Source organism: Taudactylus pleione, unplaced genomic scaffold (genome assembly GCF_031769625.1).
Source record: "Taudactylus pleione unplaced genomic scaffold, aTauple2 ptg000524l, whole genome shotgun sequence".
Classification (NCBI taxonomy): domain Eukaryota; kingdom Metazoa; phylum Chordata; class Amphibia; order Anura; family Myobatrachidae; genus Taudactylus; species Taudactylus pleione.
Window position 1 is genome coordinate 5,278,717 of NW_028284926.1, and position 288,358 is coordinate 5,567,074.

Sequence of the window (288,358 nt, forward strand, 5' to 3'; positions counted from 1 at the left end):
TATCAATGACTCTCATTAATATAATATAATGTCCTGTGCGCCCGATTCATCAATGACTCTCATTAATATAATATAATGTCCTGTGCACCCGATTCATCAATGACTCTCATTAATATAATATAATGTCCTGTGCACCCGATTCATCAATGACTCTCATTAATATAATATAATGTCCTGTGCGCCTGATTCATCGATGACTCTCATTGATATAATATAATGTCCTGTGCGCCCGATTCATCAATGACTCTCATTAATATAATATAATGTCCTGTGCACCCGATTCATCAATGACTCTCATTAATATAATATAATGTCCTGTGCGCCCGATTCATCAGACTCTCATTAATATAATATAATGTCCTGTGCACCCGATTCCTCAATGACTCTCATTAATATAATATAATGTCCCTGTGCACCCGATTCATCAATGACTCATTAATATAATATAATGTCCTGTGCACCCGATTCCTCAATGACTCTCATTAATATAATATAATGTCCTGTGCACCCGATTAATCAATGACTCTCATTAATATAATATAATGTCCTGTGCACCCGATTCATCAATGACTCTCATTAATATAATATAATGTCCTGTGCACCCGATTCCTCAATGACTCTCATTAATATAATATAATGTCCTGTGCACCCGATTAATCAATGACTCTCATTAATATAATATAATGTCCTGTGCACCCGATTCATCAATGACTCTCATTAATATAATATAATGTCCTGTGCACCCGGTTCATCAATGACTCTCATTAATATAATATAATATGTCCTGTGCACCCGATTCCTCAATGACTCTCATTAATATAATATAATGTCCTGTGCACCCGATTCATCAATGACTCTCATTAATATAATATATGTCCTGTGCACCCGATGCCTCAATGACTCTCATTAATATAATATAATGTCCTGTGCACCCGATTCCTCAATGACTCTCATTAATATAATATAATGTCCTGTGCACCCGATTCATCAATGACTCTCATTAATATAATATAATGTCCTGTGCGCCCGTTCATCAATGACTCTCATTAATATAATATAATGTCCTGTGCACCCGATTCCTCAATGACTCTCGTTATATAATATAATGTCCTGTGCACCCGATTCCTCAATGACTCTCGTTATATAATATAATGTCCTGTGCACCCGATTCCTCAATGACTCTCATTAATATTATATAATGTCCTGTGCACCCGATTCCTCAATGACTCTCGTTATATAATATAATGTCCTGTGCACCCGATTCCTCAATGACTCTCGTTATATAATATAATGTCCTGTGCACCCGATTCCTCAATGACTCTCATTAATATTATATAATGTCCTGTGCAGCGGGTATTGGCGTTATTCAGCAGACGCTACGATTACAGTCATAGGATTTTCTTTGCACTTTGCAGCTGAAGATCCTGAGAGATCATCATAGAAGTTACAATATAAGAGGCCTATTAGCACTTTGGAGCTCATTCAGACCCGCTCGCTCCCAGCGTATGCAAATCCGGCACACACCCAGCAAGGCAGGCGATCGCACGGCAAGGCATAAGCACGCCCACTATGTCTTGGCGTGCGATCACTTTAAGGATGCAGGCGCCCACCAGCCTGTTATAAGACGCCCACTTGCGCACGTCATCTGCAGAAAGTGTATGCAATCATCGGTACATCGAGGACCATCAGATGCGATTGCAGCGCTTGAGGTTGACTATACCCTGCCGCAAGCACTGCGATCACTTCAGTGTGAAATATAACCAGGTGACGTGTACAATGACGCTGCCTGTTAATTACCTCTGAAATGGAGTTGAGACGCACAGGCACGCCTGTGTTCGCACCTCCACTCCCCCGTTGTTAATGGCCAGCTCCTTTCACTCACTCTGATGGGCTGTCTATGCGCAGCGAGCAAACGCTTCCAGATCTCTCGCACTGCTTCGTGCACGTACACTGCAATGCATGCGCAGATTGCGAAAATCAGACAGCTAGAAACGAGCGCATTCTAGCGAGCGGGTCTGAATCAGCTCCTTTGTCCTCTTCCAGTTCGGAAGGACCCCAAACTCCACCCTTCGCAATCAGCAACAAATAGTAAGTCTTACGGCGTAGGAAATACAACACATTGTTAATTCCGGGCTCCTCTGCAATACCGTTTTCCCTTATTTAAATGTGAATATCAAATGTTCTCTCTACCAGGAGCAAAGAGGATACAATAGGGTATTTATCTATAAATAAATAGCATTTTAATCTCTTAAAATCAAGTCGATGGCTGACGAGCACTCATCCTATGGAGATGTGATAGTAATTCCCCAGGAGGTGGATTTAAAGTCTCTTTGTCCACTTTTTGAAAGTCTTTATTGTTTATGAGTAAGATCAAAATATCTGCAATTTTCCTGATATCGAAATGTGCATGTTGGGGGCCGGGGGCCATTATGCCAACAGACCCCTCCGGAGGGACGTCCAGGGGGGCGTTCTCCAGGTCCCGGATCCTGTGCTCTGCTATAGTTTTCAGGAAAGTATAAAACTCCTTATAATCGATGCCGGTGCACGATTTCATGATGACCTGTAAGAGTAACGAGATCCGGTCACCGCTACAGACGTTATCCCACCATACTTTATATTAGCAGTTTTGTTTTTTACAAATGTATTTGTTTCTATTATCAAAATAACATAAGACCAGCGTGATACCAAGGACAAAAAATGCACACTTAACATGTACGGCTGTCACCAATGTGTGCGAGTGTCAGCTCCGTGGCACAGTACATGCTGTAACAGGTGAGTCATCCATATAATCAATAAATTAAAAAGAACATGAATATTCACCAACTACCCACAGGGCACAGCCTTACTGAGATTGGGACAGCAAATGTTATTATACACCAGGGGTCTTAAACTTGTGCACTCCAGCTACTGTGGAACAACACATCCCAGCATGCCGTGCCAGTTTTGCTATTGGTGCATAGGTCAGGGGTCGCCACCCTTAATTGAGGTGCTACAGTACACTGGTTACTGACACCTCCCTGCAATGGTTGTAGTTCAGCCACTGGTTACTGACGTCCCCCTGCAATGGTTGTAGTTCAGCCACCGGTTACTGACACCCCCCTGCAATGCTTGTAGTTCAGCCACCGGTTACTGACACCCCCTGCAATGCTTGTAGTTCAGCCACCGGTTACTGACACCCCTCTGCAATGCTTGTAGTTCAGCCACCGGTTACTGAAACCCCCCTGCAATGGTTGTAGTTCAGCCACCGGTTACTGACACCCCCCCTGCAATGGTTGTAGTTCAGCCACCGGTTACTGACACCCCCCTGCAATGCTTGTAGTTCAGCCACCGGTTACTGACACCCCCTGCAATGCTTGTAGTTCAGCCACCGGTTACTGAAACCCCCCTGCAATGGTTGTAGTTCAGCCACCGGTTACTGACACCTCCCTGCAATGGTTGTAGTTCAGCCACCGGTTACTGACACCCCCCCTGCAATGGTTGTAGTTCAGCCACCGGTTACTGACACCCCCCTGCAATGGTTGTAGTTCAGCCACCGGTTACTGACACCCCCCTGCAATGGTTGTAGTTCAGCCACTGGTTACTGAAACCCCCCTGCAATGGTTGTAGTTCAGCCACCGGTTACTGACACCCCCCTGCAATGCTTGTAGTTCAGCCACCGGTTACTGACACCCCCTGCAATGCTTGTAGTTCAGCCACCGGTTACTGACACCCCTCTGCAATGCTTGTAGTTCAGCCACCGGTTACTGAAACCCCCCTGCAATGGTTGTAGTTCAGCCACCGGTTACTGACACCCCCCTGCAATGCTTGTAGTTCAGCCACCGGTTACTGACACCCCCTGCAATGCTTGTAGTTCAGCCACCGGTTACTGACACCCCCTGCAATGGTTGTAGTTCAGCCACCGGTTACTGACACCCCTCTGCAATGGTTGTAGTTCAGCCACCGGTTACTGACACCCCCCCTGCAATGGTTGTAGTTCAGACACCGGTTACTGACACCCCCCTGCAATGGTTGTAGTTCAGCCACCGGTTACTGACACCCCCCTGCAATGGTTGTAGTTCAGCCACCGGTTACTGAAACCCCCCTGCAATGGTTGTAGTTCAGTCACCGGTTACTGACACCCCCCTGCAATGGTTGTAGTTCAGCCACCGGTTACTGACACCCCCCTGCAATGGTTGTAGTTCAGCCACCGGTTACTGAAACCCCCCTGCAATGGTTGTAGTTCAGCCACCGGTTACTGACACCCCCTGCAATGGTTGTAGTTCAGCCACCGGTTACTGACACCCCCCTGCAATGGTTGTAGTTCAGCCACCGGTTACTGACACCCCCCTGCAATGGTTGTAGTTCAGCCACTGGTTACTGACACCTCCCTGCAATGGTTGTAGTTCAGCCACCGGTTACTGACACCCCCCCTGCAATGGTTGTAGTTCTGCCACCAGTTACTGACACCCCTGCAATGCTTGTAGTTCAGCCACCGGTTACTGACACCCCCCTGCAATGGTTGTAGTTCAGCCACCGGTTACTGAACCCCCCTGCAATGGTTGTAGTTCAGCCACCGGTTACGGACACCCCCTGCAATGGTTGTAGTTCAGCCACCGGTTACTGACACCCCCCGCAATGGTTGTAGTTCAGCCACCGGTTACTGACACCCCCCCTGCAATGGTTGTAGTTCAGCCACCGGTTACTGAAACCCCCCTGCAATGGTTGTAGTTCAGCCACCGGTTACTGACACCTCCCTGCAATGCTTGTAGTTCAGCCACCGGTTACTGACACCCCCCTGCAATGGTTGTAGTTCAGCCACCGGTTACTGACACCCCCCCTGCAATGGTTGTAGTTCAGCAACCGGTTACGGACACCCCCTGCAATGGTTGTAGTTCAGCCACCGGTTACTGACACCCCCCCTGCAATGGTTGTAGTTCAGCCACCGGTTACTGCCCCCCCCTTGCAATGGTTGTAGTTCAGCCACCGGTTACTGACACCCCCCTGCAATGGTTGTAGTTCAGCCACCGGTTACTGACACCCCCCTGCAATGGTTGTAGTTCAGCCACCGGTTACTGAAACCCCCCTGCAATGGTTGTAGTTCAGCCACCGGTTACTGAAACCCCCCTGCAATGGTTGTAGTTCAGCCACCGGTTACTGAAACCCCCCTGCAATGGTTGTAGTTCAGCCACCGGTTACTGACACCCCCCCTGCAATGGTTGTAGTTCAGCCACTGGTTACTGACACCCCCTTGCAATGGCTGTAGTTCAGCCACCGGTTACTGACACCCCCCTGCAATGGTTGTAGTTCAGCCACCGGTTACTGACACCCCCCTGCAATGGTTGTAGTTCAGCCACTGGTTACTGACACCTCCCTGCAATGGTTGTAGTTCAGCCACCGGTTACTGACACCCCCCTGCAATGGTTGTAGTTCAGCCACCGGTTACTGACACCCCCCTGCAATGGTTGTAGTTCAGCCACTGGTTACTGACACCTCCCTGCAATGGTTGTAGTTCAGCCACCGGTTACTGACACCCCCCCTGCAATGGTTGTAGTTCAGCCTGTTCCTCTGAAGCACAGAGAGGAACATAGACAGCACGTCACACGTGTTACCTGACAGTGCGTGTCCCAGTCCTCCATGGTCTCCTTCCAGTTGCCGATCTCCTTCTGAACAGCCTCCAACTCTGCCTGCAGGAAGCTCCACATCACAGACACGTTGCAGCCGTTCACCCAGTTGTGGTTAATGGAAATAGTATCTTCCTGGAGAGGTAAACAAGTGCTTACATTCCGTACAATTGTTACCATAAGGGGCTAGGTTATAAAATAGAACACCCAGCCTGTCGGTCAGATACCATGGGCCAAATGTAACAGGGTGAGAGATTAGAAAATGTGACTTTAGCAGTAACCTCTGACACTTTTTAAACTCGGCCAATGAAACAGAGTCTGAGAACTGAGCAAACTCACATGTTTTTCAGACTCAAAAAACTCTTATTATTTAAACTCTCATCCAGAAGTTTCCCATTATGAAAATACAATTCAACCAATGTTATAGTGTGAGAGGTTACTGCTAAACTCTCACATTTCCTAAACACTCCCCCTATTACATTTGGCCCCATTACATCTAGCACAATCGGGTAATGTACCGGGTACATTTATGGGCAGACATCTGAAGGCCCTCACTACTAGGGAAACGGTCATCATGTAAAGACATGGCAACACTGATATAATGCCTCTAATAGGGCACTGGGTCGCCATGCCCGGGCACTGCAGCCTGTACGCACCATGCCATTGAGTCTGGCTAGAACTGGAGTTGGAGAGGAAGGGAACCCTCAATCTCTCCCACTAGAACGTCAATCAAATCGTCCTGGCATGGCGGATAGTGGTGCAAAGCGCGATGTCACTGCACATTATAACCACAGAGGCCTCGAGCAGTAGCCATGCTGGCTATTACTTATACCAGGATAGTCCAGCATTCGTATACACAGGGCCTGGTTTTGAGTTACAGGCAGAAGCGCCTGCAGCAGAATCTATTGGCGGTCGCCTGTCTGCGAATACTTTTTCAAACGCCTTCCCCGATGTACATCCATGCGACCGGATGTGCAAGGACTGAGGCGCCCACTTTCAGAGTCTGCGCACGCAGTAATACCGATTGGTGGCTCCTTAGACGTCTCCTTCGGTTGCACAATTGAGACTTGCACCATCCCTATGACGAACGCTCAGCACTTTTCAGCACCATTTCCGTTACTTCTGTCCCAGCCGTAACAGCGCCTTTGTGCGCTCACTCTGAGTAACGCTTGTTACATAGGCGCAGTTGCAAAACAATTGCTCAACTACGTGATCATTGGTATTGCATGCGGCTCTAAATCAGGCCCACAATGGTATTTACTTGGCTAACGCAGGAACCTGTGTGAGGGTCCTCACTCTCCCCGGGGGCTGATTCCCATAAATCTCTGCCGCTGTTACTACATGTGACTGAGGCTGAATGGATTACAATTTGCTCCCATTACGGCATAAGCTCTTCGTCTCACCATGTTGTACACCTGATGGTGCCAGACGCTGGGCACGAAAATGATCTCCCCGGCTTCCTGTATGACCTCCAGCGGCGGGCAGCACCGGTTATAATTTGGGTACAGGTCTGAGTCCTGCAGGGCAGGCGAAGTGACGTCATACGGGAGACATCCGTGGCAGTCGCGCAGATATTGCTCCTGCCCAGGCGGGAACAGAAGCCATTTCTTGCGGCCACATATATTCGCTGACCAGCTGTAGGAGCGGAAGACGTCGGCGTGGAATGGAGTCCTGTGCGTACAAGACACAGTAATCAGGTGATGGCACGGAAATGATATATCTACTGTTCACTGCTTCCCCTCCCCTGTGTCATTGTTTCTCCCCTTATCACTCTCTTGCCCCTCTCTGTGCCACCTACCCCTAACTCTCTCCTGCCCCTCTGCCTTCGCTCTTCCCCCTCTATTTTATTTATACTCTCAAACAGTACCCGGGACATCTTATACAGGTGCTCCGCCGTCACCACACTGTCATTGCACGTCGCTAGTAACCTTCTGTAACGTATGCGGGAATTGCAGCCTTTCCGTCAGCTCTTGGCCTATGCCAGCACTGGTCTGCGGACTGAGACTGTAGCTGGCGCGCGGCCAGAGTTTAGCTGTCAGCTAAGGGAAAAAGAGACTGAGGGGATATAGGCCGGAAAACGGCTGTGCCCTGGTAAGTACCCAGTACGATATGTCCGATCTTTAATATGCAGATTTTTTTTCTATTATTATTTAAATAAACCTTGGTGAGAGGAGTGTGACGTACACATTAGGTGCGACCTGCACACACCAACCTGATTACCTAATTTGTATTAGCGGTTGATTTTATTTAGATAGATGATGATACTGCCACCTACTGGACAGAACGTGATATTACACATAGCAATCAGAACGATTGTGAACGGTAACTTTGGGCCTGATTCAGTAAGGATCACAATTGCGGGCGCAGCTGCGAAAGTATGCTAACGCCTGCTAGAGCTCAGCTGGCATAGAGATGCCCACTGCTGCTTTCTGACATGCACAATTTACACCAGGTCTGACCAGCCACAGAAATAACAAGTCTGGTCACACGCAGTGAGTACTCTCCGCGTCTGAAATCACAGTGGCTAATTTATGCACGGCCATGAAACGGCGTTCCAACGGACAGACGTTCCTCCGTTTCTCTGACCACTCCCCCCCCCGTCAGCATCCCCAGACGCTGGCAGCCTGTCACTCGCTCTGCGATGAATTCCTCTGTGCATGCGTGATCATAATCCGATCGCAGCGCAGGCACAGTGCAGCTTATACGCATGCGCAATGGCGAACAATCGCCCGATCTGCGTACGTAGTTGCATTTGCCAACGCTGCTGAATCAGGCCGAGACCTCAAATGAGAAAACAAAATCGTCATGGCGCCGATAATGTTTAATGGCTAACTATAAAATTACAAATAATTAGCAAGCTGTGTCCCCCTGCGTCAGGTAAACATATAATATCTTCCCTAATGAAGGGAACTAAGATTCCCGATTAGTTTTTCTTTTATAGTTAGCCATTAAACGGTATGACATTAATGACTATATGAAAGTTCCTACTTAATACCATATTACACCAGATAGACGTCAATATAGATTGTAAGCGCTAGGGAACAGGACCTTCACTCCTTCTGTATCAATGTATGTTCCTATATTTTCATTGTGGTATGTTCTATATCTGATTGTACAGATCTTCCCATCATAATGGTAATATATAATAATACTAATAATGTGTAGAATAAAATGCAGCAGGCGTCGCCTCAGGGGGCACAAAGTAATTAGTATATAGCGAGTGCTACTAAAACAGCGATGGTAAACCAGAAGGTAGCCGCACCATGAGCCGGGTGGCCCCATGTAGACAAAGCGGTAATCATCCTCGGTGATGGCATCCCAGTATTCATTCAGCCAGTCTGATGAGAAATACGCTGGCGTTTCATACACATCCTCACGCGGGAATTCTCTAGAAGAAAGAAGGACGTATTTAGTGGCTATTCCACAGCAATTTTGAGACTGTACTGGTTAAACGTCCAATATCTCATATCCAAGCATCACTACTGTACATAAGAGGGTATTTAGTACGAAATTATTAGCAGATAAAAAAACAAGACAAAAAAACAGTTCAAAAAGCAGAGACTACAGTAATTTCAGCTGCTGTGACATCACTGGCCCACCCCCGTGTGTAAAGCATCCAATCATTACACATCTGCCAGCTGTCACTCAAACACTGACTGCTCAGGTAAAGATGCTCCGCCCTCATGGTGTACTGCTGCAGTGGAGGTGGATACAGTCCATGAAGCACAGATACTCGTCATCTCACGTCTATTATTCAGCTCAGTAGTAGGCAGCCTTTGCATATGTTATTGTAAAATGTTGGAATTATGTATAGGGAGCTTGTGTTCAGGCAACTTGTATATTATGAAGACCGGTGAGAATATATTGTTTGGTCTTGTTGGACATGATATATTACAATGTATAGTATGCATATATACCATACATATATCTGCCAGGCACAACCCAGAGAATCCCCGCTCCGCACACAGCCCCCGTCTCTCATCCACTGATCACCTCTCTTTACTCATGCCTCCGTGCCTCTCTTCCCCCTGCCTCCAGACACTCAGGGCCTCCAAACGTTTAACTAGTCTTCATTCTAGCACTCTGCACCTGTCACAACCCGTGCAGTTCCTCTATCCTGCCAGGGGTGTCGCTCTCTGCTCTGGTGCTTCTAGCACACTCAGCTGATGCATACAAACTGCTGAGATTAAGCAGTGTGTGTGCTAGAAGCACCAGAGCAGAGAGCGACACCCCTGGCAGGAAAGTGGAACTGCAGGGGTTTTAACAGGTGCGGGGTGCTAGAATGAAGACTGTTTAACTGCTAACTTGAATCCCATCCAAGCTTATAACACCCCAAAGACATTTACTGGCCCGATTGATACGACCTTTCCCCAGCAATAACTGATTTACGATGCACTGTGTCCCCCTAACCCACCGTTTTCTCTTACTTTTCCCTTTGGGGTGTGAGCTCTTTTCGAGCACAGTCAAATGTTTTAGAATATTTTTGTTTATGAAGATGGAACATAAAATCATGATACTAATAACATAGTGCCCTGTATGTCCTACTTACTTTCTACAGAGTTACTGTTGATGTTAGAGGTTTAGAAATGAATAATAATCATAATGCCTATTAATATTTAAGAGTACCGCGGCTATATATGTGCATATGAACCAGTACCCCTTTATACACAGTGTGTACATACAGTTATGAGAAAACAGTTGGGCAGGATACAAACATAAACACAACATATACAGTATCAGCAGATTTTAGTGTCCAAAATGCTATTCATTTGCTGAGTGTAGCAGATTCCATACTATGAATGGTCAGAAGTGACTGCGAATATGTGTAACCAAACTGCACAGATAGAGGAAGGGGCGATGTAGGAGAGGGTGCCGACGTTAGGCAGTGGGTAGAGTCGGCTCGGCTCATGAGCTTACCATCTATAGGGGCCAGAGCTGCGACTGTAGCAGAGGATGCAGAGGGAATAGTGTCAGGAAGAACAGGACATAGTGAAGAGCTGGGACTGTAGCAGAGGATGCAGAGGGAATAGTGTCAGGAAGGACAGGACATAGTGAAGAGCTGGGACTGTAGCAGAGGATGCAAAGGGAATAGTGTCAGGAAGGACAGGACATAGTGAAGAGCTGGGACTGTAGCAGAGGATGCAGATGGAATAGTGTCAGGTAGGACAGGACATAGTGAAGAGCTGGGACTGTAGCAGAGGATGCAGAGGGAATAGTGTCAGGTAGGACAGGACATAGTGAAGAGCTGGGACTGTAGCAGAGGATGCAGAGGGAATAGTGTCAGGTAGGACAGGACATAGTGAAGAGCTGGGACTGTAGCAGAGGATGCAGAGGGAATAGTGTCAGGTAGGACAGGACATAGTGAAGAGCTGGGAAATTAGAAAGTGCTTGAAAGACTAAAGGTTGGGGGAAGAGTCTGGTCACGTGGGGAAGGATGTTCCATTAATAAGAAGGGAGAATTATCAGATGGCAGAAGTGAGAGGCGGATAAAAGGGAAGAGGAGAAGTGTAGGACACAGGCAGATCTAGGAAGGAGAGTGCCTCACAATGAGGTCAGGAATGTATGAGGCACTGAATACCTCCTCATGTGCCAGTCCTTCAGGTACAGACATCCCTTGGGAGACTGACAGCCGCTCTCTGCATATTCCCTCCAGTAAGAGATGTACTCCCGGAGAGGGATCTGATCTTTGGGGTTAGCGTTGTACTCTTTCACGTCACAGTTTGCCACCGGAACAACCGCGTCCCCTGAAAGAAGATTAAAATGTGGTTACATCATCTACTTTATATGGGGCTATTCACACAAATTTGCCATAAGGCTCAAAAAACAGCAACAAAAATAGATATAAATATTACATGTCTAACTGTACATGACATCTTTAGATTGTAAACTCTCATGAGCAGGGCCCTCTACCCTCAATGTGCTTTTCCTTCCCTCACTTACACCATCATCTTCTCCCCACTGCCAACAACGCCAAACTCTTGGGTACAGCTGATGCAGCAATATGTATTAACCTTGTCCATGTCCTGCAATGTGTACAATCCATGTCCTGCAATGTGTACAATCCATGTCCTGCAATGTGTACAATCCATGTCCTGCAATGTGTACAATCCATGTCCTGCAATGTGTACAATCCATGTCCTGCAATGTGTATAATCCATGTCCTGCAATGTGTATAATCCATGTCCTGCAGTGTGTATAATCCATGTCCTGCAATGTGTATAATGATAATCCATGTCCTGCAATGTGTACAATCCATGTCCTGCAATGTGTATAATCCATGTCCTGCAATGTGTATAATCCATGTCTTGCAATGTGTACAATCCATGTCCTGCAATGTGTATAATCCATGTCCTGCAATGTGTATAATCCATGTCCTGCAATGTGTATAATCCATGTCCCGCAGTGTGTATAATCCATGTCCTGCAATGTGTACAATCCATGTCCTGCAATGTGTATAATGATAATCCATGTCCTGCAATGTGTACAATCCATGTCCTGCAATGTGTATAATGATAATCCATGTCCTGCAATGTGTACAATCCATGTCCCGCAAAGTGTATAATCCATGTCCCGCAATGTGTATAATCCATGTCCCGCAATGTGTATAATTCATGTCCCGCAGTGTGTATAATCCATGTCCCGCAGTGTGTATAATCCATGTCCCGCAGTGTGTATAATCCATGTCCCGCAATGTGCATAATCCATGTCCTGCAATGTGTATGATCCATGTCCTGCAATGTGTATGATCCATGTCCTGCAATGTGTATGATCCAAGTCCTGCAATGTGTATTATCCATGTCCTGCAATGCGTATGATCCATGTCCTGCAATGTGTATGATCCATGTCCTGCAATGTGTATGATCCATGTCCTGCAATGTGTATGATCCATGTCCTGCAATGTGTATGATCCATGTCCTGCAATGTGTATGATCCATGTCCTGCAATGTGTATGATCCATGTCCTGCACTGTCAGTCACATCTTTCTTGTTTTGTTCATACTGTTCCTGTACTTTATAAGGCGCTGAGGAACCCTTGTGGCGCCATATAAATAAAGGCTATAAATGACGAGTTTTCATGCGATTTCTCTGACTTCAGACTACTGGGTGAATGAATAAAACATCATCATAAGTGCACAAAAGAAGAATTAAACGTTGGGCACTAGGAAAACGACCTAAACCAGAGACAGCACCATAGGAACATATTGAATATACAATGTATGAGATTAATAAATAAAAACAAACACTGATTGTACACCCGCAGCCCCCACCCTCTGCCCATACCGAAATTCTGCAGCAGATGGGGCCAGTTGGGCTTGCTGTCAGCGGTCACCCAGGATTTCCGGCTCCCCCAGGACTCGGTGAATTTGGAGGAGAAGAGGCACGGGACATTACAGAGCATATACCTGTTAAAAAACTCATTATAACTGAACTTTTCCGGATCGTCAATGAAGTCAATGTCATTCCAGACGGCGGGAATTATATGTGACTCGTGCTCAGGTTTCCCATCCATAAGGTGATTTATGTACGGTCACCGGTTAGAGAAGACTGGGAATGAGCTGCACAGGCTCCTGTACAAGATACAGTGTATTATAAAGACACTAATGTACCATGTAGCAGTGATGTGCTCATAGTAACTGTAATAACACTACTACTACTAATAATATATAGCTTATAGTAAGGTGCAAAGTTATTGGGCGGTTGCAGATATGATACTGGAAACAGGGGGTGCTGGGCTATTTGAGGGTCTCCTGTCCATCATCTGGGTAATGTAGCGAGATGCTGGGTTATTGGGGGCCCTGTCCTATATAATTACCAGTGTCAGGGGGTGCTGGGTTATTAGGGGCCCTGTCCTATATAATAATCAGTGTCAGGGGGTGCTGGGTTATTGGGGAGCCCCTGTCCTATATAATAACCAGTGTCAGGGGGTGCTGGGTTAATAGGGGCCCTGTCCTATTTAATAACCAGTGTCAGGGGGTGCTGGGTTATTGAGGGCCCTGTCCTATATAATTACCAGTGTCAGGGGGTGCTGGGTTATTAGGGGCCCTGTCCTATATAATAATCAGTGTCAGGGGGTGCTGGGTTATTGGGGTGGGGGGTTGTCCTATATAATAACCAGTCAGGAGGTGCTGGGTTATTGGGGGCCCTGTCCTATATAATAACCAGTGTCAGGGGGTGCTGGGTTATTGGGGGGGGGGCTATCCTATATAATAACCAGTGTCAGGGGGTGCTGGGTTATTGGGGGCCCTGTCCTATATAATAACCAGTGTCAGGGGGTGCTGGGTTATTAGGGGCCCTGTCCTATATAATAACACGTCAGGGAATGCTGGGTTATTGGGGAGCCCCTGTCCTATATAATAACCAGTGTCAGGGGGTGCTGGATTATTGGGGGCCCTGTCCTATATAATAACCAGTGTCAGGGGGTGCTGGGTTATTGGGGGCCCTGTCCTATATAATAACCAGTGTCAGATAGTGGGTGATGGGTTATTGGGGAGCCCCTGTTTTATATAATAACCAGTGTCACACAGGGGGTGCTGGGTTATTGGGGGGCCCTGTCCTGTATAATAACCAGTGTCAGGGGGTCTCTGGGTTATTGGGGAGCCCCTGTCCTATATAATAACCAGTGTCAGACAGGGGGTGCTGGGTTATTGGGGAGCCCCTGTCCTATATAATAACCAGTGTCAGGGGGTGCTGGGTTAATAGGGGCTCTGTCCTATTTAATAACCAGTGTCAGGGGGTGCTGGGTTATTGAGGGCCCTGTCCTATATAATTACCAGTGTCAGGGGGTGCTGGGTTATTAGGGGCCCTGTCCTATATAATAATCAGTGTCAGGGGGTGCTGGGTTATTGGGGGGGGGGGGGTTGTCCTATATAATAACCAGTCAGGAGGTGCTGGGTTATTGGGGGCCCTGTCCTGTATAATAACCAGTGTCAGGGGGTGCTGGGTTATTGGGGGGCCCTGTCCTGTATAATAACCAGTGTCAGGGGGTCTCTGGGTTATTGGGGAGCCCCTGTCCTATATAATAACCAGTGTCAGACAGGGGGTGCTGGGTTATTGGGGAGCCCCTGTCCTATATAATAACCAGTGTCAGGGGGTGCTGGGTTATTAGGGGCCCTGTCCTATATAATAACACGTCAGGGAATGCTGGGTTATTGGGGAGCCCCTGTCCTATATAATAACCAGTGTCAGGGGGTGCTGGGTTATTGGGGGCCCTGTCCTATATAATAACCAGTGTCAGATAGTGGGTGATGGGTTATTGGGGAGCCCGTTTTATATAATAACCAGTGTCACACAGGGGGTGCTGGGTTATTGGGGGGCCCTGTCCTGTATAATAACCAGTGTCAGGGGGTCTCTGGGTTATTGGGGAGCCCCTGTCCTATATAATAACCAGTGTCAGACAGGGGGTGCTTGGTTATTGGGGGACCCTGTCCTGTATAATAACCAGTGTCAGGGGGTCTCTGGGTTATTGGGGAGCCCCTGTCCTATATAATAACCAGTGTCAGACAGGGGGTGCTGGGTTATTAGGGGCCCTGTCCTGTATAATAACCAGTGTCAGGGGGTGCTGGGTTATTAGGGGCCCTGTCCTATTTAATAACCAGTGTCAGGGGGTGCTAGGTTATTAGGGGCCCTGTCCTATTTAATAACCAGTGTCAGGGGGTGCTGGGTTATTAGGGAGAGCCTATCCTATATAATAACCAGTGTCAGGGGTGCTGGGTTATTGGGGAGCCCCTGTCCTATATAATAACCAGTGTCAGACAGGGGGTGCTGGGTTATTGGGGAGCCCCTGTCCTATATAATAACCAGTGTCAGACAGGGGGTGCTGGGTTATTGGGGCCCCTGTGGCCGGAGCTGTGGGGATGGGGTTACCCTGGGTACCCCGTGTAGTGGAAATACCGCAGCAGCAGTGGCCAAGATGTGACATGTGTCGGATCGTTTCCCCCCGGCCTGCCCCTGCCAGACCTTGTTTCCGGTGGGAAGCATTTCCGGGCTGCACATGAATGACGTTGACACTGGCAGATGACGTCATCGTACAGCTACGGAAAGTGATCTGTCTCTTCCCATGCCGGGAGGGGGCGTCACGTGATGCGGGCGGTGACGTCACAGGCGGAGACAACAACACGGAGACCGGAGCGGAGGAGGGTGAGCTACAGTATAGCAGCGCGGGGAACTACAGGTCCCAGCAGGCCGTGAGCCCTGCAGCTGCCGGGGGGGAGAGGAGGACACGTTCTGTAATGTCTTATTTATTTGTTTATCTATTTTAGAACATTTTTTTTTTAATAAATAAAATATCACAGATACAGGATGTTATACACCTGTACACCCCTATACACCTGTACACCCCTATACACCTGTACACCCCTATACACCTGTACACCCCTATACACCTGTACACCCCTATACACCTGTACATCTATACACCTGTACACTTATACACATCTATACACCTGTACACTTATACACATCTATACACCTGTACATCTATATGCCCCTATACAGGGGCGCATGCAGCTGTCAGGAGACGTGTACTGTGCGGGCTCAGGGGCGCATGCAGCTGTCAGGAGACGTGTACTGTGCGGGCTCAGGGGCGCATGCAGCTGTCAGGTGAAGCGTACTGTGTGGGTGCATGCAGCTGTCAGGAGACATCTACTATGCGAGCTCAGGGGCGCGTTGCAGCTGTCGGGACGTGTACTGTGCGGGCTCAGGGGCGCATGCAGCTGTCAGGTGAAGTGTACTGTGTGGGTGCATGCAGCTGTCAGGGGACGTGTACTGTGTGGGCTCAGGGGCGCATGCAGCTGTCAGGAGACGTGTACTGTGTGGACTCGGGCGCATGCAGCTGTCAGGAGACGTATACTGTGTGGACTCAGGGGTTCATGCAGCTGTCAGAGGACGTGGACTCAGGGGCACATGCAGCTGTCAGGGGATGTGTACTGTGTGGGCTCAGGGGCGCATGCAGCTGTCAGGAGATGTGTACTGTGTGCGCTCAGGGGCGCATGCAGCTGTCGGGACATGTTCTGTGCGTGCTCAGGGGCGCATGCAGCTGTCGGGACATGTACTGTGCGGGCTCAGGGGCGCATGCAGCTGTCAGGAGACGTGTACTGTGTGGACTCAGGGGCGCATGCAGCTGTCAGGGGACATCTACTATGCGAGCTCAGGGGCGCATGCAGCTGTCAGGAGACGTGTACTGTGTGGGCTCAGGGGCGCATGCAGCTGTCAGGAGACGTGTACTGTGCGGGCTCAGGGGCGCATGCAGCTGTCAGGTGAAGTGTACTGTGTGGGTGCATGCAGCTGTCAGGGGACGTGTACTGTGTGGGCTCAGGGGCGCATGCAGCTGTCAGGGGACGTGTACTGTGCGGGCTCAGGGGCGCATGCAGCTGTCAGGAGACGTGTACTGTGTGGACTGGGGCGCATGCAGCTGTCAGGGGACATCTACTGTGCGGGCTCAGGGGCGCATGCAGCTGTCAGGAGACGTGTACTGTGTGGGCTCAGGGGCGCATGCAGCTGTCAGGAGACGTGTACTGTGCGGGCTCAGGGGCGCATGCAGCTGTCAGGTGAAGTGTACTGTGTGGGTGCATGCAGCTGTCAGGGGATGTGTACTGTGTGGGCTCAGGGGCGCATGCAACTGTCAGGGGACGTGTACTGTGCGGGCTCAGGGGCGCATGCAGCTGTCAGGAGACGTGTACTGTGTGGACTGGGGCGCATGCAGCTGTCAGGGGACATCTACTGTGCGGGCTCAGGGGCGCATGCAGCTGTCAGGAGACGTGTACTGTGCGGGCTCAGGGGCGCATGCAGCTGTCAGATGAAGCGTACTGTGTGGGTGCATGCAGCTGTCAGGAGACATCTACTATGCGAGCTCAGGGGCGCGTTGCAGCTGTCGGGACGTGTACTGTGCGGGCTCAGGGGCGCATGCAGCTGTCAGGTGAAGTGTACTGTGTGGGTGCATGCAGCTGTCAGGGGACGTGTACTGTGTGGGCTCAGGGGCGCATGCAGCTGTCAGGAGACGTGTACTGTGTGGACTCGGGCGCATGCAGCTGTCAGGAGACGTATACTGTGTGGACTCAGGGGTTCATGCAGCTGTCAGAGGACGTGGACTCAGGGGCACATGCAGCTGTCAGGGGATGTGTACTGTGTGGGCTCAGGGGCGCATGCAGCTGTCAGGAGATGTGTACTGTGTGCGCTCAGGGGCGCATGCAGCTGTCGGGACATGTTCTGTGCGTGCTCAGGGGCGCATGCAGCTGTCGGGACATGTACTGTGCGGGCTCAGGGGCGCATGCAGCTGTCAGGAGACGTGTACTGTGTGGACTCAGGGGCGCATGCAGCTGTCAGGGGACATCTACTATGCGAGCTCAGGGGCGCATGCAGCTGTCAGGAGACGTGTACTGTGTGGGCTCAGGGGCGCATGCAGCTGTCAGGAGACGTGTACTGTGCGGGCTCAGGGGCGCATGCAGCTGTCAGGTGAAGTGTACTGTGTGGGTGCATGCAGCTGTCAGGGGACGTGTACTGTGTGGGCTCAGGGGCGCATGCAGCTGTCAGGAGACGTGTACTGTGTGGACTCGGGCGCATGCAGCTGTCAGGAGACGTATACTGTGTGGACTCAGGGGTTCATGCAGCTGTCAGAGGACGTGGACTCAGGGGCACATGCAGCTGTCAGGGGATGTGTACTGTGTGGGCTCAGGGGCGCATGCAGCTGTCAGGGGACGTGTACTGTGCGGGCTCAGGGGCGCATGCAGCTGTCAGGAGACGTGTACTGTGCGGACTCAGGGGCGCATGCAGCTGTCAGGGGACGTGTACTGTGTGCGCTCAGGGGCGTATGCAGCTGTCGGGACATGTACTGTGCGGGCTCAGGGGCGCATGCAGCTGTCAGGAGACGTGTACTGTGTGGACTGGGGCGCATGCAGCTGTCAGGGGACATCTACTGTGCGGGCTCAGGGGCGCATGCAGCTGTCAGGAGACGTGTACTGTGCGGGCTCAGGGGCGCATGCAGCTGTCAGGTGAAGCGTACTGTGTGGGTGCATGCAGCTGTCAGGAGACATCTACTATGCGAGCTCAGGGGCGCGTTGCAGCTGTCGGGACGTGTACTGTGCGGGCTCAGGGGCGCATGCAGCTGTCAGGTGAAGTGTACTGTGTGGGTGCATGCAGCTGTCAGGGGACGTGTACTGTGTGGGCTCAGGGGCGCATGCAGCTGTCAGGAGACGTGTACTGTGTGGACTCGGGCGCATGCAGCTGTCAGGAGACGTATACTGTGTGGACTCAGGGGTTCATGCAGCTGTCAGAGGACGTGGACTCAGGGGCACATGCAGCTGTCAGGGGATGTGTACTGTGTGGGCTGAGGGGCGCATGCAGCTGTCAGGAGATGTGTACTGTGTGCGCTCAGGGGCGCATGCAGCTGTCGGGACATGTTCTGTGCGTGCTCAGGGGCGCATGCAGCTGTCGGGACATGTACTGTGCGGGCTCAGGGGCGCATGCAGCTGTCAGGAGACGTGTACTGTGTGGACTCAGGGGCGCATGCAGCTGTCAGGGGACATCTACTATGCGAGCTCAGGGGCGCATGCAGCTGTCAGGAGACGTGTACTGTGTGGGCTCAGGGGCGCATGCAGCTGTCAGGAGACGTGTACTGTGTGGACTCGGGCACATGCAGCTGTCAGGAGACGTATACTGTGTGGACTCAGGGGTTTATGCAGCTGTCAGAGGACGTGGACTCAGGGGCACATGCAGCTGTCTTGGGACGTGTACTGTGTGGGCTCAGGGGCGCATGCAGCTGTCAGGAGATGTGTACTGTGTGCGCTCAGGGGCGCATGCAGCTGTCGGGACATGTTCTGTGCGTGCTCAGGGGCGCATGCAGCTGTCGGGACATGTACTGTGCGGGCTCAGGGGCGCATGCAGCTGTCAGGAGACGTGTACTGTGTGGACTCAGGGGCGCATGCAGCTGTCAGGGGACATCTACTATGCGAGCTCAGGGGCGCATGCAGCTGTCAGGAGACGTGTACTGTGTGGGCTCAGGGGCGCATGCAGCTGTCAGGAGACATCTACTATGCGAGCTCAGGGGCGCGTTGCAGCTGTCAGGTGAAGTGTACTGTGTGGGTGCATGCAGCTGTCAGGAGACGTGTACTGTGTGGGCTCAGGGGCGCATGCAGCTGTCAGGAGACATCTACTATGCGAGCTCAGGGGCGCGTTGCAGCTGTCGGGACGTGTACTGTGCGGGCTCAGGGGCGCATGCAGCTGTCAGGTGAAGTGTACTGTGTGGGTGCATGCAGCTGTCAGGGGACGTGTACTGTGTGGGCTCAGGGGCGCATGCAGCTGTCAGGAGACGTGTACTGTGTGGACTCGGGCGCATGCAGCTGTCAGGAGACGTATACTGTGTGGACTCAGGGGTTCATGCAGCTGTCAGAGGACGTGGACTCAGGGGCACATGCAGCTGTCAGGGGATGTGTACTGTGTGGGCTCAGGGGCGCATGCAGCTGTCAGGAGATGTGTACTGTGTGCGCTCAGGGGCGCATGCAGCTGTCGGGACATGTTCTGTGCGTGCTCAGGGGCGCATGCAGCTGTCGGGACATGTACTGTGCGGGCTCAGGGGCGCATGCAGCTGTCAGGAGACGTGTACTGTGTGGACTCAGGGGCGCATGCAGCTGTCAGGGGACATCTACTATGCGAGCTCAGGGGCGCATGCAGCTGTCAGGAGACGTGTACTGTGTGGGCTCAGGGGCGCATGCAGCTGTCAGGAGACGTGTACTGTGTGGACTCGGGCACATGCAGCTGTCAGGAGACGTATACTGTGTGGACTCAGGGGTTCATGCAGCTGTCAGAGGACGTGGACTCAGGGGCACATGCAGCTGTCTTGGGACGTGTACTGTGTGGGCTCAGGGGCGCATGCAGCTGTCAGGAGATGTGTACTGTGTGCGCTCAGGGGCGCATGCAGCTGTCGGGACATGTTCTGTGCGTGCTCAGGGGCGCATGCAGCTGTCGGGACATGTACTGTGCGGGCTCAGGGGCGCATGCAGCTGTCAGGAGACGTGTACTGTGTGGACTCAGGGGCGCATGCAGCTGTCAGGGGACATCTACTATGCGAGCTCAGGGGCGCATGCAGCTGTCAGGAGACGTGTACTGTGTGGGCTCAGGGGCGCATGCAGCTGTCAGGAGACATCTACTATGCGAGCTCAGGGGCGCGTTGCAGCTGTCAGGGGACGTGTACTGTGCGGGCTCAGAGGCGCATGCAGCTGTCAGGGGACGTGTACTGCGTGGGCGCATTCAGATGTCAGGGGACTTGTACTGTGTGGGTGCATGCAGCTGTCAGGGGACGTGTACTGTGTGGGCTCTGGGGCGCATGCAGCTGTCAGGGGATGTGTACTGTGTGGGCGCATGCAGCTGTCAGGGGACGTGTACTGTGTGGGTGCATGCAGCTGTCAGGGGACGTATACTGTGTGGGCTTAGGGGCGCATGTAGCTGTCAGGAGATGTGTACTGTGTGGGCTCAGGGGCACAGGCAGCTGTCGGGACATGTACTGTGCCGGCTCAGGGGCGCATGCAGCTGTCGGGACATGTACTGTGCGGGCTCAGGGGCGCATGCAGCTGTCGGGACATGTACTGTGCGGGCTCAGGGGCGCATGCAGCTGTCAGGAGACATGTACTGTGTTGGCGCATGCAACTGTCAGGGGACGTGTACTGTGTGGGCGTATGCAACTGTCAGGAGACGTGTACTGTGTGGGCTCAGGGGCGCATGCAGCTGTCAGGAGACATCTACTATGCGAGCTCAGGGGCGCGTTGCAGCTGTCAGGGGACATTTACTGTACGGGCTCAGGGGCCCATGCAGCTGTCAGGGGACGTGTACTGTGTGGGCGCATGCAGCTGTCAGGTGACGTGTACTGTGTGGGTGCATGCAGCTGTCAGGGGACGTGTACTGTGTGGGCTCAGGGGCACATGCAGCTGTCAGGGGACGTGTACTGTGTGGGCGCATGCAGCTGTCAGGGGACGTGTACTGTGTGGGTGCATGCAGCTGTCAGGGGACGTGTACTGTGTGGGCTCAGGGGCGCATGCAGCTGTCAGGGGACGTGTACTGTGTGTGCTCAGGCGCATGCAGCTATCAAGGGACGTGTACTGTGCGGGCTCAGGGGCGAATGCAGCTGTCAGGAGATGTGGACTCAGGGGCGCATGCAGCTGTCAGGGGACATCTACTATGCGAGCTCAGGGGCGCATGCAGCTGTCAGGGGACATGTACTGTGTGGGCGCATGCAGCTGTCAGGGGACGTGTACTGTGTGGGCTCTGGGGCGCATGCAGCTGTCAGGGGACGTGTACTGTGTGGGCGCATGCAGCTGTCAGGGGACGTGTACTGTGTGGGTGCATGCAGCTGTCAGGGGACGTGTACTGTGTGGGCTCAGGGGCGCATGCAGCTGTCAGGAGACATCTACTATGCGAGCTCAGGGGCGCGTTGCAGCTGTCAGGGGACATCTACTATGCGAGCTCAGGGGCGCATGCAGCTGTCAGGGGACATGTACTGTGTGGGCGCATGCAGCTGTCAGGGGACGTGTACTGTGTGGGCTCAGGGGCGCATGCAGCTGTCAGGAGATGTGTACTGTGTGGGCTCAGGGGCGCATGCAGCTGTCGGGACATGTACTGTGCAGGCTCAGGGGCGCATGCAGCTGTCGGGACATGTACTGTGCGGGCTCAGGGGCGCATGCAGCTGTCAGGAGACGTGTACTGTGTGGACTCAGGGGCGCATGCAGCTGTCTGGGGACATCTACTATGCGAGATCAGGGGCGCGTTGCAGCTGTCAGGGGACATGTACTGTGTGGGCTCAGGGGCGCATGCAGCTGTCAGGGGACGTGTACTGCGTGGGCGCATGCAGCTGTCAGGGGACGTGTACTGTGTGGGTGCATGCAGCTGTCAGGGGACGTGTACTGTGTGGGCTCTGGGGCGCATGCAGCTGTCAGGGGACGTGTACTGTGTGGGCGCATGCAGCTGTCAGGGGACGTGTACTGTGTGGGTGCATGCAGCTGTCAGGGGACGTGTACTGTGTGGGCTTAGGGGCGCATGTAGCTGTCAGGAGATGTGTACTGTGTGGGCTCAGGGGCACAGGCAGCTGTCGGGACATGTACTGTGCCGGCTCAGGGGCGCATGCAGCTGTCGGGACATGTACTGTGCGGGCTCAGGGGCGCATGCAGCTGTCGGGACATGTACTGTGCGGGCTCAGGGGAGCATGCAGCTGTCAGGAGACGTGTTCTGTGTGGACTCAGGGGCGCATGCAGCTGTCAGGGGACATCTACTATGCGAGCTCAGGGGTGCATGCAGCTGTCAGGGGACATGTACTGTGTTGGCGCATGCAGCTGTCAGGGGATGTGTACTGTGTGGGCGCATGCAACTGTCAGGAGACGTGTACTGTGTGGGCTCAGGGGCGCATGCAGCTGTCAGGAGACATCTACTATGCGAGCTCAGGGGCGGGTTGCAGCTGTCAGGGGACGTGTACTGTACGGGCTCAGGGGCCCATGCAGCTGTCTGGGGACGTGTACTGTGTGGGCGCATGCAGCTGTCAGGTGACGTGTACTGTGTGGGTGCATGCAGCTGTCAGGGGACGTGTACTGTGTGGGCTCAGGGGCGCATGCAGCTGTCAGGGGACGTGTACTGTGTGGGCGCATGCTGCTGTCAGGGGACGTGTACTGTGTGGGTGCATGCAGCTGTCAGGGGACGTGTACTGTGTGGGCTCAGGGGCGCATGTAGCTGTCAGGAGATGTGTACTGTGTGGGCTCAGGGGCGCATGCAACTGTCGGGACATGTACTGTGCGGGCTCAGGGGCGCATGCAGCTGTTGGGACATGTACTGTGCGGGCTCAGGGGCGCATGCAGCTGTCGGGACATGTACTGTGCGGGCTCAGGGGCGCATGCAGCTGTCAGGAGACGTGGACTCAGGGGTGCATGCTGCTGTCAGGGGACATCTACTATGCAAGCTCAGGGGCGCATGCAGCTGTCAGGGGACATGTACTGTGTGGGCGCATGCAGCTGTCAGGGGACGTGTACTGTGTGGGCGCATGCAACTGTCAGGAGACGTGTACTGTGTGGGCTCAGGGGCGCATGCAGCTGTCCCGAGACATCTACTATGCGAGCTCAGGGGCACGTTGCAGCTGTCAGGGGATGTGTACTGTGTGGGCGCATGCAGCTGTCAGGTGACGTGTACTGTGTGGGTGCATGCAGCTGTCAGGGGACGTGTACTGTGTGGGCTCAGGGGCGCATGCAGCTGTCAGGGGACGTGTACTGTGTGGGCGCATGCAGCTGTCAGGGGACGTGTACTGTGTGGGTGCATACAGCTGTCAGGGGACGTGTACTGTGTGGGCTCAGGGGAGCATGCAGCTGTCAGGGGACGTGTAATGTGTGGGCTCAGGCGCATGCAGCTGTCAGGGGACGTGTACTGTGTGGGTTCAGGGGTGCATGCAGCTATCAGGGGACGTGTACTGTGCGGGCTCAGGGGCGAATGCAGCTGTCAGGAGATGTGTACTGTGGACTCAGGGGCGCATGCAGCTGTCAGGGGACATCTACTAAGCGAGCTCAGGGGCGCATGCAGCTGTCAGGGGACATGTACTGTGTGGGCGCATGCAGCTGTCAGGGGACGTGTACTGTGTGGGCGCATGCAACTGTCAGGAGACGTGTACTGTGTGGACTCAGGGGCGCATGTAGCTGTCAGAGGACGTGTACTGTGTGTACTCAGGGGCACATGCAGCTGTCAGGGGACGTGTACTGTGTGGGCTCAGGGGCGCATACAGCTGTCAGGAGATGTGTACTGTGTGGGCTCAGGGGCGCATGCAGCTGTCGGGACATGTACTGTGTGGGCTCAGGGGCGCATGCAGCTGTCGGGACATGTACTGTGCGAGCTCAGGGGCGCATGCAGCTGTCAGGAGACGTGTACTGTGTGGACTCAGGGGCGCATGCAGCTGTCAGGGGACATCTACTATGCGAGCTCAGGGGCGCATGCAGCTGTCAGGGGACATGTACTGTGTGGGCGCATGCAGCTGTCAGGGAACGTGTACTGTGTGGGCGCATGCAACTGTCAGGAGACGTGTACTGTGTGGGCTCAGGGGCGCATGCAGCTGTCAGGAGACATCTACTATGCGAGCTCAGGGGCGCATGCAGCTGTCAGGGGACATGTACTGTGTGGGCGCATGCAGCTGTCAGGGGACGTGTACTGTGTGGGCTCAGGGGCGCATGCAGCTGTCGGGACATGTACTGTGTGAGCTCAGGGGCGCATGCAGCTGTCAGGAGACGTGTACTGTGTGGGCTCAGGGGCGCATGCAGCTGTCAGGAGACATCTACTATGCGAGCTCAGGGGCGGGTTGCAGCTGTCAGGGGACGTGTACTGTACGGGCTCAGGGGCCCATGCAGCTGTCAGGGGACGTGTACTGTGTGGGCGCATGCAGCTGTCAGGTGACGTGTACTGTGTGGGTGCATGCAGCTGTCAGGGGACGTGTACTGTGTGGGCTCAGGGGAGCATGCAGCTGTCAGGGGACGTGTACTGTGTGGGCGCATGCAGCTGTCAGGGGACGTGTACTGTGTGGGTGCATGCAGCTGTCAGGGGACGTGTACTGTGTGGGCTCAGGGGCGCATGCAGCTGTCAGGGGACGTGTACTGTGTGGGCTCAGGCGCATGCAGCTGTCAGGGGACGTGTACTGTGTCGGTTCAGGGGTGCATGCAGCTATCAGGGGACGTGTACTGTGCGGGCTCAGGGGCGAATGCAGCTGTCAGGAGATGTGTACTGTGGACTCAGGGGCGCATGCAGCTGTCAGGGGACATCTACTATGCGAGCTCAGGGGCGCATGCAGCTGTCAGGGGACATGTACTGTGTGGGTGCATGCAGCTGTCAGGGGACGTGTACTGTGTGGGCGCATGCAACTGTCAGGAGACGTGTACTGTGTGGACTCAGGGGCGCATGCAGCTGTCAGAGGACGTGTACTGTGTGTACTCAGGGGCACATGCAGCTGTCAGGGGACGTGTACTGTGTGGGCTCAGGGGCGCATACAGCTGTCAGGAGATGTGTACTGTGTGGGCTCAGGGGCGCATGCAGCTGTCGGGACATGTACTGTGTGGGCTCAGGGGCGCATGCAGCTGTCGGGACATGTACTGTGCGAGCTATGGGGCGCATGCAGCTGTCAGGAGACGTGTACTGTGTGGACTCAGGGGCGCATGCAGCTGTCAGGGGACATCTACTATGCGAGCTCAGGGGCGCATGCAGCTGTCAGGGGACATGTACTGTGTGGGCGCATGCAGCTGTCAGGGAACGTGTACTGTGTGGGCGCATGCAACTGTCAGAAGACGTGTACTGTGTGGGCTCAGGGGCGCATGCAGCTGTCAGGAGACATCTACTATGCGAGCTCAGGGGCGCGTTGCAGCTGTCAGGGGACATCTACTATGCGAGCTCAGGGGCGCATGCAGCTGTCAGGGGACATGTACTGTGTGGGCGCATGCAGCTGTCAGGGGACGTATACTGTGTGGGCTCAGGGGCGCATGCAACTGTCAGGAGATGTGTACTGTGTGGGCTCAGGGGCGCATGCAGCTGTCGGGACATGTACTGTGCAGGCTCAGTGGCGCATGCAGCTGTCGGGACATGTACTGTGCGGGCTCAGGGGCGCATGCAGCTGTCAGGAGACGTGTACTGTGTGGACTCAGGGGCGCATGCAGCTGTCAGGGGACATCTAATTTGCGAGCTCAGGGGCGCATGCAGCTGTCAGGGGACATGTACTGTGTGGGCGCATGCAGCTGTCAGGGGACGTGTACTGTGTGGGCGCATGCAACTGTCAGGAGACGTGTACTGTGTGGGCTCAGGGGCGCATGCAGCTGTCAGGAGAAATCTACTATGCGAGCTCAGGGGCGCGTTGCAGCTGTCAGGGGACGTGTACTGTGCGGGCTGAGGGGCGCATGCAGCTGTCAGGGGACGTGTACTGTGTGGGCGCATGCAGCTGTCAGGGGACGTGTACTGTGTGGGTGCATGCAGCTGTCAGGGGACGTGTACTGTGTGGGCTCAGGGGCGCATGCAGCTGTCAGGGGACGTGTACTGTGTGGGCGCATGCAGCTGTCAGGGGACGTGTACTGTGTGGGTGCATGCAGCTGTCAGGGGACGTGTACTGTGTGGGCTCAGGGGCGCATGTAGCTGTCAGGAGATGTGTACTGTGTGGGCTCAGGGGCGCATGCAGCTGTCGGGACATGTACTGTGCGGGCTCAGGGGCGCATGCAGCTGTTGGGACATGTACTGTGCGGGCTCATGGGCGCATGCAGCTGTCGGGACATGTACTGTGCGGGCTCAGGGGCGACTGCAGCTGTCAGGAGACGTGGACTCGGGTGCATGCTGCTGTCAGGGGACATCTACTATGCGAGCTCAGGGGCGCATGCAGCTGTCAGGGGACATGTACTGTGTGGGCGCATGCAGCTGTCAGGGGACGTGTACTGTGTGGGCGCATGCAACTGTCAGGAGACGTGTACTGTGTGGGCTCAGGGGCGCATGCAGCTGTCAGGAGACATCTACTATGCGAGCTCAGGGGCGCGTTGCAGCTGTCAGGAGACGTGTACTGTGCGGGCTCGGGCGCATGCAGCTGTCAGGGGACGTGTACTGTGTGGGTGCATGCAGCTGTCAGGTGACGCGTACTGTGTGGGTGCATGCAGCTGTCAGGGGACGTGTACTGTGTGGGCTCAGGGGCGCATGCAGCTGTCAGGAGACATCTTCTATACGAGCTCAGGGGCGCGTTGCAGCTGTCAGGGGACGTGTACTGTGCGGGCTCAGGGGCGCATGCAGCTGTCAGGGGACGTGTACTGTGTGGGCGCATGCAGCTGTCTGGGGACGTGTACTGTGTGGGTGCATGCAGCTGTCAGGGGACGTATACTGTGTGGGCTCAGGGGCGCATGCAGCTGTCAGGGGACGTGTACTGTGTGGGCGCATGCAGCTGTCGGGACGTGTACTGTGTGGGCTCAGGGGCGCATGTAGCTGTCAGGAGATGTGTACTGTGTGGGCTCAGGGGCGCATGCAGCTGTCGGGACTTGTACTGTGCGGGCTCAGGGGCGCATGCAGCTGTCGGGACATGTACTGTGCGGGCTCATGGGTGCATGCAGCTGTCAGGGGACGTGTACTGTGTGGGCTCAGGGGCGCATGCAGCTGTCAGGAGATGTGTACTGTGTGGGCTCAGGGGCGAATGCAGCTGTCGGGACATGTACTGTGTGGGCTCAGGGGCGCATGCAGCTGTCGGGACATGTACTGTGCGGGCTCATGGGCGCATGCAGCTGTCTAGAGACGTGTTCTGTGTGGACTCAGGGGCGCATGCAGCTGTCAGGGGACATCTACTATGCGAGCTCAGGGACGTATGCAGCTGTCAGGGGACATGTACTGTGTGGGCGCATGCAGCTGTTGGGACGTGTACTGTGTGGGCGCATGCAACTGTCAGGAGACGTGTACTGTGTGGGCACAGGGGCGCATGCAGCTGTCAGGAGACATCTACTATGCGAGCTCAGCGGCGCGTTGCAGCTGTCGGGATGTGAACTTTGCGGGCTCAGGGGCGCATGCAGCTGTCAGGGGACGTGTACTGTGTGGGCGCATGCAGCTGTCAGGTGAAGTGTACTGTGTGGGTGCATGCAGCTGTCAGGGGACGTGTACTGTGTGGGCTCAGGGGCGCATGCAGCTGTCAGGGGACGTGTACTGTGGGGGCGCATGCAGCTGTCAGGGGACGTGTACTGTGTGGGTGCATGCAGCTGTCAGGGGACGTGTACTGTGTGGGCTCTGGGGCGCACGCAGCTGTCAGGGGACGTGTACTGTGTGGGCTCGGGCGCATGCAGCTGTCAGGGAACGTGTACTGTGTGGGCTCAGGGGCGCATGCAGCTGTCAGGAGACGTGTACTGTGGACTCGGGCGCATGCAGCTGTCAGGGGATATCTACTATGCGTGCTCAGGGGCGCATGCAGCTGTCAGGGGACATGTCCTGTGTGGGCGCATGCAGCTGTCGGGACGTGTACTGTGTGGGCGCATGCAACTGTCAGGAGACGTGTACTGTGTGGACTCAGGGGCGCATGCAGCTGTCAGAGGACGTGTACTGTGTGGACTCAGGGGCACATGCAGCTGTCAGGGGACGTGTACTGTGTGGGCTCAGGGGCGCATGCAGCTGTCAGGAGATGTGTACTGTGTGGGCTCAGGGGCGCATGCAGCTGTCGGGACATGTACTGTGCGGGCTCAGGGGCGCATGCAGCTGTCGGGACATGTACTGTGCGGGCTCAGGGGCGCATGTAGATGTCAGGCGACCAGTACTGTGTGGACTCAGGGGCGCATGCAGCTGTCAGGGGACATCTACTATGCGAGCTCAGGGGCGCATGCAGCTGTCAGGGGACATGTACTGTGTGGGCGCATGCAGCTGTCAGGGGACGTGTACTGTGTGGGCGCATGCAACTGTCAGGAGACGTGTACTGTGTGAGCTCAGGGGCGCATGCAGCTGTCAGGAGACATCTACTATGCGAGCTCAGGGGCGCGTTGCAGCTGTCAGGGGACGTGTACTGTGCGGCTCATGGGCGCATGCAGCTGTCAGGGGACGTGTACTGTGTGGGCGCATGCAGCTGTCTGGGGACGTGTACTGTGTGGGTGCATGCAGCTGTCAGGGGACGTGTACTGTGTGGGCTCAGGGGCGCATGCAGCTGTCAGGGGACGTGTACTGTGTGGGCGCATGCAGCTGTCGGGACGTGTACTGTGTGGGCTCAGGGGCGCATGTAGCTGTCAGGAGATGTGTACTGTGTGGGGTCAGGGGCACATGCAGCTGTCGGGACTTGTACTGTGCTGGCTCAGGGGCGCATGCAGCTGTCGGGACATGTACTGGGCGGGCTCAGGGGCGCATGCAGCTGTCGGGACATGTACTGGGCAGGCTCAGGGGCGCATGCACCTGTCAGGAGACGTGTACTGTGTGGACTCGGGCGCATGCAGCTGTCAGGGGACATCTACTATGCGAGCTCAGGGGCGCATGCAGCTGTCAGGGGACATGTAGTGTGTGGGCGCATGCAGCTGTCAGGGGACGTGTACTGTGTGGGCTCAGGGGCGCATGCAGCTGTCAGGAGACATCTACTATGCGAGCTCAGGGGCGCGTTGCAGCTGTCAGGGGATGTGTACTGTGCGGGCTCAGGGGCGCTTGTTGCTGTCAGGGGACGTGTACTGTGTGGGCGCATGCAGCTGTCAGGTGATGTGTACTGTGTGGGTGCATGCAGCTGTCAGGGGACGTGTACTGTGTGGGCGCATGCAGCTGTCAGGTGATGTGTACTGTGTGGGTGCATGCAGCTGTCAGGGGACGTGTACTGTGTGGGCTCAGGGGCGCATGCAGCTGTCAGGGGACGTGTACTGTGTGGGCGCATGCAGCTGTCAGGGGACGTGTACTGTGTGGGTGCATGCAGCTGTCGGGACGTGTACCGTGTGGGCTCAGGGGCGCATGTAGCTGTCAGGAGATGTGTACTGTGTGGGCTCAGGGGCGCATGCAGCTGTCGGGACATGTACTGTGCGGGCTCAGGGGCGCATGCAGCTGTCGGGACGTGTACTGTGCGGGCTCAGGGGCGCATGCAGCTGTCGGGTCATGAACTGTGCGGGCTCAGGGGCGCATGTAGCTGTCAGGAGACGTGTACTGTGTGGACTCAGGGGCGCATGCAGCTGTCAGGGGACATCTACTATGCGAGCTCAGGGGTGCATGCAGCTGTCAGGGGACATGTACTGTGTGGGCGCATGCAGCTGTCAGGGGACGTGTACTGTGTGGGCGCATGCAACTGTCAGGAGACGTGTACTGTGTGGACTCAGGGGCGCATGCAGCTGTCAGGAGACATCTACTATGCGAGCTCAGGGGCGCGTTGCAGCTGTCAGGGGACGTGTACTGTGCGGGCTCAGGGGTGCATGCAGCTGTCAGGGGACGTGTACTGTGTGGGCGCATGCAGCTGTCAGGGGACGTGTACTGTGTGGGTGCATGCAGCTGTCAGGGGACGTGTACTGTGTGGGCTCAGTGGCGCATGCAGCTGTCAGGGGACGTGTACTGTGTGGGCGCATGCAGCTGTCAGGAGACGTGTACTGTGTGGGTGCATGCAGCTGTCAGGGGACGTGTACTGTGTGGGCTCAGGGGCGCATGAAGCTGTCAGGGGACGTGTACTGTGTGGGCTTGGGCGCATGCAGCTGTCAGGGGACGTGTACTGTGTGGGCTCAGGGGCGCATGCAGCTATCAGGGGACGTGTACTGTGCGGGCTCAGGGGCGCATGCAGCTGTCAGGAGATGTGTACTGTGGACTCGGGCGCATGCAGCTGTCAGGGGACATCTACTATGCAAGCTCAGGGGCGCGTTGCAGCTGTCAGGGAACGTGTACTATGCGGGCTCAGGGGCGCATGCAGCTGTCAGGGGACATGTACTGTGTGGACTCAGGGGCACATGCAGCTGTCAGGGGACGTGTACTGTGCGGCTCATGGGCGCATGCAGCTGTCAGGGGACGTGTACTGTGTGGGCGCATGCAGCTGTCAGGGGACGTGTACTGTGTGGGTGCATGCAGCTGTCAGGGGACTTGTACTGTGTGGGCTCAGGGGCGCATGCAGCTGTCAGGCGACGTGTACTGTGTGGGCGCATGCAGCTGTCAGGGGACGTGTACTGTGTGGGTGCATGCAGCTGTCGGGACGTGTACCGTGTGGGCTCAGGGGCGCATGTAGCTGTCATGAGATGTGTACTGTGTGGGCTCATGGGCGCATGCAGCTGTCGGGACATGTACTGTGCGGGCTCAGGGGCGCATGCAGCTGTTGGGACGTGTACTGTGCGGGCTCAGGGGCGCATGCAGCTGTCAGGAGATGTGTACTGTGTGGGCTCAGGGGCGCATACCGCTGTCAGGGGACGTGTACTGTGTGGGCTCAGGGGCACATGCAGCTTTCAGGGGACATGTACTGTGTGGTCTCAGGGGCGCATGCAGCTATATGGAGACGTCTACTATGCGAGCTCAGGGGCGCATGCAGCTGTCAGGGGACGTGTACAGTGTGGGCTCAGGGGCACATGCAGCTGTCAGGGGACGTGCACTGTGCGGGCTCAGGGGCGCATGCAGCTGTCAGGGGACGTGTACTGTGTGGGCGCATGCTGCTGTCAGGACACGTGTACTGTGCGTGCTCAGGGGCACATGCAGCTGTCAGGGGACGTGTACTGTGAGGGCTCAGGGGTGCATGCAGCTGTCAGGAGATGTGTACTGTGCGGGCTCAGGGGCGAATGCAGCTGTCAGGAGACGTGTACTGTGTGGGCTCAGGGGCGAATGCAGCTGTCAGGGGACGTGTACTGTGTGGGCGAATGCAGCTGTCAGGGGACGTGTACTGTGTGTGCGCATGCAGCTGTCAGGGGACGTGTACTGTGTGGGCTCAGTGGCGCATGCAGCTGTCAGGGGACGTGTACTGTGTGGGCTCAGGGGAGCATGCAGCTATAAGGAGACGTCTACTATGCGAGCTCAGGGGCGCATGCAGCTGTCAGGGGACGTGTACTGTGCGGGCTTGGCCTCATGCAGCTGTCAGGGGACATGTACTGTGTGGGCTCAGGGGAGCATGCAGCTATAAGGAGACGTCTACTATGCGAGCTCAGGGGCGCATGCAGCTGTCAGGGGACGTGTACTGTGTGGGCTCAGGGGCGCATGCAGCTGTCAGGGGATGTGCACTGTGTGGGCGCATGCAGCTGTCGGGAGGTGTACTGTGTGGGCTCAGGGGCGCATGCAGCTGTCAGGGGACGTGTACTGTGTGGGCTCAGCTGCACATGCAGCTTTCAGGGGACGTGTACTGAGTGGACTCGGGCGCATGCAGCTGTCAGGGGACGTGTACTATGTGAGCTCAGAGGTGCATGCAGCTGTCAGGGGATGTGTACTGTGTGGGCTCAGGGGCGCATGCAACTGTCAGGGGACGTGTACTGTGCGGGCTCAGGGGCGCATGCAGCTGTCAGGAGATGTGTACTGTGTGGGCTCAGGGGCGCATGCAGCTGTCAGGGGACGTGTACTGTGTGGGCTCAGGGGCACATGCAGCTTTCAGGGGACATGTACTGTGTGGTCTCAGGGGCGCATGCAGCTATAAGGAGACGTCTATTATGCGAGCTTAGGGGCGCATGCAGCTGTCCGGGGACGTTTTAGTGTGTGGGCTCAGGGGCGCATGCTTCTGTCGGGAAGTGTACTGTGTGTGCGCATGCAGCTGTCAGGGGACGTGTACTGTGTGGGCTCAGGGGCGCATGCAGTTGTCAGGGGACGTGCACTGTGCTGGCTCAGGGGCGCATGGAGCTGTCAGGGGACGTGGACTGTGTGGGCGCATGCAGCTGTCAGGACACGTGTACTGTGCGGGCTCAGGGGCACATGCAGCTGTCAGGGGACGTGTACTGTGAGGGCTCAGGGGTGCATGCAGCTGTCTGGAGATGTGTACTGTGCGGGCTCAGGGGCGAATGCAGCTGTCAGGGGACGTGTACTGTGAGGGCTCAGGGGTGCATGCAGCTGTCTGGAGATGTGTACTGTGCGGGCTCAGGGGCGAATGCAGCTGTCAGGAGACTTGTACTGTGTGGGCTCAGGGGCGAATGCAGCTGTCAGGGGACGTGTACTGTGTGGGCGCATGCAGCTGTCAGGGGACGTGTACTGTGTGGGCGCATGCAGCTGTCAGGGGACGTGTACTGTGTGGGCTCAGGGGCGCATGCAGCTGTCAGGGGACGTGTACTGTGTGGGCTCGGGAGCATGCAGCTATAAGGAGACGTCTACTATGCGAGCTCAGGGGCGCATGCAGCTGTCAGGGGATGTGTACTGTGCGGGCTCGGCCTCATGCAGCTGTCAGGGGACATGTACTGTGTGGGCTCAGGGGTGCATGCAGCTGTCAGGGGACATGTACTGTGTGGGCTCAGGGGTACATGCAGCTGTCAGGGGACGTGGACTGTGTGGACTCAGGGGCCAAACATGCGCTGATAGTGACGATTGGAGAGTGTGCACTGGTCCCTCCCAATGATACTGTTGCTATTTATCTTTTGATTCCTCTACCTGAGTAAAATGCGTCCGCGTCCACAAGAGCCCCTGTGTGTGTGAGATGTATGAAGCCGTATACGGGTCACTGTGACCTTTTGGACATAAGCACCTTAATGTTATTATTGCCTCTATTTTATCCTCTTGCAGCCCCATAACCTGGACTCCTGGTGGTCAGAGGTCTCTGTGCGGCCCCGAGATGCTGGCATGTAGTTGGGACCCATAGAAGCAGCAGCCTGATCCCTTCCTGTGCTGTGTAAGTAGCTGGATTACTGCCCTGCACTTGCTGGACACACTGCACAGGGAGGGCTGTAGGATAAATCGCACTCCCAGAATAGTCCTCTGTTCTGGTCAGAGCGTTCTGTGGCATCATCCCCGGTGGCCATACCAACCGGAGGCCACAGTCTATTCTGGACGCCCTCTTGTGGTTATTACTCCGGGCCCAAGTAGCTTACGGATCTGAGGGGTGCACGACGTTATTATTACCCAGTATGCGCCAGTCACCTGCACTCACCGGGTGCAGCCAGTTATTTTATCTTCAGTGACTGGACTGAATAATAAGAAGAACGCCTGTAATTCTGGAATGAAGTAATGAGGCCCTTATGTGACTTGAAGCTTCCTCATGCCATAAAATCCACTTTACTTTTCAGTTCCATGTAACGTACAACAGATCTAGGATCCTAATACAGCTTGTCCTCTTCAACTGGATTCATCGGGATATATTACAAGAGAAACCCCCAGAAAGTGCTAGAAGTTGTTGCACGGTATTCTCTATCTCTCAGGATTTCATCCAGTAACTCATATATAGAATGTAAACAGAAAATAAAATACAATAAAAGTCTCTTGAATGTCAGGATATGAGAGATAGAGAATATCGTGCTGAAGAACTGCCTTATCATCTGTCTTTGGAACAACTTCTAGCACTTTTTGGGGTTTTCCATTGTAATATAGGGCCTGATTTAGCGTGCACTGCTGAACGCAGATTCTGCGCAGGCGCAAGACCCATTCTGTGCGTGTACAGAATGGGTCCTGCTAAATCGCTCGCAGACTGTCAGTGATTGACAGCCTTCTGCCGTTTGTGGGCGGGGAGGGGGCGGCAATGCCCTCCGTTTCCCGAAACGGAGGTGTGTCGCTGTCGTTGCGAGGGAGGGAAGAAGCCAGGATCTCCCGTCGGCTGACGGAGATTTCCTGGCCTCTACCTCTAAACTGCGGCGGCCGGCTCCGGGACCCCATGCCTTGCGTGCAGCTTTGCAATTACGATCCTTGCAGAATTAGACCCATGGTGTTTCATTGTTAAAAGGACGCTTGTACCTAAGCAAAAACTTTACCTGGTTTATTTTGTGTCTTCATCTCATTTTAGATGACTCTAGCTGTGATTTGCTGACAGAAGAACCCAAGGGAGCTAATGAACAAAGAGGTTCCCGTCCAGACCTGGCTATGTTCCTACTACCTAAGCAGTGAGAAGCGATGGGTTTCGGGAAGGCTCTCCCTGACTCCTACTCACCTCAGGTTCAGGTCGGACAACACAGAAGACTTCCTGGTCAGCTTCCACCTCTCCAGCATCAATGAGATCAAGAAGGAGTCTTCCAGCTACATCTTCAGCTCCATCACCGTGCTGGAGAAGGACCAAGCCAAGCATTGGTTCAGCTCCCTGCAACCCAACAGGAATGTGGTCTTCACTGTGCTCGAGCACTTCTGGAGGGAACAGCTACTGGCACCTCCAGGAGAACAGGGGGCATCTTCTAAAACGTCCACAGGGAAGAAACTCATTGGCCTTGTCTCTGGGTCCCAGAAACGCATGGAAGACACGACCAGGGTGCTTCACCACCAGGGGGAGCAGTTTGACAACATCATGAGAGGCTTGAACAAGATAGAGGCCGACATGGCGACCTCAGACAGGTGACTTTAATGTACCTGTCACCTGCACAGTCGCTGTGTGGGCTTAACTAATATCCAGGTCATTAGCCGTGCCTCATGCCAGTAGTAAACTGACTGGCGCAGACCCTTACGTATATTAGTTCAGTCCACAAATAAATTGGTGACGAATAACCGGTTTAATATGTACATAGTTATGACATTGTTCCCTCTTTCTTTTCACTGTTCCCAAATTCTGTGACTTTTTTCACTTCTTGGTGGCAGTGCAATATGGCACGTCATAGAATATACGGGGCACAGAGACCCTGACACTGTCATACTTATCCAGGACATCAGTAAATTGCCTGGTGGAGAGAGTGGAAATTGTTACTGGCAATGATCGCATCCAGCTCATAATCATTGTGGAGAATTGGGCATTTAGAGGCCTATTTACTAAGCCTTGGGTGGAGATAATGTGAACGGAGGTAAAGTACCAGCCAATCAGTTCCTAACTGTCATGTCACAGGCTGTGTTTGCAAAATGACAGGAGTTGGTTGGTTGGTTGGTACTTTATCTGTCCAAACAACAACATCAATAGTTATAGGGGCATATACAATTGGGAGCGAGGTTTTCTCCGCAAAAAAATCATGCTCTCGATACCCGCGGTATTCAATGAAAAAAAAAAATGCACGCTGGGTTTTCAGCACTGAGAACCGTGCACTGCGAGATAAATATAGTCCTACTTACAGGTCATTGGTCTCCAGTGGAGATGAGTGATGTGATAGTGAGGACAGGGCTGCATGTGACAGGGACAGTGACATGATGTGAGGAGGGGAATGGAGGCAGCAGGAAGCCACAGCCTGAGAGTTATATCGTGGGAGGAGCAGGGCCCCCAGCAGCACAGAGTATATCAGGAAATGAGTGATGTGTCAGTGAGGACAGGGCTGCATGTGACAGGGGCAGTGACATGATGTGAGGAGGGGAATGGAGGCAACAGGAAGACACAGACTGAGAGTTATATAGTGGGAGGAGCAGGGTTCCCAGCAGCACAGAGTATATCAGGAGATGAGTGATGTATTAGTGAGGACAGGGCTGCATGTGACAGGGGCAGTGACATGATGTGAGGAGGGGAATGGAGGCAGCAGGAAGCCACAGACTGAGAGTTATATCGTGGGAGGAGCAGGGCCCCCAGCAGCACAGAGTATATCAGGAGATTAGTGATGTGTCAGTAAGGACAGGGCTGCATGTGACAGGGGCAGTGACATGATGTGAGGAGGGGAATGGAGGCAGCAGGAAGCCACAGACTGAGAGTTATATAGTGGGAGGAGCAGGGTCCCCCAGCAGCACAGAGTATATCAGGAGATGGGTGATGTGTTAGTGAGGACAGGGCTGCATGTGACAGGGGCAGTGACATGATGTGAGGAGGGGAATGGAGGCAGCAGGAAGCCACAGACTGAGAGTTATATATTGTTATCACACAATGTGGCTGATTCTGAGTTGGGGGCAAAGTAAAAAAAAAAGCCAGTAACTCTGCACCTTGGACAAACCATGCTGCCGAGCCAGGGGACCAAATACATTTAGGTGTTTTGCATGTGTGGTAAATCCTGGCTTCTGTTGCGTGTAACCCGCAAATGCTGGGCAGCTTTATTCTAAAGGTGGTGCAGATGATGGTCGTTCATACACACTGAACAACCATCATCTGCATGTAGCAGCGGGTCCCGGCGGCTGGGGGGTGGGTAGGGGACGTGGCCTAATCGTGGGAGGTGTGGCCATGCCATTTGCGGCGCTGGGGAGGGGGGCGCTTTGCTCTGCTCCGACGTATACAAGTCATGTAGCTGAGATCATCACAGCGTTCTGTTAGCTCTAATACATTACATTGATTAGTTTGAGTCATAATGACTTTGTGACTTTAGTATTAGTTCTATATTATATTATGGCGGGTTTCGTGTTGCTGAATGTGCTGGTCTTGGATTTGCTGTTACACGGTTACCCTGGCTGTATTGCTATATGGCTCGGCTCCCTCTGTGCATGCAGGCGTTTCTGTGTGAGCCTGGCTAATGTCTGCCTCTTATTCTGCTGATGCTGTTATCCCAGCGATAAGAAGACTTTCTGTATGTAGCAGAGGAAGTGGGCCCTATGCTCTCCTATTAGAATATAGCATACGTTGTGTGTATGATGTACAGAGAGCGAGAGCGTCCTGTGGTTGCAGGGGTTTCCGGTTATCTCTGCTGTGAAATCAGGAATCGTACATGACTCCTATTCTCTCTATACCCACTGCATGCCAGTGTGTTGCCGCCAGCCTCACCCCCTGTAAGATGTGACACGTTTCCCAGGCTCAGACAAGGTTCATTTGCAATAAAACCTTACACTGAGCTGTTCCTCATTAAACATCAGGCAGCTGCTGTGCTGGGCAACTTTCACAAGTGAGGAAGGAATTAAAAAGTTGGGACAATATTTTGCCTGGAGAGCGTCCAGTTGTTTTGCAGGATAGCGCTCTGGGCAGCAGCGGGGAGGGAGCGGTAAGTGCACTGTGCAGAATTTCTTCATGTGCTGCCAACTAGAAGCGTACGGCCCGAGTTTATACATGCCCATCATAGATGTGAGGACACCGGGGCTGATTCAACAGGGATCGCAACTGCAACAGCCTACACAGATCGGCTGATGGTGCGTACTGCAGTGCACGTGCGTGAGTTGGCATTGCGATCACGCTGCGATCACCTACGCAGATACAAAGCAATGAAGACCGAGGGACGGGATATCAGTGTTTGGAGGTGGTGACGGGGGAGTGGTTGGAGAAATGCAGGCGTGCCTGTCCGTATGAACACCGTTACATGGGCGTGCATAAATTAGCGACTGCGACGGCATACGCAGCTTGTGTACTCACTGCGTGCTACGAAGTTAGCAATATCGGAGTAAGGTAAGACCTGTTGTAATTGTGCGTGAGCGTCCGATGTTATTCGATGTTACTGATGTATACGCAGAACTGAGAGGTATTACGGATGTGAGATGGCGGTAGTGTGCGCCTCTATGCTGGCTTTGCGACTGCAGTCATTAGCATATTTTCGCAGCAGACCTTCGTGCGTAATTGCAGCTGCAATCACAATAGCGATCCGTAATGAATGAGGACCTCTGGTTGGGTGCATTTATGGGCCGATCACTTCTCTATAGGTTTATCTCATATGGTGTTGCAGTATTTCCTACATCCTCTTCTCAGAACGCCCTAACAGTGCATGTTTTCCATATCTCCTTGCTGGATTCAGACTGACACATTACTGGATGTACTGATTTTGTCCATCAGATTTACCTTTCCATATATTTATATAGAAATGATTTTTTTGCCACCTACTCGGCCCTGATTCTCCCATTATATATGTTGCTCCCTGTGACTGCAGTATATACCGGGGGCAGTTGAGTAGGACGCTGGTAGTATAGGAAGGGAAGGTGCACCCATCAGTGTAACAGTGTTACTACTGTACCTTCTTGTAATAAGCAATCCTCTCATTCATGTAGGGACGACATATTACTGGAAAATGTTTGACATCGTGATCTACCACAGTGCAAGCTATTAGTTTCTTAACTGGTAATCACCAGGTAATGAGCAGCCTTGATTGCCAGACCACCTGTGAGAGGCTGATAAAAGGCTTTTCAGTTTATCTGGGCTGTCTCTCACTACCTGAGGAGCAGGCTGACAGACTTGTTGAGTGAAACTGTTGTGGCTTTATGTAAGTGCTGTATTTAAATGCTGTTTGTATGAGTTGGACATTAGGTCCTCCCACCCTTAGAGAGGGAGACTTATATATAGTTAGTGCAGGAGAGGCCAGGATTTTTTCAATGTTTTGTTTATTTTGTGCTGCAGCTACTTGTACCGAGGCACTGGACTGGTGTGCAAGAGACTAGACTTGTGCGCAAGACAAGTGCTCCCCTGATCTGTCATCATGTCTTTTAAATACGAAAAGTCAAAGTGTTAATAAGTAAGAGACAAAACCGCTCACGCTGTTGCTAGGCGACACCTGGCGCCTCAGTGGAGCAGGGAGCCTGTCGTCCGGCGCTGTGAGGAAGTAAAGCAAACGATAAGTACACAATAAGAAAACGCTGCATTGATAAAAGATAGCACAAAGGAGGAAACATTCTAATTCACGCCGTTTCTCCGGAACATGGTCTATGCTGCAGGTTATTTCTGCTCTGTAATTTCATTCTGCTGCCTTGACAAAGGTGCTTCCATGCACCGAAACGTCTACATTATTTTGTACTGATGATTATTTAATCCGGTGACTTTTTGCATTCGTCCCTCATTGTTGTTGTACACTTGGGGCCTGATTCAGTACCGATCGCATCTGCAATCACACACGCAACGCAGCTGCGAAAATATGCTAATTCCTGCCACAGCTCAGCCAGCATAGAGACGCCCACTACTGCTATCTCACATCTGTAATCCCTCACAGTCCTGTGTATACATCTGTAACATCAGCCACAGCTCAGCCAGCATAGAGACGCCCGCTACTGCTATCTCACATCTGTAATACCTCACAGTCCTGTGTATACATCTGTAACATCAGCCACAGCTCAGCCAGCATAGAGACGACCACTACTGCTTTCTCACATCTGTAATACCTCACAGTCCTGTGTATACATCTGTAACATCAGCCACAGCTCAGCCAGCATAGAGACACCCACTACTGCTATCTCACATCTGTAATACCTCACAGTCCTGTGTATACATCTGTAACATCAGCCACAGGTCAGCCAACATAGAGACACCCACTACTGCTATCTCACATCTGTAATACCTCACAGTCCTGTGTATACATCTGTAACATCAGCCACAGCTCAGCCAGCATAGAGACATCCACTACTGCTATCTCACATCTGTAATACCTCACAGTCCTGTGTATACATCTGTAACATCAGCCACAGCTCAGCCAGCATAGAGACATCCACTACTGCTATCTCACATCTGTAATACCTCACAGTCCTGTGTATACATCTGTAACATCAGCCACAGCACAGCCAGCATAGAGACACCCACTACTGCTATCTCACATCTGTAATACCTCACAGTCCTGTGTATACATCTGTAACATCAGCCACAGCTCAGCCAACATAGAGACACCCACTACTGCTATCTCACATCTGTAATACCTCACAGTCCTGTGTATGCATCTGTAACATCAGCCACAGCTCAGCCAGCATAGAAACACCCACTACTGCTATCTCACATCCGTAATAGCTCACAGTCCTGCGTATACATCTGTAACATCAGCCACAGCTCAGCCAGCATAGAGACGCCCACTACTGCTATCTCACATCTGTAATACCTCACAGTCCTGTGTATACATCTGTAACATCAGCCACAGCTCAGCCAGCATAGAGACGCCCACTACTGCTATCTCACATCTGTAATACCTCACAGTCCTGTGTATACATCTGTAACATCAGCCACAGCTCAGCCAGCATAGAGACACCCACTACTGCTATCTCACATCTGTAATACCTCAGTCCTGTGTATACATCTGTAACATCAGCCACAGCTCAGCCAGCATAGAGACACCCACTACTGCTATCTCACATCTGTAATACCTCACAGTCCTGTGTATACATCTGTAACATCAGCCACAGCACAGCCAGCATAGAGACACCGACTACTGCTATCTCACATCTGTAATACCTCACAGTCCTGTGTATACATCTGTAACATCAGCCACAGCACAGCCAGCATAGAGACGCCCACTACTGCTATCTCACATCTGTAATCCCTCATAGTTCTGTGTATACATCTGTAACATAAGCCACAGCACAGCCAGCATAGAGATGCCCACTACTGCTATCTCACATCTGTAATACCTCACAGTCCTGTGTATACATCTGTAACATCAGCCACAGCTCAGCCAGCATAGAGACGCCCACTACTGCTATCTCACATGTGTAATACCTCACAGTCCTGTGTATACATCTGTAACATCAGCCACAGCTCAGCCAGCAAAGAGACGCCCACTACTGCTATCTCACATCTGTAATACCTCACAGTCCTGTGTATACATCTGTAACATCAGCCACAGCACAGCCAGCATAGAGACGCCCACTACTGCTATCTCACATCTGTAATACCTCACAGTCCTGTGTATACATCTGTAACATCAGCCACAGCTCAGCCAGCATAGAGACATCCTCTACTGCTATCTCACATCTGTAATACCTCACAGACCTGTGTATACATCTGTAACATCAGCCACAGCTCAGCCAGCATAGAGACATCCACTACTGCTATCTCACATCTGTAATACCTCACAGTCCTGTGTATACATCTGTAACATCAGCCACAGCTCAGCCAGCATAGAGACACCCACTACTGCTATCTCACATCCATAATACCTCACAGTCCTGTGTATACATCTGTAACATCAGCCACAGCTCAGCCAACATAGAGACACCCACTACTGCTATCTCACATCTGTAATACCTCACAGTCCTGCATATACATCTGTAACATCAGCCACAGCACAGCCAGCATAGAGACACCCACTACTGCTATCTCACATCTGTAATACCTCACAGTCCTGTGTATACATCAGTAACATCAGTCACAGCACAGCCAGCATAGAGACACCCACTACTGCTATCTCACATCTGTAATACCTCACAGTCCTGTGTATACATCTGTAACATCAGCCACAGCACAGCCAGCATAGAGACACCCACTACTGCTATCTCACATCTGTAATACCTCACAGTCCTGTGTATACATCTGTAACTTCAGCCACAGCTCAGCCAGCATAGAGACGCCCACTACTGCTATCTCACATCTGTAATACCTCACAGTCCTGTATATACATCTGTAACATCAGCCACAGCTCAGCCAGCATAGAGACGCCCACTACTGCTATCTCACATCTGTAGTACCTCACAGGTCTGTGTATACATCTGTAACATCAGCCACAGCTCAGCCAGCATAGAGACACCCACTACTGCTATCTCACATCTGTAATACCTCAGTCCTGTGTATACATCTGTAACATCAGCCACAGCTCAGCCAGCATAGAGACACCCACTACTGCTATCTCACATCTGTAATACCTCACAGTCCTGTGTATACATCTGTAACATCAGCCACAGCACAGCCAGCATAGAGACACCCACTACTGCTATCTCACATCTGTAATACCTCACAGTCCTGTGTATACATCTGTAACATCAGCCACAGCTCAGCCAGCATAGAGACACCCACTACTGCTATCTCACATCTGTAATACCTCACAGTCCTGTGTATACATCTGTAACATCAGCCACAGCTCAGCCAGCATAGAGACACCCACTACTGCTATCTCACATCTGTAATACCTCACAGTCCTGTGTATACATCTGTAACATAAGCCACAGCACAGCCAGAATAGAGATGCCCACTACTGCTATCTCACATCTGTAATACCTCACAGTCCTGTGTATACATCTGTAACATCAGCCACAGCTCAGCCAGCATAGAGACGCCCACTACTGCTATCTCACATGTGTAATACCTCACAGTCCTGTGTATACATCTGTAACATCAGCCACAGCTCAGCCAGCATAGAGACGCCCACTACTGCTATCTCACATCTGTAATCCCTCACAGTTCAGTGTATACATCTGTAACATAAGCCACAGCACAGCCAGAATAGAGATGCCCACTACTGCTATCTCACATCTGTAATACCTCACAGTCCTGTGTATACATCTGTAACATCAGCCACAGCTCAGCCAGCATAGAGACGCCCACTACTGCTATCTCACATGTGTAATACCTCACAGTCCTGTGTATACATCTGTAACATCAGCCACAGCTCAGCCAGCATAGAGACGCCCACTACTGCTATCTCACATCTGTAATACCTCAGTCCTGTGTATACATCTGTAACATCAGCCACAGCACAGCCAGCATAGAGACGCCCACTACTGCTATCTCACATCTGTAATACCTCACAGTCCTGTGTATACATCTGTAACATCAGCCACAGCTCAGCCAGCATAGAGACACCCACTACTGCTATCTCACATCTGTAATACCTCATAGTCCTGTGTATACATCTGTAACATCAGCCACAGCTCAGCCAGCATAGAGACACCCACTACTGCTATCTCACATCTGTAATACCTCACAGTCCTGTGTATACATCTGTAACATCAGCCACAGCACAGCCAGCATAGAGACACCCACTACTGCTATCTCATATCTGTAATATCTCACAGTCCTGTGTATACATCTGTAACATCAGCCACAGCACAGCTAGCATAAAGACACCCACTACTGCTATCTCACATCTGTAATACCTCACAGTCCTGTGTATACATCAGTAACATCAGCCACAGCACAGCCAGCATAGAGACACCCACTACTGCTATCTCACATCTGTAATACCTCACAGTCCTGTGTATACATCTGTAACATCAGCCACAGCACAGCCAGCATAGAGACATCCACTATTGCTATCTCTCATCTGTAATACCTCACAGTCCTGTGTATACATCTGTAACATCAGCCACAGCTCAGCCAGCATAGAGACGCCCACTACTGCTATCTCACATCTGTAATACCACACAGTCCTGTGTATACATCTGTAACATCAGCCACAGCTCAGCCAGCATAGAGACACCCACTACTGCTATCTCACATCTGTAATACCTCACAGTCCTGTGTATACATCTTTAACATCAGCCACAGCTCAGCCAGCAAAGAGACGCCCACTACTGCTATCTCACATCTGTAATACCTCACAGTCCTGTGTATACATCTGTAACATCAGCCACAGCACAGCCAGCATAGAGACACCCACTACTGCTATCTCACATCTGTAGTACCTCACAGTCCTGTGTATACATCAGTAACATCAGCCACAGCACAGCCAGCATAGAGACGCCCACTACTGCAATCTCACATCTGTAATACATCACAGTCCTATGTATACATCTGTAACATCAGCCACAGCACAGCCAACATAGAGACATCCACTACTGCTATCTCACATCTGTAATACCTCACAGTCCTGTGTATACATCTGTAACATCAGCCACAGCTCAGCCAGCATAGAGACGCCCACTACTGCTATCTCACATCTGTAATACCTCACAGTCCTGTGTATACATCTGTAACATCAGCCACAGCTCAGCCAGCATAGAGACACCCACTACTGCTATCTCACATCTGTAATATCTCACAGTCCTGTGTTTACATCTGTAACATCAGCCACTGCTCAGCCAGCATAGAGACACCCACTACTGCTATCTCACATCTGTAATACCTCACAGTCCTGTGTATACATCTTTAACATCAGCCACAGCACAGCCTGCATAGAGACACCCACTACTGCTATCTCACATCTGTAATACCTCACAGTCCTGTGTATACATCTTTAACATCAGCCACAGCACAGCCAGCATAGAGACACCCACTACTGCTATCTCACATCTGTAATACCTCACAGTCCTGTGTATACATCTGTAACATCAGCCAAAGCTCAGCCAGCATAGAGACACCCACTACTGCTATCTCACATCCGTTATACCTCACAGTCCTGTGTATACATCTGTAACATCAGCCACAGCACAGCCAGTATAGAGACACCCACTACTGTTATCTCACATCTGTAATACCTCACAGTCCTGTGTATACATCTGTAACATCAGCCACAGCACAGCCAGCATAGAGACACACTACTGCTATCTCACATCTGTAATACCTCACAGTCCTGTGTATACATCTGTAACATCAGCCACAGCTCAGCCAGCATAGAGACGCCCACTACTGCTATCTCACATCTGTAATACCTCACAGTCCTGTGTATACATATGTAACATCTGCCACAGCTCAGCCAGCATAGAGACACCCACTACTGCTATCTCACATCTGTAATACCTCACAGTGCTGTGTATACATCTGTAAAATCAGCCACAGCACAGCCAGCATAGAGACACACTACTGCTATCTCACATCTGTAATACCTCACAGTCCTGTGTATACATCTGTAACATCAGCCACAGCACAGCCAGCATAAAGACACCCACTACTGCTATCTCACATCTGTAATACCTCACAGTTCTGTGTATACATCTTTAACATCAGCCACAGCACAGCCAGCATAGAGACACCCACTTCTGCTATCTCACATCTGTAATACCTCACAGTCCTGTGTATACATCTGTAACATCAGCCACAGCACATCCAGCATAGAGACACCCACTACTGCTATCTCACATCTGTAATACCTCTCAGTCCTGTGTATACATCTGTAACATCAGCCACAGCACAGCCAGCATAGAGACACCCACTACTGCTATCTCACATTTGTAATACCTCACAGTCCTGTGTATACATCAGTAATATCAGCCACAGCACAGCCAGCATAGAGACACCCACTACTGCTATCTCACATCCGTAATACCTCACAGTCCTGTGTATACATCAGTAATATCAGCCACAGCACAGCCAGCATAGAGGTTCCCACTACTGCTGTCTCACATCTGTAATACCTCACAGTCCTGTGTATACATCTGTAATATCAGCCACAGCACAGCCAGCATAGAGACACCCACTACTGCTATCTCACATCTGTAATACCTCACAGTCCTGTGTATACATCTGTAACATCAGCCACAGCTCAGCCAGCATAGAGACACCCACTACTGCTATCTCACATCTGTAATACCTCACAGTCCTGTGTATACATCTGTAACATCAGTCACAGCACAGCCAGCATAGAGACACCCACTACTGCTATCTCACATCTGTAATACCTCACAGTCCTGTGTATGCATCTGTAACATCAGTCACAGCACAGCCAGCATAGAGACACCCACTACTGCTATCTCACATCTGTAATACCTCACAGTCCTGTGTATACATCTGTAACATCAGCCACAGCACAGCCAGCATAGAGACACCCACTACTGCTATCTCACATCTGTAATACCTCACAGTCCTGTGTATACATCTGTAACATCAGCCACAGCTCAGCCAGCATAGAGACACCCACTACTGCTATCTCACATCTGTAATACCTCACAGTCCTGTGTATACATCTGTAACATCAGCCACAGCTCAGCCAGCATAGAGACACCCACTACTGCTATCTCACATCTGTAATACCTCACAGTCCTGTGTATACATCTGTAACATCAGCCACAGCTCAGCCAGCATAGAGACACCCACTACTGCTATCTCACATCTGTAATACCTCACAGTCCTGTGTATACATCTGTAACATCAGCCACCGCTCAGCCAGCATAGAGACTCCCACTACTGCTATGTCACATCTGTAATACCTCACAGTCCTGTGTATACATCTGTAACATCAGCCACAGCTCAGCCAGCATAGAGACACCCACTACTGCTATCTCACATCTGTAATACCTCACACCCCTGTGTATACATCTGTAACATCAGCCACAGCTCAGCCAGCATAGAGACGCCCACTACTGCTATCTCACATCTGTAATACCTCACAGTCCTGTGTATACATCTGTAACATCAGCCACAGCTCAGCCAGCATAGAGACACCCACTACTGCTATCTCACATCTGTAATACCTCACAGTCCTGTGTATACATCTGTAACATCCCTCTACGCACATTGGCCCGTCACACACAATTACAGCAGGTCTGACCTGCGTATGCCATCACAGTGGATAATTTATGCACGCCGATGCAGCGGCATTCCAACCGACTGGCACGCCTGCTTTTCTCCTGCCACTCCCCCTTATCCACCCATAAACGCTCACGGCCTGCCACTCTCTCTGTGATGGATTCCTATGGGCGGATCGCGATTGCAGCGCACGCCGGTGTAGCTTATACGCATGCGCAGTGGTGAATAGACGCACGATCTGAGTACGCGGTTGCATTTGCGATCACTGCTGGATCAGGTCCTTGGAGTGGACTTTGGCTCCAGTTGGATCAGGACACCTGGGCATTGTCACCCATATGGATTAGAGAGTGTCAGACATTGTGTGTATACACAGCGGGTAAAATAATATAGAACACATCAACATTGTTCTCAGTAAATATATGTGTAATGGGGATATTATAATGACATTCTCACCAAATGAGGATTGTTTCCTGCACCTGTTACAGTTTTAGTCATTGTCGTCATTTTCTGATAACTTTGTGGTGTCTTTGTGACAGGATTTTATCTGTGCTTGAATCTCCGGCCTGGTGGCCATTTAGCGGCAGTCCGTGGAAGAGATTCGCAGGCGCTCAGTTCCAGGAATGCTCTGCGGTGCCCAGAATCGCGGGAAGGAAGGAGTCATCGTGATCATACCCATCGTCTTCTCCCATTATCCCGACCACAATCTCAAGCTCGGCAAACTGACCCTCCTGCTATCTGCCCTGGAGATCTCCACTGTAATTTCCAGTTACTCCACCGATACGAACGGCAGGACGTGGACGACATCAAAGTCTTCACAGGGCACGAGATGAGCATCCGGCAAAGGTTTATCGGGAAGCCGGACATCACGTACAGGATAATATCAGCCAAGTTGCCGGACATTCTCCCTATCTTGGAAATGCAATACGGGAAGAAAATAGAATTCTTAGAGGAAGCGTTGGCGTTTAGTGAGAAGTGGCGAGCTTCCCCCGCTGAGCGCGCCAGTCCTGGATGGCAGACAGGTACGTCTAGGTCGCTGTGTGTGGGGCTATTACTCTGTAAGCAAACTGGAAATTAACCTTATTGTCAGTATTTTATTATACATGGAAAACTTCTGCAGATCCCCACATCATGCCGCTTTTTATAGAATCCTCTTCGTTAGAACATGAAGAACGCCTATTGGTTTATGCGTAATAAAGTGCGATTTCCCTGAACCGCCACAATATCGGCGAATTACCGAAAAGGGGACTAGTACGTATTAGACAAACGTGGCAAGGAAAGGTAATCCTGCATACGTCATCAAGATGTGTAAGGAGCTAAACCTGGCACTGCAACCAGCACCCCTGGAGCCATAGCTGGCACTGCAACCCCTGCATATAGGGCCATAGCTGGCACTGCGACCAGCCCCCTGGAGCCATAGCTGGCACTTAGTCCCCTGTACATGGAGCCATAGCTGGCACTGCAACCCCTGCATATAGGGCCATAGCTGGCACTGCGACCAGCCCTCAGAGCCATAGATGGCACTTAGTCCCCTGTACATGGAGCCATAGCTGGCACTGCAACCAGCACCCCTGGAGCCATAGCTGGCACTTCGACGGCTGAACAGGGAGCCATAGCTGGCACAGCAACTCCTGCATATAGGGCCATAGCTGGCACTGCCATCAGCCCTCAGAGCCATAGCTGCACTGCCATCAGCCCTCAGAGCCATAGCTGCCACTGTGACCAATCCCCTGATCCATAACTGGCCCAGCGACCAGCCCCCTGGAGCCACAGCTGGCACTGTCACTGCGACCAGCCTCTGGGACGATTACTGTCACTGCAACATCGTTACTGTCCCTGTGATCAGGGCATGGAGCCATAACTGAAAAGTTTTTTTATAGTAAATTAAAATGTTCCAAGTAAAGCGAATAACAAATAATCTTTTACCTTACAATTCCCTGTTTGTTATTCCATATATATTCTTTATTATCCCTCTGCCCGTATACAGGGGAGTGGGTACTGAGTACTGAACAGGGTTGATCTGTTCTATGGTTGCCTATATGCACAACGGGGGCACCAGACCAGACCTCACACACGGAAGTGTAACTGTGAGTAACGTGTACAGTGCTGTCAGGTGTTGCCCACTGATGGTGCTCGGAGGAGTCAGTGCCGATGAGTCCCTGGATAGTGCAATCCTGGCGGGAGCCCCCTTCTTTATATACCGATGTCTGAGTCCACCTTCACTTTTATATGAACAAGATAAAACCCTGCAGCAGCCGCCGGTAATCCCATAGATTAGCTGTAGGGAAACTCTGGGGCACGCGCCAGTAAGACGGTCGCTCAGCCCTGTCTTACACCACCTGCTGCTCTTTTTCACTTTACATGGATTTATGGTCCATGGAAATGTCTTGTTTATAACTTAGGGAATCTGTCTGCTTATTTCATTACATTTACTCTGCTCCACAGCAGATACAGGGAGGGGAGGGATAGTTTTAATACCATTCCGGTTATAGATCATTCTAGGGCTGCTGTTATCTGCAATGTTATGGGAAGAATAACAGTGCGAGGTGTATATATAATTTCAGAAATCGTGAACGTATTATGGCCTAGCTATCTAGAACTGACGATATATAATGTGTATATGGAGGATCAGGCAGGGGGGAGGCGGTGGGTGAAGTAAGGGCAAAGTTTATAGCAGGTGATAGATGTTACAATAATTATAGCCAGTAATACACGCTTATGTATGAACATTAATGTTCCTGCCTGACACTAAACGGGCCAGGGGCTCCTGCCTGACACTAAACAGGCCAGGGGCTCCTGCCTGACACTAAACAGGCCAGGGGCTCCTGCCTGACACTAAACAGGCCAGGGGCTCCTGCCTGACACTAAACGGGCCAGGGGTTCCTGCCTGACACTAAACAGGACAGGGGCTCCTGCCTGACACTAAACGGGCCAGGGGTTCCTGTCTGAGACTAAACGGGCCAGGGGTTCCTGTCTGACACTAAACAGACCAGGGGCTCCTGCCTGACACTAAACAGACCAGGGGCTCCTGCCTGACACTAAACGGGCCAGAGTCTCCTGCCTGACACTAAACAGGCCAGAGGTTCCTCCCTGACACTAAGCAGACCAGGGGCTCCTGCCTGACACTAAACAGACCAGGGGCTCCTGCCTGACACTAAACAGACCAGGGGCTCCTGCCTGACACTAAACAGACCAGGGGCTCCTGCCTGACACTAAACAGACCAGGGGCTCCTGCCTGACACTAAACAGACCTGGGGCTCCTGCCTGACACTAAACAGACCTGGGGCTCCTGCCTGACACTAAACGGACCAGGGTCTCCTGCCTGACACTAAATGGGCCAGAGGTTCCTACACTAAACGGGCCAGGGGCTCCTGCCTGACACTAAACAGACCTGGGGCTCCTGCCTGACACTAAATGAGCCAGGGGTTCCTACCGGACACTAAACGGGCCAGGGGTTCCTACCGGACACTAAACGGGCCAGGGGTTCCTGTCTGAGACTGAACGGGCCAGAGGTTCCTGTCTGAGACTAACCGGGCCATGGGCTCCTGCCAGACACTAAACAGGCCAGGGACTGCTGCCAGAAATGAAGCTGCTTCTAAACCAGGGGTTCCCAACCACGGTCCTCAAGGCACACTAACAGTCCAGGTTTTAGGTATAGCCATACTTGAGCACAGGTGACTTAATTAGTACCTCAGTTATATTGATTTAACCATCTGTGTACAATCATGGACATCACTAAAGCCAGGACTGTTAGTGTGCCTTGAGGACCGAGGTTGGGAATCACTGTTCTAAACCAATCCGTATACTGTAGTTATCCGTTATATAATAGTCATCAGACCTGTGTGTCCTGAATGGAGGGTGCTGGACTCTTTCTCTTACACAGTGCTGGAAGACCCCCCCCCCCCCCCCCAGGCTCACGTGTCCCTTATGGTGAGCTAAGCTAAGGATGTAAATAACTGATATTGAATTAAAGAGCACATAATGTGTATATGGAGGATCAGGCAGGGGGGAGGCGGTGGGTGAAGTAAGGGCAAAGTTTATAGCAGGTGATAGATGTTACAATAATTATAGCCAGTAATACACGCTTATGTATGAACATTAATGTTCCTGCCTGACACTAAACGGGCCAGGGGCTCCTGCCTGACACTAAACAGGCCAGGGGCTCGTGCCTGACACTAAACGGGCCAGGGGCTCCTGCCTGACACTAAACAGGACAGGGGCTCCTGCCTGACACTAAACGGGACAGGGGCTCCTGCCTGACACTAAACGGGCCAGGGGTTCCTGTCTGAGACTAAACGGGCCAGGGGTTCCTGTCTGACACTAAACAGACCAGGGGCTCCTGCCTGACACTAAACGGGCCAGAGTCTCCTGCCTGACACTAAACAGGCCAGAGGTTCCTCCCTGACACTAAGCAGACCAGGGGCTCCTGCCTGACACTAAACAGGCCAGAGTCTCCTGCCTGACACTAAACAGACCAGGGGCTCCTGTCTGACACTAAATAGGCCAGAGGTTCCTGTCTGAGACTAAACGGGCCAGGGGTTCCTGTCTGAGACTAAACGGGCCAGGGGTTCCTGTCTGACACTAAACAGACCAGGGGCTCCTGCCTGACACTAAACGGGCCAGAGTCTCCTGCCTGACACTAAACAGGCCAGAGGTTCCTCCCTGACACTAAGCAGACCAGGGGCTCCTGCCTGACACTAAACAGACCAGGGGCTCCTGCCTGACACTAAACAGACCAGGGGCTCCTGCCTGACACTAAACAGACCAGGGGCTCCTGCCTGACACTAAATGGGCCAGAGGTTCCTACACTAAACGGGCCAGAGTCTCCTGCCTGACACTAAACGGGCCAGGGGCTCCTGCCTGACACTAAACAGACCTGGGGCTCCTGCCTGACACTAAACGGGCCAGAGTCTCCTGCCTGACACTAAACGGGCCAGGGGTTCCTACAGGACACTAAACGGGCCAGAGCTTCCTACCGGACACTAAACGGGCCAGGGGTTCCTACCTGAGACTAAACGGGCCAGAGGTTCCTACCGGACACTAAACGGGCCAGGGGTTCCTGTCTGAGACTGAACGGGCCAGAGGTTCCTGTCTGAGACTAACCGGGCCATGGGCTCCTGCCAGACACTAAACAGGCCAGGGACTGCTGCCAGAAATGAAGCTGCTTCTAAACCAGGGGTTCCCAACCACGGTCCTCAAGGCACACTAACAGTCCAGGTTTTAGGTATAGCCATACTTGAGCACAGGTGACTTAATTAGTACCTCAGTTATATTGATTTAACCATCTGTGTACAATCATGGACATCACTAAAGCCAGGACTGTTAGTGTGCCTTGAGGACCGAGGTTGGGAATCACTGTTCTAAACCAATCCGTATACTGTAGTTATCCGTTATATAATAGTCATCAGACCTGTGTGTCCTGAATGGAGGGTGCTGGACTCTTTCTCTTACACAGTGCTGGAAGACCCCCCCCCCCCCCCCCCCAGGCTCACGTGTCCCTTATGGTGAGCTAAGCTAAGGATGTAAATAACTGATATTGAATTAAAGAGCACATATGTCTATTATAGTCCATCAGTTTTTACTAAACACTGGAATAATAAGTAAGTGAGGGTTTCTTCCAATGTCCCAGAGAGTATGCAGACATCACATCTACATTGAAAATGTAAGATCAACATTTATTATGTCCATATTTCAGTTAGGGATAGAATTAGCCTAACAGCACATTGTTGACATTTGAACAATGTCAACATTACATTAGTGTTGACATGGTTAATTTCAACATTATGAACATGTTGACATTACAACCATGTCGACATAAATGTTGATAATATATACCACACCCTTTGTACCAAGCTTATTGAAGGCATACTTGCATCCGGGCTGTAACTAGGGTGGAGCAACATGTGCCACGGCACAGGGCATCGCAGGGCAGGGGGCGCTGTTTGTTGGAACCTGTCAATTTTCTTTTATAATCATTCTAACCTGTAGCTTCCTCTTCTATTATCCCCGGAATCTCCTGGCCACCCCTATCTCCTCCCTGGCCAACTCCCCCTCCCATATCGCCACATCCTCAGTCAAATCCTCCTTTATTTAACACACACATTTCAAAATACTGTGATACCCGGGACTCAAACCCATTACCTCTCACATGGTACTCAGACACCTTACACATGGAGCTATCTGGTCCTGCTAGGGAAACCTGCGAATTCTACCTATGAGTCACAATATATTTTTGTAAAAAATAATCAGCATTGCAGCCGAGCAGATCTATGTAGTGGGTGACTGCTGGGGACAGGATGTGGCTGCATACTACATACATTTGCCTAGTTGCAATGGTTTTAAATTGACAATTACAAGTAGCTTCATATAGTTACATTTCACAGGCTTACTTTGCAGGAGTAAGTAACTCCATGACTGCAATGTAAGAGGTGAGGGGTTTGAGTCCCGGATATGACAGTTTTGAGAAATGTGTGTTAAATAAAGGAGTGTGTAACTAAAGGTGCACATTTTCTCCTGTAATTACAGGAGCCATCCTGCCTATCAATGTGAGAGGTGCTAGGTTGAAGTCCTGGGTATGACTGCGAAGAAATTTGTGAATTAAAATAAAGGATAATGTAACTGAATGACAAGGAGCTCTCAAGTTAAGTGCATGAATGTGTTATAAGAGGATTGGTGTCCACATCCATTTTCTTGGAGTGTTCTTAAAATATAAGTGCTCTATAAATGTTACATATATGTATATGTGTGTGTGTCGTGGGAAGAGGCATCATACTATAGCATGTGCTTTCTCTGAGTGCCAGGGCTTGTTGGAACTTTTCGTCCAACAGGCCGGGGTGTGGGGAGAATAAGGGGGGCCCTGTCTGTTGCAAGTATACTGGGCCTCACAATTTCCAATGACAGCCCTGAACACAGCCACCGATTCCCGACCCAGGTGTTACCAGCACACCTCGAGTACCCTTGCCGATGAGTTCAGCTGCCGGTGCAGGGTACATACACAGCCCTCCCCGCCGCTGATATTTGCTTGATATGCACTACAAGTAGTACTCTTTTATACCTTCAGTCGGTGATCTACACTGCCGGCTCCAGGCTTGCGCACGACTGCTCTAATGGATAAATCCTGCTGCACAACAGACCCCTTGGATAAGAGAAGTGGTCTCCGACAGATATGCCCTATCTTTCCTGAGGCGACCCCCCCCCCCCTGCAGTTCTTTTACACAGGCCCTCCATCAGACCCAAGCAAGGCCCTGCTGCTCCAAAAGGCCATTCAGTCCTTACTGCTGTCAGGAGTAATAATTCCGGTCCCCTCCGCACAGCTAGGGAAGGGCTATTATTCTACACTTTTCTTAGTTCAGAACCCAACGGGTCTCATTGACCTATCCTCAACCTCAAGTCTCTGAACAAGTTTATCAGGGTGTCCAGGTTTCGTATGGAAAACCTTATCTCTATTATCCTGGCTATGGAGCCTGGGGACTTTCTGGTGTCTCTGGACATTCAGGACGCTTACCTACATGTACCTATAGCGCCTTCTCATCAGCAATATCTCCAGTTTGCTATACTACAGCAACATTACCAATTTCAGGTTCTGCCTTTTGGCCTTTCCACGGCTCCTCAGGTTACCAAGATCATGGCAGTTATGGCGGCCTATCTTCGTCGTCAAGGGATCTGACTGCTCCCATATTTAGACCACAAATTCTTCACCACCATCTACAGATAACCATTGCCTTTCTACAAACGCACAGTTGGCTGATCAACTGGAAAAAGTCTTCCTTGACACCTTCTCAAAGAGTGGTACATCTGGCAGCTATCCTGGACTCTCAGGTTCAGAGAATCTTCCTAACGGCAGACAAAATCTCGGTATTACAGCAATGGGTGCGCAGACAACTACACATTCCCCGAGGGTCAATTCACTCTGCAATGCAGACCCTGGGATCCATGGTGCCCACCTTCGACATGGTAGAGTTCGCTCAGTTTCACTCCAGGCCCCTACAGCTCCTGATCCTCGCCAGGTGGAACGGGCTGCCTCACCTGCTTAGATCCCAGATGATGAGCCTCTCCCCAGAGGTTCGCCTGTCTCTGGCCTGGTGGCTACAGTTGTCCCACTTGAAAAAGGGATGCCCCTTTTGACACAAAACCTCCGTGGGTGGGGCCCGGTGACTGGCTAGCACTCGTTCCAGGGCCGCTGGACTCCAGCTGAGGCGGTCTAACCAATCTTAGAACCCCGAGCCATCTACAGAGCTCTCACTCTGGCTCAGGATATTCTTCAGAGCAGGCCAGTACAAGTACAGTCCGACAATGCCACGGCAGTGTTCCACCTCAATCACCAGGGAGGCACTTGAAGTTGAGCAGTAATGTCAGAAGTGTCCTGCATTCCCACATGGACCAAATGCCATCTCTCAGCCATCTCCGCAGTGTTCATCCCAGGAATTCTCATTTGGGAAGCTAATTTCCTAAGCCGTCACGATGTGCATGCAGGAGAGTAGTCTCTACACCCAGAAGTCTTATCAGCTTCTGGTGGACAAATGGGGTCTACCAGATGTGGATCTCTTGGCCTCAAGACACAACCACAAACTTCCAGTGTATGGAGCCAGGACAGGGGACTCCAACGCGGGCTTCATGGACGCATTATCTGTGAAGTGGATCTTCCATTTGGTGTACCTCTTCCCTCCAATATCCCTTCTTCCTTGAATTGTTTGGAAGTTCAAACAGGAAGGGGGGACAGTCCTGTTGATAACTCCGGCTTGGCCCAGACGCCATTGGTACTCCAACCTTCAAAGTCTCTCCATAGATGTTCCTCTATAACTTCCTTTACGATCAGACCTGTTGTCTCAGGGTCCCTGTCTACATCCGGACCTGGCCCGTCTGTCTTTAACGGCTTGGCTCTTGAGACATCCCTACTAAAGTCCAAGGGATTTTCTAGCTCTGTGGTTCAGACCATGATCAGAGCTCGTAAACCGGCCTCTGCCAGGATTTATTACCGGGTATGGCATATATATTTCCAGAGGTGTGCCCCATGAAACTTAGATCCTCAAGTTGTTAAGGTTTCTACAATACTTGCCTTTCTTCAAGCTGGATTGGATCTTGGACTCCGCCTAGCATCTCTGAAAGTGCACGTCTCTGCTCTGTCCATCTGGTTCCAGCGCACAATTGCTCCTCTACCGGATGTTCACACCTTCTTCCAGGGTGTCCAACGTATACAACCTCCCTTTGTCCCTCCTGTGGCTCCGTGGCATTTGTCAGTGGTTCTCCACACACTTCAGGAACCTTCAGTCGAACCCTTGGAATCGGTGAATGTCAAGTGGCTCACTGCGAAGATTCTGTTTCTTCTGGCTATAGCATCTGCCCATAGGGTATCGGATTTAGGGGCACTCTCATGTCGCTCCCTCTTTTTAATCTTTCATTAGGACAGGGCTGTTCTTAGAATGCGCCCAGGCTTCCTTCCCATAGTGGTTTCTCGTTTCCACATTAATAAGGAAATTGTGGTTCCTGCCTTTCAATCACCAGACCTCTCGGCAGGTGAGGCCTCTCTGGATGTGGTCCGTGCTCTGAAGATCTACGCGGACCGTACTAGTTCCATCAGGTAATTAAACTCCCTCTTCATGTTATATGGATTCCATAAGAAGGGATGACCAGCTAACAAATAGACTCTGGCCAAATGGATTTGCATGACTATCTCACAGGCTTACACGCAGACTGTCCTTCCTGTGCCAACTTAGTGTCTGCTCATTCTACTCGCTCTGTGTGTCCCTTGTGGGCAGCCCGATGTGGCGCCTCTGCTGAACAACTATGCAAGGCGGCTACGTGGTCTTCTGTCCACACCTTTCTTAGGTTCTATGCCTTTGATACATTTGCCTCTAAGTATGCTTCCTTCAGGCGCAGGGTTCTCCTCTCAGCTCAAGAGCGTCCCCGCCCTTGAGTAACTGCTTTGGGACATCCCCATTGTCACCCCTGTGGAGCCCTATAAACCCTGAAGAAGAAAAGGATTGTTATGGTAAAACTTACCTTTGTTAACTCTTTCTTCGAAGTCCATAGTGTCCACAGGGCACCCGCCCTGACGCACCTAGCTTCTATGGGTTTCTTCTCTTGGTCTTCTCTTGGTCACTTATTTCCTTCTCTGTGTGAGAGTGTGATTCTTCAGTGTACAAGTCTTCCTTCTCTCCTATCCTGCTCCTCCTTTGGGCTTGTTAACAAAACTGAGTTACCCTCAGGCTGTGGGTGGGGTATAGGGGGAAGGACCGGAGCAACCTGGGATTGAAAAGCTTTGCTGTTGGTGCTCGGTCCTCCAGGACCCACCTACACCCCATTGTCTCCCCTAGGGACCCTATGGACTACGAAAAAAGAGAGTTAACATGGGTAAGCTTTACCATAACTCTCCTTATTTTATTAAGGAGAGTTATATTACTAGTTACTTATGTAGCGTCAGCAAATTCCCCTGCACTTTACAATTGGGAACAAGCAGTAATAGAACCGGACTGGGTAATAACAAAAAGACATAGAGGTACGAAGGCCCAATTCGCAAGCTTACAGCCATGGCCAAAAGTTTTGAGAATGACACAAGTATTGGTTTTCACAAAGTTTGCTGCTTCATTGTTTTTAGACCTTTTTGTCAGATGTTACTATGGTATGCTGAAGTAAAATTACAAGCATTTCATAAGTGTCAAAGGCTTTTATTGACAATTACCGTATATACTCGAGTGTAAGTCGACCCGAATATAAGCTGAGGTACCTAATTTTACCACAAAAAACTGGGAAAACTTATTGACTCGAGTATAAGCCTAGGGTGGGGAATGCAGCAGCTACTGGTAGTAATCCCTCCTCTGGTACTGCCCCCAGTAGTAATATTCCCCCTCTGGTAGTGCCCCCAGTAGTAATACCCCCCCTGGTAGTGCCCTCAGTAGTAATATTCCCCCTCTGGTAGTGCCCCCAGTAGTAATACCCCCCAGGTAGTGCCCCTAGTAGCAATATCCCTCCCTGGTAGTGCCCCCAGTAGTAATCGTCCCCCTGGTACTGCCCCAGTAGTAATCCACCCCCCTGGTACTGCCCCAAGTAGTAATACCCCCCTGGTAGTGCCCCCAGTAGTATTAATCCCCCCCCCCGGTAGTGCCCCCAGTAGAGAGATGTAATATAAAAAAAAACACTTACCTGAAACCCCGCTCCTGGTCCCGACGCTGCTACTGGCTCCTCCGGCCGCTTTGCATTATGGGAGAGACGTCATGACGACGTCTCTCCCATTACCCACTGCGGGAGCCGTCCGAACACCGTCCGGTCAGCGCTGCACCGCGGCCCGCATGGTACGCTACTCAGCTGCGTACCATGCGGGCATCACTCGAGTATAAGCCGAGGGGGTGCTTTTTCAGCACAAAAAATGTGCTGAAAAACTCGGCTTATACTCGAGTATATACGGTACATTAAGTGTATGCAAAGAGTCAATATTTGCAGTGTAGACCCTTCTTTTTCAAGACCTCAGCAGTTCTCCCTGGCATGCTGTCAATCAACTTCTGGGCCACATACTGACTGATAGCCGCCCATTCTTACCTAATCATTGCTTGGAGTTTGTCAGAATTTGTGGGTTTTTGTTTGTCCACCCGCCTCTTGAGGATTGACCACAAGTTCTCAATGGGATTAAGGTCTGGGGAGTTTCCTGGCCATGAACCTAAAGAAAAATAATTTAATTTTGTTCCCCGAGCCACTTAGTTACTACTTTTGCCTTATGGCAAGGTGATCCATCATGATGGAAAAGGCTTTGTTCGTCTCCAAAATTGGTCTTGGAGGATGTTTTGGTGCCATTTTTTATTCATTGCTGTGTTCTTAGGCACAATTGTGAGTGAGCCCACTCCCTTGGCTGAAATGCAACCCCACACATGAATGGTCTCAGGATGCTTTACTGTTGGCATGACACAGGACTGATGGTAGCGCTCACCTTTCCTTCTCTGGACAAGCGTTTTTCCAGATGCCCCAAACAATCTGAAAGGGGATTCATCAGAGGAAATAACTTTACCCCAGTCCTTAGCAGTCCAATCCCTGTACCTTTTGCAGAATATCAGTCTGTCCCTGATGTTTTTCCTGGAGAGAAGTGGCTTCTTTGCTGCCCTTCTTGACACCAGGCCATCCTCCAAAAGTCTTCGCCTCACTGTGCGTAAAGATGCACTCACACCTGCCTGCTGCCATTCCTGAGCAAGCTCTGCACTGGTGGTTCCCTGATCCCGCAGCCGAATCAACTTTAGGAGATGGTCCTGGCGCTTGCTAGATGTTCTTGGGCGCCATGAAGCCTTCTTCACAACTATTGAACCTCTCTCCTTGAAGTTCTTGATGATCTGATAAATGGTTGATTTAGGTGCAATCTTACTAGAACCAATATCCTTGCCTGTGAAGCCCCTTTTTGTGCAAAGCAATGATAACTGCACGTGTTTCCTTGCAGGTAACCATGGTTAACAGTGGAAGAACAATGATTTCTAGCTCCACCCTCCTTTTAAAGCTTCCAGTCTGGTATTCTAACTCAATCAGCATGACAGAGTGATCTCCAGCTTTGTCCTTGTTAACATTCTCACCTGTGTTAACGAGAAAATCACTGACATGATGTCAGCTGGTGCTTTTGTGGCAGGGCTGAAATGCAGTGGAAATTTTGTTTTTGGGATTAACTTCATTGTCATGGCAAAGAGGGACTTTGCAATTAATTGCAATTCACCTAATCACTCTTCATTACAATCTGGAGTATATTCAATGTGCCATCATAAACACTGAAGCAGCAGACTTTGTGAAAACCAATACTTGTGTCATTCTCAAAACTTTTGACCATGGTTGTACATTCTGTAGGGAAACACATGCGAAATACGCAAAAATCTTCCAATTGCGTGCGTTTAAGCAACTGCGTTCCTTTCTGAATCAGGCCCATAATTGGGTAGGATAGCTTATGGAGGTTTTGTGGGTGGTTCTGGGATATGATAAGCTGTAGGAAGAGGTGAGTTTTCAGGGAACACTTGAAGGTTTGGAGACTAGAGGAAAGCCTTATTATGCGTGGGAGGGCATTCCATAGAGTGGGTGCAGGTGATAAGTATGGATGAGAGACTCAGATCTTGTGCAGAGCGGAGCAGTCGGTTTGGGAGATGTTATGAGATAAGGGAAGAGACGTATGTTGGTGTTGTTTGGTTAATAGCCTTATGTGGAAGTAAAAGTATTTTATATTGAATATGTTAGAATACAGGTAACCAATGGAGGGACTGACAGAGCGGAGCAGCACACAGTGAACGTTTAGCGAGGAAGATCAGCCTCGCAGCTGCATTCAGAGTGGGTTGTGGTTGTGAGAGTCTGTTTTAGGGAGGACCAGTAAGGAGACTATTGCAATAGTCAATGCGTGAGATAATGAGTGCATGGATTAGAGTTTTTGCAGTGTCTTGTGTAAGATATGATCGTATTCTGGATATGTTTTTTTTAGATGTATGTAAAATGATTTGGAAACAGATTGGATGTGGGTAACAAAGGACAGTTCAGAGTCATGTATGACACAGGCGCATTTCATGTATGTTCAGTGATAATGGCTGATCCGGACGCCGGTCACATGAAAATATACTGGAGTTTGTGAACTCTCATCTTGGCAATTAAAGAGTTTATTAGTCCTGTTCAGATTGTGCTCTGGCAGCGTCCATGCACAGGGGAGAAGAGTGCTGCAGATATTCACAAGAAGCCTGTTTACCATCCCTGCTCTGTCCATGTGACTCAGTGTGTTGATATTGCTGACACCCAGGCCCCCACCTGCACTTTTATTGTTATAACTGGAAGCTGCCGGCAGTGGAAATCCTGACTGTTCACAGCCCCACCTCAGTGCAGGAGTCGGCCTATAATTCCTAGCGCTGCCCTGCCATACCTACATTGCCCACTAGATGGGGGTAGTGCACCGCACTGAGCCTGTTCTGTTCCAGTGTCCAGGACTCAGCGTGAATTCACTCTTTTGTTCCCCAAAACAATGCAGCACTTTACATCGGAAGACCGCAATATGAATGCTGTATACTCTGATGCAATGTAAAAGGCAAATCCTAGCCATTATACAAGAGTGGTACATATGGAATGTAAAGTACAAGAGGTTTGCATAGAAAATACTGGATTAGACCTAAATATGTTACCACCTTATTTATGAAGTCGGCATATTAATACGTGTTGCTTTCAGATACCATTTATCAGACAGACAATTGTCTGTGTATACAGACCTACAGATGTGTTTCATACATCGCGACTTACCTAGATGTATCAAGCCTTGGAGAGATATGAGACTTCTGTCATTTCCTAGTTGTAATATTTCTTCTAGATAATACAGTATATCTTCTGGGTGTCTGTAGATCTGGGGACATATCACATATTTTCAATTACACCTTGACGTAAGTTATGTAATGTCCCAATAGGTCCATTCTTATACCATCACTGCCACCACAATTAACAATATGCAAACCGAGCAACTAATAATTTACATATAGTCCTCAAGTCTCATCCTATAGATGGTAAATTACATTGCTAATGAGTGACATTTCTGTTTCACTAACTTCACCTATGATAATCCTAGATAACACAGTCCCACATATAGATGAAATTCCGTGTGTTTGATATTAATTAGGAATCACATAAAATTTTCATATATATATATATTTATTTATATTGGCAGATTCATAACTCTTCAGCAATTGTAACCAATCCCACTCATAATGCTCATATTATTCTCATAGATTCCAAGTTCCTTTCTCCTGGGAGTCTATGAATTAATGCAAATCCCACAAAGTGGCAATAATAGTTTATTATATTGCACTAATATCGGTTCTTATAACAAAAACCTTAGAGGCATTAATAAAAATCCCAAGTTCGTTCTGATGATAGAGAACTATGTAGCAAGTATACTAACTCATTCTGCTCATACAATCAAAGGTCAGTAGCTTATTGGTGAGCACAGATTGCTTCTCCCCACTTAAAATGTATCTAGTAGGGGAGCGATGTTGATTGTCATTTTCTCTAATATGAATTCTTATCAGACAGTACTCATTGTCATAAGGTGAGTGTTACAATACATTAACAATGGTCTGCAGGCTGACTAATAACCCTATTGACGGGCTACAGACATGGGTAGGCAGTGGTGGTCACCCTAAATAAGTACGCAGGTTTAAACAGACGTCCCAACTCTGTGTATCTCACTGCATATAGTTACATAACCAGTAGATACAATGTATTTCCAAAGCGTGCAGTGGATACACCGGGTCTCGTGTTCCCGCTGTCTAACAGCCACCCTCCATTCACAATATAGCAAACAATATCATGGTGATTTTGAACACATTAAGGGCCGTATTAAATTAGAAGCGAAAAGTCCGTTTCGGCGATACTTTTTCACGGATGACGTCATTTTCGCTGGTTTCATCTTATCCCCGTATTCAATTCCAAATACTTTTCGCCTAGGCGGAAAGTCAATGCAATGGACCCGGCAAAAAAGTTTTGCCTATGAATAGCAAGCGGATAAAAGTGCAGAATTGTAGTTTTGGGGTGCAAACGTGGGAAAACCACCCTGCAGCCTTTGGACAGCCCCCCAAAGGTAAAAAAAAATAATTAAGAACACCCCAAAAAAGTACTTTAATTTTGGGGGTGGAAAAAACAAAAAGGGGTACAGAGTTAAAAACTAGCGAAATAGACTCCAGGGGGGTCCCCAAGTGTATATTTTTATGATTGCAGGCGGTTTCGGTTGGTGGATTTTTCACTTTTTTTTAAAATGTCACATTAGCAACTTCAAAATATGCTTGCCCCCATTTTCATGTACCCCAAATTTGATGGGACTAGTTATGTTCTCCAAATAAACCTCCAAAATGCTTTTCTTCACCGCTTTTTAAAACAGGCTAATTAGCACCTATTGGGACCATTTAAAGTGGCCAAATACCTTCTGCAGGGCTATTCGGGGGTATCCAAAGTGATTCCCCTTGTCAGTGCATCTTTTGGGGGGTGTCAGGCTGATTTCCCCAAAACCGACAGAACTTTTCGCCGATTTAAGTTTCGCCGGGTCCTGTTTTTCGCTGATTTGGAATTGAATACAGGGATTAGCGGGGACGAGCGCGATACTTTTTCGCACCCAAAACCAGCGATGACGGCGAAAAGTCCGTCAACAGACTTTACGCCACTAATTGAATACAGGCCTAAGTATGAATTAAAACATAGCGCACACTAGACAGCGTGCACCGCGTGTCTCCTGTCACATTGTATAGATGATAAGTCCGTGAGTGCCCCACTAAGGAATAACTTTCTTCTGTTCGTGCTATTTATATTGTTATACTTATTCCATGGTGCACCTCCTTCAAAGGGAGGGGGCGTGTTCTTGTCACGCTAGGGATATATGGATATATTTATGGATATATATATATAAGTGCCGGGCGTCCCTCAAACTCTTCCCTCACAGTGGATAGACGCCATGCACATACCGAGTTTGGGAACCATTAGTCTAGGGGATGACCACAGCAGACATCGGAGATATCTACCGCTGCCCCACTTTTTCGGATGCAAAAGTCATTCCCATAGGTTTCTATGGGGGCTGCTATATCGTGAGATTTACCAGGCCTCTCAGACTCGGCCCCTGCAGCTAACGCCATCTTCAGATTGGCTACTCTAACGCATGTTTGCCTCGTCAGCCCCCAATGACACATGTACTGCGTATTAAACTGGCCGGGTCCAACTCATAGCCAGGACGGGCTCTTATCAAAGCCCTTCCCCCGGCAAGAGATGTTTGCTAAATCCTAGTGAAAATATAAATTTTATCCTATCCCGTTATCGTATCAGAACTGTATTAAGTTTAAAATCTAGTTTAATATTTGAAAAAATTCGGAACTATGCGCGTTTTCGAGGGATCAGAATGACAAATCGTCCAGTGTGTCCCATGGGGTCGTCCGTCGCAATTACTGATCTGTACGTCTTGCTCAATCTGAAGATCTGACTGACGACCCCATGCATTTGGATGCGGCTGGGGAACGATGTATCGTGCAGTGTTTCACCAAATCGCGCGGTGTGTTCGGACCGCGCGATATGTCGTCCGTCGCCTCTGCTGTCGGCTGGGTAAACAGGTCGTCTAGTGTGTACCCAGCTTTTATAGTTCAGCCGATTGTCCTTTTTATTATGTCGCCCAATGTGTGCGGTTAAAGGAGCAGCAGGGACAACAGGCGCCTCTATAGTTACAATGTTCTGTTTATCAGCCTGTGGTCCCATGGTCTGCACATAACCTGGTACCTAGCAATCTCAGACAACATACGTGTTGTATGTAATCTAGGCCAGTGCAGCTTGAGGTTTACCCGGGGGAGCGACAGTTTGTATGGCCCTGACACTGTGTAGAGTAAATGCACAATAGTACAGAGGCGGATTCCGTCCTGAACTCAGGGCAGGAACAGAGCAGCGAGCTCGCAATTGATTTTCTAATTTGTAGAAACCCGACACTAAATCATTTTTGCTTCATCTGTTTTCCGGGCAGCTGAGGTTGTCTCATCACAGCGCGAAATGTGCTGAAAGTCTTCATTAATGCAAAGCAGACGACAGCAGCGACCGCAAGCCTGGAAAGCGTCCATGCCGAGTGGGCTGAGCAGCGGGCCCGGAGCTGCAGGGCGGAGGCTCCAGCCCATCAGGAAAGGGTTATCCACCGAGATCCCACAGTGATGTCAAACAAATCAGCACAGCTGTAACCCCGTCACTGCCGGGGGGGGGGGGGGGGGGGGGACCACCGTCCTAGCAGCAGCCTCAGCCTAGAATAGAATCAGAAGGGCCCCTCTGCGTAAAAACCTTCATTGCTGGTGTCTTTATTTTCTGTAGTCAGTAACGAGAACTTTTATTTTTTGTAAAGATGCAGAAAATAAAAATAGAATACAAAGAAAACACTCATTTCCCAAATTCCCATGATGGCCCGTATTCAATTTGGGGCGTAAAGTCCCGATCCGCGATACTTTTTCACCGATGACGTCATTTTCGTCTGTTTTGCTTTTACCCCGTATTCAATTTGAAAGACTTTCCGTCTAGGCGTATAGTCAATGCAATGTACCAGGCCAAAGAGTTTTGCCTATGAATAGCAGGCGGAAAAAAGTGCAGAATTGGGGTTTGGGGTGCAACGTTGCGAGGAAACCCTCGTGCAGCCTTCAGACAGTCCCCCAAAGGGAAACTGTGTCCAAAAAAAAAAAAAAAAACCACTTAAGGACACCCCAAAACTTGACTATGAAAAAGGGGGCAAAATAAAATGTTGGGGTACAAAGTAAAAAACTAGCGAACTTGACTCTGGGGGGGGGGGGGGTCCCCAAGTATGCCCCAGGTGTTTTTTTCATTGCAGCTGTTTGCGACAGGTGGATTTTTCATGATTTTTTCTACTTCACTTTAGCAACTTTTAAATATGCTGACCCCCATTTTCAAGTACCCCAAATTTGCTGGGATAAGTTATTTTCTGCAAACATACTCCTGGATACTATTCTGCATCACTTATACAAAAACGCTATTTAGCAGCTATTGAGCACGTTTAAAAACACCAAATATCTTCAGCAAATCAAATTGGGGGGTACCATAGGGAACCCTCATGTCAGAGCATCTTTTGGGGGGTGTTTGGCTGATTTTACCCAAATCTGACAGTACTTTTCGCTTATTCAAGTTTCTCCGGGTCCCGTTTTCGCCTACTTTTCGCACCCGCGCAATACTTTTCCGCCTACACAACAGGCGAAGTAGGCAAAAAGTCCGGGACGCGAATAAGTATCGCGGCTCGGCTCAAATTGAATACATCTCATAATCTCTTTAAAGTTGTGTGTAATGCATAGATGCTATATAACTGATAAATTAGATGTGGGGCCCTGAGGCTGTGTGGTTACCGTTACAGAGGTAATATAATCTTTGGATCATTTCCTGCATGGTGATTCCCACATCCAGTTGGGCAGCTATCTACAGTACGACAGGTGCTGGCAGGTGATTCTTGCCTTCCGTTGCCCCCCCTCTCTTTTCCCCTTCCCAGAGTTGTATCTTACATCTATAAATCCCATCACACTATTCATACATCATACAGTCATATTAACGAGACACACAGACAGGAAGAGAGGTTAATACATAATAAAGTCTTTAGTACACCACTAACTGATGTCTCATGTTGCCAGGCTACAGACATGGCGGGCACCAGAGGCACAGCTCTGCTCTGCCTCACACCTGCGCCCCACCGATTCCCCTATAGGGCTGACATGGTTTATCTTCAGCTTTGTGGCTGCCAGAGCTTGTGTGATGGACTTGTAATCTCCTATGTCGCACTTGTGCCCTGTTCAGATCGGTTCAGTGGATTTGTAAATGGCCACAGTGCACATTGAAACTGACCTGCTTTGCTTTGCCATTTTAACTTTTTGTTCTATCAGTCTAAAAGCTAAATGAGAGGGAAATGCACATTAAACTTGTTAGCATAGCTGCAGGGAAAGTTAATTATTCTTAGTCTCGGCTGGATAAACGCCATCTTGCCACAGCACGTAACATTGCACTTCTGTTTTGAGTAGCTGTCATTGCCTGTTCCTAGATTTGTCTGTCTACCGTCAGGGCTATACGCTATTTGTCCACCGTGGGTCATAAGCGTTACTTTAATTGTGTTCCGTCTTCTTACACTTGTCCAAATCTGTTTGAGGCTGTACTTTATACAGTATATCAGCAACCTGTTCTACAAGTGTTTTATACAGTGGAATTTTCTGGAGAAAAAATTAAATGGATATATAGATTAATATTGTCCTGCATGTGCACGTCTGTGGTCCGGTGGTGGGCGCTGTACACTTCCAAACCGCGGGCAAACCTTTCAAGTGTCCAGGGCAGCTCATAGGGACTGGAAGAGGTTTGTAGCATTGTTTTCCTAAGAGACTTCACAAACCTGGAGATTAAGGGGCCTATGTATCAAAGCTTGGCATGAGATAACATTGTGCAATATAGATCACCAACCAATCAGCTCCAAACTATCATTTCTTAATCACAGCCTGCAAAATGTAAGTTAGAAGCTGATTAGTTGGTGATCTATATCTCCCAATCTTATCTCACATCAAGCTTTGATACATAGGCCCCCTAAGTCCGCTTTGCTGTTTGATTCTCTCCAGCCAGAACATGACATTGTTTAATCCTTCACGTATTCGTTCTCATTACTCGAAATCAAGGGCGGCTGACAAGGCAGTCACACAATGTGGTTGCCCCCTCGGTCTTCCTGCTGCTCAGGTTGTTACTAATTAGCCAGGAGAGAATAAGTTGCCTGTTTTTAATTAGAGCGCAGCTGACAGCTCCTCCAGAAACATTAACCAGCGCCCCGATCCGCCAGCCGAGCCGCCCTTTGAATAACACATCAGCCTGGATGATTTACCCCGGCTAATGACTCATTCGTCCTTGTGGTCATAAGTCCCCATCCAATAACTAACTGATTGGTGCCATTTATTTACTTAACGACTCTTTGTGTTGACTGCGTGCAGACCTTTGTGTTTCCTCGTATTCCTTTTTGAACTATGAAAACGCGCAGTTCTCTCCAGCTTCTGTGTAACTATTAATGGCCGCTGTGGAAACACGCGCCTATCTTAATGAAACCCGAGGCGTTCTGCAGCACCGATTTTGCCATTTAAGTAGGGGGGGAAATAGATGATTCACTTTTATGACACTGCGGTGGGTTTATACAGATGTGTCCACATACGTCTACCCTCCCAGCGCGCTAAACAGCCCTTCTGCTCGCGCCAGGACGTGACTTGGTAGCGCTGAGCGTCTGTTCATGCAACTTTCCTCTTACCATGCGTCTTATTCGCTGAGCGATGTGAAATTGCAGCTTCTGCTGAGTAAAATGGTATACGGCATGCCTATATTCTGTGTGCCACTGCGGCTGTATCTGCATGCCTATATTCTGTGTGCCACTGCGGCTGTATCTGCATGCCTATATTCTGTGTGCCACTGCGGCTGTATCTGCATGCCTATATTCTGTGTGCCACTGCGGCTGTATCTGCATGCCTATATTCTGTGTGCCACTGCGGCTTCTGCATGCGTATATTCTGTGTGCGACTGCGTGTGTATCTACATGCCTATATTCTGTGTGCGACTGCGGGTGTATCTGCATGCCTATATTCTGTGTGCCACTGCGGCTGTGTCTGCATGCCTATATTCTGTGTGCCACTGCGGCTGTGTCTGCATGCACAATGCTACGTTACAGTGTCACAGCCGGGCGCTCATCCTGAGAAGTGACAGAGTGGGGGAGGGTTGCCCGGTATGTTACTGTCGCAACTACCGGACCTCTACCAAGGCTTTGCTATGGGATCTGGCAAAAGAAATATCAGACTGTAGGCATCCAATAGGACCAATCCCAGCTCCCCACTTGTTCCAAATAAAATATTTAGCAAACTTATGTTATCTACAGTAATGATCCTGTGTATACAGTGCCACCTATACAGTAATGATCCTGTGTATACAGTGCCACCTATACAGTAATGATCCTGTGTATACAGTGTCACCTATGCTGTAATGATACTGTGTGTACAGTGTCACCTATACAGTAATGATCCTGTGTATACAGTGTTACCTATGCACTAATGATCCTGTGTATACAGTGCCACCTATACAGTAATGATCCTGTGTATACAGTGTCACCTATACAGTAATGATCCTGTGTATACAGTGTCACCTATACAGTAATGATCCTGTGTATACAGTGTCACCTATGCAGTAATGATCCTGTGTATACAGTGCCACCTATACAGTAATGATCCTGTGTATACAGTGTCACCTATACAGTAATGATCCTGTGTATACAGTGTCACCTATGCTGTAATGATACTGTGTGTACAGTGTCACCTATACAGTAATGATCCTGTGTATACAGTGTCACCTATGCTGTAATGATACTGTGTGTACAGTGTCACCTATACAGTAATGATCCTGTGTATACAGTGCCACCTATGCACTAATGATCCTGTGTATACAGTGCCACCTATACAGTAATGATCCTGTGTATACAGTGCCGTCTATACAGTAATGATCCTGTGTATACAGTGCCACCTATGCAGTAATGATCCTGTGTATACAGTGCCACCTATGCAGTAATGATCCTGTGTATACAGTGTCACCTATGCAGTAATGATCCTGTGTATACAGTGCCACCTATGCAGTAATGATCCTGTGTATACAGTGCCGTCTATACAGTAATGATCCTGTGTATACAGTGCCACCTATACAGTAATGATCCTGTGTATACAGTGCCACCTATACAGTAATGATCCTGTGTATACAGTGCCACCTATACAGTAATGATCCTGTGTATACAGTGTCACCTATGCTGTAATGATACTGTGTGTACAGTGTCACCTATACAGTAATGATCCTGTGTATACAGTGTCACCTATGCACTAATGATCCTGTGTATACAGTGCCACCTATACAGTAATGATCCTGTGTATACAGTGCCACCTATACAGTAATGATCCTGTGTATACAGTGTCATCTATACAGTAATGATCCTGTGTATACAGTGTCACCTATACAGTAATGATTCTGTGTATACAGTGTCACCTATACAGTAATGATCCTGTGTATACAGTGTCACCTATGCAGTAATGATCCTGTGTATACAGTGCCACCTATACAGTAATGATCCTGTGTATACAGTGTCACCTATGCTGTAATGATACTGTGTGTACAGTGTCACCTATACAGTAATGATCCTGTGTATACAGTGTCACCTATGCTGTAATGATACTGTGTGTACAGTGTCACCTATACAGTAATGATCCTGTGTATACAGTGCCACCTATGCACTAATGATCCTGTGTATACAGTGCCACCTATACAGTAATGATCCTGTGTATACATTGCCACCTATACAGTAATGATCCTGTGTATACAGTGCCGTCTATACAGTAATGATCCTGTGTATACAGTGCCACCTATGCAGTAATGATCCTGTGTATACAGTGTCACCTATGCAGTAATGATCCTGTGTATACAGTGCCACCTATGCAGTAATGATCCTGTGTATACAGTGCCACCTATGCAGTAATGATCCTGTGTATACAGTGCCGTCTATGCAGTAATGATCCTGTGTATACAGTGCCACCTATACAGTAATGATCCTGTGTATACAGTGCCACCTATACAGTAATGATCCTGTGTATACAGTGCCACCTATACAGTAATGATCCTGTGTATACAGTGCCACCTATACAGTAATGATCCTGTGTATACAGTGTCACCTATGCTGTAATGATACTGTGTGTACAGTGTCACCTATACAGTAATGATCCTGTGTATACAGTGTCACCTATGCACTAATGATCCTGTGTATACAGTGCCACCTATACAGTAATAATCCTGTGTATACAGTGCCACCTATACAGTAATGATCCTGTGTATACAGTGTCATCTATACAGTAATGATCCTGTGTATACAGTGCCATCTATGCAGTAATGATCCTGTGTATACAGTGTCACCTATGCTGTAATGATACTGTGTGTACAGTGTCACCTATACAGTAATGATCCTGTGTATACAGTGTCACCTATGCTGTAATGATACTGTGTGTACAGTGTCACCTATGCACTAATGATCCTGTGTATACAGTGCCACCTATGCACTAATGATCCTGTGTATACAGTGCCACCTATACAGTAATGATCCTGTGTATACAGTGCCGTCTATACAGTAATGATCCTGTGTATACAGTGCCACCTATGCAGTAATGATCCTGTGTATACAGTGCCACCTATGCAGTAATGATCCTGTGTATACAGTGTCACCTATGCAGTAATGATCCTGTGTATACAGTGTCACCTATGCAGTAATGATCCTGTGTATACAGTGCCACCTATGCAGTAATGATCCTGTGTATACAGTGCCGTCTATACAGTAATGATCCTGTGTATACAGTGCCACCTATACAGTAATGATCCTGTGTATACAGTGCCACCTATACAGTAATGATCCTGTGTATACAGTGCCACCTATACAGTAATGATCCTGTGTATACAGTGTCACCTATACAGTAATGATCCTGTGTATACAGTGCCACCTATGCAGTAATGATCCTGTGTATACAGTGCCACCTATGCTGTAATGATACTGTGTGTACAGTGTCACCTATACAGTAATGATCCTGTGTGTACAGTGTCACCTATGCAGTAATGATCCTGTGTATACAGTGCCACCTATGCAGTAATGATCCTGTGTATACAGTGCCACCTATACAGTAATGATCCTGTGTACACAGTGTCACCTATACAGTAATGATCCTGTGTATACAGTGCCACCTATACAGTAATGATCCTGTGTATACAGTGTCACCTATGCACTAATGATCCTGTGTATACAGTTCCACCTATACAGTAATGATCCTGTGTATACAGTGCCACCTATACAGTAATGATCCTGTGTATACAGTGCCACCTATGCAGTAATGATCCTGTGTATACAGTGCCACCTATGCAGTAATGATCCTGTGTATACAGTGCCACCTATGCAGTAATGATCCTGTGTATACAGTGCCACCTATACAGTAATGATCCTGTGTACACAGTGTCACCTATACAGTAATGATCCTGTGTATACAGTGCCACCTATACAGTAATGATCCTGTGTATACAGTGTCACCTATGCACTAATGATCCTGTGTATACAGTTCCACCTATACAGTAATGATCCTGTGTATACAGTGCCACCTATACAGTAATGATCCTGTGTATACAGTGCCACCTATGCAGTAATGATCCTGTGTATACAGTGCCACCTATGCAGTAATGATCCTGTGTATACAGTGCCACCTATGCTGTAATGATACTGTGTGTACAGTGTCACCTATACAGTAATGATCCTGTGTATACAGTGTCACCTATGCACTACTGATCCTGTGTATACAGTTCCACCTATACAGTAATGATCCTGTGTATACAGTGTCACCTATACAGTAATGATCCTGTGTATACAGTGTCACCTATGCAGTAATGATCCTGTGTATACAGTGCCACCTATACAGTAATGATCCTGTGTATACAGTGTCACCTATGCAGTAATGATCCTGTGTATACAGTGCCGTCTATACAGTAATGATCCTGTGTATACAGTGCCATCTATGCAGTAATGATCCTGTTTATACAGTATCACCTATACAGTAATGATACTGTGTATACAGTGCCATCTATACAGTAATGATCCTGTGTATACAGTGCCATCTATGCAGTAATGATCCTGTGTATACAGTGCCATCTATGCAGTAATGATCCTGTGTATACAGTGTCACCTATACAGTAAGTCATCCTGTGTATACAGTGTCACCTATACAGTAATGATCCTGTGTATACAGTGCCATCTATGCAGTAATGATCCTGTGTATACAGTGCCATCTATGCAGTAATGATCCTGTGTATACAGTGCCATCTATGCAGTAATGATCCTGTGTATACAGTGTCACCTATGCAGTAATGACCCTGTGTATACAGTGTCACCTATGCAGTAATGATCCTGTGTATACAGTGCCATCTATGCAGTAATGATCCTGTGTATACAGTGCCATCTATGCAGTAATGATCCTGTGTATACAGTGTCACCTATGCAGCAATGATCCTGTGTATACAGTGCCACCTATGCAGTAATGATCCTGTGTATACAGTGCCACCTATGCAGTAATGATCCTGTGTATACAGTGCCACCTATGCAGTAATGATCCTGTGTATACAGTGTCACCTATACAGTAAGTCATCCTGTGTATACAGTGCCATCTATGCAGTAATGATCCTGTGTATACAGTGCCATCTATGCAGTAATGATCCTGTGTATACAGTGCCACCTATGCAGTAATGATCCTGTGTATACAGTGCCATCTATGCAGTAATGATCCTGTGTATACAGTGTCACCTATACAGTGCCAGCTATGCTGTAATGATCCTGTGTATACAGTGCCACCTATGCAGTAATGATCCTGTGTATACAGTGTCACCTATACAGTGCCAGCTATGCTGTAATGATCCTGTGTATACAGTGCCACCTATGCAGTAATGATCCTGTGTATACAGTGTCACCTATACAGTAATGATCCTGTGTATACAGTGTCACCTATACTGTAATGATCCTGTGTATACAGTGCCACCTATACAGTGATGATCCTGTGTATACAGTGCCATCTATACTGAAATGATCCTGTGTATACAGTGTCACCTATACTGTAATGATCCTGTGTATACAGTGCCACCTATACTGTAATGATCCTGTGTATACAGTGCCACCTATACAGTGATGATCCTGTGTATACAGTGCCATCTATACTGAAATGATCCTGTGTATACAGTGTCACCTATGCAGTAATGATCCTGTGTATACAGTGCCACCTATGCAGTAATGATCCTGTGTATACAGTGCCACCTATGCAGTAATGATCCTGTGTATACAGTGCCACCTATGCAATAAGTCATCCTGTGTATACAGTGCCACCTATGCAGCAATGATCCTGTGTATACAGTTCCACCTATGCAGTAATGATCCTGTGTATACAGTGCCACCTATGCAGTAATGATCCTGTGTATACAGTGCCACCTATGCAGTAATGATCCTGTGTATACAGTGCCACCTGTGCAGTAATGATCCTGTGTATACAGTGCCACCTGTGCAGTAATGATCCTGTGTATTCAGTGCCACCTGTGCAGTAAGTCATTCTGTGTATACAGTGTCACCTATGCACTACTGATCCTGTGTATACAGTTCCACCTATACTGTAATGATCCTGTGTATACAGTGCCACCTATACAGTAATGATCCTGTGTATACAGTGTCACCTATGCAGTAATGATCCTCTGTATACAGTGCCACCTATACAGTAATGATCCTGTGTATACAGTGTCACCTATGCAGTAATGATCCTGTGTATACAGTGCCGTCTATACAGTAATGATCCTGTGTATACAGTGCCATCTATGCAGTAATGATCCTGTTTATACAGTATCACCTATGCAGTAATGATACTGTGTATACAGTGCCATCTATACAGTAATGATCCTGTGTATACAGTGCCATCTATGCAGTAATGATCCTGTGTATACAGTGCCATCTATGCAGTAAGTCATCCTGTGTATACAGTGTCACCTATACAGTAATGATCCTGTGTATACAGTGCCATCTATGCAGTAATGATCCTGTGTATACAGTGCCATCTATGCAGTAATGATCCTGTGTATACAGTGCCATCTATACAGTGTCACCTATGCAGCAATGATCCTGTGTATACAGTGCCACCTATGCAGTAATGATCCTGTGTATACAGTGCCACCTATGCAGTAATGATCCTGTGTATACAGTGCCACCTATGCAGTAATGATCCTGTGTATACAGTGCCACCTATGCAGTAAGTCATTCTGTGTATACAGTGCCACCTATGCAGCAATGATCCTGTGTGTACAGTGCCACCTATGCAGTAATGATCCTGTGTGTACAGTGCCACCTATGCAGTAATGATCCTGTGTGTACAGTGCCACCTATGCAGTAATGATCCTGTGTGTACAGTGCCACCTGTGCAGTAATGATCCTGTGTATACAGTGCCACCTGTGCAGTAATGATCCTGTGTATACAGTGCCACCTGTGCAGTAATGATCCTGTGTATACAGTGCCACCTGTGCAGTAATGATCCTGTGTATACAGTGCCACCTGTGCAGTAATGATCCTGTGTATACAGTGCCAAATGTGCAGTAATGATCCTGTGTATACAGTGTCACCTGTGCAGTAATGATCCTGTGTATACAGTGTCACCTGTGCAGTAATGATCCTGTGTATACAGTGTCACCTATACTGTAATGATCCTGTGTATACAGTGTCACCTATACAGTAATGATCCTGTGTATACTGTGCCACTTATACAGTAATGATCCTGTGTATACAGTGCCACCTATGCAGTAATGATCCTGTGTATACAGTGTCACCTATGTAGTAATGATCCTGTGTATACAGTGTCATCTATGCAGTAATGATCCTGTGTATACAGTGCCACCTATGCAGTAATGATCCTGTGTATACAGTGCCATCTATGCAGTAATGATCCTGTGTATACAGTGTCACCTATACAGTGCCAGCTATGCTGTAATGATCCTGTGTATAAAGTGCCACATTGTCACCTATACAGTAATGATCCTGTGTATACAGTGCCATCTATGCAGTAATGATCCTGTGTATACAGTGCCACCTATACAGTAATGATCCTGTGTATACAGTGCCACCTATGCAGTAATGATCCTGTGTATACAGTGCCACCTATACAGTAATGATCCTGTGTATACAGTGTCACCTATGCAGTAATGATCCTGTGTATACAGTGTCACCTATGCAGTAATGATCCTGTGTATACAGTGTCACCTATGCAGTAATGATCCTGTGTATACAGTGTCACCTATGCTGTAATGATCCTGTGTATACAGTGTCACCTATGCAGTAATGATCCTGTGTATACAGTGTCACCTATGCAGTAATGATCCTGTGTATACAGTGTCACCTATGCAGAAATGATCCTGTGTATACAGTGTCACCTATGCAGTAATGATCCTGTGTATACAGTGTCACCTATGCTGTAATGATCCTGTGTATACAGTGTCACCTATGCAGTAATGATCCTGTGTATACAGTGTCACCTATGCAGTAATGATCCTGTGTATACAGTGCCATCTATGCTGTAATGATCCTGTGTATACAATGTCACCTATACAGTAATGATCCTGTATATACAGTGTCACCTATACAGTAATGATCCTGTGTATACAGTGCCACCTATGCAGTAATGATCCTGTGTATACAGTGTCACCTATACAGTAATGATCCTGTGTATACAGTGCCACCTATGCAGTAATGATCCTGTGTATACAGTGTCACCTATACAGTAATGATCCTGTGTATACAGTGTCACCTATACTGTAATGATCCTGTGTATACAGTGCCACCTATACAGTGATGTTCCTGTGTATACAGTGCCATCTATACTGAAATGATCCTGTGTATACAGTGTCACCTATGCAGTAATGATCCTGTGTATACAGTGCCACCTATGCAGTAATGATCCTGTGTATACAGTGCCACCTATGCAGTAATGATCCTGTGTATACAGTGCCACCTATGCAGTAAGTCATCCTGTGTATACAGTGCCACCTATGCAGCAATGATCCTGTGTATACAGTTCCACCTATGCAGTAATGATCCTGTGTATACAGTGCCACCTATGCAGTAATGATCCTGTGTATACAGTGCCACCTATGCAGTAATGATCCTGTGTATACAGTGCCACCTGTGCAGTAATGATCCTGTGTATACAGTGCCACCTGTGCAGTAATGATCCTGTGTATACAGTGCCACCTGTGCAGTAATGATCCTGTGTATACAGTGCCACCTGTGCAGTAATGATCCTGTGTATTCAGTGCCACCTATGCAGTAAGTCATTCTGTGTATACAGTGCCACCTATGCAGCAATGAACCTGTGTGTACAGTGCCACCTATGCAGTAATGATCCTGTGTGTACAGTGCCACCTATGCAGTAATGATCCTGTGTGTACAGTGCCACCTATGCAGTAATGATCCTGTGTGTACAGTGCCACCTGTGCAGTAATGATCCTGTGTATACAGTGCCGTCTATACAGTAATGATCCTGTGTATACAGTGCCACCTATACAGTAATGATCCTGTGTATACAGTGTCACCTATACTGTAATGATCCTGTGTATACAGTGCCACCTATACAGTGATGTTCCTGTGTATACAGTGCCATCTATACTGAAATGATCCTGTGTATACAGTGTCACCTATGCAGTAATGATCCTGTGTATACAGTGCCACCTATGCAGTAATGATCCTGTGTATACAGTGCCACCTATGCAGTAATGATCCTGTGTATACAGTGCCACCTATGCAGTAAGTCATCCTGTGTATACAGTGCCACCTATGCAGCAATGATCCTGTGTATACAGTTCCACCTATGCAGTAATGATCCTGTGTATACAGTGCCACCTATGCAGTAATGATCCTGTGTATACAGTGCCACCTATGCAGTAATGATCCTGTGTATACAGTGCCACCTGTGCAGTAATGATCCTGTGTATACAGTGCCACCTGTGCAGTAATGATCCTGTGTATACAGTGCCACCTGTGCAGTAATGATCCTGTGTATACAGTGCCACCTGTGCAGTAATGATCCTGTGTATTCAGTGCCACCTATGCAGTAAGTCATTCTGTGTATACAGTGCCACCTATGCAGCAATGAACCTGTGTGTACAGTGCCACCTATGCAGTAATGATCCTGTGTGTACAGTGCCACCTATGCAGTAATGATCCTGTGTGTACAGTGCCACCTATGCAGTAATGATCCTGTGTGTACAGTGCCACCTGTGCAGTAATGATCCTGTGTATACAGTGCCGTCTATACAGTAATGATCCTGTGTATACAGTGCCACCTATACAGTAATGATCCTGTGTATACAGTGTCACCTATACAGTAATGATCCTGTGTATACAGTGCCACCTATGCAGTAATGATCCTGTGTATACAGTGCCACCTATGCTGTAATGATACTGTGTGTACAGTGTCACCTATACAGTAATGATCCTGTGTATACAGTGTCACCTATGCAGTAATGATCCTGTGTATACAGTTCCACCTATGCAGTAATGATCCTGTGTACACAGTGCCACCTATACAGTAATGATCCTGTGTACACAGTGTCACCTATACAGTAATGATCCTGTGTATACAGTGCCACCTATGCAGTAATGATCCTGTGTATACAGTGCCACCTATGCAGTAATGATCCTGTGTATACAGTGCCACCTATGCTGTAATGATACTGTGTGTACAGTGTCACCTATACAGTAATGATCCTGTGTATACAGTGTCACCTATGCACTACTGATCCTGTGTATACAGTTCCACCTATACAGTAATGATCCTGTGTATACAGTGCCACCTATACAGTAATGATCCTGTGTATAGTGTCACCTATGCAGTAATGATCCTGTGTATACAGTGCCACCTATACAGTAATGATCCTGTGTATACAGTGCCATCTATGCAGTAATGATCCTGTGTATACAGTGTCACCTATACAGTAAGTCATCCTGTGTATACAGTGTCACCTATACAGTAATGATCCTGTGTATACAGTGCCATCTATGCAGTAATGATCCTGTGTATACAGTGCCATCTATGCAGTAATGATCCTGTGTATACAGTGCCATCTATGCAGTAATGATCCTGTGTATACAGTGTCACCTATGCAGTAATGATCCTGTGTATACAGTGTCACCTATACAGTAATGATCCTGTGTATACAGTGCCATCTATGCAGTAATGATCCTGTGTATACAGTGCCATCTATGCAGTAATGATCCTGTGTATACAGTGTCACCTATGCAGCAATGATCCTGTGTATACAGTGCCACCTATGCAGTAATGATCCTGTGTATACAGTGCCACCTATGCAGTAATGATCCTGTGTATACAGTGCCACCTATGCAGTAATGATCCTGTGTATACAGTGTCACCTATACAGTAAATCATCCTGTGTATACAGTGCCACCTATGCAGTAATGATCCTGTGTATACAGTGCCATCTATGCAGTAATGATCCTGTGTATACAGTGCCATCTATGCAGTAATGATCCTGTGTATACAGTGCCATCTATGCAGTAATGATCCTGTGTATACAGTGCCACCTATGCAGTAATGATCCTGTGTATACAGTGCCACCTATGCAGTAATGATCCTGTGTATACAGTGCCACCTATGCAGTAATGATCCTGTGTATACAGTGCCACCTATGCAGTAATGATCCTGTGTATACAGTGTCACCTATACTGTAATGATCCTGTGTATACAGTGCCACCTGTGCAGTAATGATCCTGTGTATACAGTGCCACCTGTGCAGTAAGTCATCCTGTGTATACAGTGCCACCTGTGCAGTAAGTCATCCTGTGTGTACAGTGCCATCTATACAGTAAGTCATCCTGTGTGTACAGTGCCAGCTATGCAGTAATGATCCTGTGTATTCAGTGCCACCTATGCAGTAATGATCCTGTGTATACAGTGTCACCTATACAGTAATGATCCTGTGTATACAGTGCCACCTATGCAGTAATGATCCTGTGTGTACAGTGTCACCTATACAGTAATGATACTGTGTGTACAGTGTCACCTATGCTGTGATGATCCTGTGTGTACAGTGTCACCTATACAGTAATGATCCTGTGTGTACAGTGCCACCTATGCACTAATGATCCTGTGTATACAGTGCCACCTATACAGTAATGATCCTGTGTATACAGTGCCACCTATGCAGTAATGATCCTGTGTATACAGTGCCACCTATGCAGTAATGATCCTGTGTATACAGTGTCACCTATGCAGTAATGATCCTGTGTATACAGTGTCACCTATGCAGTAATGATCCTGTGTATACAGTGCCGTCTATGCAGTAATGATCCTGTGTATACAGTGCCACCTATACAGTAATGATCCTGTGTATACAGTGCCACCTATACAGTAATGATCCTGTGTATACAGTGTCACCTATACAGTAATGATCCTGTGTATACAGTGCCACCTATGCAGTAATGATCCTGTGTATACAGTGCCACCTATGCTGTAATGATACAGTGCCACCTATGCTGTAATGATACTGTGTGTACAGTGTCACCTATACAGTAATGATCCTGTGTATACAGTGTCACCTATGCACTAATGATCCTGTGTATACAGTTCCACCTATACAGTAATGATCCTGTGTATACAGTGCCACCTATACAGTAATGATCCTGTGTATACAGTGCCACCTATGCTGTAATGATACTGTGTGTACAGTGTCACCTATACAGTAATGATCCTGTGTGTACAGTGTCACCTATGCACTACTGATCCTGTGTATACAGTTCCACCTATACAGTAATGATCCTGTGTATACAGTGCCACCTATACAGTAATGATCCTGTGTATACAGTGTCACCTATGCAGTAATGATCCTGTGTATACAGTGCCACCTATACAGTAATGATCCTGTGTATACAGTGTCACCTATGCAGTAATGATCCTGTGTATACAGTGCCGTCTATACAGTAATGATCCTGTGTATACAGTGCCATCTATGCAGTAATGATCCTGTTTATACAGTATAACCTATACAGTAATGATCCTGTGTATACAGTGCCATCTATACAGTAATGATCCTGTGTATACAGTGCTATCTATGCAGTAATGATCCTGTGTATACAGTGCCATCTATGCAGTAATGATCCTGTGTATACAGTGCCATCTATGCAGTAATGATCCTGTGTATACAGTGCCATCTATGCAGTAATGATCCTGTGTATACAGTGTCACCTATACAGTAAGTCATCCTGTGTATACAGTGTCACCTATACAGTAATGATCCTGTGTATACAGTGCCATCTATGCAGTAATGATCCTGTGTATACAGTGCCATCTATGCAGTAATGATCCTGTGTATACAGTGCCATCTATGCAGTAATGATCCTGTGTATACAGTGCCATCTATGCAGTAATGATCCTGTGTATACAGTGTCACCTATGCAGTAATGATCCTGTGTATACAGTGTCACCTATACAGTAATGATCCTGTGTATACAGTGCCATCTATGCAGTAATGATCCTGTGTATACAGTGTCACCTATGCAGCAATGATCCTGTGTATACAGTGCCACCTATGCAGTAATGATCCTGTGTAATGATCCTGTGTATACAGTGCCACCTATGCAGTAATGATCCTGTGTATACAGTGCCACCTATGCAGTAATGATCCTGTGTATACAGTGTCACCTATACAGTAAGTCATCCTGTGTATACAGTGCCATCTATGCAGTAAGTCATCCTGTGTATACAGTTCCATCTGTGCAGTAATGATCCTGTGTATACAGTGCCATCTATGCAGTAATGATCCTGTGTATACAGTGCTACCTATGCAATAATGATCCTGTGTATACAGTGCCACCTATGCAGTAATGATCCTGTGTATACAGTGCCACCTATGCAGTAATGATCCTGTGTATACAGTGTCACCTATACTGTAATGATCCTGTGTATACAGTGCCACCTGTGCAGTAATGATCCTGTGTATACAGTGCCACCTGTGCAGTAAGTCATCCTGTGTATACAGTGCCACCTGTGCAGTAAGTCATCCTGTGTATACAGTGCCATCTATACAGTAATGATCCTGTGCTTACAGTGCCATCTATGCAGTAATGATCCTGTGTATACAGTGCCACCTATGCAATAATGATCCTGTGTATACAGTGTCACCTATACAGTAATGATCCTGTGTATACAGTGCCACCTATGCAGAAAGTCATCCTGTGTATACAGTGCTACCTATGCTGTAATGATACAGTGCCACCTATGCTGTAATGATACTGTGTGTACAGTGTCACCTATACAGTAATGATCCTGTGTATACAGTGTCACCTATGCAGTAATGATCCTGTGTATACAGTGCCACCTATGCAGTAATGATCCTGTGTATACAGTGCCACCTATACAGTAATGATCCTGTGTACACAGTGTCACCTATACAGTAATGATCCTGTGTATACAGTGCCACCTATGCAGTAATGATCCTGTGTATACAGTGCCACCTATGCTGTAATGATACTGTGTGTACAGTGTCACCTATACAGTAATGATCCTGTGTATACAGTGTCACCTGTGCACTAATGATCCTGTGTATACAGTTCCACCTATACAGTAATGATCCTGTGTATACAGTGCCACCTATACAGTAATGATCCTGTGTATACAGTGCCACCTATGCTGTAATGATACTGTGTGTACAGTGTCACCTATACAGTAATGATCCTGTGTGTACAGTGTCACCTATGCACTACTGATCCTGTGTATACAGTTCCACCTATACAGTAATGATCCTGTGTATACAGTGCCACCTATACAGTAATGATCCTGTGTATACAGTGTCACCTATGCAGTAATGATCCTGTGTATACAGTGCCACCTATACAGTAATGATCCTGTGTATACAGTGTCACCTATGCAGTAATGATCCTGTGTATACAGTGCCGTCTATACAGTAATGATCCTGTGTATACAGTGCCATCTATGCAGTAATGATCCTGTTTATACAGTATAACCTATACAGTAATGATCCTGTGTATACAGTGCCATCTATACAGTAATGATCCTGTGTATACAGTGCCATCTATGCAGTAATGATCCTGTGTATACAGTGCCATCTATGCAGTAATGATCCTGTGTATACAGTGCCATCTATGCAGTAATGATCCTGTGTATACAGTGTCACCTATACAGTAAGTCATCCTGTGTATACAGTGTCACCTATACAGTAATGATCCTGTGTATACAGTGCCATCTATGCAGTAATGATCCTGTGTATACAGTGCCATCTATGCAGTAATGATCCTGTGTATACAGTGCCATCTATGCAGTAATGATCCTGTGTATACAGTGTCACCTATGCAGTAATGATCCTGTGTATACAGTGTCACCTATACAGTAATGATCCTGTGTATACAGTGCCATCTATGCAGTAATGATCCTGTGTATACAGTGTCACCTATGCAGCAATGATCCTGTGTATACAGTGCCACCTATGCAGTAATGATCCTGTGTAATGATCCTGTGTATACAGTGCCACCTATGCAGTAATGATCCTGTGTATACAGTGCCACCTATGCAGTAATGATCCTGTGTATACAGTGTCACCTATACAGTAAGTCATCCTGTGTATACAGTGCCATCTATGCAGTAAGTCATCCTGTGTATACAGTGCCATCTGTGCAGTAATGATCCTGTGTATACAGTGCCATCTATGCAGTAATGAAACTGTGTATACAGTGCCATCTATGCAGTAATGATCCTGTGTATACAGTGCTACCTATGCAATAATGATCCTGTGTATACAGTGCCACCTATGCAGTAATGATCCTGTGTATACAGTGCAACCTATGCAGTAATGATCCTGTGTATACAGTGTCACCTATACTGTAATGATCCTGTGTATACAGTGCCACCTGTGCAGTAATGATCCTGTGTATACAGTGCCACCTGTGCAGTAAGTCATCCTGTGTATACAGTGCCACCTGTGCAGTAAGTCATCCTGTGTATACAGTGCCATCTATACAGTAATGATCCTGTGTATACAGTGCCATCTATGCAGTAATGATCCTGTGTATACAGTGCCATCTATGCAGTAATGATCCTGTGTATACAGTGTCACCTATACAGTAATGATCCTGTGTATACAGTGCCACCTATGCAGAAAGTCATCCTGTGTATACAGTGCTACCTATGCAGTAATAATCCTGTGTATTCAGTGCCATCTATACAGTAATGATCCTGTGTATACAGTGTCACCTATACAGTAATGATCCTGTGTATACAGTGCCACCTATACAGTAATGATCCTGTGTATACAGTGCCACCTATGCAGTAATGATCCTGTGTATACAGTGCCACCTATGCAGTAATGATCCTGTGTATACAGTGCCATCTATGCTGTAATGATCCTGTGTATACAGTGTCATCTATGCTGTAATGATCCTGTGTATACAGTGTCATCTATGCAATAATGATCCTGTGTATACAGTGCCACCTATGCAGAAAGTCATCCTGTGTATACAGTGCCACCTATGCAGTAATAATCCTGTGTATTCAGTGCCATCTATGCAGTAATGATCCTGTGTATACAGTGTCACCTATACAGTAATGATCCTGTGTATACCGTGCCACCTATACAGTAATGATCCTGTGTATACAGTGCCACCTATGCAGTAATGATCCTGTGTATACAGTGCCACCTATGCAGTAATGATCCTGTGTATACAGTGTCATCTATGCTGTAATGATCCTGTGTATACAGTGCCACCTATACAGTAATGATCCTGTGTATACAGTGCCATCTATGCAGTAATGATCCTGTGTATACAGTGCCACCTATGCAGTAATGATCCTGTGTATACAGTGCCACCTATGAAGTAATGATCCTGTGTATACAGTGCCACCTATGCAGTAATGATCCTGTGTATACAGTGCCACCTATGCAGTAATGATCCTGTGTATACAGTGCCACCTATGCAGTAAGTCATCCTGTGTATACAGTGCCACCTGTGCAGTAATGATCCTGTGTATACAGTGCCACCTGTGCAGTAATGATCCTGTGTATTCAGTGCCACCTGTGCAGTAATGATCCTGTGTATACAGTGCCACCTGTGCAGTAATGATCCTGTGTATACAGTGCCACCTGTGCAGTAATGATCCTGTGTGTACAGTGCCACCTGTGCAGTAATGATCCTGTGTGTACAGTGCCACCTATGCAGTAATGATCCTGTGTGTACAGTGCCACCTATGCAGTAATGATCCTGTGTGTACAGTGCCACCTATGCAGTAATGATCCTGTGTGTACAGTGCCACCTATGCAGTAATGATCCTGTGTGTACAGTGCCACCTATGCTGTAATGATCCTGTGTGTACAGTGCCACCTATGCTGTAATGATCCTGTGTGTACAGTGCCACCTATGCAGTAATGATCCTGTGTATACAGTGTCACCTATGCAGTAATGATCCTGTGTATACAGTGCCACCTATGCAGTAATGATCCTGTGTATTCAGTGCCACCTATGCAGTAAGTCATTCTGTGTATACAGTGCCACCTATGCAGCAATGATCCTGTGTGTACAGTGCCACCTATGCAGTATGCTGTAATGATCCTGTGTATACAGTGCCACCTATGCAGTAATGATCCTGTGTATACAGTGCCACCTATGCAGTAATGATCCTGTGTATACAGTGCCACCTATGCAGTAATGATCCTGTGTATTCAGTGCCACCTATGCAGTAAGTCATTCTGTGTATACAGTGCCACCTATGCAGTAATGATCCTGTGTATACAGTGCCACCTACACAGTAAAGATCCTGTGTATACAGTGCCACCTATGCAGTAATGATCCTGTGTATACAGTGTCATCTATGCAGTAATGATCCTGTGTATACAGTGCCACCTATGCAGTAATGATCCTGTGTATACAGTGCCATCTATGCAGTAATGATCCTGTGTATACAGTGTCACCTATACAGTGCCATCTATGCTGTAATGATCCTGTGTATACAGTGCCACCTTGTCACCTATACAGTAATGATCCTGTGTATACAGTGCCATCTATGCAGTAATGATCCTGTGTATACAGTGCCACCTATACAGTAATGATCCTGTGTATACAGTGCCACCTATGCAGTAATGATCCTGTGTATACAGTGCCACCTATGCAGTAATGATCCTGTGTATACAGTGTCACCTATGCAGTAATGATCCTGTGTATACAGTGTCACCTATGCAGTAATGATCCTGTGTATACAGTGTCACCTATGCAGTAATGATCCTGTGTATACAGTGTCACCTATGCAGTAATGATCCTGTGTATACAGTGTCACCTGTGCAGTAATGATCCTGTGTATACAGTGTCACCTATGCAGTAATGATCCTGTGTATACAGAGTCACCTATGCAGTAATGATCCTGTGTATACAGTGTCACCTATGCTGTAATGATCCTGTGTATACAGTGTCACCTATGCAGTAATGATCCTGTGTATACAGTGCCACCTATGCAGTAATGATCCTGTGTATACAGTGCGATCCTGTGTATACAGTGCCACCTATGCAGTAAGTCATCCTGTGTATACAGTGCCACCTATGCAGCAATGATCCTGTGTATACAGTTCCACCTATGCAGTAATGATCCTGTGTATACAGTGCCACCTATGCAGTAATGATCCTGTGTATACAGTGCCACCTATACAGTAATGATCCTGTGTATACAGTGCCACCTGTGCAGTAATGATCCTGTGTATACAGTGCCACCTGTGCAGTAATGATCCTGTGTATACAGTGCCACCTGTGCAGTAATGATCCTGTGTATTCAGTGCCACCTATGCAGTAAGTCATTCTGTGTATACAGTGCCACCTATGCAGCAATGATCCTGTGTGTACAGTGCCACCTATGCAGTAATGATCCTGTGTGTACAGTGCCACCTGTGCAGTAATGATCCTGTGTATACAGTGCCGTCTATGCAGTAATGATCCTGTGTATACAGTGCCACCTATGCAGTAATGATCCTGTGTATACAGTGCCACCTATACAGTAATGATCCTGTGTATACAGTGTCACCTATACAGTAATGATCCTGTGTATACAGTGCCACCTATGCAGTAATGATCCTGTGTATACAGTGCCACCTATGCTGTAATGATCCTGTGTGTACAGTGTCACCTATACAGTAATGATCCTGTGTATACAGTGTCACCTATGCAGTAATGATCCTGTGTATACAGTGCCACCTATGCAGTAATGATCCTGTGTGCACAGTGTCACCTATACAGTAATGATCCTGTGTATACAGTGCCACCTATGCAGTAATGATCCTGTGTATACAGTGCCACCTATGCTGTAATGATACTGTGTGTACAGTGTCACCTATACAGTAATGATCCTGTGTGTACAGTGTCACCTATGCACTAATGATCCTGTGTATACAGTTCCACCTATACAGTAATGATCCTGTGTATACAGTGCCACCTATACAGTAATGATCCTGTGTATACAGTGCCACCTATGCAGTAATGATCCTGTGTATACAGTGCCACCTATGCTGTAATGATCCTGTGTGTACAGTGTCACCTATACAGTAATGATCCTGTGTGTACAGTGTCACCTATGCACTACTGATCCTGTGTATACAGTTCCACCTATACAGTAATGATCCTGTGTATACAGTGCCACCTATACAGTAATGATCCTGTGTATACAGTGTCACCTATGCAGTAATGATCCTGTGTATACAGTGCCACCTATACAGTAATGATCCTGTGTATACAGTGTCACCTATGCAGTAATGATCCTGTGTATACAGTGCCGTCTATACAGTAATGATCCTGTGTATACAGTGCCATCTATGCAGTAATGATCCTGTTTATACAGTATCACCTATACAGTAATGATACTGTGTATACAGTGCCATCTATACAGTAATGATCCTGTGTATACAGTGCCATCTATGCAGTAATGATCCTGTGTATACAGTGCCATCTATGCAGTAATGATCCTGTGTATACAGTGTCACCTATACAGTAAGTCATCCTGTGTATACAGTGTCACCTATACAGTAATGATCCTGTGTATACAGTGCCATCTATGCAGTAATGATCCTGTGTATACAGTGCCACCTATGCAGTAAGTCATCCTGTGTATACAGTGCCATCTATGCAGTAATGATCCTGTGTATACAGTGCCATCTATGCAGTAATGATCCTGTGTATACAGTGCCATCTATGCAGTAATGATCCTGTGTATACAGTGCCACCTATGCAGTAATGATCCTGTGTATACAGTGCTACCTATGCAATAATGATCCTGTGTATACAGTGCCACCTATGCAGTAATGATCCTGTGTATACAGTGCCACCTATGCAGTAATGATCCTGTGTATACAGTGCCACCTATGCAGTAATGATCCTGTGTATACAGTGTCACCTATACTGTAATGATCCTGTGTATACAGTGCCACCTGTGCAGTAAGTCATCCTGTGTATACAGTGCCACCTGTGCAGTAAGTCATCCTGTGTATACAGTGCCATCTATACAGTAATGATCCTGTGTATACAGTGCCATCTATGCAGTAATGATCCTGTGTATACAGTGCCACCTATGCAATAATGATCCTGTGTATACAGTGTCACCTATACAGTAATGATCCTGTGTATACAGTGCCACCTATGCAGTAATGATCCTGTGCATACAGTGCCACCTATGCAGAAAGTCATCCTGTGTATACAGTGCCACCTATGCAGTAATAATCCTGTGTATTCAGTGCCATCTATACAGTAATGATCCTGTGTATACAGTGCCACCTATACAGTAATGATCCTGTGTATACAGTGCCACCTATGCAGTAATGATCCTGTGTATACAGTGCCACCTATGCAGTAATGATCCTGTGTATACAGTGCCATCTATGCTGTAATGATCCTGTGTATACAGTGTCATCTATGCTGTAATGATCCTGTGTATACAGTGTCATCTATGCAATAATGATCCTGTGTATACAGTGCCACCTATGCAGAAAGTCATCCTGTGTATACAGTGCCACCTATGCAGTAATAATCCTGTGTATTCAGTGCCATCTATACAGTAATGATCCTGTGTATACAGTGTCACCTATACAGTAATGATCCTGTGTGTACAGTGCCACCTGTGCAGTAATGATCCTGTGTGTACAGTGCCACCTGTGCAGTAATGATCCTGTGTGTACAGTGCCACCTGTGCAGTAATGATCCTGTGTGTACAGTGCCACCTGTGCAGTAATGATCCTGTGTGTACAGTGTCACCTATGCAGTAATGATCCTGTGTGTACAGTGCCACCTATGCAGTAATGATCCTGTGTGTACAGTGCCACCTATGCAGTAATGATCCTGTGTGTACAGTGCCACCTATGCAGTAATGATCCTGTGTGTACAGTGCCACCTATGCAGTAATGATCCTGTGTGTTCAGTGCCACCTATGCAGTAATGATCCTGTGTGTACAGTGCCACCTGTGCAGTAATGATCCTGTGTGTACAGTGCCACCTGTGCAGTAATGATCCTGTGTGTACAGTGCCACCTGTGCAGTAATGATCCTGTGTGTACAGTGCCACCTGTGCAGTAATGATCCTGTGTGTACAGTGCCACCTGTGCAGTAATGATCCTGTGTGTACAGTGCCACCTGTGCAGTAATGATCCTGTGTGTACAGTGCCACCTGTGCAGTAATGATCCTGTGTGTACAGTGTCACCTGTGCAGTAATGATCCTGTGTGTACAGTGTCACCTGTGCAGTAATGATCCTGTGTGTACAGTGTCACCTATACTGTAATGATCCTGTGTGTACAGTGTCACCTATACAGTAATGATCCTATGTATACAGTGCCATCTATACAGTAATGATCCTGTGTATACAGTGCCACCTATGCAGTAATGATCCTGTGTATACAGTGTCACCTATGCAGTAATGATCCTGTGTATACAGTGTCATCTATGCAGTAATGATCCTGTGTATACAGTGTCATCTATGCAGTAATGATCCTGTGTATACAGTGCCACCTATGCAGTAATGATCCTGTGTATACAGTGCCATCTATGCAGTAATGATCCTGTGTATACAGTGTCACCTATACAGTGCCATCTATGCTGTAATGATCCTGTGTATACAGTGCCACCTTGTCACCTATACAGTAATGATCCTGTGTATACAGTGTCATCTATGCAGTAATGATCCTGTGTATACAGTGCCACCTATGCAGTAATGATCCTGTGTATACAGTGACACCTATGCAGTAATGATCCTGTGTATACAGTGCCACCTATGCAGTAATGATCCTGTGTATACAGTGTCACCTATGCAGTAATGATCCTGTGTATACAGTGTCACCTATGCAGTAATGATCCTGTGTATACAGGGTCACCTATGCTGTAATGATCCTGTGTATACAGTGTCACCTATGCAGTAATGATCCTGTGTATACAGTGTCACCTATGCAGTAATGATCCTGTGTATACAGTGTCACCTATGCAGTAATGATCCTGTGTATACAGTGCCACCTATACAGTAATGATCCTGTGTATACAGTGTCACCTATGCAGTAATGATCCTGTGTATACAGTGCCGTCTATACAGTAATGATCCTGTGTATACTGTGCCATCTATGCAGTAATGATCCTGTTTATACAGTATCACCTATACAGTAATGATACTGTGTATACAGTGTCACCTATACAGTAATGATCCTGTGTATACAGTGCCATCTATGCAGTAATGATCCTGTGTATACAGTGCCACCTATGCAGTAAGTCATCCTGTGTATACAGTGCCATCTATGCAGTAATGATCCTGTGTATACAGTGCCATCTATGCAGTAATGATCCTGTGTATACAGTGCCATCTATGCAGTAATGATCCTGTGTATACAGTGCCACCTATGCAGTAATGATCCTGTGTATACAGTGCTACCTATGCAGTAATGATCCTGTGTATACAGTGCCACCTATGCAGTAATGATCCTGTGTATACAGTGCCACCTATGCAGTAATGATCCTGTGTATACAGTGCCACCTATGCAGTAATGATCCTGTGTATACAGTGTCACCTATACTGTAATGATCCTGTGTATACAGTGCCACCTGTGCAGTAAGTCATCCTGTGTATACAGTGCCACCTGTGCAGTAAGTCATCCTGTGTATACAGTGCCATCTATACAGTAATGATCCTGTGTATACAGTGCCATCTATGCAGTAATGATCCTGTGTATACAGTGCCACCTATGCAATAATGATCCTGTGTATACAGTGTCACCTATACAGTAATGATCCTGTGTATACAGTACCACCTATGCAGTAATGATCCTGTGTATACAGTGCCACCTATGCAGAAAGTCATCCTGTGTATACAGTGCCACCTATGCAGTAATAATCCTGTGTATTCAGTGCCATCTATACAGTAATGATACTGTGTATACAGTGCCACCTATACAGTAATGATCCTGTGTATACAGTGCCACCTATGCAGTAATGATCCTGTGTATACAGTGCCACCTATGCAGTAATGATCCTGTGTATACAGTGCCACCTATGCAGTAATGATCCTGTGTATACAGTGCCATCTATGCTGTAATGATCCTGTGTATACAGTGTCATCTATGCTGTAATGATCCTGTGTATACAGTGTCATCTATGCAATAATGATCCTGTGTATACAGTGCCACCTATGCAGAAAGTCATCCTGTGTATACAGTGCCACCTGTGCAGTAATAATCCTGTGTATTCAGTGCCATCTATACAGTAATGATCCTGTGTATACAGTGTCACCTATACAGTAATGATCCTGTGTATACAGTGCCACCTATACTGTAATGATCCTGTGTATACAGTGCCACCTATGCAGTAATGATCCTGTGTATACAGTGCCACCTATGCAGTAATGATCCTGTGTATACAGTGCCACCTATGCAGTAATGATCCTGTGTATACAGTGTCATCTATGCTGTAATGATCCTGTGTATACAGTGCCACCTATACAGTAATGATCCTGTGTATACAGTGCCATCTATGCAGTAATGATCCTGTGTATACAGTGCCACCTATGCAGTAATGATCCTGTGTATACAGTGCGACCTATGCAGTAATGATCCTGTGTATACAGTGCCACCTATGCAGTAATGATCCTGTGTATACAGTGTCACCTATGCAGTAATGATCCTGTGTGTACAGTGCCACCTATGCAGTAATGATCCTGTGTGTACAGTGTCACCTATGCAGTAATGATCCTGTGTGTACAGTGCCACCTATGCAGTAATGATCCTGTGTGTACAGTGCCACCTATGCAGTAATGATCCTGTGTGTACAGTGCCACCTATGCAGTAATGATCCTGTGTGTACAGTGCCACCTATGCAGTAATGATCCTGTGTTCAGTGCCACCTATGCAGTAATGATCCTGTGTGTACAGTGCCACCTGTGCAGTAATGATCCTGTGTGTACAGTGCCACCTGTGCAGTAATGATCCTGTGTGTACAGTGCCACCTGTGCAGTAATGATCCTGTGTGTACAGTGCCACCTGTGCAGTAATGATCCTGTGTGTACAGTGCCACCTGTGCAGTAATGATCCTGTGTGTACAGTGCCACCTGTGCAGTAATGATCCTGTGTGTACAGTGTCACCTGTGCAGTAATGATCCTGTGTGTACAGTGTCACCTGTGCAGTAATGATCCTGTGTGTACAGTGTCACCTGTGCAGTAATGATCCTGTGTATACAGTGCCACCTATAAAGTAATGATCCTGTGTATACAGTGCCACCTATGCAGTAATGATCCTGTGTATACAGTGTCACCTATGCAGTAATGATCCTGTGTATACAGTGTCATCTATGCAGTAATGATCCTGTGTATACAGTGTCATCTATTCAGTAATGATCCTGTGTATACAGTGCCACCTATGCAGTAATGATCCTGTGTATACAGTGTCACCTATACAGTGCCATCTATGCTGTAATGATCCTGTGTATACAGTGCCACCTTGTCACCTATACAGTAATGATCCTGTGTATACAGTGTCATCTATGCAGTAATGATCCTGTGTATACAGTGCCACCTATGCAGTAATGATCCTGTGTATACAGTGACACCTATGCAGTAATGATCCTGTGTATACAGTGCCACCTATGCAGTAATGATCCTGTGTATACAGTGTCACCTATGCAGTAATGATCCTGTGTATACAGTGTCACCTATGCAGTAATGATCCTGTGTATACAGTGTCACCTATGCTGTAATGATCCTGTGTATACAGTGTCACCTATGCAGTAATGATCCTGTGTATACAGTGTCACCTATGCAGTAATGATCCTGTGTTTACAGTGTCACCTATGCAGTAATGATCCTGTGTATACAGTGTCACCTATGCAGTAATGATCCTGTGTATACAGTGTCACCTATGCTGTAATGATCCTGTGTATACAGTGCCACCTGTGCAGTAATGATCCTGTGTGTACAGTGCCACCTGTGCAGTAATGATCCTGTGTGTACAGTGTCACCTATGCAGTAATGATCCTGTGTGTACAGTGCCACCTATGCAGTAATGATCCTGTGTGTACAGTGCCATCTATGCTGTAATGATCCTGTGTATACAGTGCCATCTATGCTGTAATGATCCTGTGTATACAGTGTCACCTATGCTGTAATGATCCTGTGTATACAGTGTCACCTATACAGTAATGATCCTGTGTATACAGTGTCACCTATACAGTAATGATCCTGTGTATACAGTGCCACCTATGCAGTAATGATCCTGTGTATACAGTGTCACCTATGCAGTAATGATCCTGTGTATACAGTGCCACCTATGCAGTGATGATCCTGTGTATACAGTGCCACCTATGTAGTGATGATCCTGTGTGTACAGTGCCACCTATGCAGTAATGATCCTGTGTGTACAGTGCCACCTATGCAGTAATGATCCTGTGTGTACAGTGCCACCTATGCAGTAATGATCCTGTGTGTACAGTGCCACCTGTGCAGTAATGATCCTGTGTAAACAGTGCCACCTGTGCAGTAATGATCCTGTGTATACAGTGCCACCTGTGCAGTAATGATCCTGTGTATACAGTGCCACCTGTGCAGTAATGATCCTGTGTATACAGTGCCACCTGTGCAGTAATGATCCTGTGTATACAGTGCCACCTGTGCAGTAATGATCCTGTGTATACAGTGCCACCTGTGCAGTAATGATCCTGTGTATACAGTGCCACCTGTGCAGTAATGATCCTTTGTATACAGTGTCACCTGTGCAGTAATGATCCTGTGTATACAGTGCCACCTGTGCAGTAATGATCCTGTGTATACAGTGCCACCTGTGCAGTAATGATCCTGTGTGTACAGTGCCACCTATGCAGTAATGATCCTGTGTATACAGTGCCACCTATGCAGTAAGTCATCCTGTGTATACAGTGCCACCTATGCAGTAAGTCATCCTGTGTATACAGTGCCACCTATGCAGCAATGATCCTGTGTATACAGTGCCACCTATGCAGTAATGATCCTGTGTATACAGTGCCACCTATGCAGTAATGATCCTGTGTATACAGTGCCACCTATGCAGTAATGATCCTGTGTATACAGTGCCACCTATGCAGTAATGATCCTGTGTATACAGTGCCACCTATACAGTAATGATCCTGTGTATACAGTGCCACCTGTGCAGTAATGATCCTGTGTATACAGTGCCACCTATGTAGTAATGATCCTGTGTATACAGTGCCATCTATACAGTAATGATCCTGTGTATACAGTGCCACCTATGCAGTAATGATCCTGTGTATACAGTGCCACCTGTGCAGTAATGATCCTGTGTATACAGTGTCACCTGTGCAGTAATGATCCTGTGTAAACAGTGCCACCTGTGCAGTAATGATCCTGTGTATACAGTGCCACCTGTGCAGTAATGATCCTGTGTATACAGTGCCACCTGTGCAGTAATGATCCTGTGTATACAGTGCCACCTGTGCAGTAATGATCCTGTGTATACAGTGCCACCTGTGCAGTAATGATCCTGTGTATACAGTGCCACCTGTGCAGTAATGATCCTGTGTATACAGTGCCACCTGTGCAGTAATGATCCTGTGTATACAGTGTCACCTGTGCAGTAATGATCCTGTGTATACAGTGTCACCTGTGCAGTAATGATCCTGTGTATACAGTGTCACCTGTGCAGTAATGATCCTGTGTATACAGTGCCACCTGTGCAGTAATGATCCTGTGTGTACAGTGCCACCTATGCAGTAATGATCCTGTGTATACAGTGCCACCTATGCAGTAAGTCATCCTGTGTATACAGTGCCACCTATGCAGTAAGTCATCCTGTGTATACAGTGCCACCTATGCAGCAATGATCCTGTGTATACAGTGCCACCTATGCAGTAATGATCCTGTGTATACAGTGCCACCTATGCAGTAATGATCCTGTGTATACAGTGCCACCTATGCAGTAATGATCCTGTGTATACAGTGCCACCTATACAGTAATGATCCTGTGTATACAGTGCCACCTGTGCAGTAATGATCCTGTGTATACAGTGCCACCTATGTAGTAATGATCCTGTGTATACAGTGCCATCTATACAGTAATGATCCTGTGTATACAGTGCCACCTATGCAGTAATGATCCTGTGTATACAGTGCCACCTGTGCAGTAATGATCCTGTGTATACAGTGTCACCTGTGCAGTAATGATCCTGTGTATACAGTGCCACCTGTGCAGTAAGTCATCCTGTGTATACAGTGTCACCTATACAGTAATGATCCAGTGTATACAGTGCCACCTATGCTGTAATGATCCTGTGTATACAGTGCCACCTATGCAGTAATGATCCTGTGTATACAGTGTCACCTATACAGTAATGATCCTGTGTATACAGTGTCACCTATGCAGTAATGATCCTGTGTATACAGTGTCACCTATGCTGTAATGATCCTGTGTATACAGTGTCACCTATACAGTAATGATCCTGTGTATACAGTGTCACCTATGCAGTAATGATCCTGTGTATACAGTGCCACCTATGCAGTAATGATCCTGTGTATACAGTGCCACCTATGCAGTAATGGTCCTGTGTATTCAGTGCCACCTATGCAGTAAGTCATCCTGTGTATACAGTGTCACCTATACAGTAATGATCCTGTGTATACAGTGCCACCTATGCAGTAAGTCATCCTGTGTATACAGTGCCACCTATGCTGTAATGATCCTGTGTATACAGTGCCACCTATGCTGTAATGATCCTGTGTATACGGTGCCACCTATGCAGTAATGATCCTGTGTATACAGTGCCACCTATACAGTAATGATCCTGTGTATTGAGTGCCACCTATGCAGTAATGATCCTGTGTATACAGTGCCACCTATACAGTAATGATCCTGTGTATACAGTGCCACCTATGCAGTAATGATCCTGTGTATACAGTGCCACCTGTGCAGTAATGATCCTGTGTATACAGTGCCACCTATGCAGTAATGATCCTGTGTATACAGTGTCACCTATGCAGTAATGATCCTGTGTATACAGTGCCACCTATGCAGTAAGACATACTGTGTATACAGTGCCACCTATGCAGTAATGAACCTGTGTATACAGTGCCACCTATGCAGTAATGATCCTGTGTATACAGTGTCACCTATACAGTAATGATCCTGTGTATACAGTGTGACCTATGCCGTAAGTCGTCCTGTGTATATAGTGCCATCTATGCAGTAATGATCCTGTGTATACAGTGCCACCTATGCAGTAATGATCGTGTGTATACAGTGTCACCTATACAGTAATGATCCTGTGTATACAGTGCCAGCTATACAGTAATGATCCTGTGTATACAGTGCCACCTATGCAGTAATGATCCTGTGTATACAGTGCCACCTATACAGTAATGATCCAGTGTATACAGTGCCACCTATGCAGTAATGATCCTGTGTATACAGTGCCACCTATGCAGTAATGATCCTGTGTATACAGTGCCATCTATGCAGTAATGATCCTGTGTATACAGTGCCACCTTGCCACCTATACAGTAATGATCCTGTGTATACAGTGCCGTCTATGCTGTAATGATCCTGTGTATACAGTGTCACCTATGCAGTAATGATCCTGTGTATACAGTGTCACCTATGCAGTAATGATCCTGTGTATACAGTGCCACCTATACAGTAATAATCCTGTGTATACAGTGCCATCTATGCAGTAATGATCCTGTGTATAGTGTCACCTATACAGTAATGATCCTGTGTATACTGTGCCATCTATGCAGTAATGATCCTGTGTATACAGTGCCACCTATGCAGTAATGATCCTGTGTATACAGTGCCACCTATGCAGTAATGATCCTGTGTATACAGTGCCACCTATACAGTAATGATCCAGTGTATACAGTGCCACCTATGCAGTAATGATCCTGTGTATACAGTGCCACCTATGCAGTAATGATCCTGTGTATACAGTGTCACCTATGCAGTAATGATCCTGTGTATACAGTGCCACCTATGCAGTAATGATCCTGTGTATACAGTGCCACCTATACAGTAATGATCCTGTGTATACAGTGTCACCTATACAGTAATGATCCTGTGTATACAGTGCCACCTATACAGTAATGATCCTGTGTATACAGTGCCACCTATGCAGTAATGATCCTGTGTATACAGTGCCATCTATGCAGTAATGATCCTGTGTATACAGTGACACCTATGCAGTAATGATCCTGTGTATACAGTGCCATCTATACAGTAATGATCCTGTGTATACAGTGCCACCTATGCAGTAATGATCCTGTGTATACAGTGTCATCTATGCAGTAATGATCCTGTGTATACAGTGTCACCTATATAGTAATGATCCTGTGTATACAGTAATGATCCTGTGTATACAGTAATGAACCTGTGTATACAGTAATGATCCTGTGTATACAGTAATGAACCTGTGTATACAGTAATGATCCTGTGTATACAGTAATGATCCTGTGTATGCAGTAATGATCCTGTGTATGCAGTAATGATCCTGTGTATGCAGTAATGATCCTGTGTATGCAGTAATGATCCTGTGTATGCAGTAATGATCCTGTGTATGCAGTAATGATCCTGTGTATGCAGTAATGATCCTGTGTATGCAGTAATGATCCTGTGTATGCAGTAATGATCCTGTGTATTCAGTAATGATCCTGTGTATACAGTAATGATCCTGTGTATTCAGTAATGATCCTGTGTATACAGTAATGATCCTGTGTATACAGTAATAATCCTGTGTATACAGTAATGATCCTGTGTATACAGTGTCACCTATACAGTAATGATCCTGTGTATGCAGTAATGATCCTGTGTATACAGTAATGATTCTGTGTATACAGTGTCACCTATACAGTAATGATCCTGTGTATACAGTAATGAACCTGTGTATACAGTAATGATCCTGTGTATACAGTAATGATCCTGTGTATACAGTAATAATCCTGTGTATACAGTAATAATCCTGTGTATACAGTAATAATCCTGTGTATACAGTAATGATCCTGTGTATACAGTAATGATCCTGTGTATACAGTAATGATCCTGTGTATACAGTAATGATCCTGTGTATACAGTAATGATCCTGTGTATGCTGTAATGATCCTGTGTATAGGTCTATATTGTGGTGCTGTTTCCCCTGTATTATAGCATGCTGTAATGGTAATAGCCATCTGATAGTCTAATGGAAATATTTAAGTAATGTGGGCCTGATTCACTACGGATCGTTATTCTGCTTATACGCACGCAGCGCAGTTGCTAATATCAGCGGTGATATGTAAATGTTTGTATTTACATTGCGATCGCAGCCTGACATAAGGACGCCCACTTCCCCTCACTCACATCCGTATACTAGGGGAACATAGCACAACAATCGGTAACATCGGACCCATAGGCACACTTGCACAAGCCCTGACCTTACTCAGAAATTGCTACCAGCCACGCTATCAGTGCTACGGCTGCTTATGACCACGCAGTGGATAATTTATGCACGCCACTGCAACGGCATTGGAACTCACTGGCACGCCTGTGTTCGCCCAACCACTCCCCGTCATCACCCACAAAGGCACTTCCTGTCATTCACTCTGCTCTGGGTCTGCGTAGCCTCTGCAATCGCACTTCTGTTTGTAATTGCTACTTCGCGCATGTGCAGATCGCAACAACCGACCGATTGCGCGCGTCTTTGCAACTGCGATCCTACATGAATTAGGCCCCGTGACAGAATGGTAAGGTGCTTATTATATGCTTCCACACATCTCAGTAATACAGCTGTACAGTAACCCCCGAACTGACGGTGTGCCTGTGTCTGCATTAATGCAGACAAACCATAAAGCATGCGTAGCTGCATTGTCATCATTTCTGTATTTACTTATTTAAAATCTGACCGATCCTCTATTTGCCTGGGTGCACACACATTTTGTCTTTTTTTCTTGCTAAGTACTGACTTAAATGTCCACCCTCACGCCCGGTTTAACAGGAACAGCACAGAACATCCCAAAAGTAGACTCCAGCTTCCCGTGCTTCAGAAAGGCACAAGAAGCATTCGGAGTGTGTGTGACAGCGAGTGCAGTGTGGGGTCTGTGTCCACTAGATGGCGCCAGGTTACCAACAATTCTTTTCCTCTCTTTTAGACTCATTGTTTCTTGATACAATTGTGAGATCTGGATCTGGACCCTGCCTAGGAGACACTGAGGCCATGATTCGGGAGCAGGAGGTGTCCGAGTCAGAGGCCCAGGAGCTAAGGAAGGTAATGCTGCAGATACGTCTCTGTATGTTACATAGTCAGACATTCATCAGATAACGCTCATAAATAAAAAGTAACAGTGTAACAACAGCCTGAGAATGGCTGTAGGAGTCCAAAACGACTGTATTTCCTCATCCCCATCACTCTTTCCATCCCCTCGTCTCCCCTCACCCCTCTCTCACTCTTCCTCTCTCCCCCTATTCCCCTCCCTTTTTCTCCCATCGTTTCCTCCTCCCTCTCTCATCCTCGTCCCTTTTTCTCTCCCCTATCCCTATGTCCCTCCCTTTATACTGTACCTATCCCTCCCGCTCTTCCTCTCTCTCTCCCCTAAGCCCCCCCGCTCTCTCTCTTCCCCCCGCCCTGATGAGTTTAGGAAGGACAGTAAAGGAGTAAGACAGGAGGACGGTAGCCAGAGTGCAGGAGATTATGGAGATCACCTGAGATGAGGCCATGCGCTGGAAGTATTTTGACAATAGGAAATCATGACGGATAAAAATGACACATTTTAGCAACCACATTTATATAAAACATATAGTGTTAAAAGTGACGCCTGTTCGTCATACTGATATAATCACTGTTCCACCACCAGCAATCCCAAGATCACTATTGGGCTAGACATAAGGAAATGTCACACGTTCAGAGTGGATTTGGGAAATCTCAGACATACAGAGTGGATTTGGGAAATCTCAGACATACAGAGTGGATTTGGGAGGGCTCAGGCATGCAGAGTGGATTTGGGAGGGCTCAGGCATGCAGAGTGGATTTGGGAGGGCTCAGGCATGCAGAGTGGATTTGGGAGGACTCAGGCATGCAGACTGGATTTGGGAGGGCTCAGGCATGAGAGTGGATTTGGGAGGTCTCAGGCATGCAGAGTGGATTTGGGAGGCCTCAGGCATGCAGAGTGGATTTGGGAGGGCTCAGGCATGCAGAATGGATTTGGGAGGGCTCTGGCATGCAGAGTGGATTTGGGATGGCTCAGGCATGCAGAGTGGATTTGGGATGGCTCAGGCATGCAGACTGGAATTGGGATGGCTCAGGCATGCAGAGTGGATTTGGGAGGCCTCAGGCATGCAGAGTGGATTTGGGAGGCCTCAGGCATGCAGAGTGGATTTGGGAGGCCTCAGGCATGCAGAGTGGATTTGGGAGGGCTCAGGCATGCAGAGTGGATTTGGGAGGGCTCAGGCATGCAGAGTGGATTTGGGAGGGCTCAGGCATGCAGAATGGATTTGGGAGGGCTCAGGCATGCAGAGTGGATTTGGGAGGGCTCAGGCATGCAGAGTGGATTTGGGAGGGCTCAGGCATGCAGAGTGGATTTAGGGTGGCTCAGGCATGCAGAGTGGATTTAGGGTGGCTCAGGCATGCAGAGTGGATTTGGGATGGCTCAGGCATGCAGAGTGGATTTGGGATGGCTCAGGCATGCAGAGTGGATTTGGGATGGCTCAGGCATGCAGAGTGGATTTAGAGTGGCTCAGGTATGCAGAGTGGATTTAGGGTGGCTCAGGTATGCAGAGTGGATTTAGGGTGGCTCAGGTATGCAGAGTGGATTTAGGGTGGCTCAGGTATGCAGAGTGGATTTGGGATGGCTCAGGCATGCAGAGTGGATTTGGGATGGCTCAGGCATGCAGAGTGGATTTAGGGTGGCTCAGGCATGCAGAGTGGATTTAGGGTGGCTCAGGCATTCATTTAGAGATTACCAAATGATCATTTGAGATATTTAACTGATCCTGTTCAGTTATGATCGGTGTAATACGTTTAGCAAGGTGTTGCCTATATATAGATTGTACAAGTAGAGTACAGGTCCCAGTGCAGAGCCTTGTGTGCACCAGCAGAACACGGGAGTAGCAGAGATATATACATTGTACAAGTAGAGTATGGGTCCCTGTGCAGAGCCTTGTGTATACACCAGCAGAACACGGGAGTAGCAGAGATATATAGATTGTACAAGTAGAGCATAGGTCCCAGTGCAGAGCCTTGTGTACACACCAGCAGAACACGGGAGTAGCAGAGATATATATATATTGTACAAGTAGAGTATAGGTCCCAGTGCAGAGCCTTGTGTATACACCAGCAGAACACGGGAGTAGCAGAGATATATAGATTGTACAAGTAGAGTATAGGTCCCAGTGCAGAGCCTTGTGTACACACCAACAGAACATGGGAGTAGCAGAGATATATATATATTGTACAAGTAGAGTATAGGTCCCAGTGCAGAGCCTTGTGTATACACCAGCAGAACACGGGAGTAGCAGAGATATATAGATTGTACAAGTAGAGTATAGGTCCCAGTGCAGAGCCTTGTGTATACACCAGCAGAACACGGGAGTAGCAGAGATATATAGATTGTACAAGTAGAGTATAGGTCCCAGTGCAGAGCTTTGTGTACACACCAGCAGAACACGGGAGTAGCAGAGATATATAGATTGTACAAGTAGAGTATAGGTCCCAGTGCAGAGCCTTGTGTACACCAACAGAACATGGGAGTAGCAGAGATATATATATATATTGTACAAGTAGAGTATAGGTCCCAGTGCAGAGCCTTGTGTACACCAACAGAACATGGGAGTAGCAGAGATATATATATATATATATATTGTACAAGTAGAGTATAGTTCTCAGTGCAGAGCCTTGTGTACACCAGCAGAACATGGGAGTAGCAGAGATATATATATATATATTGTACAAGTAGAGTATAGGTCCCAGTGCAGAGCCTTGTGTACACCAACAGAACATGGGAGTAGCAGAGATATATATATATATTGTACAAGTAGAGTATAGGTCTCAGTGCAGAGCCTTGTGTACACACCAGCAGAACACGGGAGCAGCAGATAGAAAGAGTATCCAGAGGGATAGGAAGAGATCCATTCAGAATAGCTCAGTCTCCAATGCCCAAAGAGTATAATGTGTTAGTGAGGAAAGAACAATGGGCAGCTACAGATCACAGGAGCCCCATCTTCAGGAGCCAGCGATGCCATCTCAGTCCATCTCTGACCCCACTGCTGGGAAATATAATCTGTGGCACGCCACTGGGGGGGTTCTAACATTAACGTTTGTTTGGAAAGTAAAATATTTAGTATACTGAATGTGAACTTGGTATTACTGTGCAATGTGTGATTCTACTGCAGTATTGCTTACTGGGTGTCCTGGGCATTTACTGGGCACCGCTCAGAGGTATTTTTCTATTGTCCATTTGTTACCCAAGATGTATCCAGCGCTCTTATCCATTCACTCATCATCTCCCACCTCGCATACTGCAACCTTATCCTATCCAGCATTTCCCTTCCCCATATATCCCCGCTGTGATCTCTCCTACATGCCTCAGCAAGACATACCTACTGCAGTACAAAGGACTCATCCTTCCCTACAGTAAGATTAGGGAATCCAGTGCTTACACTTGGGCGCAGGTGAACCCTGGAACGAGATATGTCCTTGCTAACAATAGTCATTGTCTGTCTATATGTTGATTATAAATATTTTCCAACCATGTGATGGATGATTATAATTCATTTATTATTCCAAAAGGATGCGTAACACTTCATAAGCGGTATCCTGCGTTGTAACGTGATTACTTTAAAATGTAAAATACCATTTCTGAAGGGTTATTTATTATGTACACAAATATAGGCAATTACTGTTCCTAACGAAGGACTTGTCTTCTCCCCCGTTCACCTGCGCCCAAGAGTAACCACATTGCTGCGTACTGGTTGTAATAAATACGATCCCTAGCCCCCAATCCTTAGAAGCCTGGAAATCAGGAATGACATTAATTACGTGGAAGCAATTTCTGGTTTTCTGACTTTCTCTGAGCTGCTGGTAAACTGAAGGTTCCGTGCAGTAACGGCTTTGTGGGTGTATCCGGGAAGGACCGTGACCACATTGGTTATTAAGAGGTTGGCAGCGCTGACAGTTTGTATATTTGTGGAGTGGTTCATTTTCCCCCCTGCTCTGAGTATCACGTGTCCCCATCGCTCAGCAGCTGGATGGGGAGAGAGGCCAACGAGGACTCTCTGCGTGGATGGAAGTTGCTGAATCGCGCAGATCGCATTACTCCCAGTGTCACTGGGCCGTATTCAGGGGTGGACGCAAAGCCCGTTGTGACTGCGATTCTGTACTCAGCGGTTGTAAGAAAATACAGTATGCAAAAGTTGCAGCCGCTGGGATTGGTATTGAGAAATCCATTAGCAGCATCTCAAGTCCGCCCCTTGCGTACAAAGTCGCATCATCGGTCGCACCTTAGGATTTCTGAGTAACCCTATAGTTGCTCAGAATGTCCGTCGCAATTATGACGCTATAGTCTTAACCACTGCTTACAGATTTGCAGTTGCAAGACCGATAGTAGCGGTGAGTAGCAAGACCTATAGTAGCGGTGAGTAGCAAGACCTATAGTAGCGAAGAGTAGCAAGACCGATAGTAGCGGTGAGTAGCAAGACCGATAGTAGCGGTGAGTAGCAAGACCTATAGTAGCGGTGAGTAGCAAGACCGATAGTAGCAGTGAGTAGCAAGACCTATAGTAACGGTGAGTAGCAAGACTGATAGTAGCGGTGATTAGCAAGACCGATAGTAGCGGTGATTAGCAAGACCGATAGTAGCAATGAGTAGCAAGACCTATAGTAACGGTGAGTAGCAAGACCTATAGTAGCGGTGATTAGCAAGACCGATAGTAGCGGTGAGTAGCAAGACCTATAGTAACGGTGAGTAGCAAGACCTATAGTAGCGGTGAGTAGCAAGACCTATAGTAGCGGTGATTAGCAAGACCGATAGTAGCGGTGATTAGCAAGACCTATAGTAGCGATGAGTAGCAAGATCTATAGTAGCGATGAGTAGCAAGACCTATAGTAGCAGTGAGTAGCAAGACCGATAGTAACGGTGAGTAGCAAGACCGATAGTAGCGATGAGTAGCAAGACCGATAGTATCAGCTGCCCGGCACATGGACAGGCTGCCTCCCAAGCGTTATTTAGATGAAGTCCCCAAACTGGAAGATTCTCGTTGAACTTCATGTACTATTGGGTGAGCCAGCTTGTTGGCGGCCAACACAAAGGCAACTGCCTGGGCCTCTGGTTCTCTGTTCTGGAGGGGATGCGGTCGAGATGCCGACGGTCTAAATGCCGACCGTCAACATCCCGACTGTCTAATTCCGGCAAGTGTCTAATGACCGGCTTCGACATCCTGACGCCTGTCATTAGACCTACGCCGGGAGCCCGACACCCGGCTTACCCATCGAAGGTAAGTTGGGCGCGGACAGCCGCGGGGAGGGGAGGGTTAGGTTAGGGGCTCCCGGGGGGCACTTAGGGTTAGGCACCTCTGGGGGGAGGTTAGGGTTAGGCACCCCCTGAGAGACTTAAGGTTAGGCTGCGGAGAAGGGGGAGTTAGGTTTAGGCACTTAGAGGAGGGTTAGGGTTAGGCACTTAGAGGAGGGTTAGGGTTAGGCACTTAGAGGAGGGTTAGGGTTAGGCACTTAGAGGGGGGTTAGGGTTAGGCACTTAGAGGAGGGTTAGGGTTAGGCACTTAGAGGGGGGTTAGGGTTAGGCACTTTTGGGGGAGTTTAGGGGTGGAGGTTAGGTTAATAACCTGCCGGACTTCTGCTGTCGGGATTCGTACTGATTCCGTTCTGGAGCATTGTGAAATATTTGGTGCTTCCATCACAAAAGTGATTAAACCGCATAGCACTCACACAAAATTCTGTATAATACATGAGAACAGGAGGTAGATGGATAGTGGGGGCACGTGAGACAGGAGGTGGAGAGGACCATGCCTATACAGGCCACATGGTAGGGGGAGGGGCTGGTGGGAAACAGTAGGGGATAGAAGAAACGTGGTGGGCGGAAAAAGTAGGGCGTGTTGACATTGGGGTCTAGGAGGGTATAGGGTTAACCAGCATGATTAAGTGGGTTCCTAAATGTTTCACAGTTCCACATCGGCCTATCAGATATTTGCTTTTTCATGCTGTTCCCCCATCTCCTTCCTGATTCATTCTCAGATGTGCTTGTCACAGCTTGTGATAGGTTTTACCATCAACCATCGAAGATTAGAAACCATCAATGGCTTGGTGGTAACTGGTTTGATCATTGTTGGGAGGCCACTGCTGGTGTACATCATTGGCAGAATCCCGATGGCTAATGGCAGCCGTGGTCTGCGTATGCATGAAGTTAAACCATCAATGGCTCATCCATGGATAGTTTCTAACCGATGGTTTAAAACCATCAACCATCGAAGGCAGTGGACGACCCTAGCATGTGACCATGGTTTATATCGCATTGCATTGCCTGCTGACCTGTTCGTACACAGTGGTCTCCCCTGCCCTTGATTACATGCATTGCTTTACAGAGATTAACAGTAATGTGCAGCCTTTTGAAAGATAGGAAGTCCGGCCCCGGGGCTGTCAATCACATCACTATACTGATCAAATGTAACATCTGATTGGCTGCTGTGGGTTACGTACCGTCTGTGCCTTTCTTTTTGCAGCCTTTTCAGTAGTATTACCAATAATGAAATGAGTGTTCTTATAAATGCATTGAGGAATCGAAAACAGTTTTACAAAGGGACCGTTGTGAGTTCTCGTGGACCCGAAACAAGGCGTTCAGTGGTGGTTTGGGCTGGATTCCCTCAGTATTGTGGATACTGACCCCCCCCCCCCCGCTCGGTGTCTGAGGTCTGTGGGCTGACATTGTAGAAGTAGGTGTAGCAGAGATTGTGACCGTGTTTGTGCAGCGTTGTGGTTTCTGGGGTACAGACTGGAAGCTTCTGCTATGTATCCATCAACCACTCGGTACATTTAATACATCAAATTAACAAACTGTTCTTCCGTCCTATCAAATAGACGTCGTCTCTCTTTTTTCTCGTCATTAACTCCTAAAGAGTGGAAACTGAGACCGTAATACACATTCTTCACACTTCTTGCACTAGAGATTTGATCTAAAAACAAAATAAGAATGTTGGAATGAATAAATGGTTCTAATGTTTAACATTAATCAGGTTTATACAGCACATAACAATCTAATATCAGGGGACAGGATGAGGCAGTTTTCAGGGGCCGGACAGACACATTTAGTGCATGGGGGGCAAACTATTTGGTGCAGAAAATAAATTCCCTCCCTCTATGCCACCTTAGGAGACTGGCGCAACTGAGCGACTGCTAATAGCGCTGCGAGCTCCAGCCGCCCCCTTTACGTATGTCGGGTGCTGTGAGTCGCGGGCGCTCATGTTTTCACGTCTTACAGCTAGGCGTGATCGTGTAATTGTTCAAGGAGAGAGAGACACACACAGACATACAAGCAGCACATATCTGATTGATCAGCGCAGTCTCCTGGTGCGTCCGCATCACATTGCGGTTTAGACAAATTTTCGCCATAAAAATACGGCTGGCGCGCCGAGAGGGGCTGTTTGGGGATGCAGTCAGGATGCTGACGGTCGCAATGCCGACTGCTGGCTTCCCGACTGTCTAATCCCGGCAAGGTACTAATGACAGGCGGCATACCGATCGAAGGTAAGCCAGGCTCGGACAGCTGTGGGGGGGAGGGTTAGGTATGGGGCTCCCGGGCACCCCCATGGGAGGGTTAGGGCTAGGAGAGGGGAAGGGGTGGTTAGGGTTAGGCACCCCCCCGGGAGACTTAGGTTTAGGCTGTGGGGAAGGAGGGGTTAGGTTTAGGCACTTGGGGTGGAGGTTAGGGTTAGGCACCCCTAAAGGAGGGTTAGGGGGTAGAATAGGGTTAGTTTTACTTACCTTTTTTAGCTTCGGGATCTTCACCCCTGCCGGGCTTCTGCTATCAGGATTTTAACCCTGCGGCCGGCGGTATATCATACTGTTTCCATTTGGCGCTACTGCAGCTTGGATGATTAATTGGGAGAAAAATAACACCTGCGGGGTGTAGACCAAGCTTTTAAGGGAAAACAGGGAAATGCCGATTTTTTGCTAAACTATTTAATTTCACAAAATATATATAATTAATTTTTGTCGGTGTGTGAAATTTTAATTTTATGCACTGCAAATTTCGCAGAAGCGACACATGCCGCAAGTTTAGTTTTGCGCAAAACGTGCCACTTCAGAGGCCTGTATCTATTTATATACGGGCCCAGGAGAATTTGAAAGAAACAAATGTAAAATACACGTTGCTTACTAATTAGCTAACTGAACGGGATGCGTGTGACAACGCTTCTGAATAGAATAATTACTGCGTCTATCGTGTTACTGTCGTCTCCAGCCCACTATGATCTGACATTTGGAAAAAGCTGATCCACCCCCCCCCCCCCCCCACCTCGCTGACATCTGGGATCCGGCAGAGAGACGTTCCTTAGTGGTTAGCAGAATTTGCGCTTTCCCTCAGCTAGACAGCCTGTCATCATTTTGGATTCAGAAATAGCCATTGCCCATTTCTCTGGGGTTTGGCCAGCCTTCAGACCCCAGAAATGCTCCTGGACATCTGCATGTGGCACTTGTTTGTGTTTGTTCCGGGATGGGAACATGACGCAGAGCCCCGCTGTGTCACATGCGTCTACGAGGGTCCTGAGTGCCCCGCGGCTCCTGGAAGCAAAGTCACTATATGAGCCCCGTATTCTCCCCATAAATACTCCTTACCATCTGGGGTGCTTTCCCTGCAGCACCTAGATCGATGACATGCTGAGCCTCCAACTGCTGTGGAACTAGAAGTCCCAGAATGCCTAAGCTTATTGTATTTAGCAAATTGTCTTTCATATATTGATTAAACCCTTTTTTTTAGGGGGAAATAGTTAAATGTTTCTATTCAATATTAAAGCAGCCATCCCGTAAAAAAGCAAGATGTTGTATTTTTACCATAACTGTTACTGATTTCTGATTCTGCGCAATGTCATGTGTGTTTCCTGGCTACCACAGTCACATGGCACAAGATGTTAGAAGCAGAGTGACTTTGGGGTGCCACTCTGAGCTCTGCTTGCTTTGCGTACTGTTAAACCCCTCCCCCATCTGCCTTCATATGACGTGGTAAGAGCTAAAGTTATCTTAGCCCTGTCGCAGTGACACTGTAACGTAGCATTGTGCATGCAGATACAGCCGCAGTCGCGCACAGAATATAGGCATGCCGCATATCATTTTACTCAGCAGAAGCTGCCTGTGTGCTCTATTCATCACCGCTTGGTGCGTTCGCAATCAGTCATACTATGGAAACTTGCACCAGATCCATGCAGGCAGATTCTCCATCAGGGCTTCCAATGTGAGCGATTCAGCGTTTGAGTTCAGCTGCACGCCCACGACACTCCCATAATGCGCCCATGCGATGGTACATCTCGCTGCATCTGGATAGCCACCGCCCAGGAACGCCCGGCACATTTCTGAGCCTTTATACACTCACACCTTGCGACGCGTGATCGTTGTGTGAATATTGGCAGAGCCTCCGAAACTCAGAATCACAACCAATATGAGCTAATGCTTTCCCACAGAGGTAATGTGCTGCCCCCTGGTGGCACAGCTGCACACTAATGAGTCCCAGGATCATAGGGCTTGATTCAGTACGGATCGCAGCTACTGATTACGCACGCAGTCTGACTGCGATAGTATGCTAATCCATTGCGATCACTATGCCATCACAGACTACATAAGGACGGCCACCTTACCTTACACACATCCGTAACGTACTACGAAACCATTGGTGCATTAGAGTAGAATCGGAGCCTCACGCACACTTGCTAACCTCATCGCACGCTATGAGTCCTCAGGCTGCGTATGGCATCGCAGTGGATCATTTATGCACACCCCTGCAACAGCACTGGGACGCCTGCGTTTCGCCGACCACCCCCCCGTCCCCACCCACAAACGCCACTTCCTGTCAGTCACTCCGCGATGGGTCTGCACATTCTCTCTGATCACAGTCCCGATCGCAGTGGCTAGAACACGCATTGCGCAGAACCCAACAATTGGCCGATTGCACGCGTAATGGCAGTTGCGATCCGTAGTTAATCAGGCCCTTAATGTCTCCTCTAGTTGTAATAGTCTCCTAGGGATGGTTTCCTATCTGAGCAGGAAAGCGTCTAGTAAGGTTGTGATAATGAATACGTCTCCTTTATAGGCAGCTAATCTGCTTCCTCCTTATCACATACAAATGACAGGCTCACTTCAGTGTTATTACTAATAGAATTCCTAGATGAAAGGCTGCAGGTTGGGGATTGCATTGTGCTGTAAATCATGTAGAAGGTCAGGCATATAGGTACAAAGCCAGCCAACATCAGGAGAAATAAGCGCTCTTACCGCCTACCGTATCTGATTAATATCTGTAATGAAGCCAGCGTCTGTCAGTGACTGGATGCCGGGGGGCAGCGGTCTCTCTGTTGTAGAGTGTCAGCCTTGATCCGAGTGAGAGGGCAGGTGGGGCGGTTATACAAAGCGGCGGTCTATGCACGTTACACCCGGCCATTAGCAGGACGTGTGGCCCCTCTGAAGTACACCGCGGCACATCTTACCTGAGCTATGTACTACGGTAGATGTTCATTGTAATATATATAATAAAATGTGTTGTGTCACCATATATGTGACATTATTGTTCTGTGTAGTGAGTCATGATGTGGAGAGTGGTATACTAACTGTTATCTCCCCCGTTACCTGTGACATTGTATTATTCTATATGGTTTGATATTATATGAAGAGTGGTATACTAACTGTTATCTCCCCTATTACCTGTGACATTGTATACCGTCACACCATATAGAATAATACAATCAGGAAACCGGCTGCCTTAATACCGGAAGCCGGCTTCCCGACTGTCATATCCCGGCGAGGGTGAAATGCCGGGCATCTAGATGTACAGTCAGGTCCATAAATATTGGGACATTGACAGAATTTACAGATTTTGGCCTCTATTCACCACCACAATGGTTTTGAAATGAAACATACAAGATGTGCTTTACCTGCAGACTTTCAGATTTAATTTGAGGGTAATTACATCCAAATCACGTGAACGGTGTAGGAATTACAACAGTTTCAATATGTGTCTCCCACTTTTTAAGGGGCCAAAAGTAATGGGACTATCAACTCAAAAGCTATTTCATGGACAGGTGTGGGCTATTCCCTCGTTATTTCATTATCAATTAAGCAGGTAAAAGGTCTGGAGTTGATTCTAGGTGTGACATTTGCATTTGGAATCATTTGCTGTCAACTCTCAATATGAGACCCAAAGAGCTGTCACTATCAGTGAAGCAAGCCATCATTAGGCTGAAAAATCAAAACAAACCCATCAGAGAGATAGCAAAAACATTAGGTGTGGCCAAATTAACTGTTTGGAACATTCTTAAAAAGAAAGAACGCACCGGAGAGCTCAGCAACACCAAAAGACCCGGAAGACCACGGAAAATAACTGTGGGTGGATGCCAAAAGAATTATTTCCCTGGTGAAGAAAAACCCCTTCACAACAGTTGGCCAAATCAAGAACACTCTCCATGAGGTAGATGTATATGTGTCAAAGTCAACAATCAAGAGAAGAATTCACAAGAGTGGATATAGAGGGTTCACCACACGATGCAAACCATTGGTGAGCCACAAAAACAGGAAGACCAGATTAGAGTTTGCCAAACAACATCTAAAAAAGCCATTACAGTTCTGGAACAACATCCTATTGACAGATTAGACAAAGATCAACTTGTACCAGAGTGATGGGAAGAGAAGGAAAGGAACTGCTCATGATCCAAAACATACCACCTCATCAGTGAAGCATGGTGGTGGTAGTGTCATGGCGTGGGCATGTATGGCTGCCAATGGAACTGGTTCCCTTGTATTTATTGATGATGTGACTGCTGACAAAAGCAGCAGAATGAATTCTGAAGTGTTTCGGGCAATATTATATGCTCATATTCAGTCAAATGCTTCAGAACTCATTGGATGGCGCTTCACGGTGCAGATGGACAATGACCTGAAGTATACTGCAAAAGCAACCAAAGAGTTTTGTAAGGCTAAAAAGTGGAATGTTATGCAATGGCCAAGTCAATCCCCTGACCTGAATCCGATTGAGCATGAATTTCACTTGTTGAAGACAAAACTGGAAGGAAAATGCCCCTAGAACAAGCAGCATCTGATGACCATTGCAGTAGAGGCCTGGCAGAGCATCACCAGGGATGAAACCCAGCGTCTGGTGATGTCTATGCGTTCCAGACTTCAGGCTGTAATTGCCTGCAAAGGATTTGCAACAAAGTATTAAAAAGTGAAAGTTAGATTTAGGATTGTTTAGTTTGTCCCATTACTTTTGGCCCCTTAAAAAGTGGAGGCACATATAGAAACCGTTGTAATTCCTACACCGTTCACCTGATTTGGATGTAATTACCCTCAAATTAAATCTGAAAGTCTGCAGTTAAATCACATCTTGTTTGTTTCATTTCAAAGCCATTGTGGTGGTGAATAGAGGCCAGAATATGACAATTCTGTCAATGTCCCAATATTTATGGACCTGACTGTAGATGCCTGTCATTTCCCCGACGCCGGGAGACCGGCGCCTAGCATCCCGATCGAAGGGATGCCGGGCGCCGCGAGCGGACAGCCGCGGGGGGTGGGTTAGGTTTAGGGCACCCGGGGGGGACTTAGGGTTAGGCACCCCCCCGGGAGGGTTAGGGTCAGGCTAGGGGGAGAGAGGGTTAGGGTTAGGTACCCCCGTGGGGGAGATTAGGGTTAGGCACCCCCTGGGGGACTTAGGTTTAGGCAGCGGGGAAGGGGAGGGTTAGGGTTAGGCACTTAGAGGGGGGGATTAGGGTTAGGCACTTGGGGGGGAGGTTAGGGTTGGGGAGTTAGGTTAGGTTAGTTTATACTTACCTTAGCGACGATCGGGATTTCCAGCGTTGTCGGGCTTCCGCTGCTGGGAACTCTGCTTTTGTCAGCCAGGCGCTGCCGGGAATCGAACCGCCGATTCCGGTGTGACACAGTTGGGATAGGGGTCCCTCTCTGGGGGTAGATGGACTCCCTCTTTACACACAGCATCCGTAGAAACCGGAGACAAGTCTGGGTATCTCGTTCAAACTGGTCGGTGCCAGTCTTTATTGTTGCACACACAAAAGTGTAAACAAAAGCATAAACATAAAACCTAGCCCGGCTGGGCACTAACTACACAGCAGATTCCCTTGCTAAACAGTGGTAGGGCCTACTGCCCTCACCATCAACAAAAGACGTGCACAGTACTTACAGGGATTGAACTAACTGTTTCTGAGCAGGTTCGACTGCCAGCTCCCCCAGGTATGAGACACTGCACCAAGAGATTACGCAGCTCTTATGAGCCAGTTCCAGGTGACACCACTAATTGGCCTGCTCCCAGGCCAAAAGGCCCAAAACCTGGAGTGGCCTGTGGATGGAGCGCTCCCTCTCCTCAAATCCACACCCCCAGGACCCAAATCGGCGTTTCTCTAAAGCCGACATTTCTAGTCTGTTTTTCCCAAACAGACTTCTCCTGCGGGTTTCAGAACACGTATGACAGGAACCTAGGACATACATAGAAGCCATTCCACACTTCTCCAGTGCTTCTATCACATATCCCCCCCCCTTTGTTTCGACCTGTGGGGTGGAACAACTGTAGTCCCCAAGCAATGGACACGTGACAAAGCATCTGCATTGGCCAGCTGGCTTCCTGGCCTGTGTTCTACCGTAAATTTAAAGGTTTGCAATGCCAAGAACCATCCCGTTATTCTCGCATTACTGTACTTGTTTCCTGACATCCACTTCAGAGGGGCATGGTCAGTAATCAATCTGAACTTTCTTCCCACCAAGTAGTACCTGAGAGTCTCTATCGCCCACTTTATTGCTAGTGCTTCTTTCTCAACCGTAGCACAGTTTCTTTCATGTACATTTAATTTCCGGCTTAAGAAGAAAATCGGGTGTTCTTCACCCTCTTTGCTTTGGGACAGGACTGCTCCGATGCCTACATCTGATGCATCGGTTTGTACAACAAACTCTCAAAATCAGGGGTCATCAGAACTGGTTGGGTACATAACGCTATTTTTAACTCCTGCAAAGCCTTCTCTGCTTCAGTACCCCATTCCACCATGACTTTCTGTTTGCCTTTGGTAAGGTCAGTCAGTGGGACTGCAATGGTGGCAAAATTGGGTATAAACCTCCTATAATACTCAGTGATCCCTAAGAAGGCTCTCATCTGCTTTTTATTCAGGGGTCGTGGCCAGTTTTGGATTGCCTCAATCTTATTGAGCTGTGACTTTATCAAAGCTCTGCCAATGGTGTACCCAAGATACTTTACTTCTTCCATCCCCATACAAAACTTTTTTGGGTTGGCTGTCAAACTTGCCTTATAGATGGAGTCCAACACTGCTTGTACTCTGGGCAGGTGAGACTGCCAATCAGGACTATGAATGACCACATCATCCAGATAAGCAGCAGCATACTGTCTATGGGGCCTTAGAATCATATCCATCATTCTTTGAAAGGTAGCAGGTGCCCCATGTAGCCCAAAGGGCAACATTTTGTATTGAAACAACCCCTCTGGTGCAGAAAAAGCTGTCTTTTCTTTTGCGTTCTTAGTTAACGGCACTTGCCAAGAGTAGTTAAATACCTGGCTGTCCCCAGCCTTTCAATTAGTTTGTCCACCCTAGGCATTGGGTAGGCATCGAACTTTGACACACTGTTCAATTTCCGGAAGTCATTGCAGAAACGCACACTCCCGTCGGGTTTTGGAATGAGCACAATAGGACTTGACCACTCACTATGTGATTCTTCAATTACACCCAACTCTAACATTTTTTTAATTTCCTTCGACACTGATTCTCTTTGGGCTTCTGTTAACCTATAGGGCTTTAGGTTAACCTTAACCCCTGGGTCAGTGATTATGTCATGTTTGATGACCGTGGTTTTCCCTGTTAGGTCAGAAAACAGCACAATATTTCTGATCAGAAATTCCTTAACTTCATGCTGTTGACTGGCTGACAGGGTTTTTGCCACTGTCACTTCGGGTACCATGGGCCCTAGGTTTACAGGAGGGGCTCGGATGGCTGACAGTGCTGCTCTATCCTTCCAGGGTTTTATAAGATTTACATGGTATATCTGTTCTGGCTTTGTTTTCCCCGGCTGGTAAACTTTATAATTGACCTGCCCCACATTTTGTAAGATTTCAAAGGGTCCTTCCATTTAGCCAAAAGTTTACTTTCTACTCTGGGAACCAACACCAACACTCTGTCCCCAGGAGCAAAGTTGTGTAAGCGAGCATTACAGTTGTACACCCTCTACTGTGCCTGCTGGGCCTGTTCCAAGTGCTCTCTTACTGTTGGTACCACAGCAGCAATTCTTTCTTGCATTTGAGAAACGTGCTCAATAACTGTTTTATACGGACTGGACTGCCCCTCCCATGTCTCTTTCGCAATGTCAAGTAATCCCCTTGGATGTCTCCCATACAATAAATCAAAAGGGGAAAACCCTGTGGAGGATTGGGGAACCTCTCTTATGGCCAACAGCAAATAAGGTAACAAGTAATCCCAGTCTCTACCATTTTGTCCACTACTTTCCTTAGCATGTGTTTTAAAGTTTTATTAAACCTCTCCACTAACCCATCGGTCTGGGGATGGTACTCAGAGATTCTTAATTGGTCAATTTTAAACAGGCGGCATAACTCTTTCATGATTTTTGACATAAATGGGGTACCTTGGTCAGTCAGGATCTCCTTAGGTATTCCCAACCTGCTAAAGACATGGACTAATTCTCTAGCAATGGTCTTGGTTGACGTATTGCATAATGGTATCGCTTCCGGGTACCTGGTAGCGTAATCCATTATCACCAGAATATATTGATGGCCCCGGGCAGATTTCATTAATGGCCCAACCAAATCCATAGCTATTCTTTCAAATGGAACTCAGGGGACTTTTGAAATGTGGCCTTGGAGCATGATACTGACATTCAGGGCAGGAGGCACAATAGTCAGATACCTCTTTATGGACCCCGGGCCAAAAAAACCTCTGAACAATTCGCTCAGTAGTATTCTCTACCCCTAGGTGGCCTGCCGTTATATGACCATGGGCCAGATCTAACACTCTTCTTCTGTATGCTTTGGGAACTATTAATTGTTCCACAATATCTTCCCCCTTCTTAGTCACCTGATACAACAAATCCTGATATACTGCCATGTGAGGATATGACAAAGGACTATCGGGGTCTATGGGTTTACCATTGATCATCTTGATATTCTCCCTGGCTTTTACCAGAGTAGGGTCATTTAACTGCTCCACTGCAAAGACCTCTCTTCTGATTTCTAAATCAGGCAGATGATCAACTGGCTCAACAACACTACCCACCTCAGTGGGAGGCACTTCATTTGGCGAGCCACCATCAAGCTCCTCATTCACTAGTTCGCCAATCATACTAGAAAAAGGGGAACATCTCTGTCTCTGCTACTACATCAGTAACCCTCTCAAACGAGTCAGGTTGATTTACCCCTGTGCAAAATCAGCTTTCCCACAACTTCAAGAAGTGAGCAAAGTCTCTCCCCAATATTGCATCATATATTAAGCCATGTACCAAACCCACAGAGACTATCACGGAACCACATGACGTCTCCATGCTCACTTCTGCAGTAACATAATAGCGAGTGTCCCCATGTATGCAGGTCACACCAACAGGTTTCCACTTACGCTTCAAGGGTTCACCAGCCTGGTTGGCCTGTCTCCAGGTTCCTCACCCTCAGTCTGAGGTACATTCCACTGCCCAGCACCCTTCTCCCCTGGAACAGTCTTACCAGTCTCGATGGGAGTTCGCCGCTGCGTCATCAGGGCTCGGTGGGGCAGACTCAACAGCTCCTCAGCCGCCACGTATCTCTCCACCAGTTCGACTAACTGGTCTGCGGATTTAAGGTCCACACGAGTCACCCACTTGCGCAGAGATGCGGGTAGTGATCGTAGATACCGGTCCATCACGACTCTTTCCACAATCTGTGGTCCTGTTAGTGTCTCAGGCTGCAGCCATTTTGTGATAAGATGGACGAGATCATGCTTCTGTGAGTGTGGACACTTTTCCATTTGGAACTCCCAGCGGTGGACTCGGGCGCGAACGAGTCCACCTCCAGACAGGAAAGGTGCCACCAGACTTCCCCATTGTTCCTTGGGCCAACTCTCCCTCTCTGCTGTTGTCTCAAATGCTGTGAGATATGCTTCCACATCATCGCCCGAAGTCATCTTCTTTAGGAAGTGACTGGCGCGTATGGAGCAAGCGGTGGTGGGAGGACCAGTGGGAGCATCACCAGACCAGGCTACTAGGTGTTGTACCATCTGCTTCAAGGCCTGGCTGTTTTCCGCTAAGGCCAGGCAGGTTTCCTCAGTGGTAATCTGTTGCTGCCTCTGGGCCCCCTCCAAGGACGTCAGTTGTACCTGGGTGGATTCCTGCTGAGCTTTGGTAGCTTTATGCTGAGCCCTGGTAGCTTCCTGCTTAGCCGCCGTAGCTTGGAGTAAGGCTTTAACGATGTCCTCAATGCTGCTTTTAAGTGTGGGCCGGAAGCAAAATCTGGCTTCTCTAAGCATCTGCGGGTGCCACCTCCAAGGACTTCAACGTTTATATCCACCCCCAAAAAATTGGTGTCTGTCACTTTAAATTTTAAACGTAGATTTTTTTTTCTGGCTGCATCTTCAGTGTGTATGCCCGCATTCTCCACCAAATGTGACACAGTTGGGATAGGGGTCCCTCTCCGGGGGTAGATGGACTCTCTCTCTACACATAACACCCTCAGGACCCAAACCGGCTATTCTCTAAAGCAGACATTTCTAGTCTGTTTTTTCCCAAACAGACTTCTCCTGGGGGTTTCAGATAACATATGACAGGAACCTAGAACATACATAGAAGCCATTGCACACTTCTCCAGTGCTTCTATCACAATGGTTAAATATTATATGGAGAGTGGTATACTAACTGTTATCTCCCCTGTTACCTGTGACATTGTATTATTCTATATGATTAGATATTATATGGACAGTGGTATACTAACTCACCTGTTATCTCCCCTGTTACCTGTGACGTTGTATTATTCTATATGGTTAGATATTATATAGAGAGTGGTATACTAAGTGTTATCTCCCCTGTTACCTGTGACATTGTATTATTCTATATGGTTAGATATTATATGGCGAGTGGTATACTAATTGTTATCTCCCCTGTTACCTGTGACATTGTATTATTCTATATGGTTAGATATTATATGGACAGTGGTATACTAACTCAAATATAACAAATAAGTTGAAATCTGGTGCAATAAACTGTGGCAGCCCAATCCTGTTCCTCTAAGCCTGCCCAATCATGTAAGATAATGACAGATATAGGTTTAGGGATAAGATCTAAGGCGATACAGGAATATACATCGAATAAAAGAAAGCAATATATTCAAACCAACAGGTTGTCAAGGCGACTTCTCCCTCATTTTCAGATCGACTACAATACGTGATATATGCAAAATAAACACAAAAAAAGGAAACATGTGAAGTACTACTAAAAATACACAGATGGATATATCCCCCTTGTGTTTAAGGAAGATGAAGGTGATTAAGATATTCCTTCAATCCAAAGTGTATATCGATCAGAAGAGAAAAGGACCCCACCACCACTAATTCTATGGATAGGCGTACCATAAACTCACTTAAGGAGTGTGTGGGAAATGTGTGTAAAGGTTTCTTTGCATATATTTCACCATGTAGCACTAAAGGGCTTAATAAGAGAGCGTACCCCAACTCACGTAAATAGCGATTGGGATCCACATGTAAAGGTACAGTATCTCCAAAATAAAAGTCCAGGTCTCTGTGATTGTCCTATGGCTGCCCACAGTTCTCAGCATCAACGCCGTTTCGATCCTCAGTGGATCTTGATAAAGGGTTATTCTGTATAGTTATATACAGCCATGGCCAAAAGTTTTGACACAAGTATCGGTTTTCACAAAGTTTTCTGCTTCAGTGTTTTTAGACCTTTTTGTCAGATGTTACTATGGTATACAGAAGTAACATTACAAGCATTTCATAAGTGTCAAAGGCTTTTATTGACAATTACATTAAGCATACGTAAAGATTCAATATTTGCAGTGTTGACCCTTCTTTTTCAAGACCTCTGCAATTCAAATCAACTTCCGGGCCACATACTGACTGATGGCCGCCCATTCTTGCCTAATCAATGCTTGGAGTTTGTCAGAATTTGTGGGGTTTTGTTTGTGCATCCGCCACTTGAGGATTGACCAAAAGTTCTCAATGGGATTAAGGTCTGGGGAGTTTCCTGGCCATGGACCCAAAATTTTTGTTTTATTCCCCGAGCCACTTAGTTATCACTGTTGCCTTATGGAAAGGTGCTCCATCATGCTGGAAAAGGCATTGTTCATCACCAAACTGTTCTTTGATGTTTGGGAGAAGTTGCTCTTGGAGGATGTTTTGGTACCATTCTTTATTCATGGCTGTGTTCTTAGGTAAAATTGTGAGTGAGCCCAATCCCTTGGTTGAGAAGCAATCCCACACATGGTCTCAGGATACTTTACTGTTGCCATGACACAGGACTGATGGTAGCGCTCACCTTTCTTTCTCTGGGAAAGCGTTTTTCCAGATGCCCCAAACTATCTGAAAGGGGATTCATCAGAGAAAATAACTTTACCCCAGTCCTTAGCAGTCCAATCCCTGTACCTTTTGCAGAATATCAGTCTGTCCCTGATGTTTTTCCTGGAGAGAAGTGGCTTCTTTGCTGCCCTTCTTGACCCCAGGCCATCCTCCAAAAGTCTTTGCCTCACTGTGCGTAAAGATGCACTCACACCTGCCTGCTGCCATTCCTGAGCAAGCTCTGCACTGGTGGTGCCCCGATCCCGCAGTCGAATCAACTTTAGGAGGCGGTCCTGGGGCTTGCTGGACGTTCTTGGGCGCCCTGAAGCCTACTTCACAACTATTGAACCTCTCTCCTTGAAGTTCTTGATGATCAGATAAATGGTTGATTTAGCAGCAATATCCCTGCCTGTGAAGCCCTTTTTGTGCAAAGCAATGATGACTGCACGTGTTTCCTTGCAGATAACCATGGTTAACAGAGGAAGAACAATGATTTCAAGCTCCACCCTCCTTTTTAAAGCCTCCAGTCTGTTGTTCTAATTCAGTCAGCATGACAGAGTGATCTCCAGCCTTGTCAACATTCTCACCTGTGTTATCGAGAGAATCACTGACATGATGTCAGCTGGTCCTTTTGTGGCAGGGCTGAAATATTGTCTTTGGGATTAAGGAGCTCATTCAGACCCGCTTGCTAAGATGCATACTCTCGCTGCTGCCGATGGTGTGCAGTGTGCATGCATCACAGTGCGTATGCGCATACCGTAGCGAAAGTTCACAATGCATTCGCTCACTGCGCATAGACAGCCCAGCAGAGTGAGTGACAGGGGAAGCCGTTTGTAGGTGGTAACAGGGGCTGGCCATTATAAATGGGGGAGTGGAGGTGCAAACGCAGGCGTGACTGAGCATCTCAGTGGCGTGTTAGAGGTGCGCATAATTATAAGGCAGCATCATAGTACACGTCACCTGGCTTGTTATTACACTGAAGTGCTCGCAGTGCTTGTGGCAGGGTATGGTCAATCTCAAGCGCTGTGATAGCATCCGATGTACTAATGGTTGCATACACTTCCTGGACATGACTTGCACAAGTGGGCGTATTAAGACAGGCTGGTGGGTGTCTGCATACATTATGTGATCGCTCTCTAAGAAATACTGGGCATGCTAATGCATTGCTGTCCGGTACCACCTCCTACGCAATTTGCATACACATCATGTGAGCGATCGCATCTAGCGAGCCGCTCTGAATCAGCCCTAAGTTCATTGTCATGGCAAAGAGGGACTTTGCAATTAATTGCAGTTCATCTGATCACTCTTCATTACATTCTGGAGTATACGCAAATTGCCACCATAAACACTGAAGCAGCAGACTTTGTGAAAACCATTCTCAAAACTTTTGGCCATGGCTGTACAAAAGCTGCATACACACGTAAAGATTTTCTGTCCAACCATCCAACTAGTTGATTGGTTGGAATGAAAATCTGGTAATGTATGGGAGTAACTGACAATCAGCAATTTGCTCCTAAACGCCAGAACACAGATGAAAATGGTCGTCAGACAAGTTTGTTAAATGTTTGATCTAAACAATTTGTTCAAACAACAGTTTTTGTCCATTTTCCGGCATTTGGGAGCAAATTGCTGATTGTCATTTGCTTTCATACGTTACCAGATTTTCATTCCAACCAATCAAATAGTTGTATGCAGTATAAGATTCTATCTCAATTTATCTGTTGTCTAACCCAGTGGTTCTCAAACTCGGTCCTCAGGACCCCCACACAGTCCACTTTTTGCAGGTCACCCAGCAGGTGCACAGGTGTATTCATTACTCACTGACACATTTTAAAAGATCCACAGGTGCAGTTAACTATTTCACTAGTAATTATGTGAGGAGACCTGCAAAACATTCACTGTTTGGGGCCCTGAGGACCGAGTTTGAGAACCTGTGCTCTAACCTAAAAGGTGCATACACACACAACGATTGAGTTAATGAACGATTTTAGTAAACTATTTTCTACCTTGAAAAAATGAACTAAAATCGTTTACTAAAGTTATTCATTTACTATGTTCATTTAAATGTAATGAACGATTTTTATGAACTACAAACGATTTTTGCATATTAACTTAATGAAAATCGTTGAGTGGACAAGTCTGACTGAACTACAAACGTGAACGCGCATGAACAGTAATCGTTCATCGTTTGACTAAGAAAGTGAATGATTTTTTCAAACGATTATCGTTAAACGATAATCATTAAAAAAATAGTTGTGTGTGTATGCACCTTATGTGGCATATTCTGTGGAGAGTGACTGCCATGTCACAGTATAGTTTGGCCATAGAAAGCAACTTCATACATTTTTAAGCAAAAAACCATTTCACGAACAATCATTGTAAGAGTTGTACTTACAGAACAATCTAAAGCTGGGTACAGTCATACATCAGATCCGATTTTACTGTTGATTACACTTGTGAAGTTCCGATCACAGTGCCGATTAATCCGTACACACCTTTACAATCTAACTTCCGATCCTCATTTTTGAAAACCATCTACTTGAAATATTGTAACTCCGTACACACTGCTGGAGGGACATCGGCAGAAGCATCGGATAAAATGATAGTTAAGTGCGTATACACTTCACATTTTGGGCCAAATGTAGTAGGGTTCGAGTTTTTACTGCAGGACAAACTCGGTCCTTTTCGAACATTTAAAGGTCCGAGTTTGTCCCAGAGCTCGGCAAAGTAATAGCCTGCGAACTTGTGAGTTTCAGGCTATTGCATTAAGCGTGTCTGTTCGAGTATTCCCCTCTGTAAACTCAGACCTTTAAATGCGAGTAGCATACGTAAGCCTTCGCAGATCTGTGAGATCCGTGAAGGCTTGTTTGTGTAAAAAAGAATAGTAACAGTAAATCTATAAAAAAAAAAAAATTACTGCTCTGTTAAGCCTGCCCTGGTTGTTTAAATATAGGGGGGGAAAAGAGTAGGGTCCCTCTGTATTTTATGAACCAGCACAAGGCCCTGTTTAGCCGGTCCTGGTTGTGGAAATACAGGGGACAAAATGAGTAGGGGTCCCCTGTGTTTTTATATAACCAGCACTGGACTCTTTGTAGCGGGGGTGTAATGCCACAGCTAGGGGAACCCTTTAAGTGCCCCCCCCCCCCCCCCCGGCCAAAGTATTTCTCCTGATGGCTAGTCAGCCCAGGCCGGGGATCCCTGGGGCGGTGATGTGCGAATACGATGAATTTGAAGGTAAAAAGTTGCACGAAAAGACGCTCAGCGCTACCGAGTCAAATGGATCTCTTGCGTTATGTGTAGCACGACTTGTAGCACATGAAGGATATATATACGTGGATACATCTGTATCTGATGGGAATGAAAGAACTGTCCAATGATTGTATATGTGTGTACGCAGCTTAACTCTGATACACTTGATAAGATGATCTTTCTCAGAGTTTAATTTCTATATGTTAATACAATATAACACAACACACACACACGTATATATATATATACACTCTATACAACTGTTTTCAAGCAATAGAGCAATGATATATCTGAACATTTTATTTCAAATAGTATACTATGTGCCAAGATCACATCAAACCAGGAGCTCTGATGAAATTGTCACTTTACAGAACACAGATAATAATGGAAGAGTGAAACCTTCTAAGTTTGTATTTTATTGCTTGAACCTCATTATTTATGTGATGGTAAATATGCTCATTTTAGCTTTATTAGATAAGTGCATGACCCTCATATCTGTTGTGGCAGAATTGAAAGGGCTTTTAGGGGTAAATTTACTAAAGTGAGAGTTTTTAGAAGTGGAGATGTTACCCATAGCAACCAATCAGATTCTAGCTATTATCTAGGGCAGCACAGACAGTGTAATGGTTAGCGTCACTGCCTCACAGCACTGAGGTCGTGGGTTCAATTCCCACCATGGCCCCTAACTGTGTGGAGTTTGTATATTCTCCCTGTGCTTGTGTGGGTTTCCTCCCACACTCCAAAAAATATACTGGTAGGTTAAATGGCTCCCAATACAAATTGACCCTAGTGTGTATGTGTGTGTGCATGTGATAGGGAACATAGGGCCTGATTCAGAATCAGGGCAGGCGCTTGTTTTTTTAGTTGCGGCCTCTTGGCTGCTCGCATAGCTGTGGGCAGCTTATGCGAGCGGCCAGGTGATGGTCACGATGGTCAAGACCATCGCGATCATCGGGCTTGCGACTAGACCCTTGCGGTAGTGTCTCGTTGCCGCAAGCCCCAGTGGACTTCCTGCTCTAATAGAGCAGGAAGTCCATCTACTGACATCACGAGTGATGTCAGTAGGGCCGCCCACAAACGGCAGGAACGCCTCCATTTGCCCAGCCACCCCCCTGCCCCGCCTTCCAAACAGGGTGAGCTGTCGACAGCCGCCCCTTTTGGATGCGAGCGCCAGAGCGAGTGCTTTTTGCGCTCGCTCCGGGGCTCGCGCACGCCACGCGTGCTCACTGCCTAACAATCGACCCGCTTGCGAGCGGGCTGAATCAGGCCCATAGATTGTAAGCTCCACTGGGGCAGGGACTGATGTGAATGACCAACTATTCCCTGTAAAGCGCTGCGGAATATGTGTGTGCTATATAAATAACTGGTAATAAATAATGCTATGGGCAACATCTCCACTTCTAAAAACTCTCACTTTAGTAAATATACCCCTTATGCTGCGTACACACGGTACGATTAAACAGGACGATATGAACAATAACTATATCGTTATCGTTCATATCGTCCTGTTTCTGGCCCCATCAAACAATCAAAGAATGGTCGATGTGCGGGCACGAATGGTCGATATAGAAATCGACCATCGCCCGTGTTTGCAGGCCGACATAGTCAATATCGACCATGTTAGCCTGTTTACTATAGGGACCCGCTCGTTATAGTAGTTGGGGGGGTTGCTGCATGTGCTGGATGTAGGACGATCGTCTGTTCGTTGTCTGTACGGAGCTTTAGATGGGGAACCTCAGGCCCGGGGGCCGTATAAGGCCCTCGGAATCATTTGGTGTGGCCTTCTGAGCTTTTTTCTGCTAGCCTCATCTAGCTAGCAGGGGGCCTAGAATGGCCAGAATCTATGCAGCAGTACTGCCTGGGGGGTCCTTAGGAGGCTTCAGACGGTCACACCGCTACCCTTACAGCTCCCCATTGCATCCTTAGGATACTCCAGGCATTGCTGTAATCACTGGCAATTGTGGCCCCGTCCCCGTGTGACATCACGCGGAAGGGGCGTGGCCTGCTCCGGGTCCGCGAATAATGTTATATATATCAAAATGGCCCTTACAGAAAAAAGGTTCCCCACCCCTTTTATAGAGAGATGATAATGCAGGTTTGTTTTGCAATAGAGGGCAAGTGCACACTGGCCGTTGCGCAGAACATGGGGCGCTAAGTGGGGCTGTATGGCATCTCTCTAGGAATGATGTATGAGGACATATCTGTAGGGTTAGGGGTAACGGATACTCGGAAACGGTCTGTACTGTAGAAAGTGCGGCGCGTTACAGAGAAGATTTGTCATTCGCTCCAGTCCCTGTGGAGCTTACACTCTATGGGCCTGGTTCAGAGACGGACACTCTGAAAGAGTCTCGCTCTGAATCAGGGCGGTTTTTTTTCGGAGCGGCCTCCTGGCTGCTCGCATAGCTGTGGGTGACCACACACAGCTATTGAGAGCGGCCAGGATGATGGTCGCGATGGTCGCATGGGAACGCCTCCGTTTGTGAAGCCACCCCCCCCCCCCGCCACGCCAACAAAATGGGGCGAGCTCTCGATCAACATCGACAGCCGCCCCTTTGGCAGTGAGCCACGGAGCGAGTGCTTTTTGCGCTCGCTCCGGGGCTCGCGCAGCGCAGTGCGCACTGGTCCACCATTGACCCGCTTGCGAGCGGGTCTGAATCAGGCCCCATGTTCACCTATCACATACATTTACACGCTAAGGTTAAGCTAGTCACTCAGATAGGCCAGCGGAGATCATCTGAGGTCATCATCTCAACGCTATTACCAACATGTCTGACAATTATTCTATAGATCTTAATTTTATTATCTGCTAAGGCAGGGCTTGACAAATTTTTCTAAAACCTAGGATGAAAGTGTAGGAGACAGACCCCCCCTTCCCCCAGGGCAGCATTACTGAGCACCTACGCCCCAGGCAACCAACCCCCATGGCCACACCACTAACGAGGTACCCCAAGTAAACCACCCTCCCACAGACACATTATTGAGCAGCTAACCCGCCTCTCCAGGCAGCCAACCCCCAGAAAGACCACCCCTCCGCAGCCAGAAAATCCCGCGCAAGCAAAGCCACCGTCGGCAGTGGGCGAACTAGAGAGTGGTGGGCCCAGATGCAAGAATATGCTTTGGGCACCCCTATGCAGTGCCCCCAGTAGTGGTCCCCCCTCTGCAGTGCCCCCAGTAATAGTCCCCACTATGCATTGTCCTTAGTAGCACCCTCTTATAAAGTGTCATAGTAACACCCCACCCTTATACAGTGCCCCAGTAGCTGCCACCCCCCCTATGCAGTGCCCCCAGTAGTGGTCCCCCTATGTAGTGCCCCTTTAATCAGTGCCCCCAGAAGTGATCCCCCCTATGCATTGCCCCTAGTAGTGCTCAGCCCCTTGTAGTGCCCCCAGTAGAAGCCCCCCCTTGTAGTGCCCCAGTAGTAGTCCCCCCAGTAGTAATCCCCCCCTGTAGTGCCCCCAGTAGTAGTCCCCCCCTTGTTGTGCCCCCAGTAGTAATCCCCCTTTTAGTGCCCCCAGTAGTGCTCTCGCCATTTTAGTGCCCCCAGTAGTGCTCTCGCCCTTGTCGTGCCCCAGTAGTGCTCTCGCCCTTGTCGTGCCCCCAGTAGTGCTCTCCCCCTTGTAGTGCCCCCAGTAGTGCTCTCCCCCTTTTAGTGCCCCCAGTAGTGCTCTCCCCCTTTTAGTACCCCCAGTAGTGCTCTCCCCTTTTTAGTGCCCCCAGTAGTAGTCCCCCCCCTTGTTGTGTCCCCAGTAGTAATCCCCCTTTTAGTGTCCCCAGTAGTGCTCTCCCCCTTTTAGTGTTCCTAGTAGTGCTCTCCCCCTTGTAGTGTCCCCAGTAGTAGTCCCCCCCCCTTGTTGTGCCCCCAGTAGTAATCCCCTTTTTAGTGTCCCCAGTAGTGCTCTACCCCTTGTAGTGCCCCCAGTAGTGCTCTCCCCCTTGTAGTGCCCCCAGTAGTGCTCTCCCCCTTGTAGTGCCCCCAGTAGAGCTCTCCCCCTTTTAGTGCCCCCAGTAGTGCTCTCCCCCTTTTAGTACCCCCAGTAGTGCTCTCCCCTGTTTAGTGTCCCCAGTAGTAGTCACCCCCCTTTTAGTGCCCCCAGTAGTGCTCTACCCCTTTTAGTGCCCCCAGTAGTGTTCTCCCCCTTGTAGTGCCCCCAGTAAAAGTGCACCCAGTAGAAGTCCCCCCTTGTAGTGCCCCCAGTAGTAGTCCCCCCCTTGTAGTGCCCCCAGTAGTAGTCTCCCCCCCTTGTAGTGCCCCCAGTAGTAGTCCCCCCCTTGTTGTGCCCCCAGTAGTAATCCCCCTTTTAGTGCCCCCAGTAGTGCTCTCCCCATTTTAGTGCCCCTAGTAGTGCTCTCCCCCTTGTAGTGCCCCCAGTAGTAGTCCCCCCCCTTGTTGTGCCCTCAGTAGTAATCCCCCTTTTAGTGCCCCCAGTAGTGCTCTCCCCATTTTAGTGCTCTCCCCCTTGTACTGCCCCCAGTAGTGCTCTTCCCCTTGTAGTGCCCCCAGTAGTGCTCTTCCCCTTGTAGTGCCCCCAGTAGTGCTCTCCCCCTTTTAGTGCCCCCAGTAGTGCTCTCCCCCTTTTAGTGCCCCCAGTAGTGCTCTCCCCCTTTTAGTGCCCCCAGTAGTGCTCTCCCCCTTTTAGTGCCCCCAGTAGTGCACACCCCCTTGTAGTGCCCCCAGTAGAAGTCCCCCCTTGTAGTACCCCCAGTAGAAGTCCCCCCCTTGTTGTGCCCCCAGTAGTAATCCCCCTTTTAGTGTCCCTAGAAGTGCTCTCTCCCTTTTAGTGTCCCTAGTAGTGCTCTCCCCCTTGTAGTGCCCCCAGTAGTAGTCCCCCCCTTGTTGTGCCCCCAGTAGTAATCCCCCTTTTAGTGACCCCTGTAGTGCTCTCCCCCTTTCAGTGTCCCCAGTAGTGCTCTCCCTCTTTTAGTGCCCCCAGTAGTGCTCTCCCCCTTTTAGTGCCCCCAGTAGTGCTCTCCCCCTTTTAGTGCCCCCAGTAGTGCTCTCCCCCTTTTAGTGCCCCCAATAGTGCACACCCCCTTGTAGTGCCCCCAGTAGAAGTCCCCCCTTGTAGTACCCCCAGTAGAAGTCCCCCCCTTGTTGTGCCCCCAGTAGTAATCCCCCTTTTAGTGACCCCAGTAGTGCTCTCCCCCTTTCAGTGTCCCCAGTAGTACTCTCCCCCTTGTAGTGCCCCCAGTAGTGCTCTCCCCCTTGTAGTGCCCCCAGTAGTGCTCTACCCCTTTTAGTGCCCCCAGTAGTGCTCTCCCCCTTGAAGTGCCCCCAGTAGTGCTCTTCCCCTTGTAGTGCCCCCAGTAGTGCTCTTCCCCTTGTAGTGCCCCCAGTAGTGCTCTCCCCCTTTTAGTGCCCCCAGTAGTGCTCTCCCCCTTTTAGTGCCCCCAGTAGTGCTCTCCCCCTTTTAGTGCCCCCAGTAGTAGTCACCCCCCTTGTTGTGCCCCCAGTAGTGCTGTCCCCCTTTTAGTGCCCCCAGTAGTGCTCTCCCCCTTTTAGTGCCCCCAGTAGTGCTCTCCCCCTTTTAGTGCCCCCAGTAGTGCACACCCCCTTGTAGTGCCCCCAGTAGTAGTCCCCCCTTGTAGTACCCCCAGTAGAAGTCCCCCCCTTGTTGTGCCCCCAGTAGTAATCCCCCTTTTAGTGTCCCTAGTAGTGCTCTCTCCCTTTTAGTGTCCCTAGTAGTGCTCTCCCCCTTGTAGTGCCCCCAGTAGTAGTCCCCCCCTTGTTGTGCCCCCAGTAGTAATCCCCCTTTTAGTGACCCCAGTAGTGCTCTCCCTCTTTTAGTGCCCCCAGTAGTGCTCTCCCTCTTTTAGTGCCCCAAGTAGTGCTCTCCCCCTTTTAGTGCCCCCAGTAGTGCTCTCCCCCTTTTAGTGCCCCCAGTAGTGCTCTCCCCCTTTTAGTGCCCCCAATAGGGCACACCCCCTTGTAGTGCCCCCAGTAGAAGTCCCCCCTTGTAGTACCCCCAGTAGAAGTCCCCCCCTTGTTGTGCCCCCAGAAGTAATCCCCCTTTTAGTGTCCCTAGTAGTGCTCTCTCCCTTTTAGTGTCCCTTGTAGTGCTCTCCCCCTTGTAGTGCCCCCAGAAGTGCTCTCCCCCTTGTAGTGCCCCCAGTAGTGCTCTACCCCTTTTAGTGCCCCCAGTAGTGCTCTCCCCCTTGAAGTGCCCCCAGTAGTGCTCTTCCCCTTGTAGTGCCCCCAGTAGTGCTCTCCCCCTTTTAGTGCCCCCAGTAGTGCTCTCCCCCTTTTAGTGCCCCCAGTAGTAGTCACCCCCCTTGTTGTGCCCCCAGTAGTGCTCTCCCCCTTTTAGTGCCCCCAGTAGTGCTCTCCCCCTTTTAGTGCCCCCAGTAGTGCTCTCCCCCTTTTAGTGCCCCCAGTAGTGCTCTCCCCTTTTAGTGTCCCTAGTAGTGCTCTCCCCCTTTTAGTGTCCCTAGTAGTGCTCTCTCCCTTTTAGTGTCCCTAGTAGTGCTCTCCCCCTTGTAGTGCCCCCAGTAGTAGTCCCCCCCTTTTTGTGCCCCCAGTAGTAATCCCCCTTTTAGTGACCCCAGTAGTGCTCTCCCCCTTTCAGTGTCCCCAGTAGTGCTCTCCCTCTTTTAGTGCCCCCAGTAGTGCTCTCCCCCTTTTAGTGCCCCCAGTAGTGCTATCCCCCTTTTAGTGCCCCCAATAGTGCACACCCCCTTGTAGTGCCCCCAGTAGAAGTCCCCCCTTGTAGTACCCCCAGTAGAAGTCCCCCCCTTGTTGTGCCCCCAGTAGTGCTCTCCCCCTTTTAGTGCCCCCAATAGTGCACACCCCCTTGTAGTGCCCCCAGTAGAAGTCCCCCCTTGTAGTACCCCCAGTAGAAGTCCCCCCCTTGTTGTGCCCCCAGTAGTGCTCTCCCCCTTTTAGTGCCCCCAGTAGTGCTCTCCCCCTTTTAGTACCCCCAGTAGTGCTCTCCCCCTTTTAGTGCCCCCAGTAGTAGTCTCCCCCTTGTTGTGCCCCCAGTAGTGCTCTCCCCCTTTTAGTGCCCCCAGTAGTGCTCTCCCCCTTTTAGTGCCCCCAGTTGTGCTCTCCCCCTTGCAGTGCCCCCAGTAGAAGTCCCCCCTTGCAGTGCCCCCAGTAGAAGTCCCCCCTTGCAGTGCCCCCAGTAGTAGTCCCCCCTTGCAGTGCCCCCAGTAGTAGTCCCCCCTTGCAGTGCCCCCAGTAGTAGTCCCCCCTTGTAGTGCCCCCAGTAGTAGTCCCCCCTTGTAGTGCCCCCAGTAGAAGTGCCCCCAGTAGAAGTCCCCCCTTGTAGTGCCCCCAGTAGAAGTCCCCCCTTGTAGTGCCCCCAGTAGAAGTCCCCCCTTGTAGTACCCCCAGTAGACGTCCCCCTTGTAGTACCCCCAGTAGACGTCCCCCCTTGTAGTACCCCCAGTAGACGTCCCCCCTTGTAGTGCCCCCAGTAGAAGTCCCCCCTTGTAGTGCCCCAGTAGTAGTCCCCCCAGTAGTAGTCCCCCCCTTGTTGTGCCCCCAGTAGTGCTCTCCCAATTTTAGTGCCCCCAGTAGTGCTCTCCCAATTTTAGTGCCCCTAGTAGTGCTCTCCCCCTTGTAGTGCCCCCAGTAGTAGTCCCCCCCTTGTTGTGCCCCCAGTAGTAATCCCCCTTTTAGTGTCCCCAGTAGTGCTCTCCCCCTTTCAGTGTCCCCAGTAGTGCTCTCCCCCTTTCAGTGTCCCCAGTAGTGCTCTCCCCCTTGTAGTGCCCCCAGTAGTGCTCTCCCCCTTGTAGTGCCCCCAGTAGTGCTCTACCCCTTTTAGTGCCATCAGTAGTGCTCTCCCCCTTTTAGTGCCCCCAGTAGTGCTCTCCCCCTTGTAGTGCCCCCAGTAGAAGTCCCCCCTTGTAGTGCCCCCAATAGAAGTCCCCCATTGTAGTGCCCCCAGTAGTAGTCCCCCCATTGTAGTGCCCCAGTAGTAGTCCCCCCCTTGTGCCCCCAGTAGTAGTCCCCTCCTTGTTGTGCCCCCAGTAGACAGTCCCCCCTTGTAGTGCCCCCAGTAGTAGTCCCCCCCTTGTAGTGCCCCAGTAATAGTCCCCCCAGTAGTAGTCCCCCCCTTGTAGTGCCCTCAGTAGTAGTCCCCCCCTTGTTGTGCCCCCAGTAGTAATCCCCCTTTTAGTGCCCCCAGTAGTGCTCTCCCCATTTTAGTTCCCCTAGTAGTGCTCTCCCCCTTGTAGTGCCCCCAGTAGTAATCCCCCTTTTAGTGTCCCCAGTAGTGCTCTCCCCCTTGTAGTGCCCCCAGTAGTGCTCTCCCCCTTGTAGTGCCCCCAGTAGTGCTCTCCCCCTTTTAGTGTCCCCAGTAATGCTCTCCCCCTTTTAGTGCCCCCAGTAGTGCTCTCCCCCTTTTAGTGCCCCCAGTAGTGCTCTCCCCCTTTTAGTGCCCCCAGTAGTGCTCTCCCCCTTTTAGTGCCCCCAGTAGTGCTCTCCCCCTTTTAGTGCCCCCAGTAGTGCTCTCCCCCTTTTAGTGCCCCCAGTAGTGCTCTACCCCTTTTAGTGCCCCCAGTAGTGCTCTACCCCTTTTAGTGCCCCCAGTAGTAGTCACCCCCCTTGTAGTGCCCCGAGTAGTGCTCTCCCCCTTGTAGTGCCCCCAGTAGTGCTCTCCCCCTTTTAGTGCCCCCAGTAGTAGTCACCCCCCTTGTTGTGCCCCCAGTAGTGCTCTCCCCCTTTTAGTGCCCCCAGTAGTGCCACACATAATAAAAAAAAAAAAAAAACACTTACCCGAATCCCCGCGCCTGCCGCTGCCATCCGCTCCTCCATTCGTCCTCCCGGGCCGGACTGCTCTGCATAATGGGAAAGACGCCATGACGTCTCTCCCATTACCCACTGCAGGAGCCGGAAGATGGAGCGGCTCCTGCAGTGGGCGCAGCGGCAGTCAGTGAGAGTCCAACAGACTCTCATTGGCTGCCACTCAAAACAAACACACAGCTGCCTGCGGCTGTGTGTTTGTCAGTCACTGTGTAGCGGTGCAGTCTGTGTCACAGAGACAAAGACGGCACGGGGGGCACATGGCACCCTGCCCCCCGGCCCAGCCCGCCACTGACTACAGGGCCCGGGGGTTGCTGAAAATCTGGTCGCCAGGCAACCAAATCTGGTCGCCAGGTTTTTGTCGAGCCCTGTGCTAAGGGGCTTATTCTGCGATATCTGCTCAGTTCTGCTGCTACGGCCAGCTTTAGTTGAGCCTCGGTCAGTTTTACGAGCAGATCTTGCACTTTTTCACGGTGCGTGTAGGATAAGCGTCCTGTGCGTGTATAGATGGAATCGTGGGCTATTCAGAGGTGAGCGTAAGCAGAGATCCATCTGATTTCAGGCTGGTCTCTTGCGCCAAGGATAAGGCTGGTGCAAATACAGATGGATAGGGGTGGTGTTTACAGCTCTAACGCAGACGAGGATCCCCCCCCCCGCCATATGTCAGAGCGCACAATGCGGACGACTTGCGTGTGACTGTGAATTAGCCCCTCAGTCTCCAGGCTGCTGCGTGTGCATGAAGTGAGCCCCAGGTTGTAGTAACGACTCCCGTTCCCTGTTACAGATATTGCTGAAGCTGAAGAGCATCGCGCTGGACGCAGAGAGCGAATTGGAACGACAGGATGAAGCCCTGGACGAGATCAATTCCTCAGCTGACAGAGCCGTTCTCAAGATCAACAAACAGACCCGCAGGATGAGGAAACTGCTATAGAACTACAACGTGTGGGGAGGGGGGGGGGGGATATGTCGCTCGGCCCCCTCATGGCAGGGCGTTATTTATGTTTACATTCAGTGACAATTGGTCGTCACCGTTTACAGATAACATTCATGGTAACTCCATGCTAGGACATTTCCTGTACTTTATATTGTATATACAATAAGTCCTGTAGATAAAGAGAAATAAATGACTGTATAGATTTTGGCTGTAAGTGCTCATAATACAAAATTCAGGTGCAAGTGTCTGTGTGATACATGAAATGACCATCCCGAATATGTGATTTACTGTATATCTGTTTACATATATTGTGGTGATAGTGTACAAGATGTAGTATTGATCATACTGAATTAATGGATCTGTATTCCACAATTCAGTCCAAGTTCTGCATTGTATTCCTAATTTATGCAACCGTAGACTCTCTCTCTCCCCCTCTCTACCTCTCCCTCTCTCTCCCTCCCTCTCTCCCTCCCTCTCTCTCCCTCTCTCTGCCCCTCTCTCCCCCTCTCCTTCTCCCCCTCTCCTTCTCCCCCTCTCCCTCTCCCCCTCTCCTTCTCCCTCTCTCTCCCTCTCTCTCTCCCTCCCTCTCTCCCTCCCTCTCTCCCTCCCTCTCTACCTCTCCCTCTCTCTCTCTCTCTCTCTCTCCCTCCCTCCCCTCTCTTCCCCCCCTCTCTTCCCCCCCTCTCTTCCCCCCCTCTCTTCCCCCCCTCTCTTCCCCCCCTCTCTTCCCCCCCCTCTCTTCCCCCCCCTCTCTTCCCCCCCCTCTCTCCCCCCCCCTCTCTTCCCCCCCCTCTCTTCCCCCCCCTCTCTTTCCCCCCCTCTCTTCCCCCCCCCCTCTCCCCCTCTCTCTCCCTCCCCTCCCCCCGGCCACCTACAGCACACATGCATGTGAGTGTTCAGATTGCCTTCTATTCACACTATTAGGCTTACCTTACTATCCCTTTATACATAGGCTTACCTTACTATCCCTTTATACATAGGCTTACCTTACTATCCCTTTATACATAGGCTTACCTTACTATCCCTTTATACATAGGCTTACCTTACTATCCCTTTATACATAGGCTTACCTTACTATCCCTTTATACATAGGCTTACCTTACTATCCCTTTATACATAGGCTTACCTTACTATCCCTTTATACATAGGCTTACCTTACTATCCCTTTATACATAGGCTTACCTTACTATCCGTTTAAACCCGGGACACTCATGAATTACACAGACTCTGTGGCTGGCTGACTTCACCTGGGATTAATCAGCCACAGAACCTGTGTAATTCATTAGTGTCCCGGTTTAAAGGGATAGTACGGTAAGCCTAAAGCTGGCCACACACTAGACCAACTTTCATCCAACTAGTTGATTGGTTGGAATGAAAATCTGGTAACGTATGGGAGTAACTGATGATCAGCAATTTGCTCCTAAATGCCAGAAAACAGATGACAATGGTCGGTCAGACAAGTTTGTTAAATGTTTGATCTAAACAATTTGTTCTAACAACAGTTTTTGTCCATTTTCCGGAGTTTGGGAGCAAATTGCTGATTGTCATTTGCTTTCATACCTTACCAGATTTTCATTCCAACCAATCAACTAGTTGGCTGGTTGGATGTAAGTTGGTTTAGTGTGTGGCCAGCTTTAGTATAAAGGGATAGTATGGTAAGGCTATGTATAAAGGGATAGTATGGTAAGGCTATGTATAAAGGGATAGTACGGTAAGGCTATGTATAAAGGGATAGTACGGTAAGGCTATGTATAAAGGGATAGTACGGTAAGGCTAGGTATAAAGGGATAGTACGGTAAGGCTAGGTATAAAGGGATAGTACGGTAAGGCTAGGTATAAAGGGATAGTACGGTAAGGCTAGGTATAAAGGGATAGTACGGTAAGGCTAGGTATAAAGGGATAGTACGGTAAGGCTAGGTATAAAGGGATAGTACGGTAAGGCTAGGTATAAAGGGATAGTACGGTAAGGCTAGGTATAAAGGGATAGTACGGTAAGGCTAGGTATAAAGGGATAGTACGGTAAGCTTAGGTATAAAGGGATAGTACGGTAAGCCTAAATTAATTGACGCATGTCACCTGAAATTTCCGGGAGGCAAGATATGCTTATGTGCCCAGTACAGTGCAGGAAAAATGGACTTAACTTGACAAATCATTTTATTATCAGAGTTGGGTGAATTAAAGAAATTGTACGAGGTCCCCTCTTACCTACAGCTATAATTTATAGTAGCACTCTGTATAGTACAGCTGCATCCTGACTAATAATGTAACAATCAGTGCTCACTGTTACTTAAATAAGCCAATCCTTTTTGTTAATGCTACTTTTATATTATATAGCACTTATTTTTGCCTTTTGTTGATTCCATTCAGCAATCTGCTGTGGACTAATAATTTAAATAAATACATAAAATATTTATCATTAGAATTAGATTCCGCATATAGTAAAGTTGAATTTAGCTTTTTAAATTTTTATTATTATTATTAACATGGGCGACAAACATCCCAAAAGGCCAACTGAGAAGAATCAGACAAGATTGTTAGTTAGATTAATCTTTGGTAGCATCAACTGGGCTGATAGTCTACAATAAGAATTAATCCATGTTACTCGTGGTGTAAGCAGAGTTTCCTCTAGACGCTGCCAGGCTCATCCCAAAGGTAAAAATCTGGCAGTGTAGAACTTATTAAACCCGCACATAGAGGCCAGAATTAGAAATGATGTCATGCAGGGCACCATTACGTCTCATTGGCATGCATTCCATATTAAATACCCAGGCACCTATATCGCTGTTACCCTCCTCTTTAGTTCTTATTCTCCACTCAGGCTTCCGTTCATCCGCACCGACCTGGAGGCAGAAACCTTTTTTGTGACAGCGATTTGGTACTTTGGCACAGCAAGAGATCCCGGTGTAAGAAAGACATATTATATAGGTGCAAACACCAAAGTGGCTGCAACTGATTAATCTTCTGGTTTATTACCAGGCAGTCATCCTGGTCACATATTGGCATATGATAGAGGAATATTACAGCCGGTGTTCCGTATTTGTTGGATAGAGAAATATTACAGCCGGTGTTCCGTATTTGTTGAATAGAGGAATATTACAGCCGTCGTTCTGTATTTGTTGGAGAGAGGAATATTACAGCCGCCGTTCTGTTTTTGTTGGATGGAGGAATATTACAGCTGGTGTTCCGTGTTTGTTGGATAGAGGTATATTACAGCCGGTGTTCCGAATTTGTTGGAGAGAGGAATATTATAGTCGGTGTTCCGTATTTATTGGATCTAGGAATATTACAGCTGGTGTTCCGTGTTTGTTGGATAGAGGAATATTACAGCCGGTGTTCCGTATTTGTTGGATAGAGGAATATTACAGCCGGTGTTCCGTATTTGTTGGATAGAGAAATATTACAGCCGGTGTTCCGTATTTGTTGAATAGAGGAATATTACAGCCGTCGTTCTGTATTTGTTGGAGAGAGGAATATTACAGCCGCCGTTCTGTTTTTGTTGGATAGAGGAATATTACAGCTGGTGTTCCGTGTTTGTTGGATAGAGGAATATTACAGCCGGTGTTCCGAATTTGTTGGAGAGAGGAATATTATAGCCGGTGTTCCGTATTTATTGGATCTAGGAATATTACAGCTGGTGTTCCGTGTTTGTTGGATAGAGGAATATTACAGCCGGTGTTCCGTATTTGTTGGATAGAGGAATATTACAGCCGCCCTTCCGTATTTGTTGGATAGAGGAATATTACAGCCAGTGTTCCGTATTTGTTGGATAGAGGAATATTACAGCCGTCGTTCTGTATTTGTTGGAGAGAGGAATATTACAGCCGCCGTTCTGTTTTTGTTGGATAGAGGAATATTACAGCCGGTGTTCCGTATTTGTTGGATAGAGGAATATTACATCCGGTGTTCCGTATTTGTTGGATAGAGAAATATTACAGCCGGTGTTCCGTATTTGTTGGATAGAGGAATATTACAGACGGTGTTCCGTATTTGTTGGATAGAGGAATATTACAGCCGGTGTTCCGTATTTGTTGGATAGAGGAATATTACAGCTGGTGTTCCGTATTTGTTGGATAGAGGAATATTACAACCGGTGTTCCGTATTTGTTGGATAGAGGAATATTACAGCCGGTGTTCCGTATTTGTTGGATAGAGGAATATTACAGCCTGTGTTCCGTATTTGTTGGATAGAGGAATATTACAGCCACCGTTCCGTATTTGTTGGATAGAGGAATAATACAGCTGCCATTCCGTATTTGTTGGATACAGGAATATTACAGCCGCCTTTCCGTATTTGTTGGACGACTATTTTTAAATATATTTTTTTACTTTTTTGACAATTATGGCTAATGTCATTGTTAAAATACCCTCAGCACTGCTGGTTTTCCAGATTTCTCCGAATATGCATGTGTGCCTATGGTTTGCAGAGAAAATGAGAATGCAAAATAAACTGCACGTCATGTGAAACTGCAAATATTTATGCCGTGAGATACTGTGTCTGTATACTCTGTGACAGTCACTTTGTAATTACGTTACCCAATAAAGCTGGACATTGCTCCGTAACCTGTCACTAGTTTCTTGTTCTCTGAGCATTGTTAGGGAGCAAGGCGCACAGATATGGAGATAGCACAAAGTCAGTGCCATGGTGAGTACATTACATTCACACTAAGACACCCTAGGCGTGCCGGTCGTTCTCAGACCATTAATCAGCCGCGCTGGACGGTTTTCATGTAATATAACAAAGAATGATTTATACGACACATATCTATACTTGAAGATAAAGTATAAAATATATTATATCAGTGGTTCTTAACTCCAGTCCTTGTGCCTCCAACATGTCATGTTTTTTGAATTTCTTTAGTCAGGCACAGGTAAGTTAATCTATGTTGCTGGGTCAGTAATTACCCCATCTGCTTCCACAGGCAGAAATCCTCACAGCATGACCTATTGTGGGGGTACTTGCGGGTTGGAGTTACTGCTGTATTATATAGGGCACTGAAATGTCTGTCCCTGACATGCCCAGTGAGGGGCAGAAGGTTTCTCCTCCCACCAATGCTGCGTGCGCTGTGCCTTACTGCTATCCTGCCACCAGTGACCCGGGAATCCTCCTCACTGGGCTCTCCGCAATGGAGCTGCTCAGCTCTCTTCTGAGGCCGGGGAAGGGCGGCTCTCTATAGCAAGGCCACATGCTGGCCATATGCTGCAAATTAGCAGCTCGAGGCCAAGCCTGACACCTCCGAGCATGCCTGTGCCGACCAGAGCCAGGCACAATGTGCTGCTGTTAGAAGAGGGCATCTGGGTGACGGTACTTAGGCCAGGTTAGTGTCTGGTCAGCTGGACGGAGTGGTTGCCCTTAGCGGGTAAGTAGGGATGGACATCTGAAGCCCGGCAACGAATCTGACATTAAACCCAGCGATGCGGTAGCTAATAGACATCTCATTGCAAGCATTCAATAGTATAACCATCAATGTTTTGACTTTTCGCGTGTGCAGAAGAGTTCAGAGCTTCCTGCATGGGCACAGTAGCTGAGCTGTGGACCCCACTTCTGGCTGTTTGCAGATGCACAGAAGCAGCCAAAGCTACATCCGATGTCTGGCAGCCGTCAAATACCCGTAATTCAATGGAAAAAGTACTACCATCGAATCGGGGAACATCGATAGTTGCTAATCATCGGCTTCTGATGTCCATCCTTATAGGTAAGTAGAGAATAGTGTAAGTCACTTCCTCTGCAGTGAGTCACAAACACGTCAGTGCGCGAGCACACTGACCATGCCGGGCATAGCTGCACTTCCTAGAGGTAGGCTGGTGGGGGGAGGTGTGAGCACACTGACCATGCCGGGTATAGCTGCACTTCCCACAGGTAGGCTGGTGGGGGGAGGTGTGAGCACACTGACCATGCCGGGTATAGCTGCACTTCCCACAGGTAGGCTGGTGGGGGGAGGTGTGAGCACACTGACCATGTCGGGTATAGCTGCACTTCCTATTGTACCTCAGCACACTGAATAATACCTGCAACAATATATGAAGACTATATGGTCATAGAAATTCAGAGATATTAGTTGCATGCATTTGCAAATACATGGGAGGCTGCTGGGCCACGTCACGGCTTCTCTGTTACCAGCAGTCCCTAACACTAAGGGGTTCACGTCCGGGGCGCAGAGCACCCCAAAAAACGTGAGGCCTTACATTTGACAAAATTATATATGTGCCTTTATCATGAGGCCTTATAATTGGTATATTTTACATTTGGGGTGAGCGTTTGGGCGTAGGGCCCCTGGGACTGGTCTGGCTGGGCCTCCTCAGGGCATCACCACTTAATACACATAGTTGCTTTTCACATCACCTTTTATGTTTGTTTATTATTCATGTATTTTTTCACATATATTTTAACCTCTCATTCCACACTTAATGATTACTCACACACAGCTATACTTTACACTGCACTGTCACTCTTTTTCCATTTTCGTGTGATGCCCTGGGGGGGTCCTGGGCTGGACGTTTTTTGGGGTGCTCTGCGCCCCGGACGTGAACCCCTTAGTGTTAGGGACTGCTGGTAACAGAGAAGCCGTGACGTGGCCCAGCAGCCTCCCATGTATTTGCAAATGCATGCAACTAATATCTCTGAATTTCTATGACCATATAGTCTTCATATATTGTTGCAGGTATTATTCAGTGTGCTGAGGTACAATAGGGGGTTAAATCCCCCTCCTTTTTCTACTTAGTCTGACCCCTCCCTTTCATGCACCTGATTAGTACTGCTAGATTGATTGAGCAGCTGCCATTTTTGTTTTTGTTATAGCTGCACTTCCCACAGGTAGGCTGGTGGGGAGGGAGGCGGAGGCAATGTTGCAGAGCGAGGTGTGAGCACACTGACCATGCCGGGCATAGCTGCACTTCCCCACAGGTAGGCTGGTAGGGAGGGAGGTGTGAACCCACTGACCATGCCGGGCATAGCTGCATTTCCCACAGGTAGGCTGGTGGGGAGGGAGGCGGACGCATGGTGCAGAGCGAGGTGTGAGCACACAGACCATGCCGGGCATAGCTGCACTTCCCACAGGTAGGCTGGTAGGGAGGGAGGTGTGAGCTCACTGACCATGTCGGGCATAGCTGCACTTCCCACAGGCTGGTGGGGAGGGAGGCGGAGGCATGGTGCGGAGGGAGGTGTGAGCCCACTGACCATGCTGGGCATAGCTGCACTTCCCACAGGTAGGCTGGTGGGGAAGGAGGTGGAGGCATCATGGTGCGGAGGCAGGTGCGAGCACACTGACCATGCTGGGCATAGCTGCACTTCCCACAGGTAGGCTGGTGGGGAGGGAGGTGGAGGCATGGTGCGGAGGGAGGTGTGAGCGCACTGACCATACCGGGCATAGCTGCACTTCCCACAGGCTCGTGGGGAGGGAGGCGGAGGCATGGTGTGGAGGGAGGTGTGAGCCCACTGACCAGGCCGAGCATAGCTGCTTTTCCCACAGGCAGGCTGGTGGGGAGGGAGGCGGAGGCATGGTGCGGAGTGAGGTGTAAGCACACTGACCATGCCGGGCATAGCTGCACTTCCCACAGGTAGGCTGGTAGGGAGGGAGGTGTGAGCACACTGACCATGTCGGGCATAGCTACACTTCCCACAGGTAGGCTGGTGGGGAGGGAGGTGCGAGCACACTGACCATGCTGGGCATAGCTGCACTTCCCACAGGTAGGCTGGTGGGGAGGGAGGTGCGAGCACACAGACCATGCTGGGCATAGCTGCACTTCCCACAGGTAGGCTGGTGGGGAAGGGGGTGGAGGCATCATGATGCGGAGGGAGGTGCGAGCACACTGACCATGGCGGGCATAGCTGCACTTCCCACAGGTAGGCTGGTGGGGAAGGAGGTGGAGGCATCATGGTGCGGAGGGAGGTGCGAGCACACTGAACATGCCGGGCATAGCTGCACTTCCCACAGGTAAGCTGGTGGGGAGGGAGGTGTGAGCACACTGTCCATGCCGGGCATAGCTGCACTTCCCACAGGTAGGCTGATGGGGAGGGAGGTGTGAGCACACTGACAATGCCGGGCATAGCTGCACTTCCCACAGGTAGGCTGGTGGGGAGGGAGGTGCAAGCATACTGACCATGCGGGCATAACTGCACTTCCCACAGGTAGGCTGGTGGGGATGGAGGTGGAGGCTTGGTGCGGAGGGAGGTGCGAGCACACTGACCATGCCAGGCATAGCTGCACTTCCCACAGGTAGGCTGGTGGGGAAGGAGGTGGAGGCATCATGGTGCAGAGGGAGGTGCGAGCACACTGAACATGCTGGGCATAGCTGCATTTCCCACAGGTAGGCTGGTGGGGAGGGAGGTGCGAGAACACTGACAATGCCGGGCATAGCTGCACTTCCCACAGGTAGGCTGGTGGGGAGGGAGGTGCTAGCACAATGACCATGCCGGGCATAGCTGCACTTCCCACAGGTAGGCTGGTGGGGAGGGAGGCAGAGGCATGGTGGGGAGCGAGGTGTGATCACACTGACCAGGCCGGGCATAGCTGCACATCCCACAGGTAGGCTGGTGGGGAGGGAGGTGGAAGCATCATGGTGCGGACGGAGGTGCGAGCACACTGACCATGCTGGGCATAGCTGCACTTCCCACAGGTAGGCTGGTTGGGAAGGGGGTGGAGGCATCATGGTGCAGAGGGAGGTGCGAGCACACTGACCATGCGGGCATAACTGCACTTCCCACAGGTAGGCTGGTGGGGACGGAGGTGGAGGCTTGGTGCAGAGGGAGGTGCGAGCACACGGACCATGCCGGGCATAGCTGCACTTCCCACAGGTAGGCTGGTGGGGAAGGAGGTGGAGGCATCATGGTGCGGAGGGAGGTGCGAGCACACTGAACATGCCGGGCATAGCTGCACTTCCCACAGGTAAGCTGGTGGGGAGGGAGGTGTGAGCGCACTGTCCATGCCAGGCATAGCTGCACTTCCCACAGGTAGACTGGTGCGAAGGGAGGTGTGAGCACACTGACCTTGCCGGGCATAGCTGCACTTCCCACAGGTAGGCTGGTGGGGAGGGAGGTGGAGGCATGGTGCAGAGGGAGGTGCGAGCACACTGACCATGCCGGGCATAGCTGCACTTCCCACTGGTAGGCTGGTGGGGATGGAGGTGGAGGCATCATGGTGCGGAGGGAGGTGCGAGCACACTGAACATGCCAGGCTTCCACAGGTAAGCTGGTGGGGAGGGAGGTGTGAGCGCACTGTCCATGCCGGGCATAGCTGCACTTCCCACAGGTAGGCTGGTGGGGAGGGAGGTGCGAGCACACTGACCATGCTGGGCATAGCTGCACTTCCCACAGGTAGGCTGGTGGGGAAGGGGGTGTAGGCATCATGGTGCAGAGGGAGGTGCGAGCACACTGACCATGCGGGCATAACTGCACTTCCCACAGGTAGGCTGGTGGGGAGGGAGGTGGAGGCCTGGTGCGGAGGGAGGTGCGAGCACACTGACCATGCCGAGCATAGCTGCACTTCCCACAGGTAGGCTGGTGGGGAAGGAGGTGGAGGCATCATGGTGCGGAGGGAGGTGCGTGCACACTGAACATGCCGTGCATAGCTGCACTTCCCACAGGTAGACTGGTGCAGAGGGAGGTGTGAGCACACTGACCAGGCCGTGCATAGCTGCACTTCCCACAGGTAGACTGGTGCAGAGGGAGGTGTGAGCACACTGACCATGCCGAGCATAGCTGCACTTCCCACAGGTAGGCTGGTGGGGAAGGAGGTGGAGGCATCATGGTGCGGAGGGAGGTGCGAGCACACTGAACATGCCGTGCATAGCTGCACTTCCCACAGGTAGACTGGTGCAGAGGGAGGTGTGAGCACACTGACCAGGCTGGGCATAGCTGCACTTCTCACAGGTAGGCTGGTGGGGAAGGGGGTGGAGGCATCATGGTGCGGAGGGAGGTGCGAGCATACTGACCATGCGGGCATAGCTGCACTTCCGACAGGTAGGCTGGTGGGGAGGGAGGTGGAGGCTTGGTGCGGAGGGAGGTGCGAGCACACTGACCATGCCAGGCATAGCTGCACTTCCCACAGGTAGGCTGGTGGGGAAGGAGGTGGAGGCATCATGGTGCGGAGGGAGGTGCGAGCACTCTGAACATGCCGGGCATAGCTGCACTTCCCACAGGTAAGCTGGTGGGGAGGGAGGTGCGAGCACACTGAACATGCCGGGCATAGCTGCACTTCCCACAGGTAAGCTGGTGGGGAGGGAGGTGTGAGCGCACTGTCCATGCCGGGCATAGCTGCACTTCCCACAGGTAGCGAAATGGAGGAATACACAGGCGCTGGACTGAGCTGCTTTGCTAAGCAGCTGCTTGAAAAAGGGTTTGTCAAGCCCAGAACCAAAAATTTACATAAAAAAGCAGCGCTAGATGATCAGACCCATACAATGTTGGTAAAAATAAACAATATTTATTACAGTATTATAAAATATCTATGAATCATAGACATGAATATGTCAATAAAATTGACAAATAACAACAAAACCAAGTTAAATCATGTGAACATATAGCCTCTCTTGCTTTAGGTATATATAGAGCCTGTCCCTATGAGTGTTTCCCGATTTAGATAGATGTAGGTCACACTCTCAGTCTTTTTGGGGGCAACGTAAAAGTCCAACGTCTATTTACCAATAGTGGTCACCAGGTAGAGGGATTTTCCTATTGACATACAGTCCTGTATGTGGCACTCGGAGCCCTCAAATGTCCTTGTTGTTCATGAATTCCAATCCCCTATATTGACGTGTAGAGTCCAACTCCTATCACCAGGCTGGTGGGGAGGGATGTGAAGGTTTGGTGCGGAGGGAAGTGTGAATGCACTGACCATGCTGGGCATAGCTGCACTTCCCACATGTAGGCTGGTGGGGAGGGAGGTGCTAGCACACTGACCATGCCGGGCATAGCTGCTCTTCCCACAGGTAGGCTGGTGGGGAGGGAGGTGGAGGCTTGGTGCGGAGGGAGGTGCGAGCACACTGACCATGCCGAGCATAGCTGCACTTCCCACAGGTAGGCTGGTGGGGAAGGAGGTGCGAGCACACTGAACATGCCGTGCATAGCTGCACTTCCCACAGGTAGGCTGGTGGGGAGGGAGGTGCTAGCACACTGACCATGCCGGGCATAGCTGCACTTCCCACAGGTAGGCTGGTGGGGAGGGAGGCAGAGGCAATGTGGGGAGCTTGGTGTGAACACACTGACCATGCTGGGCATAGCTGCACTTCCCACAGGTAGGCTGGTGGGGAAGGAGGTGGAGGCATCATGGTGCGGAGGGAGGTGCGAGCACACTGACTATGCCGGGCATAGCTGCACTTCCCACAGGTAGGCTGGTGGGGAGGGAGGTGTGAGCACACTGACCATACCGGGCATAGCTGCACTTCCCACAGGTAGGCTGGTGGGGAAGGAGGTGAAGGCATGATGGTGCAGAGGGAGGTGTGAGCACACTGACCATGATGGGCATAGCTGCACTTCCCACAGGTAGGCTGGTGGGGAGGGAGGTGGAGGCTTCATGGTGCGGATGGAGGTGTGAGCACACTGACCATGCCGGGCATAGCTGCACTTCCCACAGGTAGGCTGGTGGGGAAGGAGGTGGTGTCATCAAGGTGCGGAGGGAGGTGCGACCACACTGACCATGCCGGTCATAGCTGCACTTCCCACTGGCTGGTGGGGAGGGAGGCGGAGGCATGATGCGGAGGGAGGTGTGAGCACACTGACCATGCCGGCCATAGCTGCACTTCCCACAGGTAGGCTGGTGGGGGGAGGGAGGCGGAGGCATGCTGCGGAGGGAGGTGTGAGCACAATGAGTACCTGGCTATATGCTGAATGATGTAACATGGAACTGATCACACTCTAACAGCTTTAGCCATACTAACCTCTGTGCTGGGATTTGGGGATATAGGGCCTGATTCAGACCCGCTCGTGAGCACTGAGCGCTCGCAAGCGAGTCGATGTTGGGCCAGTGCGCAAGCCGTCTCTCCGGGTCTTGCTACAAAGGGGTCGTGCTGTTGATGGTGAGTGACAGCACGCCCCCTTTGGTGGGCGTGCCGGGGCGTGGCTGTCCGACGGAGACGTTCCCATGGGAACGCCTACCGTCTCTGATAGAGCCAAAAGCACTCCAGGGCTTGCGGCAGACGAGAACCTACCACAAGGGTCTCGTCGCAAGCCCGATGGTGACCATCTTTTTGGCCGCTCATTATAGCTGTGGGTGGTCACCCACAGCTAGGCAAGCGGCCAGGAGGCCGCTCTAAAATTCAGAGGGACGGCCCTGATTCAGAGCGAGCGTCCGGCTCTGAATCAGGGCCATAGTCACATAATCTCTATTGTAAAAAAAAAGTAACGGGTACATTGTGGAGGAGAAGAGGGGGATGAAAATATATAAATAATAATAATAATAATAAAGAAAAACAAATACAGCCTAAACAGTAAGGATTCTGCCTTTGAACCTCTATACACCCCTGCCTATACCTTCTGATATCCTGCCTATAAACCTCTAACTCAGTTATGCAGTAAATAAAGACTCCAGACCTAGAACCTGTGGTTCCAGAGCACAAAGTATTATTCAAGTAAAAGTACAGTCAGTTACATGCTAGTTATAAGTACAATTTAGTGCAAAGGAATTATACAGACCCAAGTACAGTTATACATACGCAGCGCTCTGGACCAGATGTAGGCATCAGCAAGAAACCCCTCGTCAATCAGCATTCAGCACGAAGACTCGAAAGCCAGGGTCAGAGCACACATATTTATACCCCCCAGAAATAGACAACACAATAGAGAAGTTTGTTGCTAATACCATTGGTCCTAAAGGAGAGGGCATATGTTACAAGGCATCTAACAGGTTGGTTCAAATAGACACAGTCCAGCCTCTAACAACTGGTGGTCTCTGGTTTCCCACCTCATGCAAATCCTAACAGTTGGTCATAGAATGTACATTTTGTTGCTTGAAGTCTCTGCGGTCCATAAGTTGAGAATGCCTGTTGCGATCTCTACATCGATGTTACCGGAATACTGTTGAGAGAGTATGCATCAGTACAATACCAAACATAACTTACTTATCACGTATAAAACCTTAGTTACAAAATAATCTTTATTTCATAGCAATTATAGTAAATGTGCATACTTGAATCTTATACCTTAAAGCTTATGGAACCTTGTATGTGAATATGTAATGTGTGAGTATGTTGGGTTTGATGTAAAGACGCTAGTTAGGTTTATCTGATTTGGGGCAGATGTGCACGCATGCAGCTAATAAACAGCGTTCGCATGCAGGATATTGTGCATTCGCTACTGAGCGTCATGTTAGCAGCTTAACTGTGCGTAATGTGCGATGTTCATGCATGAGATTCCATACACATATATATATGTGTATACATATATTTATACACATATATATATATATATATATATATACATATCTATACACACACATCTCATTCCTTATTTACAGTTTCAAACTGTAATGCAAATGTGTTACCCCCAGCTGTGAAGCCGGGGGCCATTCTGTCTGGGTGTGGGACTGAAACCTGTTTAGGATTCAGACAAATTCAATTGTGTAGATCAATGTCTGGGTTATATTACAATTGCCACAACTATACTTGTCTATATACAGGGATTCCCAATTTGTATGTAAAACCCTCACAGTATTCTGGTGCATTGTCTATTCTAATTACTTTTCTCAGGGGCTGCATTCCTAGTTGTTTTTGGTAGATTATCAAAAACATTGCTATCTGTACTTAGCTCGTGAGTTGTAACTTAAAATGGCGCTGGTCGCAAAATGGCGTCTTGCAGATTCTTGTTTCTAAAATGGAGTCTAGCTTCCATTCGCAAGATGGCGTCACGCACGCCAATTTCTACGCTGATTCTGTCTCAGCCTCTAATCCAGCTTCGACAACAGCGAATAATAACTACAGGAAATAAAGAAAGCCCAAAACACAAAGTGGCAATAAATAAGAACGAGGGGGGTGGGATAAAATGGGTTGGGTATGGGAGACCGGCAGTCGGGATGGCGCAGGTCAGAATACCAACAGTAGCCTCCTGACAGGCAGAATCCTAACACCATTAGGTAAGTACTCTAAAACTAACCCTCCCTCCCCAGTGCCTGAACCTAACCTCCCCCCCCCTCAATGCCTAAACCTAAGATCCCCCTCCCCGCACCCTAAACTTAATCCTCCCCCTAGTGCCTAACCCCTAAACCTAACCATCCACATAACCCGATACTTACCTTCGGGGTGCCGACGGTCAGGATTCTGGACCCGGGATCCCTCACTGTCTGGATTCCGGTGCCAGTATTTTGACTGTCGGCACCTCGCACGCCGGGATGCTGATGACAGTACATCCTGATTGCTTTTCTCCTAAATAGTGATCCAGCCTGTAGAACAGCTGCACCTATTGTGTAGAAGCATGACCGGTAATGAGATTTGGATTGCTGTGTAAACTCTGTGCACATTGAGGCCTGAACCGCCTATTCAGTTCATTCATCATTATATGGATGACAAGAGGACTCTACGCTGTCTGTTATTTTCACCAATGGTGGCCGGTAAGAACTGTTCTGAAGATATATTTAGGCCTTTTGAAATACTGCCGTTGAATTAGACATAGCAAGGAAAAAAATTTGGATTTTGTGAAGAGATAGACACCTCTGTTTCCTCCATCTCCCGGACAAGATAGTAGATGGCGCTATATGAGCATTGGCAACAGATTTTTCCAGGGGGGTTTCCACACACAGTACCCATATATATACATATCGTGACTCAGTCGGGATAGGGGTCCTTCTCCTGGGGTAGATGGACTCTCTCTTTACACACGCAGCAGCCGTAGAAACAGGACACAAGTCTGGGGTTCTAGTACAAATTGGTCGGCGCCAGTCTTTATTGTGCCAAATGAATATAACAAATCATAAACCAAAATCCTAGCCCGTCTGGGCAATAACTAAACAGTAGGTACCCTCACTACCAGGACGGTAGGGCCTACTGCCCACACCGTAAACAACAGCACGTGCACAGTACTTACAGGGTTGTCATAACAGTGCCTCTGGACATGCTAGCCTGCATGCCTACTTCCCCAGATGTGAGACACTCAGCTACAACTGAACACAGCTTATATCAGCCAGTTCCAGCTGTAAGACCTAATGAGCCTGCTACCAGGTTGAAAGGCCCAAAACCTGGAGTGGCCTGTGGATGGAGCCCTCCCTCTCCTCACACCCACACCCCCAGGACCCAAACCGGCTTTTATCAAAAGCCGATACTCTGGTCTGTTTACAAAACAGACTTCTCCTGGGGTTTTTTAGAACACATAGGCCAAAAACCTAGGACAAACGTACCTGCCATTGACCACTTTACCAGTGCTACTATCACAATATACATACATATATATATATATATACATATATACACAAACATATGCATATATACACACACACATATATACATACATATGTCACACATAGCTTACACACAAATACACATGTGAAAACTTATATTACACTTACCTTGCAGCAGCTGCGGGGAAGGGACTTGTCAGGCTGGCATCATGTCATTGGGCTTCTCCCCCTAATGGCACAATGCAGCGATTCGTGGGTTAATCTAGAGGGGGTGGAGCCAAATGACACGATTCCAATAGAATCGTGTCATATTTCTCTGCCTCCTTCACCCGCGTATTGCGGCATTTAGCTATGAGGGGGGTGGGGCTTAATAACATGGTGTCTGCTCTCGAGGCTGTCGGGGGTTTCTGGGTACTCAGAAATCCCCCCTGCGTGTGCTTCTGCACTCCCTTACAGAACAGTATATGGGTGCTTGCCTGTTTTCCCTTTCACTGTACCATACTTCTTATAGAGACTTTACAACCTTAATTTGACTGTTTGTCTTGCCGCTATGTACTGTATCTGTGTCAATTTCCAATTGTTTTACACAATGACCGTTCACGTACACGTCCCATATTGCTGAATCTGTTGCCCAGACAAAAATAATAATAATAATAATAATAATAATAGTTGCCTATTTGGTCTTAATTGTATGCATTTTGTAACTTAATATGTTTGACTAAACTAATGCTGATTTCTGTCCCGTTCGTTCATATTTCACAGCGATCTGATCCCGGCCTTCCAGCGGCCGCCCACGTCGCCAGTTTCGCTTCATGTATTTCCTCTGTTAGTTTACACGTGTTAATTTGGCGCTGAGCGCTTCTTGCAGCGGTGATCTCACAGATGGAGACAGATAAGGCGGCTGCGGTAAGTGGCGTTACTGTGTTTATGCCAAGGAATATCTTTACTGTAACCTCATTCAGCACTTTATAACCAGCCAAGTGTGTGGTGCCAGGAAGAAAAGCGACCGCTGTTTATTTCAATAATTCAATAAACCACTTAAAATTCTATTAGTCTGGGCAAATGATTTGGTGGAGGAACGTAAAGAGCTTCAAGGTGCGCTCAGTATTACAAACACATGCTGTAAACCTGACCCGCTTCTACATCATTGGACCTGTCATCATATCACAGATTTTTGCCTTGCGACCCATTTCGCCATGCAGTAAAATATGATGTCAGAGGGTTAATCGACAACTAGGGTGTAACCTAACACTCGTACAAAGCGTGCCGCTCGCTCGGTCATATAGGCATTGTGCACTGGTATACTGCACGCCCTGTTAGCGAGTAGCATCTTTGCAGCGTCATGCAGGCCTGAGTTTCACATTATTCCATCTACTGTATGTTAAAAATTCAAATACCAGATGATGTTAATTGTAGCTGCACAGGAGGAATTTGCCGATTTCTCGCCATAAATAAGTCAGTGGGGTATATTTACTAAAGCAGTTTCCATTTTGTCGACGAAAACTTTGAGAAAGTAATCGCTGACTACATTTTTATTTTGAGGACTAAATTGTAACAATAATGAAAAAAATAAACATTTTAATAACTAAAATGACGACGAAATCTGTGTTAAGTTTTAAATGAACGACTAAGGGTCGTATTCAATTAGGTGCGAAAAGTCCCGGATTTTTCGCATGCTGGAGTGTCCGCCGTCTATTGGTTTTGCATGCAGAAAAGTATAGCGCTCGTCCCCGCTTCTCGCCGTATTCAATTCCAAACCAGCGAAAACGGAACCCGGCGAATTCTAAACCAGCGAAAAGTCCTGTTAGATTTGGGGGAATCAGCCTGACACCCTCCAAAAGATGCACTGACATTGGCGATCACTATAGATACCCCCAAATAGGCCTGCTGAAGGTATTTGGGGTTCTTAAATGCTCTCAATAGCTGGTAATTAGCGTCTTTACAAGTGGTGAAGAATGGCATTTAGCTTTACTTTTTCTACAAAATAAGTAGTCCCAGCAAATTTGGGGTACATGAAAATGGGAGCTAGCATATTTTAAAGTTGCTAAAGTGCAGTTTTAAAAAACTTAAAAAGTCCACCTGCCGCAAGCACCTGCAATCTTAAAAACTCCAGGGGCATACTTAAGTAAATTTGTCCCCCAGCTTTGTATTTTTTTGCCCCCAAAATGAAAGTACTTTTTTGGGGTGTTCTAAAGTTTGGGGGACTGTCCCGAAGGTGCTGGGTGGTTCCCGCAAGTTTGCACCACAAATCCCCAATTCTGCACTTTATTTTGCACTTTATAATGCACTTTATTTTGCCTGGTTTCATAGGCGAATCTTTTTTGCCTATTGCAATGCGTCAACTTTCCGCATCGGCAAAAAAGTCTTTGGAATTGAATACGGGGAAAAGTTTTTGCCTGGCGAAATGACGTCACCGGCTAAACTTTTCCGCAGCAACGGACTTTTCGCACCTAATTGAATATGGCATTAAGACTAAAACTACATGTAAAATCCTTGTCAAAATTAACACTGGTTGTAACAAACTGAGGGTCTGATTCAGCTTGGATCGCAGTTGCTAATATGCATGCAACCGTGCAATCATTACATTGTGCGCATGCATCACAGTGCGTGTGTGCAAACCGGCCGCTGCGATGGGGACTGCGATCACAGAGGCTACGCAGACCCATCGCACAGTGATTGACCGGAAGTGCCATTTGTGGGTGGTAACTGGGGGTGGTCGGCCGAACGCAGGCGTGCCAGTGCGTTCGCACGCCGTTGCAGAGGCGTTGCATGAATTATCCACCGCCATGCCCTACGCAGTGTGAGGCCTCATAGCGTGCGTAGCTGTTGTCAATTCCTGAGTTAGGTCAGGGCTTGTGTGAGTGTGCACATGGGTCCGATGGTACTCGATTGTACTGATGGTTTCGCTATTCTGCTAAGTATTATGGATGTGCGTATGGTATAGTGGGCATCCTTATGAGTTTGCATTGCGATCGCAGTGGTTTGGCTTGCTGTCGCAGTTCAACTGCGTGTGTACGAAGTATTGCGATCGTAGTGAGTCAGGCCCTTAGGGAATTAATTTGTATAACACATTCTCACTGCGCCCAGATTACTAAACACATCCTGTAGGTGCAGGGGAGATGACTACAAGTTCTCCAGGGATTTTTAGAGAAAAGTCCTTCAATAAAACCCGTTGCAGGATCATTGCACTGTTTGCAGAAATTATGCCTAAAACACTGACTAAAATTAGGCTAAAGTGAAAACTGAGGTCACTGACTAAATCGTGACTAAAAGAAAGCATCAAAGAGGAACTAAACTGTGACTTTAAATCAACTATAATTTTAAATGAGACTATGGGGCATATGTATCAAAGCTCGATGTGAGATAATTTGTGAGATATATATCACCAACCAAGCAGCTGCGATTACAGAGCTGTGCTGAATCAGGCCCTGGGTCCTCAAGGCACCCTAACAGTCCATGTTTTAAGGATATCCATTCTTAAGCACAAGTGACTTAATGAGTGCCTCAGTCAATTTGACCATCTGTGCACAAGTATTAGGATATTCTTAAAACCTGCACTGTTGGGGTGCCTTGAGGAGTGAGTTTGGGAAGGGTGCACATACTAGTTCCACATCATGGGAACATTTATCTTGGGAACACTGCTGAAATACCAACATGATAGAATGATGACAAACCGTCCCTGGTGGTCTAGTGGTGACTGTACCTGGTAATGACAGCAGAGGCCGCTTCCAGGTCCCGGCAGTCACATGATGACCAATTGTGGCAGAGTTGTCTGATGTGCCAGCGTTCCGGTGAGTACAGTTACCCTAATGCATTCTGCTAACCCTGACACCCCCCCCCCCGCAGCCTAATGGTATGATCTGTACCACCAACGACTTGATAGATACCTTTCAGTGAAGTCATCATGCCACATTTCTGACCAGGCAAAGTTGGCGATATCGTCCAAGTTGGCCTGCATGTACGGACAATCATAGATATCGTTATCGTCCATGCGGGAACGCGCATGGTTGGTCATTGTCAGGTTGGTGACTGCAAAAAAGTGAATGATAATGATATGAACGATATCGTTATCATTCATATAGTTCATGAAAGTCGTACCGTGTGTACGCACCATTACCCTAACCTCCCCCTACTGCCTAACCCCCCGCAGCCTAATCCTAATGCCTATCCCTCCTCCTGGTGCATATCCCTAACATCCCCCCTCCCAAGTCTTACCCTAATGCCTACCCTTACAGCCTACACCTCCCCCTTGTGCCAATACCTAACATCTCCCCCTCCCCCAGCCTAACCCTAATGCCTAACCTTACAGCCTACACCTCCCCCTAGTGCCTATCCCTAACATCCCCCTCCACCAGCCTAACCCTAATGCCTAACCTTACAGCCTACACCTCCCCTAGTGCCTATCCCTAACATCCCCCTCCCCCAGCCTAACCCTAATGCCTACCCTTACAGCCTACACCTCCCCCTAGTGCCTATCCCTAACATCTCTCCCTCCCCCAGCCTAACCCTAATGCCTAACCTTACAGCCTACACCTCCCCCCTAGTGCCTATCCCTAACATCTCTCCCTCCACCAGCCTAACCCTAATGCCTACTCTTTACAGCCCACACCTCCCCCTAGTGCCTATCCCTAACATCCCCCTCCACCAGCCTAACCCTAATGCCTAACCTTACAGCCTACACCTCCCCCTAGTGCCTATCCCTAACATCCCCCTCCCCCAGCCTAACCCTAATGCCTACCCTTACAGCCTACACCTCCCCCTAGTGCCTATCCCTAACATCTCTCACTCACCCAGCCTAACCCTAATGCCTAACCTTACAGCCTACACCTCCCCCTAGTGCCTATCCCTAACATCCCCTCCACCAGCCTTACCCTAACGCCTACCCTTACAGCCTACACCTCCCCCTAGTGCCTATCCCTAACATCCCCTCCCCCAGCCTAACCCTGCCTACCCTTACAGCCTACACCTCCCCCCTAGTGCCTATTCCTAACATCTCCCCCTCCCCCAGCCTAACCCTAATGCCTACCCTTACAGCCTACACCTCCCCCTAGTGCCTATCCCTAACATCTCCCCCTCCCCCAGCCTAACCCTAATGCCTACCCTTACAGCCTACACCTCCCCCTAGTGCCTATCCCTAACATCTCTCCCTCCCCCAGCCTAACCCTAATGCCTAACCTTACAGCCTACACCTCCCCCCTAGTGCCTATCCCTAACATCTCTCCCTCCACCAGCCTAACCCTAATGCCTACCCTTACAGCCCACACCTCCCCCTAGTGCCTATCCCTAACATCCCCTTCCACCAGCCTAACCCTAATGCCTAACCTTACAGCCTACACCTCCCCCTAGTGCCTATCCCTAACATCCCCCTCCCCCAGCCTAACCCTAATGCCTACCCTTACAGCCTACACCTCCCCCTAGTGCCTATCCCTAACATCTCTCCCTCCCCCAGCCTAACCCTAATGCCTAACCTTACAGCCTACACCTCCCCCTAGTGCCTATCCCTAACATCCCCTCCACCAGCCTAACCCTAACGCCTACCCTTACAGCCTACACCTCCCCCTAGTGCCTATCCCTAACATCTCCCCCTCCCCCAGCCTAACCCTAATGCCTACCCTTACAGCTTACACCTCCCCCCTAGTGCCTATTCCTAACATCTGCCCCTCCCCCAGCCTAACCCTAATGCCTACCCTTACAGCCTACACCTCCCCCTAGTGCCTATCCCTAACATCTCCCCCTCCCCCAGCCTAACCCTAATGCCAACCCTTACAGCCTACACCTCCCCCTAGTGCCTATCCCTATCATCTCTCCCTCCCCCAGCCTAACCCTAATGCCTACCCTTACAGCCTACACCTCCCCCTAGTGCCTATCCCTAACATCCTCCTCCACCAGGCTAACCCTAATGCCTAAACTTACAGCCTACACCTCCCCCTAGTGCCAATACCTAACATCTCCCCCTCCCCCAGCCTAACCCTAATGCCTACCCTTACAGCCTACACCTCCCCCTAGTCCCTATCCCTAACATCTCCCCTCCCCAGCTTAACCCTAATGCCTACCCTTACAGCCTACACCTCCCCCTAGTGCCTATCCCTAACATCTCTCCCTCCCCCAGCCTAACCCTAATGCCTAACCTTACAGCCTACACCTCCCCCTAGTGCCTATCCCTAACATCTCCCCCTCCCCCAGCCTAACTCTAATGCCTACCCTTACAGCCTACACCTCCCCCTAGTGCCTATCCCTAACATCTCTCCCTCCACCAGCCTAACCCTAATGCCTACCCTTACAGCCTACACCTCCCCCTAGTGCCTATCCCTAACATCCCCCTCCACCAGCCTAACCCTAATGCCTACCCTTACAGCCTACACCTCCCCCTAGTGCCTATCCTTATCATCTCCCCTCCCCCAGCCTAACCCTAATGCCTACCCTTACAGCCTACACTTCCCCCTAGTGCCTATCCCTAACATCTCTCCCTCCACCAGCCTAACCCTAATGCCTACCCTTACAGCCTACACCTCCCCCTAGTGCCTATCCCTAACATCCCCCTCCACCAGCCTAACCTTAATGCCTACCCTTACAGCCTACACTTCCCCCTAGTGCCTATCCCTAACATCTCTCCCTCCACCAGCCTAACCCTAATGCCTACCCTTACAGCCTACACCTCCCCCTAGTGCCTATCCCTAACATCCCCCTCCACCAGCCTAACCCTAATGCCTACCCTTACAGCCTACACCTCCCCCTAGTGCCTATCCTTATCATCTCCCCTCCCCCAGCCTAACCCTAATGCCTACCCTTACAGCCTACACTTCCCCCTAGTGCCTATCCCTAACATCTCTCCCTCCACCAGCCTAACCCTAATGCCTACCCTTACAGCCTACACCTCCCCCTAGTGCCTATCCCTAACATCCCCCTCCACCAGCCTAACCTTAATGCCTACCCTTACAGCCTACACTTCCCCCTAGTGCCTATCCCTAACATCTCTCCCTCCACCAGCCTAACCCTAATGCCTACCCTTACAGCCTACACCTCCCCCTAGTGCCTATTCCTAATATCTCCCCCTCCCCCAGCCTAACCCTAATGCCTACCCTTACAGCCTACACCTCCCCCTAGTGCCTATCACTAACATCCCCCTCCCCCAGCCTAACCCTAATGCCTAACCTTACAGCCTACACCTCCCCCTAGTGCCTATCCCTAACATCCCCTCCCCCAGCCTAACCCTAATGCCTAACCTTACAGCCTACACCTCCCCCTAGTGCCTATCCCTAACATCCTCCCTCCCCCAGCCTAACCCTAATGCCTACCCTTACAGCCTACACCTCCCCCTAGTGCCTATTCCTAACATCCCCTTCCCCCAGCCTAACCCTAATCAGGGCCGTAGAGAGCCCCCTATAGAAAAAAAACATCTTTGCAGCGCTGGGGAGGGGGCGCTGTGAGCCCCTCAGCACGGCGCAAAGTTAGAGGGGGTGAGATCAGTGTGATCGTTCCCCTCCTCAGGCATACGCCCGATGGTCTGGTAAAGAGACCCGTAGTGTGGGGGGTCACTGTGTAGCAGCATGGATGTTACCTGCCGGTCAGACACAACTGACCCGTCTTGCGCTGTGAAGGGGTCCAGCTGTAGCGGTTAGATGGGCCGCGTCCGCGGATGTCTGGCTTCTTATGCTCAACCCGGCTGTCGGGGAGCTTAAGAGTGTGATGGATGTAGCCACTCCAGAGTTCCGTGTTAGATGGAAATATGCCAGTAAGTCCCAAACCGCGTGCTAGAGGCTGCAAAGCTGCTTGAAATGCTGAAGGTGTAAGCGGCTGTAGGGGAGTGTAATCCCAATCTCCCTTGTATAGGTAAGACAGCTTCCAATCGTTAATTCTGTCCCTGGATATATAAGAAGTCTGCCTATGATTCAATCAGGCACATGCTATGTTACATGCCCACTTAGCGATCTTCTAACTGCCTCCATAAAAGACGGCTGAGCCCACGTTTCAGGTTTTCGGATCCACCTGAAACTGTGTATGAAAGAATAAATGTGTCACTTAATTAAATGTCATTTAATTTTATGTTTTTCTACTAAAATATTTCTCAACAAATACTCATTTATATCTTGATCAAATTACCAGTAATGGGATATCATGACTGCTTTATTATGTCACTTTTCTTTTTTTTTGTAATGCTTGTATTAATTGGATGAATGTGCTTTGCATCTTACTTTCCTATAACAGTGCAAAATGGGCCCTATCAGATGGTGGGAATTTACTATTGGTCAAATTGCATGGATATTGCAGGTCAAACACGACTTCGCAAACCAAATTGCGTCAAATCACCATTGAAATAAACATTGTCAAAACAACATTGGTACTAGGGATGTGCAGGCTCGGATAGGTTCGAATTTGCACGCCGAGTTCGGATAATTCCCTCCAAAAAACGGGACTCAGAAAGAGGCAAAACGTCATCTTACATGGACATATACCATCATTCCTGGACAAAAGTCCAGGAATGATGATGTTTGTCCATGCAAGATGACGTTTTTCCTCTTTCTGAGTCCCGTTTTTTGGAGGGAATTATCCGAACTCGGCGTGCAAATTCAAATCTATCCGAGCCTGCACATCCCTAATTGGTACCAATGCAAATCACTAATTTACTAAGAATGGTGTTTACCAAATTGCATGAAATCAATGCACTTGTTTTAAAAATCGTGTTGACATTTGTAAATCATTTTAATTATCTTCAACTCAATCAGGATGCGTATAAAAGCCCACAAATTCCTCTGCAGCGCTGCTCACAAGCATGGCTGAGGCTGGATACTCAGTTATCTGTGCACAGGTGCTTATTTCATGTGGTCTGCCCAAGCTGACTGAAAGGGCCAAGGATCAAGAAACAGAACAGAGGAACCATCGGGTAGAGGTGCCGTAGAACCTACGTAGGCCTTATCAGGCCTACACCAACTGCTGACTGTTCTGCACTTTGCTACTGGAAACTTTCAGTCAGTGACGGGGAGGGTGGTAGGCATATTTCAAGCCACCTTCTCCTGCTACCTGGGCCAATTCCTTGCCACACTGAAGACCCTCTTCTACACCTATATCTGCTTCCTTAGCCAGAAGTCACAGTGGCAAGATGTCAGGTTAGCTTTTTATAGGATCACAGGCATGCCCAATATCCCGGGTGCTATAGACTGCATACACATTGAGCTGAGGCCACCTAAGGTGCGGGTCCATGTATATTTAAATGGGCGCCACAGCCATTCCACCAATGTCCAGGTGGTTTGTGATACAAACCAAAGAATCATGGGTGTTTTGGTAGGCTATCCTGGCACATGCGATAATTCCTTTATCCTCAGCCAGTCATCCCTGTGTGCAAAGTTTGAGGTGGGCCAAATGCCAGAGGGATGGTTGATTAGCAAGTACACATTCCTCTGGTTACTTACTCATTACACACCTAGAAATGTTGGCATGTTAGCCCTCATATACCTTTATTTGCTTCGCAGGGGATTCAGGGTACGGATGTTTCTCCTGGCTTCTGACTCCATTGTTGCTTCCTGATAGTCCTGCTGAGTGCAGATATAATGAAACACATAAGTCCACTAGATCTGTGATAGAACATACATTTGAGCTATTAAAATCTTTTTTCCACACTCTTGATAAGTCCGGAGGAACAATGTTGTATTCTGTTGATAAGATCTCTGACATTGTGCTCTGCTGCTGTGTGTTGCATAATATGTGCCTAAATCAACCTAAATCAACCTCCCCCACCACATTATGCAATGCACAGTCATTTTACAGGACTTCTGGTTTCACTTGGCGACTCTGTGAGTACAGAGAGTGGGAGGCAGGTTAGGGCTTCGGTGGTTGCCAACTATTTCAGTGTAACTATATTACACAGATTGTTATTTTTACCTTCAGTACCAAATTTTAACATAAAATAGAATAAACTAATGTTAATAAGCCACAATTTAACCACTGCAGCAAATATTAAATTGTGTATGTGTCTTGTTTCCCTCTAAATTAATGTATTACCTCACCTGTGGTCAACTACTTAATCAAGGCTTTTAAACTCAGGTGATGTCTTGTTACATGAAATTTGTAAGTACATGTGCAACTCTTGGATGAACTCCTGTAAAGTGTCCTGTTGCCTATTCTCAAAGAATGTTTCACTTCTGCATTTGTATCTGTAGTAAAGTAAAAGCTATTATAAATTAAGAACAATGGGCCCGATTCAGTTGTGTGCACTGCTGAACGCAGATTCCTGATTATCGTGAATCTACACTTGTGTAGGACCTATTCTGCGAGTGTGCAGAATGGGTCTTGCTAAGACGCACACAAGCCCATGAATGCCTCTGACTGATTGACAGGCAGAGGCATTTAAGGGGCGGTGCGGGGGCGGCCGGTATTCCCGAAAATAGGGCGTCCGCCCCATTTTCTGGAAGTGGCCAGCCCAGGGACTGAGTGGACGTACGCAGTCTGCTGGGCTCGCAAGCCGGCCAGTCTTGAGTAAGCTGAGGCTTACTCAGCTGGCCAGCCACCAGTGGCGTAACTAGGGCAGGGCAAGCAGGGTGCATGCCCTGGGTGCCGAGAGACCGGCGGTGCGGGGGCCGCCGCCGGCCACGGTACAGCCCACCCTAGTTAGCCACCAGTGTAGCGCCGACCGCAGTGAGTGCGGTCAGCGCTACACATTTACACAGGACCGGTACTAGGCTTACAGCCACCGGTCCTCTGCTGCACACCTGAGCCCGTTCCCTCCCCCTGAGCGCTTGCCCAATAGCGACAGGAGGCGGGCTCAGGCTGTGCATAACACACGCATCGCCGCCAGCGCTGGCGACGATGCGTGTGTTAAACAGCAGCCAATGAGAGTCAGATAGACTCTTATTGACTGCTGCAGCACCCACTGCAAGAGCCGGACTTCCGTCCAGCTCCTGCAGTGGGTAATGGGACAGATTTTTTTTTAAAAACCTGTCAGCACTACTGGGGGCACAACGGGGGAGGGGGGTGGCTACTACTGGGGGGATCTCTACTGGGGTGGTGGAACAACGGGGGGGTGGCTACTACTGGGGGCACCATTATTGGGAGGACCTCTACTGGGGGGGAGCTTTTACTGGGGGCACCATTATTGGGAGGACCTCTACTGGGGGGGCTATTACTGGGGGCACTTAATCGGGAGGGGGAACCTCAACTGGGGACCACTACTTGGGGGGGAGAACTACTACTAGGGGCATTATAAAAGGGACCTACTACTAGGGGCACTGCACTAGGGGGACCACAACTGGGGGCAATAACAGGACCACTGGATGGGGGGGGTCACTACTGGGGGCCTGCATCAGGTGGACCACTACTGGGGGCACTGCATGGGAGGGGGGGACTACTGCTGGGGGCACTATATAAAGGGCACTGCATAGGGGGGGACTACTACTTCGGGCACTATATAAAGGGCACTGCATAAGGGGATACTCCTACTGGGCGCACTGTATTGTGGGGACTGCTACTGGGGGCACTGCATAAGGGGGAACACTACATAGGGCACTGCATTTGGGGGGACCGCTACTGGGGGCACTGAGTAAGGGGAACCACTACTGGGGATACTGTATAAGGGGCACTAATATGGGCCTGCATAAGAGGGACCACAACTGCATACTGGGGGTACTGTATAAGGGTACTACTGGGGTTAAGGTGCATATGGATAGGAATGTTCAGCATGAAACACCCCATTTTTAAGTGACCACGTCCATTTTTTTTCCGCGCAAGCCTTCGGCACGCTTACATATCGGGATGTTGGGGGAGGGACCCTTTTCAAATTGGCCCTGGGCTCCAAATACCCTAGTTACGCCACTGCCAGCCACCCAGCACCATCCACCAGCGCGACCATCGACCTCCGATGGTCGCGATGGTGATCCCAGCCTGTGACCTCCATCGCAGTGCTGGGATCACAAATGCAGCAGGAGGTGTCATGCAGGGGGTGTCATGCAGGGGGTGTCATACACCTCCTGCTGCATTTGCATTATTGCAAAAATCGCAGTTGCAAAGCTGCCTGCATGTAGCTTTGCAATTGCAATCCTTGTTGAATCAGACCCAATGTCCCTTGATTAACTAAACATTGCTACCGTCTGTCACTTTAAATTTCAATAAAACATCAGCATACAATGCATTTGATAGCATGCATCTCTGAAAACCAGACTGTTATGGTGCCTCTGTTTCTATAGCATATAATTGGCATGCTAATTAGTGACATTGGGCCTGATTCAGACCCACTCGCGAGCGGCTGTCCGCTCGCAAGTGGGTCGATGTTATGCACTGAGCATGCGCACGACGGAGGGAGCTCCGTCGTGCGCATGCGCCAGACGCGACGAGCGAAGGAAAGTCCTTCGCTCGTTGTGTCCGATCAAAGGGGGCGTGCTGTCAATGTTGATTGACAGCACGCCCCCTTTGGTGGGCGTGCCGGGGGCGTGCCTCCCTGCCGGGGGCGTTCCCACGGGAACGCCTCCCGTCAGAAGCCGGCCCACTGACATCACTAGTGATGTCAGTGGGAGTGATTTTGGCTCTGATAGAGCCAAAATCACTCCGGAGCTTGCGGTTGAAAACCTCAACCGCAGGCTCCGGCTCGCAATTTCGATGGTCGCGATGGTCTCGACCATCGCGGCCATCACAAAGCACGCTCGTATAGCCTGTGGGTGGTGACCCACAGCTATACGAGCGTCCAGGAGGACGCTCCATGAAAATGGAGCCCGGCCCTCATTCAGAGCGTACGGCTCTGAATGAGGGCCATTGTTCAAAACAAGTATGTGACTCTATTTGCAACACACACTCTTTAAATAGGGTGTCAGTGTGTTTACACATATTTCGAATAAAAAGTATTCCTAGTCATTTAGCCATTATATTAAGGTGTGTTTGGTAAAAAAAATACAAATTAGTCCATGATAACAGGTCTTATAGGGCTAAATTACTAAGCTGCCAATTTCTATTCGATATCGTTCAAGATCAATCTCGGATGATATTGTCCGTATTCATGTGTTTAATTTTTCAAACAGGTTACTGAATTTACTAAGCTGCCAAGTTGCTGTCATTCGTATTGTTCGACGGTGTAATCATTCGATATCATTCGTATTTTGTGTTCGATTTTGACCAACTCGTCCGAACATGGCAGGATTTTGAATCCTTACGTATTGTCCCAATGTGTACGCATTCAGTCTGACTGTAAGATCCGGAAGTGACTGTGCGTGATTGGTTTACAGTGTGATACGTGGGAGTGTCTTGTCCCAGGCAAATAAATACGCTCCAAACCGGCCGAACCTCGTGGGTTTAGTTAGAGGAGTGTAGAGAGAGTGATGGTTTTGGAGTTGGTGAGTTGTAGGAGTTTTGTTGAGTTTATTTGAGATTTCTGAGTGCTGTATTGTGTCTGTGAGTTGTCTTATGTTTATTATTGTGCTGTCATTTATGTCTGGTTTTTTTTTTGGTCCTTGCCGTGGAGGAGGTTGGGGAGGTGGCAGCTCAGGGCCCAACCTCTTCTGCCGATGAGAGTTAGGATGAGCCTCGTCAGGGCACATGGACCAGGTCCGGCCATAATGTGCGCTTCACCTTTGCTGAAAATATGACGGAGCTGATGAGACATCACCGCCAGCTGCTTGGATGTGACGCCCATGCAAGGTCAGCACCAGAAGGAAGCCCCTCTTCTGGCAGGCGGCCGTCACAGTGGTGAATGCTGAGGGGTCAGCACGCCACACCTTTGACAACTGCTGCAAGGTTCTACGACATCAAGCAGCGTGTCAAAGATAAGATGTCGAAAGAGGCTAAGTCGTTATGCGGGACCAGAGGTGGCTCCCCTTACATTGCCACCTACCTCAAGGTCCTCATCCCATCAGAGGTGGTCCGGACCTATCATGTGAGGGACTCTGATGTCTCAAGGACGCCTGGTAAGTAATTATTATTTTTTAGAGGGGTTCCCTAAATGGAAAATATGCGCACCGGTGAAATAGATCAGTATTATGTGTAAGGGATGTTATGGTCATGTTGCTATTGTTATGTACTCATACTGCATTTTAGTATAGTACAAGTATATTTTGTAGCTTTTTTTCCTAGTAATGTTTATTTGGCTTTGCTGCATTGTGTCGTTTTGGTTTTGTGGCACAAATGAATGTATTGGTGTTAGATTGCTAATGTTTTTTTATTTAAAAAACTTATATTTGTGTACATATGCATGTGTTTAGGTGTTGTATTTAGTATTTGTGTATGTATTTTTGTTAATTTTTGGGTGGTGCGATGTGTGTCCACTTTTTTATTGTTATGACGATTTTTTTCGTTTGTCTACCCTGTTTTACTGGAGAGTCTGTATCATTTTATATAACAACACGTTGCAGATTAAACTACGTCCTGCGCCATGTGATGTGCTCTGTTATCCACCTGTTCTCCATTTCCATTCATCACTTTTTTTTTTCCTATATGACTGAGGGGCCTATTCATCAACACTAAAATAACGTTTTTAAGGACATTTTCCTTAAATAACGTTATTTTGGTATTCATGAACAGACTTAGCACAGGAGATATCACTGATATCTCCTTGCTATGTTCCCCTGCGTTAATTTCCACACTCCCCATACATTAGTACATTAGTACATTAGTACATTAGTATACATTAGTACATTAGTACATTAGTATGGGGATGTGAAAATTGTGGTATTCATCAAATTCCGAAAATTATCAATTTTTGGAATTTGATGCAGTTACTATTCGCCACTGTGAGGTGGCGAATAGCAGAATCCACTAACCTGTATCAGCGTGTGCAGGTCCCCCGACGAGTCCCTCCGGCGCTCTGCTCTGTCCTCAGGCTCCGGAGGCTGGTCTGTCATGTGTGCTCCCCAGCAGAGCACAAGAAAGTTTAGAAAAAGAAAAAAAAATATATATTTTTTTCTAATCTGTCATGTGGTCGGGGGAGGGGGTAAGGTGAGCGGAGGGGGGTGGGGGGGGGGTCGGGGGGGGTACGAAACTTAACGCATCTGTAGGCAGTGCTGCGCATGCGCTGGTTTTACAGATGTAACAGCGCATGCGCAGCGCTGTTTCCAGTTGCGATAAGGTAGTGTAGGCAGGAAAAGTATCTATTTCCCGAAAAGCTGTCATCGCAAAAATGACAGCTTTTCGGAATAGATACTTATGGAGAGGTGGAATGATGAATATAATTAGCTAGAACTCCATGAGAGTTCTAAAGCTAATTATCTCCAGAGAATTTTTATGTTTAATGAACAGGCCCCTGAATCATCTTTGGGACATGCTTTTACACCATTTGTGAGTGTTCTGGATGTTTATGGGTGCCGTACTTATTTGAAACATACATTGTATGTAAACGTTTAGTTTAATGTTGTAGTGAAGTTTCTCAGAAACAAAAGTGGTTTTACCGGTGTAAAATTTGTGACATCCATTTGTCACTTACAATCAGAATATCGGTACTTGCAACCAGAATATTGATATTGTTTGATATGTTTGCATCAACGATTCAATAGTCCAGCAGCCATTATTTCCGCGTGCAATATTGTGCATGAATATTGTTTCAAATTTGTAACATTAGTTATTTTTAAACAAAATAAACTTTACAATCTTTTCCAGACAACATGCGTTATGTGTGCTTACTTTAGACTAACAAGTTTATATTTTTGTGACCATGAAATATTATTTGAACAATTAATTTAATTTTTATTTTTAAATATTTGTCCAGTGCAGAAGAGGTCGGCCTTCTGCAGCTATAGGCAGTACATGATGTGGAGCATGACGAGGTGGCAGGTAATTAGATTATCACTGTGTGGTTATTGAATGGACAATCCGAACAAAGGTCTAATTTATTTTAACTTCTGTTTAGGACCTTCATCCTGCAGGATTCCACCACGAAGGATGTCAGTGGTGTCCCAGTTGCCACCACAGCAGTTACTAGGGACTCCAGTGCACCCAGAACCAACATTTGCTCATCCTGAAGGTGATTTACATTCCTATGAAGGTGACACAACATACACACAACACAACCACTTAAGGTGGGTACACACCTAAACGATATATCTGCAGATGATGGTCCTTCATACACAGTGGACAACCATCATCTGCATGCGGCAGCAGGTCTCGGCTGGCCGGGGTGCAGGCCGGGGATGTGTGTCCCCCTCCCCAGGGCTGCCGCTGTGTGTGTACGGGCGGCGTACACTCCATCGGCTGTGCGACACAGCCAGTGTGATATGTCTGTGAGCGACGCCCTTCCTAGACCTATCGCTGGTACACGCTGGCCGACGTGCAGCAAATATATTGGCCGATCCATTGATTGGCCAATATATCTGTTTGTGTGTACCCAGCATTACACATAAGGCTATATTTACTAAAGTGATAGTTTTAACACCTTGAAATGGGGCCCATAGCAAGCAATCCCAATATACTTAATATTCAATCAGCACTTTCTAGAAGATAACAGGTAGAATCTGATTGGTTGCTATGCAATACATCTTCACTTTTAAAAAAATCTCACTTTATTAATATTTCATAATAGTATTTGTATAAAACACTGATACATTTTGTCGTGGCTGCAGGACATGGCCTATAGCTACCCGCCACATACTGTGTATACATTTATGGTTGTCAAAAAAAAACTGTTTTTTTGAAGCTGGTGTGGACAACTACAACACTTGACATTTCTATAGCCAGCACTAAATGTAGGGACGAAATAATGAACCACATAACGTAATAAAAATGTAAATACTATAAAAAAGTACAACAAAGTGATTTTTCTTCACAGAGGAGGATATCCTTCAGTCAGGGCCAACACCACAGGCTGAGTAGCCAGCAACAGAGGAGATGTATAAGTTGCATCTGACCGAAATACATTCACCTCTATGCACACCGCCTAGGCAGGCGACTCCAGCCCCGCAATTCAGCCCCACACCACCAAATCCAAGCCACGAACAACAATTCTGGGGCAACTGGGCAAAAGAGCACAAATCAGGAGATGCTGAAAAAGCAGATGGACCATATGTGCAGTTTGGCACAAAACACCGGCAAAATGTATATCGCTGTGGGTCACGTCAAACCCAATTCCAATGACAAATAGTCAACACCATGCTGAGGATTATGGGAAGCCAGACCCAAGCCACCAGGGAGCTCAATTCAAGTATCCCACAAATATCACATAATATTGTTAGAGGCCATAATGCTGGTCCAAGCAGCAGCTCTGAGGTTCTAACCCCAATTTCAACCCCTATTCCCTCACCACCAAGGCGCTCTTCCCGAAGACAAGTGGACAGCGCCTCAACAGCCATAGGCAAGGGCAGCTCCAAAGGCCGGGGGGGGGGGGTTATTAATTGGGCCCAGATTTGCCCTAATATTTAAAAATAAAATGCCAATGTTTCAACACTATATTTTTGTATTGTTTTTAAGAACTATAAGTATGTCAGTTGGGATGTAGTTTAGTTACCGGCATCCTAAATGCCAGCCGCCAGAATCCTGACGCGGGATTAAAGATAGGCGTCTAAATCCCGACGCCTATATTTTAGCCCGATGCCGAAATCCTGACAGCCTGCATGCCAAACGAAGGTAAGCGGGGTATGTTAGGTGTTAGCCGCAGGGGGAGGGTTAGGTTTAGGGACCCCGGGGGAGATAGGGTTAGCCACCCTCCGGGGTAGGTTAAGATTAGGCTAGGGAAAGGGGGGTTAGGTTTAGGGACCCCGGGGGAGATAGGGTTAGCCACCCCTAAGGGAGGGTTAAGGTTAAGCTAGGGAAAGGGGGGGTTAGGGTTAGGCATCCCTAAGGCAGGGTTAGGTTTAGGGGGGGACAGGGGAGGGTTAGGGTACTGACTAGCCCCAGTCGGGATGTAGAGCATTCGGTCTTCCGACGTCTGTATTTCATCCGGCGGCTAATCATACATACCGATTCCTGTCAGTTTATTATAGTTATGTTTGAACATGGAGCTATTTATTTTGGTTTTCATAACAGTTTTCAGACTGAGGGGTCTAGTTACTAAGCAGTGTTAGGAGACAGAGTGAAAAGTGATAAGGTGCCAGCCAATCAGCTCCCAACTGTCATTTTTCAAACACAGCCTGTGAGATGACAGTTGGGAGCTGATTGGCTGGCACCTTATCACTTTCTTATCACTTTTCACTCTGTCTCCTAACACTGCTTAGTAAATAGACCCCTTAAATATTAATGTCCACTAAAAATTCACAACGCATTCCTTTATTTCATTTTGAAGCAGGAGAGAAGTGTATGTGCTTAATCCCCTTTTATTGGCCCCAGAAATAAGATGTCAGTGATGGTTTAGTATGTTCATATGTCAAACGCGAATGGAATAAGGTGTTCTACTTGAGATTTCTCTTTGGGTTCCTCTTTGCGTCTTTTTTTGCAGCCGCGATGACAAATTCAAATCCTTAGTAAATTTTAAGGTCCTCTTGATGTCTATGGCAAAAGGCTGCCGATTTGGATCGATGGTCCATTACTTCGAAAACATGGTACCGTCCGAGTTTCATGTGTTATCGACCGAAATTTACACATCGGAGCAAACGCGGATGGTTTTAGCGTTTAGTACATTCTGAATTTGCATTTCACGGCCGATTTTGCCGCATTCCATGTCATTCAACCTTAGAAAATTTACCCCATAGACTAATATAAAAGAAATAAAATAATGAACTTTCCATGTTTTATATGTCCAAAAAAATTATTACATTATAAAAATAACAATATAACAACTCTATCGCCCATGTCAGTATTCATGTCAGTAAACACATTATGGATATTATCTTGTTTGATGTCAATCAGGTCCCCATTTGCACTGAAATACTGGCGGTATTGATTACTGTCCATTGTGCGCTGTGAATGGCGTAGGCAGCACCTGTGTGAGGCTGCGCACAGTGTATATCGTAGACACAAGACACAGTTCCAGACTGATCAGTCATCCATTCTTAGTCGTGCACAATGCAGATTTCCAGGCAAATGGTTGATGCTAAAAGTCGCGCAGCTCATACGTCCCATGGTGTGTATGCACAGTAGCAGTCTAAGAAATGTATATGAAATATATTGGGCGATGACTGGGTGCAGGCAATTCAGACGCATGGAGATGGTCCTCCATATGGGTGTGTTATTGCAGTTGCGTCGCTGAACTGATTGCAAATTCAGGTTTTAACTGCTCACATTTGGAGGCCATACTCCGACGGAGAATCTGCCCCTAGCACGGGGCTGGTGCAAGTTTTAATGGTGCAACGATGGTTGCATTTAAAGACACATTGAGCGGAACTTCAGCATCTAAAGACGCACAGAGTGTGTGTCTCAGTCCTTAGACACATGGCTACACACCGCGGTATTAGCATAAAGTCACACACAGTACTGCAGCAAATGTCGTACAGGGTCACATTGCGATCGGGAATCATCCTTAGACACATGGCTATACACCAGGGTAGGGTTTGTAACGGTATTAGCATAAAGTCACACACAGTACTGCAGCAAAAGTCGCACAGGGACACATTGTGATCGGAGATCGTCCTTAGACACATGGCTATACACCAGGGCAGAGTTTGTAGCTGTATTTATTTATTATTTATTTACCAGTTATTTATATAACGCACACATATTCCACAGCACTTTACAGAGAATATTTGGCCATTCACATCAGTCCCTGCCCCAGTGCAGCTTACAATCTATATTCCCTATCACATACTCACACACATACACACTACAGTTAATTTTGTTGGGAGCCAATTAACCTACCAGTATATTTTTGGAGTGTGGTAGGAAACCAGGGTACCCTGAGAAAACCCACGCAAGCACAGGGCGAATATACAAACTCCAAACAGTTAGAGCCATAGTGCGAATTGAACCCATGACCTCAATGCTGTTAGGCAGTAATGCTAACCATTACACCGTCTATTAGCATAAAGTCACACACCATACCACAGCAAAAGTCGCACAGGGACACATTGCGATCGGGGATCGTCCTTAAACACATGGCTATATATCAGGGAAGGGTTTGTAGCTGTATTAACATAAAGTTGCACACAGTCTAGCAGCAAAAGTCGCACAGGGACGCTGCTGCCTCATTATTAGATCAAGGAAGCAACGCTTTCATGCAGCCCAAGCATTAGGTCATCTGTCTCATAAGGCAGGTGGATAACAATATATATTTACATGTATACATTGTGAGAGCAGCACTGAGCAATATTAGATGACTTAGATATATAATATGAGGGTTATTATGTATACAGGGCAGTGCTCTGTATAAAGGATAATAATCATACAGACTCATCCGATGCTATGAGAGCCACCATTGCCTGCTGCAGATCTCACATACTGTACACAGCCTTACACGTGAGTCCTGGCTGGAAGGAGACCTATTCTGATCGTGCTATTACAGGTTACTCAGGAAATGAAAACTTCTTCCATACCTCTCTATGGTGTCATGTAAACGCCAGCACTGCGCTCCCTGCCAGCCATCTACATTTCCCAACATCCCACCTACCTCTTTGGCACCGGATGGGTTCCTTGTATGTAGAAACGCATGTGGTGGCTGGCCATAATTTATAGTTTCCGCAGTACGAGAACAGGTGGGAACAATTATTCTTAGAGACCAGATGGGAAGAATTGGGATTGAATTGCACAAGTCGTGACAGAGTTACAAAGTGTCTGCCAGCTAATAATGCTTTTATTCTGCTGTGATGCTGATTTCTGGAATAGCTCGTTCTGCAGTGGACCTATAGCCATTGCATTTTGGAGACTGTCCCTTTTGTGGGCTGAGCTGACAGGCACGACAGAACAGGTTACTGATTCACTACACGTCTTGTGCCTCACACCTCAGTCATGTGACTTTCTCCTCATTGCCGCCTCCAACAGGTACACTTTAAAATGCAATTATTCTGCAACAGCTTTAAAATGCGTCCTTAGGAAAAGCAGCGCCACAGTCCAACGCCAAACTTTGGCAGTCTTAGTTGTTGCGTTATTGCGGTAGAATTACACATTTATGAGTATACGCAGCCGGAATATTTTTAGGCGCGCCCCTTTTATCGTGGGTGTGTCCCTTTTTTATATTGGAACACGGTGATTTCATTGCATGGTTGGATTGGAGAAGTTATTCTGCACACCTGACAATATCCAAAAGTGTTTTTGAGATGGCCTTGACTTCTGTACGGCTCACAGTTTAGACCACCTGGAAAAGTAGGATGCCCCTAATATACTCTAACGTGACAGGGTTTACAGACACTTTATAAAGTTCTGAGCCACCAACTGTTCATTGGTTCTGCTATTTATGGAGCAAGGTCCTGAAATGATTATGATTCCCTGGTGGTTTTCCAGCCAGATCTGCTTGAAATGAAATGATGACTTTCTTCTTCAAATGCTGCCCTGCTGCCTAATCATGTTCTCGGCTGTGCTAATCCATGTGCAGCGTGCTTCTGTGATCTCACTACTTCCCAGCACATGTATAGGCTGGTTTCTCCTGGATATTGGTTCAGGTTACAAAATGGCTGCCTCCATTATGGATAGGTGACAGGCCCATGTTCCTACTTGCCTACTTTTGAAAACTAGTTTCATGGTGACTCTAGTTGGTAGTAGAATGCGCTGCGTTGCCATTGAGGGGGCGTGTCATGCTCCACCCAAAGGGTGTGTCTAGCTGCACTTATGGGCGTATATATGTGCTTAAATGCTTGTTGCAAGATATTTCTATACAACATGAATAACGCTATATTTTGGGTAATTTGCAAGTATTGACACTAACATTGCTGCCCGCAATCCTGGATTTCTTGTTTTCAACTATTCGCTGTGTTATTTCTTTTTTTTTTTCACTCAGCACAATATACATGATAAATGTGATGCCTATGCAATTGCTTTTGAAGCTATATTTTGCCTAAATAGCGTTGGCTTACCATATAGATAAGAAATTACATACTTTAATAATCATCTCTTGGTAAAATGCGGTTTTTAAAACGTTTTGTTGTATTGTCCTGTTTGTCTGTTTAACTAAATATTACTAATAAAACATTCTCGCCATCAGCCACAGCTCACACACACTAGCAACAGCAGCAGATGCTGAGATAAGAAGACACTGACCACTGGGGTCAGGCAAGCTGTGTTCCATCCTGCTGGGAGCCCAACAGGGATTTGCTGAGAGTAGACAGCAGAGGCTTATGAGCCCGGACAGCAGTCATAGTGAATGCAACAAATCACTGTCCTTGTCCAAAAACTCCTTGGTGGTCCCCTGGCTGCAGTGAAGAATTCAAAGATTCCAGGGGATTTGATTTACGATGCAGGTTCAACGGGCGATGTCGCTGACGATGCGCAGAAGTGTGCACTCCAATGCTCACTGTTATCTCTTAAAATACTGCTTGTTTCTTACACAGTTATGTTTTATTTAATTTATGGTGATTTATTTCAGATTACGTCAAGTGCCACATTTTTCCATCCATCGCGATGTGGCGATCATTCTACAATTTTTTTCTGCTTTAAACAGGGGCAACTAGGCTCTAAATGACCTCACAAAGCAAGCCCTGCATTCTCCCAATTTCCAGAATGGTCAGTGCCCCCTATGTGTGTACTGTATATGATGTGTGGCTCCCTGCTTGGCCTGATTCATTTATTAATTAGGGGGAAATGTATCAAAGCTTGGAGAGGGATAAAGTGAAGCAAGATAAAGTACCAACCAATCAGCTCCTAACTGTCATTTTTCAAACACAGCCTATAACATGACAGGAACTGATTGGTTTGTACTTTATCTCTCTCCAAGCTTTGATAAATATCACCCCAAAGTGCCTTTCTGAGCAGGAATTACTGAAACCATCCAAGTATGGGTGCTTGAAGCAACTTGTATCTAGGTGTCTTAAACTACAAGTTCAACAATATATATTTTATGTCACTTGGGCTGTACTTTATCCTCAGCTCTCCAGAGTAAACCTCTTGATTGCATTTTGGCTAAAATTGCAGTTGATTACCATCTACAATGTCAACATTAGGCTACAGGTTAGACTGAGGGCTTTGCCTCTCAGAGGAAGAAGCAATGAGCTGTCTTCAGGCAGGTAGATGACTGTGGGCCTGATTCAGAGCAGACCGCTCTGACCAGAGTGCTCGCTCTGAATCAGGACCCTCCTCCATGAAAATGGAGCGGCCTCCAGGCCGCTCGCATAGCTGTGGGTGACCACCCACAGCATATGCGAGCGTCCATGATGATGGTCGCGATGGTCTTGACCATCGCGACCATCGGGCTTGCGACAGAGACCCTGCGGTAGGGTCTCGCTGCCGCAAGCCCTGGAGTGATTTTGGCTCTATCAGAGCCAAAATCACTCCCACTGACATCACTAGTGATGTCAGTGGGGCCAGCTTCAGACGGTAGGCGTTCCCATGGGAACGTCTCCGTCTGGCAGGTACGCCCCCGGCACGCCCACCAAAGGGGGCGTGCTGTCAATCAACATCGACAGCACGCCCCCTTTGGTGCGAGACCCGGAGCAATGGAGAGCCCGTCGCTCGCCGGGTCTCGCGCATGCGCACGACGGAGCTCCATCCGTCGTGCGTATGCGCAGTGGGGGAACATCGACCCGCTTGCGAGCGTCCTGCGCTCGCGAGCGGATCTGAATGACCCCCTGTATGCAGAAGTTGGTGGAATGTAGAGGATCTCTCCATTAAATCCTGTCCATATGCTTTCTTCCAATGTGCTCTTTCTGAGTAGGAATACTGAATCCAAGTATGGGAGCGTGAAGCGTGTCTAGGGGGTAAATTTACTAAGATTTGGGTGATTTATTAATCTTTTTCCTGCTTGCAAATGTACTAAAGGCAAAGTCGGGTGAGTTAGAGATTTCTCTCATCTCACTCGTAAAACTCGGGTGAGATAGCAATGTCGAATCAAATCACCATCGGACCAAATCGGAAGTACTTTTCACCTAAAACAAACATCTCTCAAATTTACCAAGAATCGTGATGACAAGCTCGGGTGAGATAGGAGCAAACTCTCTGTCAAAATCACTTTTCAAACTCTCAACTCCCTGAGCTGCGAGATGATCAGAGAAACATACACAAATCATTCTGATTTTGTATGTTTCTTTCTGTAAATGGTTAAAATAGGGTTAATTTGTAATAAAAAATGACGTGAGGTCCCCCCCAAAAGACTAATGGGGGGTATCCACTTAGCGATTTAGCCAAGCGATTGCACGATAACGACATCGTTATCGTGCAATTGCTTGAAAATCGTGCAGGCATCGGGCATGTTTTGGTCAGAAGCAACCAGCAATGCGCGTACCCGCTGGTCGCTTCTGACATCCGACATCGCCGGTACATGCAGGTCAACCTGACGATCTCGTCAGGTTCAGCATGTGCGGGGATGAGGGATGTGCCGGGACTGAACGAGTGAACATTCAGTCTAGGCACATCACTAGCTATACAAACGACACCACGATTGCAAAGTCGTAATCATGCTGTCGTTTGTATATCGTAAGTGGATACCCACCTTAACCAGCCTCGGGCTTGCCAGCCTGTCCTGGTTCTTAATTTACAGGGAAAAAAATGTGTAGGATTCCACTGTAAACTACGAACCAGCAACAGGCAGCAGGGACAGAGCTGGTTTTAAATATACGGATAAAAAAATTGACGTGAGGTACCCCGTATATTTAAAACCAGCCCTGGACCCTGTCTAACGGGGGGCTGATGCCACAGCCAGGGGGCTAGTGATTTGTTGTGGGGACCTCACGTCATTTAAAAAAAAAAACATCTATTTTTTACAAGTTTTAACATACAAGCAGCAAGCACATATCTCACTGATACAGTATGTGCAGGCTGCTAGCTCGGGAGAGATTTCCAGAGAGAAAAGACTGCATTCTCGGGTGAGTAATCGCCTGCAAAACGAGTTACTCGGGAGAGATATCTCGTTCTGCTTCACCATCAGCAAACTCGTTTAGCCTCAAATTTGCAAAAGAAAAAGGGATTAAATCAACCGAATTTTGGCGAGTACCAGCGAGATAAATCACTTTGAAAATCGGGACCATCTCGAATCTTAGTAAATTTGCCCCTAGGTGTCTTCAACTACAAGTTCAACAATATATATTTTATGTCACTTGGGCTGTACTTTATCCTCAGCTCTCCAGAGTAAACCTCTTGATTGCATTTTGGCTAAAATTGCAGTTGATTACCATCTACAATGTCAACATTAGGCTACAGGTTAGACTGAGGGCTTTGCCTCTCAGAGGAAGAAGCAATGAGCTGTCTTCAGGCAGGTAGATGACTGTGGGCCTGATTCAGAGCAGACCGCTCTGACCAGAGTGCTCGCTCTGAATCAGGACCCTCCTCCATGAAAATGGAGCGGCCTCCAGGCCGCTCGCATAGCTGTGGGTGACCACCCACAGCATATGCGAGCGTCCATGATGATGGTCGCGATGGTCTTGACCATCGCGACCATCGGGCTTGCGACAGAGACCCTGCGGTAGGGTCTCGCTGCCGCAAGCCCTGGAGTGATTTTGGCTCTATCAGAGCCAAAATCACTCCCACTGACATCACTAGTGATGTCAGTGGGGCCAGCTTCAGACGGTAGGCGTTCCCATGGGAACGTCTCCGTCTGGCAGGTACGCCCCCAGCACGCCCACCAAAGGGGGCGTGCTGTCAATCAACATCGACAGCACGCCCCCTTTGGTGCGAGACCCGGAGCAATGGAGAGCCCGTCGCTCGCCGGGTCTCGCGCATGCGCACGACGGAGCTCCATCCGTCGTGCGTATGCGCAGTGGGGGAACATCGACCCGCTTGCGAGCGTCCTGCGCTCGCGAGCGGATCTGAATGACCCCCTGTATGCAGAAGTTGGTGGAATGTAGAGGATCTCTCCATTAAATCCTGTCCATATGCTTTCTTCCAATGTGCTCTTTCTGAGTAGGAATACTGAATCCAAGTATGGGAGCGTGAAGCGTGTCTAGGGGGTAAATTTACTAAGATTTGGGTGATTTATTAATCTTTTTCCTGCTTGCAAATGTACTAAAGGCAAAGTCGGGTGAGTTAGAGAGAGATTTCTCTCATCTCACTCGTAAAACTCGGGTGAGATAGCAATGTCGAATCAAATCACCATCGGACCAAATCGGAAGTACTTTTCACCTAAAACAAACATCTCTCAAATTTACCAAGAATCGTGATGACAAGCTCGGGTGAGATAGGAGCAAACTCTCTGTCAAAATCACTTTTCAAACTCTCAACTCCCTGAGCTGCGAGATGATCAGAGAAACATACACAAATCATTCTGATTTTGTATGTTTCTTTCTGTAAATGGTTAAAATAGGGTTAATTTGTAATAAAAAATGACGTGAGGTCCCCCCCAAAAGACTAATGGGGGGTATCCACTTAGCGATTTAGCCAAGCGATTGCACGATAACGACATCGTTATCGTGCAATTGCTTGAAAATCGTGCAGGCATCGGGCATGTTTTGGTCAGAAGCAACCAGCAATGCGCGTACCCGCTGGTCGCTTCTGACATCCGACATCGCCGGTACATGCAGGTCAACCTGACGATCTCGTCAGGTTCAGCATGTGCGGGGATGAGGGATGTGCCGGGACTGAACGAGTGAACATTCAGTCTAGGCACATCACTAGCTATACAAACGACACCACGATTGCAAAGTCGTAATCATGCTGTCGTTTGTATATCGTAAGTGGATACCCACCTTAACCAGCCTCGGGCTTGCCAGCCTGTCCTGGTTCTTAATTTACAGGGAAAAAAATGTGTAGGATTCCACTGTAAACTACGAACCAGCAACAGGCAGCAGGGACAGAGCTGGTTTTAAATATACGGATAAAAAAATAGACGTGAGGTACCCCGTATATTTAAAACCAGCCCTGGACCCTGTCTAACGGGGGGCTGATGCCACAGCCAGGGGGCTAGTGATTTGGGTGGGGACCTCACGTCATTAAAAAAAAAAAACATCTATTTTTTACAAGTTTTAACATACAAGCAGCAAGCACATATCTCACTGATACAGTATGTGCAGGCTGCTAGCTCGGGAGAGATTTCCAGAGAGAAAAGACTGCATTCTCGGGTGAGTAATCGCCTGCAAAACGAGTTACTCGGGAGAGATATCTCGTTCTGCTTCACCATCAGCAAACTCGTTTAGCCTCAAATTTGCAAAAGAAAAAGGGATTAAATCAACCGAATTTTGGCGAGTACCAGCGAGATAAATCACTTTGAAAATCGGGACCATCTCGAATCTTAGTAAATTTGCCCCTAGGTGTCTTCAACTACAAGTTCAACAACATATATTTTATGTCACTTGGGCTGAGATACAGAACTTCTCAATGAGGGCTCACTTTTCATGTGCTAGATCTGGCAAAATTTTAAGATCTCTGTCAGGAATTGTACTTAACCCTCAGGGTCGTGCTGCTCTGTCCTGAAAGGGGGGGGACTTGGCCAGGGGGTGCTCAGAATGTACTGTTGGTGAGTTCCTCGCATGATGGTGGTCCCAGGGCCCCGGAACTTCGATGGCCTTCCCTCTGGCTCTGGACACTGGGCGTGGCCATGGCAGCTTCTGTTCAGCCAGGTGTGTTGCTTGCAGGTTCTTGGTGTGGTGGTGGTGGTCTCAGGGAACTTGGGGTTCCGGTGGTGTTCCTGCCTTCCCTGGACACTGGGTGCCGCCATATTGGTTCCAGTCAGCTGACCACTAAATTTCCAGTGCCAGCCAGGCCGGTGTCCACCAGCCAATCCCTGTGCATCACAGGGTATATATTCCTGGTCCTGACAGCATTCAGCAGTCTGAGCTTCATTGCTGATACTTTTCCTTGGCTCCAGCTCACATGCCAGTTGTCTTAGATGTTCCGACTAACCTAGTCCGGCTCCAAGTTTATATTTCAAGTTCAACTCCATTCCAGCTCATTGTGATCTCTCAGTCTGGTCCCACTCGGCTCCAGTTTATATTTCAAGTTCAACTCCATTCCAGCTTTGTTGTGAGCTCTCAGTCTTGTTCTACTCCGGCTCCAGTATATGTTCTAAGTCCAGTTCCATTCCGGCCCCATTGCTACTTTAAGTCTGGTCCCATTACTAATTCCAATTACGGTTCCCCTCCGGCTCCATTGTGTATTCCAAGTTCAGTCCCAGGCTGGAAACACTGATTAGATAGTGCTGACTGCATTAGTATTCTTATATTATACTGCTACATAGCATATTATCTTTCACATCTATGAGGAAGAGTTACATATGACCAGCTTTACTCCAAACTTTCCAAACCTCCAGTTTTCCTGTCCTTCCAAGGAGGCTTCATGCCCTTTTCCAAGATGGCTGTTGAAGTCACTATTGAGCATGTGCAGGGGTCTTTCATGTTTTGTACTGTGTAGAGTGACATGGTGGGAGACAGAATTTTCCTACTGGATAATATCTGCTTTAAGCCTTTCCAGCATCTTACACCATTACCCACAAGCAGCATACACTCACCGGCGGGTGAGCTGCATGGAAACTCTCTCTGCCCAAGCTCTGCTCCATAACTAGTGTGCATGTAATAGTGAGTACGGCTGTATCTGCGATCTATCAATAAACCAATACTACTGGTTACTTAACTGGGCTTTTCATAGTGTGAGTCATCCTTTGATTTGTGCCTACATAACTCTGATGTATCCATACCTGCACACACATAATTTCCAACAGATACATGTACCCGGCCTTAAGACTTCTACAGTAAGTCAGCCAAACGATCACATAGAGGCTCAGCCACAATAATCGCAGCATCAAAGTATCATAGTAAATGTTGTTAGTAGCCCTAACAGGACCATCACCTGCTTATAAAGATTCAGGAGCTCTGCTCTTTAGTATAAATTGTAATAATCTGAGAGGCAATCCAGAGCACCCTGTACTGTACATCCCTCGTGCTGGTCCTCCTCTATCTCCTTCTCTCCTCCAGAAATCTCACCCTAACCTCTTCCCACAAACTTCTGTGACCTTCCCTGAAAACACTATATTGCCACAACCACAATAACACACAGGTTTTAGGCCTTTTTTCAAGGTATCATAATAAGTTTTGGAAACTGCAGCGTAATAAATAACAGCTTTGTATACAGTACTTGCCGATGGAAAATATCAGCACAGCGATATCAAAATGCAGTTTAATGGGCAGATTGGCCTTTAGTAAATCTGACGGTCTCCCAAAAGTTTGTGGTTGTGCTACAGTTGAAACGATGGAGTTCTGACTATAACTAGAATTTAAAAAGTACATAAATACATACAAAACACATACACACAGGACTGAGGCTACACCTTTCTATTCTAGTTTCTTTTAGAGAAATACGGTAGTGTAGTGGTTAGCATTACTGTCTCGCAGCACAGAGGTCATGAGCATGGGTTTCTTCCCGATACACCTGTTTCCTCTCACAGCCTGCTGGGTTAATGTGATTCTAACAATAATGAACCCTAGTACTGTATGCATTTTTATTTTAGGGAATTTAGGCCTGATTCAGGAAAGCGGGTGTGCAATAAAATACAAGTAAAATGCAAATGTAGGAGGTGACTGTAGGAAATAGACATCACCTGTATGTATCATAGATGCTACTTCAGATCACCACTGTGACCATCTGTATTAATGGTCGCTGCTCTCGGCCAGTCTGTGTAAGCTGAAGCTTGCTCAACCTGGCTGTCAGAACCGCTCTACCAGGTCCTAGAAGTTTGCATCCTCTGATGCAGGCCCGGGGCTCAGCACGCCTACAAAACAGGGCATCATGCCCCCCGTTTTGTAGAACGGTCCTGGTTGCCACCCTCCAAATGCTGCAGCATGTCAACCGTACTGCGGCTAAGGGGGGACTGGGAACGATCACACAGGACCCATCACACGGGACTCGTTCTGCATTAATGAGACATCTATACTATTAATGCTCCATCTGTGATTAGTCTGGCGCGTTATCGGCCTGACTCAGAGGCGGGTGCTGCGGCCTCCGCTCTCTCGTCTGTTGCCTGAGTTTCGGCTGCGACAATATGCAAATGCTAGTCTCAGCCGTCCCCTGGTGTAGTAGCCTGAGCCTGACTGTGCAAGCACTGACACGCCCACTTTCAGCGTCTCTGCGCACTGTGACGCCGCCGGTGATTCTTTAGACGCCACCATTGCGTGCACCATCAACCATATTTGCCTACCCTCCCGATTTGGTCGGGAGCCTCCCGAAAATCGTATGCCGCTCCCGACCTCCCGGGAAGGCAGGCAATTCTCCCGGCTGCCGCTCACCCTTCCTATCCCCCCCGCTATAACCCCTGCAGCCCCCGCAGCGGGGGGGGCCGTTGACGCGATTCGCGTCATTTTGGCCCCACCCCCTGCTTTACAAGGCCTATTTTATCGGCATTGTGTAGTGGGGCGGGGCCAAACTGACGCGATCGTGACTCCGCCACGCCACGCCCACAAGTGATGTCACCCGACCGGCCACACCCCCTTGTCTCGGTCACGCCCCCCTGTCCTGCCGAGCTGGCTTCTCCCTCCCGGAAGGAGCAGCCAGAAAGTCGGCAGGTATGCTTTACAACAGCACTACGGCAGGTGTAGTTTCTCCGTCTGGACACGGACTCTGTGGCCACGGTTCTGCATCTGAGAAAGCAGCCACTGTCACTGACGCGCCTGAGAAACTCCCATCACACGCCCCTGAGACTAACTTATCTTCAGGCCACCATCCAGGAACTCCCAGCACTTTGCCTCCCCATGTCTGATACCGTCTGTCCTGAATGTAACAGCATCTCTGTGCCTACGCTCTGTGTAACCCGTGCGCCTTAGAGGTTTATAGAACTTTCCACGCATGTACAGTTGCAAATAATCGCTGAACTACTGTACGCGTAGAACATCGGCATTATGTTCAACTTGCGCGCCCCTCTGAATCACGCCTAATACCTATACACCGCCACTGGACAACATTGCACCTACTTAGATTGACAAGAATATTTGATTCCTTTAAAGTATTTAGGAAGAAAGGGGACCTGGGATAGTGGCTCGTGGGAGACAGTTTAATGAAATAACATTACTTCAGTATAAGTCAACATTATTATTTTTCCAAATAATTTGGGTCTTTGGGCACATAATCAGGCAGATAACCGAAGTCTCATTTCCCAGCTTTAGTTCACTCCTTCCAGGAGTAAGTTACCTGATCCCGCCGCGTTACGCCATGTACTGGAACTTACAAGCAGCTCAGTGGTTTGGGCACCAAACCAGTTGAGAACAGTAAAATAATAGCAATAGCTTTTAATATGCATTTAATTTGGATTATAGCGAGGGCACCAAAAATACAGGAATTAATTGGCTTTTCCATGTTTGCGAAACTCAAAAAAAAAAAAGTTTAAGGAATTTGTTTCTGTGTTTCTGGGCACTAGGAAGAGATTTCCTTAAAACATTTCTTTAACATGTTTTACAGTTGGCTCACTAAGGTGTCGTCTTACTAAACCATGGCAGTCACAGGCATGGCCGATCACCTTACATCGCTGCCACTGGCAAGCTAGTACAAGGTGAATAATCATTATAGAAAATGCAGTAACTGAGAAGTTTAACCTCTGAGGGTTGGTGTCATAAGTGACAACCTGCATTTCTGCTAAAGAATTATCTGGTAATTGTAGTGTATTATTATTATCATCATCAGTTATTTATATAGCGCACACATATTCCGCAGCGCTTTACAGAGAATATTTGTCCATTCACATCTGTCCCTGCCCCAGTGGAGCTTACAATCTATGTTCCCTACCACATGCTCAAACATACACACTATGGTCAATTTTGTGGGGAGCCAATTAACCTACCAGTATATTTTTGGAGTGTGGGAGGAAACCGGAGCACCCGGAGGAAACCCACGCAAGCACAGGGAGAATATTCAAACTCTGCACAGTTAGGGCTGTGGTGGGAATCAAACCCACGACCTCAGTGCTGTGAGGCAGTAACGGTGTATGTCATGTTCTAGCTGTACAGGGCTCTAAGAAGGGTTTATCTGGTAATGATGGTGAGCAGGGGTGCCAAGATGGAGTGACGAGTACTAATTACCTGGGCCCAAAGTTGATGGATGGGCCCGGTGGGGGCCCTGGTCAACCTCCGCCACCTTCCCTCTTGTGCTGGGCTGCAGTGGTGCCAGGGAGGCCACTGCCATTGATCTCCTCTGCCTGTGCGGGGGTTGGGGGGAAATGATCACACTGATCATGCCTCCTTCCTGAATAGCCCCTGGCTGAGGGTCTTACAGCACCCCCCGGTCCAGCGCGCATTTCTATTTTTTTTTCTAAGGGGGGCATGCCCATGCCTCTCATGATTAGGCCATACCCTGAAAAGTATTGAGGCTTAGACCAGATCTCAACAGGCCTGATGGTCAGTACCCTGGTCTACCTCTAAAGGGATTGGATATAGTGGTTATCTGGTAATAATGGTGGTTTTGCTGGTCTAGCTGCAAAGGGTTCAGATAGCAGGGTTAATCTGGTGATGATGGAGAGTGTCCTTGTCTAGCTCTAATGGGTTTGGATAGATGGGTTTATCTGGTGATGATGGTGAATGTTCTGGTCTAGTTGTACAGGGCTCGGATAGCAGGGTTTATCTGGTGATGATGGCGAGTGTCCTGGACTAACTGTTAAGAGTTCAGATAGAAGGGTTTATTTGGAAAAGAGAGGTTGGATGGGGAGGCAGTGGGCACTGTACTGGAAACATTTTCAGCCCATCCACATCAAAAGGACCTTATCCCTATAGGTCTAATAGATATGAATGCAAAAAGAAGGGTTGTGATGTGGAGAATTGGCGATGCTTTTTATTTGATAGGGAAAAGTGCAAAGAAGGAATACTTATCTTGGATGGAATTTAGATTTGTCTTATGGATGTTCTGAGGATACTTCTCTTTGCGTTCAGTGGGCAAAGTATTTCCGTACATGCATGAAGATACAAATAAACAAACAATGAGTAGTATTTTCCAAAAAGTCAAATGGGGGTAAAAAATAGATAGTATATTCGGCGATCAAAAAGGTCTATTTCTCTATAAGCAATATAGATATCCCTTAAAATGTGGAGATGATAGGTATTCACTCAAGGTAAGTACTGGCTTATGCAAAACTCCCTTGTATCTCTCCAAAAAATGGGGTGACTGGAAGACGCACATGACTTACATGGACAGGTGCAGACCAAAAGCCTGTAAGCCGTGGGTGTTTGAAAGTGGCTGAGAAACACACCTAACTCACATGGGTTATAGTAGACTCAAACCTATAAAGGTATCTTTCTTGTTAAAGCATTCTTATCTCAACCCCGGTGGTTTAGACCAGATGTCAATAAAATAGCAAAAGAAGTGTGGTGGTATCAGCGTACCCGTACTCACAATCGTCACGGAGTATGTAATCACATTTGGGTTTCTTTACTGTGAATCCCTCAAAGGAATGGACTCCATATAGATGTGAGTAAAAGACTCGGTTTTGGGCAAAGGTCCATATATAAAATTAGTAGGTGAAATACCATAAGATTAAAATAGGTAATAAACAATGAGGATAAAAGAAAAAAAAGGGGGGGGGAAAATTGCCACTGAAATGGAGGAGAGGTAAGAATGGTCTGGAACTAAAAAAAAAACAGCCCAAAAAGGTGGAAATAGGGCACATACCTCAGAACTAGAGCAGTGTTGAATCCTATCCTGAGTGGGTCTCCTATATCAACGCATTTTGGGACTCCCTGTCCCTTTATCAAGGTATGAAGGGTTTATTTGGTTATGATGGTAAATGTCCTGGCCTAGCTGTACAGGGCTCGTAAAGTAGTGTGTATCTGGTGATGATGGTGAGTGTAATATGGTCTATTTTTAATTGGTTCGGTTAGAAGGGTTTATCTGGTGATGATGGTGAATTCACTGGTCTAGCTTTACAGGGCTCGTATAGAAGGGTTTATCTGGTGAGGATAGTGAGTGTTTTGATCTATCTGTAATTGGTTCGAATAGAAAGGTTTATCTGGTGATAATGGTGAATGTCCTGGTCTAGTAGTACAGTACTTGGATAAAAGGGTTTATTTGGTGATGATGGTGAATGTCCTGGTCTAGTAGTACAGTACCTGGATAAAAGGGTTTATTTGGTGTTGATGGTGAATGTCCTGGTCTAGCTGTACAGGGTTCAGATAGAAGGGTTTATCTGGTGATGATGGTGAGTGTCCTGGTCTAGTAGTACAGTACTTGGATAAAAGGGTTCATTTGGTGATGATGGTGAATGTCCTGGTCTAGCAGTAAAGAGTTTGGATATAATGGTCTGGAATATTGTTAGGCCCTTTTTAATTTTTGTAATTAGCCTCTAGCAGATGTGTTATTAAGTTGGTTAGTGTGACTGGGAAGCAAGGAGGACCCGCAGTTTGTTCATTAACCCCAGAATAATTGAGGATATGTATTAGAAGTAAAGATTTTTTGAAAGAAGTTAGAAATTATATCAATTTGGGTGATCAAGTGCCTTGAACTTTTCATTGATCTGACTTATACGGCAGCCCTGTGATAGAACATCAAAACTTTGACGTGGGTCTGCATTCAGTCTAATTCACTTAAATAGAGTTAAATAAACTTTTGTATTTTTCCTGTACAAATTAATTTTTTATAGCAATTTGAAATAGTCTTTCTATTGAACGGCTAACTTAATGTTTATCATTCACATGGAAAACTTAAAAACATTATACAATGTAACCACAAATGCTGGGCATACACGGCCAGATAAAATGTCTGTCAGACCGACAGACATTTTATCTGGCAGCCTGCCAGCCGCAGATGTCGCCAGCATACACTGTGAGATTTCTCTCACAGTGTATCAGCCCGACATCCGCACTCCGCCCCCGGGGGAGGAGACCTTTCCCTGTTCCAGGAAATGTCTGTCTGTCGGCGGCGGCTGGGCATACACTGCCCGATGCGGCCGACAGTTTACCGGTAAATATCGCATCGGACGGTCATGTTGGACAATTCGGCATGCCCAACCGAGCAACATTTAACCCTCGGTCGCCCCCCACACGCTACAATTATCGGGGCGATCCGCTGATATCAGGCGGATCGCCCCAATAATTGTAGCGTGTATGGCCAGCATAACAAACTAGTTTGTACACAGTCAAATCAGTTGAAACAGTATATGTGGTACACCAGGGTGTTGGTGTGGGCACAGATCTCCTGGCAATGACTCTATCAGCTTGTCCTTCTCACACTGTAGCAGAGAGGCCAGTCCCGCACACACAGTAAGATGAGATAATGTGACATGATTGATATAAAGACATGGTTCAGGGAAACGGTATGCAGGAAATAATGATCATACAAATGACATGAGGAATGACACAATAAAGAAACAGTAGCAAACAAGTAGAAAATAATTACCTCAATGCCAATTACATTCAATAGCACACAAATAATATGATAATATGTAGTAGTTTCTTATCAATACTATAATGAATAACCAATAAACTACGTTTCTCTTGGCAAATAAATATTAATCTCAACTGTAGCTGCTGCAACACCTTTTTGGCTATTATTAATTAAAAAATGCCATTGTTCAAGTACCTCAAATTGTTATATTCACAATATATGCAGTAACTTTCACATAAACACATATAATGATATAGCAAAAATATATGATTACACAACAAACCATAAGCACCATTTACTTATAGATGCACATAGAGTTCTTTCATTGGAGTATTCACTTGCTAGATGGTCACTGTCCTAATACATTGATGTATTTGTAATCCGCAATAGGGAATCCATAAAAGTTAGTGCTGATCATCTAATGCTGATCATCCTGAATTTGCAGAAAAACAGTAGCTTCAGTTCTCCAGTAATTATATATCTTAGTCCTTATGGCACAACTATCTTCAGCACTTTAGCAATAATTATATCTTATTACCGAGTGCACTATTATCCAGCTGTAGCATTATATATCTCTCTATATGGGTCTCCTTTCAAACACTAGCAAACTCAGGGCCTGATTCAGAGCCGGACGCTATTTGCGGACGCTCGTTCTAAAAAAGGGGCCGGATATTTAAATTGAGCGCTCGCTCTTTGCGGTGTGTTAACGCCTTTATGTCTGAGCGAGCATCCGAAAAATGCGCTCGCTATTTTGTGAAGAAGCCCCTTTGCCGTTCTCATCACACGTCATCTCCGGTATAATCAGGAACATTGAAAGGCATCTGAACTGCTCGCAGTGCTTGTGGTAGGATTTTCTTCCCGCTATCACTGCGAGCAGTTCAGGCTAAAAGACAACCAAGTGACGTGGTCAATGACGCTCCTTTACTAATTATGCACTCCTATTAAACGCCCTTTTAACCGTTAGGCACGCCTGCTTTCGGATCTCCACTCCCCCGTTTTTCAATCACCTACCCCTGTTACCACCCACAAACAGTACATTCTGTCAATCAAATTAGCACCCCCTCGCTGTTTTACGAGGGCACGATTTCCGACCACAATGACTGGTTTGCGCATGCGCATTATGACCCATATGCATGCGCAGTTGTGCGAACATCGCTCAGGGCGAACGAGTGGCCGCTTACCAGCGGCTCTGAATCAGGCCCTCAGTCTCTTTATATGTAATACAGGGGAGTACGCTACGCCAATGTTTGTGCAGTTGGACAATGTTTTTCGTCTTGCTCATGCATCTGAGTCACTGTGCACGTGTCACAATGGTTTGCACTTAGTGGTCGTAGGTTTTTTGTCGCAGAATGATGGACAGTCAATGTGCATTTTTGGGAAGTAATGGGGGGGTGGATAGATGTGTTGTGAGCATTTTGTGTCACAGTCAGCAGGGGGCTGCCTAACCCTAAGTAACCCCCGGGAGCCCCTAACCGAACCCGCCCCTGCGGCGCCCGGTTTACCTTCGATTGGGATGCCGGGCTCCCGGTGTAGGTAAAATGACAGGCGTCGGGATTTCGATGCCTGTCAGAAGATCCTTGCTGGGATTAGACAGTCGGGATGCCGACGGTTGCCATTTAGACCGTCGGCATCCCGACTGCATACCATACGCAGACCCATCACAGAGTGAATGACAGGAAGTACCATTTGTGGGTGGTGGTCGAGCAAACGCAGGCGTGTCAGTGCGTTTGAACGCTGTTACAGTGATGTGCATAATTAAGCCCCTGCGATGGCAATAGCAGCCTGAGCTCTAGATACCGGCAGGAAGCAGTTTGTGAGTGAGGTCTGACCTGCCTTAATCATGTGTGAGGCTTCGATGGTACTCGATGGTGCCGATGTTTACGCAGACTTGCAAGGTATTATGGATGTGAGTAAAGTGGGCGTCTTAATGTTGTGCAGCGGCAGCATTGCGATCGCAGTCATTTGCCTAATTTTGCAGCAGAACTGCCGCGATCGCATCAGCGATCCTTACTGTATCAGGCCCTGAGCGGGAAAGTCAGAAGAATCCTACTAGTTTACTTTGAATAAAATTAAAGGCGAAAATGAAATGGACAAAAAAAAAAAAAAAGTTTCTTCTCCTTTCATTTATATCGTCAGTATTTGGGATCACTATACATGGGAGCATCTGTTGATGCAGTCAGGGTAATTGCCTGTGATCACGCTACATATGTAAAGTGCCTCAGTGTAAATATCTGGAAACGTGTTACTGTAACATGTTATTTTATGCTGTTTCACGATTACGTTTGATATCTGAGTGTACGCGGAGCTGCAGTTCTAGTAATGTGACATGTGGCGTTTGTAGAACCCTGCCCAGTCTGAGATCATACGACAGACAACATAGTACCGCACATTATCACGTCAGCTGTGCATCGTTTGAGGGGTGTAACGCTGCGGCAATAATGGGTAATGTGTATTTAGTGACGTGTCAGCTGGGGGACGTCAGAATGCACGTGCAGAACATACTGGGGCTGTCAGAAAAGACATGTACCATAACCGCAGAGTAAGCACCGGGGCCGATGCAGCCAACGTTCTCAGAGCCAGCTGACGTGCTAGATCTCCATAACCTTTTATAAGCAGAAGCCTCAGGGGTCTTTTTACTAAGCAGTGTTAGGAGACAGAGTGAAAAGTGATAAGACAGTGATAAGGTGCCAGCCAATCAGCTCCCAACTGTCATTTTTCAAACACAGCCTGTGAGATGGCAGTTGGGAGCTGATTGGCTGGCACCTTATCACTTTCTTATCACTTTTCACTCTGTCTCCTAACAGTGTTTAGTAAATAGACCCCTCAGTGTTCTTCCTCCATCATCATCACACCTTCACTTCCCTCTCCCCTTCTGTATGATGCTGGTAGCGGTGGAATAAGACTCCTTTAAGCCTGGCACAATAATCAGAGCATGGTCGGCATGAACGCGGCTATTCTACTAATATCCATTGCAGCCTCTTTAGTATTTAGCCAACATTTCCAATAAAATAAATGACTGTTGTCGACTCATCTCAAATTCATTAGGAAAACACAGCAATCCCTATGATCCCAAGTCTATTAGGATGCACAGTAACCCCCATTACAATCTATTGCAAGCCTGTGGGAGGAGAGGATTAGGGTAAGGCACTAGGGGCGTTACTCACCGCTGGATGGTGGCTGGAGCTCACCATCATCTGACCACCAGACCCAGGAGGGAGCCACAGGAGATCCGCTACCAGGAAAGTAACCACTGCGCCGTGACACACTGTTTTGAATTTAATCATTGTCGACATGCTGCTTGTTGACATCAGTCATGTGTACATTTACATTTCAACTTCAAGCATGTCGGCATGATGGATGTTGACATAACATGTCCAACCCGTAGAATAGTATAAATATAACATAATCATAGACGCGGTTATCACATAAGCTAAAGTTATACAGTAGTATGTGATAGTGGTGAAGAGCTAATCTAGGTCATGCAAAAACTTTTCCCTTCTACAGGGCTAATGTCTAAAAATAAGATGGGAACGTGACGGAGCGATGATGGGATGTCGTTCACACCGCTCAGAGGGAATGACTTGTACACATGCTCTGCCTCATTCACTTATTCATACTATGGGTCATACTGTATTTATCAATAATGTGAATTTTGTCCCGTTAATATTTTTCATTGTCGCATATCACATCCCTTATCCAACCCCCTCCCCATACTTTATCACTCTAAAGCTGAGCACACACTATACAATATATTGTTCGATATATCGTACACGATGAATCGGAATAACCATATAGTGTGAACTCTGAACTCCACTCAATTCATGGTCTGGTCGCATCGAAGCACATCAGATGGTAAGATGCTGAGACCGATGATGCGTTATAGTTACATTATACATGTAACGACATATCACACCATTGTGCAGTGTGTACAGCAATAAGATATATATTGTTACATTGCTTCACCGTGTCGCAGGGTCTCGCCATCGTTCAGGTATGTACTCAGCTTTAGACTAATCATATAGGATATATTTCTCTCCATCCATAAGCTCTCAATCCAACACGAATGGGAATTACTGTAGACTTATCAAGTTGTTTATCCGGGGTGGATTGGGAACGAATATTCCAAAGGACTTTAACTAGGGATGTATGCCAACCCCTGTGGTTTGGTTTTGGATCTGTATCTCCTTCAAGGTTTTGGATCTGGTTTTACAAAACCGCACTTGCGTATCTTGGTTTTGGATCTGTATTCTTTCTAAAAAAAAATCATAAAAACAGCTGAAAACACATAGGCCCTCATTCAGAGCCGCTCGCAAAAAGCGAGCGCTCGCTCTGAATGAGGGCGGCCGCTTTTGTTTAGAACAGAGCAGGAAGCACCCTACTGGCATCACTGGTGATGTCAGTAGGGCTGCCTACAAACGGCAGGAATTCCTTCAGGAATGCCTCTGTTTGTCCGGCCACCCCTCCACCCCGCCTACAAAACGGGGCGAGCTGTCGATCAACATCGACAGCCGCCCCTTTTGTAGCGAATCCCGTAGCAAGTGAATTTGTCACTCGCTCCGGGGCTTGCGCAAGTGCACTGCGAGCGCTGCGCGTGCGTAGGCCCTCACCATTGACCCGCTTGCGAGCGCATAGCGCTTGCGAGCGGGTCTGAATGAGGGCCATAGTTTGGGCCTGTTTTTGTTCCTACAGTATTATTAACCTCAAAATAACATTTATTTCCAGTCATTTCCAGTTAATTTTGACCACCTCACAGCACACAATATTGATTTCATCCAGTTTAGGCCAAAAGGTTGCATCAAGCTAGCTGGCATCAGCGACAGCAGTGAGCAGCACTAACATGTGGCAGTTCAGCTTTCAACATGGCACAGAGTGGCACTGCAGTGATAGACAGGAATGCAGTTTAATACTATAGAATTAAAAATGGCAGGCAGCAATGCCCCAAACAGCACATAATACACAGAAAAGAGGTGCAAGATGGAATTGTCCTTGGGTCCTTCCACCCACCCTTTTGTTGTATATATTGAACAGGACATGCACAGTTTAACAAACCAATCGCTTCAGCGACAGGGACTGCCAATTGTGGCTGAAGCGATTGGTTTGTTTGGGCCCCCACAAAACAAGCCACCAATGGGCAGCTGACATTCCTGGCAATGATCTCTCTGTGCACAAACTGGCTTTACAGAGGCAAGATGTTGTCGCCATCATCATCCGATTCCTCACCCTCACCAGTGTGTATATCATCTTCACACAATATTAATTTGTCCCCGCTGGAATCCACCATTACAGCCTCAGGTGCCTCTGTAAGTTTTGGACGTAATTGGTGGTAAAGGTCTTCCATGTCTTCCTCGTGGAATTTGTAGTTAATTTTGATGAACATCATCTTTTCCACATTTTGAGGAAGTAGCCGATCGCTGACAAGGAAAGTCTCTCGCTCCAGAGCTCGCTACAAAAGGGGCGGCTGTTGATGTTGATCGACAGCTCGCCCCTTTTTGTAGGCGGGCCGGGGGGGTGGTTTCCAAAACAGAGGTGTTCCTTAAGGAACGCCTACCGTTTTGTGGGCGGCCGCACTGACATCATTAGTGATGTCAGTGGGGAGCTTCCTGCTCCATCAGAGCAGAAAGCTCACTGGAGCTTGCGAGTGCCCAGACTCAACCTTAGGGTCTAGTTGCAAGCCCCGATGGTTGCAATGGTGATCACCATCACGACCATCACCCTGAGTGCTAGCTAAGCTGTGGGTGGTAACCCACAGTTTAGCTTGCGACCAGGAGGCCGCACCAAAAAAAAAGAAGCGCCCGCCCTTATTCAGAGATAGCAATCGCTTTTTGCGATGAGGTCCTTAATCTACAAGTCCGATATACTAAGTAGAATCGCTTTGTTTCAGCTCCTCCTTCAGTTTCTCAAGCTACCTTTCAGTTTAATTAAGGGAATTACCTGACTCAAGCAGACAGTGTCTGAACTCACCTCACTGGTGACTACTCTGAAGGGTTTCAGATTTTTGCACAACACAGAAAGTTTTTTTCCACTGACCTTGAGTAAGGTACATTTCCCTTCCTCTTCCTATGGCATAGTTCGTTGTGTAGCTTTGGATAGTTTTTTGCTGTTCCTCAAGCCGCTGAAGCATATAAAGCATGGAATTCCACCTCGTAACTACCTCTTGTTTAAGCTGGTGACAGGACAAATTCAACATTTCTTGCAGGTACTGCAATTTTCTACATACACTTGCTGAATACTGTAGCAATAATGTCCAGTAATTATGTGGACCACAGAGAGCATCTCCTGCACGGCACTGTCATTTAAAAAAAAAATTGCACCACCAAGTTGATTGTGTGAGCAAAACATGGAATGTGTTGGACATCACCCAGCTATAATTCTCTCACAATATTGGTGGCATTGTCAGAAATACAGAGGAGAATCCAAGCGGGGTAAGCCATTTTGCAATGACTTCCCTGAGTTTTTCTAAGGTTGTCCGCAATATGCCTTTTAGTGATACCGGTGATAAACAGAATGAGCTGCTGTTTCTTAGATGTTGCTGCTGCTGTTGGTTCCGCTGAAAGCAATACACCCACTTAGTGGGCTGCTACAGTCAATCCTGCGTTTGCCCTGTTCCACTTGTCCACATATATATGGGTAAGTGACAAGTCGATACAACAGCATTTTGGAGGACACTTAGTTTTTTTTAATGTCCCTGTACAGGCTGGGAATTGCTTTTCTAGTGAAGTGGAATCTAGATGAGATTTGGTAGCAGGGACACAGGACCTCAATTAACTGTCTAAACTCACTGCACTAATGGCAGATATCGGGCGCACATCTAATACCAGCATAGATGTTATGGTGTCAGTGATCCGGTGTGCAACTGGATAATTGATGTCATACTTGCTCCCCCTTGTAAAGGATTGTTTAACAGTCAATTGTTTTTCTTGAACTACTACTGCTTGTAGTCTTCCTGGTCCCCTAGTGGTATGAAGATCCATTCCCAGCAGCAGCAGGTGTAGTGCTCAAGGATTCTTCTGAGGAATCCAGGATAGGGGAGGACTGAGTTAGCCTTATCAAATTGCATGCAGGACTACTTCAGATCATGATTGAGGATATTGTTGATGAAGATGTTGGTGGTGAAGATGGCAGGTGCTTGAATCTAGCAGAGAGAAGGGAGCTAGCTGACGCTGGACTGCTTGTTTCTCTTTTACTTTTAACCAAAGTTTCTGATTTTTGCAAACACTTTTGATGGATGCGCTGTAGATGACATAACAGGAAGGATGTTCCTAGATGGTTAAGGTCCCTACCTCTACTTACTTTGAAATGACAATGGGTACAGATGACTTGACAATTGTCCGGATTTGGGTAGAAATTATTCCACACATAAGAAGTGTTTTTTATTTTATTTTATGCCCAGGCATGACAATGGGCTTTTCCTTATCATGGGCAACAACTGTTTCCACTGGTGCCTAATTTACACAAACAACATCATCAACATCCATATTAACTAGTGATACACAAATATCCTCCTCATCCTGCTGCACTTTTACAGAAGCATCCTCAATTTCTATGCCAACATATTCACTTGTGCTGCTCATCCCCACATTTGCAGAGGATGCACAAATGGTGGAAGGAAGCTCCTCTTCGAGTACAGTATTGGAAAGGTCAGGCTCACACATGGCACCCACCGACACACTTAGACCTCCTCAGGGATTTGTGACATTTCTGAGCACACAGTTAGTTCCTGTGCCTTAACAATTTTAATTTTTTTTAAAAAACTTCTACAGGGAGAAGTGCTTACATCATCATAAGAGGCAGAACCACCAGTCATAAATAAAGACCTTTCATTGCCACTTTGTGTGGCAAAAGGCATATTGCCAATTTTATGTTTCTGCAGCTAACTTTCCCTTTGATGCTTTTTTCTTTACCAATGTAAAAGATTGGTTCTTTGATTTTAGATGCCCTGACTTAAGCCCTGTATGCCCTTGGGCATCGGCTTTAGTAGATGATGTAGACGGACTAGTATTGTCTTGACTGGTGGCAATAGCAGCAGCTCCAGCGCTAGTATGTGGTTCCTGCTCTCCTCTCAACTGATCTTTTCCATATCAACAAACACGAATGAAGTGGAGTACAGCACACATGTCAATTTGTACCAATTATAGTTATTACACTGCAGTATCAATGACTTACAGCATCACAATATTTTATGAATATTATACTGCGGTATTACAGTGTCACAATACTTGTATGAATAATATTACATTGCTCTTCCACTTACAATGTCACAATACATGTATGAATATTACACCGTGCTACCACTTACAGCGTCACAATATTTTTTATGAATATTACACTGCGGTTTCACTTACTGTGTCACAATAGGTGTATGAATATTACACTGCACTACCACTTAGTGTCACAATATGTGTATGAATATTACACTGCACGACCGGTTATTGTGTCACAATATTTTATATGAATATTACACTGCGGTTCCAGTTACAGTGTCACAATATTTTTTAAGAATATTACACCACGCTACCATTTATAGTGTCACAATAAGTGTATGAATATTACACTGCGCTACCACTTACAGTGTCACAAATTATTTTATGATTATTACACTGTGGTTCCACTTACAGTGTCACAATACATGTATAAATACTACACTGTGGTCTGACCGGCAGCGTCACAGTAAAAAAAAAAAGTCATATTAATATTAGCTTTTATTTTTTTTGCACTGGGTACCCTTGGATGGACAGAGCACCCCTAGACCAACAGAGCACCCCTGAAGGACACAGCATCCCCTTTTATGGATGGACAGAGCACCCCTATACCGACAGAGCACCCCTGAAGGACACAGCAGCTCCTTTATGGACAGACAGAGCACCCCTAGACCAACAGAGCACCCCTGAAGGATAAAGCAGACCCTTTTTGGATGCACAGAGCACCCTTAGACTGAGATCATCCCTGAAGGACACAGCATCCCCTTTCTGGATGGACAGAGCACCCCTAGAGCAAAAGAGCACCCATGAAGGACACATCATCCTCTTTATGGACAGACAGAGCACCCCTGAAAAACACAGCAGCCCCTTTATGGAAGGACAGAGCACCCCTAGACCGACAGAGCACCCCTGAAGGACACAGCAGTCCCTTTATGGATGGACAGAACATCCCTAGACTGACAAAGCACCGACATATCGGCGGTGTACACATCACTCAGTATGTACCCAGCTTTCATTACATCGTCTTTTGAGTGAGGATTCTTATCTCATAAATTGATCAGTACAAACCACTGTCCTTCTCTCTCCAGAAGTGACCTTTCTACATCATTGCTCGCCCGGAGCTCCACTTCTCTAACAGATGCAGTATGTAGTCGGGGATAAATCTATGGCTACCATGGCAGCAAAGTCTCAGTACTGGAAACCTCCCTCCTCCACCTATCTTTAACGCCATAGCTAAGGTCCATGTAAGTCATGACATCAAAACTATTTACTACCACAACACTCCAGCTGCCTCCTCCCCTCTGATAGATGGTTCCTCAGGTCCTCCTCATATAAGGAACATCTAACCTCGCCATGGTTCCTTGCATCATCTCAATGTTGTGATGTGTTTACTACGTACTATGTCTGTTCTATGTATAGCTCATGGTGCCCGTCTCCCCATTTACATTACCCTAACTTGTTAGATGTTGTTCATCTCTATTCCCCTAACATCCGCCTTCCTCCTCCTTTCTTTGCCTATGTTTTACGACTTTGTTTATTGCTATTCATATTGTCTGCTGAATATTCTTCAATAAAAATTATATTGTGAAATTAAATAAAATTTGTATTAAAAGGTTCATCCCTCGTCGTCATCTTTTCCATGCCTGGGGTTACGCTGAGGCCACCATGAGTTTATAGGCGCAGTGCTGCATACCACGCCCACGGCGTATCGGAATCCAGCCTCAGATTAATGGTTTACTGAAACTGAAATACCTTTTTTAGGGGAAAAAGAAACAGTCCTGCAATATAGATCCTACAACGCAGATGTTGTGGAAGTGAGAAGAGACTTTGAATTGTTGTCTCCTCGGTGACCGGGGGAACCTTCTTCCACAAGGCGTTCTAGTTGATTGATGGAGATTTGTGGTGTTATTATATCATTTGTATTCTGGCAAAAATATAAAAAAGATGAAATGTTAACCTCAACTAACTATGCGTAAGTGACAGGTTTGGATGTGAAAACGTGTTACTGTGTGATGGATACATGTACGGCACAGGCATAAATTACTCGGTAAGGAAACCTGCCATCGGCTGTTGAAATATGTTCTGCTATTGCAGAAACTCCCTCCTTTGTTTGCATGGGATCATGCGTGTAACTCGTAGCTGAAGCTGAGTGCACAGCGAAAAATGAAACAATTGGGGAAATACTGATAAATAATTTTGATAAAGGAATTCCCGGCACTTTTTGTCTACACAAAAGGGGCTGATGTTACAGTCAGGCACAGATATTGCCCAGGTGCAGTATTAGCTGCCAAATAAACCATTTCGCACTGCTAGGCCGGGATCATGACGAACGGGTGCATGCTTATTGCATCAAGCAAAACAGGCCTGATTACACGTCACAGGAAAGTGATCAGTTTGAATTTTGCACCCACCATGACAGAGACCACCTGAGCAGGGGCATATCTTGCTTTTGGCAAGGATGGCACTTGCCAGGGGAACTGGCTGGTGAGAAGATGTCGGCGTCACCCGGGAGTGCCATCCGCAGCCAGTTCTGTCTTTCAAAAGTCTGTGCTGCTGCTGATCTCTCAGTGAGAAGCATCAGCGCCGAAAGTCGAGGGAGGGGAGGGGGGGGGGGAATCGTCGCCTGTACAGCCACCACAGTGTCTGTTTACTAACTGCCAACAGGGGGCGGCACCAGCCCCTTCGCCAGGGGCGCTCAGGCCCCTAGATTCACCCCTCCTTAGCTTCCAGAATCCAGACCATTAGGGAGCAATATCATTTTGAGATGATGCTACATCCATTCCTCTTCCATGCTGCAACACATAGGGGCCAGGTCTATATTTATTAGAGATGTACGGTTCGGTTCTCCAGAAATCCGAATCCACCCGAATTTCGTGAATCCGGGTAAATCGGAGTCGCGGTTCTAATCTCCTGAGGAGATCTGGGTAAATCCTGGTCGCGATTCTGATCTTTTTGCAGTTCGGAATTTAAATCTGAATTTCAGGTTTTGGATAGCATAAATTACATGATTTTATTTATTTTTTTATTTTTTTAAAAAAACTTTTTATCTATTTTTTATTTAAAAATCCAGATCCAAAACCAAAACACTTGGTGGCTTGCAAAACCAAATCCAGATCCAAAACCTTGAAGGAGATACAGATACAAAACAAAAACACGGAGTCAGCGCACATGATACTACAATTTTGGAATTTAAAAATAACATTATACTACAAATTTATAGTTGGATTAGGCTGACCCCCCCCATAAAAGTATTCTTGCTGAAAGGAAATGCAAAGTGAACTCTTCTGGCCCTCAGTCTGCCTGAGCCAGACCCCCTCACCCTCTCTCGCCCTCCAGTGGCAAATGCTATTAGTAAAACAAATATTAAATAAAAAAATACCTTGCGCAGAACCCCATGTTATGGTTTTGGCTCTAAAATCATCATCATGTTTTGGTTTTGGCAAAACCACCTTCAATTGCTATGGTTTGGAATTTCTATAAAAATGTTTTAAAACAGCAAATTTCATGTATTTTAACCCGTTTTTATCCTTACACTATTATTAACATCAATAACATTAATTTCTAAAACTAATTAACCTCCCAACTGGAGCCCTCCTCGTCCTCCTCTTATGTGCTGTGTGTGTGAAGAAGGACGCATGACGTGGAACCCAGAGGCTCCCAATCAGATTTACTTTCTGAATATGTCAGAGAAGACCAAGGAGAAGTCTACAGGCCGGGGGGCCGTCTAATGCCCACCACCGACTTAGTGTTCAGCATCATTGTGTTACACATACACAACTTTGGATAAATTATGTTCCAGCAATTCTCTCTCCAAAACGCTATGATCCCTTTAATTCCACCATAGATATTAGGAAGAATCTAATTTTCAGCCCTTGATGAGGTACATGTACAGAGATTACTTAATGCATTCCACATCTTTTTCCATTAGGGGAAATCTCTGTAATACGAAACAAAGTGTTCTGCCATAAACTTGGTGAAATTGAACATTGTATCATAGACACTGGATGAAAGAGAATAATAAATAACAAAATGTTCATTGTATTGCTTGAATATTCAATTTGTCAATCACACATGCCCCTCATTGGACTAGAAGAATCATTATTTTGAAGGTTCCGCGCCTAGAGTACAAGTCTTCATTAAACTACGATTATAAAGAACAAGTGACCTCAATATCAGGCAATAATATACTATACTTCTCAGCATTACTTATTATTAACTAAAACTGTCCAGAAGGCTCTCTGGGCCCGATTCAGACCGGCTCGCTAAGCTGCGTTCCCACGCAGCCGTCAGCTGCTAATATATGCATAGGAAGTGATCGCACGGTAAGGTATGGGGACGCCCACTATGTCTTAGTGTGCGACGGCAGAGCGATCGCACGCCGGTCTAAAGACGCCCCGTTCCCTTCGCAGCTCACGTCATCTCCAGGAAGTGTTTGAAAAAACAGTAACATCGAGAGCCATCGGAGCTGCACGCTGCCCTTGAGGTCGACCCTACCCCGCCGCAATCGATCACTGCAGTGTGAAAGACAACCAGGTGACGTGTACAATGATGCTTCCATGCTAATTACGCACGCCCATAAAACGCCGTTAGAACGCACAGGCACGCCTGCGTTCGCAAATCCGCTGCCCCGTTTTCATAGACCAGCCACTGTCACCACCCACAGACGGCACTATCTGTCACTCAACCTAACGTTAAGAATAAGGCTGGCGTGCGATCGTTTCTTGATCGCAGTGACTGGCTCGAGCACACGCATTGCGATGCATACGCACGCGCAGTTTGCAATAATCGGCTAGCTGCGAGCGAACACAGCCTAGCGAGCGGGTCTGAATCGCCCCCTCTGACCTATCCCTTTGCTGAAAGTTGCCCATTTAAAGAAAGATACGTAAGATGGTGGGGCTTCTCCATGTTAGATCTTTCAGTGGTCTTCATAAGATTTAAGTCTTCTAATTGAAATACTTTGCTCCCATTGATACATTCATCATGAACTAATTAGCTTCCGTCAGGTCGATATACATTGTTTCGCTAGTTATAATGATAATATTTTTAATTTGTGGCCATATTTTCATAACAGATAAGTGACTGAGGTCGGCCTCTAGAAGCCTATTAATAGCGCACTTAGCCAACTCTTGAAACTTGACTATATAAATTGTTAATGTAGAGAAATTGAGTAAACTCACGATGATGTGCTGAAGTATATTAATCACAGCCAAATTTAAATATTTGCCAGCGAGCGACCGTTAATTCACCCAACCAAAACATAGGCCTTCATCCAACAGGCTGTTTCACGGAATAGATTCAGGAAGTAATTAAAATCGCAGTCCTTCAGCCTGCAATCACTGCTTCCTCTCATGTTTAGAAATCTAATTATGCTCTCAGTACTGAACATAGATTTAATAGATATATGTTATGTAGTAAAAAGTTTAAATATTCAAGTACTTTCATTTTTTTGGAGCAAACTCCTCAATCCTTACTGTATAAGTTTTAGATGTGTATACATTGTAAGAACGCCTATTGCGGACACCTCTTATGACTTTCTGTTTGTATGTACTTTAGAATCAGGATCAACCGGCTTGAGGAGTAGCCAATGTCAAAGTGTTGCATGATGGGATGTGGAACAGCATAAGTAAAAGGGGAACTCACCCTGCCAACAGTATTAAGCTGGGTACACACTTGTTTAATCCTCTGGGGATCCAACTCCTGACCAGACTGTTGACACAATCCTACTGGAGACCTGGTCTCCCGATCAATGCCTACAGACTTCTTCAATTTTGCTGCAGATCTCCAATCTGCACCTGCTGAAACCATGTACTGAAAGAATCATGTCACACTTTTCCAATTTTTGGCAAACCAGCTGCCACTCACGTGAAAATTGGGAGAATTGGGCAAACCAGTAGCAAGATTGAACAGGCATCTATATTGGTCGGGTGATTGGCGATCGGGTCTCTTGATTTCTCAGCAGGCATCTTTTGACACGACCAGGAATGGATGAAACCAGAGGACATGTGAGCCTACACATTCTACAAATGCCGGAGTGACTGGTAGGGCAAAGGTCAGATTGGATGAGAATTGGACAAGCGTGTGCCCAGCTTTAGGCTCACAAACCTAATCCAACTATTGCTACATTCCAGTTAATGCATTTCAGTGTTTGCCCTTGGACTTGTCTACGATTAATCTCTGCTTGAACCTGTCTTCTCTGTTCCTCCTCCGGCCCCAGCGCCTCTCCTCTACCCTTTTCATCTCCTCACGTGCCCAGTTCCAAGATTTTTCCCGAGGTGCCCTCATCCTCTGGACCTTACTCCTTCGCGCTATCGTGCCAGTCTCACCAGCTTTAAACATGCCTTTAAAATATTCCCTTTTGCAGTCATTTCCATAACTCAATACTTTTCTCCTACCACTCCATCATGTATCCTTCCCAGTTTACCCTCCAACTGTTCACTACTTCTCTTAGTACTGTAAGAAGGCTCTAACAGGCAAGGCCCTCCGCCCTATTGTTCTTAACTAGCACATTCCACGTAGCCAGTGCTCTGCTCTCTTCTCTTCCATGTTGGGTACAGGATAACTGTGTACTGAATCAATTCCCACCCGCCCTCCTGCTAGCCTCAGCAAGTTGCCCAACCCAAGACTCTATTATCTGTCCTTCCTAATCTGGCAGCAACCATGTATTCTACCATGACACCCTGCACTAGAGAGGAGCGGGTTCGGATTTACTCGGTATTACTCAGATTTACTCGGATCTCAAAACGGCATTTTATTGGCAATCGACTATCGCGTGTTTTGGATAGCCAATAAAATAAATCCGAACTAATCCGAACTTGCTGTAAAATGGCGATAAGAACCGAATAAATCCAAACCCGCACATCTCTACCCTGCACCCATGTATTATACTTTCCTCGCCAATCCCCCTCACTAGCAGAGAACATGGAGCGGTGGCCATCATTCCAGACACCTCTAAATGCACAATAGACTCTGGCACGGTGACAGAGTCTCCTCTCCTAAACTGCCCACAAGAGAAGGAAGGGGACAAGCACAGAGATGGCACACGGGCCCCCTCCTCTCTTAAGCAGCCCCTCCTTATGATCTGTAAGCTAATCACCAGTATGAAGCCTTGTGGTATAAGCTAATCACCAGTATGAGGCTGTGTGTTGTAAGATAATCACCAGTAAGATGCTTTGTGGTGTAAGCTAATCACCAGTTTGAGGCTCTGTGGTGTAAGATAATCACCAGTATGAGGCTTTGTGGTGTAAGCTAGTCACCAGTATGAGGCGCTGTGGTGTAAGCTAATCACCAGTTTGAGGCTTTGTGGTGTAAGCTAGTCACCAGTATGAGGCTTTGTGGTGTAAGCTAATCACCAGTTTGAGGCTTTGTGGTGTAAGCTAGTCACCAGTATGAGGCTTTGTGGTGTAAGCTAATCACCAGTTTGAGGCTTTGTGGTGTAAGCTAATCACCAGTTTGAGGATTTGTGGTGTAAGCTAATCACCTGTATGAGGCTGTGTGGTGTAAGATAATCACCAGTGCGAGGCTTTGAGGCTTTGTAAGGTAATCACCAGTACGAGGCCGTGTGGTATAGGATAATCACCAGTTTGAGGCTTTGTGGTGTAAGCTTATCACCAGTTTGAGGCTTTGTGGTGTAAGCTAATCACCAGTTTGAGGCTTTGTGGTGTAAGCTTATCACCAGTTTGAGGCTTTGTGGTGTAAGCTAATCACCAGTTTGAGGCATTGTGGTGTAAGATAATCACCAGTATGAGGGGTGTGGTGTAAGCTTATCACCAGTTTGAGGCTTTGTGGTGTAAGCTAATCACCAGTTTGAGGCTTTGTGGTGTAAGCTAATCACCAGTATGAAGCTTTGTGGTGTAAGCTAATCACCAGTATGAGGCTTTGTGGTGTAAGCTTATCACCAGTATGAGGCTTTGTGGTGTAAGATAATCAATAGTATGAGGCCATGTGGTGTAAGCTTATCACCAGTATGAGGCCATGTGGTGTAAGCTAATCACCAGTATGAGACTTTTGTGGTGTAAGCTAATCACAAGTATGAGGCTTTGTGGCGTAAGCTAATCACCAGTTTGAGGCTTTGTGGTGGAAGCTAATCACCAGTATGAGGCTCTGTGGTGTGAGCTAATCACCAGTACGAGGCCGTGTGGTGTAAGCTAATCACCAGTTTGAGGCGTTGTGGTATAAGATAATCACTAGTATGAGGCAGTGTGGTGTAAGCTTATCACCAGCTTGTGGTTTTGTGGTGTAAGCTAATCACCAGTTTGAGGCTTTGTGGTGGAAGCTAATCACCAGTTTGAGGCGTTGTGGTATAAGATAATCACAAGTATGAGGCGGTGTGGTGTAAGCTAATCACCAGTATGAGGCTGTGTGGTGTAAGCTAATCACCAGCTTAAGGCTTTGTGGTGTAAGCTAATCACCAGTTTGAGGCCATGTGGTGTAAGCTAATCACCAGTATGAGACATTGTGGTGTAAGATAGTCACCAGTATGAGGCTTTGTGGTGTAAGCTAATCACCAGTATGAGGCGGTGTGGTGTAAGCTTATCACCAGCTTGAGGCTTTGTGGTGTAAGCTAATCACCAGTCTGAGGCTTTGTGGTGTAAGCTAATCACCAGTGTGAGGCTTTGTGGTGTACGCTTTTCTCCAGTTTGAGGCTTAGTGGTGTAAGCTAATCACCAGTTTGAGGCGTTGTGGTGTAAGATAATCACCAGTATGAGGCGGTGTGGTATAAGCTTATCGCCAGTTTGAGGCTTTGTGGTGTAAGCTAATCACCAGTTTGAGGCTTTGTGGTGTAAGCTAATCACCAGTATGATGCCTTGTGGTGTAAGCTAATCACCAGTATGAAGCTTTGTGGTGTAAGCTATTCACCAGTATGAGGCTTTGTGGTGTAAGCTTATCACCAGTATGAGGCCTTGTGGTGTAAGCTAATCACCAGTATGAGGCCATGTGGTGTAAGCTAATCACCAGTATGAGGCTTTGTGGTGTAAGCTTATCACCAGTATGAGGCCATGTGGTGTAAGATAATCACCAGTATGAGGCCTTGTGGTGTAAGCTAATCACCAGTATGAGGCCTTGTGGTGTAAGCTAATCACCAGTATGAGGCTTTGTGGTGTAAGATAATCACCAGTGTGTGCCTTTATGGTGTAAGATAATCACCAGTATGAGGCCTTGCGGTGTAAGCTAATCAACAGTATGAGGCTATGTGGTGTAAGCTAGTCACCAGTATGAGGCCATGTGGTGTAAGCTAATCTCCAGTTTAAGGCTTTGTGATGAAAGCTAATCACCAGTTTAAGGCTTTGTGGTGTAAGATAATCACCAGTATGAGGCTTTGTGGTGTAAGCTAATAACCAGTATGAGGCTTTGTGGTGTAAGCTTATCAGCAGTATGAGGCCATGTGGTGTAAGATAATCACCAGTATGAGGCTTTGTGGTGTAAGATAATCACCAGTTTAAGGCTTTGTGGTGTAAGCTAATCACCAGTATGAGGCCTTGTGGTGTAAGCTAATCACCAGTTTAAGGCTTTGTGGTGTAAGCTAATCACCAGTATGAGGCTTTGTGGTGTAAGCTTATCAGCAGTATGAGACCATGTGGTGTAAGCTAATCACCAGTATGAGACTTTGTGGTGTAAGCTAATCACCAGTATGAGGCTTTGTGGTGTAAGCTAGTCACCAGTATGAGGCCATGTGGTGTAAGCTAATCACCAGTTTAAGGCTTTGCGATGTAAGCTAATCACCAGTTTAAGGCTTTGTGGTGTAAGATAATCACCAGTATGAGGCTTTGTGGTGTAAGCTAATCACCAGTATGAGGCTTTGTGGTGTAAGCTTATCAGCAGTATGAAGCCATGTGGTGTAAGATAATCACCAGTATGAGGCTTTGTGGTGTAAGATAATCACCAGTTTAAGGCTTTGTGGTGTAAGCTAATCACCAGTATGAGGCCTTGTGGTGTAAGCTAATCACCAGTTTAAGGCTTTGTGGTGTAAGCTAATCACCAGTTTAAGGCTTTTTTTGTCCAGTAAGCTAATCACCTGTATGAGGCTTTGTCGTGTAAGCTAATCACCAGTATGAGGCTTTGTGGTGTAAGCTAATCACCAGTTTGAGGCTTTGTGCTGTAAGCTAATCACCAGTTTTAGGCCATGTGGTGTAAGCTAATCACCAGTATGAGGTTTTGTAGTGTAAGCTAATCACCAGTATGAGGCCTTGTGGTGTAAGCTAATCACCAGTTTGAGGCATTGTGGTGTAAGCTAATCACCAGTTGAGGCCATGTGGTGTAAGCTAATCACCAGTATGAGGCTTTGTGGTGTAAGCTAATCACCAGTATGAGGTGTTGTGGTGTAAGCTAATCACCAGTATGAGGCTTTGTGGTGTAAGCTAATCACCAGTATGAGGTTTTGTGGTGTAAGCTAATCACCAGTTTGAGGCTTTGTGGTGTAAGATAATCACCAGTTGAGGCTTTGTGATGTAAGCTAATCACCAGTTTAAGGCTTTGTGGTGTAAGATAATAACCAGTATGAGGCTTTGTGGTGTAAGCTAATCACCAGTATGAGGTGTTGTGGTGTAAGCTAATCACCAGTATGAGGCTTTGTGGTGTAAGCTAATCACCAGTATGAGGTCTTGTGGTGTAAGCTAATCACCAGTTTGAGGCTTTGTGGTGTAAGATAATCACCAGTTGAGGCTTTGTGATGTAAGCTAATCACCAGTTTAAGGCTTTGTGGTGTAAGATAATCACCAGTATGAGGCTTTGTGTTGTAAGCTAATCACCAGTATGAGGCTTTGTGGTGTAAGCTTATCAGCAGTATGAGGCCATGTGGTGTAAGATAATCACCAGTATGAGGCTTTGTGGTGTAAGATAATCACCAGTTTAAGGCTTTGTGGTGTAAGCTAATCACCAGTATGAGGCCTTGTGGTGTAAGCTAATCACCAGTTTAAGGCTTTGTGGTGTAAGCTAATCACCAGTTTAAGGCTTTGTGGTGTAAGCTAATCACCAGTATGAGGCTTTGTGGTGTAAGCTAATCACCAGTATGAGGCTTTGTGGTGTAAGCTAATCACCAGTTTGAGGCTTTGTGGTGTAAGCTAATCACCAGTTTTAGGCCATGTGGTGTAAGCTAATCACCAGTATGAGGTTTTGTAGTGTAAGCTAATCACCAGTATGAGGCCTTGTGGTGTAAGCTAATCACCAGTTTGAGGTTTTGTGGTGTAAGCTAATCACCAGTTTAAGGCTTTGTGGTATAAGCTTATCACCAGTATGAGGCTCTGTGGTGTAAGATTATCACCCGTTTGAGGCATTGTGGTGTAAGCTAATCACCAGTTGAGGCCATGTGGTGTAAACTAATCACCAGTATGAGGCTTTGTGGTGTAAGCTAATCACCAGTATGAGGTGTTGTGGTGTAAGCTAATCACCAGTATGAGGCTTTGTGGTGTAAGCTAATCACCAGTATGAGGTTTTGTGGTGTAAGCTAATCACCATCTTGAGGCTTGGTGGTGTAAGATTATCACCAGTTGAGGCTTTGTGGTGTAAGCTAATCACCTGTATGAGGCTGTGTGGTGTAAGATAATCACCAGTGCGAGGCTTTGAGGCTTTGCAAGCTAATCACCAGTACGAGGCCGTGTGGTATAAGATAATCACCAGTTTGAGGCTATGTGGTGTAAGCTTATCACCAGTTTGAGGCTTTGTGGTGTAAGCTAATCACCAGTTTGAGGCTTTGTGGTGTAAGCTTATCACCAGTTTGAGGCTTTGTGGTGGAAGCTAATCACCAGTTTGAGGCATTGTGGTGTAAGATAATCACCAGTATGAGGCGGTGTGGTGTAAGCTTATCACCAGTATGAAGCTTTGTGGTGTAAGCTAATCACCAGTATGAGGCTTTGTTGTGTAACCTTATCACCAGTATGAGGCTTTGTGGTGTAAGATAATCAATAGTATGAGGCCATGTGGTGTAAGCTTATCACCAGTATGAGGCCATGTGGTGTAAGCTAATCTCCAGTATGTGACATTGTGGTGTAAGATAGTCACCAGTATGAGGCTTTGTGCTGTAAGCTAATCACCAGTATGAGACTTTTGTGGTGTAAGCTAATCACCAGTATGAGGCTTTGTGGTGTAAGCTAATCACCAGTTTGAGGCTTTGTGGTGGAATCTAATCACCAGTTTGAGGCTTTGTGGTGGAAGCTAATCACCATAATGAGGCTCTGTGGTGTGAGCTAATCACCAGTACGAGGCCGTGTGCTGTAAGCTAATCACCAGTTTGAGCCGTTGTGGTATAAGATAATCACCAGTATGAGGCGGTGTGGTGTAAGCTTATCACCAGCTTGAGGCTTTGTGGTGTAAGCTAATCACTAGTTTGAGGCTTTGTGGTGGAAGCTAATCACCAGTTTGAGGCGTTGTGGTATAAGATAATCACCAGTATGAGGCGTGTGGTGTAAGCTAATCACCAGTATGAGGGTGTGTGGTGTAAGCTAATCACCAGCTTGAGGCTTTGTGGTGTAAGCTAATCACCAATTTGAGGCCATGTGGTGTAAGCTAATCACCAGTATGAGACATTGTGGTGTAAGATAGTCACCAGTATGAGGTTTTGTGGTGTTAGCTAATCACCAGTTTGAGGCTTTGTGGTGTAAGCTAATAACCAGTTTGAGGCTTTGTGGTGTAAGCTAATCACCAGTATGAGGCCCTGTGGTGTAAGCTAATCACCAGTATGAAGCTTTGTGGTGTAAGCTAATCACAAGTATGAGGCTTTGTGGTGTAACATTATCACCAGTATGAGGCCTTGTGGTGTAAGCTAATCACCAGTATGAGGCCATGTGGTGTAAGCTAATCACCAGTATGAGGTTTTGTGGTGTAAGCTTATCACCAGTTTGAGGCCATGTGGTGTAAGATAATCACCAGTATGAGGCCATGTGGTGTAAGATAATCACCAGTATGAGGCCTTGTGGTGTAAGCTAATCACCAGTATGAGGCCTTGTGGTGTAAGCTAATCACCAGTATGAGGCTTTGTGGTGTAAGATAATCACCAGTGTGAGCCTTTATGGTGTAAGATAATCACCAGTATGAGGCCTTGCGGTGTAAGCTAATCAACAGTATGAGGCTATTTGGTGTAAGCTAGTCACCAGTATGAGGTTTTGTGGTGAAAGGTAATCTCCAGTATGGGGCTTTGTGGTGTAAGATAGTCACCAGTATGAGGTGGTGTGGTGTAAGCTAATCACTAGTATGAGGCTTTGTGGTGTAAGCTAATCTCCAGTATGAGGCTTTGTGGTGTAAGCTAATTACCAGTATGAGGCTTTGTGGTGTAAGCTTATCACCAGTATGAGGCATTGAGGTGTAAGCTAATCACCAGTTTTAGGCTATGTGGTGTAAGATAATCACCAGTAAGAGGCTTTGTGGTGTAAGCTAGTCACCAGTATGAGGCCATGTGGTGTAAGCTAATCACCAGTTTAAGGCTTTGTGATGTAAGCTAATCACCAGTTTAAGGCTTTGTGGTGTAAGATAATCACCAGTATGAGGCTTTGTGGTGTAAGCTAATCACCAGTATGAGGCATTGTGGTGTAAGCTTATCAGCAGTATGAGGCCATGTGGTGTAAGATAATCACCAGTATGAGGCTTTGTGGTGTAAGATAATCACCAGTTTAAGGCTTTGTGGTGTAAGCTAATCACCAGTATGAGGCCTTGTGGTGTAAGCTAATCACCAGTTTAAGGCTTTGTGGTGTAAGCTAATCACCAGTTTAAGGCTTTGTGGTGTAAGCTAATCACCAGTATGAGGCATTGTGGTGTAAACTAATCACCAGTATGAGGCTCTGTGGTGTAAGCTAGTCACCAGTATGAGGCCGTGTGGTGTAAGCTAATCACCAGTTTAAGGCTTTGTGATGTAAGCTAATCACCAGTTTAAGGCTTTGTGGTGTAAGATAATCACCAGTATGAGGCTTTGTGGTATAAGCTAATCACCAGTATGAGGCTTTGTGGTGTAAGCTTATCAGCAGTATGAGGCCATGTGGTGTAAGATAATCACCAGTATGAGGCTTTGTGGTGTAAGATAATCACCAGTTTAAGGCTTTGTGGTGTAAGCTAATCACCAGTATGAGGCCTTGTGGTGTAAGCTAATCACCAGTTTAAGGCTTTGTGGTGTAAGCTAATCACCAGTTTAAGGCTTTATGGTGTAAGCTAATCACCAGTATGAGGCTTTGTCGTGTAAGCTAATCACCAGTATGAGGCTTTGTGGGTGTAAGATAATCACCATTGTGAGCCTTTATGGTGTAAGATAATCACCAGTATGAGGCCTTGTGGTGTAAGCTAATCACCAGTTTAAGGCTTTGTGGTGTAAACTAATCACCAGTTTAAGGCTTTGTGGTGTAAGATAATCACCAGTATGAGGCTTTGTGGTGTAAACTAATCACCAGTATCAGGCTCTTTGGTGTAAGCTAGTCACCAGTATGATGCCGTATGGTGTAAGCTAATCACCAGTTTAAGGCTTTGTGATGTAAGCTAATCACCAGTTTAAGGCTTTGTGGTGTAAGATAATCACCAGTACGAGGCTTTGTGGTATAAGCTAATCACCAGTATGAGGCTTTGTGGTGTAAGCTTATCAGCAGTATGAGGCCATGTGGTGTAAGATAATCACCAGTATGAGGCTTTGTGGTGTAAGATAATCACCAGTTTAAGGCTTTGTGGTGTAAGCTAATCACCAGTATGAGGCCTTGTGGTGTAAGCTAATCACCAGTTTAAGGCTTTGTGGTGTAAGCTAATCACCAGTTTAAGGCTTTGTGGTGTAAGCTAATCACCTGTATGAGGATTTGTCGTGTAAGCTAATCACCAGTATGAGGCTTTGTGGTGTAAGATAATCACCAGTGTGAGCCTTTATGGTGTAAGATAATCACCAGTATGAGGCCTTGCGGTGTAAGCTAATCAACAGTATGAGGCTATTTGGTGTAAGCTAGTCACCAGTATGAGGTTTTGTGGTGAAAGGTAATCTCCAGTATGGGGCATTGTGGTGTAAGATAGTCACCAGTATGAGGTGGTGTGGTGTAAGCTAATCACCAGTATGAGGCTTTGTGGTGTAAGCTAATCTCCAGTATGAGGCTTTGTGGTGTAAGCTAATCACCAGTATGAGGCTTTGTGGTGTAAGCTTATCACCAGTATGAGGCGTTGAGGTGTAAGCTAATCACCAGTTTGAGGCTATGTGGTGTAAGATAATCACCAGTATGAGGCTTTGTGGTGTAAGCTAGTCACCAGTATGAGGCCATGTGGTGTAAGCTAATCACCAGTTTAAGGCTTTGTGATGTAAGTTAATCACCAGTTTAAGGCTTTGTGGTGTAAGATAATCACCAGTATGAGGCTTTGTGGTGTAAGCTAATCACCAGTATGAGGCATTGTGGTGTAAGCTTATCAGCAGTATGAGGCCATGTGGTGTAAGATAATCACCAGTATGAGGCTTTGTGGTGTAAGATAATCACCAGTTTAAGGCTTTGTGGTGTAAGCTAATCACCAGTATGAGGCCTTGTGGTGTAAGCTAATCACCAGTTTAAGGCTTTGTGGTGTAAGCTAATCACCAGTTTAAGGCTTTGTGGTGTAAGCTAATCACCAGTATGAGGCTTTGTGGTGTAAGCTAATCACCAGTATGAGGCTCTGAGGTGTAAGCTAGTCACCAGTATGAGGCCGTGTGGTGTAAGCTAATCACCAGTTTAAGGCTTTGTGATGTAAGCTAATCACCAGTTTAAGGCTTTGTGGTGTAAGATAATCACCAGTATGAGGCTTTGTGGTATAAGCTAATTACCAGTATGAGGCTTTGTGGTGTAAGCTTATCAGCAGTATGAGGCCATGTGGTGTAAGATAATCACCAGTATGAGGCTTTGTGGTGTAAGATAATCACCAGTTTAAGGCTTTGTGGTGTAAGCTAATCACCAGTATGAGGCCTTGTGGTGTAAGCTAATAACCAGTTTAAGGCTTTGTGGTGTAAGCTAATCACCAGTTTAAGGCTTTGTGGTGTAAGCTAATCACCAGTATGAGGCTTTGTCGTGTAAGCTAATCACCAGTATGAGGCTTTGTCGTGTAAGCTAATCACCAGTATGAGGCTTTGTGGTGTAAGCTAATCACCAGTTTGAGGCTTTGTGGTGTAAGCTAATCACCAGTTTTAGGCCATGTGGTGTAAGCTAATCACCAGTATGAGGTTTTGTAGTGTAAGCTAATCACCAGTATGAGGCCTTGTGGTGTAAGCTAATCACCAGTTTGAGGCTTTGTGGTGTAATCTAATCACCAGTTTAAGGCTTTGTGGTATAAGCTTATCACCAGTATGAGGCTCTGTGGTGTAAGATTATCACCAGTTTGAGGCTTTGTGGTGTAAGCTAATCACCAGTTTGAGACCATGTGGTGTAAGCTAATCACCAGTATGAGGCTTTGTGGTGTAAGCTAATCACCAGTATGAGGTGTTGTGGTGTAAACTAATCACCAGTATGAGGCTTTGTGGTGTAAGATAATCACCAGTTGAGGCTTTGTGGTGTAAGCTAATCACCTGTATGAGGCTGTGTGGTGTAAGATAATCACCAGTGCGAGGCTTTGAGGCTTTGTAAGCTAATCACCAGTTTGAGGCATTGTGGTGTAAGATAATCACCAGTATGAGGCGGTGTGGTGTAAGCTTATCACCAGTATGAAGCTTTGTGGTGTAAGCTAATCACCAGTATGAGGCTTTGTTGTGTAAGCTTATCAGCAGTTTGAGGCTTTGTGTTGTAAGATAATCAATAGTATGAGGCCATGTGGTGTAAGCTTATCACCAGTATGAGGCCATGTGGTGTAAGCTAATCACCAGTATGTGACATTGTGGTGTAAGATAGTCACCAGTATGAGGCTTTGTGCTGTAAGCTAATCACCAGTAGGAGACTTTTGTGGTGTAAGCTAATCACCAGTATGAGGCTTTGTGGTGTAAGCTAATCACCAGTTTGAGGCTTTGTGGTGGAAGCTAATCACCAGTTTGAGGCTTTGTGGTGGAAGCTAATCACCAGTATGAGGCTCTGTGGTGTGAGCTAATCACCAGTACGAGGCCGTGTGGTGTAAGCTAATCACCAGTTTGAGGCGTTGTGGTATAAGATAATCACCAGTATGAGGCGGTGTGGTGTAAGCTTATCACCAGCTTGAGGATTTGTGGTGTAAGCTAATCACCAGTTTGAGGCTTTGTGGTGGAAGCTAATCACCAGTTTGAGGCATTGTGGTATAAGATAATCACCAGTAAGAGGCGGTGTGGTGTAAGCTAATCACCAGTATGAGGCTGTGTGGTGTAAGCTAATCACCAGCTTGAGGCTTTGTGGTGTAAGCTAATCACCAGTTTGAGGCCATGTGGTGTAAGCTAATCACCAGGTTGAGACATTGTGGTGTAAGATAGTCACCAGTATGAGGCTTTGTGGTGTAAGCTAATCACCAGTATGAGGCGGTGTGGTGTAAGCTTATCACGAGCTTGAGGCTTTGTGGTGTAAGCTAATCACCAGTCTGAGGCTTTGTGGTGTAAGCTAATCACCAGTGTGAGGCTTTGTGGTGTACGCTTATCACCAGTTTGAGGCTTAGTGGTGTAAGCTAATCACCAGTTTGAGGCGTTGTGGTGTAAGATAATCACCAGTATGAGGCGGTGTGGTGTAAGCTTATCACCAGTTTGAGGCTTTGTGATGTAAGCTAATAACCAGTTTGAGGCTTTGTTGTGTAAGCTAATCACCAGTATGAGGCCTTGTGGTGTAAGCTAATCACCAGTATGAAGCTTTGTGGTGTAATCTAATCACCAGTATGAGGCTTTGTGGTGTAACCTTATCACCAGTATGAGGCCTTGTGGTGTAAGCTAATCACCAGTATGAGGCCATGTGGTGTAAGCTAATCACCAGTATGAGGCTTTGTGGTGTAAGCTTATCACCAGTTTGAGGCCATGTGGTGTAAGATAATCACCAGTATGAGGCCTTGTGGTGTAAGATAATCACCAGTATGAGGCCTTGTGGTGTAAGCTAATCACCAGTATGAGGCCTTGTGGTGTAAGCTAATCACCAGTATGAGGCTTTGTGGTGTAAGATAATCACCAGTTTGAGCCTTTATGATGTAAGATAATCACCAGTATGAGGCCTTGTGGTGTAAGCTAATCAACAGTATGAGGCTATGAGGTGTAAGCTAGTCACCAGTATGAGGTTTTGTGGTGAAAGCTAATCACCAGTATGGGGCTTTGTGGTGTAAGATAGTCACCAGTATGAGGCGGTGTGGTGTAAGCTAATCACCAGTATGAGGCTTTGTGGTGTAAGCTAATCACCAGTATGAGGCTTTGTGGTGTAAGCTAATCACCAGTTTGAGGCTATGTGGTGTAAGATAATCACCAGTATGAGGCTTTGTGGTGTAAGCTTATCAGTAGTATGAGGCCATGTGGTGTAAGATAATCACCAGTATGAGGCTTTGTGGTGTAAGATAATCACCAGTTTAAGGCTTTGTGGTGTAAGCTAATCACCAGTATGAGGCCTTGTGGAGTAAGCTAATCACCAGTTTAAGGCTTTGTGGTGTAAGCTAATCACCAGTTTAAGGCTTTGTGGTGAATGCTAATCACCAGTATGAGGCTTTGTGGTGTAAGCTAATCACCGGTATGAGGCATTGTGGTGTAAGCTAATCACCAGTTTTAGGCCATGTGGTGTAAGCTAATCACCAGTATGAGGTTTTGTAGTGTAAGCTAATCACCAGTATGAGGCCTTGTGGTGTAAGCTAATCACCAGTTTGAGGCTTTGTGGTGTAAGCTAATCACCAGTTTAAGGCTTTGTGGTATAAGCTTATCACCAGAATGAGGCTCTGTGGTGTAAGATTATCACCAGTTTGAGGCTTTGTGGTGTAAGCTAATCACCAGTTTGAGGCCATGTGGTGTAAGCTAATCACCAGTATGAGGCTTTGTGGTGTAAGCTAATCACCAGTATGAGGTGTTGTGGTGTAAGCTAATCACCAGTATGAGGCTTTGTGGTGTAAGCTAATCACCAGTATGAGGTTTTGTGGTGTAAGCTAATCACCAGTTTGAGGCTTTGTGGTGTAAGATAATCATCAGTTGAGGCTTTGTGGTGTAAGCTAATCACCTGTATGAGGCTGTGTGGTGTAAGATAATCACCAGTGCGAGGCTTTGAGGCTTTGTAAGCTAATCACCAGTACGAGACCGTGTGGTATATGATAATCACCAGTTTGAGGCTATGTGGTGTAAGCTTATCACCAGTTTGAGGCTTTGTGGTGTAAGCTTATCACCAGTTTGAGGCTTTGCGGTGTAAGCTAATCACCAGTATGTGACATTGTGGTGTAAGATAGTCAACAGTATGAGGCTTTGTGCTGTAAGCTAATCACCAGTATGAGACTTTTGTGGTGTAAGCTAATCACCAGTATGAGGCTTTGTGGTGTAAGCTAATCACCAGTTTGAGGCTTTGTGGTGGAAGCTAATCACCAGTTTGAGGCTTTGTGGTGTAAGCTAATCAACAGTATGAGGCTCTGTGGTGTGAGCTAATCACCAGTACGAGGCCGTGTAGTGTAAGCTAATCACCAGTTTGAGGCATTGTGGTATAAGATAATCACCAGTATGAGGCGGTGTGGTGTAAGCTTATCACCAGCTTGAGAATTTGTGGTGTAAGCTGATCACCAGTTTGAGGCTTTGTGGTGGAAGCTAATCACCAGTTTGAGGCGTTGTGGTATAAGATAATCACCAGTATGAGGCGGTGTGGTGTAAGCTAATCACCAGTATGAGGCTGTGTGGTGTAAGCTAATCACCAGCTTGAGGCTTTGTGGTGTAAGCTAATCACCAGTTTGAGGCCATGTGGTGTAAGCTAATCACCAGTATGAGACATTGTGGTGTAAGATAGTCACCAGTATGAGGCTTTTTGGTCTAAGCTAATCACCAGTATGAGTCGGTGTGGTGTAAGCTTATCACCAGCTTGAGGCTTTGTGGTGTAAGCTAATCACCAGTCTGAGGCTTTGTGGTGTAATCTAATCACCAGTGTGAGGCTTTTTGGTGTACGCTTATCACCAGTTTGAGGCTTAGTGGTGTAAGCTAATCACCAGTTTGAGGCGTTGTGGTGTAAGATAATCACCAGTATGAGGCGGTGTGGTATAAGCTTATCACCAGTTTGAGGCTTTGTGGTGTAAGCTAATAACCAGTTTGAGGCTTTGTGGTGTAAGCTAATCACCAGTATGAGGCCTTGTGGTGTAAGCTAATCACCAGTATGAAGCTTTGTGGTGTAAGCTAATCACCAGTATGAGGCTTTGTGGTGTAACCTTATCACCAGTATGAGGCCTTGTGGTGTAAGTTAATCACCAGTATGAGGCCATGTGGTGTAAGCTAATCACCAGTATGAGGCTTTGTGGTGTAAGCTTATCACCAGTTTGAGGCCATGTGGTGTAAGCTAATCACCAGTATGAGGCTTTGTGGTGTAAGCTAATCACCAGTATGAGGTGTTGTGGTGTAAGCTAATCACCAGTATTAGGCTTTGTGGTGTAAGCTAATCACCAGTATGAGGTTTTGTGTTGTAAGCTAATCACCAGTTTGAGGCTTTGTGGTGTAAGCTAATCACCAGTTGAGGCTTTGTGGTGTAAGCTAATCACCGGTATGAGGCTGTGTGGTGTAAGATAATCACCAGTGCGAGGCTTTGAGGCTTTGTAAGCTAATCACCAGTACGAGGCCGTGTGGTATAAGATAATCACCAGTTTGAGGCTATGTGGTGTAAGCTTATCACCAGTATGAGGCTTTGTGGTGTAAGCTAATCACCAGTTTGAGGCTTTGTGGTGTAAGCTTATCACCAGTTTGAGGCTTTGTGGTGTAAGCTAATCACCAGTTTGAGGCATTGTGGTGTAAGATAATCACCAGTATGAGGCGGTGTGGTGTAAGCTTATCACCAGTATGAAGCTTTGTGGTGTAAGCTAATCACCAGTATGAGGCTTTGTTGTGTAAGCTTATCACCAGTATGAGGCCATGTGGTGTAAGCTAATCACCAGTATGTGACATTGTGGTGTAAGATAGTCACCAGTATGAGGCTTTGTGCTGTAAGCTAATCACCAGTATGAGACTTTTGTGGTGTAAGCTAATCACCAGTATGAGGCTTTGTGGTGTAAGCTAATCACCAGTTTGAGGCTTTGTGGTGGAAGCTAATCACCAGTTTGAGGCTTTGTGGTGGAAGCTAATCAACAGTATGAGGCTCTGTGGTGTGAGCTAATCACCAGTACGAGGCCGTGTAGTGTAAGCTAATCATCAGTTTGAGGCGTTGTGGTATAAGATAATCACCAGTATGAGGCGGTGTGGTGTAAGCTTATCACCAGCTTGAGGATTTGTGGTGTAAGCTGATCACCAGTTTGAGGCTTTGTGGTGGAAGCTAATCACCAGTTTGAGGCGTTGTGGTGTAAGCTAATCACCAGTAAGAGGCTGTGTGGTGTAAGCTAATCACCAGCTTGAGGCTTTGTGGTGTAAGCTAATCACCAGTTTGAGGCCATGTGGTGTAAGCTAATCACCAGTATGAGACATTGTGGTGTAAGATAGTCACCAATATGAGGCTTTGTGGTGTAAGCTAATCACCAGTATGAGGCAGTGTGGTGTAAACTTATCACCAGCTTGAGGCTTTGTGGTGTAAGCTAATCACCAGTCTGAGGCTTTGTGGTGTAATCTAATCACCAGTGTGAGGCTTTGTGGTGTACGCTTATCACCAGTTTGAGGCTTAGTGGTGTAAGCTAATCACCAGTTTGAGGCGTTGTGGTGTAAGATAATCACCAGTATGAGGCGGTGTGGTGTAAGCTTATCACCAGTTTGAGGCTTTGTGGTGTAAGCTAATAACCAGTTTGAGGCTTTGTGGTGTAAGCTAATCACCAGTATGAGGCCTTGTGGTGTAAGCTAATCACCAGTATGAAGCTTTGTGGTGTAAGCTAATCACCAGTATGAGGCTTTGTGGTGTAACCTTATCACCAGTATGAGGCCTTGTGGTGTAAGCTAATCACCAGTATGAGGCCATGTTGTGTAAGCTAATCACCAGTATGAGGCTTTGTGGTGTAAGCTTATCACCAGTTTGAGGCCATGTGGTGTAAGATAATCACCAGTATGAGGCCTTGTGGTGTAAGCTAATCACCAGTATGAGGCCTTGTGGTGTAAGCTAATCACCAGTATGAGGCCTTGTGGTGTAAGCTAATCACCAGTATGAGGCTTTATGGTGTAAGATAATAACCAGTATGAGGCCTTGTGGTGTAAGATAATCACCAGTATGAGGCCTTGTGGTGTAAGCTAATCACCAGTATGAGGCCTTGTGGTGTAAGCTAATCACCAGTATGAGGCTTTGTGGTGTAAGATAATCACCAGTATGAGGCTTTGTGGTGTAAGCTAGTCACCAGTATGAGGCCTTGTGGTGTAAGCTAATCACCAGTATAAGGCTTTGTGGTGTAAGATAATCACCAGTGTGAGCCTTTATGGTGTAAGATAATCACCAGTATGAGGCCTTGTGGTGTAAGCTAATCACCAGTATGAGGATATGAGGTGTAAGCTAGTCACCAGTATGAGGTTTTGTGGTGAAAGCTAATCACCAGTATGGGGCTTTGTGGTGTAGGATAGTCACCAGTATGAGGCGGTGTGGTGTAAGCTAATCACCAGTATGAGGCTTTGTGGTGTAAGCTAATCACCAGTATGAGGCTTTGTGGTGTAAGCTAATCACCAGTATGAGGCTTTGTGGTGTAAGCTTATCACCAGTATGAGGCGTTGAGGTGTAAGCTAATCACCAGTTTGAGGCCATGTGGTGTAAGCTAATCAACAGTATGAGGCTATGTGGTGTAAGCTAGTCGCCAGTATAAGGTTTTGTGGTGAAAGCTAATTACCAGTATGAGGCTTTGTGGTGTAAGATAGTCACCAGTATGAGGCGGTGTGGTGTAAGCTAATCACCAGTATGAGGCTTTGTGGTGTAAGCTAATCACCAGTATGAGGCTTTGTGGTGTAAGCTTATCACCAGTATGAGGCGTTGAGGTGTAAGCTAATCACCAGTTTGAGGCTATGTGGTGTAAGATAATCACCAGTATGAGGCTTTGTGGTGTAAGCTAGTCACCAGTATGAGGCCATGTGGTGTAAGCTAATCACCAGTTTAAGGCTTTGTGATGTAAGCTAATCACCAGTTTAAGGCTTTGTGGTGTAAGATAATCACCAGTAAGAGGCTTTGTGGTATAAATAATCACCAGTATGAGGCTTTGTGGTGTAAGCTTATCAGCAGTATGAGGCCATGTGGTGTAAGATAATCACCAGTATGAGGCTTTGTAGTGTAAGATAATCACCAGTTTAAGGCTTTGTGGTGTAAGCTAATCACCAGTATGAGGCCTTGTGGTGTAAGCTAATCACCAGTTTAAGGCTTTGTGGTGTAAGCTAATCACCAGTTCAAGGCTTTGTGGTGTAAGCTAATCACCAGTATGAGGCTTTGTGGTGTAAGCTAATCACCAGTATGAGGCTTTGTGGTGTAAGCTAATCACCAGTTTGAGGCTTTGTGGTGTAAGCTAATCACCAGTTTTAGGCCATGTGGTGTAAGCTAATCACCAGTATGAGGTTTTGTAGTGTAAGCTAATCACCAGTATGAGGCCTTGTGGTGTAAGCTAATCACCAGTTTGAGTCTTTGTGGTGTAAGCTAATCACCAGTTTAAGGCTTTGTGGTATAAGCTTATCACCAGTATGAGGCTCTGTGGTGTAAGATTTTCACCAGTTTGAGGCTTTGTGGTGTAAGCTAATCACCAGTTTGAGGCCATGTGGTGTAAGCTAATCACCAGTATGAGGCTTTGTGGTGTAAGCTAATCACCAGTATGAGGTGTTGTGGTGTAAGCTAATCACCAGTATGAGGCTTTGTGGTGTAAGCTAATCACCAGCATGAGGTTTTGTGGTGTAAGCTAATCACCAGTTTGAGGATTTGTGGTGTAAGATAATCACCAGTTGAGGCTTTGTGGTGTAAGCTAATCACCTGTATGAGGCTGTGTGGTGTAAGATAATCACCAGTGCTAGGCTTTGAGGCTTTGTAAGCTAATCACCAGTACGAGGCCATGTGGTATAAGATAATCACCAGTTTGAGCTTACACCACATGTGGTGTAAGCTTATCACCAGTTTGAGGCTTTGTGGTGTAAGCTAATCACCAGTTTGAGGCTTTGTGGTGTAAGCTTATCACCAGTTTGAGGCTTTGTGGTGTAAGCTAATCACCAGTTTGAGGCATTGTGGTGTAAGATAATCAGCAGTATGAGGCGGTGTGGTGTAAGCTTATCACCAGTATGAAGCTTTGTGGTGTAAGCTAATCACCAGTATGAGGCTTTGTTGTGTAAGCTTATCACCAGTATGAGGCTTTGTGGTGTAAGATAATCAATAGTATGAGGCCATGTGGTGTAAGCTTATCACCAGTATGAGGCCATGTGGTGTAAGCTAATCACCAGTATGTGACATTGTGGTGTATGATAGTCACCAGTATGAGGCTTTGTGCTGTAAGCTAATCACCAGTATGAGGCCTTGTGGTGTAAGCTAATCACCAGTATGAGGCCATGTGGTGTAAGCTAATCACCAGTATGAGGCTTTGTGGTGTAAGCTTATCACCAGTATGAGGCCATGTGGTGTAAGATAATCACCAGTATGAGGCCTTGTGGTGTAAGCTAATCACCAGTATGAGGCCTTGAGGTGTAAGCTAATCACCAGTATGAGGCTTTGTGGTGTAAGATAATCACAAGTGTGAGCCTTTATGGTGTAAGATAATCACCAGTATGAGGCCTTGCGGTGTAAGCTAATCAACAGTATGTGGCTATGTGGTGTAAGCTAGTCACCACTATGAGGTTTTGTGGTGAAAGCTAATCACCAGTATGGGGCTTTGTGGTGTAAGATAGTCACCAGTATGAGGCGGTGTGGTGTAAGCTAATCACCAGTATGAGGCTTTGTGGTGTAAGCTAATCACTAGTATGAGGCTTTGTGGTGTAAGCTAATCAACAGTATGAGGCTTTGTGGTGTAAGCTTATCACCAGTATGAGGCTCTGTGGTGTAAGATTATCACCAGTTTGAGGCTTTGTGGTATAAGCTAATCACCAGTTTGAGGCCATGTGGTGTAAGCTAATCACCAGTATGAGGATTTGTGGTGTAAGGTAATCACCACTATGTGGTGTTGTGGTGTAAGCTAATCACCAGTATGAGGCTTTTTGGTGTAAGCTAATCACCAGTATGAGGTTTTGTGGTGTAAGCTAATCACCAGTTTGAGGCTTTGTGGTGTAAGATAATCACCAGTTGAGGCTTTGTGGTGTAAGCTAATCACCTGTATGAGGCTGTGTGGTGTAAGATAATCACCAGTGCGAGGCTTTGAGGCTTTGTAAGCTAATCACCAGTACGAGGCCGTGTGGTATAAGATAATCACCAGTTTGAGGCTATGTGGTGTAAGCTTATCACCAGTTTGAGGCTTTGTGGTGTAAGCTAATCAACAGTTTGAGGCTTTGTGGTGTAAGCTTATCACCAGTTTGAGGCTTTGTGGTGTAAGCTAATCACCAGTTTGAGGCATTGTGGTGTAAGATAATCACCAGTATGAGGTGGTGTGGTGTAAGCTTATCACCAGTATGAAGCTTTGTGGTGTAAGCTAATCACCAGTATGAGGCTTTGTTGTGTAAGCTTATCACCAGTATGAGGCTTTGTGGTGTAAGATAATCAATAGTATGAGGCCATGTGGTGTAAGCTTATCACCAGTATGAGGCCATGTGGTGTAAGCTAATCACCAGTATGTGACATTGTGGTGTAAGATAGTCACCAGTATGAGGCTTTGTGCTGAAAGCTAATCACCAGAATGAGACTTTTGTGGTGTAAGCTAATCACCAGTATAAGGCTTTGTGGTGTAAGCTAATCACCAGTTTGAGGCTTTGTGGTGGAAGCTAATCACCAGTTTGAGGCTTTGTGGTGGAAGCTAATCACCAGTATGAGGCTCTGTGGTGTGAGCTAATCACCAGTTCGAGGCCGTGTGGTGTAAGCTAATCACCAGTTTGAGGCATTGTGGTATAAGATAATCACCAGTATGAGGCGGTGTGGTGTAAGCTTATCACCAGAATGAGACTTTTGTGGTGTAAGCTAATCACCAGTATAAGGCTTTGTGGTGTAAGCTAATCACCAGTTTGAGGCTTTGTGGTGGAAGCTAATCACCAGTTTGAGGCTTTGTGGTGGAAGCTAATCACCAGTATGAGGCTCTGTGGTGTGAGCTAATCACCAGTTCGAGGCCGTGTGGTGTAAGCTAATCACCAGTATGAGGCGGTGTGGTGTAAGCTAATCACCAGTATGAGGCTGTGTGGTGTAAGCTAATCACCAGCTTGAGGCTTTGTGGTGTAAGCTAATCACCAGTTTGAGGCCATGTGGTGTAAGCTAATCACCAGTATGAGACATTGTGGTGTAAGATAGTCACCAGTATGAGGCTCTGTGGTGTAAGCTAATCACCAGTATGAGGCAGTGTGGTGTAAGCTTATCACCAGCTTGAGGCTTTGTGGTGTAAGCTAATCACCAGTCTGAGGTTTTGTGGTGTAAGCTAATCACCAGTGTGAGGCTTTGTGGTGTACGCTTATCACCAGTTTGAGGCTTAGTGGTGTAAGCTAATCACCAGTTTGAGGCGGTGTGGTGTAAGCTTATCACCAGTTTGATGCTTTGTGGTGTAAGCTAATAACCAGTTTGAGGCTTTGTGGTGTAAGCTAATCACCAGGTATGAGGCCTTGTGGTGTAAGCTAATCACCAGTATGAAGCTTTGTGGAGTAAGCTAATCACCAGTATGAGGATTTGTGGTGTAACCTTATCACCAGTATGAGGCCTTGTGGTGTAAGATAGTCACCAGTATGAGGCTTTGTGGTGTAAGCTAATAACCAGTTTGAGGCTTTGTGGTGTAAGCTAATCACCAGTATGAGGCCTTGTGGTGTAAGCTAATCACCAGTATGAAGCTTTGTGGTGTAAGCTAATCACCAGTATGAGGATTTGTGGTGTAACCTTATCACCAGTATGAGGCCTTGTGGTGTAAGCTAATCACCAGTATGAGGCCATGTGGTGTAAGCTAATCACCATTATGAGGCTTTGTGGTGTAAGCTTATCACCAGTTTGAGGCCATGTGGTGTAAGATAATCACCAGTATGAGGCCTTGTGGTGTAAGATAATCACCAGTATGAGGCCTTGTGGTGTAATCTAATTACCAGTATGAGGCCTTGTGGTGTAAGCTAATCACCAGTATGAGGCTTTGTGGTGTAAGATAATCACCAGTATGAGGCCTTGCGGTGTAAGCTAATCAACAGTATGAGTCTATGTGGTGTAAGCTAGTCACCAGTATGAGGTTTTGTGGTGAAAGCTAATCACCAGTATGGGGCTTTGTGGTGTAAGATAGTCACCAGTATGAGGCGGTGTGGTGTAAGCTTATCACCAGTATGAGGCTTTGTGGTGTAAGCTAATCACCAGTATGAGGCTTTGTGGTGTAAGCTAATCACCAGTATGAGGCTTTGTGGTGTAAGCTAATCACCAGTATGAGGCGTTGAAGTTTAAGGCTTTGTGGTGTAAGCTAATCACCAGTATGAGGCCTTGTGGTGTAAGCTAATCACCAGTTTAATGCTTTGTGGTGTAAGCTAATCACCAGATTAAGGCTTTGTGGTGTAAGCTAATCACCAGTATGAGGCTTTGTGGTATAAGCTAATCACCAGTATGAGGCTTAGTGGTGTAAGCTAATCACCAGTTTGAGGCATTGTGGTGTAAGCTAATCACCAGTTTTAGGCCATGTGGTGTAAGCTAATCACCAGTATGAGGTTTTGTAGTGTAAGCTAATCACCAGTATGAGGCTTGTGGTGTAAGCTAATCACCAGTTTGAGGCTTTGTGGTGTAAGCTAATCACCAGTTTAAGGCTTAGTGGTATAAGCTTATCACCAGAATGAGGCTCTGTGGTGTAAGATTTTCACCAGTTTGAGGCTTTGTGGTGTAAGCTAATCACCAGTTTGAGGCCATGTGGTGTAAGCTAATCACCAGTATGAGGCTTTGTGGTGTAAGCTAATCACCAGTATGAGGTGTTGTGGTGTAAGCTAATCACCAGTTTGAGCTTACACCACATGTGGTGTAAGCTTATCACCAGTTTGAGGCTTTGTGGTGTAAGCTAATCACCAGTATGAGGTTTTGTGGTGTAAGCTAATCACCAGTTTGAGGCTTTGTGGTGTAAGATAATCACCAGTTGAGGCTTTGTGGTGTAAGCTAATCACCTGTATGAGGCTGTGTGGTGTAAGATAATCACCAGTGCGAGGCTTTGAGGCTTTGTAAGCTAATCACCAGTACGAGGCCGTGTGGTATAAGATAATCACCAGTTTGAGGCTATGTGGTGTAAGCTTATCACCAGTTTGAGGCTTTGTGGTGTAAGCTAATCACCAGTTTGAGGCTTTGTGGTGTAAGCTTATCACCAGTTTGAGGCTTTGTGGTGTAAGCTAATCACCAGTTTGAGGCATTGTGGTGTAAGATAATCACCAGTATGAGGCGGTGTGGTGTAAGCTTATCACCAGTATGAGGCTTTGTGGTGTAAGATAATCAATAGTATGAGGCCAAGTGGTGTAAGCTTATCACCAGTATGAGGCCATGTGGTGTAAGCTAATCACCAGTATGTGACATTGTGGTGTAAGATAGTCACCAGTATGAGGCTTTGTGCTGAAAGCTAATCACCAGAATGAGACTTTTGTGGTGTAAGCTAATCACCAGTATAAGGCTTTGTGGTGTAAGCTAATCACCAGTTTGAGGCTTTGTGGTGGAAGCTAATCACCAGTTTGAGGCTTTGTGGTGGAAGCTAATCACCAGTATGAGGCTCTGTGGTGTGAGCTAATCACCAGTACGAGGCCGTGTGGTGTAAGCTAATCACCAGTTTGAGGCATTGTGGTATAAGATAATCACCAGTATGAGGCGGTGTGGTGTAAGCTTATCACCAGCTTGAGAATTTGTGGTGTAAGCTAATCACCAGTTTGAGGCGTTGTGGTGGAAGCTAATCAACAGTTTGAGGCGTTGTGGTATAAGATAATCACCAGTATGAGGCGGTGTGGTGTAAGCTAATCACCAGTATGAGGCTGTGTGGTGTAAGCTAATCACCAGCTTGAGGCTTTGTAGTGTAAGCTAATCACCAGTTTGAGGCCATGTGGTGTAAGCTAATCACCAGTATGAGACATTGTGGTGTAAGATAGTCACCAGTATGAGGCTCTGTGGTGTAAGCTAATCACCAGTTTGAGGCTTTGTGGTGTAAGCTAATAACCAGTTTGAGGCTTTGTGGTGTAAGCTAATCACCAGTATGAGGCCTTGTGGTGTAAGCTAATCACCAGTATGAAGCTTTGTGGTGTAAGCTAATCACCAGTATGAGGATTTGTGGTGTAACCTTATCACCAGTATGAGGCCTTGTGGTGTAAGATAGTCACCAGTATGAGGCTTTGTGGTGTAAGCTAATAACCAGTTTGAGGCTTTGTGGTGTAAGCTAATCACCAGTATGAGGCCTTGTGGTGTAAGCTAATCACCAGTATAAAGCTTTGTGGTGTAAGCTTATCACCAGTTTGAGGCCATGTGGTGTAAGATAATCACCAGTATGAGGCCTTGTGGTGTAAGATAATCACCAGTATGAGGCCTTGTGGTGTAATCTAATTACCAGTATGAGGCCTTGTGGTGTAAGCTAATCACCAGTATGAGGCTTTGTGGTGTAAGATAATCACCAGTATGAGGCCTTGCGGTGTAAGCTAATCAACAGTATGAGGCTATGTGGTGTAAGCTAGTCACCAGTATGAGGTTTTGTGGTGAAAGCTAATCACCAGTATGGGGCTTTGTGGTGTAAGATAGTCACCAGTATGAGGCGGTGTGGTGTAAGCTAATCACCAGTATGAGGCTTTGTGGTGTAAGCTAATCACCAGTATGAGGCTTTGTGGTGTAAGCTAATCACCAGTATGAGGCTTTGTGGTGTAAGCTAATCACCAGTATGAGGCGTTGAAGTTTAAGGCTTTGTGGTGTAAGCTAATCACCAGTATGAGGCCTTGTGGTGTAAGCTAATCACCAGTTTAATGCTTTGTGGTGTAAGCTAATCACCAGTTTAAGGCTTTGTGGTGTAAGATAATCACCAGTATGAGGCTTTGTGGTATAAGCTAATCACCAGTATGAGGCTTTGTGGTGTAAGCTAATCACCAGTTTGAGGCTTTGTGGTGTAAGCTAATCACCAGTTTTAGGCCATGTGGTGTAAGCTAATCACCAGTATGAGGTTTTGTAGTGTAAGCTAATCACCAGTATGAGGCCTTGTGGTGTAAGCTAATCACCAGTTTGAGGCTTTGTGGTGTAAGCTAATCACCAGTTTAAGGCTTAGTGGTATAAGCTTATCACCAGAATGAGGCTCTGTGGTGTAAGATTTTCACCAGTTTGAGGCTTTGTGGTGTAAGCTAATCACCAGTTTGAGGCCATGTGGTGTAAGCTAATCACCAGTATGAGGCTTTGTGGTGTAAGCTAATCACCAGTATGAGGTGTTGTGGTGTAAGCTAATCACCAGTTTGAGCTTACACCACATGTGGTGTAAGCTTATCACCAGTTTGAGGCTTTGTGGTGTAAGCTAATCACCAGTTTGAGGCTTTGTGGTATAAGCTAATCACCAGTTTGAGGCATTGTGGTGTAAGATAATCACCAGTATGAGGCGGTGTGGTGTAAGCTTATCACCAGTATGAAGCTTTGTGGTGTAAGCTAATCACCAGTATGAGGCTTTGTTGTGTAAGCTTATCACCAGTATGAGGCTTTGTGGTGTAAGATAATCAATAGTATGAGGCCATGTGGTGTAAGCTTATAACCAGTATGAGGCCATGTGGTGTAAGCTAATCACCAGTATGTGACATTGTGGTATATGATAGTCACCAGTATGAGGCTTTGTGCTGTAAGCTAATCACCAGTATGAGGCCTTGTGGTGTAAGCTAATCACCAGTATGAGGCCATGTGGTGTAAGCTAATCACCAGTATGAGGCTTTGTGGTGTAAGCTTATCACCAGTATGAGGCCATGTGGTGTAAGATAATCACCAGTATGAGGCCTTGTGGTGTAAGCTAATCACCAGTATGAGGCTTTGTGGTGTAAGCTAATCACCAGTATGAGGCTTTGTGGTGTAAGATAATCACAAGTGTGAGCCTTTATGGTGTAAGATAATCACCAGTATGAGGTCTTGCGGTGTAAGCTAATCAACAGTATGTGGCTATGTGGTGTAAGCTAGTCACCACTATGAGGTTTTGTGGTGAAAGCTAATCACCAGTATGGGGCTTTGTGGTGTAAGATAGTCACCAGTATGAGGCGGTGTGGTGTAAGCTAATCACCAGTATGAGGCTTTGTGGTGTAAGCTAATCACCAGTATGAGGCTTTGTGGTGTAAGCTAATCAACAGTATGAGGCTTTGTGGTGTAAGCTTATCACCAGTATGAGGCTCTGTGGTGTAAGATTATCACCAGTTTGAGGCTTTGTGGTGTAAGCTAATCACCAGTTTGAGGCCATGTGGTGTAAGCTAATCACCAGTATAAGGCTTTGTGGTGGAAGGTAATCACCAGTATGTGGTGTTGTGGTGTAAGCTAATCACCAGTATGAGGCTTTGTGGTGTAAGCTAATCACCAGTATGAGGTTTTGTGGTGTAAGCTAATCACCAGTTTGAGGCTTTGTGGTGTAAGATAATCACCAGTTGAGGCTTTGTGGTGTAAGCTAATCACCTGTATGAGGCTGTGTGGTGTAAGATAATCACCAGTGCGAGGCTTTGAGGCTTTGTAAGCTAATCACCAGTACGAGGCCATGTGGTATAAGATAATCACCAGATTGAGGCTATGTGGTGTAAGCTTATCACCAGTTTGAGGCTTTGTGGTGTAAGCTAATCACCAGTATGAGGCATTGTGGTGTAAGCTAATCACCAGTATGAGGTGTTGTGGTGTAAGCTAATCACCAGTATGAGGCTTTGTGGTGTAAGCTAATCACCAGTATGAGGTTTTGTGGTGTAAGCTAATCACCAGTTTGTGGCTTTGTGGTGTAAGATAATCACCAGTTGAGGCTTTGTGATGTAAGCAAATCACCAGTATGAGGCTTTGTGGTGTAAGCTTATCAGCAGTATGAGGCCATGTGGTGTAAGATAATCACCAGTATGAGGCTTTGTGGTGTAAGATAATCACCAGTTTAAGGCTTTGTGGTGTAAGCTAATCACCAGTATGAGGCCTTGTGGTGTAAGCTAATCACCAGTTTAAGGCTTTGTGGTGTAAGCTAATCACCAGTTTAAGGCTTTGTGGTGTAAGCTAATCACCAGTATGAGGCTTTGTCGTGTAAGCTAATCACCAGTATGAGGCTTTGTGGTGTAAGCTAATCACCAGTTTGAGGCTTTGTGGTGTAAGCTAATCACCAGTATGAGGCATTGTGGTGTAAACTAATCACCAGTATGAGGCTCTGTGGTGTAAGCTAGTCACCAGTATGAGGCCGTGTGGTGTAAGCTAATCACCAGTTTAAGGCTTTGTGATGTAAGATAATCACCAGTATGAGGCTTTGTGGTATAAGTTAATCACCAGTATGAGGCTTTGTGGTGTAAGCTTATCAGCAGTATGAGGCCATGTGGTGTAAGATAATCACCAGTATGAGGCTTTGTGGTGTAAGATAATCACCAGTTTAAGGCTTTGTGGTGTAAGCTAATCACCAGTATGAGGCCTTGTGGTGTAAGCTAATCACCAGTTTAAGGCTTTGTGGTGTAAGCTAATCACCAGTTTAAGGCTTTATGGTGTAAGCTAATCACCAGTATGAGGCTTTGTCGTGTAAGCTAATCACCAGTATGAGGCTTTGTGGTGTAAGATAATCACCAGTGTGAGCCTTTATGGTGTAAGATAATCACCAGTATGAGGCCTTGTGGTGTAAGCTAATCACCAGTTTAAGGCTTTGTGGTGTAAGCTAATCACCAGTTTAAGGCTTTGTGGTGTAAGCTAATCACCAGTATGAGGCTTTGTGGTGTAAACTAATCACCAGTATGAGGCTCTTTGGTGTAAGCTAGTCACCAGTATGAGGCCGTATGGTGTAAGCTAATCACCAGTTTAAGGCTTTGTGATGTAAGCTAATCACCAGTTTAAGGCTTTGTGGTGTAAGATAATCACCAGTACGAGGCTTTGTGGTATAAGCTAATCACCAGTATGAGGCTTTGTGGTGTAAGCTTATCAGCAGTATGAGGCCATGTGGTGTAAGATAATCACCAGTATGAGGCTTTGTGGTGTAAGATAATCAACAGTTTAAGGCTTTGTGGTGTAAGCTAATCACCAGTATGAGGCCTTGTGGTGTAAGCTAATCACCAGTTTAAGGCTTTGTGGTGTAAGCTAATCACCAGTTTAAGGCTTTGTGGTGTAAGCTAATCACCAGTATGAGGCTTTGTCGTGTAAGCCAGTATGAGGCTTTGTGGTGTAAGATAATCACCAGTGTGAGCCTTTATGGTGTAAGATAATCACCAGTATGAGGCCTTGCGGTGTAAGCTAATCAACAGTATGAGGCTAATTGGTGTAAGCTAGTCACCAGTATGAGGTTTTGTGGTGAAAGGTAATCTCCAGTATGGGGCTTTGTGGTGTAAGATAGTCACCAGTATGAGGTGGTGTGGTGTAAGCTAATCACCAGTATGAGGCTTTGTGGTGTAAGCTAATCTCCAGTATGAGGCTTTGTGGTGTAAGCTAATCACCAGTATGAGGCTTTGTGGTGTAAGCTTATCACGAGTATGAGGCGTTGAGGTGTAAGCTAATCACCAGTTTGAGGCTATGTGGTGTAAGATAATCACCAGTATGAGGCTTTGTGGTGTAAGCTAGTCACCAGTATGAGGCCATGTGGTGTAAGCTAATCACCAGTTTAAGGCTTTGTGATGTAAGCTAATCACCAGTTTAAGGCTTTGTGGTGTAAGATAATCACCAGTATGAGGCTTTGTGGTGTAAGCTAATCACCAGTATGAGGCATTGTGGTGTAAGCTTATCAGCAGTATGAGGCCATGTGGTGTAAGATAATCACCAGTATGAGGCTTTGTGGTGTAAGATAATCACCAGTTTAAGGCTTTGTGGTGTAAGCTAATCACCAGTATGAGGCCTTGTGGTGTAAGCTAATCACCAGTTTAAGGCTTTGTGGTGTAAGCTAATCACCAGTTTAAGGCTTTGTGGTGTAAGCTAATCACCAGTATGAGGCTTTGTGGTGTAAGCTAATCACCAGTATGAGGCTCTGAGGTGTAAGCTAGTCACCAGTATGAGGCCGTGTGGTGTAAGCTAATCACCAGTTTAAGGCTTTGTGATGTAAGCTAATCACCAGTTTAAGGCTTTGTGGTGTAAGATAATCACCAGTATGAGGCTTTGTGGTATAAGCTAATCACCAGTATGAGGCTTTGTGGTGTAAGCTTATCAGCAGTATGAGGCCATGTGGTGTAAGATAATCACCAGTATGAGGCTTTGTGGTGTAAGATAATCACCAGTTTAAGGCTTTGTGGTGTAAGCTAATCACCAGTATGAGGCCTTGTGGTGTAAGCTAATCACCAGTTTAAGGCTTTGTGGTGTAAGCTAATCACCAGTTTAAGGCTTTGTGGTGTAAGCTAATCACCAGTATGAGGCTTTGTCGTGTAAGCTAATCACCAGTATGAGGCTTTGTGGTGTAAGCTAATCACCAGTTTGAGGCTTTGTGGTGTAAGCTAATCACCAGTTTTAGGCCATGTGGTGTAAGCTAATCACCAGTATGAGGTTTTGTAGTGTAAGCTAATCACCAGTATGAGGCCTTGTGGTGTAAGCTAATCACCAGTTTGAGGCTTTGTGGTGTAAGCTAATCACCAGTTTAAGGCTTTGTGGTATAAGCTTATCACCAGTATGAGGCTCTGTGGTGTAAGATTATCACCAGTTTGAGGTTTTGTGGTGTAAGCTAATCACCAGTTTGAGACCATGTGGTGTAAGCTAATCACCAGTATGAGGCTTTGTGGTGTAAGCTAATCACCAGTATGAGGTGTTGTGGTGTAAGCTAATCACCAGTATGAGGCTTTGTGGTGTAAGCTAATCACCAGTATGAGGTTTTGTGGTGTAAGCTAATCTCCAGTTTGAGGATTTGTGGTGTAAGATAATCACCAGTTGAGGCTTTGTGGTGTAAGCTAATCACCTGTATGAGGCTGTGTGGTGTAAGATAATCACCAGTGCGAGGCTTTGAGGCTTTGTAAGCTAATCACCAGTACGAGGCCGTGTGGTATAAGATAATCACCAGTTTGAGGCTATGTGGTGTAAGCTTATCACCAGTTTGAGGCTTTGTGGTGTAAGCTAATCACCAGTTTGAGGCTTTGTGGTGTAAGCTTATCACCAGTTTGAGGCTTTGTGGTGTAAGCTAATCACCAGTTTGAGGCATTGTGGTGTAAGATAATCACCAGTATGAGGCGGTGTGGTGTAAGCTTATCACCAGTATGAAGCTTTGTGGTGTAAGCTAATCACCAGTATGAGGCTTTGTTGTGTAAGCTTATCACCAGTATGAGGCTTTGTGTTGTAAGATAATCAATAGTATGAGGCCATGTGGTGTAAGCTTATCACCAGTATGAGGCCATGTGGTGTAAGCTAATCACCAGTATGTGACATTGTGGTGTAAGATAGTCACCAGTATGAGGCTTTGTGCTGTAAGCTAATCACCAGTAGGAGACTTTTGTGGTGTAAGCTAATCACCAGTATGAGGCTTTGTGGTGTAAGCTAATCACCAGTTTGAGGCTTTGTGGTGGAAGCTAATCACCAGTTTGAGGCTTTGTGGTGGAAGCTAATCACCAGTTTGAGGCTCTGTGGTGTGAGCTAATCACCAGTACGAGGCCGTGTGGTGTAAGCTAATCACCAGTTTGAGGCGTTGTGGTATAAGATAATCACCAGTATGAGGCGGTGTGGTGTAAGCTTATCACCAGCTTGAGGATTTGTGGTGTAAGCTAATCACCAGTTTGAGGCTTTGTGGTGGAAGCTAATCACCAGTTTGAGGCATTGTGGTATAAGATAATCACCAGTATGAGGCGGTGTGGTGTAAGCTAATCACCAGTATGAGGCTGTGTGGTGTAAGCTAATCACCAGCTTGAGGCTTTGTGGTGTAAGCTAATCACCAGTTTGAGGCCATGTGGTGTAAGCTAATCACCAGGTTGAGACATTGTGGTGTAAGATAGTCACCAGTATGAGGCTTTGTGGTGTAAGCTAATCACCAGTATGAGGCTTTGTGGTGTAAGCTTATCACGAGCTTGAGGCTTTGTGGTGTAAGCTAATCACCAGTCTGAGGCTTTGTGGTGTAAGCTAATCACCAGTGTGAGGCTTTGTGGTGTACGCTTATCACCAGTTTGAGGCTTAGTGGTGTAAGCTAATCACCAGTTTGAGGCGTTGTGGTGTAAGATAATCACCAGTATGAGGCGGTGTGGTGTAAGCTTATCACCAGTTTGAGGCTTTGTGATGTAAGCTAATAACCAGTTTGAGGCTTTGTTGTGTAAGCTAATCACCAGTATGAGGCCTTGTGGTGTAAGCTAATCACCAGTATGAAGCTTTGTGGTGTAAGCTAATCACCAGTATGAGGCTTTGTGGTGTAACCTTATCACCAGTATGAGGCCTTGTGGTGTAAGCTAATCACCAGTATGAGGCCATGTGGTGTAAGCTAATCACCAGTATGAGGCTTTGTGGTGTAAGCTTATCACCAGTTTGAGGCCATGTGGTGTAAGATAATCACCAGTATGAGGCCTTGTGGTGTAAGATAATCACCAGTATGAGGCCTTGTGGTGTAAGCTAATCACCAGTATGAGGCCTTGTGGTGTAAGCTAATCACCAGTATGAGGCTTTGTGGTGTAAGATAATCACCAGTTTGAGCCTTTATGGTGTAAGATAATCACCAGTATGAGGCCTTGTGGTGTAAGCTAATCAACAGTATGAGGCTATAAGGTGTAAGCTAGTCACCAGTATGAGGTTTCGTGGTGAAAGCTAATCACCAGTATGGGGCTTTGTGGTGTAAGATAGTCACCAGTATGAGGTGGTGTGGTGTAAGCTAATCACCAGTATGAGGCTTTGTGGTGTAAGCTAATCACCAGTATGAGGCTTTGTGGTGTAAGCTAATCACCAGTTTGAGGCTATGTGGTGTAAGATAATCACCAGTATGAGGCTTTGTGGTGTAAGCTAGTCACCAGTATGAGGCCATGTGGTGTAAACTAATCACCAGTTTGAGGCTATGTGGTGTAAGATAATCACCAGTATGAGGCTTTGTGGTGTAAGCTAGTCACCAGTATGAGGCCATGTGGTGTAAGCTAATCACCAGTTTGAGGCCATGTGGTGTAAGCTAATCACCAGGTTGAGACATTGTGGTGTAAGATAGTCACCAGTATGAGGCTTTGTGGTGTAAGCTAATCACCAGTATGAGGCGGTGTGGTGTAAGCTTATCACGAGCTTGAGGCTTTGTGGTGGAAGCTAATCACCAGTCTGAGGCTTTGTGGTGTAAGCTAATCACCAGTTTGAGGCTTTGTGGTGTACGCTTATCACCAGTTTGAGGCTTAGTGGTGTAAGCTAATCACCAGTTTGAGGCATTGTGGTGTAAGATAATCACCAGTATGAGGCGGTGTGGTGTAAGCTTATCACCAGTTTGAGGCTTTGTGATGTAAGCTAATAACCAGTTTGAGGCTTTGTTGTGTAAGCTAATCACCAGTATGAGGCCTTGTGGTGTAAGCTAATCACCAGTATGAAGCTTTGTGGTGTAAGCTAATCACCAGTATGAGGCTTTGTGGTGTAACCTTATCACCAGTATGAGGCCTTGTGGTGTAAGCTAATCACCAGTATGAGGCCATGTGGTGTAAGCTAATCACCAGTATGAGGCTTTGTGGTGTAAGCTTATCACCAGTTTGAGGCCATGTGGTGTAAGATAATCACCAGTATGAGGCCTTGTGGTGTAAGATAATCACCAGTATGAGGCCTTGTGGTGTAAGCTAATCACCAGTATGAGGCCTTGTGGTGTAAGCTAATCACCAGTATGAGGCTTTGTGGTGTAAGATAATCACCAGTTTGAGCCTTTATGGTGTAAGATAATCACCAGTATGAGGCCTTGTGGTGTAAGCTAATCAACAGTATGAGGCTATAAGGTGTAAGCTAGTCACCAGTATGAGGTTTCATGGTGAAAGCTAATCACCAGTATGGGGCTTTGTGGTTTAAGATAGTCACCAGTATGAGGCGGTGTGGTGTAAGCTAATCACCAGTATGAGGCTTTGTGGTGTAAGCTAATCACCAGTATGAGGCTTTGTGGTGTAAGCTAATCACCAGTTTGAGGCTATGTGGTGTAAGATAATCACCAGTATGAGGCTTTGTGGTGTAAGCTAGTCACCAGTATGAGGCCATGTGGTGTAAGCTAATCACCAGTTTGAGGCTATGTGGTGTAAGATAATCACCAGTATGAGGCTTTGTGGTGTAAGCTAGTCACCAGTATGAGGCCATGTGGTGTAAGCTAATCACCAGTTTAAGGTTTTGTGATGTAAGCTAATCACCAGTTTAAGGCTTTGTGGTGTAAGATAATCACCAGTATGAGGCTTTGTGGTGTAAGCTAATCACCAGTATTAGGCTTTGTGGTGTAAGCTTATCAGCAGTATGATTCCATGTGGTGTAAGATAATCACCAGTATGAGGCTTTGTGGTGTAAGATAATCACCAGTTTAAGGCTTTGTGGTGTAAGCTAATCACCAGTATGAGGCCTTGTGGTGTAAGCTAATCACCTGTTTAAGGCTTTGTGGTGTAAGCTAATCACCAGTTTAAGGCTTTGTGGTGTAAGCTAATCACCAGGATGAGGCTTTGTGGTGTAAACTAATCACCAGTATGAGGCTTTGTGGTGTAAGCTAATCACCAGTTTGAGGCTTTGTGGTGTAAGCTAATCACCAGTTTTAGGCCATGTGGAGTAAGCTAATCACCAGTATGAGGTTTTTTGTAGTGTAAGCTAATCACCAGTATGAGGCCTTGTGGTGTAAGCTAATCACCAGTTTGAGGCTTTGTGGTGTAAGCTAATCACCAGTTTAAGGCTTTGTGGTATAAGCTTATCACCAGTATGAGACTCTGTGGTGTAAGATTATCACCAGTTTGAGGCTTTGTGGTGTAAGCTAATCACCAGTTTGAGGCCATGTGGTGTAAGCTAATCACCAGTATGAGGCTTTGTGGTGTAAGCTAATCACCAGTATGAGGTGTTGTGGTGTAAGCTAATCACCAGTATGAGGCTTTGAGGTGTAAGCTAATCACCAGTATGAGGTTTTGTGGTGTAAGCTTATCACCAGTTTGAGGCTTTGTGGTGTAAGATAATCACCAGTTGAGGCTTTGTGGTTTAAGCTAATCACCTGTATGAGGCTGTGTGGTGTAAGATAATCACCAGTGCGAGGCTTTGAGGCTTTGTAAGCTAATCACCAGTACGAGGCTGTGTGGTATAAGATAATCACCAGTTTGAGGCTATGTGGTGTAAGCTTATCACCAGTTTGAGGCTTTGTGGTGTAAGCTAATCACCAGCTTGAGGCTTTGTGGTGTAAGCTTATCACCAGTTTGAGGCTTTGTGGTGTAAGCTAATCACCAGTTTGAGGCATTGTGGTGTAAGATAATCACCAGTATGAGGCGGTGTGGTGTAAGCTTATCACCAGTATGAAGCTTTGTGGTGTAAGCTAATCACCAGTATGAGGCTTTGTTGGGTAAGCTTATCACCAGTATGAGGCTTTGTGGTGTAAGATAATCAATAGTATGAGGCCATGTGGTGTAAGCTTATCACCAGTATGAGGCCATGTGGTGTAAGCTAATCACCAGTATGTGACATTGTGGTGTAAGATAGTCACCAGTATGAGGCTTTGTGCTGTAAGCTAATCACCAGTATGAGACTTTTGTGGTGTAAGCTAATCACCAGTATGAGGCTTTGTGGTGTAAGCTAATCACCAGTTTGAGGCTTTGTGGTGGAAGCTAATCACCAGTTTGAGGCTTTGTGGTGGAAGCTAATCACCAGTATGAGGCTCTGTGGTGTGAGCTAATCACCAGTACGAGGCCGTGTGGTGTAAGCTAATCACCAGTTTGAGGCGTTGTGGTACAAGATAATCACCAGTATGAGGCGGTGTGGTGTAAGCTTATCACCAGCTTGAGGCTTTGTGGTGTAAGCTAATCACCAGTTTGAGGCTTTGTGGTGGAAGCTAATCACCAGTTTGAGGCGTTGTGGTATAAGATAATCACCAGTATGAGGCGGTGTGGTGTAAGCTAATCACCAGTATGAGGCTGTGTGGTGTAAGCTAATCACCAGCTTGAGGCTTTGTGGTGTAAGCTAATCACCTGTTTGAGGCCATGTGGTGTAAGCTAATCACCAGTATGAGACATTGTGGTGTAAGATAGTCACCAGTATGAGGCTTTGTGGGGTAAGCTAATCACCAGTATGAGGCGGTGTGGTGTAAGCTTATCACCAGCTTGAGGCTTTGTGGTGTAAGCTAATCACCAGTCTGATGCTTTGTGGTGTAAGCTAATCGCCAGTGTGAGGTTTTGTGGTGTATGCTTATCACCAGTTTGAGGCTTAGTGGTGTAAGCTAATCACCAGTTTGAGGCATTGTGGTGTAAGATAATCACCAGTATGAGGCGGTGTGGTGTAAGCTTATCACCAGTTTGAGGCTTTGTGGTGTAAGCTAATAACCAGTTTGAGGCGTGTGGTGTAAGCTAATCACCAGTATGAGGCCTTGTGATGTAAGCTAATCACCAGTATGAAGCTTTGTGGTGTAAGCTAGTCACCAGTATGAGGCTTTGTGGTGTAACCTTATCACCAGTATGAGGCCTTGTGGTGTAAGCTAATCACCAGTATGAGGCTTTGTGGTGTAAGCTTATCACCTGTTTGAGGCCATGTGGTGTAATATAATCACCAGTATGAGGCCTTGTGGTGTAAGATAATCACCAGTATGAGGCCTTGTGGTGTAAGCTAATCACCAGTATGAGGCCTTGTGGTGTAAGCTAATCACCAGTATGAGGCTTTGTGGTGTAAGATAATCACCAGTGTGAGCCTTTATGGTGTAAGATAATCACCAGTATGAGGCCTTGCGGTGTAAGCTAATCAACAGTATGAGGCTATTTGGTGTAAGCTCGTCACCAGTATGAGATTTTGTGGTGAAAGCTAATCACCAGTATGGGGCTTTGTGGTGTAAGATAGTCACCAGTATGAGGCGATGTGGTATAAGCTAATCACCAGTATGAGGCTTTGTGGTGTAAGCTAATCACCAGTATGAGGCTTTGTGGTGTAAGCTAATCACCAGTATGAGGCGATGTGGTATAAGCTAATCACCAGTATGAGGCTTTGTGGTGTAAGCTAATCACCAGTATGAGGCTTTGTGGTGTAAGCTAATCACCAGTATGAGGCTTTGTGGTGTAAGCTAATCACCAGTTTGAGGCTTTGTGTAGGCCATGTGGAGTAAGCTAATCACCAGTATGAGGTTTTGTAGTGTAAGCTAATCACCAGTATGAGGCCTTGTGGTGTAAGCTAATCACCAGTTTAAGGCTTTGTGGTGTAAGCTAATCACCAGAATGAGGCTTTGTGGTGTAAACTAATCACCAGTATGAGGCTTTGTGGTGTAAGCTAATCACCAGTTTGAGGCTTTGTGGTGTAAGCTAATCACCAGTTTTAGGCCATGTGGAGTAAGCTAATCACCAGTATGAAGTTTTGTAGTGTAAGCTAATCACCAGTATGAGGCCTTGTGGTGTAAGCTAATCACCAGTTTGAGGCTTTGTGGTGTAAGCTAATCACCAGTTTAAGGCTTTGTGGTATAAGCTTATCACCAGTATGAGGCTCTGTGGTGTAAGATTATCACCAGTTTGAGGCTTTGTGGTGTAAGCTAATCACCAGTTTGAGGCCATGTGGTGTAAGCTAATCACCAGTATGAGGCTTTGTGGTGTAAGCTAATCACCAGTATGAGGTGTTGTGGTGTAAGCTAATCACCAGTATGAGGCTTTGAGGTGTAAGCTAATCACCAGTATGAGGTTTTGTGGTGTAAGCTAATCACCAGTTTGAGGCTTTGTGGTGTAAGATAATCACCAGTATGAGGCCTTGTGGTGTAAGCTAATCACCAGTATGAGGCCTTGTGGTGTAAGCTAATCACCAGTATGAGGCTTTGTGGTGTAAGATAATCACCAGTGTGAGCCTTTATGGTGTAAGATAATCACCAGTATGAGGCCTTGCGGTGTAAGCTAATCAACAGTATGAGGCTATTTGGTGTAAGCTAGTCACCAGTATGAGATTTTGTGGTGAAAGCTAATCACCAGTATGGGGCTTTGTGGTGTAAGATAGTCACCAGTATGAGGCGATGTGGTATAAGCTAATCACCAGTATGAGGCTTTGTGGTGTAAGCTAATCACCAGTATGAGGCTTTGTGGTGTAAGCTAATCACCAGTATGAGGCTTTGTGGTGTAAGCTAATCACCAGTTTTAGGCCATGTGGAGTAAGCTAATCACCAGTATGAGGTTTTGTAGTGTAAGCTAATCACCAGTATGAGGCCTTGTGGTGTAAGCTAATCACCAGTTTAAGGCTTTGTGGTGTAAGCTAATCACCAGAATGAGGCTTTGTGGTGTAAACTAATCACCAGTATGAGGCTTTGTGGTGTAAGCTAATCACCAGTTTGAGGCTTTGTGGTGTAAGCTAATCACCAGTTTTAGGCCATGTGGAGTAAGCTAATCACCAGTATGAAGTTTTGTAGTGTAAGCTAATCACCAGTATGAGGCCTTGTGGTGTAAGCTAATCACCAGTTTGAGGCTTTGTGAGGTAAGCTAATCACCAGTTTAAGGCTTTGTGGTATAAGCTTATCACCAGTATGAGGCTCTGTGGTGTAAGATTATCACCAGTTTGAGGCTTTGTGGTGTAAGCTAATCACCAGTTTGAGGCCATGTGGTGTAAGCTAATCACCAGTATGAGGCTTTGTGGTGTAAGCTAATCACCAGTATGAGGTGTTGTGGTGTAAGCTAATCACCAGTATGAGGCTTTGAGGTGTAAGCTAATCACCAGTATGAGGTTTTGTGGTGTAAGCTAATCACCAGTTTGAGGCTTTGTGGTGTAAGATAATCACCAGTTGAGGCTTTGTGGTGTAAGCTAGTCACCTGTATGAGGCTGTGTGGTGTAAGATAATCACCAGTGCGAGGCTTTGAGGCTTTGTAAGCTAATCACCAGTACGAGGCTGTGTGGTATAAGATAATCACCAGTTTGAGGCTATGTGGTGTAAGCTTATCACCAGTTTGAGGCTTTGTGGTGTAAGCTAATCACCAGCTTGAGGCTTTGTGGTGTAAGCTTATCACCAGTTTGAGGCTTTGTGGTGTAAGCTAATCACCAGTTTGAGGCATTGTGGTGTAAGATAATCACCAGTATGAGGCGGTGTGGTGTAAGCTTATCACCAGTATGAAGCTTTGTGGTGTAAGCTAATCACCAGTATGAGGCTTTGTTGTGTAAGCTTATCACCAGTATGAGGCTTTGTGGTGTAAGATAATCAATAGTATGAGGCCATGTGGTGTAAGCTTATCACCAGTATGAGGCCATGTGGTGTAAGCTAATCACCAGTATGTGACATTGTGGTGTAAGATAGTCACCAGTATGAGGCTTTGTGCTGTAAGCTAATCACCAGTATGAGACTTTTGTGGTGTAAGCTAATCACCAGTATGAGGCTTTGTGGTGTAAGCTAATCACCAGTTTGAGGCTTTGTGGTGGAAGCTAATCACCAGTTTGAGGCTTTGTGGTGGAAGCTAATCACCAGTATGAGGCTCTGTGGTGTGAGCTAATCACCAGTACGAGGCCGTGTGGTGTAAGCTAATCACCAGTTTGAGGCGTTGTGGTATAAGATAATCACCAGTATGAGGCGGTGTGGTGTAAGCTTATCACCAGCTTGAGGCTTTGTGGTGTAAGCTAATCACCAGTTTGAGGCTTTGTGGTGGAAGCTAATCACCAGTTTGAGGCATTGTGGTATAAGATAATCACCAGTATGAGGCGGTGTGGTGTAAGCTAATCACCAGTATGAGGCTGTGTGGTGTAAGCTAATCACCAGCTTGAGGCTTTGTGGTGTAAGCTAATCACCTGTTTGAGGCCATGTGGTGTAAGCTAATCACCAGTATGAGACATTGTGGTGTAAGATAGTCACCAGTATGAGGCTTTGTGGGGTAAGCTAATCACCAGTATGAGGCGGTGTGGTGTAAGCTTATCACCAGCTTGAGGCTTTGTGGTGTAAGCTAATCACCAGTCTGAGGCTTTGTGGTGTAAGCTAATCGCCAGTGTGAGGCTTTGTGGTGTATGCTTATCACCAGTTTGAGGCTTAGTGGTGTAAGCTAATCACCAGTTTGAGGCATTGTGGTGTAAGATAATCACCAGTATGAGGCGGTGTGGTGTAAGCTTATCACCAGTTTGAGGCTTTGTGGTGTAAGCTAATAACCAGTTTGAGGCGTGTGGTGTAAGCTAATCACCAGTATGAGGCCTTGTGATGTAAGCTAATCACCAGTATGAAGCTTTGTGGTGTAAGCTAGTCACCAGTATGAGGCTTTGTGGTGTAACCTTATCACCAGTATGAGGCCTTGTGGTGTAAGCTAATCACCAGTATGAGGCATTGTGGTGTAAGCTTATCACCTGTTTGAGGCCATGTGGTGTAATATAATCACCAGTATGAGGCCTTGTGGTGTAAGATAATCACCAGTATGAGGCCTTGTGGTGTAAGCTAATCACCAGTATGAGGCCTTGTGGTGTAAGCTAATCACCAGTATGAGGCTTTGTGGTGTAAGATAATCACCAGTGTGAGCCTTTATGGTGTAAGATAATCACCAGTATGAGGCCTTGCGGTGTAAGCTAATCAACAGTATGAGGCTATTTGGTGTAAGCTAGTCACCAGTATGTGGTTTTGTGGTGAAAGCTAATCACCAGTATGGGGCTTTGTGGTGTAAGATAGTCACCAGTATGAGGCGATGTGGTATAAGCTAATCATCAGTATGAGGCTTTGTGGTGTAAGCTAATCACCAGTATGAGGCTTTGTGGTGTAAGCTAATCACCAGTATGAGGCTTTGTGGTGTAAGCTTATCAGCAGTATGAGGCGTTGAGGTGTAAGCTAATCACCAGTTTGAGGCTATGTGGTGTAAGATAATCACCAGTATGAGGCTTTGTGGAGTAAGCTAGTCACCAGTATGAGGCCATGTGGTGTAAGCTAATCACCAGTTTATGGCTTTGTGATGTAAGCTAATCACCAGTTTAAGGCTTTGTGGTGTAAGATAATCACCAATATGAGGCTTTGTGGTGTAAGCTAATCACCAGTATGAGGCTTTGTGGTGTAAGCTTATCAGCAGTATGAGGCCATGTGGTGTAAGATAATCACTAGTAAGAGGCTTTGTGGTGTAAGATAATCAACAGTTTAAGGCTTTGTGGTGTAAGCTAATCACCAGTATGAGGCCTTGTGGTGTAAGCTAATCACCAGTATGAGGCTTTGTGGTGTAAGCTAATCACCAGTTTGAGGCTTTGTGGTGTAAGCTAATCACCAGATTTAGGCCATGTGGTGTAAGCTAATCACCATTATGAGGTTTTGTAGTGTAAGCTAATCACCAGTGTGAGGCCTTGTGATGTAAGCTAATCACCAGTTTGAGGCTTTGTGGTGTAAACTAATCACCAGTTTGAGGCTTTGTGGTATAAGCTTATCACCAGTATGAGGCTTTGTGGTGTAAGCTAATCACCAGTATGAGGCTTTGTGGTGTAACCTTATCACCAGTATGAGGCCTTGTGGTGTAAGCTAATCACCAGTATGAGGCCATGTGGTGTAAGCTAATCACCAGTATGAGGCTTTGTGGTGTAAGCTTATCACCAGTTTGAGGCCATGTGGTGTAAGATAATCACCAGTATGAGGCCTTGTGGTGTAAGATAATCACCAGTATGAGGCCTTGTGGTGTAAGCTAATCACCAGTATGAGGCCTTGTGGTGTAAGCTAATCACCAGTATGAGGCTTTGTGGTGTAAGATAATCACCAGTGTGAGCATTTATGGTGTAAGATAATCACCAGTATGAGGCCTTGTGGTGTAAGCTAATCAACAGTATGAGGCTATGAGGTGTAAGCTAGTCACCAGTATGAGGTTTTGTGGTGAAAGCTAATCACCAGTATGGGACTTTGTGGTGTAAGATAGTCACCAGTATGAGGCGGTGTGGTGTAAGCTAATCACCAGTATGAGGCTTTGTGGTGTCAGCTAATCACCAGTATGAGGCTTTGTGGTGTAAGCTAATCACCAGTATGAGGCTTTGTGGTGTAAGCTTATCACCAGTATGAGGCATTGAGGTGTAAGCTAATCACCAGTTTGAGGCTATGTGGTGTAAGATAATCACCAGTATGAGGCTTTGTGGTGTAAGCTTGTCACCAGTTTAAGGCTTTGTGATGTAAGCTAATCACCAGTTTAAGGCTTTGTGGTGTAAGATAATCACCAGTATGAGGCTTTGTGGTGTAAGCTAATCACCAGTATGAGGCTTTGTGGTGTAAGCTTATCAGCAGTATGAGGCCATGTGGTGTAAGATAATCACCAGTATGAGGCTTTGTGGTGTAAGATAATCACCAGTTTAAGGCTTTGTGGTGTAAGCTAATCACCAGTATGAGGCCTTGTGGAGTAAGCTAATCACCAGTTTAAGGCTTTGTGGTGTAAGCTAATCACCAGTTTAAGGCTTTGTGGTGAATGCTAATCACCAGTATGAGGCTTTGTGGTGTAAGCTAATCACCAGTATGAGGCATTGTGGTGTAAGCTAATCACCAGTTTGAGGCTTTGTGGTGTAAGCTAATCACCAGTTTTAGGCCATGTGGTGTAAGCTAATCACCAGTATGAGGTTTTGTAGTGTAAGCTAATCACCAGTATGAGGCCTTGTGGTGTAAGCTAATCACCAGTTTGAGGCTTTGTGGTGTAAGCTAATCACCAGTTTAAGGCTTTGTGGTATAAGCTTATCACCAGTATGAGGCTCTGTGGTGTAAGATTATCACCAGTTTGAGGCTTTGTGGTGTAAGCTAATCACCAGTTTGAGGCCATGTGGTGTAAGCTAATCACCAGTATGAGGCTTTGTGGTGTAAGCTAATCACCAGTATGAGGTGTTGTGGTGTAAGCTAATCACCAGTATGAGGCTTTGTGGTGTAAGCTAATCACCAGTATGAGGTTTTGTGGTGTAAGCTAATCACCAGTTTGAGGCTTTGTGGTGTAAGATAATCATCAGTTGAGGCTTTGTGGTGTAAGCTAATCACCTGTATGAGGCTGTGTGGTGTAAGATAATCACCAGTGCGAGGCTTTGAGGCTTTGTAAGCTAATCACCAGTACGAGACCGTGTGGTATATGATAATCACCAGTTTGAGGCTATGTGGTGTAAGCTTATCACCAGTTTGAGGCTTTGTGGTGTAAGCTAATCACCAGTTTGAGGCTTTGTGATGTAAGCTTATCACCAGTTTGAGGCTTTGCGGTGTAAGCTAATCACCAGTATGTGACATTGTGGTGTAAGATAGTCACCAGTATGAGGCTTTGTGCTGTAAGCTAATCACCAGTATGAGACTTTTGTGGTGTAAGCTAATCACCAGTATGAGGCTTTGTGGTATAAGCTAATCACCAGTTTGAGGCTTTGTGGTGGAAGCTAATCACCAGTTTGAGGCTTTGTGGTGTAAGCTAATCAACAGTATGAGGCTCTGTGGTGTGAGCTAATCACCAGTACGAGGCCGTGTAGTGTAAGCTAATCACCAGTTTGAGGCATTGTGGTATAAGATAATCACCAGTATGAGGTGGTGTGGTGTAAGCTAATCACCAGTATGAGGCTGTGTGGTGTAAGCTAATCACCAGCTTGAGGCTTTGTGGTGTAAGCTAATCACCAGTTTGAGGCCATGTGGTGTAAGCTAATCACCAGTATGAGACATTGTGGTGTAAGATAGTCACCAGTATGAGGCTTTGTGGTGTAAGCTAATCACCAGTATGAGGCGGTGTGGTGTAAGCTTATCACCAGCTTGAGGCTTTGTGGTGTAAGCTAATCACCAGTCTGAGGCTTTGTGGTGTAATCTAATCACCAGTGTGAGGCTTTGTGGTGTACGCTTATCACCAGTTTGAGGCTTAGTGGTGTAAGCTAATCACCAGTTTGAGGCGTTGTGGTGTAAGATAATCACCAGTATGAGGCGGTGTGGTATAAGCTTATCACCAGTTTGAGGCTTTGTGGTGTAAGCTATTAACCAGTTTGAGGCTTTGTGGTGTAAGCTAATCACCAGTATGAGGCCTTGTGGTGTAAGCTAATCACCAGTATGAAGCTTTGTGGTGTAAGCTAATCACCAGTATGAGGCTTTGTGGTGTAACCTTATCACCAGTATGAGGCCTTGTGGTGTAAGCTAATCACCAGTATGATGCCATGTGGTGTAAGCTAATCACCAGTATGAGGCTTTGTGGTGTAAGCTTATCACCAGTTTGAGGCCATGTGGTGTAAGCTAATCACCAGTATGAGGCTTTGTGGTGTAAGCTAATCACCAGTATGAGGTGTTGTGGTGTAAGCTAATCACCAGTATGAGGCTTTGTGGTGTAAGCTAATCACCAGTATGAGGTTTTGTGTTGTAAGCTAATCACCAGTTTGAGGCTTTGTGGTGTAAGCTAATCACCAGTTGAGGCTTTGTGGTGTAAGCTAATCACCGGTATGAGGCTGTGTGGTGTAAGATAATCACCAGTGCGAGGCTTTGAGGCTTTGTAAGCTAATCACCAGTACGAGGCCGTGTGTTATAAGATAATCACCAGTATGAGGCTTTGTGGTGTAAGCTAATCACCAGTTTGAGGCTTTGTGGTGGAAGCTAATCACCAGTTTGAGGCTTTGTGGTGGAAGCTAATCAACAGTATGAGGCTCTGTGGTGTGAGCTAATCACCAGTACGAGGCCGTGTAGTGTAAGCTAATCATCAGTTTGAGGCGTTGTGGTATAAGATAATCACCAGTATGAGGCGGTGTGGTGTAAGCTTATCACCAGCTTGAGGATTTGTGGTGTAAGCTGATCACCAGTTTGAGGCTTTGTGGTGGAAGCTAATCACCAGTTTGAGGCGTTGTGGTGTAAGCTAATCACCAGTAAGAGGCTGTGTGGTGTAAGCTAATCACCAGCTTGAGGCCATGTGGTGTAAGCTAATCACCAGTATGAGACATTGTGGTGTAAAATAGTCACCAGTATGAGGCTTTGTGGTGTAAGCTAATCACCAGTATGAGGCGGTGTGGTGTAAGCTTATCACCAGCTTGAGGCTTTGTGGTGTAAGCTAATCACCAGTCTGAGGCTTTGTGGTGTAATCTAATCACCAGTGTGAGGCTTTGTGGTGTACGCTTATCACCAGTTTGAGGCTTAGTGGTGTAAGCTAATCACCAGTTTGAGGCGTTGTGGTGTAAGATAATCACCAGTATGAGGCGGTGTGGTGTAAGCTTATCACCAGTTTGAGGCTTTGTGGTGTAAGCTAATAACCAGTTTGAGGCTTTGTGGTGTAAGCTAATCACCAGTATGAGGCCTTGTGGTGTAAGCTAATCACCAGTATGAAGCTTTGTGGTGTAAGCTAATCACCAGTATGAGGCTTTGTGGTGTAACCTTATCACCAGTATGAGGCCTTGTGGTGTAAGCTAATCACCATTATGAGGCCATGTGGTGTAAGCTAATCACCAGTATGAGGCTTTGTGGTGTAAGCTTATCACCAGTTTGAGGCCATGTGGTGTAAGATAATCACCAGTATGAGGCCTTGTGGTGTAAGATAATCACCAGTATGAGGCCTTGTGGTGTAAGCTAATCACCAGTATGAGGCCTTGTGGTGTAAGCTAATCACCAGTATGAGGCTTTATGGTGTAAGATAATCACCAGTATGAGGCCTTGTGGTGTAAGATAATCACTAGTATGAGGCCTTGTGGTGTAAGCTAATCACCAGTATGAGGCCTTGTGGTGTAAGCTAATCACCAGTATGAGGCTTTGTGGTGTAAGATAATCACCAGTATGAGGCTTTGTGGTGTAAGCTAGTCACCAGTATGAGACCTTGTGGTGTAAGCTAATCACCAGTATGAGGCTTTGTGGTGTAAGATAATCACCAGTGTGAGCCTTTATGGTGTAAGATAATCACCAGTATGAGGCCTTGTGGTGTAAGCTAATCAACAGTATGAGGATATGAGGTGTAAGCTAGTCACCAGTATGAGGTTTTGTGGTGAAAGCTAATCACCAGTATGGGGCTTTGTGGTGTAAGATAGTCACCAGTATGAGGCGGTGTGGTGTAAGCTAATCACCAGTATGAGGCTTTGTGGTGTAAGCTAATCACCAGTATGAGGCTTTGTGGTGTAAGCTAATCACCAGTATGAGGCTTTGTGGTGTAAGCTTATCACCAGTATGAGGCGTTGAGGTGTAAGCTAATCACCAGTTTGAGGCCATGTGGTGTAAGCTAATCAACAGTATGAGGCTATGTGGTGTAAGCTAGTCGCCAGTATGAGGTTTTGTGGTGAAAGCTAATCACCAGTATGAGGCTTTGTGGTGTAAGATAGTCACCAGTATGAGGCGGTGTGGTGTAAGCTAATCACCAGTATGAGGCTTTGTGGTGTAAGCTAATCACCAGTATGAGGCTTTGTGGTGTAAGCTTATCACCAGTATGAGGCGTTGAGGTGTAAGCTAATCACCAGTTTGAGGCTATGTGGTGTAAGATAATCACCAGTATGAGGCTTTGTGGTGTAAGCTAGTCACCAGTATGAGGCCATGTGGTGTAAGCTAATCACCAGTTTAAGGCTTTGTGATGTAAGCTAATCACCAGTTTAAGGCTTTGTGGTGTAAGATAATCACCAGTAAGAGGCTTTGTGGTATAAGCTAATCACCAGTATGAGGCTTTGTGGTGTAAGCTTATCAGCAGTATGAGGCCATGTGGTGTAAGATAATCACCAGTATGAGGCTTTGTAGTGTAAGATAATCACCAGTTTAAGGCTTTGTGGTGTAAGCTAATCACCAGTATGAGGCCTTGTGGTGTAAGCTAATCACCAGTTTAAGGCTTTGTGGTGTAAGCTAATCACCAGTTCAAGGCTTTGTGGTGTAAGCTAATCACCAGTATGAGGCTTTGTGGTGTAAGCTAATCACCAGTATGAGGCTTTGTGGTGTAAGCTAATCACCAGTTTGAGGCTTTGTGGTGTAAGCTAATCACCAGTTTTAGGCCATGTGGTGTAAGCTAATCACCAGTATGAGGTTTTGTAGTGTAAGCTAATCACCAGTATGAGGCCTTGTGGTGTAAGCTAATCACCAGTTTGAGGCTTTGTGGTGTAAGCTAATCACCAGTTTAAGGCTTTGTGGTATAAGCTTATCACCAGTATGAGGCTCTGTGGTGTAAGATTTTCACCAGTTTGAGGCTTTGTGGTGTAAGCTAATCACCATTTTGAGGCCATGTGGTGTAAGCTAATCACCAGTATGAGGCTTTGTGGTGTAAGCTAATCACCAGTATGAGGTGTTGTGGTGTAAGCTAATCACCAGTATGAGGCTTTGTGGTGTAAGCTAATCACCAGTATGAGGTTTTGTGGTGTAAGCTAATCACCAGTTTGAGGATTTGTGGTGTAAGATAATCACCAGTTGAGGCTTTGTGGTGTAAGCTAATCACCTGTATGAGGCTGTGTGGTGTAAGATAATCACCAGTGCTAGGCTTTGAGTCTTTGTAAGCTAATCACCAGTACGAGGCCATGTGGTATAAGATAATCACCAGTTTGAGCTTACACCACATGTGGTGTAAGCTTATCACCAGTTTGAGGCTTTGTGGTGTAAGCTAATCACCAGTTTGAGGCTTTGTGGTGTAAGCTTATCACCAGTTTGAGGCTTTGTGGTGTAAGCTAATCACCAGTTTGAGGCATTGTGGTGTAAGATAATCACCAGTATGAGGCGGTGTGGTGTAAGCTTATCACCAGTATGAAGCTTTGTGGTGTAAGCTAATCACCAGTATGAGGCTTTGTTGTGTAAGCTTATCACCAGTATGAGGCTTTGTGGTGTAAGATAATCAATAGTATGAGGCCATGTGGTGTAAGCTTATCACCAGTATGAGGCCATGTGGTGTAAGCTAATCACCAGTATGTGACATTGTGGTGTATGATAGTCACCAGTATGAGGCTTTGTGCTGTAAGCTAATCACCAGTATGAGGCCTTGTGGTGTAAGCTAATCACCAGTATGAGGCCATGTGGTGTAAGCTAATCACCAGTATGAGGCTTTGTGGTGTAAGCTTATCACCAGTATGAGGCCATGTGGTGTAAGATAATCACCAGTATGAGGCCTTGTGGTGTAAGCTAATCACCAGTATGAGGCCTTGTGGTGTAAGCTAATCACCAGTATGAGGCTTTGTGGTGTAAGATAATCACAAGTGTGAGCCTTTATGGTGTAAGATAATCACCAGTATGAGGCCTTGCGGTGTAAGCTAATCAACAGTATGTGGCTATGTGGTGTAAGCTTGTCACCACTATGAGGTTTTGTGGTGAAAGCTAATCACCAGTATGGGGCTTTGTGGTGTAAGATAGTCACCAGTATGAGGCGGTGTGGTGTAAGCTAATCACCAGTATGAGGCTTTGTGGTGTAAGCTAATCACTAGTATGAGGCTTTGTGGTGTAAGCTAATCAACAGTATGAGGCTTTGTGGTGTAAGCTTATCACCAGTATGAGGCTCTGTGGTGTAAGATTATCACCAGTTTGAGGCTTTGTGGTGTAAGCTAATCACCAGTTTGAGGCCATGTGGTGTAAGCTAATCACCAGTATGAGGCTTTGTGGTGTAAGGTAATCACCAGTATGTGGTGTTGTGGTGTAAGCTAATCACCAGTATGAGGCTTTGTGGTGTAAGCTAATCACCAGTATGAGGTTTTGTGGTGTAAGCTAATCACCAGTTTGAGGCTTTGTGGTGTAAGATAATCACCAGTTGAGGCTTTGTGGTGTAAGCTAATCACCTGTATGAGGCTGTGTGGTGTAAGATAATCACCAGTGCGAGGCTTTGAGGCTTTGTAAGCTAATCACCAGTACGAGGCCGTGTGGTATAAGATAATCACCAGTTTGAGGCTATGTGGTGTAAGCTTATCACCAGTTTGAGGCTTTGTGGTGTAAGCTAATCACCAGTTTGAGGCTTTGTGGTGTAAGCTTATCACCAGTTTGAGGCTTTGTGGTGTAAGCTAATCACCAGTTTGAGGCATTGTGGTGTAAGATAATCACCAGTATGAGGCGGTGTGGTGTAAGCTTATCACCAGTATGAAGCTTTGTGGTGTAAGCTAATCACCAGTATGAGGCTTTGTTGTGTAAGCTTATCACCAGTATGAGGCTTTGTGGTGTAAGATAATCAATAGTATGAGGCCATGTTTTGTAAGCTTATCACCAGTATGAGGCCATGTGGTGTAAGCTAATCACCAGTATGTGACATTGTGGTGTAAGATAGTCACCAGTATGAGGCTTTGTGCTGAAAGCTAATCACCAGAATGAGACTTTTGTGGTGTAAGCTAATCACCAGTATAAGGCTTTGTGGTGTAAGCTAATCACCAGTTTGAGGCTTTGTGGTGGAAGCTAATCACCAGTTTGAGGCTTTGTGGTGGAAGCTAATCACCAGTTTGAGGCTTTGTGGTGGAAGCTAATCACCAGTATGAGGCTCTGTGGTTTGAGCTAATCACCAGTACGAGGCCGTGTGGTGTAAGCTAATCACCAGTTTGAGGCATTGTGGTATAAGATAATCACCAGTATGAGGCGGTGTGGTGTAAGCTAATCACCAGTTTGAGGCTTTGTGGTGGAAGCTAATCACCAGTTTGAGGCGTTGTGGTATAAGATAATCACCAGTATGAGGCGGTGTGGTGTAAGCTAATCACCAGTATGAGGCTGTGTGGTGTAAGCTAATCACCAGCTTGAGGCTTTGTGGTGTAAGCTAATCACCAGTTTGAGGCCATGTGGTGTAAGCTAATCACCAGTATGAGACATTGTGGTGTAAGATAGTCACCAGTATGAGGCTTTGTGGTGTAAGCTAATCACCAGTATGAGGCCTTGTGGTGTAAGCTAATCACCAGTATGAAGCTTTGTGGTGTAAGCTAATCACCAGTATGAGGATTTGTGGTGTAACCTTATCACCAGTATGAGGCCTTGTGGTGTAAGCTAATCACCAGTATGAGGCCATGTGGTGTAAGCTAATCACCAGTATGAGGCTTTGTGGTGTAAGCTTATCACCAGTTTGAGGCCATGTGGTGTAAGATAATCACCAGTATGAGGCCTTGTGGTGTAAGATAATCACCAGTATGAGGCCTTGTGGTGTAATCTAATTACCAGTATGAGGCCTTGTGGTGTAAGCTAATCACCAGTATGAGGCTTTGTGGTGTAAGATAATCACCAGTATGAGGCCTTGCGGTGTAAGCTAATCAACAGTATGAGGCTATGTGGTGTAAGCTAGTCACCAGTATGAGGTTTTGTGGTGAAAGCTAATCACCAGTATGGGGCTTTGTGGTGTAAGATAGTCACCAGTATGAGGCGGTGTGGTGTAAGCTAATCACCAGTATGAGGCTTTGTGGTGTAAGCTAATCACCAGTAAGAGGCTTTGTGGTGTAAGCTAATCACCAGTATGAGGCTTTGTGGTGTAAGCTAATCACCAGTATGAGGCGCTGAAGTTTAAGGCTTTGTGGTGTAAGCTAATCACCAGTATGAGGCCTTGTGGTGTAAGCTAATCACCAGTTTAATGCTTTGTGGTGTAAGCTAATCACCAGTTTAAGGCTTTGTGGTGTAAGCTAATCACCAGTATGAGGCTTTGTGGTGTAAGCTAATCACCAGTATGAGGCTTTGTGGTGTAAGCTAATCACCAGTTTGAGGCTTTGTGGTGTAAGCTAATCACCAGTTTTAGGCCATGTGGTGTAAGCTAATCACCAGTATGAGGTTTTGTAGTGTAAGCTAATCACCAGTATGAGGCCTTGTGGTGTAAGCTAATCACCAGTTTGAGGCTTTGTGGTGTAAGCTAATCACCAGTTTAAGGCTTAGTGGTATAAGCTTATCACCAGAATGAGGCTCTGTGGTGTAAGATTTTCACCAGTTTGAGGCTTTGTGGTGTAAGCTAATCACCAGTTTGAGGCCATGTGGTGTAAGCAAATCACCAGTATGAGGCTTTGTGGTGTAAGCTAATCACCAGTATGAGGTGTTGTGGTGTAAGCTAATCACCAGTATGAGGCTTTGTGTTGTAAGCTAATCACCAGTATGAGGTTTTGTGGTGTAAGCTAATCACCAGTTTGAGGCTTTCTGGTGTAAGATAATCACCAGTTGAGGCTTTGTGGTGTAAGCTAATCACCTGTATGAGGCTGTGTGGTGTAAGATAATCACCAGTGCGAGGCTTTGAGGCTTTGTAAGCTAATCACCAGTACGAGGCCGTGTGGTATAAGACAATCACCAGTTTGAGGCTATGTGGTGTAAGCTTATCACCAGTTTGAAGCTTTGTGGTGTAAGCTAATCACCAGTTTGAGGCTTTGTGGTGTAAGCTTATCACCAGTTTGAGGCTTTGTGGTGTAAGCTAATCACCAGTTTGAGGCATTGTGGTGTAAGATAATCACCAGTATGAGGCGGTGTGGTGTAAGCTTATCACCAGTATGAAGCTTTGTGGTGTAAGCTAATCACCAGTATGAGGCTTTGTTGTGTAAGCTTATCACCAGTATGAGGCTTTGTGGTGTAAGATAATCAATAGTATGAGGCCATGTGGTGTAAGCTTAACACCAGTATGAGGCCATGTGGTGTAAGCTAATCACCAGTATGTGACATTGTAGTGTAAGATAGTCACCAGTATGAGGCTTTGTGCTGTAAGCTAATCACCAGTATGAGACTTTTGTGGTGTAAGCTAATCACCAGTATGAGGCTTTGTGGTGTAAGCTAATCACCAGTTTGAGGCTTTGTGGTGGAAGCTAATCACCAGTTTGAGGCTTTGTGGTGGAAGCTAATCACCAGTATGAGGCTCTGTGGTGTGAGCTAATCACCAGTACGAGGCCGTGTGGTGTAAGCTAATCACCAGTTTGAGGCGTTGTGGTATAAGATAATCACCAGTATGAGGCGGTGTGGTGTAAGCTTATCACCAGCTTGAGGCTTTGTGGTGTAAGCTAATCACCAGTTTGAGGCTTTGTGGTGGAAGCTAATTACCAGTTTGAGGCGTTGTGGTATAAGATAATCACCAGTATGAGGCGGTGTGGTGTAAGCTAATCACCAGTATGAGGCTGTGTGGTGTAAGCTAATCACCAGCTTGAGGCTTTGTGGTGTAAGCTAATCACCAGTTTGAGGCCATGTGATGTAAGCTAATCACCAGCATGAGACATTGTGGTGTAAGATAGTCACCAGTATGAGGCTTTGTGGTGTAAGCTAATCACCAGTATGAGGCGGTGTGGTGTAAGCTTTTCACCAGCTTGAGGCTTTGTGGTGTAAGCTAATCACCAGTCTGAGGCTTTGTGGTGTAAGCTATTCACCAGTGTGAGGCTTTGTGGTGTACGCTTATCACCAGTTTGAGGCTTAGTGGTGTAAGCTAATCACCAGTTTGAGGCGTTGTGGTGTAAGATAATCAACAGTATGAGGCGGTGTGGAGTAAGTTTATCACCAGTTTGAGGTTTTGTGGTGTAAGATAATCACCAGTATGAGGCTCTGTGGTGTAAGATAATCACCAGTATGAGGCTTTGTGGTGTAAGCTAATCACCAGTTTGAGGCCATGTGGTGTAAGCTAATCACCAGTATGAGGTTTTGTGGTGTAAGCTAATCACCAGTATGAGGCTTTGTGGTGTAAGCTAATCACCAGTATGAGGCTTTGTGGTGTAAGCTAATCACCAGTATGAGGCATTGTGGTGTAAGCTAATCACCAGTATGAGGTTTTGTGGTGTAAGCTAATCACCAGTATGAGGTTTTGTGGTGTAAGCTAATCACTAGTTTGAGGCTTTGTGGTGTAAGCTAATCACCAGTATGAGGCTTTGTGGTGTAAGCTAATCACCAGTATGAGGCTTTGTGGTGTAAGCTAATCACCAGTATGAGGCTTTGTGGTGTAAGCTAATCACCAGTATGAGGCTTTGTGGTGTAAGATAATCACCAGTATGAGGCGGTGTGGAGTAAGCTTATCACCACTTTGAGGTTTTGTGGTGTAAGATAATCACCAGTATGAGGCTCTGTGGTGTAAGATAATCACCAGTATGAGGCTTTGTGGTGTAAGCTAATCACCAGTTTGAGGCCATGTGGTGTAAGCTAATCACCAGTATGAAATTTTGTGGTGTAAGCTAATCACCAGTTTGAGGCTTTGTGGTGTAAGCTAATCACCAGTATGAGGCTTTGTGGTGTAAGCTAATCACCAGTATGAGGCTTTGTGGTGTAAACTAATCACCAGTATGAGGTATTGTGGTGTAAGCTAATCACCAGTATGAGGTTTTGTGGTGTAAGCTAATCACCAGTATGAGGTTTTGTGGTGTAAGCTAATCACTAGTTTGAGGCTTTGTGGTGTAAGCTAATCACCAGTATGAGGCTTTGTGGTGTAAGCTAATCTCCAGTATGAGGTTTTGTGGTGTAAGCTAATCACCAGTTTGAGGCTTTGTGGTGTAAGCTAATCACCAGTATGAGGCATTGTGGTGTAAGCTAATCACCAGTATGAGGTTTTGTGGTGTAAGATAATCACCAGTATGAGGCTCTGCAGTATACACTACTCATAAGAATTAGTCGCAGCGTTGTACACTAATCATCACAATGAGGCTCTGCTATGTATACTAATCATTAGAATGAGACTCTGCGGTGTATACTAATCATCAGAATGAGGCTCTGTGGTGTAAAGTAATAATCACAATGAGGCTCTGCGGTGTACACTAATCATCAGAATGAGGCTTTGTGGTGTACACTAATCATCACAATGAGGCTCTGCGGTGTACACTAATCATCACAATGAGTCTCTGCGGTGTACAGTAATCATCACAATGAGGCTCTGCGGCGTACACTAATCATCAGAATGAGGCTCTGCGGTGTACACTAATCATCACAATGAGGCTCTGCGGTGTACACTAATCATCACAATGAGGCTCTGTGGTGTACACTAATCATCAGAATGAGGCTCTGTGGTGTACACTAATCATCACAATGAGGCTCTGCTATGTATACTAATCATCAGAATGAGGCTCTGCGGTGTACACTAATCATCAGAATGAGGCTCTGCTATGTAAACTAATCATCAGAATGAGGCTCTGCGGTGTACACTAATCATCAGAATGAGGCTCTGCGGTGTACACTAAGCATCAGAATGAGGCTCTGCGGTGTACACTAATCATCAGAATGAGACTCTGTGGTGAACACTAATCATCAGAATGAGGCTCTGCTATGTATACTAATAATCAGAATGAGGCTCTGCGGTGTATACTAATCATCAGAATGAGGCTCTGCGGTGTACACTAATCATCAGAATGAGGCTCTGCGGTGTACACTAATCATCAGAATGAGTCTCTGCGGTGTACACTAATCATCAGAATGAGGCTCTGCGGTGTATACTAATCATCACAATGAGGCTCTGCTATGTTTTCTAATCATTAGAATGAGGCTCTGTGGTATACTCTAATCATCAGAATGAGGCTCTGCGGTGTACACTAATCATCAGAATGAGGCTCTGCGGTGTATACTAATCATCAGAATGAGGATTTGCGTTGTACACTAATCATCACAATGAGGATCTGCAGTGTATACTAATCATCAGAATGAGGCTCTGCGGTGTACACTAATCTTCAGAATGAGATTCTGCGGTGTACACTAATCATCACAATGAGGCTCTGCAGTGTACACTAATCATCACAATGAGGCTCTGCTGTGTATACTAATCATCAGAATGAGGTTCTGCGGTGTACACTAATCATCAGAATGAGGCTCTGCTATGTACACTAATCATCACAATGAGGCTCTGCGGTGTACACTAATCATCAGTATGAAACTCTGCGGTGTACACTAATCATCAGTATGAGACTCTGCGGTGTAAACTAATCATCAGTATGAGACTCTGCGGTGTACACTAATCATCACAATGAGGCTCTGCGGTGTACACTAATCATCAGAATAAGGCTCTGCGGTGTACACTAATCATCAGTATGAGACTCTGCGGTGTACACTAATCATCAGTATGAGACTCTGCGGTGTACACTAATCATCAGAATGAGGCTCTGCGGTGTACACTAATCATCAGAATGAGGCTCTGCAGTGTACACTAATCATCACAATGAGGATCTGCGGTGTACACTAATCATCAGTATGAGACACTGCGGTGTACTCTAATCATCAGAATGAGGCTCTGCGGTGTACACTAATCATCAGAATGAGGCTCTGCAGTGTACACTAATCATCAGAATGAGGCTCTGCAGTGTACACTAATCATTAGAATGAGGCTCTGCAGTGTACACTAATCATCACAATGAGGCTTTGCGGTGTACACTAATCATCAGTATGAGACTCTGCGGTGTACACTAATCATCAGAATGAGGCTCTGCGGTGTACACTAATCATCAGTATGAGACTCTGCGGTGTATACTAATCATCAGAATGAAGCTCTGCGGTGTACACTAATCATCAGAATGAGACTCTGCAGTGTATACTAATCAGAATGAGGCTCTGCTGTATATACTTATCAGAATGAGGCTCTGCTGTGTATATTCATCATCAGAATGAGGCTCTGCGGTGTACACTGATTATCAGAATGAGGCTCTGAAGTGTATAATAATCATAAGAATGAGGCTCTTCAGTGTACACTAATCATCAGAATGAGGCTCTGCAGTGTACACTAATCATCACAATGAGGCTCTGCAGTGTATACTAATCATCAAAATGAGGCTCTGCGGTGTACACTAATCATCACAATGAGGCTCTGCGGTGTACACTATCATCAGAATGAGGCTCTGCAGTCTATACTAATCATCACAATGAGGCACTGCGGTGTACACTAATCATCAGAATGAGGCTCTGCGGTGTATACTAATCATCAGAATGAGGATCTGCGGTGTATACTAATCATCAGAATGAGGCTGTGCGGTGTACACTAATCATCACAATGAGGCTCTGCTATGTATACTAATCATCACAATGAGGCTCTGCGGCGTACACTAATCATCAGAATGAGGCTCTGCGGTGTACACTAATCATCAGAATGAGGCTCTGCGGTGTATACTAATCATCACAATGAGGCTCTGCTATGTACACTAATCATCACAATGAGGCTCTGCGGTGTACACTAATCATCACAATGAGGCTCTGTGGTGTACATTAATCATCAGAATGAGGCTCTGTGGTGTACACTAAACATCAGAATGAGGCTCTGCTATGTATACTAATCATCACAATGAGGCTCTGCTATGTATACTAATCATTAGAATGAGACTCTGCGGTGTATACTAATCATCAGAATGAAGCTCTTTGGTGTACACTAATCATCACAATGAGGCTCTGCTATGTATACTAATCATCACAATGAGGCTCTGCGGCATACACTAATCATCAGAATGAGGCTCTGCGGTGTACACTAATAATCACAATGAGGCTCTGCGGTGTACACTAATCATCAGAATGAGGCTCTTTGGTGTACACTGATCATCAGAATGAGGCTCTGCGGTGTATACTAATCATCACAATGAGGCTCTGCTATGTATACTAATCATCAGAATGAGGCTCTGCAGTGTAGCTAATCATCATAATGAGGCTCTGCTATGTATACTAATCATCACAATGAGGCTCTGCGGTGTACACTAATCATCAGAATGAGGCTCTGCTATGTATACTAATCATCAGAATGAGGCTTTGCGGTGTACACTAATCATCAGAATGAGGCTCTGCGGTGTACACTAAGCATCAGAATGAGGCTCTGCGGTGTACACTAATCATCAGAATGAGACTCTGTGGTGAACACTAATCATCAGAATGAGGCTCTGCTATGTATACTAATTATCAGAATGAGGCTCTGCGGTGTACACTAATCATCAGAATGAGGCTCTGCGGTGTACACTAATCATCAGAATGAGGCTCTGCGGTGTACACTAATCATCAGAATGAGGCTCTGCGGTGTATACTAATCATCAGAATGAGGCTCTGCTATGTACACTAATCATCACAATGAGGATCTGTGGTGTATACTAATCAGAATGAGGCTCTGCGGTGTATACTAATCATCAGAATGAGACTCTGCGGTGTACACTAATCATCACAATGAGGATCTGTAGTGTACACTAATCATCACAATGAGGCTCTGTGGTGTACAGTAATCATCACAATGAGGCTCTGCGGTGTATACTAATCATCACAATGAGGCTCTGCGTTGTACACTAATCATCAGAATGAGGCTCTGCGGTGTACACTATACATCAGAATGAGACTCTACGGTGTACACTAATCATCAGAATGAGGCTCTGCGGTGTACACTAATCATCAGAATGAGGCTCTGCGGTGTACACTAATCATCAGAATGAGGCTCTGTGGTGTACAATAGTCATCAGATTGAGGCTCTGTGGTGTATACTAATCATCAGAATGAGGCTCTGTGGTGTATACAAATCATCAGAATGAGGCTCTGTGGTGTATACTAATCAGAATGAGGCTCTGCGGTTTATACTAATCAGAATGAGGCTCTGCTGTGTATACTAATCATCAAAATGAGGCTCTACTGTGTATACTAATTATCAGAATGAGGCACTGCGGTGTACAGTAATCATCAGAATGAGGCTCTGCGGTGTACACTAATCATCACAATGAGGATCTGTGGTGTATACTAATCATCACAATGAGGCTCTGTGGTGTACACTAATCATCAGAATGAGGCTCTGTGGTGTACACTATGCATCAGAATGAGGCTCTGCGGTGTACGCTAATCATCAGAATGCGGCTCTGCTGTGTATGCTAATCATCATAATGAGGCTCTGCTGTGTATAGTAATCATCAGAATGAGGCTCTGCTGTGTATACTAATCATCAGAATGAGGCTCTGTGTTGTATACTAATCAGAATGAGGCTCTGTGGTTTATACTAATCAGAATAAGGCTCTGCGGTGTATACTAATCATCAGAATGAGGCTCTGCTGTGTATACTAATCATCAGAATGAGGCTCTGCGGTGTATACTAATCATCACAATGAGGCTCTGCGGGGTACACAAATCATCAGAATGAGGCTCTGCGGTGTACACTATACATCAGAATGAGGCTCTGCGGTGTACACTAATCATCAGAATGAGACTCTGCGGTGTACTCTAATCATCAGAATGAGGCTCTGCTGTGTATACTAATCATCAGAATGAGGCTCTGCTGTGTATACTAATCATCAGAATGAGGCTCTGCTGTGTATACTAATCAGAATGGGGCTCTGCGGTTTATACTAATCAGAATGAGGCTCTGCTGTGTATACTAATCATCAGAATGAGGCTCTGCTGTGTATACTAATCATCAGAATGAGGCACTGCGGTGTATACTAATCAGAATGAGGCACTGCGGTGTACACTATACATCAGAAAGAGGCTCTGCGGTGTACACTATTCATCACAATGAGGCTCTGATATGTATACTAATCATCAGAATGAGGCTCTGCGGTGTACACTAATCATCAGAATGAGGCTCTGCGGTGTATACTAATCATCACAATGAGGCTCTGCTATGTATACTAATCATCAGAATGAGGCTCTGCGGTGTACACTAATCATCAGAATGAGGCTCTGGAGTGTATACTAATCATCAGAATGAGGCTCTGTGGTGTACACTAATCATCAGAATGAGACTCTGCGGTGTATGCTAATCATCACAATGAGGCTCTGCTATGTACACTAATCATCAGAATGAGGCTCTGCGGTGTATACTAATCATCAGAATGAGGATTTGCGTTGTACACTTATCATCACAATGAGGATCTGCAGTGTATACTAATCATCAGAATGAGGCTCTGCGGTGTACACTAATCTTCAGAATGAGGTTCTGCGGTGTACACTAATCATCACAATGAGTCTCTGCGGTGTACATTAATCATCACAATGAGGCTCTGCTGTGTATACTAATCATCAGAATGAGGTTCTGCGGTGTACACTAATCATCAGAATGAGGCTCTGTTATGTACACTATACATCAGAATGAGGCTCTGCGGTGTACACTAATCATCAGTATGAGACTCTGCGGTGTACACTAATCATCAGTATGAGACTCTGCGGCGTAAACTAATCATCAGTATGAGACTCTGCTGTGTACACTAATCATCAGTATGAGACTCTGCGGTGTACACTAATCATCAGAATGAGGCTCTGCATTGTACACTAATCATCAGAATGAGGCTCTGCAGTGTACACTAATCATCACAATGAGGATCTGCGGTGTATACTAATCATCAGTATGAGACTCTGCGGTGTACACTAATCATCAGAATGAGGCTCTGCGGTGTACACTAATCATCAGTATGAGGCTCTGCGGTGTATACTAATCATCAGAATGAAGCTCTGCGGTGTACTCTAATCTTCAGAATGAGGTTCTGCGGTGTACACTAATCATCACAATGAGTCTCTGCAGTGTACACTAATCATCACAATGAGACTCTGCGGTGTATACTAATCAGAATGAGGCTCTGCTGTATATACTAATCAGAATGAGGCTCTGCTGTGTATACTAATCATCAGAATGAGGCTCTGCGGTGTACACTAATCATCACAATGAGGCTCTGCGGTGTACACTAATCATCAGAATGAGGCTCTGAAGTGTATAATAATTAGGGGTGAGCGGGTTCGGATTTCTGAAATCCGAACCCCCCCGAGCCCCCCCGATCCGAGTCCGATCCGAATCAGGCTCGACTTTTCCCGCCTGACTCGGATCTGAAATCGAGGCAAAACGTCATCATCCCGCCTTCCGAGTCTCGCGGGTTTTGGATCCTATATAAGGTACCCACGTCGGCGCCATTTTCTCACTCGGCTGTGGACAGTGAAGAGGGAGGGTGGGACTTAGGGCTGTGTAGTGTAGTGTAGTGTAGTGCTGCTGTTGTCCACTACTTCAAAGTCCATAGGGGCTGGCTGTGTTGTGCTGTGCTGCTGTTGTTAATAGGGGCTGTGTCCACTACTTCAAAGTCCATAGGGGCTGGCTGGACTGTGTTGTGCAGTCAGTTCTCCATAGGGGCTGTGTCCACTCCAAAGTCCTGTGCAGTGTCCCAGTCCTAAAGGAGTGCTGCAGTGTTGTCCAGGGGGTGCTCTGTCCATCAGGGGTGCTCCCCCCAAGTGCTAAAAAAATTATATATTTTCTGTGTTTGTGAATTGTGTGCGCAGTAGCCGCACGTGCATCAACAAAGTAGTGCCAAGCGTGCGCCTGTGTCATAAGTAAAGGGCCGGCTGGCTTGACCGTTAAGGGTGCTGTAACCCCCGAAAGTACACTCCAGTCCAAACCAAAAAAAAATTTATTTTCTGTGTTTGTGAATTGTGTGCGCAGTAGCCGCACGTGCATCAACAAAGTAGTGCCAAGCGTGCGCCTGTGTCATAAGTAAAGGGCCGGCTGGCTTGACCGTTAAGGGTGCTGTAACCCCCGAAAGTACACTCCAGTCCAAACCAAAAAAAAAATTATTTTCTGTGTTTGTGAATTGTGTGCGCAGTAGCCGCACGTGCATCAACAAAGTAGTGCCAAGCGTGCGCCTGTGTCATAAGTAAAGGGCCGGCTGGCTTGACCGTTAAGGGTGCTGTAACCCCCGAAAGTACACTCCAGTCCAAACCAAAAAAAAAAATATTTTCTGTGTTTGTGAATTGTGTGCGCAGTAGCCGCACGTGCATCAACAAAGTAGTGCCAAGCGTGCGCCTGTGTCATAAGTAAAGGGCCGGCTGGCTTGACCGTTAAGGGTGCTGTAACCCCCGAAAGTACACTCCAGTCCAAACCAAAAAAAAAATTATTTTCTGTGTTTGTGAATTGTGTGCGCAGTAGCCGCACGTGCATCAACAAAGTAGTGCCAAGCGTGCGCCTGTGTCATAAGTAAAGGGCCGGCTGGCTTGACCGTTAAGGGTGCTGTAACCCCCGAAAGTACACTCCAGTCCAAACCAAAAAAAAAATTATTTTCTGTGTTTGTGAATTGTGTGCGCAGTAGCCGCACGTGCATCAACAAAGTAGTGCCAAGCGTGCGCCTGTGTCATAAGTAAAGGGCCGGCTGGCTTGACCGTTAAGGGTGCTGTAACCCCCGAAAGTACACTCCAGTCCAAACCAAAAAAAAATTTATTTTCTGTGTTTGTGAATTGTGTGCGCAGTAGCCGCACGTGCATCAACAAAGTAGTGCCAAGCGTGCGCCTGTGTCATAAGTAAAGGGCCGGCTGGCTTGACCGTTAAGGGTGCTGTAACCCCCGAAAGTACACTCCAGTCCAAACCAAAAAAAAAATTATTTTCTGTGTTTGTGAATTGTGTGCGCAGTAGCCGCACGTGCATCAACAAAGTAGTGCCAAGCGTGCGCCTGTGTCATAAGTAAAGGGCCGGCTGGCTTGACCGTTAAGGGTGCTGTAACCCCCGAAAGTACACTCCAGTCCAAACCAAAAAAAAATTTATTTTCTGTGTTTGTGAATTGTGTGCGCAGTAGCCGCACGTGCATCAACAAAGTAGTGCCAAGCGTGCGCCTGTGTCATAAGTAAAGGGCCAGCTGGCTTGACCGTTAAGGGTGCTGTAACCCCCGAAAGTACACTCCAGTCCAAACCAAAAAAAAAATTATTTTCTGTGTTTGTGAATTGTGTGCGCAGTAGCCGCACGTGCATCAACAAAGTAGTGCCAAGCGTGCGCCTGTTTCATAAGTAAAGGGCCAGCTGGCTTGACCGTTAAGGGTGCTGTAACCCCCGAAAGTACACTCCAGTCCAAACCAAAAAAAAAATTATTTTCTGTGTTTGTGAATTGTGTGCACTGTGGCTGCACGTGCATCAACAAAGGAGCAGCGCCAAGTGTGCGCCTGTGTCCCATAAGTAAAGAGCCGGCTGGCTCATTTCTTAAAGGGTGGTGTAACCCACAAAGTGCACTACTCTCCAGCAAAAATAAAATAATATTTTCTGTGTTTGTGTGCGCTTTAGCCGCACGTATATATATCAATATAACATAAATGGAGGACCAAACTTTCTCCGATAAAAATAAAATAGGGAAAGATCAAGAACCACTTCCTCCTAGTGCTGTTGCTGCTGCTGGGAGTTGTTCATCATCCCAGAGAGGAAGTAGGAATATCACTACTTTTACTAAACAATTGACCCTCCAACAGTCCCTAGCGATGAGGATGAAGTACGACAGCAGTCATCCTGAAGCAAAACGTATAACTGAGGCCTTGACTGCTATGTTGGTGTTAGACGTGCGTCCGGTATCCGACATTAGTGCAGTGGGATTTAGACAATTGATGGAGGTAGTGTGTCCTCGGTTCCAAATCCCGTCTAGATTCCACCTGCATCCTCAAAGCAGCAGAGACAAGCGTGCGTCTGTCTGTTAAAGGGTGGTGACACCCTCAAAGTGTGCTACACAAACAATTAAAATATTGTTCTTTTTTTTTCTGTCTTTGTGAATTGTGTGGGCTGTAGCCGCACCTGCATCCTTAAAGCAGCAGCGACAAGCGTGCATCTGTCTGTTAAAGGGTGGTGACACCCTCAAAGTGTGCTACACAAACAATTAAAATATTGTTCTTTTTTTTTCTGTCTTTGTGAATTGTGTGGGCTGTAGCCGCACCTGCATCCTTAAAGCAGCAGCGACAAGCGTGCTTCTGTCTGTTAAAGGGTGGTGACACCCTCAAAGTGTGCTACACAAACAATTAAAATATTGTTCTTTTTTTTTTGGTTTTTGTGAAATGTGTGGGCTGTAGCCGCACCTGCATCCTTAAAGCAGCAGCGACAAGCGTGCGTCTGTCTGTTAAAGGGTGGTGACACCCTCAAAGTGTGCTACACAAACAATTAAAATATTGTTCTTTTTTTTTCTGTCTTTGTGAATTGTGTTGGCTGTAGCCGCACCTGCATCCTTAAAGCAGCAGCGACAAGCGTGCGTCTGTCTGTTAAAGGGTGGTGACACCCTCAAAGTGTGCTACACAAACAATTAAAATATTGTTCTTTTTTTTTTGGTCTTTGTGAAATGTGTGGGCTGTAGCCGCACCTGCATCCTTAAAGCAGCAGCGACAAGCGTGCGTCTGTCTGTTAAAGGGTGGTGACACCCTCAAAGTGTGCTACACAAACAATTAAAATATTGTTCTTTTTTTTTGGTCTTTGTGAAATGTGTGGGCTGTAGCCGCACCTGCATCCTTAAAGCAGCAGCGACAAGCGTGCGTCTGTCTGTTAAAGGGTGGTGTAACTCTCAAAGTGCTCCAAAAAATAAAAAACTATTTTTTTAATGTGTTTGTGACTTGTGTGCTATGTAGCCGCACCTGCATCCTTAAAGCAGCAGCGACAAGCGTGCGTCTGTCTGTTAAAGGGTGGTGACACCCTCAAAGTGTGCTACACAAACAATAAAAATATTCTTCTTTTTTCTGTCTATGTGAATTGTGTGGGCTGTAGCCGCACCTGCATCCTTAAAGCAGCAGCGACAAGCGTGCGTCTGTCTGTTAAAGGGTGGTGACACCCTCAAAGTGTTCTACACAAACAATTAAAATATTGTTCTTTTTTTTTCGGTCTTTGTGAAATGTGTGGGCTGTAGCCGCACCTGCATCCTTAAAGCAGCAGCGACAAGCGTGCGTCTGTCTGTTAAAGGGTGGTGTAACTCTCAAAGTGTTCCAAAAAATAAAAAACTATTTTTTTAATGTGTTTGTGACTTGTGTGCGATGTAGCCACACTTGCATCCTCAAAGCAGCAGCGACAAGCGTGCGTCTGTCTGTTAAAGGGTGGTGACACCCTCAAAGTGTGCTACACAAACAATTAAAATATTGTTCTTTTTTTTCTGTCTATGTGAATTGTGTGGGCTGTAGCCGCACCTGCATCCTTAAAGCAGCAGCGACAAGCGTGCTTCTGTCTGTTAAAGGGTGGTGACACCCTCAAAGTGTGCTACACAAACAATTAAAATATTGTTCTTTTTTTTTTGGTCTTTGTGAAATGTGTGGGCTGTAGCCGCACCTGCATCCTTAAAGCAGCAGCGACAAGCGTGCGTCTGTCTGTTAAAGGGTGGTGACACCCTCAAAGTGTGCTACACAAACAATTAAAATATTGTTCTTTTTTTTTCTGTCTTTGTGAATTGTGTGGGCTGTAGCCGCACCTGCATCCTTAAAGCAGCAGCGACAAGCATGCGTCTGTCTGTTAAAGGGTGGTGACACCCTCAAAGTGTGCTACACAAACAATTAAAATATTGTTCTTTTTTTTTTGGTCTTTGTGAAATGTGTGGGCTGTAGCCGCACCTGCATCCTTAAAGCAGCAGCGACAAGCGTGCGTCTGTCTGTTAAAGGGTGGTGACACCCTCAAAGTGTGCTACACAAACAATTAAAATATTGTTCTTTTTTTTTTGGTCTTTGTGAAATGTGTGGGCTGTAGCCGCACCTGCATCCTTAAAGCAGCAGCGACAAGCGTGCGTCTGTCTGTTAAAGGGTGGTGTAACTCTCAAAGTGCTCCAAAAAATAAAAAACTATTTTTTTAATGTGTTTGTGACTTGTGTGCGATGTAGCCGCACCTGCATCCTTAAAGCAGCAGCGACAAGCGTGCGTCTGTCTGTTAAAGGGTGGTGACACCCTCAAAGTGTGCTACACAAACAATAAAAATATTCTTCTTTTTTCTGTCTATGTGAATTGTGTGGGCTGTAGCCGCACCTGCATCCTTAAAGCAGCAGCGACAAGCGTGCTTCTGTCTGTTAAAGGGTGGTGACACCCTCAAAGTGTGCTACACAAACAATTAAAATATTGTTCTTTTTTTTTTGGTCTTTGTGAAATGTGTGGGCTGTAGCCGCACCTGCATCCTTAAAGCAGCAGCGACAAGCGTGCGTCTGTCTGTTAAAGGGTGGTGACACCCTCAAAGTGTGCTACACAAACAATTAAAATATTGTTCTTTTTTTTTCTGTCTTTGTGAATTGTGTGGGCTGTAGCCGCACCTGCATCCTTAAAGCAGCAGCGACAAGCATGCGTCTGTCTGTTAAAGGGTGGTGACACCCTCAAAGTGTGCTACACAAACAATTAAAATATTGTTCTTTTTTTTTTGGTCTTTGTGAAATGTGTGGGCTGTAGCCGCACCTGCATCCTTAAAGCAGCAGCGACAAGCGTGCGTCTGTCTGTTAAAGGGTGGTGACACCCTCAAAGTGTGCTACACAAACAATTAAAATATTGTTCTTTTTTTTTTGGTCTTTGTGAAATGTGTGGGCTGTAGCCGCACCTGCATCCTTAAAGCAGCAGCGACAAGCGTGCGTCTGTCTGTTAAAGGGTGGTGTAACTGTCAAAGTGCTCCAAAAAATAAAAAACTATTTTTTTAATGTGTTTGTGACTTGTGTGCGATGTAGCCGCACCTGCATCCTTAAAGCAGCAGCGACAAGCGTGCGTCTGTCTGTTAAAGGGTGGTGACACCCTCAAAGTGTGCTACACAAACAATAAAAATATTCTTCTTTTTTCTGTCTATGTGAATTGTGTGGGCTGTAGCCGCACCTGCATCCTTAAAGCAGCAGCGACAAGCGTGCGTCTGTCTGTTAAAGGGTGGTGACACCTCAAAGTGTTCTACACAAACAATTAAAATATTGTTCTTTTTTTTTTGGTCTTTGTGAAATGTGTGGGCTGTAGCCGCACCTGCATCCTTAAAGCAGCAGCGACAAGCGTGCGTCTGTCTGTTAAAGGGTGGTGACACCTCAAAGTGTTCTACACAAACAATTAAAATATTCTTCTTCTTTTTTCTGTCTTTGTGAATTGTGTGGGCTGTAGCCGCACTTGCATCCTCAAAGCAGCAGCGACAAGCGTGCGTCTGTCTGTTAAAGGGTGGTGTAACCCTCAAAGTGTGCTCCACAAACAATAAAAATATTCTTTTTTTTTTCTGTCTTTGTGAATTGTGTGGGCTGTAGCCGCACTTGAATCCTCAAAGCAGCAGCGACAAGCGTGCGTCTGTCTGTTAAAGGATTACATCGGTGACAGCATCCAAGTAGGCATGTCAGACAGTCCGTACCTGTACTGGCAGGAAAAAGAAGCAATTTGGAGGTCCCTGTACAAACTGGCTCTATTTTACCTGAGTTGCCCCCCCTCCAGTGTGTACTCCGAAAGAGTGTTTAGTGCAGCCGGGAACCTTGTCAGCGAAAGGCGTAGGAGGTTGCTTCCACAAAATGTGGAGAAGATGATGTTCATAAAATTAATTATCAACTCTTCCAGGGAGACCAGCCTCCAGAACGTACAGAGGGACCTGTGGTTCCAGCAGGGACGAATTAATACTCTGTGAGGATGAGGATGTACACACTGAAGAGGGTGAGGAATCGGTGGATGAGGAGGATGAGGATGACATCTTGCCTCCGTAGAGCCAGTTTGTGCAGGGACAGATAAATTGCCAGCTTGTTTTGTGGGGGCCCAAACGAACCAATCATTTCAGCCACAGTTGTGTGGCAGACCCTGGCGCTGAAATGATTGGTTTGTTAAAGTGTGCATGTCCTGTTTATACAACATAAGGGTGGGTGGGAGGGCCCAAGGACAATTCCATCTTGCACCTCTTTTTTTTCTTTGCATTATGTACAGTTTGGGGCCTAGTTTTTCAATGCCATCCTGTCTGCCACTGCAGTTTCACGCCTAGATGGGTCACGTGTTTGTGCCGCCCACTTGTGTCGCTTAGCATAGTCATCCAGCTACCTCGGTGCAACCTTTTGGACATAAAAACACTATTGTGAGGTGTGAGGTATTCAGAATAGACTGGAAATGAGTGGAAATTAAGGTTATTGAGGTTAATAATAGCATAGGAGCAGAAAAACCTACAAATTCTGTGATTTTAGCTGTTTTTATGCTTTTTTTCAAAAAAATACAGATCCAAAACACAAAACCCAGAACCCAAAACACGCAAGGGTGGTTTTGGCAAAACCAATCCAGATCCAAAACACGAAGAAAGATCCAGATCCAAAACCAAAACACAAAACACGAAAAGTGGCCGGTGCACACCCCTAATAATAATCATAAGAATGAGGCTCTGTGGTGTACACTAATCATCACAATGAGGCTCTGCAGTGTATACTAATCATCAAAATGAGGCTCTGCGGTGTACAGTAATCATCACAATGAGGCTCTGCGGTGTACACTAATCATCAGAATGAGGCTCTGCGGTGTATACTAATCATCACAATGAGGCTCTGCAGTGTACACTAATCATCAGAATGAGGCTCTGTGGTGTATACTAATCATCAGAATGAGGATCTGCGGTGTATACTAATCATCAGAATGAGGCTCTGCTATGTATACTAATCATTAGAATGAGGCTCTGCGGTGTATACTAATCATTAGAATGAGACTCTGCAGTGTATACTAATCATCAGAATGAGGCTATGCGGTGTACACTAATCATCACAATGAGGCTCTGCTATGTATACTAATCATCACAATGAGGCTCTGCAGCGTACACTATTCATCAGAATGAGTCTCTGCGGTGTACACTAATCATCACAATGAGGCTCTCCGGTGTACACTAATCATCACAATGAGGCTCTGTGGTGTACACTAATCATCACAATGAGGCTCTGTGGTGTACACTAATCATCACAATGAGGCTCTGCTATGTATACTAGTCATCAGAATGAGGCTCTGCGTTGTATACTAATCATCACAATGAGCCTCTGCTATGTATACTAATCATCAGAATGAGGCTCTGCAGTGTATACTAATCATCACAATGAGGCTCTGCTATGTATACTAATCATCACAATGAGGCTCTGCATGTGTACACTAATCATCAGAATAAGGCTCTGCTATGTATACTAATCATCAGAATGAGGCTCTGCGGTGTACACTAATCATCAGAATGAGGCTCTGCGGTGTACACTAGTCATCAGAATGAGGCTCTGTGGTGTACACTAATCATCAAAATGAGACTCTGTGGTGAACACTAATCATCAGAATGAGGCTCTGCTATGTATACTAATAATCAGAATGAGGCTCTGCGGTGTACACTAATCATCAGAATGAGGCTCTGCGGTGTACACTAATCATCAGAATGAGGCTCTGCGGTGTACACTAATCATCAGAATGAGGCTCTGCTGTGTACACTAATCATCACAAAGAGGATCTGCGGTGTATACGAATCATCAGTATGAGACTGTGCGGTGTATACTAATCATCACAATGAGGCTCTGCTATGTATACTAATCATCAGAATGAGGCTCTGCTATGTACACTAATCATCAGAATGAGGCTCTTCGGTATATACTAATCATCAGAATGAGGCTCTGCGGTGTATACTAATCATCAGAATGAGGCTCTGCTATGTATACACTAATCATCAGAATGAGGCTCTGCAGTGTACACTAATCATCAGAATGAGGCTCTGCTATGTATACTAATCATTAGAATGAGGCTCTGTGGTGTACACTAATCATCAGAATGAGGCTCTGCGGTGTACACTAATCATCACAATGAGGCTCTGCTATGTATACACTAATCATCAGAATGAGGCTCTGCAGTGTACACTAATCATCAGAATGAGGCTCTGCAGTGTATACTAATCATCACAATGATGCTCTGCTATGTATATTACTAATCATCAGAATGAGGCTCTGCGGTGTACACTAATCATCAGAATGAGGCTCTGGAGTGTATACTAATCATCAGAATGAGGCTCTTCAGTGTACACTAATCATCAGAATGAGACTCTGCGGTGTATGCTAATCATCACAATGAGGCTCTGCCATGTACACTAATCATCAGAATGAGGCTCTTCGGTATATACTAACCAGAATGAGGCTCTGTGGTGTATAATAATCATCACAATGAGGATCTGCGGTGTACACTAATCATCACAATGAGGATCTGCGGTGTATACTAATCATCACAATGAGGCTCTGCTGTGTACACTAATCATCAGAATGAGGCTCTGCAGTGTACACTAATCATCACAATGAGGATCTGCGGTGTACAATAATCAGAATGAGACTCTGCGGTGTATACTAATCATCACAATGAGGATCTGCGGTGTACACTAGTAATCAGTATGAGGCTCTGCGGTGTATATTATCCATCAGAATGAGCCTCTGCGGTGTATACTAATCATCACAATGAGGCTCTGCTATGTACACTAATCATCAGAATGAGGCTCTGCGGTGTATACTAATCATCACAATGAGGCTCTGCTATGTATACTAATCATCAGAATGAGGCTCTGCGGTGTACACTAATCATCACAATGAGGCTCTGCAGTGTACACTAATCATCACAATGAGGCTCTGCTGTGTATACTAATCATCAGAATGAGGTTCTGCGGTGTACACTAATCATCAGTATGAGGCCCTGCAGCGTATAGTAATCATCAGTATGAGCCTCTGCGGTGTACACTAATCATCAGAATGAAGCTCTGCGGTATACACTAATCATCAGAATGAGGTTCTGCAATGTACACTAATCATCAGAATGAGGCTCTGCTGTGTATACTAATTATCAGAATGAGGCTCTGCGGTGTATACTAATCATGAGAATGAGGCTCTGCAGTGTATACTAATCATCAGAATGAGGCTCTGCTGTGTATACTAATCATCAGAATGAGGCTCTGCAGTGTACACTAATCATCAGAATGAGGCTCTGCGGTGTATACTAATCATCACAATGAGGCTCTGCGGTGTACACTAATCATCAGAATGAGGCTCTGCGGTGTATACTAATCATCAGAATGAGGATCTGCGGTGTACACTAATCATCAGAATGAGGCTCTGCGGTGTATACTAATCATCAGAATGAGGCTCTGTGGTGTACACTAATCATCACAATGAGGATCTGTGGTGTACACTAATCATCACAATGAGGCTCTGTGGTGTACAGTAATCATCACAATGAGGCTCTGCGGTGTACACTAATCATCACAATGAGGCTCTGCGGTGTACACTATACATCAGAATGAGACTCTACGGTGTACACTAATCATCAGAATGAGGCTCTGTGGTGTACATTAATCATCAGAATGAGGCTCTGCGTTGTATACTAATCATCAGAATGAGGCTCTGCGGTGTATACTAATCATCACAATGAGGCTCTGTGGTGTACACTAATCATCAGAATGAGGCTCTGCGGTGTATACTAATCATCAGAATGAGGCTCTGCGGTGTATACGAATCATCAGTATGAGGCTCTGCTGTGTACACTAATCATCAGAATGAGGCTCTGCGGTGTATACTAATCATCAGAATGAGGCTCTGCGGTGTATACTAATCATCAGAATGAGGCTCTGCGGTGTACACTAATCATCAGAATGAGGCTCTGTGGTGTACACTAATCATCACAATGAGGCTCTGTGGTGTACACTAATCATCACAATGAGGCTCTGCGGTGTACATTAATCATCAGAATGAGGCTCTGCGGTGTATACTAATCATCAGAATGAGGCTCTGCGGTGTAAACTAATCAGATTAAGGGGCCTATTCATTAAACTTAAAAATTCTCTGGAGATAATTAGCTTTAGAACTCTCATGGAGTTCTAGTTAATTATAGGTGGAATTCATCATTCCACCTCTCCATAAGTATCTATTCCGGTACCTGTCATTTTTGCGATGACAGCTTTTCGGGAAATAGATACTTTTCCCGCCTACACTACCTTATCGCATCTGGAAACAGCGCTGTGCATGCGCTGTTACATCTGTAAAACCAGCGCATGCACAGCACTGCCTACAGATGCGTTAAGTTTGTGTACCCCCCCCCACCCCCCTCCGCTCACCTCCCCCCCCCGACTTACCTGTTCGCGCAGCAGCCTCTGGCTCCGTCCTGCTGGTCTGTCATGTGGTTTCCCAGCAGACCACATGACAGATTAGAAAAAAAAATAAAAAAACTTTCATTTTCTAAACTTTCTTGTGCTCTGCTGGGGAGCACACATGACAGACCAGCCTCCGGAGCCTGAGGACGGAGCAGAGCGCCGGAGGGACTCGTCGGGGGACCTGCACACGCGGATACAGGTAAGTTTCACCTGCTATGCGCCACCTCACAGTGGCGAATAGTAACGGCATCAAATTCCGAAAATTGATAATTTTCGGAATTTGATGAATACCACAATTTCCACATCCCCATACTAATGTACTAATGTACTAATACTAATGTATGAGGAGTGTGGAAATTAACGCAGGGAATTTAGCAAGGAGATATCTGTGATATCTCCTGTGCTAAGTGGCTACATGAATACCAAAATAACGTTATTTAAGGAAAATGTCCTTAAAAACGTTATTTTAGTGTTGTTGAATAGGCCCCTAAGGCTCTACGGCTGGGGTGTCCAACCTTTCACCTTCCCTGGGCCACATTAGAAGATGAAAATTTGGTTTGGGCCGCACATAAAATAAAATAACAGTAACGATACCTGATCATCCAAAAAAAACCATAGAAAACATAGGCCCTCATTCAGAGCCGTACGCTCTGAGCAGAGCGCACGCTCTGAATGAGGGCCGGCCTCCATGAAAATGGAGCGTCCTTCTGGACGCTCGTATAGCTGTGGGTCACCACCCACAGGCTATACGAGCGTGCATTTTGATGGCCGCGATGGTCGAGACCATCGCGACCATCGAAATTGCGAGCTGGAGCCTGCGGTTGAGGTTTTCAACCACAAGCTCCGGAGTGATTTTGGCTCTATCAGAGCCAAAATCACTCCCACTGACATCACTAGTGATGTCAGTGGGCCGGCTTTTGACGGGAGGCGTTCCCGTGGGAACGCCCCCGTCAGGGAGGCATGCCCCCGGCACGCCTACCAAAGGGGGCGTGCTGTCAATCAACATTGACAGCACGCCCCCTTTGATCGGACACAACGAGCGAAGGACTTTCCTTCGCTCGTCGCGTCTGGCACATGCGCACGACGGAGCTCCCTCCGTCGTGCGCATGCTCAGTCCAGAACATCGACCCACTTGCGAGCGGACAGCCGCTCGCGAGTGGGTCTGAATCAGGCCCATAGTTAACATATTAAACTTACTTAGAAATGAAGTTAGTGAGATGTTTGACATTGTTTCTCAGCCACCAATGCATCCATATTTGCTTCGATGGAACTTGTTGCAGTTCTCAGTGAGTGCTCAAGGAGCTCATCAGATATTTTGGTTTTAGGTTTATTCTTTGTGTGCTTCATCCTTGAAAATAGCTGCTCACAAATGTAGGTGCTTCCAAATAGCGATGACATGAATAAGGCATGATTGTGAAGTGAAGGATATTTTTCTCTGGGAACATAGGCCCTCATTCAGAGCCGCTCGTTAACAGCAGTACGCTCGTTGCATTCCGATGTTGGGAAACCGCGCATGCGTCGGTGTAACACTGCGCATGTGCGTACGGCAGATTGCGAGCTTTTTTTGTCTCGTTCGTCAAATTGCGAACAGGAAGTGACATGTCAAATGTGATTGACAGAACAGGGCGTTTTTGGGCGTTGACGGGGGTGGAGATGGAAAAACGCAGGCGTGGCGAGGCGTTTTTGGGGCGTACATACATTATCTGATGCGAACGTCAAATGTGTTCGTACCAACTCATACGTCACTGGATGATCCTCTTTCCGTTCAAACTGCTCGCACAGCTTGGGGTCTGGATTACTCGACCACATTGGCGATGGCCTTCTCCTCCGTCCCGGCCCCCCACGATGTTTCATCGATTAATCACGGCTTGTCAGAAAATCAATCAGTTTTGAATTGAAAACCAGCTTGTAATGTGTTTTGAAAAGAGTTTTTTTGGTTGGCACAAAACCGTACGCAGGTGGAAATCATAGCTGCTAATTTCAGGATTACACAATCAATTAGCGTACATTTGTAGGTATGTTTTTTTTTTATGGTATTTTGTATTTGTGCTATTGTAACAATAATGTCATCATGTTTGTGTGTATTTTACCATTTTGCTTTGGTCAGGAGAATTTGCATCCTTATGTAATTTTTAAAGTGTTCCTTAAAGAGCCCTTTATTTTACAATTTTTTTTTAGGTTCTTGGGAGGTCGTTTTTGCCTTGTGGGCCAGGATTAACTGTAAACCATTTATAAAATAATGTCAGAATACAATGTCGAACATTTTTTCAAAATTTATTAGAAAATAAAAACATTTTCTGGCCCATTTTTGGGACAAACTTTTTTGGCAGTGTTATTCCAATAAAAATTATAATTTGGCCAAACATAAAAGGTATGGAAACAAATCTAAAAATTAAAAACAATTCACAAGAAAGGAGAGGGAAGTTTTGGCCAGAAAGGAATATGGGGCAAGCACAGAAGGAGTGTGGGAAAAGTAGCCAGTGCTGTCAACGTTTTTTTCCCCCGTTTGGCTGGGGGAGGGTGGGCGCCAGACCGGGTCCGGGATGTCATCGGGCTGGCCTGTCCAGAGGCAGATGTTGTGGCCTCTGGACTAGGCACAGGGCTAGGCACATTTGGAGGATTGGCTGATGTTGTGCCAGAGGTGGAGGATCCTGATGTTCCGGCAGGAAGGGAGGTCGGCTCCACCATGTGCTGGCGAACGAGCTGCTCCAGGGCATTGGCGATGCGGATGTTGGCCCTGGTATTTTCCGCCAGGGCCTGACCAATGGTCACGTTGGCCGCAGCATTTTGCTCCAGGGCCTCAGCCACCTATAGCAGACTGGTGTCCATCCTCTGCAGAATCTCCGTATGGAAATCCGATTTAAAATTGAGTTCTGTGAGGAGTGCCACTGCCTGCGAGGGGGATTGCCCTGGACTGGCTTCTGCAGGGTCCTCAGCCGAATATACTGGTTCCTCCCCTGCAGAGCCAGCAGAAATTCTGCGGCCAAGGCTCCCCTCTGGAGCAGACTCATCCGCCTGTGTCTCTGTGAGAAAAATGAGAAAAGAGTCACATTAGAATCTACATATTGGCACAATAACATTTCAGAGTTGGTTACATCACAATATTTACCTGGGACAACATGAGGAGCCGCAAAGTCTGACATGTCCATATCCATGTTCGACACGCCAAACACCTCCACAGCCTGCACACACCCCTGTGCCAGCTCTTCCAAATCATTCAACTCCAATGACCCCGGGGTGGGACCCCCACCTGTCCCCCTTGCATGCCTAGCCCTGTGTGCCATTTTTTGTTTCAGGCGATATTTGAAGTCTTGCCATCTGTGGGTGAAAAAGTAACCATTATTCCTGTTGTTTTTTTGTTTTGTTTTAGGGGGGTCAAGTTTTTACTTACCACCGTTTGACATCCCGGGCTAGACGGACATAATGACCCACCCTATTGACAGCACTGGCTATCTCCTCCCACATTCTCCACTTCTGGCTTGCACCCATATTCCTGTCTGCCTGTGGCAGGATGTCCACACACTTCTGAACCAAAACCTCCATCTCCTTTCTTGTGAATTGTGGCTTCCTTTTCTTTTTGCCAGCTTTGGCCGGAATACTGGGCCCAGCAGCTTCTTCCATGTCATCCTCCTCACCTATTTGTTTAAACGTTGAGAAATTTAAGCTTGCAAACTTTCACTATATTATGTTTCAAAATAATCCTTGTTTGGAAATGCCTGAAAACTTACCGGCCGACTCTTGGCCATTGTTTCCCTGGTCTGTAGCCATTTCTTACCTCCAAACAAGAAATACACCAGAACGTTTTTTTTGGGTCGTGCTGTATTTATACATGCGTCCTTATTTTTCGTCCGCATCATTGATTGTGCGTTCCTATGATCCCTCCTTAATTTGTGCGGGAAAATAAACACTATTTATGGCTTGGGGCGTCTCGAGTCGAGGTGGCGGGTGTTGGATGTTGGAGGTTACGTTGGTCGGAGTGGATTGTTGGCGGGATTTGTATTTGGCGGTGTTTGGAGTTTTTTTCGGTGTGTCTTTTTGGAGTTTTTCTTTCCGTTCGCTTTTTTTGGTGTGGTTGTTTTATTTGTCGTATCATTTTTTGGTAAGTTTTTGGCCATCTTCCTTTTTGTTCACTTTGTGTATCCTTCTTTTTGATAAATTTGGGGCGCTCATTTTTTACAAATTCTCCTTTGTAGGTTTCTTTTGACTCTGCCCCAACGACCTTTTTATCCGGTGACTTATATATCCTCTATTGGTAAGTTTGTTTTTTCACTTGTTTATTAAATGTTCATGTTTTGTTTAACGCAACTTTGTTTGACCTTACACTTTTAACCTTTGGTTTTGTGATTCCTAAATGTGCGAACTAATTAGCGCATTTTTTTCTGGTTATTTTCTGTATTGTAATTGCGAACTAATTAGCGCATTTTTATCTGGTTATTTTCTGTCTTGTAATTGCGAACTAATTAGCGCATTTTTATCTGGTTATTTTCTGTCTTGTAATTGCGAACTAATTAGCGCATTTTTTTCTGGTTATTTTCTGTATTGTATTTGCTAACTAATTAGCGCATTTTTATCTGGTTATTTTCTGTATTGTATTTGCGAACTAATTAGCTCATTTTTATCTGCTTATTTTCTGTATTGTATTTGTGAACTAATTAGCGCATTTTTATCTGCTTATTTTCTGTATTTAAATTGGTTGTGATTTCCCGTTAGAAATATTTTAAGAATTTGGGGCCCAAATTGTGGTAATCTGCGCACTGTCGTTTTGCTCTTTGCCGAAATGTGTGTTTATACCCTTTTATGTTTTGTATTGCACCCAATTTAGATTCCTAAATGGCCACCCTAAATTTTGGCATTGTTTGTTTGTTTTTCTTTTTAGGTTTTGAAAATCATGACAATACCCTGGCATGTAAGCATCATTGGATTGTATTGTAAAGATAAGTAATTTTTCAATTTTTGGGGGGCAAAAAAACCTTACATTCAATTCTTGCCATTTCAGATTGGTCTTGGTCGGATTGTTCTGGCCATGCTCCCGGAAGTCGACCAACCTCAATCTCGTCCCAGACATAGGCATCGTAGGCGTGCAAGGCCCCAGATATATCGAACACGTGTCACCCTTTTTGGAATGCCCGATGATGAGGTGTTAAGATGCTACCGTCTTCCGCCCCAAATCATCATAGACACTCTCTCATTAATAGAGAGTGATCTTGAGCAGCAAATTGACAGTCCTACAGCAATACCACCACTTACGCAATTTATGGCGGTGTTACATTTCTGTGCCTCAGGATCGTTTCAAACAACTGTGGGAATAGTTGCATGAATCTCCCAATCCTCCTTTTCCAGGATCCTGAGGGTAGTGATGGAGGCCCTTTTCAAGCACCTCCATCATTTTATTCCAATGCCTTTGGATATGGGTGCCCTTAGTGTGGCCAAGGCCAATTTTTACCAAATAGCTGGCTTCCCACACATCATAGGGGTTGTGGATGGTACTCACATACCACTTCAGCCTCCAGCACGGCAGGAGGCCATTTTTCGCAACCGCAAACACTATCACTGCCTGAATGTAATGGTGGTATGTGATGCCTCCCTCCAGATCCCGTCCCTGAATGCAAAATTACCCGGAAGTGCACATGACTCATTCGTCATCCGGCAATCAGGGATATGGCAAAAATTAAACAACCTACAAGCTGGTGATGCGTGGCTTCTGGGTAAGTGGAGACCTTTAGTACATAACAATGTTAAGCTTGATACACAGTGATCCTGATGTTGTCACTTCTTTTTCACAGGAGACAGTGGCTACCCTTGCACGCCCTGGCTGCTCACTCCTTATTTGGCTCCCACACCAGGGCCACAAAGTAATTTTATTTCCGCACTTACAGCCACCAGGCAAGTGGTGGAGCGCTGTATCGGCCTTTTAAAAGGCCGATTCAGATGCCTCCACCACTCTGGTGGCGAGCTCATGTATTTGCCAGATATGGTTTCGAAAATTGTGGTCCTGTGTGGGATATTTCACAACATTGCCATAAGGAGTGGTGTCCCAATGCAGCCAGAGGATGCCTTGCCTGAGGATGGCCCCCCCGAGGTTGGTCGGAGGTCAGTATGTGGGGGGGCCATACGCGATGATGTGGTGGCCAGATATTTTAGGTAATTATTGGCACAAAAGAAGTTCTTTGACACAATGTGTTTTGGGAGAACATCTAATTAATTTGTTTATTTTTTCCCATCTTCTGTTTGATTTCATAATCTTTGGGACTGAAACGATGACTACTTCCTGCTACCCAAAACAAACCTTCATGGGGACATTTTGGATATATATTCTGGACCCAATATTGCAACGCAACATTTGTGGAATCATGTTGGCATGCTCATTCGTCAACCAGTTCTTGATTTTTCTTTACTTTTTTCATATGGTGTTTGATGGGTTGTACTTTTTGTTATCACTGTGTGTATTGTTTGTGAGCCAACACTTTGGTTTTTTAGTTATGTGTTGAATAAATTTTTTGAGAGTGTAATTTTGCAAATTTTCTTGAACATTGCAAGCAAGTGTAACCAGGTTCACCCACGTTAAAATTGCTTAAGGGTTAATCCTGTAATGTCGCAATTTGCACAATATTCAACTATGCTTTCTGGGTCAAAAACAACACCAAAAGGTATTATTTACAATCAGTATGCTTTGGAATCTCGGGCTAAGCAGGTTGCCCCCCAAATTGGAACATGTAAAATGTACTAATATAAAAATTGTAACACAAAAAAACCCCCCAAGCAGATTGTTACTGTTAGCTGTTTTATGTGCCTGTTTCCTAAAAATCTACAACACACAATCTTAGTGACATTAGTTGCAAATACTTGCTGGAAGAGTCTACTTATGTCAGTGTAAACAATCTAAGATTTGGAGACAAGGAATGAGACTGAACTCTAACTTTCAAATTTTTATTATGAAAAATAATTTTGTTCGAAAATAAAATATTATGGACGCAGGATCCCAGCCATACGGTCAAGGACCACCAGCAGGCCGATCACGTGGCCCCGCATCACTTGGACGCACCCGGCTAGGTCCGACAAACGCCTCTGGTCCTCTGTGGGTTAGAAAAGTGTGGGGCTTAATACATAATTAATGAAACACCCAGAAAAAACAAGCAAAACAAAGCTATCCAAAAATGACAATAGTGTGACCAAAAGCACATTTAACCCAAAAAACCAAAGGACACAAAAATGGACACCCAAAAATGTAAAAAAACAAATAAAACAGTTTTGCCATGTGGGCTATGTGTATGGGGAAATCAGCAGTAAAAGGTAAAGACAAACAGAGATCTACCCAAACTTCTGACAAACCAAATAAAGGAAAAGGCACAGACACAGGATTAGATCCAAACATTTTAAAACACAAAAAACGTTAAAAGGGAAACATACCGTTCAGAATGACGGCTGGCCCAGAACCAACTCCCTCGTCCTCCTCGGAGGTGGCCACATTCCCCAACGAGGTGGGAGGGGTGATGACGGATTCAGGGGAGGGGGTAGTCAGGAGAGGGGAGGTTGGAGGGGAGGGGGAATTGGGATGGAGGGGAAGTAGCACAGACGGATGTGCGACAGGGTCTGTGCAGGCTGGGGAGGAGGGGGAATTTAGGGTATTTTGGGGTGAGGATGTTTGGCTGGGGGTTGGGGAGAGGGGCCGAGAGCGCAGTCTTTGACGGCGATGACGCCGTAGTCTTCGCTCTGCCCCTAAATGATGGAAAACAAATTGAGGTTAGTTTAGAACATCACCTTGTTAAACGCTAATTGTTAAACCCAAAAAAATTTAAACATGCACATGCAGATATGACTACAAAGAATAAACAGCCCATACATGAAAACATGCACATGCAGATATGAGTACAAATAATAAATAGGCCATACATGAAAACATGCACATGCAGATATGAGTACAAATAATAAATAGGCCATACATGAAAACATGCACATGCAGATATGAGTACAAATAATAAATAGGCCATACATGAAAACATGCACATGCAGATATGAGTACAAATAATAAATAGGCCATACATGAAAACATGCACATGCAGATATGAGTACAAATAATAAATAGGCCATACATGAAAACATGCACATGCAGATATGAGTACAAATAATAAATAGGCCATACATGAAAACATGCACATGCAGATATGAGTACAAATAATAAATAGGCCATACATGAAAACATGCACATGCATGTGGCCACGTACCTCCGCATATGCGGAACGCTTTTCCCGATTGGTGATGGGGGGAGGCTGGCTGGTGATCCGCCTGTCCATCACCTCGGTTAAGACCATCAGCTCGCGCCTGGTGAATGCCGAGGCTCTCATGATGGCAATGGTGTATTTTTAATAAAACAATTTTAATAAAGACCAGAAAAAAAATGTGATTGGCTAATGTATTTGGGTAATTAACAGGACCAATTCTATTGGTTAGTGTATGAGTCATGTGTTCGACAGGGCCACAAATCTATTGAGAGTTATGATAGGCTTGATGCAGTGACATGCGTAAGCTAATTTAAATAAAGAAATGAACCCAGTAAAATATGCGTGGGTAAAAACACAGAAAACAAATGGATAATTGCCTCAAACATGTATTTTGAGAAATAAAAGTGAATGTTTAAGCCGTACGTATTCTGCGGGTAAACACAAACACGGACAAGAGTAAAGTTTATTGCATGTCAAAAAAAAAAAATTGACGAGCAGTTAAGCTAATTGATATATTGATTGGCATGATACGATTGAGGGAGGTAGGCAGAATAAACGAGCAGGTAATCGGAATCTGACAGGCCCACTTCCGGTTTATACTTGTGCGTGCGTTCCCTGCAAGCCACATTGGGGATGTACGCTCGCTATTTGGCTCGCTCGTTAGTTAGAGGAGGGGTCCGTAGACTTTGGGGAGGAAGTTTAGCTGCGTTCGAAATTACGAGCGAGCGCTTAAATTAACATATTTCAGTACGTACGCCGAACGTACGAACGGCCACTTGCGTCCGGGTCTGAATGAGGGCCATATATCTTATAGAAGTCCATTAAAGAGACATGGTCAAATTTTTCTTTCAGTTGAATGTCAGATTGGAGCTCTATGCATTCCATTTGCAAATTGGCAGGTAATATATTAATGTCCACTGAAAATGGAGTTGCAAATATCAGAAAAGATTGCTGATTTTTTCTAAAATCTAGAAACCTGTTCTGAAATTCCTGTACCAAATTGAAAAGCAAGGCTGCATATTTTTCCGTGTTCACAGAGGCGTGTTTAGCCAATGTGCTAAAATGCATCAAATTTTTTGCCTTCATTTGAGAATGCCATAGTATCAGTTTCATTTCGAACACTGTTATAGTTTGAAACATTGTGCTGATCAATTGGTTTTCACCTTGAAGACGCATGTTTAACTCATTTAAATGAGTGGTCAAATCGACTAAAAATGCCAAATCTGTGAGCCACTTTTCATCGTCAAGTTCTGGCACACATTATGTTTTAGATTCCATAAATGACTTGATTTCATTTCTCAGATCATAAAATCTTGCCAGCATTTTCCCTCGACTTAACCATCTTACTTCAGAAAAGTAAATGATGTCCCCATACTCAGCATCCATAAATTTAAGGAATTCCTGGAATTGGCGATGATTCAATCCCTTGGACCTTATGAAATTTACAGCCTTGATGACAATCTGCATGACGTTAGCCATCTTTAAAGCTTTTGCACATAAATTTTCTTGGTGTACTATGCAGTGATATTTCATCATACTGAAATTTTGTGCCCCCTCCAGTATATATGCCATGCCAGTGCCCCGGCTCCTGTACCAAGCTCTCTCACCCATCCCCCACCCCCTGCATCAAGCTGAGTCCCCCACCCCCCGGCTCCTGTACCAAGCTACCCCAACACCCCACAAATCCCCTGCATCAAGCTGAGTACCCCCAGTCAAACACCCCCACACAGCTACTGTACCAAGCTCTGCTTACCAGGCAGTATCTCTTGTAAGCAGAGCGCAGAAATCACCCGACGGAGCCGCGGCCACCACAGAGTACTGCTACACCACTGTGACCGCCCAGCATGCGCAATTACGCTGGCGGCACAGTGAGTGAAGTAGAGCGTGGGGGCGTGGTCTGGGGGAGCCGGGACTACAGTGAGCAATCCCAGAAGAGCGGAACATATCGTGAATGTCCCGCTGAATCCGGGACACTTGAGAGGTATGCGGGCCGCATTACGAGCCGACCTGGGCCGCGGGTTGGACAAGCCTGCTCTACGGTGTATACTCATGGAATAGGCATCAAGTGTTACAATATAAAATCCTCCTTTATGTGAAATGAAGTTCATGGATCTAGTGTATCATTCTTTCTCAGTAATATTACACAGATTATGTATTTCATGCTTCATGTTCATTCTTTGTTGATATTTAAAAGTAATAATAATATAAAACAATTTGATTTAATATTCTCTGTCTAATTGTTATCTGCACAATTCATCCTGCAGAAAGTATCTCTTCTGATGATAATCCTCAGTAATTGCTGCTGGATCTTCATAGAATTTCTCTCCCAATGACCTCGCCTAAAATTCCATTTCATATACTGTCGTTTTAGTTCCTTTAGCGAAACAAAACCATCTGGTCCTAATTATATTTATATAGATCTTAATTGTGTTTTATTGCTGTAATATCCGCAATGAACGGAAAGAAAAAGTTACTTGGGCATTTTGCATTTGTGAATTGTCCAAACTTACATGAACTGATGCTCTGTATAACAACAACTGGCTAATACGCCGCGTTCCTGCATGAATCATCTAATTGCCGCTATCATTCCAACTGAGGCACGTAAAATAAATCTCCTCTTTAATATAAGTGACTGAGTTAAAAGAAAACGATCAGACAGATTTATTTTACAACGTTCTGGTCGTTTACAAACAGAATAAAATGCAGAAACATGATGCGTTTTATTATCTTTTTTTTTATGCAGTTATATTTATTGCATTTGTTGGCCAAACACATATTTAGTAATTTGTCCCCAGATCATATTATATTGTGAATGTCTCGGTCTGTGACAGCATATTGGCAAATGTAAAACATAATACTGAAAATTATGTGATCTGGATCATCCCCTTTAATTAATTACGTCTTTTGCCTTTCCCTCCTCGTTACTTTGTTAAATTACACTATAGGCCTTATTCAGTGGTGCACGTAATGCCGATATTCAGGTTGGGTACGGGATGCCAGTGCTCGGGATTCCAGTGATCAGAATCCCAACAGGGTTAGGATATCGACAGCTGTCGGTAAGTATCCCTCCCTCTCTCCCTAACCCCCTCGGTGCCTAAACCTAACCTCCCCCCACACCCTAAACCTAACCCTTCCCCTTAGTGCCTAACCCTAACCCCCTACTGTCTAACCCCTAACCCTCCCCCTTAGTGCCTAACCCTAACCTCCTAGTGTATAACCCCTAATCCTCCCCCTTAGTGCCTAACCCTGACCCCCCTACTGTCTAACCCCTAACCCTCCCCCTTAGTGCCTAACCCTAACCCCCCTAGTATCTAACCCCTAACCCTCCCCCTTAGTGCCTAACCCTAACCCCCCCTAGTGTCTAACCCCTAACCCCCCCTTAGTACCTAACCCCCCTAGTGTCTAACCCATAACCCTCCCCCTTAGTGCCTAACCCTAACCCCCCTAGTATCTAACCCCTAACCCTCCCCCTTGGTTGGGACACATAGCTGATCGGACAGTGGGGGGTGGTCGAGACACATAGAGGACCAGGCAGTACGGGGTGGTCAGTACACATAGGTGATCGGACAGCGGAGGGTGGTCACAAAGAGGACCAGGCAGTGCGGGGTGATTGGGACACATAGGTGATCGGACAGTGGGGGGTGGTCGGGACACATAGAGGACCGGGCAGTGGGGGATGGTAAGTTTACATAGGTGATTGCACAGTGGCAGGTGGTCGGGACACATAGAGGACGGGGCATTTGCAATTTGGTTGGGACACATAGATGGGAGGTTAGGGTTATGCTGCAGGGAGGAGGTGGGAGGTTAGTTTTAGGATGCGGAGAGGAGGGGGAGGTTACTGTTAGGCTGCGGGGTAGCAGGGGGAGGTTAGTGTTAGGCTGCGGGGTAGGAGGGGGAGGTTAGTGTTAGGCTAAGGGGTAGCAGAGGGAGGTTTGGGTTAGGCTGCAGGGAGGTGCTGGGAGGTTAGTTTTAGGCTGCGGGGAGGAGGGGGAGGTTAGTGTTAGGCTGCGGGGAGGAGGGGTAGTTTAGTGTTAGGCTGCGGGGGTAGCAGGGGGAGGTTACTGTTAGGCTGCAGGGTAGCAGGGGGAGGTTAGTGTTAGGCTGCAGGGCAGCAGGGGAGGTTAGTGTTAGGCTGTGGGGTAGCAGGGGGAGGTTAGGGTTAGGCTGCAGGGAGGAGAGGGGAGTTTAGTGTTAGGCTGCGGGGTAGGAGGGGGAGGTTAGTGTTAGGCTGCGGGGTAGGAGGTTAGTGTTAGGCTGCGGATAAAAGGAGGAGGTTAGTTTTAGGCTGCGGGTAGCAGGGGGAGGTTTGGGTTAGGCTACAGGGAGGAGGAGGGAGCTTATTGTTAGGCTGGGGGGAGGAGTGGGGAGTTTAGTGTTAGGCTGCGGGGTAGAAGGGGGAGGTTAGTGTTAGGCTGCGGGGTAGGAGGTTAGTGTTAGGCTGTGGGGAGGGGGAGGTTAGTGTTAGGCTGCGGGGAGGTGGAGTTTAGTGTTAGGCTGCGGGGTAGGAGGGGGAGGTTAGTGTTAGGCTACGGGTAGCAGGGGAGGTTAGTGTTAGGCTACGGGGTAGCAGGGGGAGGTTAGTGTTGGGCTGCAGGGATGAGGGGGGAGTTTAGTGTTAGGCTGCGGGGAAGGAGGGGATGGTTAGTGTTAGGCTGCAGATAGGAGGTTAGTGTTAGGCTGTGGGTAGGAGGGGGAGGTTTGTGTTAGGCTGCATGGTAGCAGGGTGAGGTTAGTGTTAGGCTGCAGGGTAGCAGGGGGAGGTTAAAGTTAGGCAGCGTGGTAGCAGGGGGAGGTTAGTGTTAGGCTACAGGGTAGCAGGGGGAGGTTAGGATTAGGCTGCAGGGAGGAGGGGCGACCTTAGTGTTAGGCTGCGGGGAGGAGGGGGGAGGTTGGTGTTAGGCTGCCGGGTAGCAGGGGGAGGTTAGTATTAGGCTGCAGGGTAGCAGGGGGAGTTTAGTGTTAGGCTGCAGGGAGGAGGGGGAAGGTTGTGTTAGGCTGCAGGGTAGCAGGGTGAGGTTAGTGTTAGGCTGCAGGGTAGCAGGGGGAGGTTAATGTTAGGCTGCGTGGTAGCAGGGGGAGGTTAGTGTTAGGCTGCGTGGTAGCAAGGGGAGGTTAGTGTTAGGCTGCAGGGAGGAGGGGGGAAGTTAGTGTTAGGCTGCCGGGTAGCAGGGGGAGGTTATTGTTAGGCTGCATGGTAGTAGTGGGAGGTTAGTGTTAGGCTGCAGGGAGGAGGGGGAGGCTAGTTTTAGGCTGCGGGGAGGAGGGGGAGGTTAGTGTTAGGCTGTGGGTAGCAGGGGGATGTTAGTGTTAGGCTGCGGGGAGGAGAGGGAGGTTAGTGTTAGGCTGCGGAGTCACAGGGGGAGGTTAGTATTAGGTTGCAGGGTAGCAGGGGGAGGTTAATGTTAGGCTGCAGGGAGGAGGGGCGAGCTTAGTGTTAGGCTGCTGGGAGGAGGGGTGGAGGTTAGTGTTAGGCTGCGGGGTAGCAGGGCGAGGTTAATGTTAGGCTGCATGGTAGCAGGGGGAGTTTAGTGTTAGGTCATGGGGTAGCAGGGGGAGGTTAGGATTAGGCTGCAGGGAGGAGGGGCGACCTTAGTGTTAGGCTGCGGGGAGGAGGGGGGAGGTTGGTGTTAGGCTGCCGGGTAGAAGGGGGATGTTAGTGTTAAGCTGCGTGGTACCTGGGGCAGGTTAGTGTTAGGCTATGGGGTAGCAGGGGGAGGTTAGGGTTAGGCTGCAGGGTGGAGGGGGGAGGTTAGTTTTAGGCTGCAGGGAGGAGGGGGAGGTTAGTGTTAGGCTGCGGGGTAGCAGGGGGAGGTTAGTGTTAGGCTCCGGGGTTTCAGGGGGAAGTTACTGTTAGGGGTAGCAGGGGGAGGGGTAGTAGGGAGAGGTTAGTGTTAGGCTTCAGGGAGGAGGGGGAGGTTAGCGTTAGGCTGCGGAATAGCAGGGGGAGGTTAGTGTTAGGCTGCAGGGAGGAGGGGGAGGTTAGTGTTAGGCTGTGGGGTAGGAGGGGAAGGTTAGTGCTAGGCTGTGGGTAGGAGGTTTGTGTTAGGCTGCGGGTAGGAGGTGGAGGTTTGTGTTAGGCTGCGGGTAGCAGGGGGATGTTAGTGTTAGGATGCGGGGAGGAGGGGTAGGGTTGTGTTAGGCTGCAGGTTAGCAGGGGGAGGTTAGTGAGGTTGCAGGGAGGAGGAGCGAGCTTAGTGTTAGACTGCGGGGAGGAGGGGTGAGGTTAGTGTTAGGCTGCGGGGTAGCTGGAGGAGGTTAATGTTAGGCTGCCTGGTAGCAGGGGGAGGTTAGTGTTAGGCTACGGGGTAGCAGGGGGGTGGTTAGGATTAGTCTGCAGGGAGGAGGGGTGACCTTAGTGTTAAGATGCGGGGAGGAGGGGGGAGGTTGGTGTTAGGCTGCCGGGTAGCAGGGGGAGGTTAGTGTTAGGCTGCGTGGAGGAGGGGGAGGTTAGTGTTAGGCTGCGGGGTAGCAGGGTGAGGTTAGTATTAGGCTGCAGGGTAGCAGGGGGAGGTTAGTGTTAGGCTGCAGGGAGGAGGGGGGAGGTTAGTGTTAGGCTGCGGGGTAGCAGGGGGAGGTTAATGTTAGGCTATGGGGTAGCAGGGGGAGGTTAGGATTAGGCTGCAGGGAGGAGGGGTGACCTTAGTGTTAGGCTGCGTGGTAGCAGGGGGACGGTAGTGTTAGGCTTTGGAGTAGCAGGGGGAGATTAGGGTTTGGCTGCAGGGAGGAGGGGGGGTGGTTAGTTTTAGGCTGCGGGGAGGAGGGGGAGGTTAGTGTTAGGCTGTGAGGTCGCAGGGGGAGGTTAGTATTAGGCTGCAGGGTAGCAGGGGTATGTTAGTGTTAGGCTGCGGGGAGGAGAGGGAGGTTAGTGTTAGGCTGCAAGGTCGCAGGGGGAGGTTAGTATTAGGCTGCAGGGTAGCAGGGGGAGGTCAATGTTAGGCTGCAGGGAGGAGGGGCGAGCTTAGTGTTAGGCTGCTGGGAGGAGGGGTGGAGGTTAGTGTTAGGCTGCGGGGTAGCAGGGCGAGGTTAATGTTTGGCTGCGTGGTAGCAGGGGGAGTTTAGTGTTAGGCCACGGGGTAGCAGGGGGAGGTTAGGATTAGGCTGCAGGGAGGAGGGGCGACCTTAGTGTTAGGCTGTGGGGAGGAGGGGGGAGGTTGGTGTTAGGCTGCCGGGTAGAAGGGGGAGGTTAGTGTTAGGCTACGGGGTAGCAGGGGGAGGTTAGGATTAGGCTGCAGGGAGGAGGGGCGACCTTAGTGTTAGGCTGCGGGGAGGAGGGGGGAGGTTGGTGTTAGGCTGCCGGGTAGCAGGGGGAGGTTAGTGTTAGGCTGCGAGGTAGCAGGGGTGGTTAGCTTTAGGCTACGGGTTAGCAGGGGGAGGTTAGTTTTAGGATGCGGGGAGGAGGGGGAGGTTAGTGTTAGGCTGTGGGTAGCAGGGGGATGTTAGTGTTTGGCTGTGGGGAGGAGGGGGAGGTTAGTGTTAGGCTGCGGGTTAGCAGGGGGAAGTTAGTATTAGGCTGCAGGGTAGCAGGGGGAGGTTAGTGTTAGGCTGCAGGGAGGAGGGGGAAGGTTGTGTTAGGCTGCAGGGTAGCAGGGTGAGGTTAGTGTTAGGCTGCAGGGTTGCAGGGGGAGGTTAATGTTAGGCTGCGTGGTTGCAGGGGGAGGTTAGTGTTAGGCTACGGGGCAGCAGGGGGAGATTAGTTTTAGGATGCGGGGAGGAGGGGGAGGTTAGTGTTAGGCTGTGGGTAGCAGGGGGATGTTAGTGTTTGGCTGCGGGTAGGAGGGGGAGGTTAGTGTTAGGCTGCAGGGTAGCAGGGTGAGGTTAGTATTAGGCTGCAGGGTAGCAGGGGGAGGTTAGTGTTAGGCTGCAGGGAGGAGGGGGGAAGTTAGTGTTAGGCTGCCGGGTTGCAGGGGGAGGTTAATGTTAGGCTGCATGGTAGTAGGGGGAGGTTAGTGTTAGGCTATGGGGGTAGCAGGGGGAGGTTAGGATTAGGCTGCAGGGAGGAGGGGTGACCTTAGTGTTAGGCTGCGTGGTAGCAGGGGGACGTTAGTGTTAGGCTGCAGGGAGGAGGGGGAGGTTAGTTTTTGGCTGCGGGGAGGAGGGGGAGGTTAGTGTTAGGCTGTGGGTAGCAGGGGGATGTTAGTGTTAGGCTGCGGGGAGGAGAGGGAGGTTAGTGTTAGGCTGCGGAGTCACAGGGGGAGGTTAGTATTAGGCTGCAGGGTAGCAGGGGGAGGTTAATGTTAGGCTGCAGGGAGGAGGGGCGAGCTTAGTGTTAGGCTGCTGGGAGGAGGGGTCGATGTTAGTGTTAGGCTGCGGGGTAGCAGGGCGAGGTTAATGTTAGGCTGCATGGTAGCAGGGGGAGTTTAGTGTTAGGCCATGGGGTAGAAGGGGGAGGTTAGGATTAGGCTGCTGGGAGGAGGGGTGGAGGTTAGTGTTAGGCTGCTGGGTAGCAGGGCGAGGTTAATGTTAGGCTGCATGGTAGCAGGGGGAGTTTAGTGTTAGGCCATGGGGTAGCAGGGGGAGGTTAGGATTAGGCTGCAGGGAGGAGGGGCGACCTTAGTGTTAGGCTGCGGGGAGGAGGGGGGAGGTTGGTGTTAGGCTGCCGGGTAGAAGGGGGATGTTAGTGTTAAGCTGCGTGGTACCTGGGGCAGGTTAGTGTTAGGCTATGGGGTAGCAGGGGGAGGTTAGGGTTAGGCTGCAGGGAGGAGGGGGGAGGTTAGTTTTAGGCTGCAGGGAGGAGGGGGAGGTTAGTGTTAGGCTGCGGGGTAGCAGGGGGAGGTTAGTGTTAGGCTCCGGGGTTTCAGGGGGAAGTTACTGTTAGGGGTAGCAGGGGGAGGGGTAGTAGGGAGAGGTTAGTGTTAGGCTTCAGGGAGGAGGGGGAGGTTAGCGTTAGGCTGCGGAATAGCAGGGGGAGGTTAGTGTTAGGCTGCAGGGAGGAGGGGGAGGTTAGTGTTAGGCTGTGGGGTAGGAGGGGAAGGTTAGTGCTAGGCTGTGGGTAGGAGGTTCGTGTTAGGCTGCGGGTAGGAGGTGGAGGTTTGTGTTAGGCTGCGGGTAGCAGGGGGATGTTAGTGTTAGGATGCGGGGAGGAGGGGTAGGGTTGTGTTAGGCTGCAGGTTAGCAGGGGGAGGTTAGTGAGGTTGCAGGGAGGAGGAGCGAGCTTAGTGTTAGACTGCGGGGAGGAGGGGTGAGGTTAGTGTTAGGCTGCGGGGTAGCTGGAGGAGGTTAATGTTAGGCTGCCTGGTAGCAGGGGGAGGTTAGTGTTAGGCTACGGGGTAGCAGGGGGGAGGTTAGGATTAGTCTGCAGGGAGGAGGGGTGACCTTAGTGTTAGGCTGCGGGGAGGAGGGGGGAGGTTGGTGTTAGGCTGCCGGGTAGCAGGGGGAGGTTAGTGTTAGGCTGCGTGGAGGAGGGGGAGGTTAGTGTTAGGCTGCAGGGTAGCAGGGTGAGGTTAGTATTAGGCTGCAGGGTAGCAGGGGGAGGTTAGTGTTAGGCTGCAGGGAGGAGGGGGGAGGTTAGTGTTAGGCTGCGGGGTAGCAGGGGGAGGTTAATGTTAGGCTATGGGGTAGCAGGGGGAGGTTAGGATTAGGCTGCAGGGAGGAGGGGTGACCTTAGTGTTAGGCTGCGTGGTAGCAAGGGGACGGTAGTGTTAGGCTATGGGGTAGCAGGGGGAGGTTAGGGTTTGGCTGCAGGGAGGGGGGGGGGTGGTTAGTTTTAGGCTGCGGGGAGGAGGGGGAGGTTAGTGTTAGGCTGTGGGGGTCGCAGGGGGAGGTTAGTATTAGGCTGCAGGGTAGCAGGGGTATGTTAGTGTTAGGCTGCGGGGAGGAGAGGGAGGTTAGTGTTAGGCTGCGGGGTCGCAGGGGGAGGTTAGTATTAGGCTGCAGGGTAGCAGGGGGAGGTCAATGTTAGGCTGCAGGGAGGAGGGGCGAGCTTAGTGTTAGGCTGCTGGGAGGAGGGGTGGAGGTTAGTGTTAGGCTGCGGGGTAGCAGGGCGAGGTTAATGTTAGGCTGTGTGGTAGCAGGGGGAGTTTAGTGTTAGGCCACGGGGTAGCAGGGGGAGGTTAGGATTAGGCTGCAGGGAGGAGGGGCGACCTTAGTGTTAGGCTGTGGGGAGGAGGGGGGAGGTTGGTGTTAGGCTGCCGGGTAGAAGGGGGAGGTTAGTGTTAGGCTACGGGGTAGCAGGGGGAGGTTAGGATTAGGCTGCAGGGAGGAGGGGCGACCTTAGTGTTAGGCTGCGGGGAGGAGGGGGGAGGTTGGTGTTAGGCTGCCGGGTAGCAGGGGGAGGTTAGTGTTAGGCTGCGTGGTAGCAGGGGTGGTTAGCTTTAGGCTACGGGTTAGCAGGGGGAGGTTAGTTTTAGGATGCGGGGAGGAGGGGGAGGTTAGTGTTAGGCTGTGGGTAGCAGGGGGATGTTAGTGTTTGGCTGTGGGGAGGAGGGGGGAGGTTGGTGTTAGGCTGCCGGGTAGAAGGGGGATGTTAGTGTTAAGCTGCGTGGTACCTGGGGCAGGTTAGTGTTAGGCTATGGGGTAGCAGGGGGAGGTTAGGGTTAGTCTGCAGGGAGGAGGGGGGAGGTTAGTTTTAGGCTGCAGGGAGGAGGGGGAGGTTAGTGTTAGGCTGCGGGGTAGCAGGGGGAGGTTAGTGTTAGGCTCCGGGGTTTCAGGGGGAAGTTACTGTTAGGGGTAGCAGGGGGAGGGGTAGTAGGGAGAGGTTAGTGTTAGGCTTCAGGGAGGAGGGGGAGGTTAGCGTTAGGCTGCGGAATAGCAGGGGGGGGTTAGTGTTAGGCTGCAGGGAGGAGGGGGAGGTTAGTGTTAGGCTGCAGGGAGGAGGGGGGAGGTTAGTGTTAGGCTGCGGGGTAGCAGGGGGAGGTTAATGTTAGGCTATGGGGTAGCAGGGGGAGGTTAGGAATAGGCTGCAGGGAGGAGGGGTGACCTTAGTGTTAGGCTGCGTGGTAGCAGGGGGACGGTAGTGTTAGGCTACGGGGTAGCAGGGGGAGGTTAGGGTTTGGCTGCAGGGAGGAGGGGGGTGGTTAGTTTTAGGCTGCGGGGAGGAGGGGGAGGTTAGTGTTAGGCTGTGGGGTCGCAGGGGGAGGTTAGTATTAGGCTGCAGGGTAGCAGGGGTATGTTAGTGTTAGGCTGTGGGGAGGAGAGGGAGGTTAGTGTTAGGCTGCGGGGTCGCAGGGGGAGGTTAGTATTAGGCTGCAGGGTAGCAGGGGGAGGTCAATGTTAGGCTGCAAGGAGGAGGGGCGAGCTTAGTGTTAGGCTGCTGGGAGGAGGGGTGGAGGTTAGTGTTAGGCTGCGGGGTAGCAGGGCGAGGTTAATGTTAGGCTGCGTGGTAGCAGGGGGAGTTTAGTGTTAGGCCACGGGGTAGCAGGGGGAGGTTAGGATTAGGCTGCAGGGAGGAGGGGCGACCGTAGTGTTAGGCTGTGGGGAGGAGGGGGGAGGTTGGTGTTAGGCTGCCGGGTAGAAGGGGGAGGTTAGTGTTAGGCTACGGGGTAGCAGGGGGAGGTTAGGATTAGGCTGCAGGGAGGAGGGGCAACCTTAGTGTTAGGCTGCGGGGAGGAGGGGGGAGGTTGGTGTTAGGCTGCCGGGTAGCAGGGGGAGGTTAGTGTTAGGCTGCGTGGTAGCAGGGGTGGTTAGCTTTAGGCTACGGGTTAGCAGGGGGAGGTTAGTTTTAGGATGCGGGGAGGAGGGGGAGGTTAGTGTTAGGCTGTGGGTAGCAGGGGGATGTTAGTGTTTGGCTGTGGGGTGGAGGGGGAGGTTAGTGTTAGGCTGCGGGTTAGCAGGGGGAGGTTAGTATTAGGCTGCAGGGTAGCAGGGGGAGGTTAGTGTTAGGCTGCAGGGAGGAGGGGGAAGGTTGTGTTAGGCTGCAGGGTAGCAGGGTGAGGTTAGTGTTAGGCTGCAGGGTTGCAGGGGGAGGTTAATGTTAGGCTGCGTGGATGCAGGTGGAGGTTAGTGTTAGGCTGCGTGGTAGCAGGGGGAGGTTAGTGTTAGGCTACGGGGCAGCAGGGCGAGATTAGTTTTAGGATGCGGGGAGGAGGGGGAGGTTAGTGTTAGGCTGTGGGTAGCAGGGGGATGTTAGTGTTTGGCTGCGGGTAGGAGGGGGAGGTTAGTGTTAGGCTGCAGGGTAGCAGGGTGAGGTTAGTATTAGGCTGCAGGGTAGCAGGGGGAAGTTAGTGTTAGGCTGCCGGGTTGCAGGGGGAGGTTAATGTTAGGCTGCATGGTAGTAGTGGGAGGTTAGTGTTAGGCTATGGGGTAGCAGGGGGAGGTTAGGATTAGGCTGCAGGGAGGAGGGGTGACCTTAGTGTTAGGCTGTGTGGTAGCAGGGGGACGTTAGTGTTAGGCTGCAGGGAGGAGGGGGAGGTTAGTTTTAGGCTGCGGGGAGGAGGGGGAGGTTAGTGTTAGGCTGTGGGTAGCAGGGGGATGTTAGTGTTAGGCTGCGGGGAGGAGAGGGAGGTTAGTGTTAGGCTGCGGAGTCGCAGGGGGAGGTTAGTATTAGGCTGCAGGGTAGCAGGGGAAGTTAATGTTAGGCTGCAGGGAGGAGGGGCGAGCTTAGTGTTAGGCTGTTGGGAGGAGGGGTGGAGGTTAGTGTTAGGCTGAGGGGTAGCAGGGTGAGGTTAATGTTAGGCTGCATGGTAGCAGGGGGAGTTTAGTGTTAGGCCATGGGGTAGCAGGGGGAGGTTAGGATTAGGCTGCAGGGAGGAGGGGCGACCTTAGTGTTAGGCTGCGGGGAGGAGGGGGGAGGTTGGTGTTAGGCTGCGGGGTAGCAGGGGGAGGTTAGTGTTAGGCTTCGAGGTTTCAGGGGGAAGTTAGTGTTAGGGGTAGCAAGGGGAGGGGTAGTAGGGAGAGGTTAGTGTTAGGCTTCAGGGAGGAGGGGGAGGTTAGCGTTAGGCTGCGGGATAGCAGGGGGAGGTTAGTGTTAGGCTGCAGGGAGGAGGGGGAGGTTAGTGTTAGGCTGTGGGGTAGGAGGGGAAGGTTAGTGCTAGGCTGTGGGTAGGAGGTTCGTGTTAGGCTGCGGGTAGGAGGTGGAGGTTTGTATTAGGCTGCGGTTAGCAGGGGGATGTTAGTGTTAGGATGCGGGGAGGAGGGGTAGGGTTGTGTTAGGCTGCAGGTTAGCAGGGGGAGGTTAGTGAGGTTGCAGGGAGGAGGAGCGAGCTTAGTGTTAGACTGCGGGGAGGAGGGGTGAGGTTAGTGTTAGGCTGCGGGGTAACTGGAGGAGGTTAATGTTAGGCTGCCTGGTAGCAGGGGGAGGTTAGTGTTAGGCTACAGGGTAGCAGGGGGAGGTTAGGATTAGGCTGCAGGGAGGAGGGGTGACCTTATTGTTAGGCTGCGTGGTAGCAAGGGGAGGTTAGTGTTAGGCTGCCGGGTAGCAGGGGGAGGTTAGGGTTAGGCTGCATGGAGGAGGGGTGACCTTAATGTTAGGCTGCATGGTAGCAGGGGGATTGTAGTGTTAGGTACGGGGTAGCAGGGGGAGGTTAGGGTTAGGCCGCAGGGAGGAGGGGGGATGTTAGTGTTAGGCTGCGGGGAGGAGGGGGAGGTTAATGTTAGGCTGCAGGGTATCAGGGGGAGGTTAGTGTTAGGCTGCAGGGAGGAGGGGCGAGCATAGTGTTAGGCTGCTGGGAGGAGGGGGGGAGGTTAGTGTTAGGCTGCGGGGTAGCAGGGGGAAGTTAATTTTAGGCTGCGTGGTAGCAGGGGGAGGTTAGTGTTAGGCCACGGGGTAGCAGGGGGAGGTTAGGATTAGGCTGCAGGGAGGAGGGGGCGACCTTAGTTTTAGGCTGCAGGGAGGAGGGGGGAGGTTGGTGTTAGGCTGCCGGGTAGAAGGGGGAGGTTAGTGTTAGGCTGCGTGGTAGCAGGGGCAGGTTAGTGTTAGACTACGGGGTAGCAGGCGGAGGTTAGGGTTAGGCTGCAGGGAGGAGGGGGTGGTTAGTTTTAGGCTGCGGGGAGGAGGGCGTGGTTAGTGTTAGGCTGCGGGTTAGCAGGGAGAGGTTAGTGTTAGGCTCCAGGGTTGGAGGGGTAGTAGGGAGAGGTTAGTGTTAGGCTTCAGGGAGGAGGGGGAGGTTAGCGTTAGGCTGCGGGATAGGAGGGAGAGGTTAGTGTTAGGCTGCAGGGAGGAGGGGGAGGTTAGTGTTAGGCTGCGGGGTAGCAGGTGGAGGTTAGTGAGGCTGCGGAGTAGCAGGGGGAGATAAGGATTAGGCTGCTGGGAGGAGGAGGGAGGTTAAAGTTAGGCTGCGGAATAGCAGGTTAGGGTTAGGCTGCGGGGAGGAGGGGGAGGTTAGTGTTAGGCTGCGGGGTAGCAGGGGGAGGTTACAGTAAGGCTGCGGGGTTGCAGGGGGAGGTTAGTGTTAGGCTGCAGGGAGGAGGGGGGAGGTTAGTGTTAGGCTGCGGGATAGCAGGGGGAGGTTAATGTTAGGCTGCCCGGTAGCAGGGGGAGGTTAGTGTTAGGTTGCAGGGAGGAGGGGCGAGCTTAGTGTTAGGCTACGTGGTAGCAGGGGGACGTTAGTGTTAGGCTACGGAATAGCAGGGGGAGGTTAGGGTTAGGCTGCAGGGAGGAGGGGGACGGTAGTGTTAGGCTAAGGGGTAGCAGGGGGATGTTAATGTTTGGCTGCGGGGAGGAGAGGGCGGTTAGTGTTAGGCTGCGGGATAGCAGGGGGAGGTTAGTGTTAGGCTGCAGGGAGGAGGGGCGAGCTTAGTGTTAGGCTGCTGGGAGGAGCGGGGGAGGGTAGTGTTAGGCTGCTGGGTAGCAGGGGGAGGTTAATATTAGGCTGCATGGTAGCATGGGGAGGTTAGTGTTATGCTACGGGGTAGCAGTGGGAGGTTAGGATTAGGCTGCAGGGAGGAGGGGCGACCTTTGTGTTAGGCTGCCGGGTAGCAGGGGGAGGTTGGTGTTAGGCTGAGTGGTAGCAGGGGGAGGTTAGGATTAGGCTGCAGGGAGGAGAGGCGACCTTATTGTTAGGCTACGTGGTAGCAGGGGGACGTTAGTGTTAGGCTACAGGGTAGCAGGGGGAGGTTAGGGTTAGGCTGCAGGGAGGAGGGGGGAGGTTAGTTTTAGGCTGCGGGAGGAGGGGAACGGTAGTGTTAGGCTAAGGGGTAGCAGGGGGATGTTAGTGTTTGGCTGCGGGGAGGAGGGGGAGGTTAGTGTTAGGCTCCGGGGTTGCAGGGGGAGGTTAGTGCTAGGGGTAGCAGGGGGAAGGGTAGTAGGGAGAGGTTAGTGTTAGGCTGCAGGGAGGAGGGGCGAGCATAGTGTTAGGCTGCTGGGAGGAGGGGGGGAGGTTAGTGTTAGGCTGCGGGGTAGCAGGGGGAAGTTAACTTTAGGCTGCGTGGTAGCAGGGGGAGGTTAGTGTTAGGCCACGGGGTAGCAGGGGGAGGTTAGGATTAGGCTGCAGGGAGGAGGGGGCGACCTTAGTTTTAGGCTGCAGGGAGGAGGGGGGAGGTTGGTGTTAGGCTTCCGGGTAGAAGGGGGAGGTTAGTGTTAGGCTGCGTGGTAGCAGGGGCA

At 47.2% G+C, this 288,358-nt stretch overlaps 2 protein-coding genes across 4 annotated transcripts; one reads left to right on the forward strand and one right to left on the reverse strand.

Moving 5' to 3' along the window:
* Positions 1-1,244: 1,244 nt before the first annotated feature.
* JMJD4 (jumonji domain containing 4) lies at positions 1,245-15,616 on the reverse strand. 3 transcript variants are annotated; one of them, XM_088450799.1, is made up of 7 exons: positions 15,491-15,616; positions 12,881-13,002; positions 11,179-11,344; positions 8,863-8,988; positions 7,004-7,271; positions 5,589-5,735; positions 1,245-2,560 (listed from the first exon to the last, which is right to left on the reverse strand). In XM_088450799.1, the coding sequence occupies exons 2-7, from the start codon at positions 12,996-12,998 to the stop codon at positions 2,255-2,257; spliced, it is 1,131 nt and encodes a 376-aa protein (XP_088306925.1). In that variant the 5' UTR covers positions 12,999-13,002; positions 15,491-15,616; the 3' UTR covers positions 1,245-2,254. The 3 variants fall into 3 exon arrangements, with proteins under 3 accessions (XP_088306925.1, XP_088306924.1, XP_088306923.1); XM_088450798.1 differs by having other exon boundaries at positions 15,557-15,607; XM_088450797.1 differs by having other exon boundaries at positions 1,251-2,560; positions 12,881-15,616.
* Positions 15,612-132,046, forward strand: SNAP47 (synaptosome associated protein 47). The gene is given in 8 exon segments (XM_088450800.1): positions 15,612-15,736; positions 33,710-33,815; positions 34,920-35,458; positions 47,558-47,646; positions 47,649-47,771; positions 47,774-48,040; positions 98,768-98,883; positions 131,143-132,046. Coding segments are annotated over 6 exon segments (1,236 nt in total). The 5' UTR covers positions 15,612-15,736; positions 33,710-33,815; positions 34,920-34,964; the 3' UTR covers positions 131,290-132,046.
* The last annotated feature ends 156,312 nt before the right edge of the window (positions 132,047-288,358 follow it).

Bases quoted from the DNA above. Each gene is read 5' to 3' on its own strand.
- JMJD4 (XM_088450797.1), bottom strand. From the start codon at position 13,109: ATGGATGGGAAACCTGAGCACGAGTCACATATAATTCCCGCCGTCTGG. The intron at 7,272-8,862 runs GTGCGGCTACCT...TTGTACGCACAG, and splicing joins ATGGGGCCACCCGGCTCATG to GACTCCATTCCACGCCGACG. The intron at 5,736-7,003 runs GTGAGACGAAGA...TTACCTCTCCAG, and splicing joins ACCATCAGGTGTACAACATG to GAAGATACTATTTCCATTAA.